This window comes from Marmota flaviventris, chromosome 13 (genome assembly GCF_047511675.1).
Source record: "Marmota flaviventris isolate mMarFla1 chromosome 13, mMarFla1.hap1, whole genome shotgun sequence".
Classification (NCBI taxonomy): Eukaryota; Metazoa; Chordata; class Mammalia; order Rodentia; family Sciuridae; genus Marmota; species Marmota flaviventris.
The window spans coordinates 40,609,488-40,897,845 of NC_092510.1; the positions used below are offsets into that span (position 1 = coordinate 40,609,488).

Consider the following 288,358-nt stretch of genomic DNA (forward strand, 5'->3'; position numbering starts at 1 on the left):
GTCATTTGGTATCTTCATCTTTCAACACTTGATGGAGGTTTCTTGGGATGACTGGATGTCCATGACATCTGGCTCATTGGCAAGTAGCTGGTAATCCTTGAAGAGGAGCTGATTGAAAGTTTGGTTAGAGATTTTGTTAATTTGTCCTTGAAGGAATTTTAAAATGCAAGGAAGGAAGGCACAGAATAAAAAGACAAACTAGAGGTCCCAGTATCGAGAGAATATAGCAGCTGACAGGGATTGTGAAGAGGTCCCAATAGGATTGTTTTGCCAATCCTGATTTCTAAAAAAAGGTGTGGGTGTACTGTGTTGCTGTGGGTTCCTAGATCCTATCAGGAGGCCCATTCTTATGTATGTTTTTCTCCGGAATGGGATGAAGGGTGGTGCCTGACTGTGAAAAATCACTGTGGCTTGCCTCTGGTTTTAACCTAGAAATATGAATCCAGGGGGTTAGTTTCTTTCCTTCCTGTTGGAGTTTTGCAGCATTGGGTGTAACAGGACTATCTGTAATGGCCCTTCCCATGTTGGGGTTAGGGGAGATCTTTCCCCTGGGGAAGAAAAGTAGACCCATTCTCCTGGTTTGAGCAGAAAGGAGGCAGTTGAGTTCTCTGGATCTGGAAGCAACAAATCTTGTTGCTTATTTAGCTCAGAGTGTATAAGGAAATGGAAGGGAAGAGCATATTAGTCGGGGAGGGCCTAAGGCTCTGGTGAGATTCCTGGGGGGAGAAGGGGACGACCATACATTATCTCAAAGGGGAAGGCAAGAGATGGCTTTTTTGGTAAAGCCCTCATGTGTAGTAGGGCAAGAGGGAGGAGTTTAACCCAATCTAAATGAGTCTCTAAAGATAGTTTCATTATGATGTCTTTCATTGTGCAGTTGGCTCGCTCAACCTTACCTGAAGCTTGGGGGCGATAGGACAATGAAAGTGCCATGGGATGGACAATGTCTTTGCCACATTCTGAGTTACTTGAGAGACAAACTCAGACCCGTTGTCAGATTGGATTGAAGCAGGCATCCCAAACCGAGGGATTACTTTGGTTAGGAGAATGTTAGCAACTGTGGTAGCCTGCTTATTTGAGGTGGGGAAGGCCTCTACCCAACCTGAGAATGTGTCTATTAAAACTAGTATGTATTTGAAGTTTTTTACTCTGGGCATGTTGGTAAAGTCGATTTGCCAATCTGCCCCGGGAATATGACCCCTAGCCTGATGACAAGGGAAGGTTATGGGTTTTAAAGATGTATTTGAATTCACTCTTTTGCATATCTAGCATGAGGCTGTGATTTGCTGTATCACTTCTTTATCCTGGGGAGTCAGAGTAAAGAAAGAGTGGAGAAAGGCTTTGAGAGTCTGCGGAATGGTGTGAAAAATGGAGTGGAGGTAAGTAAAGAGGGCATGTTTAGGTGGGTCTCCGTTATTGGGTAATGATGGAGAGCACGTGGCAATGAGAGATCTGGAGAGGTCTGAAAGAGCCGCTGACCTGGATGCCTGATCTGCTTTTGAATTCCCCTGTGTGACAGGGGAGGAGTCATTTTGGTGTGATCTGCAATGGACAACTCCAAGATTTTAGGAAGCTGGGAGGCTTATAGTAGCTGGGTGATGTGTGTGGAATTGGTTATAGAGGTGCCCTTTGAGTTCAGGAGACCTCTCTCCTTCCAAATTGCTGCATAAGATTAAAAAAATGTGGAAAACATATTTGAATCAGTATAAAGGATAAGATTTTTCCCTGTTGCTAATTCTCAGGCTCGAGTTGCAACTACCAGCTCAGCCTGTTGGTTGGTGGTATTTGCAGGCAGGGGATTGGCTTTTATTACTCACGATAGGGACACCATAGCATATCCAGCTTTTCTGATCCCCGCATGCATAAAGGAGCTGCCATCAGTGAACCAGGTGTAATCAGGTTGGTCTAGAGGTCCCTCAGTGATATTAGTTGGGCATGGGAGGAAGTTTTCTAGAATTTCCCTGCATTTATATATTGGGGACTGTGTTTGACCTTGAGCCTGAATGGGTAACAGAGTTGCCGGGTTGAGAGAGGTACAGGTTTGGAAGGACACGAAGGAATCATAGAGGAAAGAGACCAAGAGAGAGAGAGAGAATTCAACAGGGAGGGAGGGTTTGCAGTCCTTTGAATGTTAGCAAGTCCTTGAGGTGATGCTCCCCTCATCAGTGATTTGAGCTCCAAAGGTAAGCTTTTGTGATTCCTTTAATAAAACATAGGAGGCCGCTAGGGAGTGGAGACAAGGAGCCCATCCCCGGACAGTTGGATCTAACTGTTTTGAAAGGTATGCCACTGGAGCAAAGGTGGGCCCATACATTTGTCCCAGCACCCCCATCCACCAGGTGACCAGCACGCTGGTTTCATTAAAGAGGTTCGTGGCCAGAAGTTAACTAGTGAGATCAAAATAAACACACACAGACTCAATTACCTTTTTCTATGACCAGGTCCAAGACGGCTCTCCCCTCGGGCTCTCACCTCGAACCACCCGGTGGGGCAGCAAGGCTTACTCAGGACTAGCAGGAGAGAGAGAGAGCACACCAGGGAGTGGCCTTTTATTGGGGAACAAGAAATTCAGGGGGAAAATTCCATCCAATGAAGGTCGAGGGGGGCAGCATTCCAAGGTCAGGGTCAGTGATTGGTCTCAGGGTCAGTGGTCAGTCACACCCCCACATGGACAGGCTCTCGCACCTGGAGAGGGTGGGGATAGCTCCAACACAGTTTGGCCAGAACGCCTCACACCCAATCCGGGAGGTGCCCAATCACGTGCGAGAATGGCTTCCCACACCCCCAAGCCTTGCCCTTTGTTTTCATGAACATAGAGAGTAAAAGGCCTATTAACATCTGGCAGGTGTAGAGCTGGTGCTTGTAAGAGGGCCTTCTGGAGGGTTCTGAAATGTGGTGCTGCTGAAAGTAACAAGGGTTCATGCTTGTTCCCCTTTGCTAAAATCATATAATGGTCTGGCAATTAATGAGTAATTTGGTATCCATGCCCTAAAATAGCCTGCTAAACCCAGGAACGAGAGAATCTCCTCTTTAGTTTTTGGTACTGGAAGGCTTTCAATAAGGCCTTTTCTATTGGTTGTGATAGCTTTCTTCCCTGGGGAAATGTGGAACCCTAAGTAAACAACCTCAGAGAGAGAGAGCTGCACCTTTTGCGGAGAAACCCTATATCCTCGGTGAGCAAGAAAATTCAGGAGGGTGGCTGTGTCAGACTTTGAGGTTTCTAATGAGGGACTACAGAGGAGGAGGTCATCAACATATTGTAGGAGGGTTGAATCGGGCCATAGAGGGAAAAAATCCTCAAGATCTCCAGCGAGGACTTGTCCAAAAATATGTGGGCTGTCTCGAAACCCCTGGGGCAGGACAGTCCTGGTTAACTGTCAGGAATGTCTAGTTTCTGGATCAGTCCAGGTGAAGGCAAATAGGTCTTGGGAAGAGACAGATAGTGGAATCGAAAAGAAGGCATCTTTAAATAACTGAAAAACAGGTGGAGTTTGCAGGAATGGAGGAAAGGATAGTGTAAGGGTTTGGAACCAAGGGATGTATGGGCCTGGTTGAAGAATTTATTAACCTTAAGTCCTGCACCAAATGGTATGTTCCATTAGGCTTTTTTACTACTAAAATTGGGGTATTGAATGGAGAGTGTGTGGGATGGAGGAACCCCTTTCTTAGTAAGCTCTGAATGATTGGCTTTAGGCCCTTAAGACTGGCATTTGGCAGCGGGTATTGGGCCTGGTTTGGGAAGAGGTTAGGGTCTTTAAGATGCACTTCCACAGAAGAGCAATTTGCAGAGGACAGGGTTTCAGAGTCCCATACAGTTGGATCTACTATTTTACAGGGGAGGGGAAAATGTGTGTTCTGGTGGTCGTTGGGGTCTCCACACCAGACACTAAGGGGTGAAGTCTCTTCTGTCGGGGAGTAAAGCCATAACGAAGATATAAGTAAGGGAGGACAATAAGGGTAAGGTTATGGGGACCTTCAAGGTGGATAATATATCCCTTCCCAGCAAGGGCACCGGACACTGAGGCATAACCTAAAAATCGTGTGAAAAGGAGAACTCAGATAAGGAGGAATTGAGGGGAAGAGTTCTGCGTGGGATGATGGTTTGACCTCCTACCCCGACAATAGGAGATTCGGAGGGATAGGTAGTTCCCCAAAACTCTCTCAGAGAATGTGGCCCCGTGTCTACCTAAAAGTTTATGGGACGCCCATCCACTTGGATAACCATCCTGGGTTCCTGCTTGGTGATTGAATAGGTCGGGACAGAAGACCCAGGGCCCCATCAATCCTCAGCTGCTAGGCCCAGCAAGTCACTGGCAAGGTGACTGACCTCAGCTCCCCTCCAGGAATTGGGGTGGTCCGATCCCCAGTGGCCAGGATGTCAGCATCTGGGGATGGTCTGAGTGGTGCTCTGGGGTTAAGGCAAGATCTAGCCCAATGTCCTTCATCACCACACTTAAAGCAGGGCCCAGGGGTCCTCATTGTGGGGGTTGTTGTCTCCCCCTTTCCATAGGTTGGAAGGAGCCCTGTAACACCTGGGCCAACGTCTGGCATTTTGGGCGTTTGCTCTTTCATCTCTGTTGTGGTAGACTTTGAAGGCCATGGCCAACACCTCGGTCTGAGGAGTCAAGGGTTCCCTCTCTAATTTTTTAGCTTTGCCTGGATGTCGGGGTAGCTTCATGAGAAAAAATAGGTCATAAGAAGTTGCCTCCCATCTGGGGATTCAGGGTCCAAATTAGTGTACTGAAGGAGAGCCTTTGTTAGTCGGTCTAGGAAAGGAGGAAGGAGAAGAAGATGTGGAGGCAGAGGGTGGAGAAGAGGAGGAGGAAGGAGGTTTGAGAGCAAGGAGTAGCTGTTGAGGCTTGCATCGGGTGCAGAGATTTGGATGAAATTGAAGCAAGGAAAAAGCCTCAACATAGGGAATCTCTTTCCACTTCTTTGATCACTCACAGTAATTAAAAAGATCCCGGAGTAAATTGGGATCCAGAGACCCACACGTGGGCCAAACGTTTTGGTTGTCTAAGGGGTATGTAGGCAAGTCCTGGGTACAAAATTTTATGAGCCTTTTCAGTTTAATATCAGGGGCCAGGCTCAGGGTTTTCAAATTGTCTAAGAGGCACCGCAAGGGAGAATCGGCCGGGAGGGACAAGGACTTTCCCATGCTGGAAGGGCAAGATGGGAGTCAGAGAAAGAGTAAGAGAGAGGGAGAGTGAGAAAACCTGGGCCAGAAAAAGCTTCCTGGAAGCTTGGGGCGAACGGAGGATCAAGTGGGCATCCCCAAAATGACTGACTGCCGCGAGGAAATACAGAGGGCACTACCCGGTCATCACCAGTGAAGTGCGATCTGTGAGACCCAAATAGGGCCGGGGCCGCGGGCAACCAGAAGTCAGGAAAGTTTTTCGACTGGAACGAGAGAGTCAGGAACGGGAGGAATGGAGTTCCAGGAGGAATGGAGTTCTGGACTCAGGTGAGATTGGCTGTAGCAATTACGCTAACCCGTCCACGGGAGATAAGAGTGAAGGGAGACGGAGGAGTTAGAGAGAATTAATCCTACATCCCAGGTGGTCAATTCCCAGGGGTGTCCTAGCAGAGTGTCCTGGGGTTCACCGCGACCCTTATGGGTCTGGGTGGGGTGCATTCCCCCCCTAAAACACCTGGAGGGATTACCAGACATTCAAGGGCCAATTCCCTCGTTATGGTGAGTTAGGGTTCAGGCACTCATGGGATGGGGGAACTCACCAATCTGCAGGCTGGTGGTGGACGTCAGGCAGGCGATCAGAGGAGTGGACTACGACAGGTACGGTTGGGCTCGGAGTTTGGGAACGAGGTTCTACCTTGAGTGATGGGGATCCCCATCCCGAATTTCGGCACCAATGTAAAGGGTGGTGGAAAAGCTCCGTAACCTCAACAAGCCAAAACAACTGTTTACCTGTCCTAGATTTTATTAGCATGACCGTAGCAGCTAGTCACATAAGAGAAGGGGGGAGGGAGGGAGAGAGGGAGAGGGAGAGGGAAAGGGAGAGGGAAAGGAAGAGAGGGAGGGAGGGGGAGAGGGAGAGGGAGAGGGAGAGAGAGAAGAGGGGGGGAGAGAGGGGGAGGGTGGGAGTAAGAGAGAGAGGGAGTAAGAGAGTAAGAGTAAGAGAGTAAGAGCAAGAGAGTAAGAGAGGGAACACGAACAGGGTGTTGATATTTATAGGCTTAACACAGGATGAGGAGGAGCAAGGTGAGTGGGCTGTTACTTCTTCATTGGCTGATAGTTTGCGCCACTTCAGGGATTGGAGGTGCGCCATTCAAAGTTTGTGCCATTCACAGAGATTGGAGGTGATGGTTCACGCGCCATTCAGTGCGTCATGGACCTGAGCTCCCGGAAGAGAAGCACTCTGGGCGCCATCTTTACCAACAAGTGTGCTCTTCTGATTCAGTAGAGACAATTTGAAGAGTTGTAGGATTCACAAGTCATGTTGTTTGTGGAATGGCTGAATCCTAGTCATGTGCAGTAGTGCTATGTAATGGTTTTTAACTGATTGGGAAAACATAGCAACAAAGAAAGTGCAAAATCTGGCACTTTTTCACAGAAAATTAGAGAAGTGCATCGATTTACAATGTGACTATATTCAAGTTTGGTAAATAAATCTACTTCCTTATTTATATGTACCAGCAGAGCTATATTTCTCATCTGTTATGTAGACTAAATAATCCGGTTTTCATGAATTATTTTGGCCATTTCCCCTTACCCTTAAATGTTTTCTAGCCCAATGATGCCAACTTTAATGGCATGAAATGCCTCATTACAAAAATTGTTAGGGCCCCAGATCTATTGGAGTTTGGTGCCTTCAACAGTGGTTAAGTGTCATTTTGCTTTTCTATAACTGAATGCCACAGACTAGGCAATTTATAATGAAGAGAAATTTGTTGGTCATAGTTTCGGAGGCTGAGAGGTTCCAGATTGAGGGCCAGTTGTTAAACCACGACGCAAAGAAAAGACCATCAACTCTAGTTTTAAATCAAATTAAAGCAAGCTTATAATTCTGACTAGCTGGGACTGTCTCTCCTGAAATCCATGGGATAGAAGACAGTGCTCCAGCTCTCTAGGACAGCGGTTTTATAGCACAAAAAGTTGCAAAAAAGGGGGTGTCATGAGAACTTACAGATAACAGGATTTTGACAAGCATAATACAAAAGCAGGTAGTAGGTTAATGGTCTAAATGATTCAGCACTTAGGGAGTAAATTTTGATACCAACATTAGAATTTATGAGGCACCATTAGGGTTTCAGAGAAGGTTGTTATCTGGTTAGGGATAACCAGTTACCTATTCAGTTACCTATTCAACCCCCTAGCAACCACCAATCAGCATGGGTGAGTTCAAGGCATGGACAGGCATTCCAAGCAAGTTTAAAACATCACAATATGGCCAGGCCAAATAGAAATCCTAATATTTTACAAAAAACAGAAATGAATCTTTTATAACTTTTGACAAGATGGTTCCTGATCTTAAAAAGGAACTAGGCTGGGTTTATCACAGTATCTTGTGAGGGACTTCTGTTATCATAACGTGGTGAAAGGCATCACAAGGGAGAGGGATAGGAAGAAAAGTGAGGATGAAACTTACTTTGATACAAATCTACTTTCATAATAACATCATTAATCCATTCATGAACTCGTACATTTCTTAAAGGTTCACCTTCTCAACACTGTTATATTTAGGATTAAATTTCTTTCTTTTTTTTTTTTAATTTTTTATTGTTGGTTGTTCAAAACATTACAAATTTCTTGACATATCATATTCCTCACTTTGATTCAAGTGGGTTATGAACTCCCACCTTCACCCCATACACAGATTGCAGAATCACATCAGTTACACATCCATTGATTTACATATTGCCATACTAGTGTCTGTTGTGCTCCGCTGCCTTTCCCATCCTCCACCATCCCCCTTCCCCACCTCTCCCCTCCCCTCCCCTCCCCTCCTCTCTCTCTACCCCCTCCACTGTATAACCCTGAGGGTCTCCTTCCATTTCCATGCAATTTCCCTTTTCTCTCCCTTTCCCTGCCACCTCTCATCCCTGTTAAATGTTAATCTTCTTCTCCTGCTCTTCGTCCCTACTCTGATATTAGTTACTCTCCTTATATCAAAGAAGACATTTGGCATTTGTTTTTTAGGGATTGGCTAGCTTCATTTAGCATAATCTGCTCTAATGCCATCCATTTCCCTGTAAATTCTATGATTTTGTCATTTTTTAATGCAGAGTAATACTCCATTGTGTATAAATGCCACATTTTTTTTATCCATTCATCCATTGAAGGGCATCTAGGTTGGTTCCACAGTCTTGCTATTGTGAATTGTGCTGCTATGAACATCGATGTAGCAGTGTCCCTGTAGCATGCTCTTTTTAGGTCTTTAGGGAATAGACCAAGAAGGGGAATAGCTGGGTCAAATGGTGGCTCCATTCCCAGCTTTCCAAGAAATCTCCATACTGCTTTCCAAATTGGCTGCACCAATCTGCAGTCCCACCAGCAATGTACAAGTGTACCCTTTTCCCCACATCCTCGCCAGCACTTGTTGTTGTTTGACTTCCTAATGGCTGCCAATCTTACTGGAGTGAGATGGTATCTTAGGGTGGTTTTGATTTGCATTTCTCTGACAGCTAGAGATGGTGAGCATTTTTTCATGTACTTGTTGATTGACTGTATGTCCTCCTCTGAGAAGTGTCTGTTCAGGTCCTTGGCCCATTTGTTGATTGGGTTGTTTGTTCTCTTATTGTCTAATTTTTTGAGTTCTTTGTATACTCTGGATATTAGGGCTCTATCTGAAGTGTGAGGAGTAAGATTTGTTCCCAGGGTGTAGGCTCCCTATTTACCTCTCTTATTGTTTCTTTTGCTGAGAAAAAACTTTTTAGTTTGAGTAAGTCCCATTTGTTGATTCTAGTTATTAACTTTTGTGCTATGGGTGTCCTATTGAGGAATTTGGAGCCCGACCCCACCGAATGTAGATCGTAGCCAACTTTTTCTTCTATCAGACGGCGTGTCTCTGATTTGATATCAAGCTCCTTGATCCATTTTGAATTCACTTTTGTGCATGGCGAGAGAAAGGGATTCAGTTTCATTTTGTTGCATATGGATTTCCAGTTTTCCCACCACCATTTGTTGAAGATGCTATCCTTCCTCCATTGCATGCTTTTAGCCCCTTTATCAAATATAAGATAGTTGTAGTTTTGTGGATTGGTTTCTGTGTCCTCTATTCTGTACCATTGGTCCACCCGCCTGTTTTGGTACCAGTACCATGCTGTTTTTGTTACTATTGCTCTGTAGTATAGTTTGAAGTCTGGTATCGCTATACCGCCTGATTCACACTTCCTGCTTAGCATTGTTTTTGCTATTCTGGGTCTTTTATTTTTCCATATGAATTCCATGATTGCTTTATCTATTTCTACAAGAAATGCCGTTGGGATTTTGATTGGCATTGCATTAAACCTATAGAGAACTTTTGGTAATATCGCCATTTTGATGATGCTAGTTCTGCCTATCCATGAACAGGGTATATTTTTCCATCTTCTAAGATCTTCTTCTATTTCTCTCTTTAGGGTTCTGTAGTTTTCATTGTATAAGTCTTTCACCTCTTTTGTTAGGTTGATTCCCAAGTATTTTATTTTTTTTGAAGATATTGTGAAAGGAGTGATTGTCCTCATTTCCATTTCAGAGGATTTGTCTCTAATATACAGGAATGCCTTTGATTTATGCGTGTTGATTTTATATCCTGCCACTTTGCTGAATTCATTTATTAGCTCTAATAGTTTCTTGGTAGACCCTTTTGGGTCTGCTAGGTATAGAATCATATCATCTGCAAATAGTGATAATTTAAGTTCTTCTTTTCCTATTTTGATGCCTTTAATTTCTTTCGTCTGTCTAATTGCTCTGGCCAGTGTTTCGAGAACTATGTTGAACAGAAGTGGAGAGAGAGGGCATCCCTGTCTTTTTCCAGATTTTAGAGGGAATGCCTTCAGTTTTTCTCCATTCAGAATGATGCTAGCCTGAGGCTTAGCATAGATTGCTTTTACAATATTGAGGTATGTTCCTGTTATCCCTAGTTTTTCTAGAGTTTTGAACATAAAGGGATGCTGTACTTTGTCGAATGCTTTTTCCGCATCTATCGAGATGATCATATGGTTCTTATTTTTAAGTCTATTGATGTGGTGAATAACATTTATTGATTTCCGTATATTGAACCAGCCTTGCATCCCAGGGATGAATCCTACTTGATCATGGTGCACAATTTTTTTGATATGTTTTTGTATCCGATTCGCCAGAATTTTATTGAGGATTTTTGCATCTAGGTTCATTAGAGATATTGGTCTGTAGTTTTCTTTCTTTGAAGTGTCTTTGTCTGGTTTAGTTATCAGGGTGATGTTGGCCTCATAGAATGAATTTGGAACTTCTCCCTCTTTTTCTATTTCCTGAAGTAGCTTGAAAAGTATTGGTATTAGTTCTTCTTTAAAGGTTTTGTAAAACTCTGCTGTATACCCATCCGGTCCTGGGTTTTTCTTAGTTGGTAGTCTTTTTATGGTTTCTTCTATTTCCTCAATTGATATTGGTCTGTTTAGGTTGTCTATATCCTCCTGACTCAATCTGGGCAGATCATATGACTTAAGAAATTTATCTATGCCTTCACTATCTTCTAATTTATTGGAGTATAAGGATTCAAAATAGTTTTTGATTATCTTCTGTATTTCTGAAGTGTCTGTTGTGATATTGCCTTTTTCATCCCGTATGCTAGTAATTTGAGTTCTCTCTCTTCTTCTCTTCGCTAGCATGGCTAAGGGTCTGTCGATTTTGTTTATTTTTTCAAAGAACCAACTTTTAGTTTTGTCAATTTTTTCAATTGTTTCTTTTGTTTCGATTTCATTAATTTCAGCTCTGATTTTAATTATTTCTTGCCTTCTACTTCTTTTGCTGTTGTTTTGCTCTTCTTTTTCTAGGATTTTGAGATGAAGTATGAGATCATTTATTTGTTGGTTTTTTCTTTTTTTAAGGAATGAACTCCAAGCAATGAATTTTCCTCTTAGAACTGCTTTCAATGTGTCCCATAGATTCCGATATGTTGTGTCTGTGTTTTCATTTATCTCTAAGAATTTTTTAATTTCCTCCTTGATGTCTTCTATAACCCATTGATCATTCAGTAACCTATTGTTCATTCTCCAAGTGATGTATGCTTTTTCCTTCCTTCTTTTATCGTTGATTTTCAGTTTCATTCCATTATGATCAGATAAGATGCATGGTATTATCTCTACTCCTTTATATTGTCTAAGAGTTGCCCTGTGACATAATATATGATCTATTTTTGAGAAGGATCCATGTGCTGCTGAGAAAAAAGTGTAACTGCTTGATGTTGGGTGGTATATTCTTTATATGTCAATTAAGTCTAGGTTATTAATTGTGTTATTGAGTTCTGTAGTTTCCTTATTCAACTTTTGTTTGGAAGATCTGTCCAGTGGCGAGAGAGGTGTGTTGAAGTCTCCCATGATTATTGTATGGTGGTCTATTAGACTCTTGAACTTGAGAAGAGTTTGTTTGATGAACATAGCTGCACCATTGTTTGGGGCATAAATATTTATGATTGTTATGTCTTGTTGGTGAATGATTCCCTTAAGCAGTATGTAGTGTCCCTCTTTATCCCTTTTGATTAACTTTGGCTTGAAATCTATTTTATTTGATATGAGTATGGACACTCCTGCTTGTTTCCGAAGTCCATATGAGTGATATGATTTTTCCCAACCTTTCACCTTCAGCCTATGTATGTCTTTTCCTATCAAATGCGTCTCCTGTAGGCAGCATATTGTTGGGTCTTGTTTTGTGATCCATTCTACTAGCCTGTGTCTCTTGATTGGTGAGTTTAAGCCATTAACATTTAGGGTTATTATTGAGATATGGGTTGTTCTTCCAGCCATATTTGTTTATTTATGTTACTAAACATGGTTTGTTTTCCTGTATGATTATTTTTCCCCCCTTTACTGTCCTACCTCCCACTGTTGGTTTACATTGTTATTTTCCAATTCCTCTTCCTGTAATGTTTTGGCGAGGATGTTTTGAAGAGATGGTTTTCTAGCTGCCAATTCTTTAAACTTTTGTTTATCGTGGAAGGTTTTAATTTCATCTTCCATCCTGAAGCTTAATTTCGCTGGATACACAATTCTTGGTTGGAACCCATTTTCTTTCAGTGTTTGAAATATGTTATTCCAGGATCTTCTAGCTTTCAGAGTCTGTGTTGAAAGATCAGCTGTTATCCTGATTGGCTTACCCCTAAATGTAATCTGCTTCCTTTCTCTTGTAGCTTTTAAAATTCTCTCCTTATTCTGTATGTTGGGCATCTTCATTATAATGTGTCTAGGTGTGGATCTCTTATGATTTTGCACATTTGGCGTCCTGTAGGCTTCTAGGATTTGGGATTCTGTCTCATTCTTCACGTCTGGGAAGTTTTCTTGTATTATTTCATTGAATAGACTGCTCATTCCTTTGGTTTGGAGCTCTGTACCTTCCTGTATCCCAATGATTCTTAAGTTTGGTCTCTTAATATTATCCCATATTTCTTGGATGTTCTGCTCATGGTTTCTTAACAGTCTTGCTGAGCTGTCTATGTTCTTTTCAAGTTGAAATACTTTGTCTTCATTGTCTGATGTTCTATCTTCTAAGTGTTCTACTCTGCTGGTAGTATTCTCCATTGAGTTTTTAAGTTGGTTTATTGCTTCCTGCATTTCTAGGATTTCTGTTTGTTTGTTTTTTATAACCTCTATCTCCCTGTATAGTTGATCCTTTGATTTCTGAATTTGTTTGTGTAATTCATTGTCGAAGTGATCTTTCATTGTCTGATTTTGCTGTCTAATGTCTTCCTTGAGACTCCAGTACATCTGAAGCATGTATATCCTGAATTCTTTATCTGACATTCCATCTGCTGCAGCTGTTACCTCTTCTAAAGTTGTGTTGACCTGCATTGCTTGTGGTCCTTTCTTTCCTTGTCTTTTCATACTGCTTGCATTTCTTTCCTGCAGGCGTGGGCGGCGGCTCTGCTCTCTCCTTATTCCAATTGGGGTGTCGTGACTACCACGCCGGCAGGTCACTGGGCCTGTTGTGGGTGCTGGCGGCGGCTCTGTTCTGCCCCTATTCCAATTGGGGTGACGAGTGTACCACGCTGGCAGGCCACCGGGCCTGATCCGCCGGTCGGTTGCAGGTTTGCGTACCCTGCAGGCGCGGGCGGCGGCTCTACTCTGCCCCTACTCCAAATGCGGTGACATGTCTGTCTTACCGGCAGGCCACTGGGCCTGTCCCGCTGGTCGGTTGCAGATTTTCCCACCTTTCGGGCACGGGTGGTGGCTCTGCTCTGCCCCTACTCCAATTGGGGTGTCGTGACTACCCCGCCGGCAGGTCACTGGGCCTGTTCCTGGCACGGGCGGCGACTCTGCTCTGCCCCTACTCCAATTAGGGTGATGTGTGTACCACGCCTGCAGGCTCCTGGGCCTGATCTGCAGGTTGGTCACAGGTCTGCTCACCCTGCGGGCATGGGTGGCGGTTCCGCTCCGCCCCCACTCCAATTGGGGTCATGTGACCACCACACTGGCAGGGCCTGATCCGGGCGTGGGCGAAGTATCTGCTCTGCCCCTACTCCAGTTGGGGTGACGTGTGTACCACGCTGGCAGGCCGCTGGGCGTGACCCGCCAGTCTGTCACAGGTCTGCTTGCCTTGCAAGCGCGGGCGGCGGCTCTGCCCTGCCCCTCCTACCACGCCCGTGTACCACTGGGTCGCGGGTCTGCCCACCTTGCGGGCGCGGGTGGCGGCTCCGCTCCGCCCCCTCTCCAATTGGGGTCATGCGGTCACCACACCGGCGAGCCGCTGGGCCTGCTCCGGGCGCTGGTGGCGGCCCGGCTCCTCCCCTCTGGCTCGACAACAAATCGAGAGAGACTCGGGTGTCTGTGCCTCACCCCCCCCTACCAGGAGACCAACTCTTTCTGTCGCCGCTGGTATTGATGAAGTTCTCTCCTCCGCTGCTTTCTGATGACATCAGATCTCTGCCATGTTGGTGTCCTATGCGAATGGCAGCATTTCGTTCCCCTGTTCTATGGCTGAATGAGCTGCGGTCAGTCGAAAACAGGGATGGTGACGTCAGCTTTCCAACATGGTGGCCGCTGGCCTCCTCTGTGATCTGACCGGTGTGGAGAACCGAGATGGACCGCTTCCTTCCCCGTCTAGAACCCAGAATTCAGCCCTGAGTACGGTGCTTGCAAGGCTGGCAGAAACTGCAGCGCTGTATCCCTGCGTCGCTATCTCCTCGTTTCCCAGCGCGCGCTGCAGACTCTAGCTAGCCGCGGGGCCATTTGCTGAATAAGCAGTGTTACCCTCCGTGCGACAAACCTCTCACATTTGAGTCCCCGTAGCCGATCCTCGTGCAATGGAAATCCTTCCTCCAGGTTCCAGAGCACCCCACTATTGCTGGAAATTCCTAACAAGATAGCCTTTAGCTGTCCTGACTTGTCATACTCCCACACAGTGAAGCAGCACATGGGGGCAATGCACTCCCCTCGCCGCCATCTTATCAGGATTAAATTTCTAACACATGAATTTAGGTAACACATTCAAACCATATCAGTAGAAGTTGAGCCTCCTCAGATGAATTATTTTCTTTCAGAGAAACTGAGAAACTGACGTGACTCCATTTTTGAGAAACCAGCTTCTACCTCAAGGCCTGTCCAGAGGGAGGGGGTGTGACCCTTGTCCTTGGAAAAACCCATAGAATGCTCCTAGGCACATAGCCACCCTGCTGAGTTGTTTGTCTGTAAATAATAGGAGAGATCTGCAGCACCAGGTGTCCTGACTCAGTTACCTATTCAACCCCCTAGCAACCACCAATCAGCATGAGACAGGGAAAATACCTCAAATGCCAGGTGATGCTCACAGTAGTTCTGGTGATTGATAACATGATTAGGCAACCCTGCAGTTTAGCATATGTATTCTTGCAACACCTCATGGCCTAAACCAATCAGTTCAAAAGTATTCACCTCTTGAACTCACCAATCATTCTTACTCAACTTATTCCCACCAGTGAATGTGCTAATTAATGTTAAGAGTTGCTGTTTGATTTTCCCACAGTATGAAATGATTTGCTGTGTGATGTTGTAATGCATAGAGTATCACCCGAACTTATAAATCCTCACTTAACTAAGGGCCAGGACTCACTCCTCGGGACTGCTGCATTTGAAAAGGTTGTGAGTCCAGGCTCAAGCTTGCAATAAAGGCTCTTGTGTGATTGCATCAGATTTGGCTCCTGGAGATCTATTGGGGTCCCATGAATCTGACATTACAAAACTGTTAATTCACCTCCTAAGATTTCTCAGTCCCAACTACTTGACTTGGACATTTACACGATGACGACATTTATATTGCCTTAGTCTTTACTCTTAGTTTCCAATTTGGTCTTTCATTCATCCATTTATGGAATCACATTTTCCCTCTCTGTTTTTGAAGCCAGATTTAAAGATAGGTAGTTAATGTAGCTAGGTAAATCAGGTCTGATATGAAGTCTAATAAAGAAAATGGAGTCTATAAAGACAATGGAATCTGATCTGAGCTGGGGAAATCAGAACTACACCTGGGAGATTGAAATATTAATGCCCCCCAAGGCCTGGGCCCATCCTAAAAAACTGTTTTTGAAGCAGCTCCCAGCAAATGAGGAGGTGCTAATCAAATCACCCTTGGCCCTTCCAGCTGGGATTGTTATGCTCGAATTCGGGACCCCCAAAAGACCACCAGAGACCAACATCGATGTAAGCAGCAAAGAGGTGTTTATTGTGAGCTAGCTCGGTCCTCCTCGAGCACACAGCAACAGGTGACACTGAGAGGCCCCTAGCCCAGGGTTTGCAGCAGTTTTATACACTCTTTGGAGAAGGTAGGGACCCCCGCATACATCATAGTATCTCTTAGCAAATCATCACACACTGCGGGAAAATCAAATAACAACTCTAAAACATGATAAGAGTATCAAGTGGTGGGAAAGAATCTGGAAAGAATTATTGGTTAGTTCAAGGGGCTGACACACTTAAGATTGATTGATTTAAATCGTGAGGATGTCGAAAGGGGAGTACATGCCAAACTGCAAGGCTTCTAGTTTAGATATTGGTCACCACACCTAGGTGGAGGCCATCTGGAATTTGAAGCAAGGTCACCTCACAGTAACTGGCAGTATCACTTTTCTGTCTATGATCCAAAGTTTTCTGGACTTGAATGGCCCAGGTTTTTCAATTGTTCAGTCTCTTCCCTTGAAATCTTCAATGATTTCTTTTTCTCTTTGAACACATTTATTCATTGTCTTATTCATGTGAAATATAGTTCCTTGTTCTTTCACCTAGTTCTGGGCAGCTCTAAAATAATATTTGTTATTGTCTATTGCAAATTACTTATGTGAAAAACTTTATGTTAGTTGTTTCACACATGTTATCTCACTCAAGGTAGCTTCTTATTATCTTCATGGGGTTATATAATGTTATACAGACTGTAAGAGATAGGGCCAGGATTTGAACCTAACTAGTTGGATTTAAGTGTGGATAGCCTTGGAGTCCAGCTGCAAAGTAACTTCAGTTCAGGTTTTGAAAAATGCATCATATTTTTGTGAAAGAGTAAAGTTATGCTTACTATTATATTATAAGGACTTTTATGAAAACATCTAACAGTTGTATAAATACGTGTGTGTGCATGTGTGTGTGTGTATGTGTGTGTATATATTTATATTACTTTAGTTGTTGATGGGCATTTATTTATTTATTTATATGTGATGCTTAGGATCCAACTCAGTGCTCACACATGCTAGACAAGTGCTCTACCACTGAGTAACAACCCCAGCCCTGTATATATATTTTTAACATCACTCATTTTGGCCTCTGAAGTAAGATGGCTGCAAACCATCAGTTGAATTTTTTAAGAATCAAAGGGACAAATGTTTGTGTGTGTGTGTGTGTGTGTGTGTGTGTGTGTGTGTGTGTGTGTGTGAAGTTATAAGGGATAACTTTGAGACTGCTATTTTACAAGTATACTTTGGGTCATGACTTTGGAAGTATTTTCTATAGTTTATCACCATCCAATTAGCACTTTATCACCTGGAAGAGTTATATGAAATTAATATATAAAATATTAAGTAACAAGCCTTGTTACTGACCACTAAATTATATCCAGTATTGCAATACCGGATTTGGGGAACCCGGAAAGACCACCAGGAGCCGAATCTGATGCAAGCCCACAAGAGTCTATTGCAAGCTTGAGCCTGGACTCACAGCGTTTCCGAGTACTGAGTCCTGGTCCTTTGTTCAGTGAGATTTTTCAGGTTTAGGGGAATATTCTATGTGTCATAACATCACACAACAAATCATTTCATACCAAGGGAAAATCAAACAAGAACTCTTAACATTGATTAGCACATTCACTGGCGGGAACAAGTCCAGTAAGGGTAATTGGTTATTCAAGAGGTGGATACATTTGAACTGATGGGTTTAGGCCGTGAAGTGTTGCCAGGGTGTACTGGGCTAAACTACGCGGTTTCCTAACATGTTATCAATCACTGAAACTACTGGGGGTCACCTGACATTCCAGGCATTCCAGGTATCTTCCTTCCCTGTCTCATGCTGATTGGTAGGGGGTTAGTATGGGTCATCATGGTTAGGCCTTAGGCCTCAAACATTTTTTGGTCTTTCTAGGAAGTAGCATTCCTGAGTCAGGGACATCTGGCGCCACAGGCCTTTCCTGTTTACTCACAAATAATTCAGCAGGGTAGCCACGTGCCTAGGAAGGCTCTGTGGATTTTCCAAGAACAAGGGTCACCCTCCCTTGGACAGGCTCTGCTCTAAGGTAGAGGCTGTTTTTTTCAAAATGGAGTCACATCAGTTTCTCAATATTAAGTGTCCCCCTCTCTGTAAGAACTATTTAGACTATATTTCATATTTAATGTCCATTCTTTATCCTTGATATTGTTATGCTCGAATTTGGGATCCCCAAAGACCACCAGAGACCAAGATCGATGTAAGCAGCAGAGGTGTTTATTGCGAGCTAGCTCCGTCCTCCGCACGCACACAGCAACTGGTGACGCTGAGAGGCCTGCTGAGAGTCCAGGATTTGCAGCAGTTTTATACACTCTTTGGGGAAGGCAGGGACTTCACATACATCATAGTATCTCTTAGCAAATCATCACACACCGCGGGAAAATCATAAAACAACTCTAAAATATGATTAGCACATTCACTGGTGGGAACAAGTTGGGTAAGGGTGATTGGCTAATGCAAGAGGGGGATTCATTTGACTGATTTGTTTAAGCCAAAAGGGGAGTACGTGCTGAACTACATGGTTTCCCAACATGTTATCAACCACCATAAACTACTGGGAGTGTCATCTGACATCCAAGGTGTTTTCCCTGTCTCATGCTGATTGGTGGTTGCTAGGGGGTTGCTATGGGTCCTCACCTAGCCTGACTGAGTCAGGGACACCTGGTGCAGCAGATCTCTCCTGTTATTTGTAGAAAAACAACTCAGCAGGGTGGGTATGTGCCTAGGAGTGTTCTGTGGGTCTTTCCAATGACAAGGGTCATGCCCCCTTCCTTGGACAGGCTTTGCTCTGAGGTAGAGGTTGGTTTTTCAATATAACCTGCTTGAGAATCCTAAGTACTGTTTTTTTTTTAATGGCTTTTATATAAGTCCTATTAAAATCTTCTAGCAACATAAATATTGGTCTCTTTAATTTGCATCCTTATGGATATGATGACTTTTTTATGTTGCTTTGGAAGAAAATTGACAGAACTTTATTATCTCTTCTATCTTAACATACTTCATAATCCTTTACATATATTTTAAATAATAAAAAGTTATAAGTCGATGGAAGAAAAAATATTGATGAAAAACTACAGATGTTCTTGGCTAATTTTCCACTAAATTATCGTTGAATTGTATCTGTTCTCTACCCATGTAAATTCCCTGTTGGAAAAGAAAGAACCAAGTTAATTTTAGATTCAGTTAGCCAAATAAATTAATTACATTCTAATATGTATAAGACTCAGACTTCTGAATATTTTTTGCACCAATTTGTTAGCTCATAGAGAACATTATTTAGCATCTAAGTTTGTAGGTGAAAACAAACCTTGATGGATCAGTAAGATAGTTGGAAATACTTCAGTATTCATTGGTTCCAAATGAACTTGGTTTTAAGGAATTAAATTATGTAATTTAATAATTTAATGGATATGTCATCCTAAAAAACCTAACCATTTGGAATCCTTTAACTATATTCTTAATGGAAAGTACAAAGTATAGGTATGTCTAACTTAGAGTTATATCTAGAACCAATCTGAGTAGGTGTGGGGGTGACAGATAAACACAATCTGATGATAGTTAACTCAGAATTTATAGTAGTCTCCTAATATTGTGAACACTGAATAACCAATACTGGATTGTTGCTCTTAGGGGAAATACATGACTAGGTTCCTGTGAGTCTCTGGTCATAGTGTTGTTGTCAAATGATCAATATGTAACCTTGTTTTATGTGTGTTTCTGTTTTGTTTGTTTTGAGGTGGTGGGGATCAAACATAAGGCCTCACACACTCTAGGCAAGTGCTCTATCACTGAGCTATATCCCCAGACCTGTCTTCTGTTTAAAAACATCTTAATTCACCATGTATTGTTGATTCATTAGCATTGGCCCATTGGCCAGCAGCACTTCAACTCCTGAATAAATAATACCGAACACATTTATTTTCTCAATAAAGCACATCACAACCTCTGGTGAACACTAGGCAGCACTTCAGCTGTTTTAAGATATTAAAGACTATCTATGGGCTGAGGATGTAGCTCAGTTGGTAGAGTGCTTGCCTCACTAGAGCCCTTATCTGGGGGTTGTTTTAAATATCAAAATCACCAACAAAAATGTGAAAAACATGGTTTTAATTAGATTATGAAAAGAATAGTTATTTACAGTATAAAAACTGAAACAAGAAGGTAGAACAATTGCTTTGTTTTCCTCACCAGTGAATGTGTGTCTCAGATAAAAAAAAATTTTCTCCATTCTGTGTACGTCTGTAAATGATTGCAAGAGCTCTTTCAGTATTGACTTTAAGGTTAAAAATAAATTTTATCAATTAGGTAAATTCACAATAAGTCTTCTAATAATAAGGATTGACTTTATGTCAGACCAATAGTAATACTTTCCCTTTACATATATACTTTCTCAAAACATTGCTGTTTGGCATATCACAACAGAGAAAGTAAGATTTTACCAGAAAGTTGGGACTGAACGAAGAAGGTATAATTTTAAAATGAAGGAGAGACACTACAGTTCCAAATACACATAAACTTCTGAAGTCTACGGAAGTCTAAATTTTTTGTAACACTGGTATGATTCTCATTTTCTGTTGCTTTTGGTAATTTTTGATAGATGTTTCCTTGCAAGTCATATAAAAACACTGTGTTGTCTTACTGCTGTATGTCTACAGGACTATCCTACCTCTTGGTTGAAAAAGTTACTGTGAAACAAAAATGCAAATATCAACAACCTCAGAAGGTATTTCAAGGGGGAAATTCCATTAAATTTATAAGCAATTGTGTTCAGTTTGAATTTCCTTAAATGCAACACAAATTATGTTAGGTTTACCATTTAGTCTTAGAGTTAGCCATTCTGTTATCAGTTGGAGTCTGTTCAATTTGTACTATATGGTAATTCCAGGAACTAAAGTACAACATCTTGAAGAAAATAAAATGGCTCCAGGAGAAGACAAAAACTCCCAAACTTCTTAAATTTGTGTTCTGAATGAATTTGAATCCTGCTAAGTCATTTAACTCTCTCAGCTTTGTTCTCAAGAGATTCACAGAGTGTTTTATAACCTCTTAGCAAATTATAATTCTACATCTCTCTCAAATTACAGAGTCATCCATTTACATTGTTCTTTAAAATCTATCCTGCTGGGTGTTGTCTCTAAGTACTTAGTATCTTTTAGGCATAACCAATCTACTATCAAGCATAATTGTATTCTTCCCTATTCTGAAGAAAAACCCAATACCTTTCACAACATTGACTCATGTATCATCAACTAATATTAATCATTGACTGTATCCCAGACACTATGTTAGGCCAAAGATCATGGTTGTCTTTTTTACCTTAAGGGAAAGAATAAAAATTCAAACATGGACACAAAGCTTCTGCAGTTTATAATTCACCAAGGTTTATCATCTGTGAAAGCAAGTGACAATAATATATTGATATTAACTATATATTGAATTAAAAATTGGCTTAAAAATGGATTCAGATCCAATCTGCCTATATTTTCTCTAAAGAGAAGAAGCTGTGTGATCCCAGCTCTGAGATCAACTATACTTTCTTGGGTCAGGCACTTACTCTCTTTTTTTTGAGTCTCTATTTGTAACATATAGGTGTTGAGTTAGAGGAAATATGGTAAGATTTTATTATTTTTTAGGGACTGGATTTTATACTGGATTAAGTATATCATGAAACTGGCAAATAGAGATACTCCAAAGACCAATGGTCATCAAGAGTTTAGGACTCCAGGAGCCAAGCACAGTGGTGCACAACAGTATTTCCAGTGTTTCAGGAGGCTGAGGCAGAAGGATCCCACGTTCAAGGCCAGTTTATGCAACTTGGCAAGAACCTGTCTCAAAATAAAAAAGTTAAATGGCTAGAGGAATATGGCTCAGTGGTAGCATGCCCCTGGGCTCAATCTACAGTACCAGAAAAAAAATAGGACTTTAAAAACCTCAATATCTATTTGAAAGACTTTATTATGAAATTCTTAGATAAAGAGATATAAAAAATACTTAGTATATGCCCCATATTATTCCTAAGGAATTGGAACACTATCCCCTTTAGTCATCACAAAATTGAGTTCTATTATTATCACACTCAACCCCCCCTTTTAAGTGATGGAAAGCAACACTTGAAGAGATTAGGTAATTTTCCCAAGGTCGCACATCTATCAGTTGCCAGAGTTAGTACTTAACCCAGGGCTAGTTGATTCCAAAGCCTAAATTCTTCCTCTCTATGCAACACCATATTCCAAAGAAAACTTTAGATTAAAGTTTAACATATTTATCCTCTGAGGATATTTGTACTCAAGGGCCAAGGAGATGCTTGAGGATGCAAGTGATTTATTTAGTTTGATGAAGTGTTCACACTGGTAGATTTTTCTTGTTTCTAAATTTCAATTAACTTTCATTACCTTCTTCTTTTATTTTTTTTTAAACTCTTCTCTACTTAGCAAATTTTCTGTACTGAGCATGTATTATTTTAAAATGGGAAAATATGATAAATCTATTTTTAGAAAAAAATTACTATCTCAGATGGCCATTCTTCTCTTTGTGAGATAGGTACTGCCCTGATTTTGCCAAAATATCAAAGAGGCAACAATCTAGAACTGTTTGTCCAGGTAAAGGCCCCCTGAAAGATGTTTGGAATATGTTGTTGAAAGAAGGAAACCCAGGGGGCAAATCAAGCCTGCAGGTAAAGATAAGGAGTGTGCAATCAAAGCTGACTTTAGAAGACCTATTTTTGGAAGATTTCATAATTCTTAAAACTGAGTGAAGAGTATTTTATTAAGAATAATAACAAAACCAGCATGACAGGAGCTTGGAGAGACTTCTGGAATGTTAAGACCTTTCAGAAAATTAGATGGTATAACCTGTACTGTAGCCATTATAATTTACGACATACTGGCTGTTGCAATGTGATATCTTGGGCTCCCTCACAAGGTCGCAAGTGGTGAGGAACTATTTATACCTTAATAGGGTGCTTCATCTTATGTGCAGTTTGGTTAGGCCAGGAAAAAGGAGAAAGAAGTCTAAATGTTCCTCCACACTCCTTCTAGGCCCTTCCTAGAAACTAGAAATGACCTCAGTTCTCCCTGGGGCTGGAATCATCATTAGTTTCTAGAACCAGTTTCCAGTTCAATGGTCCACATTTTTGATCATTGCCAATTCTCTGGTTATCTTTTCTCTCCTCAGATTCTTCTTCAGCCCTAGTCTTGTCTTGCTCCTTATACTCCCTTCATCTGACAAGCAGGGGTTGTGGGGTCGAGCTGCCACCTGTGACTTTATCTTATCACCACCCACAGGGGCTCAGAAGAAAGTAGAAGTATCAGTTGATGTTTAGAGCTGCCCTCTGCTGGTTGTTGATGACTCAATCTCAAAATTAAAGTCTGGAAAGAGTTTCTCTATTGGTTTAATAAAAAGTTAAGGTGGAGACACTAGCAGACAGGAAAAAAAAGCAAGACATAACATGTTTCATTTAAATTCTGCTGAACTGTGCTTGGCTTACTGTGGCTTACAGTGAAGCAGTAGGTTTCAATCGGGCAAGGAATGCCTCCCAAGGAACATTTGGCAATGTTCAGAGACATTTTTGGTTAACTGATAACTGGGGCTGGCTTGGGGGGATTATTCCTAGCACCTGGTGGGTAGAGGCAAGGGATGCTGCTTAACATCCTGCTGTGCATAAGAGTCTTCCACCCTAGAAAAAGAAATATCCAGCTCCAGTGTAGTGGGCCTGACTCAAAGAGCCTAATATAGCTGAAATTAGACTAACAAAAATTTGAAGTTTTAGCCAGGCCCAGTGGCCTGCACTTTAGTCGCAGGTACGAGGGAGGCTAAGGAAGGAGAATTATTTGAGCCCAGGAGTTTGAAGCCAACCTAGACAAGAGTGAGACCTCACTCTCAAATAAAATGAAAAGGAAAAAAAGTTGGTGTTTGAAATGATTAGAGATTAGGCCAGTGGCATACGCCTATAATCCCAGCAGCTCAGGAGACTGAGACAGGAGGATCCCGAGTTCAAAGCCAGCCTCAGCAAAAGCGAGTTGCTAAGCAACTCAGTGAGACACTGTCTCTAAATAAAATACAAAATAGGGCTGGGGTTGTGGCTCAGACTGAGTGCCCCTGAGTTCAATCCCCGGTACTCCCCCCAATATATATATATATATATATATATATATATATATATATTCAACATCATTAGCAATTAGGGAAATACAAATCAAAACTACATTGAGATTTTATCTGACACCAGTTAGAATGGCAATCATCAAGAATACAAATAATAATAAATGCTAGAGAGGATGTGAAGAAAAAGGAACACTTTTACACTGTTGGTGGGACTGGAAATAAGTCAAACTCAGGTCAAGGGTCACATGATTTCTCTCATATGTGGAAGCTAGAGAGGAACAAAGAAAAGAAACATAGGGATGGATCTCCTAAAAATCAAAGGGAGATCAGCAGAGGAAAGGGACCAAGGGGTGGGAAGAAGGGAGGGAGGGGGAAAGTGCTGGGGAATGATATTAGCCAAATTATATTATTAAATTGTATGTATGTATGTATGATATAGAACAACAAATCCCATCATTATGTACAATTGTAATGCACCAATTAAAAATGTAGGAAAAAAAAGAAAAAGTCTTTTACGTCTTCCTAGGTATCTTTAAGATTCAGGCAAGTTGAGAACAACTGAGGTGGCCCAAACCCTCATTTTTCAATTGAGGAATCAGCCTTGGAGGATATGGTTTTGCAGTTACAAAGTGGCAGAGCTGGGAGTAACATGTGATCTCTTGAGTAAAATAGGTGGTTCTTGTCTGATTGTGCACCACACTTACAAAGGAAAACTATAAAAGGAAGCCTATAAAAATATCTTTTAGAACTCTAAAGTTCTATGTTCGATCTTTAAATATAACTTTCAACATTTTTCCCTAAAAAAATGACACTTGTAGAAAATTCAAGTTGAAACAAACACAAATTAAGATCATGAGATACTACCACATACTAAATATACCATACTATATATTATACTTTTAGTATATCTAAAAAAATAAAACACACAAATAAATCTGACAATACTAAGTGATGATTAAGATGCAGAAAGCTGGAAATCTCATAAATTACTAATGAAAATGGAATATAGCACAGCCTTTGAAAAACAATTTGTCAATTTCAAACAAAATGAAACATACAACTTAACAATGTGAACTGGGAGTGCTACTGCTGGATATTGTCAAGGAAACTTAAAGTGTATATTCACATGAAACCTGATATGCACATGTTTTAATGTCTTAATTCATAATAAAAAAAATGAGAACAATGCAAATGTCCTTGGACTGGTGAATGGATTAAAAACTGTGGAAACAGCCAAACAATGGAACACTACTCAGTAATAAAATTGAATAAACTACTAATACCCATAGACGAATGAATCTGAAATGGATTATGCTAAGTGAAAGAAGCCAGCCTCAAAAGGCTATATATACTGTATTATTCCATTTACATGAAATCTGGGAAAGCAAAAGGATAAGAGAAAATGAGATTAGTGGTTTGGGGGATTGGAAGTGAGTACAAAGAAGTAGCATGAGGAAAGTTCGTGTGGTGATGCAACTGGTTTGTGTGTTGATTTTGGAGGTAGTCACGTGACTATGTAACAACAAATAAAGGAGTTTTATTATGTGTAAATTTTAGAAGTGACAAAAATACAGAAAAACTCAAAATATATTTGAAAAAACAAGGAACCCCACTTACATGCTGAGGATGCAAGGCTGCTGACGAACTTGTTGAGAGCCATCTGCAGGAGAGAGTAGACAGGTGAATTTGCCTTGGGTTGAACTAGAGGAGCTATTCCTGTGAGTAAGGGAGGGACCGAGGGATGGTCCCCAGCAGCTTCCAAAGCTCCTTTTGCTTCATGGAACTCCCACCTTCTCTCCCCGAATGATACTATTGCTCCATCATGGTCCACTTTGAGAAAAAAGAACTGAACTTAGTAAAGTCAAGACATCCTTGAGCATCTGGTAAGTCTTCTGGTGTGTAAGTCAAGATCCCTGATTCTACACATCTGGTTTCTCTGTGGGAACATCTGTGGCATCACTGGTGTAGGAGTCATGGTTAAATGGGACTTGAGAACCTAGGGATATTTACTCCCTTCTGGTTTGTTTTAGATTCTCATCTGTTGGCCTTGGATTTGGGAATTCCCTCTGGTTATCTGTGTTTTTGTTTTGTTTGTATCTGTTACTGCCCTTTTTAAGACATGGCCAATACTGAATTGATCTTATAGGTAGCCTCTTGAGAAAGGTCTTGGCTGGTCAATTTAAATGTCCCTCTGTTGGTCATGGTTTTGGTGATGCTCTCTGGTTGTCTGTTTTTTTGTTTTGTTTTTCTCCTTTTCTTTTTTTGTAGAATCGTACAATTGGAGTTGGTCTGTCAGATGTAAAGTAAGAGGAAGAAATTTCTACATGTAGGTCTATCTGTTTTAAAAGTTTCTGTCTGTCATCCCTGGTTTTGGTGATCCTTTCTTGTCTGTTTTTTTTTTTGTTTGTTTGTTTTTATCACTGGCCCTTTAAAACATGGGCCATGCTGTGTTGATCTTACTGTTAGTCTCTTGAGCAGAGAGATTTTGGCTGAATGGGCAATCTATAAGAATAAGCCTAAGAGAAAGATGGTTTACTGTAACACAATCTTGCCTTTGAATGGTTTTACTAGGTCATTATACAATTTTGAAGTTGAAATTGGTCTGTCAGGGGTAAAGTATATGAAAGAGATTCTGTATGTACAGGCATTTATGCAGTTGCATGATAACAGGTTTGAACAGTCAAAAATTAAGCTGAAGGAGACAAAAGGCACTGCCTCTTGTGTGCAAGGATAGCAGGACATCAGAAAAAGTGTTAAAACAGATTTCAATCTTTTAAACCCAGCGCTGGCACTCCCAGCACTGTTTCTCAGCCTGGCTTCAGATCATCTCACTGTGAGTCAAGTACACCAGCCCTAAACTGGGGGAGAAAATCTGCCTGGGCTGTAGAAAAATGGCCAAAGAGAACCTGGCCTATGCCCTGCTTTCGATACCCTTTTGCTGCTGTTTAAAAAAAAAAAAAATCACTAGATATTTTAATTCATTCTTCAATCATTTTAGGAAATTGTCTTTTTCTTTCTTTCTTTTCTTTTCTTTTTTTTTTTTTAAACTGGGGATTGAACCCAGGGGTGCTTACCCACTGAACAATATCCCCAATCCATTTTTTAAAAAATTTATTTAGGGACAGGGTCTCACTAAGTTGCTTAGGGACTCCTTAAGTTGCTGAGTCTGGCTTTGAACTCACAATCCTCTTGCTCAGCCTCTGGAGCCACTGGGATTACAGGTGTGCACCACTGTGCTCACTCAGAAAATTTCTTATATTATGTTTCTAAACATTAATTTATATTCCATCAATTTTTCCCAGGGTACCAGTATTATTTTTTTAAAGTACAATGTTCATGTTTTTTACTTACTGACAAACTAAAATCCCATTTCCAGATGTCTCTTTCTTGTGTATGTTTTATTTGTATTATTTAAAAGCAACTCCCACCCTAGAAATGTCACCTAGTCCTCAGACTCTGATCTGTCTTCATGTTGACTAATATGGAAGTAATAAAGTTTATAAGTCTTCTCATCAGATCCAATGATACAAAGAGTATTCTAATTAAGGCATTTCTTGGCACGATATTTCAAAGACATTCTCAGAAACAATTCCTCAGAAATGAATGTGATTTTATTCTTGAAATATTCAATTTGTACAACATTCCTGAGATTTCCAGTTTTTCCATTGACTTTAACCTTTTCTATAGGTACTTTTCCTATTTTAAAACAGAAAATATGGGAAATTTGGGAAGAAAACCATATTTACTAGAAAAAGCAACAAAAATTTTATATTCTATTGGATGTGTAAAGTCTGAATTAAACTCCAGGTTGATTCTTAGCCTTGCCATCTTTTGATGCCATTTTGAGAGCCAGCTGTGTACTCAGTGAGCTCACTTATTTTTATACAAGATTGTCTATATTTTTCTCTTTATCTATTATCTTTCTTCTTAACTGGTTTAACTTATCTTTTTCTGGTGCATTAACTGATTATCTCCTACATTTTCCACCATGGCATCAATTCAAATTATAATTGTTCTTACTTTTAGTAGACTAGATTATCTGCCCTCACTCCACCTCTGCTAAGTGCTGCTTTCTCTCCACTTTTTTTGCAAACCAATAGTACATATATAGGTCTAGGGAGGAAGTGATCTGGGCCAGAATAAGTGCAGTCTTTAGTTTGGCTCAGCTGTGCCCGCTCAGATGTTCATGGAAACTACCACTTCCAAGGGCTTTTACTCATTCTTCTAACTCAGCACAATATCCTGGAAAATGACAGGTCTTTCTGTGTCTGTAAAACCTGACTTAGACTTTCTCCTGACTTTGTTACCCATCTCTCACTTCATTTACAAAATAAGGATAATTAATGATAGTGTTATTGTCTTACTTTTCCTTGGTGGCATGCTTCTGGGTTTTCCTTCATTAGCAGCCATGTTTAGAAGTTCATGACATAAGATTAATCTTTGCCATGTTTGGTTATATATTTGGTAAACTTTGGGATTTTCTATTTTTGTTTATTACAATAACATTGTTATGCAGAATTTGTGGGACCCTAATAGACCTCCAGGAGCCAAATCCAATGCAAGCACACAAGAGTCTTTAGCTTAAGCCCAGACTCACAACTGTTTCCAGGTCCCGGTCCTTTGTTCAGTGAGATTTTATAGGTTTTTTGGGATACTCTATGTGTCACAACATCACACACAAATCATTTCACACATCATCGGGAAAATCAAACAACAACTGTTAACATTGATTAGCACTTTCACTGACTAGAACAAGTCAGGTAAGGGTGATTGGTTAGTTCAAGTGGTGGATATATTTGAACTGATTGGTTTAAGCCATGAGGGGTGTATGTACTAAACTACATGATTTCCTAACATGTTATCAGTCACTGAGACTACTGGGAGGGTCACCTGGTATTCCAGGTATTTTCCCTGTCTCATTCTGATTAGTAGTTGCTAGGGGGTTGCTATGAGTCATCACATGGTCAGGCCTTAGGCCTTAAATATTCTTTGGTCTTTTCAGGAACTAGCATAACTGAGTCAGGTACACCTGGAGCCACAGATCTCTCCGGTTACTTACAGACAAACAACTCAGCAGGGTGGAACACTCTGTGGGTTTTTCCAAGGACAAGGGTCATTCCTCGCTCCTTGGACAGGCTTTGTTCTGAGGTAGAGGCTGGTTTCTCAAAAATGGAGTCACATCAGTTTCTCAACATCAAGAGTGAAGATTCTGAATTTCTCTTTTGTACCGCCTTTGCCCAGAAGTTTGTCTGCACCACCACTAAATACCTGAATTCAGTTTTTTTCATTTATAAAAATAGGAGTAAACCCCTTAATTAAAAGGTAAAAGATTAAATGAGACCTTCTAAGGGAAATTCTGGCTTCCTCTCTAAATTATTGTAGGCTTAGGAACCTGGGGATGGCTTCCTCTACAGAATTCTGTCATTCATTTTTCTGATTTCAAGGGCTTAGAGATTTGTTGTTAATCAGTAGTATGTTCCAGATGTTAGCAAACTTTTCTATAGTGGGCCACATAGTAAACTTTTTAGACTTCAAAAGCCTTACAGTCTCTGTTGTAACTACTTTACTCTGTTGTTGTATGACAACATTCACGTGTAAATGAATGAGTATAGTTGTTTCAATAAAACTATAGTCATTGAAACTTCAATTTCATTTAATTTTCATATGTCACAAAATATTCTTTTTTTGGCCTTTATCAATCACTTAAAAAGGGTAAAGCAAAATTTCTAGTTGCTCTGTGAGTTGGGATTTAAGTGATGGCAATACTGCTGCTCAGTTTTGTGAGTGAAAGAGAGAATTCATGGAAATTCAAAATTGGACAGTCAGAGACTCTTAGAAATCTGGGTGCATTGAACAAAGTTTTAGAAAGAGTACATCAGAGCCAAGCTGGTGGCGGCAGCAGCAGCAGTGCTCATTCACTGCAAAGTGAAGGAAAGACAGAGAGAAATACAGTGGACTAATTTGACATAGAAAAACCTGAAGAACTTGTAAAGAATGGTGGAAAAGCTCCATAAACTCAACAAGCCAAAATAACCATTTACCTGTCCAAGATTTTATTAGCAGAACCGTAGCAGCCAGTCACAGAAGAGAAGGGGGGGGGGAGGGAGAGAGAGGGTGGGGGGAAGAAGAGGGGGAGAGTAAGAGGGAGAGGGAGAATAAGAGAGTAAGAGTAAGAGAGTAAGCATGAACAGGGTGTTGATATTTATGGGCTTAACACAGGATGAGGAGGAGCAAGGTGAGTGGGCTGCTACTTCTTCATTGGCCGAGAGTTCGTGCCACTTCAGGGATTGGAGGTGTGCCATTCAAAGTTCGCACCATTCACAGGGATTGAAGGTGATGGTTTGCGCACCATTCAGTGCATCATGGACCTGAGCTCCCGGAAGAGAAGCGCTCCTGTCTCCATCTTTACCAACAGAACTGAAAAGTAGTTTGAACTTAACTAGAGGCTGCAGAGTGAGCTGGTATTTGAGAAATGATATGTGTTTCTCAACTGACAAGTGGAGAACTGAGTAGGGATCCATCTTGAATCAGGCCATGCTGCAGCTTGCATCTGCAAAGCTAGAAGATCATAGCAAACATTGTCATACTAACCTAGCAACTGCCTATCACATGGCCTAGGGTGTGCCTAGCAGAATATGAATTCAATAGGCCCAGAGAAGATTGTATCCCAGGACACTCAAGTGAGAGATAGGAAGGGAAGTAAAATTTGTTTTCCCTTTGAGTCTGGTGGCTCATGTGACAGATAAAGAGGGCCTGGAAACTGAGAAGTGGGTGTGATTTCATTCAGGGAGTGAACCTGGGAAGGCAAAGTTCATGGGTGGTGGAATGTGTGAGACCTGTGGAGGGTTGACTCCTGTGCCTTACTAGTAGAATTCTTGGGAGGTCCCTGAGATCCAGATGGTCAGCAGAGATCAGCATCTGCCTGGCCCCAGGAGTATGTTGATCTAATCTTTCTAGAGCAGATACTACTCAACAAAGTCCCAAAGGCCTGATTAGAGGTAAATTTCAGTTGCTGGTACTTCCAATTTACAACTCTGTAGCAGCCCCAAACTGGGAACACATTGATATGTTCTGTCTGCACAGAATACCAATTCATATTACTTCTCATTCCATCTGACCTTGTACTGGTGAGAAGGAAAAGTGAAAGCTGATTCAACTAGCTTCAGTTTCAAGCCACCACGGCTGGCAGTGCAGTGAGCAACGTAGTAAAAAGATGAGTTTAATAACCCTCTGTCTTTGCTCTCTCCAAGGGGTACATAGCTCAAGAAGAAACAGAAATAAGGGCACTCTGGCATAGAATGGAAACATCTGTCCTTGTTGACAGTTTTGATCACCAAAATGGAGACAGTCTTTTCTTTTTAATTAACTCCCCACCTCTATTTTGGGGTTTTTATTAGTTCATGAAAATATGTATGTACAAACATATATATTTCCTTTTTGTTCATTTAAAAAGTTTATTATTTTTCTTTGTTCTTTCATTTGAAGGTTAGTGTTTTTTGTTTCTCTTTTTTCTTCTCCCTCTTATAGTCAACTTTGTACCCTTTCTCTCTCTCTCTCTCTCTCTCTCTCTCTCTCTCTCTCTCTCCCTCCCTCCCTCCCTCCCTCCCTCTCTTTTTGAGGAAAAACGGAAAAATAAGTTTTATTACTTTGCTAGCAAAGGAGAAACACAGAGGACTCCTGTCCCAGAGGCTGTGATTCTGTCCATCAGCAGGAACAAGGGGTTTTTAAAGAGGTAATTCAAAGGCCACATTCCATGTGTTCTCTGATGGAGTTGTAATTTACTTGTTAATTTGGGAGATAGTCATTTTTGATACCTCTGTTACTATCCCGAAAGTCTGGATTACTTGGTTCCCATGGTGGGTATTACTCAAGGACAGATAACTCTGCCTAGGATGGGGAAGAAAGGTAATCTTGTTTCACCTGGCATTAGGAGGAACAGGGAAAGAGGAAGAGAAAGAAACATGTCCATTTTAAAACTAAGTTGCAGTGGCAGAGCAGCAAGGGCTATATTCAAAGCATAAAGTGAACCACTGTTACATTTCCCCACTGTCAATTTCTACATTCTACGAAAAATTGGGCAACGATATCTTCAAGATGCTTCCTGCTGAAAGAGGGTGAATTTGGGGGGAAGTATCCCAAAGTCCCTATTCTCTATCAGGTGGGGCATGGACAGTTAAGGATATTCAGCATAAGAGCAGTTCAGGGGTCCACAGTTGCAGATAGCAGGTGACTAGACAGGGCATACATAGGGCAGGGATCAGGTTAAGTAAAAAATAAACAGAACAGTGAAGCATTACTTTTTTTTTTTTTATAAACTATGAGCACAAAAGCAAGTCTCTGAAAACCATGAACCCAGTAAATAATAATCTTATCAGTGAAAAGCAGATCAAGTTTATCAATGTAGGAGGTTAGGAAGATTTGTAGCGAGATCAGTCTCAAATTAACTCAGGACAAACTTGTGACTCTAGACCATCCTTTGTGACCATCATTATTAGGTAGTCCTACACAAAAACCTTTCCTTTATATTCTTCAGCTTTACTTACTTTTGGTAGGGCTGACACAAGTGTTCATCTTAAGTTACTTTAAAAGAAACATTGTCTTTCCTTTTAAATGTCCAGGTAGAACTGGGTTTAGGCTATATTCTCCTGCGAGGTGTTTAAGACCAGGTTGGTCAAAACTGACCTTCCTCCTATCTACTCCTAAGGGTCAGCTGAGATTCCTCAGAGATCACTCTTAGGAAAGTGTGCAAAGCCTCTTGGCTCCCTTAGCTTTCCTCTACTAGTAGTGCCATTTGCCAGGATGGGTCAGAGTCTTGATGAACACATGTGGCTTCTCTTGGAAGCATCAAGGACATTTCTGTCTCCAGTGATTCTCTTCCTTTTTGCAGAATGTGTGCTGGCTTCCTGTTCTCTACAATCCTCTGATCCTCTTTTTCAAATGACATGAATAAATAGCAACCAAATTTGTTATTTCTATACAATTCCAAGACTATTTCTACAGAGAATTTTAGTTTTGAGGACACCAACTTGGTGAACTGCTTTCCTCTGAGCTTTACATTTAATTAAATTTAACTTTTAAAGTACAATTTAGAACCCAGAGATTATGGAAATGATAAATACAGTTTGTCATGTATTAGCAATACTAGCAAAAATCAAATAATATTCTTAAATCTCTTATACATTTAGGAAACAGTGTTAATGATCAGAAATTGGCTTTGTCAAAGCAAGGCAGGTCTTCAAGTGACAATGTTGCCCTTCTATGTCAGATACAATGTAAAAAGGAGAGCACTTATTTGTTACCTTGCCAGTAAACTAGATAAACTTTCATTTTATAAGCTTTCACATAACTCTTAGGCTCAGGTAGATATAATTCTCAGATGTATACTTATATCTAGTCACATATCTTCAGGGTGTCAACTATAGTCATAACCTAAAATAATCATCTATCTAATCAGTTATAAAGTAATTGTTGAAAAGACTTTAAAACAAGTATGAACCCTAATTCCTATATGACTTAGTTTTCCTAAATAATAAAACATAATAGATACAAGAAAATTTTCTTTTCTTTTTTTTCTTTTTTCTTGTTTTTTAGAGAGAGAGAGAGAGAGAGAGAGAGAGAGAGAGAATTTTTAATATTTATTTTTTAGTTTTCGGTGGACACAACATCTTTGTTTGTATATGGTGCTGAGGATCGAACCCGGGCCGCACACATGCCAGGCGAGCATGCTACTGCTTGAGCCACATCCCCAGCCCAAGAAAATTTTCTTGATAGATAATAGCATATCGATATTTCAGACTTTTTCTCATATTCACACATTAAAGTCCAAATAACTTTGTTCTAATTATAACCAATTTAATCACAAACACAAACTTTTTGAGATTTACCTGCCACAAACCTTCTGCAACTTACTTAGACATTCACAACTTGGTTATATCCTTAGTTTTGTCCTCCCTTTCATTTTGAACATTAGCACAAAAATATTACTTTATCAGACAAAATACTTACTTGTCCAGAAACATTTCTTTTACCTTTTAATTTTCTGTACTAAAATATATTTCCATACCTATAACTTTTATCTTTTTGAGTTTTGGACCCTTTCTTAAATTTATATACTGAAACAATCCTTATGAATGTTATCTGTGCATTTAATTTACATGACAAATTTTATCCCAGGAGAGAGTTGAACAATCCAGCATATACAAAAACTTTGCCTTAATTTTTTTTTTCTCTCAGGTTGCATTACAGGGGTAGGATTACAGGAAATTTTTGCGCCTGATCTGTCTCTCTTATCATTCTCACAATGCCATCAACTGTAAGTGAGTTCTCTACTGTCAAGAGTAACACAAAATTGGCTATATAATTTATTGACAGCAGGTTACTGGGGCTCTTCTGGGGCTGGTAGAAGCCTTCAAAAAGGCCTGGAGACCTGGACCTCATCACTTGTCATCTGAGCCTTGGATTCAGGAGACAATTTCTTTTTCAGGGGGAGATCTGGTACTTGGACAATTCTTCACATCCTTGGACAATCTTTTTTCCAATGTTGTTCCTCCTTACAGTAGGCTCATGGGACTTGCCTTAATGAAGGATGTCCATTCCTATCCCTTCTTTTGAATTTTCTTAAGGCTCCCTTTGTGGAGGTTACCAAGAAAACACATGCTGATTTTATTTTTCTGTTTCTCTTGGGCATTGTATACTTAAAGGCAATATAGCCAACTGTGAGAGATTTATACCAATTTCCCCTTCTATCCACTAAAGTTTCCTCCTTATGTCTGGGGCACTTTGCCCAATGAAAGTCATTTTGACCATGCAAAGATTTTCAGGGGCTTCTGGATCTGCATCTGTGTATTTCCTGTTTGCCTGACAAACTCATTCTAAAAATTCTGACAGGTACTCATTGATCTTTTGCTGTAACTGCTGAATGTTATTTAAAACTTTTTCCTTGGATACTCCCCTCCTGAGTCCCACCAAAATACATTTCCCATAATGTTTAATCATTGCACTGTCTGCCACCGCATTTGAGTCCCAATTGGGCTCCCTCATAGGAATAGCTTTTGCTGGTGCAGGGATGTGACTGGGATCCTCATAATGGAGCCTCTGAACTTCTTGCCTTGCCTTATCTATCACTACTCAGTATTCATCAGCTGTGAGTAACATGTTAACCAGAGTTTGTATGTTTGTCCAGGTGGAGTAGTGAGTGGCAAAAATGATAGTAAACAACTCATCCATTTTCTGTGTGTCTTCTAAATAGGTTGGGTTTGAATTTTTCCAATTCATCAAGTCAGAAGTTAAGGAGGAACTATAAGCCCAATAATACCCTGCTGGCTTCCCCTGTGCATTTGTGCCGATAGGGTATAACCTTAGGGGGAATTATTGACCTGCCGCAGCAACAGGTGCTCCCCAGCCAAAAGGAGTTCCCTGGAAGGTTTTAGATGAGGAGGTTATCCCTGACCCTGAGTCATAGCCTTGTGATGCCCATAGTGGGAGCCCATTTTGCTCCACCTCTCCTTCATGTGAATGGCTCCCTATAAGACTAAGAGAGCTAGTGGGAGCCAGAGGTGAATTAGGATTGAAGGGGTTTCTTATAGTTAAGTTTATCAAATCCTCCTCAACTTTCTCTACCAACTGTCTCTATGAGAGGCCATGCCTTTCTCTGCACCATCAACTCAGTCCCTGGATGTTCAGACTCCTTATTATGTAGCAATATAAATGCCTGCACATATGGGATTTCTTCCCATTTTCCTGACCTCTTGCACAATTACTCCATCTGCAAGAGTGTATGGTAATTCAGAGTATAAGACAATGGCTACCTTTCTTCCCCTTCCAGAACACTCATCAGTCAGACTGTGTTACAGTAAAACACCATCTTTTTCTTAGTCATAGGTTTAGACCTTTACTTGGCCCAGTCAGCCAGGATATTTCCAAGAGACCATGGGTGGAAATTGATGCAATTTTGCCCATGTTTTAAAGGGGCCAGTAGCAGATATAAACAACAACACAAAGAATCAGAGGGAATTCCCAAATCTAGCCTGACAGATGAAAACCTAGAGCAGATCAGAAGGGAGTAAAATCCCTAAGTTTCAGAGTCCTGTTTAACTAAGAATCCTATAACAAATTATGCCACAGATATTATCACAAAGAGGGACCAGATGTTCCCACAAAGAGGAACCAGATGTGTGGAATCAAGGGTCTTGGTTTGCACACAGCGTGACTTAGCAGCTGGCCAAGGGTGTGTTGAAACTTTATGGAGTTCAGTTTCCTTTTTGTCAAAGTAGAGCAACTGATGAAGCAGATTCTGCAGTTCATGGAGGGAAGGTGGGAGTTCCCTGAAGCAAAAGGAGCTTTGGCAGCTGCTAGGACAGTTCCTTAGTCCCTCCCTTTACTCACAGGAATAGCTCCTCTGGTTCAGTCTGAGGTAAACTCACATGGTCTTTCTCCAGTGGTCAGCTCTCAACAAATTCACCAGCTACCTTGTATTCTCAGCATGGAAGTGTGAGCAGTCACTTGGAGTGCTAAATCTGTCCAAGAAAACTGGAGCTGGGGCTGCTTTCAGGTCATGCCAAGGTCACTAATTTGTTACTGAAAGTTTGGTCCTCATCCCCAATGCCAACCCAATAACAGAGACAAGTTTTTGAGGAAAAGGAAAAAGGTTTATTACTTTGCTAGCAAAGGAGAAGCACAGGGGACTCTTGTCCCAGAGCTATATATAATTCTCTCAACTTCTTTTGTCCTATTTATTTTATTTATTTTTTTCTCCTACTTCTTTATAGCTGTCATTTGCTACATCTCTTCTGCTTCCTCTCTGTTCACATTTTTAACATTCTAAACATTTTCTTAGTCATAGGTTTATATCTATACTTGGTATAAGTATAGATATCACATTCCTATCACATTTCTTTTCTCTTAATGAACTGTATTCTTATCAACTTTTAGGACTATTTGACTTATATAATTCCTGCCCCCACCACTCATCTTGTGATTATTATTACTGTGAATGGTGCAGTTGACACCTGTGATTTACTTTAATACATGATCTAGTTCACAGTTATTTGTCATTGTTACTGTTGTCAATTGCTGATCCTGCCATTCATATTTTTGTGGCAACTAGTGTTGTAGATGTCAGAGTAGGCATTAAGTATTTGTTTTAATGCTGTATATTGTTCATGCTCTTGTTGCAGTTGTTTGTTTTCCCCCTTTCTGTGAGGAGCTGGGAATGTACTAGTACACTAAAAGTTCACTGGGTAGCTGAGCAACACCAAAATCCCAGTCAAGAGAATTTTGTTTATTTTGTTTATTTTATTTTATTATTTGTTTTACACACAAAATAACCAAGCTCAATCTCCATTAGTACTTTAATACAAAGAATAAGGGTGAGAAAACCCCCCAACCAATGACTAGGCCACTAGCAGAGATGACTTGAGTGGAGGGAGTCAGGTCCAACTCATGGACATACACTCCTAAAGCAAAAACAGAGAGAATTAACACAAAGACTGTGAAAACCATCTCACTGAGATTCTCCAACTAGATCACTCTTATACCTTTCTATAATATACAGAGTTACATGAAGAAGAGCAATCACAGAGGGTGTAACCCACAAATCCTACCATATGTGACACAATTGACAGATCAAAAATAAGGATCCCACTCTTGTTAGACCTATAGGGAAAGTGGAATCCTCAAGTTCTGACATAACACACACAGTGTCAAAACACACCAATTATCACCAAAGAATGAGCAGGGAAACTATACTATAGAAACCACTTGATAATAGAACGAGAAATTCACAACAACCTGATATCCTAAAACATTTTGTCAAAAAAATAAAAATAAAAAAAGACTGTGCCCTATAAAGACCCACACAAAGGAGTCAAGGAAAAATACATCCTGGCAGATGCATAAAACCCAACACAAAACTATAAGAAATATGAAAGCTGGATATGATGACACACACCTATAATCTCAGCATCTTGGAAGGCTGAGGCAGGATGATTGCAAATTCAAAGCCAGTTTCAGCAACTTAGCAAGGCCCTAAGCAACTTGGTGAGACTCTGTCTCAAAATAAAAAACAACTTTTTTAGAAAAAGGGTTGGGGATGTTGCTCAGTAGTTAAGTACCTCTGGGTTCAATCACTAGTATTGCTCCCTCCCCCCAAAAAGAGAGAAAGTATAATAAAGGTAACATGACGTCTTCTAAGGTTCATAATTCACCACCAACTGATTCCAAAGATATTGAACTGGCAAAATGCCAGATAAATAATTTTAAAATGTGACTATAAAATTATCAATAAATTCTAAGAGAATACAGAAAAATGCCAAATGATTTAGGAAAGTCACGAAAAGGTATGAATGAGATATTCAGCAAAGAGATATGGATAATGAAAAAGAACCAAACAGAAATTTTGGAAATGAAAGTCACAAGAAATAAAATAAGATATTCAGTGGAAAAATCTCTCCAATAGAGTGTACTATGCAAATGACAGAATCTCAGAAATGGGAAGCATTCTATACTCAAGAATATGAGTATAGAATATTTTTATATATATATATATATATATATATATATATATATATATATATATATTCTATGAAATAGGAAAGCTGTATTCTATATATATGGAATATTCTATACGCATATTCTTGAGTATAGAATGCTCAAGGTGTCTGGTCTTGAGCATTCAGACAATATTAACAAAAAGAAAATAAGTAACCATGACCAGAATATACAGAAAATCTGGGACAACATGAAGAGAACAAATATTAGAATCAATAGAATTTAAGAAGGTTATGGGATGCAGGCTAATAGCATGGATAACCTACTCAGAGAAATTGTAACAGAAAAAAATCTTAAACCTTGAGAATACGATGGACTTCCAGATACAGGAGGTATTCAGATCCCCAAAAAGACAAAGACTGTGGACACCACAGCACAAAGGTTCTCCAACTAGATCAATCTTATATCTTTTTACAATATATAGAGTTACATGAAGAAAAGTAACACAGAGGGTGTAACCCACAAATCCTAACATATGTGACACAACTGACATATCAACAGAATCCCACTCTTGTTAGAACTATAGGAAAAGTGGGATCCTCAAGTTCTCACGTAACACATGATATCAAAACACATCAATCACTACCAAAGAAGATAAAAATAGAATTCTACAGGACAGACATATTAGCAAGGATGGAATTTTAAAAGCCTCAAGAGAAAACATATTGTCATATTTAGAGGCAAAACAATTAGAATAACTTCTTATTTCTTAGTAGAAGCTCTGAAATCCAAGAAGGCTTAGAACATATCATACCAAATTAACTGTCAGCCAAGATTGCTATATCCAATGAAACTATCCTTTAGAATTGAAGAAGAACTAAAACCCCCCTAAGATAAGCATAAACTGAAAGAATCCATGAATCCTAAGCTAGAACTACAAAAAGTACTTAAATACTACACAAAGGAAAAAAAAATTAAATACATATTCCAGAATTCACAAATAGATTGATCACATATGAAGAGAAGTGAAGAAAATGAGAAACAGGACCAAAGTAAACATTAGAAATAAATCAAAATGGCAAAATTTAATAAACATCTCTTTATGCTATCATTGAATATAAATAGTCTCAACTATCCAACTAAAAAACATGGACTGGCAGAATGGATTAATACCCCCTTCTTTTTTTTTTTGTAAGAGATTCATCTTACAGTCAAAGACATATACTGGCTAAAAGTGAAAAGATGGAAAATAACATACCATACAAATGGAGCCCCAATAATATTGAGTGCACCAACACTCCTATCTCACCAATAGATGGATCATCCAGACACACACACACAGTAAAGATTCTTTACACATGAAAATATTATTTATCAAATGAACTTAACAGAAATTTCTATAGAGTATCTCATTTAACAGCCAAATTCACTTTCTTCTCAGCTGTTCATGGTACCTTATTCAAAAGAGAACATATCTTTGGCCACAAAGAAATTCATAGCAAATATGAAGGAAAAAATTGATATATAACTCCTTTCATTGTATCAGATCATAATGGGAAAAATTAGAAATCGGCACCAAGAAAAACTACAGAAACTACATAAGTTCCTGGAGATTGAATATACATTTTTGAACAATGATTGGATGATAGAAGAAATCAGGTAAAAACTAAAAACTTTTTAGATTCAAATGAGAAAGGTTATATAGTATACCAAAATTTTTAGGATATGATGAAGGCAGTTCTAAGAGGAGAGTTTACATCTATGAGTGGCTGCATAAGAAAACTAGAAAGTTTCCAATTAAGCCATCTAATGATGTGTCTCAAGGACCTAGAAAAACAAGAATCCTGAAACTAGTATAAGAAAGGAAATAATTAAGATCAGAGCCAAAATCAATGAAATAGAGAATAAATAACACAAAGAATAAATGAAATTAAGTGTTGGCTCTGTGAAAAAATAAAGTATATTGATAAACTCTAATCCAAACTAAACAAACAAAAAAAATTAGATAGAATTCTCAAATTAGCACCATAGACATCACAGAACTCCAGAGGATCATTAGGGGCTATTTTAAAAACTGATTCACCAATAAATTGAAAAATCTAAAAAAAAGTCTACATTTCAAGATGAATATGGTCTATCAAAATTAACCAAGAGGATACAGAAAACCTAAATCGATCAATAGCAAGCAGGGAGATTGAAGCAGTAATTACAGTTCTTCCAGGTCAAAGTACTGAATCCTTCTGCCAAAACCAGAAGCCTTTATGTTATCCATGCTACTTTCCTCCCTTGATTAGTGTTTAGTCATTAAGTCTCCTCACATTTACATAAAATTTAAGTCTTTCACCTTTCCAATTCTCTCATATTTCTCTCATATACACCCCCCACTCAAATTTTTCAGGCCCACCATTCTTTCTTACTTCCACACCAAATTCTAGTCCTTTCCTGCCCTTATTAATCTTTTTTTTTTAATTTTTAAAATTTGTTTTAATTAGTTATACATGACAATAGAATGCATTTATGCACTTTGCTATATCATACGTAGATGGGATATAATTTCTCATTTTTCTGAGTGTACATGTTACAGAATCATATTGGTCATGTAGTCACATATATACATACAGTAATAATGTCTGCTTCATTCTACTATTCCTCCTATCCCTACCTCCCCTCCCCTCCCATCACTTCCCTCTAACTAATCTAAGGTATCACTATTCTTCTCTAGTGCCCCCCACCCTCCATCTTATTGTGAATTAGCATCTGCATATTAGAGAAAAACATTTACTGGTGTATTTCACTCTTCTTTAAAGCTGAGTAATATCCCATTGAGTATATGTTTCATATATATATATATATATATATATATATATATATATATATATATATATATATTAATCCATTCATCAATTACGGGACACCTAGGTTGGTCCCGTAGTCTAGCTATTGTGAATTGAGCTGCAACAAATATTAATGTGGCTATGTCTCATAGTTCCAATTAAGCCACCTAATGATGTGGCTTATTTTAAGTCCTTTGGGTATAAACCAAGTAGTGAGATAGCTAGGTCAAATGGAGATTTCATTCCAAGTTTTCTGAGGAATCTCCATACTGCTTTCCAGAGTGGTTGCACCAATTTGCAGTCCCACCAGCAATGTATGTGTGTATGTTTTTCACCACATCATCCATGCCAACATTTATTGTTGCCTGTATTCTTGATGATTGCCATTGTGACAGGAGTGAGATGAATTCTTAGAGTAGTTTTAATTTGTATTTCTCTAATTGCTAGAGATGTTGAACACTGTTTCATGTATTTGTTGATCAATTGTATTTCTTCTTCTGTGAAGTGTCTGTTCAGTTCCTTAGCCTATTTATTGATTGGGTTATTTGTTTTTCTGGTGTTAAGTTTTTTGAGTTCTTTATATATCCTAGAGATTAATACTTTATCAAAGGTGCATGTGGTAAAGATTTTCTCTCAATATGCAGGCTCTTTCCTCTTGTTACTAATTATTTCCTTTGCTGAGGAGAAACTTTTTAATTTGAATCCATCCCATTTATTGATTCATGATTTAACTTCTTGCACTTTGGGGGTCTTGTTATTAATCTTTAGGTAACCCCCTTACTCAGAGAATTTATTTCTGCACATAATTAAGGGACTCATCTATATTTCTACAACATCCTGAACTTAGGTTGTTGATATCATAAGTATAATTGCCTCTGTCACAAAATTGTAAGCTCTTTATTTCTCACCTTCACACTTATATCCCATTGTCCAATCCCAAGCCTGACACAAGTAGATACTTAATAAATATTTGATGGGCAAATGAATGAGCTATTGTTTTAGTCAGCTTTTGTGTCACTGTGACCAAAATACTTAATAAGAACAACTTAAGAGGAGAAAAAGTTCATTTGAGGTTCATGGTTTCAGGGGTCTCAATCCATAGATGGCTCACTCCATTTCTCTGGGTCCAAGCTATGGCAGCACATTTTGAGGGAAGGGCTCTGTAGAGGAAAGCTGCTCAACTCATGGCTGGGTCAGAAAGCACAGGAGGTTGAGGCCACAGGTAAGATGCACCCTGCCAGGGTACACCCCCAGTGATTCATCTCCTCTAGGAATGTCCTACCTGCCTGCTGTTATTACATAATCAATTTAAAATAAGATGGACTTATTAAGTTATAACTCTCATAAACTAATCTTTCACCTCTGAATATTATTGCTATTAAATATGGAGTATGACAAACCCCCAAATAGTGAAGTCTGAGAAAAGGGGAGTGAGAAAGAAAGCCATACACTGGGAGCATTGATCCTTTCCCAGTACATAAAGAATCAGTTTCCCAGGAATAAGACAAACCCTGGGAGAACGTGTCCATCAAACCTAGAAAAGCAATCTCTGGCAAGTGGCCAAAGCATTAATCCTTCCCTAATCAAATCCCTTCCAGATACCAACCACTGACCCCAGGTCCTCCATTTTTTCCAGTAAGATAAATCCTAGAGATTGACTACTAACCCCAGACTCCCTCCCATTTTACCCAGTAAAACAGACCCCAAATTTCTGAGTTCACAAGCTGATAGTCTTATTAATTAAGTTACCTCTCAGTATAACCCATATAAGTTCAGTCCCCTCCTTTGTTCAGTGGCTCATTTTCCACCAGGAGAATGGGTCCACCAGAACCATGACTCTATTCCTGAATAAAGGCTTTTGGCTGATTTGTGAAGTTTGTGTCAGCCTGGTCTCTTTGTGCTAACAATTGCATTAACAGGAGATTTGGAGGTATACCTCATATCCAAAGCATAACATTCCATTTCTGTTTCCCAAAAGCTCATATCCATCTCACAATGCAAAATGCATTTCTTTCATCTCCAGTATTCCCCTGGTTTTAGCTTTCCCCCATCCATATTCTCCTATGAGAACTAAGACAAACTTTTGGTGTTATGCTCAAATTCAGGACCCCCAAAAGACAACCAGAGACCAAGATCAATGTAAGCAGCAAAGAGGTGTTTATTGCGAGCTAGCTCGGTCCTCCATGTGCACACACACAGCAACTAGTGACCCTGAGAGGCCCTGAGCCCAGGGTTTGCAGCAGTTTTATACACTCTTTGGGGAAGGCAGGGACTTCACATACATCATAGCATCTCTTAGCAAATCATCACACACCGTGGGAAAATCAAACAACTCTCTCATAAACTAATCAACTCTTAACATTGACTAGCACATTCACTGGCGGGAACAAGTTGGGTAAGGGTGATTGGCTAGTAAAAGAGGGGGATTCGTTTGAACAGATTGGTTTAAGCCATGAGGGGTATTCATGCTGAACTACATGGTTTGCCAACATATTATCAACCACCACAAACTACTGGGAGGGTCGTCTGGCATCCCAGGTATTTCCCTGTCTCATGCTGACTGGTGGCTGCTAGGGGGTTGCTAAGGGTCCCCACCAAGCCTGACTGAGTCAGGGACACCTGGCACAGCAGATCTCTCCTGTTATTTGTAGATAAACAACTCAGCAGGGTGTGTATGTGCCTAGGAGTGCTCTGTAGGTCTTTCCAAGGACAAAGGTTATGCCCCCTTCCTTGGACAGGCTTTGCTCTGAGGTAGAGCCTGGTTTTTCATTGGATGTGAATCCCTGTGAAAATAAAAAGCAAGTTAAATATATCCAATATACAGTGGCACAGAATAAACATTCCCATTCCTGCATAAGAGCATAGAAAGAAGGCATTGGACCAAAGCAAAACTGAAACCCAGTAGGGAAAATAGGTCCTGCAACTTGGCCAGTTATTCAGTGTCTGGAATCTAGCACACTTGACTGCACAATGCTATTTCCAAAGGGCTTGGGCAGCCTATCTCATTGAACTTTCCATTGCACATGGGTTCTTTTTCAGCCTGGCTCTCCCTACAGCTTTTTTCAGTATTTCATGAATGTGCATCTCTTGATACCTAGGGTATCCATTCCAACTTTGGATTCACTGTTATAACTTCACATGCATTGCCTTCTCAGGTGCAGCCTGCCAGGCCTCCAACCCTACCATACCTTGCGTGACCACCCAGGCTTTCCTTTGATATCTTGGTAGAAGACTCTATGACCTCTAACTCCAGCATCCTGCATTCTTACAGAACCAGCACCATGTGGATAATGCCAAGGTCTGCTGCTAGCTGGTGCAAAATATGGGCCCCCTGGAATCAAGGCTACAACATCCTCTGAGTCCAGCTCAGCTCAGCAAGGTGAAACAACTTCCTAGCGCCCTCCCCCATGCAAGCAGAGCACCTCCCACAAGGTCTTCTCAAAGGAATTTTCCCTTTCAATATCCTTTAGCCTTCTGTGGGTGTGGTCTTGCAAGTTCCTGAGATGCCCTCCTAGCATCTTTTCTATTGTTTCTTTAGAAAGTAATTAGCATCTTTTTAGGTGCTATCATCTCTTCAACAAGCAAAATTTCCATTGTCCCAGATTTATATGCAATTTCTGGCCAGAATTCATGTTCTAAAAAAATTGTCTAGCTCTGTTTCTGCTCCTGATTCTCAGAATAAATCTGGCTAAAATCTTCCAGCAATACATATACCTGAATGCTGTGCTGCCTTAAAATTTCCTCCACATTAATTAGCCCATCACTTTTAAATTCAGTCTCACACAGATCTCAGGACTTGGGTAAAACTAGTTCTTTGCCAGAACAAAACGTGAATGGCCTATAGTCCATTTCCCAAGAGTCTTCATTTCCTATTGAAACATCATGAACATAGTCTATATTCCCTTTGGCATTCTGATCTTCTGAACTACCACCAGAATTGCCTATTAAGCTCTGTTTATAAAAAACCAGCCTCTACCTCAGAGCAAAGCCTGTCCAAGGAAGGGACATGACCTTTGTCTTTGGAAAGACCTACAGAGCACTCCTAGGCACATTCCCACCCTGCTAAGTTGTTTATCTACAAATAACAGGAGAGATCTGCTGTGCCAGGTGTCCCTGACTCAGTCAGGCTAGGTGGGGATCCATAGCAATCCCCTAGCAGCTACCAATCAGCATGAGACAAGGAAATACCTGGGATGCCAGATGACCCTCCCAGTAGTTTGTGGTGGTTGATAACATATTGAGAAACCATGTAGTTCAGCACATACTCCCCTCATGGCCTAAACCATGAATCCCCCTCTTGTAGTAACCAATCACCCCTACCCAACCTGTTCCCACCAGTGAATGTGCTAATCATGTTTCAGAGTTGTTATTTGATTTTCCCACGGTGTGTGATGATTTGCTAAGAGATGCTATGATGTATGTGGGGGTCTCTGCCTTCTTCAAAGAATGTATAAAACTGCTGCAAACCCTGGGCTCGGGGCCTCTCAGCATCACCAGTTGCTGTGTGTGTGCGCGCGCGGAGGACCTAGCTATCTTGCAATAAACACCTCTTTGCTGATTACATTGATCTTGGTCTCTGGTGGTCTTCTGGGGGTCCCGAATTCGAGCAAAACATTTACAAAATTCTAAGGATTTTATAGCCTAAACTTCTAAATCCCTCCCAGAAATCATTTCCAAAGGCTTCTGTACCACATGGTCAGGTTAGTAACAGCAATGACTCCAATTCTTGGTACCAATTTCTGTTTTAGTCAGATTTTGTATCACTATGACCAAAATATTTGGGAAGAACAACTTAGGAGAGGAAAGTTTATATAGGGCTTGCATTTTCCAAGGTGTCAGTCTACAAATGGCTGAGTCTATTGCTCTGAGCTACCCAGTCCTATGGAACTTCCACGTAGGTTGACTCATAAATAATTTAAAAAACCTCCAATTCCAAATCAAACTTAAAATTGGATGCCTCATTAAGTTTAGTTCTCAGATATGGCTGTAGTAAAAAATAGACAACCTAAGTCAATGGCTTGAATTTGGAATTTGGAAACATTGACCCTCAAATTCTCCAAGACTTAGACAATTTTCTCCAACAAAATGGCAAATGGCTTGAGGTTTCTTGTCTCAAAACTTTCTTTTACCTTCAGTCAAGGCCCTCATTAGTCAAAATCTCTCTGCTCTACAATTAATTCTCACTGATTCCCCACTTCATAAGCTCCCTACCCCCAGCCCTCTTCTTCATTTACTGCCCCCCAAAAGCAGATGAACTTCCACCAAAAGTAAGTAAAGTTGGAGGCTATAAAGGAAAGTTCCATAGACAGGAGTTCCTAATAGCTATCAAAAGAGACTGTCACTAGCTTTTTTCTGAGACCTACAAATCCTTCTAACCTCCTACATAGTTGGGCTTGATCTGTTTCTGTGTTTGCTAGTATGATTATCTAACCCCAAAATTTATCCCTCATATTAGTCTAAAAGGTATAATGTGGCACATAAAAGTTCTATCTAACTTTACCAACCCCTAACTGATACAGAAAAAGGGATATCTACTAAACACAAAGGTAGTGCCAAGAAGAAGAAGAAGAAGAAGAAGAAGAAGAAGAAGAAGAAGAAGAAGAAGAAGAAGAAGGAGGAGGAGGAGGAGGAGGAGGAGAAGAGGAAGAATTTTGCAAAAATCAAATGGCATTAGACATCTTAACTACAGCTCTGGAGGACATCTGTGACATTATAAATGTTGTGTATAATAATTCTAGCAAATGGGCCCACTGTGATAATCCCCACATGCTTTTTTTTTTCTAAGAAGGGATTTACCTGCAGCCCTTCCTGGCTGTTGTGGACAGGATATGTCACATTCCTTAACAAACTATCTGTTCATTTAAGAGACATACAGACCCAAAATAATGTTGATAAGAGGTAGGTTAGATCACCTTTCACTAGGTGTTGGGAATTTTGTTCCTCAATTTCTTCAGTTTCTTTTCTGTGGGAGAAATTTGGTGTTTGACAGAGGAAGGCTGAGACAATTAAAGGCAGCTGGCCAGAACCACTCCCCAGTGCTGCATGAAGGTCTCATGTTCCAAGTCTGACCCTGACAGCCCTAAGGGGTACCAAATATTGACCACTATCTGTCTGTTTCTGGTTGACTTCGTCCCATAGTGGAGGGCACCCTTGTTCAATGAATCTTGGATTCTGAGATGAAATCTTGGTCTGCTCTGAGGTCTTTGGAAAAGAGGTGACCTGTTAATCCCCAGAGTGTGAGACAAGCAATATCTCTCTCTTCAGAAATGCTTTTACCCCAATTATGTCAATACTGTCTGTCTCTTAAACAGGGATCCATTATGATGAGAGATTGTCAAGATAGAGCTCCCTAGCTTTAAAATTAGACTACCTTCTTTAGACTCTCACAAGACACAATTTTCCCCCTGTACTCTCCTCATGTGGCAGAAAAAAGACTAGAAAATCTGTCTCAATTAGACTAAAACTACCTTCATCTGTTCTAGTTCAGGAATTGTTATGCTCAAATTTGGGACCCCCAAAAGACCACCAGAGACCAAGATCGATGTAAGCAGCAAAGAGGTGTTTGTTGCGAGCTAGCTCAGTCCTCCGCGTGCACACAGCAACTGGTGACGCTGAGAGGCCCCGAGCCCAGGGTTTGCAGCAGTTTTATACACTCTTTGGGGAAGGCAGGGATTTCACATACATCATAGCATCTCTTAGCAAATCATCACACACCGCAGAAAAATCATAAAACAACTCTAAAACATGATTAGCACATTCACTGGTGGGAACAAGTTGGGTAGGGGTGATTGGTTACTACAAGAGGGGGATTCATTTGAACTGATTGGTTTAAGCCAAGAGGGGTGTTCGTGCTGAACTACATGGTTTCCCAACACCATAAACTACTGGAAGGGTCATCTAGCATCCCAGGTATTTCCCTGTCTCATGCTGATTGGTGGCTGCTAGGGGGTTGCTACGGGTCCCCACCTAGCCTGACTGAATCAGGAACACCTGGCGCAGCAGATCTCTCCTGTTATTTGTAGATAAACAACTTAGCAGGGTGGGAATGTGCCTAGGAGTGCTCTGTAGGTCTTTCCAAAGACAAAGGTCATGTCCCTTCCTTGGACAGGCTTTGCTCTGAGATAGAGGCTGGTTTTTCAGAATCCAAATTATTATTAATTTTTTTGTAGTGGCAATATCACACAGAGCACTAACAGGCCTGCCTCCCACTTCAAATTGAGGAAAATAATATGAAAGCATGGTCCTGTGAGTATGAGGATCCAAAAGGACAAAGGGAACGTGTAAGAATTTTTAAGGACACAACTAGCTGACAAATGTCCTCCCTTAAGTTAAAATAGTTACAAAGAAGTTAGTTATTATCCTTCATTCTGAGTGTGATCCCAGCCAGAGGTCATGGAAGGACAGGCAGAAACTGCTGATCACTAGAGGCTCTGGGATCAGGAGGATACCCCTAGCCAAAGAGACAGTTTTCTCAGCACAGGCACTCATGTTTTGTTCTCTTTCATTTTTTTTTAATTCATGAAGGAGTGTCATCCTCAAAAAGTAGGGGATAACCTAATCACAGTTGAGATACAGGAGCTGCCCAATAATCTTCTGCATCCAAACCTGGCCTGATTACCAACTGGGGAAATGAAAAATGGTTAAAATGCTCTCTTCATGAGATTTTGCTCAAAACAGCATCTTCCTTACTTCTTAGCTTTTGCCAGATCTCTGTCTATCCAAGGCTTCCAGAGTCTGCAGAGCTTGTAAGATTTACAAGGCTTGCAGAGATCCAATTAAAACCAAAGGGGGGAAAAAGTGTCACTTTTAAGTCCAAGCTGCTTGTGGGACCTAAATGGCTCGCTATTTATCTCCTCTTAGCTGTCTACCATGAGGCTTTCTTAATAAGCTCCTTCCTGAACACTGCAGCACAGGGAGGGAAGATAGAATGATCTCATATATACATACCTTGAAAATCTTTACCTAAGGATTTCAGGGCTCTGTCATTCTTTCAATATCTGAATTGATGCTAATCTGACCCAAAAGTGCACTCTGATCTCATAAGGTGTTCTTCATGCTCTTTTACTAATTATGGCCTTATTATTATTATTATTTTAGAATTCTTGTTTTTAAAAATTCTATATTTTTGAGCTCATGATTTTATGATAAATCCATACTAGTTCCTGTGTGCCTAAATTAATTTTTTTCTTTCTGATCAGTTTTAATTTATCTAACTATAGAGATTTTTGTTTTCTGACTGTTCAGACGCCAAATTTTCAAGGGTTAGCTCTCAAATACATTGGAGAATCTCCTTTTACAAAATTCTAAAAAAAAAAAAAAAAAAAGGACATAAACATGATGATGTTGGGAATGAATCTGATAGCCCTTGAAGACAACTGGCCACCTAAGCCTTTGATTGATGTGTTCACCATGGATGTTAAACTATATACTTACCATCGGCCTCTGTATTCAAGTACTAATGTGAACGACTGATAAGCTCTATTTTAATTTTTAACAGTGTAAATCTAATAGCGGCTTTAACAAACATCTGTAGCATTGCCTCCTACCTATCTACAAACAGCTACAAAATCTCTGTTTCCTGTTTTATGTATGTGTGCACACCTGGGTATTGTGTTGTGTCTATATATGTCTTTGTGTCCATACATCATGTACATGGTATCAAAATTGGCATATCGATAAATGAGCACTCATAAATTAAAATTTAAAAGAGAAAGGGACCCATTTCTCTTTTAGTTCATGTGATTTTAAAAAGTTCAATTTAAATTAGGTAAACAGATGAGAGTAACGATGTCTTTAAAATTACTAACTCACAAGTTATTCTAGGTGATCAGTTAACAGAGTGTTGGTTTCTACAAAATGTCTAGAATGTAATATTTATTTTACAAGTATTTTTCTTGAACAGGGAAGAGTATAGTACTGTTAAACTACACTTGTCTGCTATCTTGTTTTTTACAGTTAAAAATGAATATGTTTGTTAGAGGAGATATATGATTAATTTACAAAATTAAAGTGCTAAAAAACATCAACTGCTAAATATAAAATCAAATAATCTTGATTTCTTAAATTCTATAAGGCAATTTAACATCAAAATGTGTTTTTATAAATTGGTAAATAAATAAGGGTCTAAGATTGCTTTTTTCCTTGGTCTTCACTAAAGCAATGTTACTAAGAGTTGAAGTTCTAATAGGTGAAATTCTATATGCAAAGAGTCCAAAAAGTTTCAGCTCTGTTTCAATTAAAGTACTGTAAATAGCATAAAGTATTTCATCTTTTTGAGAGGAATAATTGGAAAATTCAGAAATTTCATAATGAAGGCTATTTCATAAGGCCAAATATTAATGTATTGATATAAATCAAAGTTTAATCCTCTATATGTTGAAATAACAAGAATTTATTACAACATTAATCTGCTCTTATCTATCAAGATAATTTGTGTCTGTTAAGTTTTATTATTTAGAGAAACCAGTCTTAAAGAAGTTAGGGTTCCTACAACTCTAGTTAAACAACAACTTTTAGTTTAGAGTATTACACTACACTACAGATTCTGAATTTTCCTAAAAGTATTCATATCTTCCATGTACACATATATTTAAAGTGTAAGGTTTAGAAAAACATTTACCAAGCTGGTGCTCTTCAAACTAAAGTTTAAAATAAAGGGTTGGGGTTATAAAAATTATGTTTCTTAGTTCATAACTATTATACAAACTGAATATGTTTTTACTCTTATTAATTTCATTTTGTATTTTCCTTGTAAGATTTAACTATTATATGTTAATTCCTTACAAAAGTACAACTTCTAATATAGCAACATGAGTTAATTTGAGATAATAGGCCATCATGTATAGAACAGGCAGGATGTAGGGCTAACTTCTAGCACTAACACTGACCCTAATTAAATACAAGAGGTAAATAACTATAAAGTTATAGAAATTAAAGGTAAAACTCAGTACTCTTACTTTAAGACTGATGAAACTGTTTTGCTAGATGTTTAAGATCAAAACTTAGAGATTAAAATATTAAAGAATAAAAGGGCCAAGAAAGAAAATAGCCAATATTTGGCTCTTGCCCTCTGAGTAGCTTGAACCCAGTGAAAAAGGGAACTTCTCTAATAGTTTTGTGACTCTGGGCCACATGATCTCCTGATCAGGGAGATTAGTGAGACTCTGGAGAACATAAAGCTGATCAGTGCACATGATGCAAAGAGAAGGGTCTTTGGAGAAGGAGACATCCTGGATGCTTCCAAGGGAAACCACATGGTCAAGGAGACCCTGACCCATCCTGGAAGATGGCACTAAAGAAGCTGAGATGCTGCTCACAAGTTCCCAAGAATGATCCACTGAGGGAACTCAGCTGACTCTTAACAATAGATAAGATCAAGGTCATTTTAACCAGTTTGGTCTTAAACATCTAGCAAAAACAGTTATAACCAAAGAACAGTCCTACCTAGGTATTTAAAAGAAAAAACAATAGTTATTTTAAAAGAGCTTAAGATATACACTTGTGTCAGTCCCACAGCCCTGGTGCCCCCAAATTCTGAGACAGTTTTTCTTTGTGAGGTTCATATTTACCCCAGCCTACAAAAAATTGGACTAACCTCTGTACCTTGCTCTTCCTTGCTCTTCAAATTGACATTTTTCCCTAATAACCAATATTTGCCTATCCTGATAACAGTACACACATAAGAGAGCCCTTCAGTTTGTTCTCTTACTCATAGAGCTAGAGATATCCATTGGGATTGGCTCAGGAGCAGTAGAACTGGGACCTCAATTCATTGCCAAAAAAATTATCAGAAAGATTATTGAAGACATCCAACAGGTTGCCAACTCAGTACTAACTTTACAAAATCAATTGAACTCTTTGGCATCTGTCATTATGTAAAACTGTTGGGGCCTAGATCTCTTCACTGCCAAATATAGTGGCCTCTGCCTCTTCCTCAGGGAAGAAAGCTGTTTCTATGTAAACCAGTCAGGATTGGTAACTGGCTATATTAAACAGCTTCAGGACTGACTGCCTAGGACAGTGGAGATGAGAACTAGCTGATTCCTAGTGGTCCTCACTGAGGGATTTAAAACAATGGATCTACTGGTTACTCCCCTTAATATTAAAAAAATTTTTAATTGTAGATAGACACAATCTTCTTTATTTATTTTTATGTGGTGCTGAGGATGGAACTTAGTGCTTCACATGTGCAAGGCAAGTGCTTTATTCCTGAGCTGTATCCCCAGCCTATTCCCCCCTAATACCTTTCCTCCCTGTTATATATATATATATATATATATATATTTGTAGGTAGATACAATATCTTTATTTTATTTGTATGTGGTGCTGAGGATCAAACCCAGTGCCCCATGTGTGCTAGGTGAATGTTCTACCACTAAGCCACAACCCCAGCACATTTTCCTTAAATTCTTAATTTTATACAGAAATAGCTTTTTAGCAAGGTAACCCATTTAGCTCAAACTGCCTCCCAGGAACATGTCAAAGCCTTTCTCCTTCTGCACTCACAATCTGATTCTCTGAAACCACAAAAAGGGGAATTCACCTACAATGACTTTGAGACTTCTTCCATATACATCCCTTTTAAGCCTCAACTAAGGGATTTCTGTATTCTCTCTCAGAATTTTGAAGGGGGGTCCCCCTACTTTACCCCTTTTCAGCAGGAAGCAGCCAGCTATGATATTGATGTCCCTATTTATTATCCCATTATTATTCCAGAGTCTGGAATGAAGAATATGGAAAATAACAACCCCCAGGAAGATAAGGAGAACAATGAGCCCCAGGGAGAAAAGGTGCTGGCCTTTCAAAAATTCCCATATCTGCAACTGTTCCCTTGACTGCCCAACTGGCACATTCAGCTATGACTCAATCTCACTGAACCCTAAAAATCATGGGCCCCCTATTGTAACCAGTTGCCATTTTCCTCTTGAAAATGTGTCCCTCTGCTGCTTAGTAAAGCATTGCTGATCCATTGAGGTCTGTCTCTGTTTCTTTTTCTTTCTCTTTCATTTGCTTTCACAGGGCACAACCCCAGAGACTTACTTCCTTTGGTCACTTACCACTTATCTAGTCTGTTGAACCAGGATGGGTTGATTAGTTTATAGTACTTACAATCTAATCATTTAACTTCTGAATATTTCTGCATTAACAGGAGTTTGGGGGGATACCTCATATCCAAACCATAATAGCTATATAAAAGAAATTTGGAAAATTGAGCTTGTAATTCAGGAAAGATAATCAGACTTAGAAATATTTTCTTTACATAGATTTGGAGACATTAACATTTCCATGTGTCTTTATTGTTTTCAAGTTTATAGCATTGATGTTTATAGAGTTCAGGCTTTTTTATACTTATGAAGTGCTTTTCTGCTTGTCTTTTTGTAATGTGCATTGTAATGAAAGAAGGCATGTGTTCTGAATTCCCTTGGTTCTCATGTTTTTCATGGTGTCTCCCATTGTGCCAGGATCTAAACAGACTTGGTCAAGTCTGGGCATTGGAAGTGATTAGCTTTTGGAAGAATTAGCTTGCTGGATTCCCTAGGTGAGAATTGTTCTTAGCAAGGGTTGGAAAAAGATCAGTACTGAGGAAGCCAAAGTGGAGATAAGCAAGCTAGGAACTGGGAAAGAAAATGGCCCATGCACACTATGCTAATTAGAGAAACAGATTCAAACCAGAGTAGCAGACATTTCATGACAGAGTTTGCTAAAAAAAAATCTCACATCTGAACCATCTATATTTGTGCCATGCATTTTAATGCTGGTTTATGCAAATGATAAGGAGTCCTTTAAAATCCTTACAACCCAGGAATGCCTGCCTGATCCTGTCCATTCTTAGAAGAGCCAATTCTGAGGATAGCCAAGGATTCCCAACATGTCTGAACAACTTGTTCTCTTATTAGATACCATTTCAAACCTACATTTGTATTGATTTATTTTTCATGATATACTTCAAAACACACAGGAGGTGGTTTAAAATAAAATAACAGATACAACAAGAAAGTCAAGCAGAGGAAGGCAGACTTTATACTGTCTCAAGCAGTCAGACTGAAGAAAGTGGCATCATTAAAAGTAAAGTTTGGCCCTGAGCTTTCTAACAGCCTTGACAAAAAAGAAAATGCATAGATTTTCTAATTTTGAGACTTTATGAAGTAGTTCTATAGTCTTTTTTGTCACTTAGAAAGAATATCTGTTAATTAGGAGAGAAAATTCTGTCTTGGCTATGAGCTCTGAGAGTATTTTTTCATGAAGAAATTAATCTAAGAGGCACTGAGCAATATAATAAATTATTCAGATTTGTAGTTTTTTTTAATTAATGCTTTATCTTTTTGATACATGTTTTTCTGGAAGCACAGGATTGAAATTTCTTGATCAGGGTTTTATTTCTTCTTTAAGTTTTCATCTTACTTATTTACTGCTATATAGCTATTTGGAACATGAATTTAGGATTTGTTTTTTGCATTATTTATTATGGCGTCTATTATTGTAGTGTCCCTATTTATTGCTCTGAAAGCTTATCTCAGTGCTTTTTGTTATAAAATTGAAATCATCAGATAGTATAATTGAATCCTTAAATTGTCATCATCAGATGTTTAGGAAAAATACATTTTGAGTAACTATTCTCACAAATTCTCTGCTGTATTGTTTATTGTTTTTACTTCCTCTCTTCAGTATTTTTAGTCTTAATACCATTAGATACATTGCTATCATTCATTACTATTGGAAATTGCACATTTATAAACTTTTTGTGACTTTTGAGCCATGTTTTCCAAATGGGTTGCACCAGTTAAACTGGCACCAGCATTGTTCCAGCATCAGATAAAAGTTAGAGCTGGGCGTGGGGGTCCATACCTGTAATCCCAGCCACTGAGGAGGCTGAGACAGGAGGATTGCACGTTCAAAGCCAGCCTCAGCAATGTAGTAAGGCCCTCAGCAACTTAGCAAGACCCTGTATCAAAGTAAAACATAAAAAGGGCTAGAGATGTGGCTCAGAGGTTAAGTGCCCTCCGGGTTTAATCCCTGGAACTACCCCCCCCCCCCGCCCCCCGCAAAAAGACTTTGAGTAAAGCTCTGAAATTTGTCTTCTGTTCTTCTTGGTTTATACTTAATCTGACAAGTTGATGCTAACATCTTTTGTAATGACATCCATTTACCAATCTTTATTAATAGCTCACCCAATGTGCTTTTTCAAAAGGCAAGGTACTGAAATTCTAATCACCATCATTATTTAAGACCTCATACATTTTAAGACTCTTGGAAACCTGAAGTTTCTGTGTCTTCTCTGACAACAAAATTGTGTGATAAAATGAATTTATTCATATATAATTGGTATCATTTTTATATTTGTTTTCATGGAAGTCTAAAATATATTTTTCAGCTTTATTATTGATTGATGAAGAAAAGGAATGGTTTTCATTATCATTGGGAAAGGTATTTTGCTTGTCATTTGTGGGTCACTGTGAGCAAAATATCTGACAAGAACAACTTAAAGCAGACAAAGTAACATTTATTTTGGCTCATGGTTTCAGAAATTCAGTCCATGGTCAGACAACTCCATAGCTCTAGACCTAAGATGGGGCAGAACATCATGGTGCAAAAGCGTGGCAGAGGAAAGCTGCTCAGCTCATGGCAGCCAGGAAGCAGAATGAACAGGGTGCAGGGTGCTGAGGATAATATATTCCCAAAGGTATACCTCCACTGACCTACTTCTTCCAGTCATGACTTGCTTGCCTATACTTACCATCCTGTTAATTCATTCAAATTATTAATTCATCAAATAAATTAAAACACTTTAAGGTTATAGCTCTCATAATCTAATAATTTCATCCCTGAACATTCTGTGTTGTCTCATACATGAGCTTTAGGGGAACACCTCATATTTAAACCATAACAGGTATCTTGTATGATTTATTCCTAAATTATCTGGCAAAAAGCCTGACTGAAATGTTGATATTGCCTTTTTTTGTACCACAACTAAAATGTGGAAATAATTTTAGTTCATTAAACTGATTTGTCTGGATCTATAGTTAATCTATAAGAACACGTGAAGATAGACAAAAGTGGAATTGAGGATAAGCATTCAGTAATCTTAAATAGCTGATGATAACATCTGGGCTTTTGAGGGAAGGGCATGGAGGAATGTTATATTAGGCTGAGGAAATGTGGGTAATAAAAATGTGGTATATGAAGATTCTCTTAATAAAAAAAAGTTGTAAATCTTAGAATCGCTTTTTAAATGCTGATTGAATTTTCAGATGACATAAAACACAGCTGGCAAAGATAAGCCTTACTACTCAAAGTGTGGTCCATTGACCAGTGACACTGGTGTTACCTGGGAGCTTAGAACTGCTCAGACACTACTGTAGAGCACCAATAAGAATTTGCACCTAGCAAGATACCCAGGTAATTCATACATAAGCTAGACTTTGAGAAGAAAACAGCAAGACTGAATCCAGGGCCTCAGACATGCTAAACAAGTACTCTATAATGGAGCCAGACCCCTGACCCTTTGTTGAATTTTTTGAGGAACTATCAAACTGTTTTCCATAGAAGCTGCACCATTTTACACTCCCACTAGCAATACGTAAGTGTTCCAATTTCTACACATCTTCTCTAACACTTATTTTCTTAGAAATTAATATTCAACCTGATTTTTTATACTTAATGTTCATTATATAGGAATAGATTACCTCATTAGCAAAATACATGGAAACAGTAGTCTCTTGGAAAACTAGATTTTGTTGCTGTAGTGTTTATTGCTTTGGATGTGGCCCAACAACAGCTGCAGCACCACCATAAATGCATTTAGCAAGGAATGGGAGAAACAGGAACAGAAGGTAAGTAAGAAGAGCAGTGTGCTGTCTGCATTTATTGAGGGGGTCCCAATTACAGAACCCTAGAAATTAGGGTCTGAAATGAGTAGATGGTGCCCTTTATCCCCTTGCCACTCTCCCTCTTTTCTGATAATAGAGTTCTGAACTTTCACAGGGCTGAGTTGCATGTGAATTTCTTGTTGAAACTACCTAATCTGTTTGAGGCCCAACAGTCTATGGTCCAGGATGGTTGTTTGGGTTTTTGTTCACAAGGATACTCACTTGAATTACTGCAAATAAGAAGGAAGCTATTTTAAGGATATAAGGAAGGTTAATACCTAATTTTGCAAGAGAAAGAAAAGTGACTGAGCTTTGGTGAACCAGGAGCCTGAGGTTGGTTCTGCATTCTAAGAGTTTGTGGAGATCTCATGAATAAATGCAACTTTCTCTGGTTTTCCATCATTAATGCATCTTAGGTACCCTTTGAAAGTCTGCTTCTGTCTGTAATGCAAATGTATTCTTTCCCTCTCTGATGACTGTATTTTATCCCAACTTTCTACTGTCTTAAATTTAGTTTGTACAAAGCTTATCTAGGCTTCTTTGCTCCTTTTTACGGCTACCATTGATAACTGCCTCTTTTCTTTAGTCAAAATTTATTAGAGATGCCAGAAATCTGATTGGTTCAGCTCAACTTTCTATGCAAGATGATGTTAATCACTATCAGGCAGTTGTCCAATCAACTGTGGTCTCTATAGTCCTCCTTGGCCAAGGGTAGTATATAGGGAATTGCAGCTGGAAGGGCTGGAGGGAAAGGCAGATATAATCAATTTCTCTTGAATAGAATGCAACTCAGAGGCTGGCCTTTCTGTATTCGTTACTTGTGTTCTCAGGCTGATAGGGAACATATTTTTTTCTGTAGGGAGGTACTTACCAATCATGAAAGTTGACTTTGTCACCTGGTAGTAAAGGCAAATGTATTCCTAAATATGTATTTAAGAAACAATGAATGGAAGATCCAAATCTTCCATGTCAAATAGGGTTACCAAATAAATTACAGGATGCTTAGTAAAATTTGAATTACAGATAAACAATGAATACATTTCTCATAAAATAGCCTGAGAAGAAAGTCAAGTCCAAAAAGCAAAATATTTCCTATTTCACGAAACCCCTTCCTGAAACCAATTCTTCTCAAATTACTCCAAAAAGTAGAAAAGAGAATTCTTACAAACATTCTACAAGGTCAATATTAACCTGATGCCAAAACTATACAAAACACAATAACAACAAAAGAAATGTATAGACCAATATCTTATTTTGAACATAGATGCAAAAATTTTCAACAAAATACCACCAAGCCAAATCCAACAGCACATGGAAGAGATTACTCACCAATATCCAATGAGATTCATCCAGGGATGTGAAGATAGTTCAATTTACACAAATCAATAATTGTGATATATCAGATCTACAAAAAAAGGGCAAAATCCATATGATCATCTCAATTAATGAAAGAAATAGCATCTGATAAAATTCAAGTCCCTCATGATAAAAACTCTGAACAAATTAAATTTAGAAAGAATGTATTTCAACATAATAAAGGTTATATACTACATGTCCATGGCTAACATCATACTGAATGGGGAACAAATAAAAGCTTTCTCTCTAAGATCTGGATAAGACAAGGATGCCCAATTTCACCACTTTTATTCAACGTAGTAGTACAGACAAGAAAAAGAAATAAAGGGTATCCAAATTAGAAAGGAGGAAATAAAATTGTCATTGATTGAAACTGGCACAATCTATGTATAGAAAACCCCAAAGACTTTGCCAGAAAACTTATAATTGAATAATTATATTCAATTACTGAATTCTGCAAAGTTGAAGGATACAAAATCAACTTATAAAAATTAGTAGAGCTTCTATACATCAATAGTAAATTACCTGAAAAAGAAATTAAGAAAGCAATCCTTCTTTCCTTCTCTTCTCTTCTCTTCTCTTCTCTCCTCTCCTCTTCCTCTTCCCCTTCCTCTTCCCCTTCCCCCCTCCTTCTTCCTCTTCCCCCTCCTCCTCTACCCTCCTCCTTCCTCCTCCTCCCCCTCCTCCTCTTCCCCCTCCTCCTCTCCTCTCCTCTTCCTCTTCCCCTTCCACCCTCTTCCTTCCTCCTCCTCCCCCTCCTCCTCTTCCTCCTCCTCCCCCTCCTCCTCCTTCCTCCTCCTCCCCCTCCTCCTCTTCCTCCTCCTCCCCCCTCCTCCTCCTCCTCCCCTTCTTCTTCTTTTATCTCTCTCTCTCTCTCTCTCTCTCTCTCTCTCCCTCTCCTTTTCTTTCCAGGAATTGAAAGAATTCCTGGGGCTCTTAACCACTGAGCCACATCCTCAGTCCTTTTTATTTTTTATTTTGAGATAGTGCCTTGCTAAGTTGCTGTGGGCCTTGCTAAGTTGCTGAGGTTGGCTTGAATCTGTGATTCCCATCTCAGCCTCCCGAGTCATTGGGATCACAGACAAGCACTATCATGCCTGTCTAATCCCATTTCTAATAGATACCCAGAAAAATAATAAAATACCTAGGAAATCATAAGAAAGTGAAAGAACTCTACAATGAAAACTTGAAATGTTGGTGAGTAAGACTGAAGAGGACACACACACACACACACACACACATAAAATGGAAAAACATTCAAGTTCATGAATTGGAATAATCACTGTTAAGATGTCCTCCACACCCAAAGCAATCTACAAATTTAATGTAATCCATATCAGAATATCAGTAGAGTCTAGTTTTGCAGAACTAGAAAAACAATCCTATAATTTGTATGGAACCAAAAGAAACCCTGAATAGCCAAAGCCATCCTAAGCAAAAAGAACAAAGCAGGAAGCATTGCACTACTTGACTTCAAAAAAGATATAGTAATCAAAACAGCATGATATTGGCATAAAAACAGACACATAGATCAATGTAATATGTAGAATGCCTAGAAGTCAGACCACACATCTACAGTCAACTGGTCTTCAACAAGGTGCTAAGACCCTTTGGAGAAATAACAGTCTCTTGCACAAATGATGCTGGAAAAATTGGAAATCCTCATACAAAAAAATGGAACTCTTACCATATTAAAAAATCTATAAAAATGGGCTAAAGAATTAAATGTAACATCTGAAACTATGAAATTACTAGAAAAAACGAGTTTCCTCACTGGCAAGACACTTCAGGACATTGGAATGGGCAAGGGTGGTTTTGTTTATGTTTCCAAGAAGACCCCAAAAGCATGAAGAAAAAGCAAAAATAGACAAAATAGGGATTATGGCATTATGTCAAACTAAAAAGTTTCTGCATTACAAATACAGTAATCAACAGAGTTAAGAGACAACCTAGGATGGGAGAAAATGTTTGTAGTTTGTTTATATATCTGAGAAGCCATTAATGTCCAGAATATATAAGAATTCAAACAACCCAGTAACTAACAAACAAAAACTACAATCTGATGGAAAAATGCACAAAAGACCTAAATAAACTTCTCTCTCTCTCTACTCCTCACCAGAAATCAGATTCACAGGTGCTTAAGCACTGAGCTATATTCCTAACTCTTCTAAAAATGTTTTATTTTGAGACAGGGTATCAGTGTTTTGGGCCTTGCTGAAGAAGTTGCTGAAGTTGGTCTTGAACTTGCAATCCTCCTGTCTCAGCCTCCCTAGGATTACAGGTGTGCACCAGCCTGCCTGGCTCTAAATAAACAGTTCTCAAGAAAGACAGAGAAATAACCAATGTGTAGGCGAAAAAATACTTAGCATCATAATCATCAGGGAAATACAAATTAAAACTACAAGAGACATCATTTCACTCCAGTAATAGTAGTTATTATCCAAAAGCAAAAGTCACAAGTGTGGTAAGGATGTAGAGAAAAGGGAACTCTTGCACACCTACGGTGGGAATGTAAACTAGTATAACCATTATGGAAAACAACATGGAGGTGCCTCAAAAAACAAAAAATAGAACTATCATATAACCCAGCAATCCCACCACTGTGGTATATATCCAAAGAAAATGAAATCAGTCTGTCAAAGAGACATTTGCACACTCATGTTCACTGAAACACTATTTACAATAGCCAGGATTTCCTAAATGTCCATCAACTGATGAATGGATTAAAGAAAATGTGATTAAATATACAAAATGTAATACTATTCAGCCATTTGTGACAAATGGATGGAAGTGGAGATCATTATGTTAAGTCAAATAAGTCATGTATAGAAAGACATATACCACATGATCTCATTCACATGTAGAATCTAAAAAGATTATCTCATAGAAGTTGAGAGTAGAATAGCAGTTAGCAGAGGCTAGGAAGAGTATTAGGGAGGGAGAGATGGGGAAAGGTTGGTCAATGAATACTAAGTTATAATTAGATAAGAGAAATATGTTCTGGTGTACTATAAAAATTAGAGTGGGTATAGATGACAATAATGTACTGTATTATTTCAAAAAATCTGGAAGAATTTTGAATGTTTTCACTATAAAGAAATGATAAATATTTAAGGAGACAGATGCGCTTATCCTGATTTGAATATTACTCATTGTACACATTTATTGAAGCATTAAATGGTACCCCCTAAGTATGTACAATTTTGATGTGTCAATTTAAAAATAAAGCATATTCACTAAAAAAAAAAAGGTAGGGTAACCAACTGTCTAAATTTGTCCTAGATTGTCCCCATATTAACACTGAAAGTTCCATATCTCAGGAAACCCCCAAATCCTGGGCAAACCAAAGTATCTATTTACCCTTTAAGACCCAAATATAAGAGTAGATTATGATCTCTTAATTTGCACATTAATAAGACTGTGAATTTGGGCCCTAGTATTTGTGGGAAAAAAGACAAAATTTTTTCATAAGTAAACAACTAGCCCTGTTTGGGAGGATGTCAATTCTGCTATCTCATTAAGATAAGAACTCCCAAAGTGGCTTTCAAAATAAAAATAGTTACATAATTAACTTCCATGCTGAAACCACTAATAAAACACTGCCAAATTTTAGCTAAGCATGTGACAATAAATATATTACATCTGCAAAGATGTTGCATTTTACACATTCATATGCACATACACATGCATGCCCAAGATTTTAAATTTTGGCTAACCATACTTTTGCTTTTATTACAACTTCCTTCATTGATAATAAAATACAATTTATTTGTTGTTACAGAGTTTTTAAAGTAATTGATGTGGTTTGCTGAAAGGACCATACTATATTATTTATTTTAAAAATATGTTTAATGAAGACTTTTTAAAAGCTTTCCTGCATTAAATATAAACTTTTAGAATGAACATCACTTATGACACAAAGAGGACCCATCAGATGGCTTCTGTTTTTTAAGGTTTTTAAATAATAAATGGAGTACATTTATTTATTATAAGGCTATATTCATAATAAGACTGCTCATGAGTCACAAATCAAAATAATTTCCACTATGGTTATATAGGTGAAAAAGTAAAAACACTTAATAAATAACTCCTGGATTAAGGGGAAAATCAAGTGCAAATTTTAAAGCATGTAAAGATGAATGGACAGAAACATTACTATACAAAATATGTGGGTTATAGTCAATATGCTTCTCAGAAGGAAACCAATGTCTTAAATATATGTATTAGAAAATGAGACTTTGAAAATATTCATCAAATTTTCAAATAAAAATTTAATCCCCAGTCCAAAAACTAATCAAATGAAAATAAATGAATACAAAATAAAGAGAAAATGAAAAAAAAAAAAGTAATTGTAGAAAATGATGCTATATAAAATGGTAGAATAGACAGCTGGACTTGAAAAGGTCTTCTTTTTACTCAAGCATCTCAGCTGTCCAGTCTCTGACTTGGAAGCCCACCCCCTCAACAAAGGAATATAGGTTTTAGAGAGTCAAGTAGAGAAAGAAAGAAGAAAGTTAGAAATTCATGTTTATACCCATGCATGGAGGACTGCATAGGCGAAAATCATAACTAGCATTTATTAATATCCATGTATCAAGCATTATGTTAGGCAGGTTATTTCAATCCTCTGGTTTCACTATATATCTTCCTCATTTATTGATGAAAATATTGAAACACACAAGGTGGTTTAGTAATGTCCGCAAGATCATCAGACCATTATTAAAGGAGTTGGAACTCTAGATGTTGTATTAGTTGGAGTTTAGTTTACCATACGTTGTTAGTTTTGGGTTTTCAAAACATCTTATTTAGAAAATTCATATGTGTCTGGGAAGGACATAGAACTATCATTGATTCACATTTCGGAGTGAAATGTTTCAAACAGATTGCTTCTCTTTCAACACCTAGTTAAGGTTAGCTGTATTGGAAGAATGGGGGTTTTGAAATAGAGAGAAAGGAATAATGCATTAGGAGTGGCGCTACATTAGGCCTTAGATCTGGGGGAGATAGAAAGCAAAATTCAGAAAGGGAAGTGAGATGATGTCGAAGATAAATTCTATTTCAAAATTCTGTCTATAGTCAGCCCCACCCTCAAGAAGAGACAGTTTCTTCCTCTTTCTTTCTCCTACACAAAGTAGTTCCCTATTCCTAGAACCAAGAATTTTGGGTTTAAGGGTTGTCACTCATCCTGATCACTGCAAGGCTCCTGTACCCTGATATGTAGCCCTCCAAACTACTTCTAACCATCTTTGCAGCTGCCTCACAGGATAGCCTATGCCCATTTGAACTCGAGCTCTTTGAAAGTCCTTCCTATCACAGGCAAAAATCTTGTCTCCCTTCAACTTCCCCTCATTGGTCCTACTTCTGTCCTCTGAAATTACCCTGTCCGTGTGGTATTTGTTCAAATGGAATTTGATCAGTCCTGTACTGTTGTTTTTGGCTGATTTGTTAAGTTGATTAGGTCCCTCTATAAACTCAATATTTTGAATGAAAGCCAATAAATGCTGGCAAAATGTTCTAGCATTTTTTTCCCAGAAATATTTTGTTGTTGCTCTGCTTTTTTTCTTAGATTTTTGTAAAAGAATGTTCCTGACAGACTTATTTTGTGGGAATAGATTCATATACAAAGCCATAGGGCAACCCACATGAAACATTCACATAAGAAACAATAAATCCAACAAATGTTGGTCCATACTGCTTGAAAGTTACTTCAGTTCTTTCACAGTGTAATAAATAGATACTTAGGAGGAGATCATCTAGATAGTTAAACAACATGTTCTATCTCACTTCAAGAAGTAGAAATTAAAATGCCTTTTTTTTCTTCCATTCATGTAGCTACAAAACAAGCAACATTCATAATAATATTCAGTTTTTGTAATAATTCCACACATTACCAGTGGAATTAAGGGTTTTGTTTTGTGGTACTAGAGATTGATCCCAGGGCTTTGCACATGTTAGCCAAGTGCTCTACCACCAAGTTACATCCCCAGCCATTTGCATTTAATTTTTTATTTTTATTAAATTGCCCAGATTGCCCTCAAACTTATGATTCTCTTGCTTCAGCCTGAAATTAACGGGACTATGCTACTCAGACCAACAGAACTAAAGTCTTTTATTTTAACACAATCAATTTAGATGTATTTATCAAGATATTTTAAAAATATTTATATCCTTTTGCACAGTAGAATCTTCTGGGAATTTTTACTAAGAAAATAACCCAAAGATTAAAAAAAGTATCATTGAAGATAGTGCTGCATTATAGGAAAGTTATTTGTAATTCTGAAATATTGGTCACACTCTAAAGTCCATAGGAAATAATTGATTAGATTATGGTACATCTATTCAGTTGAAGATTATGCAGCCATTCTAAATAGTGATTATGAAAAAATTATGACAGATAGTGACATTACAGTAGATAACCCTAGCGGAAATGTTGAGTTTCACTAGTTTGTAACCACATGAAAAATCATATAATATATAAAAAATGATGTGTACAAAGAAATGATCAGAATTATTGTTATGATAGAAAGAAGTATTTCCTTATTAATCAAGATATAAATCTGGTACCTCATTTTTAATCCAAAAGTGCTATATTTAAATTAATTTTTCTCTGTCCTATTCCCAAAACTCTAGTAACTAAACTTGACTATCAGGAATACAAAAGTAATCTTGTAATCTTGTTGGGGGACTTATAATTATGAAACCCCTTTTCCAAAAATAATCATCCCAGGGATAAGTCCAATCTCTGATTTCTTCCTGTTCTGTCCTCTAACTGGAGAGAGACTATAGAAAAAAAAGAGCTTTTCTTGAAGCATAGTTTTGAAGGATCTACAATATGCTATTTAGAAATCCCCCTCATCTGTTCTCTAGGATATCCTGTTTATCCTAGCTCTGAGATTGGGAAGGAAAACATCTAATGTCACTAGTTCAAATCAAATAGAGGAAAAAAGGAAGAGACTGTTACAGAGTATAACACTCTAGGCTCTGACACCCAGAGGAGAATTCAGTTTAGGGCTATGTCACTAAATCTCTTATCAAGGCAGATTGCTCAGTTAAGTATTCCCCATGTCAGCTATTTTTATTTGGCTCTTACAGCTTTAGAATTTTCTTACATCTTTGTTGATTCCTTTACTTCACTCTCTCCCCCAATTTCATTACAGAAGCTTATCTAATGTTTACATTTGTCTGTTTTCTTGATATTAGCAAGAAACCCTGGCTACTAGAATGTGCTTGCTTGTCTGAACTTCCCATTGCATATCATAGGATTGAAAATTAATATAAGTATATAACTCTACCAGTTAGTTTTCACACATATGTATGACAATGAACAAAAGGGAACTATACAATATATTAGTCAGCTATTGTTATGCTACCGCTATTGTAACAAACAACTCACAAACTCAATGGTTTATGAAAACAAGCATTTTATTTTTTTTGTTCAGGGTCTGTGGACCAACCAGGGGGTACCCATTTGCTTCTGTTGCAGGACAGCTAGGCTTGTATCAGTGTTTCAGATTGCTATCAGGTCTGCTTCACATGCTCTGCTTTACAATCCCATTAGCTACCTGAAACACATTCTTCTCCCAATTGAACATCAAACACAAGAGGCCCAGTCAAACTACTTATTTAAGGCCTGTATCTGTGTTTGCTATTATTTATTCATCGACCAAAGCAAGTCATATACATGATCTTTCCTAGCATAAATGGTGTAGAAAAATAATTCCCATGTAAAGTTCACATGACAGAGGAAGGAGGTGAAGGATTGAGAACAGTAATCTATGAACACTGGCATATGTGGACAATATGCTAGTATATTAATTCAAGTAATTCAAGAGAAATACCCACTGGCTTGCAGAATAAGTAACATTATTCCATGTGTAAACAATATCCTGTTTTTTCAAATAGACTAGTGAAAACTTAATATAATATAGTTCAATTACCATATATATTATATATATTTACCATATATTTGAATTATTATTATGGTAATAGTTCAATTACCATATATATCATGATACTTTAATGAAATTGCTAGTTTTGACTATGCTGGGTATCTAGTCAAGTAGAAATTGTAGGTGAAATTTTGATTTTGGATTTTGACTTTAGGTTACCCATCCCCACATACCCACTCCTATACTCACAGACTTGTTTTTTAGGGGTGTGTAACCAGGGAGTAAGATGTACCCTGAAAGGAAATCACTTGATAGAAACCACTATTTGGTAAGAAAAGGTGACTCAAGAAAAGTAGTTCCTTGTGGTTTTAAATTTTATTATGTTATGAGTCTCTACAAAAATAAGCCTTCTTAAAAAAAAAAAGCTGGTTTAAAGGCAAAAGTTTTTAACTAGAGGTTCTGTTTTCAATTTTTCAAAATGAGAACACTTCTCTGGAAATTTTTTATTTCTTTGTTTTGGTATAAAAAACAAAAGCAAGAGATAAATAAAGTCTAGGTTCAAGATAGAGTCATTCACATTGAAACAAGAACTTTAAACTCTTAAGAAATAAGAAGAGTTCATAAATCAAGGGGAGAAGAGCAAGTGATAGGTTCAAGGAAAACTGTTAGGAAATTTTATCTGATTTTTAAATTAATGGAGGAACATATTTTTGTTCCTCAAAATTCAGTTTAAAATTTGGATATAAATAAGAGATCAGGGAATTATCAATGTCAGGCAATGATGTCAGGGTCATTTCAATTTTGGAAAATTTATCTAGCTTAGCCTAAATGGATAGATGGGGACACTGAAAGATGAGAGCTTGGCATTTGTGTTCTAGCTTAGGGGACTTACTTCTGAAAAGTAACTTTTGGTTTGAAATACAGTACCTAGATGTCTTTTCCAAAGAAAAAGTAAATTCACATTCCGATTAACTAGCAATTATCCCGAAAGAATGAATGAAAGCACAATTTTTCAGCCTTATCATTTCATGGTCTTCTATATTCAATCAACTGAGGCCAGGTCCCTTACCCAAAAGAGCTTTTTTCCTTGAATAGACAAAATAACTTATAACCATTATTGTTATAATAAAAAGGGTAATTAAGCAAGTCATAGAAATCATTTTTACAATAAAAAACGACTGTAGCAGATTTAATTAAGTCTTTGGAAAATGCATAAAAGTCAAATTTATGGTATTCAACATGAATAAAACATGAATAAAATGAAAAAATATCTTAATACCGTCTCAACAGATTTATTATCAGAACTTTACATTTTCAAAATACCTATATATCCATCATATAGCTATGTATCACTTAACGATGGGGCATGTTCTGAGAAATGCATTGTTAGGCAATTTTGATCTTCCAACATCATAGAAAGTACTTATACAAGGCCGGGCGCCATCGTGTATGCCTATAATCCCAGCAGCTGGGGAGGCTGAGACAGGAGGATCACAAGTTCGAAGCCAGCCTCAGCTACAGCAAGGCACTAAGCAACTCAGTGAGACCCTTTCTCTAAACAAAATACAAAATAGGGCTGTGGATATGGCTCAGTGGTCAAATGCCTCTGAATTCAATCCCTGGTACCAAAAAAAAAAAAAAAAAAAAGGTACTTACACAAATTAAGACGGCTGTGTGGGTACCCAAAATCGAATGGGACTACTATCATACAGGCTTCACTCTTGAAAGCATTATGCAATAGTGCATGACTGTTCTATTTTACATTATTTCATAAAGTGAGTCAGGCATTTTCATGTATATTTTAAAGATATTCCTAACAGAAGATTACATTTGTGAATGAAATCACACAACTACTTAATATCTATGATATAATTAGACTGTGAAGCTCTTGAGGGTGAAACCCTCTGAAAGTACAAAGAAAATGTGCTTCAAGTAATTTAACCAAATTAAAATAATTTAATTATGGGACAATAGTGTTCATTTTGTTTTTAATGTGAAGTTTCATTTAAAAACTTGGATTCATTGTTTAGCTAGAAAGCTATATTCCACTGATTAGTAAAAAACTGAAAAAAACCTATTTGTTTTTGTACCATAGAAATGGGGCAGAAAGTTTTAAAGTTGTACATTGCATTTTTTTTTATCAAATTAATATGTGCCATTATAAATAACTTGAAAAAATATTCCAAAATGTCAAGGTCAATTGTGTTTTTCCTTTCAGGATTTTTTTTTTTAACACATAGGTTGTTTTTTTTTTTCTAATATTTTATTATGAAAATTGTCTAGTATGTGGAAAAATGAAATATCTGCACAGTGAATTCAGGTATGCTCACCACCTAGTTCTATAATTAGCAATTAATTTGCTTCATCACATGCTTATCCAATCATCTATTGATCTCTCTCTCCATCTGGATTTTTAGGCATTTCAAGGTGAAGTTGTAGATATCATTATACTCCATCTAGTACTTGAGCATGCATATCATTAATTAGAATTCAATGTTTGTATATGGATTTTGGAGGAGTTAAGATTTTACATACAGTGAATGCACAATTTTAACCCATTATGTCCCTGTACCTCATAGGTAAGAAACCCTTAAAAACTTAAATTGAGCAACAAGTAATAAATAATGAATAACTTAGTACAGTGTGAAGAGTTTCAATTGTTTTTACTGTCACTGACATTTGGTGTTGCAAAGTCTTCTTATTTCAGCCATCCTGATGTGTTTATAGCAATATCTCATTGACTAATGGTTTTGAACATTTATTTATGTGTTTAGGGCACCTGAACATTTATGGTGTATGTGTATTCTCCTTTATGCAATTTTGGTTTAAAATTTTTCCCTCTTTTTTAATTTTTTTTTCTTTTTGAAGATGGGTTCTCATTTCTTACTGTGTTGCCCAAGGTGGTCTTAGACTCATAGGCTCAAGGAATCCTCCTGCCTGGCCTCCCAAGTAGCTGGAACTATAGACATATGCCACCATACACAGTAGCTCTTTGTTTGTGGAGTGTATGTCTTGCACTGGATGTGCCCATAGTCTCTTAATTTTCCTGTATACTAGGGAGCTTTAAAAATCCCTACCACATATCTCCTCTCCCAATCTTTTTCTTTCCAGTCTTATTTTCTGTCCAAAGTGTTAGTCCTTGCCCTTGCCACTGTGATCAATATGTATGTCTTTAATGCTTTCAAAAAGAGCTACCCAGGAAGCTACCCCAGCTCTGGGCACACTCTGAGTCATATGAAACAAAATGAATCCTTTGCGCAGGTCTTTAAGGGAAATGTCAAGAGTTCAAAACTCAAATTTATGGTGTTTTGAGAATAAAATTTGCCTTGTTCCCCCTGGTCCTGGCAACCTGCTCCAGGAGTGTGATCCTCCTGGCCACTGCTGCTCAGGGTGTGGGGGATGGGAGGTAGGCAATTTAGCAGATTGCAGTGTTCTTAAGCACAAAGTAGATTCTTCTCCAGATCTCCTCCTGCTTGTTCTTAGTCTGTTTGTGTGTGTGTGTGTGTGTGTGTGTGTGTGTATGTGTGTGGTGCTGGGGATTGAACTCAGGGCCTTGTGAATATGAGGCACTCTACCAACTGAGCTATATCCCTAGCCCTTGTCCTGAGTTTTTAACTAGATGATTACAGAAAAATTTCAATTCCACAAAAATTGAATTTGACACGTTTAGATAGCTCATTCGTTGTTTTTGCAGAGGGACAGAGACCTATATTTCTCTACTTTGCCATTTTCTGTCGATGTCATGTATTTTAGTGAACATAATTTTGGTTGTTAACATTCTACCCATTGCGGTACCATAATTTATTACTTATGCACTGTTGAGAAATGTTGAGTTTGTTTCTAATTTTAAAAAACACTTTAGATGAACATTTTTATACTTAAAAACTTTTACCGTTCTATTGGATTCTTTCTTTAGCATACATTTACAGAAATGTAGTTACTCAAAAACAACAGAAACAAACAATGTAGTTAGTCTATTTTGAAGTTAATTTTTTTAAAAATTTTAAAATTTTATTTTGTTGTTGGAGGTAGACCCAAAGCCTCACACATGCCAGGCAAACACCTTACTAGTGAGCCACATCCCCAGCCCACCATTTTAAGATTCTTGAATATATTACCAAGTTATTGAAAGAATTATTCTAAATTATACCCCAACTTCATAAGTAATCTTAAACTTTGAATTTTCCTGAAAAGGTTCTGTTACTGGCAAAAGGTCTTATGAGAAGTAATGTATATTTTAACGTCCTTGAAATGTTTTTATAAAAGTGCTTCTCAAATTGCAGTGCTGGTAAAAATTAACCCAGGATCTTGTTGAAAGATCATCTGGAGTAGAGCCTAAGACCCTGATATTGCTGGATAAGTCATTCTGATACTGTTGGACTCCAGATCACACAGGGAGTAGCAAAGCTTGAGTATTCAACTATAGTGGAGAAGGGAGTGGGAAAACTTGCATGAGTCAAAAAAAAAAAAAAAAAAAGCTAAGCATGGTGGGACATGCCTGTAATTCTAGCTACTCAAGAGGGTAGAGCAAGAAGATCACATGTTCTAGGCCAGCCTCAGCAATTTAGGAAATAAAATTAGAAAATAAAAAGGGTTGGGGATGTAGCTCAGTGGTAGAGCTAGGTCCAGAGTTCAATCCCAAGTATTGCAAAGAAAAAAAAATGTTTGAAGAATATTACTTTAAAAAGTAATATTCTGGGGTTGTGGCTCAGTGGTAGAGCGCTTACCTAGCATGTGTGAGGCACTGGGTTTGATCCTAAGTACCACATAAAAATAAATAAGCAAAATAAAGATATTGTTTCCATCCACAACTAAAAATATTTCAAAAAATGTTCTAAAGAAAATAATCTCCCAGAGTTTTTAAAATTAGGTCAAAGATCAGGAAAAGAATTCAAGTTTGTTTTGATATTATTAATGAAGGCCAAAAAAAGGAAGTAAAAATGGAGATACTGCCTGCGGTTATGACTTTAAAAACTCAGTGTGAGGTATGCGTTAAGTCTTAAAGTCTGATAGGTTAAGTCTTAAAGTCTGATAGCTATCGAAACTGATTACGATAATCTTTTATCTAGACAAGGAACATTTTCATCATTCAAATAGTTAAGGATAATTCTTCAAAGTAGTAGCTGCACTTTGGTTTGAGAGACAAAAACTATTTACATAATGGGAACATGGTGGACAAGCCGGCAGCAGAAGCTTTCCTGAAATCTTACTACCTTTTGTATTTCCATCTCTACTATTTCCAGGTCACACTCCACTTCAATGATCCTTCAAAGAATTGCCCACTGGGACAGACATTGTCTTCTGCTTGCCCTTACACAGTACTTGTCCCTGATGCCAATCCAATAATGAGGACACAGTTTTGAGAAAAACAAAAAACAAAACAAAACAAAACAAAAAATGGTTTAGAGCTTTGCTAGCAAAGGAGAAACATAGGGGACTCCTGTCCAAGAGGCTGTGATTCTGCCCATCAGCAGAAGCAGGGGGCTTTTAAAGAGATGATTCAAAGGCTACATTCCATATGTTCTCTGTTGAAGTTGTAATTTACTTGTTAATCTGGGAGATTATCATTTCTGACACCTTCTGTTACAGAGAAACTGATGTGACTCCATTTTCGAGAAACCAGCTTCTACCTTAAGACCTGTCCAGAGGGAGGAGGCTTGAGTCTTGTCCTTGGAAAAACCCACAGAATGCTTCTAGGCACATACCCACCCTGCTGAATTGTTTAGCCAGAGGGATCTGCAGCTCCAGGTGTCCCTGACTCAGTTACGCTAGGTGAGAACCCATAGCAACCACCAATCAGCATGAGACAGGGAAAATATCTGAAATGCCAGGTGACCCTCCCAGTAGTTTCAATGATTGATAACATGATTAGGCAACCCTGCAGTTTAGGTTATACACTCTTGCAACACCTTGTGGCCTAAACCCATCAGTTCAAATGTATTCACCTCTTGAACGCACCAATCACCCTTATCCAACTTATTCCCGCCAATGAATGTGCTAATCAATGTTAAGAGTTGTTGTTTGATTTTCCTGCAGTATGAAATGATTTGCTGTGTGATATTGTGATGCATAGATTATCCCCCCAAAACCTATAAATCCTCACTGAACTAAGGGTTGGGGGACTCACTCCTCAGGACCGCTGCATCGGAAACAGTTGTGAGTCCAGGCTCCAGCTTGCAATAAAGACCCTTGTATGATTGCATCTATTGGGGTCCCACGAATCTGGCATTACATTACTATCCCCAAAGTCTGGTTTGCTGGGTTCTATGCTGTATGTGTACTCAAGGATGGATAACTCTGCCTAGGATGGGGAAGAAAGGTAATCCTGTTTCCCTTGGAATTAGGGAGGGGGGGAGAGATGAGGGAGAAAGATTAAGGAGGAGCAGGGAGAGAGGAAGAGAAAGAAACATGTCTATTTTAAAACTAAGTTGCAGTGGCAGAGCAGCAAGGGTTATATTCAAAGCCTAAAGGAGACCACCTCCATATCTTCATTTCCTTATTTACCTATTTTAAATTCCATGATCAACTATTGTACAGTTTGAACTTGCCTAATCTGAAAACTCAAAATCCAAAATGCTCCAAAATCTGAAAATTTGCATATATTCTAAAACCCACAAAAATCTAAAATCTGTAACACTTCTGGTCCCAAACATTTTGGATAAGGGATACAAATAACCTGTATCTGTTATTTGCATGCATTCTCAACTTTTGTCCCTTTTTCACTTTGTCTTACACGCCTGGGAAAATTCCAACCCTGCTTTAATTGAACTTTTTCTTTATTCTGGTCTTTGACTTATGCAGCTGAGTGTGGGTGGAGAAAAACCCACAACCACGCTGCTGCTGAATCTCACATCAGATTCCTGAGGTCTAGTGGGCTCTTAATTCTGCCTAATAATCAAACTGTGCATGTCCTTGGTCCTTTCACCCTCCTACTCTTCTAGAGAACTTCTTCATGCCTCCACTTTTATCTTAAAACCTCAACATTTCTACTTCCTCTCCTCCATTCTCTGTCAGTTACCTTGTTTTTTTTAAAATCCTATTTGAACCTAGGATTGAACCCAGGAGCTCTTTACCACTGAGCTACATACCCAACTATTTTTTTTAAATTATTTTGAGACAGGATCTCTAAATTGCTGGGGCTGGCCTTGAATTTATGATCCTCTTGCCTCAGTCTTCTTAGTGGCTGGGATGGTAAGTATGTACCACTGCACCCAACTAACCTTGCTCTCTATACATAGGAAAAAAAATCAACCAAAAAATTAAAAAAAAATCTGCTGTTAGTTTTATGTTCTTATAACCTATCTTCTCTTACTCTTAGGCAGTCATAGAGGTGCTCAGCCCAAGAAAACCTGTTATGAGGTGCATATTTGGCTGAGTGCCTCCAGCTGATTCCACTTCTGGTCAGTTGCAGAGTTTACACTGAAAGCCTTCTCTTCATCCTCTCATACCTCCCTCCTTGGGCTCCTCTTAGCCAGTGAGCCAGTGACTAAGCATGATGAAAATACTAGAGTTTTTTTTTTTTTTTTTTAGTACATATAAATTGAACAATGCTTGATATATTGTAAGCACTGGAATGTTACCTATTATTGTTATCCGAAATTTGTTGAGTGTTTACTATATATCATCTCATTGTCACTTCAGATCAATCAAGATAAAACACTTCTGTTACTCTCATTGCTGAGAGTAGGAAACAGAAGTTCAGAAAGATTGAATAACTGATCCAGTTTCCCAATAGTAATTATCTGTGATCTTTGTATTTCACTAGCATTTTCTCAAAGGAATAATTTTTCTCCAGTAAGGAAATGGTATAAAAAGCTGTACCATTAATTGAAAAATTATTTTCTTCATCAATATAGTTGGTAACTTTCATAATCTAATATTGTTATCTAATATCACACTAAAGATTATTTAACATTTGCCAAATACCTGTCATATAATAGATGTTTAATGAATACATGTCAAACTATCAGAATGACTGTGATTTGGAATTAATGTTATCTAAAATTAAAGATTCATAATATCCAGAATTTGTGAGATTATAGTGAAATAGCATTGAAGACGGCTGTGAAATTTTTGCAAGCTGATTTGGCAATTGCCAACAAATTTTCAATGTATATTTTCCTTGGTTCAGAAAATCTATTTCTAAATATCTATCTTAGGAAATACTTTTATGCTTATGAAATATATAGGTGTTCTATTTTATCATTTTTTAAAAATATTTATTTTTTAGTTTTAGGTGGATACAATATCTTTATTTTATATGTATGTGGTGCTGAGGATTGAACCCAGTGCCTCATGCATGCTAGGCGAGCACTCTACCACTGAGCTACAACCCTAGCCCCTGTTTTATCATTTTTATTGTCAAAAAGCAGAGCATAAATATAATTATCTAATATTATGAGTTGCATATTTTTGAATGTTATATAAGAATTTTTTTAAAATGAGGAAAAGCTATATGTATTGAAATGAAAGATCTCCAAGATACATTAAGTGAAAAAATGTAACAGAATTAATCTCTAGGATATATAAAGAACTCAAAAAACTTAACACCCAGAAACCAAATAATCCAATCAAAAAATGGACTAAGGAACTGAATAGACACTTCACAGAAGAAGAAATACAATTGATCAACAAATATATAAAAAAGTGTTCAACATCTCTAGCAACTAGAGAAATTAAAATCAAAACTGCACTAAGATTTCATCTCACTCCTGTCAGAATGGAAATCATCAAGAATACAGGCAACAATAAATGTTGGTGAGGATGTGGGGAAAAAGGTATACTCATTCATTGCTGGTGGGAATGCAAATTGGTGCAACCATTGTGAAAAGCCATATGAAGATTCCTCAGAAGACTTGGAATGGAACCACCATTTGACCCAGCAATCCCACTCCTTGGTTTATATCCAAAGGACTTAAAATCAGCATGCTACAGTAATGCAGGGGTGTCAATGTTTATAGCAGTTCAATTCACAATAGCTAAACAATGGAACCAACCTAGGTGTCCTTCAATAGATGAATGGATAAAGAAAATGTGGTATATACATATTCAATGGGATATTACTCAGCATTAAAGAAGAATGAAATTATGGCATTTGCCTATAAGTGGATGGAGTTGGAGAATATCATGCTAAGCAAAATAAGGCAATCCCACAAAACCAAAGGCCAAATGTTTTCTCTAATGTGTGGCTGCTAATTCACAATAAGGGGGGGGGGAGCATTAGAGAAGAATAATGTTACCTTAGATTAGGTAAAGAGAAATGAAAGGAGGGGAGGGCAGGGGATGTGGGGATAGGAAAGATAGTAGAACAAAACAAACATTATCACTTTATGTATATATGTGACTGCATGACCAATATGATTCGACAACATGTGCACTCAAACAAAATGAGAAATTATATCCCATCTATGTAGAATATATTAGAGTGCATAAATACATTCTACTGTCACATATAACTCATTAAAATAAATAAAAAATTTTAAAAAGAATATATAAAGACAAGATATTGAAACTAAAAAAATATATCAGAAACGTGTAGAATTATTCATGTTGTTTACAAAACTCAAACTATATCTACAGGAAATAAGTAGGAAAATGCTTTGAAAAAAGTTGGAAAGGTTATTCCTCAGAGAATTATCAGTGCTAATTCTGGAAAGTGAAGAGGGCCAGGAAGAGGATTAACAGCAATTTCCACTTTGTGAATTAAATTGGATTTTCCACAATTAGTATGTATTAATGTTTACTTGTGAATTAAAAGGGAGAAAAAGTAGCTTGCTCAACAAATATATTTAGAAACCCTTTAATATGGGTAATAGGTTCTAAAATGTAAAAACAGTAAGTTTTCTTGGACCTTAAAACATCTCTACTCCAGTAATGAACAGTTGTTTTTAAAATTTTTCAAAGTCATCACTCTTACTAAAATTTTATTACTTGTAATGCTGTTGATTCCCAGCATATTTCCTGTGAATAGTGAAAGAGCTGAATTGGCATCTGAGTGGAAAGCACATGATACTAAAATTCTTGTGGCATTGGAGTACTCAGCCAAAAGAGTTTGCCTTAGGACTATTACACCATTTTATGCTTGTTCTGTAACTAGTGAAGGTGACAGTCAATGAACAATTAAGCAGAAGCTCCATTACACAAAAGTAGAAAGCAAAAAAGGTACTTTTTCCTCCTTCAAGTGGACAGTTATATCAATGCTCAGTGGGAGGCAGTGTTAGGTGTGGCTGGCAAAAGAGAAAATTCTGCATGCCTATAATCTCAGCTACTCAGGAGGCTGAGGAAGGAGGATCATAAGTTTGATGCCAGCCTGGGCAATATAGTGAGACCACGTCTCAAGATAAAAGGTAAAAATGACTGGGTGTAGCTCAGTGGTAGGGTTCTTACTTGCCTAGTATGTGTGAGGCCCTGGGTTCAATCCCCAGCATGTTAGCAATAACAACAAAAAAATTATTCTCAAGGCTTGTAGGATGGCATATTAGTTTTGTAGACTGCAGAAGTAAAGTGCTACAAATTTGGTGTCTTAAATCATAATTTTTTTTAAAAAAATCTATTTTTTAGTTATAGGTGAACATAATGTCTTTATTTTACTTTATGTAGTGCTAAAGATTGAACCCAGTGCCTCACGCGTGCGTGCTAGGTGAACGCTCTACCTCTGAGCCACAACCCCATCCCTAAATCATAAATATTTATTCTTTCATAGTTCTGAGGCTAACTTCCTAAATCAAGGTGTTGGTGGGTCCATGGGCCCTCTGAATCCTCTAGGGGGGATCCTTCATCTCTTCTTCCAATCTCATCATCAACATTAGCTTGCTTAGTTTATCGTATGACTAGTACCTCAAGGAGCAACTGTACTGGTGTAGTTGCAAAAAGGAATTTTTTACAAATAACATTAATTTTCCCTATCTCCCATTTGCATAAGAGAAAGCCAGTGTCCTTCAAGATAATATGTATCTGGACATTCTGGCCCAGGCTTGTTCTCATAACTTGGCAGGGTTTTTGGAAAAAGAAAGGGGCATTCACGGACATGGTGTCTTACTGTCCCCCTTTTCCTTAAGTATCATACAGGAACTTAATAGTTATGCTTAAGGGTTTAAAAATACTGTTTAATCTTAAAAGTATCTCTTCAATGTGTGTATATACAAGTATGTAATAACAAACCCCATCAATAATTACAACTGTAATGCAACAATAGAAAAATGTGGAAAAGAAACTAAAACTAAAACAAATCTCTTCAAGCAAGAGAAATGGTATTATCCTGACTGATGAGGAAAGAGAAGCTTTGATTAAAACCTGCGTTGTTTGGACTGTCAAGTGTAATTTCTTAAACAATTGGCCATGGATTTTCAACCATGGTTTTATATCAAAACTACCCAAGAACTTAAAAGAAAATATAGAAGCCAAGACCCCATCTCCCACTTGACTGACTCAAGTTTTGTTGCAGGTATGGGCTTGGATGCAGCATGTAAGAGCCTCTGCTGCCATGCTCTCCCATAGTGGAAAGACAGAATCTTGACACGTGAATCCATACAGGGTGCCATAATTGACAACTAGCTGCTTGTTTTAAGCTGTAAATGTGGCTATATAATCAGTTTTGAATCCAAATGTGTTAACCATCTAGTTAACATTTTTTTTTAAAGAGAGAGAGAGAGAGAGAGAGAATTTTAATATTTATTTTCTAGTTATCGGCGGACACAACATCATTGTTTGTATGTGGTGCTGAGGATCGAACCCGGGCCGCACGCATGCCAGGCGAGCGCGCTACCGCTTAAGCCACATCCCAAGCCCCTAGTTAACATTTCTTATCTCCATATTGAGTGAATGACTTCAAAGACTTGATCAAATTCTTTAGAATTCTCCTTTTTCATTATTAAAGAACAAGGGTAAATTTCTAAATGTTTGCAAATTTCGAGATATATTACTAGGAACTATCTAAAGAGCTCCAAAATCCCCTAATACACAGAGTAAAAAGAGATCAACATTCCAGCATAGCATTGGCTTAAAATCATATAGTAGGGAGGAGAGAGACTTTTTCTCTCTGAATAACACTAAGCAAGTTACTTCATCTATCAGTGTGAGTAGGTAGAGAATTTCTCAATTTGTAAGTTTATGGATAATATATTTTGCTTGTCCACCTTATCTTCCATACACAAATTTCTAATATAAAAAAGAAATTCCTGCTGGGCATGGTGGCACATGCTTGTAATCCCAGTGACTTGGGAGGCTAAGGCAGGAGGATTGTAAGTTCAAAGCTAGCTGAAGCAATTTAGCAAGGCCCCAAGCAACTTGGTGAGATCCTGTCTCAAAAAAGAAAGAAAAGAAATGGACTGAGGATGTGTCTCAGTGGTAAAGTGCCTCTGGATTCTATCCCCAGTACAAAAAAAAAAGTCCCCCCCCCCAAAAAAAAATTCCTGAATATTCACTAGTTCCAAACTTCTTTTCCTGGAAAACAGGGTGGGAGACAGTAACAGACATTGCCAAATTGAATAACACATCATTGCAAAATATAGGAACATCATTTATTACAATGATACATGCACATAGTTTCAGAGTTCTAAAACTTATTTTTTTCTTCAGGAAAGATAATCTTTTCCCACAGTTCTGTTGTTTCTAATTTTAACAATGACTTTATGGCCATCTTCAGCACTTCTTTGTGTGGGTTTGTGTTCCAGCCTTTACCTCAGCAAGAGTTTTTGTTTATAGAAAAGGGAAATCTCATGGTGGTTGTTGTTTGTAATTTCAGCCTTAATATTTTAGGCAGATTTTAGTTTTGCCATTGAGTAAACACTCCAGTTTCTAACAAAAAAAAAAAAAAAGGAGCTCCAGCATATTTTGCTTATAAGACAGGTATGCAATATCCCTGTAAATTTTCCCACCCCACATCTTATGAGAAAACAATGGTTCTAGTTCATTATTTAAAGGAGTCAGTGTGAATTCAAGTCATTTCATATCCTGCTATCATTTGCTCAGAGATCTCCTGCAATGGGTCGTATGTAGGAAGAAACGAAGGGGTTGCACTGATGAAGTTTATTTAAAGAAACACATACAAGATAGATCTGAATGGCAACATCGTTTATGTAAGGGGAAACAGAAGCCATAAATGCATCACTTCATTCAGGTGGACAAAATACACTCTGGTACTCAACAAAGCCTTTTGCCTCACCTCTTACCACTGTCCCCTCCTTCACTGTCATCCAGTCACAATGACTTATTTCCTGGTCTTTCAACTTGCCAAACACATTCCCTTCTTAGGGTCTTTGTTTTTGCTAGTCCCTCTACCTTAAACTCTTCGTGGATTGTCACATTCTCATTCTACAGAACTTTGCCTCCATAAAATAACGTCCCCCTCACTTTCTACTCCTTTACTATTATTTTTCTTAGGGGCAATTACACGCCCAGTACATTACACATTCAAAGCATACTTTGTCACTTGTGTGAAAAGACAGGCTCCAACCTGACAAGGAAATGCCGGTTGCCTTCATCTAGGACCCAGTAGGCAACAGGTAAATGTTTCAATGAATGAATAAGGCTCTTAACAGAAGTTTTCTCTTCATTCGCTGTGAGCCTAATTCTACCCTCTCCCCTTTTCAGCAGAGGTGGCTCACTGGAGTCAGGGGCTCATTCGGGATTGTATTGCCACTAAACAGCGCCTGTGATCCAGTTGTTCCGACACTTGCGGCCCAGAGCCTGGGTAAGGACGGGTTTGCAGTACCCGGAATGTGGAAGCGAAAGCAGAAGGGGACAACGTGCACTGGAGGGGAAACTCTCCGTGCGGAGGCAGCCCTTCCTCCTTTGGTGCCAGCCTGCGTGCAGTGGGGCCTTCCCAGCCCGGCTGACTCATTCCCAGCCGCCTTCACGGCGGGCGGCGGCCACATACACGCCCATCTGGGGAGTGCCGGGACCAGTGCTGACACCGAGCCCCTGCCAGGCCCCGGCGCTCAGCGAGCCGCCGCTACCTTAACTTCCTTGCGCGCTCACGCCCGGGGGTTGCCCCGGGAATCTCCACGCGCGCACACCAGCTTCCCGAGAGGCATCGGTCCTGCGTGGCCCACCCTTTCCAAACCCCGGCGAGCGCCAGGAAAAGCGCAGCCCGCCGAGCGGCGCACGCGCAGTCAGGAGAGCGTCCCGCTGCCTCCTTGGCCCTGCCAGGAGCCGGCCTTAGTCCGCCGCCAACTGGCGGTTCGACTCGAGGCCAACGCGGAGGCTGAGTCCGACGCAAACAGGGCGTCCTAAGCAGTGTCGCCTACGGCGCTGAGAAGACGGTGTGGCTCGGGAAAGGGTGGAGACAACGTCTGTGACGGGCTTCCCGGCTGCCCAAAGTGGGAGTGGTGTGGGCTGTAGGAAGGAGAGAGGAAGAGGAGCAGAAGGGGGCAGCAGCGGCCGCCGCTAACGGCCTCCCGCGGCGCTGACAGGCTAGGCGGGCGCCCGGCGCTCTCCGGAGTTCGCGCCGCCGTGTCAGACACCTCAGGCCCGTGGGCCCCTGAGCCCGGTCTTGCGGCACCCGTCGGGGCGGAGGGCTGCCGCGGCGCGGGGACAGGCCGGGTCCTCGCCGCCGAGGGATGTGAGTGGGAGCCGAGCCCGTACGGGAGGGCCCGCGAGGGCCCAGCCTGGCGGACGCTCGGACCCGTGTTGGGTCCCGGGCTTCGCAGACCTTGGCCCACCGGAGGCACCGTGAAGGAGCAACTCTTTAGGGCTTGAGGACAGCCCCTTGTCGCCCGATCCGCGCAGCCGGTGGGTGTCGTCGCTGCCTGGCGTCTAGATGAGGGCAGCAGTTGTCTCTCCAACCCCTTACCACCTCGCGATCCCCGATTTCCCCCCACCCCACTCCGGCCAGTGGCAGTGAACTTAGCCAGAAAATCTTCCTCTTTAAGACAAAACCGAGGACGGAATGCCTTGCTGTTGATATTTGCATCCGTGTGTCCCTCATAGTCTCTCCCTCCTTACTTGTCCCTCTTTAACATTTTTGAGACATCTAAACATCCTAGAAAAGAGCATCTATTTCCCCTGGATTTCTGCGGTAGTAACAGCTGCTTCTATTTTTAGGTTTCAGAAGCAGGCAACGGGAACAAGATGTGAACTGTTTCTCTTCTGCAGAAAAAGAGGCCCTTCCTCCCCCTCCCGCGACAGTGGGTATGATATCCTGGCTGCTGTCCTCTATTGCCGCAGTAAGGTGAGGGTGTAAAGGCGAGCTGTGTGTGCGTAGGAAGGTTGGATGCCTGTGTAGACAGGCAGGGCTCCTCTTGCTTACTCTGAAAATGGCAGAGCTGAACTTTTAATGTTGGCTTGGGACAATAATTTTGAGATGTTTATTGTTGCTCTTAGATATTTCAAGAAACATTTCTTGATGGTCTTAAAAGTAACATGGCTTTGCAGAAAAAAGCAAAGCATCCCTTTCGCTTTATCTTCAAACGGCCAGAAATTCTTAAACTTTCAGAGGGATATTTCCAGGTAGTAAGGAATACCTATTGAGCTGTTCTTGCTGCGCTTTCTGCTACCACATTGAATTCTTCCTGGGTAGTTTTATCTGTCTGATCTTGCTGTGTCGGTTGAATTTACCCAGTTTACTTTCCGGTGGTTATTAATCTGTCAAGGGAAACTCCTTTCTCTCAATGAAAGGATAGGAACAGCTGAGTATGTCATAGAAAGGAGGAGAAATGTGGAGAAAGAAAACAGAAGTGGAAATAGGGAGATGTTGATTGCTTTTGGTTTCATAATAGGTTTATACAAGTGAGTTGTTGGGCTACTGCATATATTCTGATAATAACACCCAGCAGATTTGAAAATGAATAATCAGTTTTTTGGCTTCTTTCCTCCCATCTGCTTCAACTTTTACTTCATCAAGTGTGAGATTCACTTGCTTATATGTGTAGTTATCTTTTGGAGTGTAACATGTATGTAAATTAAATGTGTCCAGCACTTGCCATAATAGTGCATGTGTTTACTTGTACAGGGAAGCTGCAGTGCTTGTTGGCTAGATGAGCACATAATGCTTATTTTTGCTCCAAGTGAGTATTCTGTTTGGAGTTTATAGCATAGTTGAAGGGACTGGTTAGGAAATAGTTTCTTTTAGTATCTTTTCCTTAGTGATTTGAGACAGGTGTCTCAGGTATGGGAGACAAATGTAATATCTTTCCCTTCCTGACCTGGGTATTCCTGAAAGGAAGATTTTTAGGCAAATAGGAAAGAAATTTGGCTTTAGAGTCAGATCTATGTTTGAATCATGATATTCTTGCTTCTAAACACTTGTATTATTTAAAATGTCTTTGAGCCACATTTTTCTTATAAGATTGTTATAGGTTTAAATAAGATGCATGTAAAGTAGTAAATTGCCTGACTGCTAAAGAAGTCTTGATTAAGCCATACTGGTGCCTGGTGCTTCTCCCGGGGTTGAGGTGGGAGGATCACTTGAGTCCAGAAGTTTGAGACCAGCCTGGGCAATATAGTGAAACCCTGGCTGGGGAAGGCAGGGAGGAAAAAAAAAAAAAAAAAAAAAAGTCTTGATTGCTGTTGCAATTGGGCAGGCAAAGGGGAATCAAAGAAAGATAAGATGACTTCACATACAGTGATCTGCCAGTGACCAGTGTTTCTTGCTCTTTAGTTTGAGGAGCAAAAAGACTTTTAGATCTTGAACTGGCTAAGAGGTCTTGTAGCCTTTTACTATTATCTCTCTTTTTGAGCCCCATCTTCCTGCCCCTTGTAGCTTGTGTGCTGCCCTCCTGTGGTTCACTATACTAAGAACTTTATTCTTTTGTTGTTCTTCCCCCATTATGTTATTTTTCCTTTTTTGGAGCCTTTTCCTTTAGTCTCCAGTTTCCCAAACTGTGTGCTAAGGTGCCTGGAGCATCAGTGAACTCAGGCTTGAACTATTAGTTTAAGCTACTTTACAGTTTCAATGTCAGATACCTACATCCCTTTCTATAACATTCTCTCTTTGTAAAGCTATGTTTTCAAAGGATGCTCCGCTGAAAATCAACTACTAATTATTTGAAAGTTGGTGTGGAACAGGAACTTATTGGTAGTGTTTAATTGAATTCTGAGGTTTGAGAAGTTGTATAGTGCCTAACAGACATTAAATTGTAAGAATAATAATACTTATTAGGTTGTTTGAACATGCTGAAGTATTTCTTTTAGTGCAGGGATGTCATGAAAAAAATTATTAAGATTCTAAGAGCTCCTTGATTGGAGACAGTTTTGGAACCTCTGTGTTAGTATTTAGTTGGCTTTTCTGATACAATTATTGATACAAAAAGCCAGGGCCAGTTGATCATGGCTTAATATATTTCCTCTCCTTTTATATCATTATAATTTCTGCTCAGTTCTTTCACTTTAAAACTAATTCTGTTGCTTACTTGTCATTACAGTCACTTACTAGTTTTTTCATTACTGGTCTGACACTATTTCTGATCATCTCCTTAAGCTGAATATGATCCAAATAAAAATCATCATCTTATACACCTGCCTTACTTTGGATCTTGAATATCCCCCAAAGGCCCTTGAGTTAAAAGTTTGGTCAGCTTGTAGCACTACTGGAAGGTTGTGGAACCTTTGGGAGGTAGTGCTTAGTGGAAGAAAGTTAAGTTATTGGGGGCATCTCTCTTTTGGGGGTGGTTTAGAACCCAGGCCCCTTCTTTCTCTTTACTTCCTTGCTGTCATAAGGTGAACAGGCCTTCTCTTCCACATGCTCAGCATCACAAGTTCTGTCACCGTAGGCCCAAAGCAATGGGCTCAAGCATCCAAGGAATGAAACCATAAATCCAAATAAACCTTTCCTGGTTTTAAGTTAATTATGTCAAGTATTCTGAAAACTGAGTAACACAAAGCTAAAAATTTTCTTTTCCTGGTCATGTAGGCTTTAAATTAGGCATTATCTCTAAATTGGCTCTTCCATTTACCTTTTATATTAATCCATTCAATATAGCTATTAATTTTTTTTTGTATATCACAATTCTACTTTCTCCCCTTCCCCACTTGAATCCCAAGACTTGTTTCAATGCTTAAAACATTGAACATTGTATAAGCTTCTCAAAATCTTGTCTCTTCCTCCGGCTTGTCCTAAGTAAAGTTATCATTATAATACTCCTTATTGTGGCATTCTCTTATTCCCATGTCTTAAGTGGCTTTTTTTTTTTCACCCATTAAATTTAACTTTGTTTTCTTGGCTTTTATGACATTCTATTAGTCTCTTCTCTGTTCAGTCTTTTGTCTAAGGATTCTCAGCACGTATTCTCTGCTGTAGATTGGCAAGTTAATTTCTCCATTTTCTGATAACAAGCTATGTTTGGTCTATCCTTTAACTTTTGCTTATGTTCTCCATCTTAATTCTACACCCTATTTCACAGCTACTTGTTATGGAACAACTGATCAGTGTGTCAGTCCCCTAATCTGGAAAATGAGAAGAATTATGGTACTTTTTCAACAGGATTATAGTAAGAATTAAATGAATTAATACATTAAAAGCTCTTAAGCCTAGCACCTTAAGATCTCCTTAAGTGTTAATTATTGTTATTATTAATTAATGCTACTATTATAATAATGAAATTCTATCTAATTTGTGCAATGGTTTCTCAGTAAATGTGTTTTTTTTTTATTTTTTTGGTCTCTGTATTCACATAACTTCATAGTCTAAGCACATCTTCACATAGTTTAATTATATGCTGTGTTTTGGTTGTTTGATAGTTATTTTCCTTGTCTTATATCTTTTCAGTTTTATTGTGTATTTTTTGAGGCATAGTACCTTAGGTTTAAAAAACACATAGTGCAGAACATATGGGCAATATTCAATAAATACATATTTGTTGTAAATTAAAAAGGGCTTTAATCACCAAATATTTACTAATAGCTGCACCATAAATAGTATTTTGCTACATCTGAAGGAGATACAGAAAATATAAAATAGGTTCTTTTTTTCTGGAGACTTATGGTATAATTGGGGATATAAGATAAATAATAAAAGTTGTAAATATTCGAGACCACTTAGGGTTGAAGTGAGCAGAGAAGGTTTAGAGAGGAGAAAGACTCAAACTAGTCAGGATCTGATTTTTTTGTAAGAGAAAGGAACTTGTGTAGGAAGTAATCAAAGATGAATATATATGACATTTATAGAGAACAGAAAATTTGACAGAAATGAAAGTTTGTGTGAGAAAGTAGTAAGAAATCAAGTTAAATGTAGATTGGAGTTGGTTTATGGAGACTTTAAGGATTAGGATGAGAAGAATATATTTTTCCCCACAGGTAAAGAAGAAGTTTTAAAAGTTTTAGATTGGGAAAGAGCTTTCTAAAATAAATATTTTAGGAAAATTAAAGTGGTGCCAGTACTAGTGTAGTATGAAATTGAAAATGAAGCGATAGATGTAGGAAAATATTCTCTGCCTGAAATAATGCAGAATTGGACTTAGTGGAAATAAGTCAGAGTGGAGAGATGTCACAAGACTTTGTCTTGGACTGGATAAAAAAAGAGGATTTGGGGAGAGGAGTAATTTAAAATGACTTTGAAGTTTTGATCCTCAGTGGCAGGAAATCAGAGGGTTTTGGAACTATAAGACATCTTAGAACATTTGAGCCAGTTCATATATTTTGTGCATAAGAAATGTTGAGACCCAGAGAAATATAAAAATGTGTTTGATGTTACTCAATTATTTAATGACAAAGAAAGAACTAGAATTTGATTATGATAGTACTGACAAAATTGTATACATAGTAGTGAGTTGAGGTTCTATCTATAGTAGAGTCTATTTTTTATATGTTGAGTTTGAGGTGACACTTGATAGGCAAGTGAAAATCTATAGCCAGACATTGTGACATATGACTAGAACTTGGTAAAGAAATGAAGGCTAGCACAGAATGTTTTCAGATGACTTGGTCTTTGCTAATTTGAAACATGAAGATTAGACTCATGATATTTTATTTCTTTAGCAGTACTTGAGTTGAATCCAGGGGTGTTCTACCACTATACTACATATTCAGCCCTTTTTTATTTTGAGACAGGATCTTTCTAAGTTTCTCAGGTTGGCCTCAAACTCATGATCCTCCTGCCTCTGCCTCTCTAGTAGTTGGGATTACAGGCATGCACCACCTTTCCCGAATCATTATAAATTTAATTTTCCCTTAATTCTTTTTTTTTGGGACCTGTATCTTCCAGGAATATGCTTTGCACATTCTTCTTTTCACGTTTTTAGTTCCTTTCTCCCTGAAAATAATGTTCTGTTTCTCATTCTTTAAATTCTTTTTTTCTTTTAAGCTCTAGCCCATGTTGTAATTGTTCTGTGAAACTTCTAAAACTTTTCCTTCTTTTTAGTAATCACAATCATTTTCTCCTTGTCAGTTTTACAGCACTTGAATTATTTATTTGGTACTTAAGCTGTGTGTTAACTGACTGGAAATCATAGATTTTTAAGAATAGAGAAAAACATTTGTAATTTAATTTATTAATTTTATTATTGAAGCCAGGAAGGTGTAATTCACTTGTCATTACTTTGTAATAATAGTGGATTAAAATTATTTTTAGATCTTTTAGTTTCCAGCTTAGTAGTGTTTTAGTCTGTTTCATTATTTGCTCTTGGGTATTATTGATCTGAGAAGTCAGTGTCTCTTAGAGTTATAAAGTATATGAGTAAATTTTGATAATATTAACTTCTAAAAGTTTCACATTTGAGGTTCTGTGTTTCCATTGTATATGTATAGGTTGATTAAAATTCATTATAATGCTTATTTACTCTTGATTAATTTCACAGCTTCCTTGTGTTCGGCCCTATTCTAGGCAATAAGAATGCAGTAGTGAATGAGACATCCAGTTTAGCCCTTTTTGCAAATTTTTATTTTAGTGATATAAGACAATCAGTGAGCAAAAGAATAATCTAGCCTATAGTGGAAAAAATCAGAAAAGTAGTGCCTGCTTGGATGGTAGGAGCAGGGATTGGTGGAGAAAGAACATAAAAGAACTTTCTGGGATAATGATAATTTCTGTAGGCTTTGGGCTACATAGGTATGTGCATTGTTCAGACTCATTGAATACACTTGAGATTTGTACATTTCATTGTACATAAAGGGGAAAATCATGTAAAAATAGAATAGATATAACTTACATGTGAGTTCTAAAGAATAATATGTTAAATATCCATTAAACCACATTCATTCTAAGAACTAGAATACTATCATTTATTTGCACTTACATATGTGATTCTCTCTAGTTATTCCTCTGCTTATCTCCAATTATTTTGTATTAAAATTCATTACAACTCTTACTTAATCTTTATTTATTCAACAACTTCCATGTGTAAGGCACTGTTCTAGACACTGGAGTACAGTAATGAACGAGACATTCATTTATTGAATTAGTTTGACATTGTGTTTTGCTTTTTTATTTTTTGACTTTTTAAAAAATATTTATTTTTAGTTATAGGTGGACACAATATCTTTATTTTATTTTTATGTGGTGCTGGAGATAGAACCCAGTGCCTCAGGCATGATAGGCAAGCACTCTACCTCTGAGCCACAACCCCAGCCCCTTGACTTGTTTTAATGTATATCTTGACCATGCACTTTTCATTTTTGCTTGTTTTGAGCTTCACAAAAATGGTTATTTTATAGCTTATAAGTCTACAATCTACTGTTTTCACTGCATTGTATTTCTAAGATTTATCCATGCTGTATAAAGCTATAGTCATTTATTTTAAAAATTGAAAATGTATTCTATAGTGTATACATATGTTTTCTAAAATCTTGATTTTTTTTAAATTAGGCAAACATTTATTGAGTGCCTGTAGAATTCTAGGTTATGTTTGATGTGGTGTGATATTCATTTAACATCCTTTTTGTTCTAAACTTGTTTGAGTCATTCTAAAATGTAAAAAGTGATAACAACAACAAAAACACATATTCTAGATAAAAACAGATCAAGCTGAACATACCTATAGAATATAAATACAAAACAGAATAGGTTAAAGCCTGTGGTTTCCTTGTGTAGAAGCAGGTGCTGGGGTCCAGGATGATAAGTTTTACTGATAGCCATTGCTTTCTTCTATATGGGCTATTGGAAAGGGATCCTTCTGCCATATGCTGCCTGGTGCTATAGTTTTGGATGAGTTGCAGGCTTAGGAATTCTAGATGATGCAGAGTTTAAAACACCAAAATGGAGCCAAGCATCCCTGCTTTGTGATTGAATTTACATTGTATATGATGTCTCTTCCTGTCAGAAATTTTAACTTGTTGTTGTAAGACTTCATGTTATATATGGATAGCTAGGTTGAGGCAACCACAAACAAGAAGGGGTGATCACAGACTTACATGTGTTTCAGGGGTAAGGAAACAGTGCAATGAGCTTGCAAACCAAATTTCAAAATGCATAAAGAATTCTAATGCAAAGAAAGATAGTAAAAAAAATTGAAAATTGAAACACAAGCTGAATATTGTAGTGCACTACTGTTGTCCCAGCTACTTGGGAGACTGAGGCAGGAGGATCACGATGTTTTCTGGCATTTCTGGATCACAAGTTCAAAGCCAGCCTGGGAAACTTTGTGAGGCCCTGTCTCAAAATAAAATAAAAAGGGATGGGGATATAGCTCAGTGATGGAGTGCTTGTGTTACATGCACAAAGCTTTGGGTTTGATCCCCAGTACTACAAAAATATAAAAAAAAAGACTGAAACATGAATTTTCTTATAAAAATTTTTAAAGTAAGCCTTTAATTGAAATGTGACATAAGTGTATAGCTTGAAGAGTTTTCATAAGATGAACACATTTGTGTTAACCATTAATGACCATAATAGATTATTACCAGCACCCCAGTGGTCTTGTGTGCTTCTTGCACCTCCTACCAGTCAGTCTCCTTGTCCTTCCAAGGTGAACATTGTCCTAACTTTTGTCACCATGGGCACGAACAATTAAGGGATGTGCAAGAGAACTTGAGAGGCTCCCAGGGTTAATGAATAACTCTGCTAAGAAAAATTAGAGGTTATGATAAAAAGGTGACTTTTGAATGCATGGTTGCTGAGAATTTATCTGGAATGGGGGGAAAAAACAAAATCCTCAAGGCTTAAGGTTAAAAGTATATAGTAAATTTTGATTAAGATAAATAAAAATAAATCTACACCAATATGATTGCAAAGAAGTTATAAACATTGCTGTTAAACAAAAAAATATTAAAATGACTAGATGGAAAAACATGATTCTAATATGACAGCAGACTTTATATTTATATCAACAGATGCCATAAAACAATATAGCAATATTTTACTGTGCTGGGGAAAAGAACTATAGAATTTTGAGAGTGAGGGCAAAATATTTTTTAATGACTACAACTTAAAAACCCACTGAAACTCACTGAAAAATCTACCAAAAGAGATATTTCCACAGGAAGAGGTAAGCCCAGAAGGAAGATTTAGAAGTCCAAAACAGTGGTGAGCACAAAGTGATATAATTCTAGCAAATTTGCTCTATAATACTAATAATTTATTTTAATTGACTTTTAAAAAATTGAACTAGTTTTGTTGATCTTTTCCATTGTTTTTCTAGTTCTTATTCATTTATTTCTGCTCTGGTCTTATTATTTCTTTCTTTATAACTTTGGGCTTAGTTTTTTGTTTTTGTTTTTCTAGTTTCTTGATCTATAATGTTAGGTTATTTGAGATCTTTTTTGATGTGTTTATTGCTGTTAACTTCCCTCTTAGAACTGCTTGGGCTGTATTTAATTGAATTTCTACAGTTAACAAGAGTTAACAGATTACAAGAAATGGTTTTTAAATTATATATTTTTGAACAAATTAAAATTCTTTAAAATTTTGCACATTCAGTTGCAGATGGACTTCAAAAATCTTGTGGTTTTATATCTGTTCCAACAATTGTCAGGTTTTTGTTTTATTTTGCCCACTGCAAGTTTCATGGGGTAGTATTTGAATAACAAAGCATCAACTCTAATATTTTCTCTAATAGAGTAATATTCTCCATATGAATATAGAATAAATTGAGTAAGTTGCAATGTACTTATTCAGTATTTTCTTTGTATCTGTATGACTTAGAGCGTTGCTCTACACATAGAAAATACTTTGAGTTTGTTTGATATTTTTCACATCCCTACCCTGCTGCCTATGATTATATCTGTGGGAAAGGTTTTCATTTCTATTCATGACTCTTCTAAATACCAATCTCATCTTTTGGCTGCCAGCTCAATTCTGGTATAATTCCCCAATTAAATTTCTAAATGAAAACGTGCAAAACAGTAGTCCTTATACTTTTCACCTTCCAAAGTCAAGGGGCAATGTCCTTCTCACTTTCTTATTTCAGTTTATGGTTTTACATATGTCCTAAGTTTGAACTCTGAACATCATCTTTTACTCCCTTAGCTCCCTCCATATGTAGTAGCATCAAGTCGTTTTTATATTACTTCTAATTCAGCTAATTCTTGCTCCTGTTTGAACTGCTGCAATGATTTTTTTAAAGTGTTAATTATATTACCTTTCTAATTTGTTGTCTGAGGAATCAAGTTTTAATTCTTTGGCCTGCCATTTAAACCTTCCTTTCTTTAATTTTGTACTTATAAGTTAGGATTGCATTAATTTGCAAGTAACAAGATGTGTGACAGTAGGTATGTGATTTCTGGCACAGATTCAGCTGCTTAGGCCTGCTAGGTGTTTTATATTGGCCTTTCCTTCATGTCTGCCTCATGGTGTTGTGGTGACTGCTCTATCCTAAATTATGGTCAGATTCAGATAGAAAGAAGGTGCAGAGAAAAAAGCAAAAAAGATCATGCCAGCTAGGTCAGCCTCAAAGATGGTCCTCAAAGAACCATCCAGTAACTTCCACTTAAATCTCATTTGCTGAAACATGTTCATGTAACTGTCCATCTGTGGGTAAGTACAATTTTGGGGAGGCACTTAGGTATCTCCAATAAAATTGAGATTCTGTATCAAGGAAAAAAAATATTGATTGAGTAGGTCACAAACAGTCTTGCCACAAGTATGCATTTGTATTTTTAATCCTTTCCCTGGTGGTATAACTTCTCATACATTGCAATTCACCCCAGTAAATTACTGCATATGTCTTGTAGCTTCTTACTCTTTAGCACATTTAGTCTCTTAGAATATGTTTCTTCTTCCATTCATCTAAATACAATCCATTTTTCAAGGTCAGTTTTAAATCTTTTTAATGAAACTCATCGGTGATTCCAGCTTGAATGTTGGTGTTCTCCTGGAGACACCACTAAGCAATTGTCAGAGTAATTCAGTTGTTGGGTAGTCATGTTTCTTCTGCTGCCTGTAATTGATTTTAATGTTTTTTTGTTAGTATTGCATATTTATATTATGATTATGATCTGATTTCTTGCACTGTGCTAAGGGCTTTGAGGGTCACTGCTGTCAAGAAGACTTCTTTGTGTATGAGGGATAATTTATTAATATCACTTCGATTTGTAATTTTTTTTTGCTAATAGGGCAATGTTCTGAGAAAGACTCTGCATGGGAATGGCTTGCCTTATGATGACAGAAATGGAAACAACATCCACATCTCCTGTACATCAGAATGGTGATATTCCTGGAAACACTAATTCTCTAAAGCATATAGATCCAATTCTTCAAGTGTATCTTTACCATTCCCTTGGGAAAGCTGAGGGAGATTATCTGAAGTTTCCAAGTGGAGAGTACATTGCAGAAGAAATATGTGTTGCTGCTTCTAAAGCTTGTGGTAAGTATTAAAAATCAGCATTTTTTCTTTGTACTGATAGATCATTGCTTTGATTATGCTACTCCAATTAAGTGCATATGGATAATGCAGGTGTGTTTTAACATGCATAAAAAAGGATAACAGTACTAGAAGAGAATTTAAGGTGACTTTTCCTTGGGCTGCTTATAAATATTTACTGGGCATTTTTTTAAAGGCCATATAAGGTAACTAAAAAATTCTATTATGAAATATCTCATAACTTAATCCATTTTTTATTAGAGTATTTTAATTGTACATAGTAGTTGAGTTAATTTTGACAAAATCATACATGAATGAATTTTGATTTACTCTGTTTTAGTCCCTGGTGCCCTTCCTTTCCCTCTTGTCCTCCTTCCTCCTACTCTCTTTCCTCTACAGATTATTTATTTATTTATTTATTTATATTTGTTGGGTGCTTTATACATGTGCATAAAGGTGGAATTCACTATGGTATATATGCACATAGCATGATTTTGTTAAATTCATCCCACATTTCCCCTTCTCTCCCATCCCTCCTCCCTTCCTCTCTCTTTCTTCCATTCCACTGATCTTCCCTATATCATTATAATATCTGATCCCTGGCCCCCCACCCCCTTGTTTCTCTTATTTTTCTTTAGTTTCCACATAGGAGAGAAAACATTTGACCCTTGATTTTCTGAGTCTGGCGTATTTCACTTAGCATGATGTTCTCCATTTCCATCCATTTACTGACAGATGCCATAATTCCATTCTTTTTTATGGCTGAGTAAAACTCCATTTTGTGTGTGTGTGTGTGTGTGTGTGTGTGTGTGTGTGTGTATAAAGCTTTTGATTTATGAATGTTGATCTTGTATTATGCTACTTTACTGAATTCATTTATCAATTCTAGAAGTCTTCTGGTAGAGTTTTTTGGATTATGTTATTAGCAAATAGAGATAATTTGACTTCTTTTCCTATTTGTATCCCTTAATTTCCTTCTCTTGCCTGATTGTTCTGGCTGGAGTTTCAAGAAGTGTATTGAATAGAAGTGATGAGAGTGAACATCCTGTTTTGTTCCTGATTTTAGAGTAAATGCTTTTAGTTTTTCTCCATTTAGTATGATGTTTGGTTTGGGTTTGTCATAGATAGCCTTTGCAATGTTGAGGTTAGTTCCTTCTATCCCTAGTTCCTTCAGTATTTTTAACATGAATGGGGCTGGATTTTATCAAAACCCTTTTCTGCATCTATTGAAGATGCTCATATGATTCTTATTCTTAATTCTATTTACATGGTGATTCGCAGTCATTGATTTGCATATGTTGAACAAATCTTGCATTTCTAAGATGAAACTGACTTGATCATTATATATTATCTTTTTGATATGTTTCAGAATGCAATTTGCTAATATTTTATTAAGGATTTTTGCATCTATATTCATCAGGGATATTGATCTATAATTTTCTTTTCTCGGTGTATATTTGTCTGATTTTGGTATCAGGGTTTTTCTATGAAATCTAATCTGTTGGTGGTGCATTTAAGATAATTTTAAATTTGATTCATTTTGACTTTCATTTTTAGGAATTCTAATTTTTCTCATTATCTCTATTTTTTATTGAAATAGTCTTTCATTTCCTATATTCTCATAATTTGTTCCTTAGACCTTCTTTTAGTTCATTGGACTAATGATTTATAAATCATTTTTTTTGTAGTCTTTTTTGGAATTTCATTTACTTGCATATTGTTGGGGTATTGTGAAAATTTTTTTTTGAATGGAGAGATTTATTTGCCTGTTCCCTCATGTTTTCATCCATCAATTGAGATGAAATCCCCTTCCCTATCTTCTTTGTTCTGGGACTTCTGTCTGTTTTTGATGCATGAGTAGATGTTTGGAAGTAGGACTTGAGGTTCCTGCCTGGTTGTTCCTTCTTGGGGCCTGGTTAATGTTTTGATTTTTTTGTCTCCCCTATTTTATGTGTTGAAGTATCACTGAAGCTTGGGTGGAGTTAAGTTGTAAATGGAATGAGATTCGCTGTTACTTGACTGAGTTGTATTGCCTGGTAGCAGCATCTCTTTACTTGAGCCTTTAATAAATATTTCAAAATTAAAATAAAGACAAAACATTTAATTGCAAAAAAAATTTAAAATGGTGGAATATTAAAAAAATTAAAAATTCTTCATGAGAAATAAAGGGCTTGTTTCCACTGAGGTTATCAGAATTATTGGCACGAATAATTTTCATTTTTTGAATTTATTTTTGGGCTGTCTAACCCTTGGCTTAAGGGATAGGAGTTCCTTCTTTTTGTTCCTTATCTAGCTGCCAGGCACTGTGGCTAGGAACCAAAGCTGGGTATAGTAGCTCTCAGCTTCCTGTCTCCCAGTATAGGGTGGGATAGAATTGGGAGTGCCGACAAATTGTGTACTTCTGTAGTGGGGGTGGTACAAAGTTCTAAATTGGAAGTTCCAGTAGTTGGGATTTAATCTTCACTGACTTTTGGAGCTCTGTTTGTAGGTATTTGAGATTTGATTCATACCCTCTGTTGCTGGGGAGGTGCCGATCTCTGTAGGACATCTGGGTCTTGGGTCCCTCCCATGAATTATAATTTTAGAGTATAGAGAAACTCTTTCTACCTGTGCTTCCCTCCCCTCATCAGCTGTGCCTGCTGCTGACAGGAAGGCTGGCACATCTGTAACATTATTTCTTATATTATATTTGAAGATTCTGATTTTTTTTGACTGTATGGTTTCTTTTACTGTATTGAATTTGAGTGAGTTCCCTTAGTTACCTGCTTTGCTGAGGAGCAGTCTTCTGGCTCTTTCCATATGTAGCTTAGGAACTGCTGGGAAGTGCATCCTTTCTCTCTAATCTGCCTCTTCTTTCTACTCTCATAACTCAATCTTAAAGCTACATCCTGAGTACAGCATAAAAACAAAGTGTTGGACTGTGTATTCAATTTAAAATATTGATGAAACATTTTACATTCAAGGTTGAAGATCATCATTTTTTGCAGTTAGTTGTTGAAGATCTCTATCAGTCTCCCCTTAAATGCAGTTTTCTTATTTCTTTGGTGTATCTTAAAATAATTTTTACTCTTGAATCTGATTATTTTCTGTCTTTATAATCTATCCAAAACTATGGACCATAGAACTCTTTCTGTAGAGGTGACACATTTTACTGGACCACTGAAATTACTAAAGAGCTTATATCATGGGATCTAATTTTTAATTGTTCTTTTACTAGAAGGACCAATTGATGTTTATGTTTGTTTTGAAGACTAGTTATGATTTTAATTCTAGAGGTAAATTAAATGTCTGATATAAGAATATGCTGTAACATGAATTTATCTGTCTTATTTAACAATGCAGATGGGATTATCTGATCAATATAAGTCAGAATAATCATTTAATGTGAGTTGGAGAAAATGATTTTCATATATTTAGTTTTGAACTAGAATATAAAAGTAAAGCACACTAATACTAATTGGAAGATGAACAGTTTAAATTTGTAAACAGTATGCATTCATTGACATAAATTTACTTTTTTTTATTAGTTGTTCAAAACATTACAAAGCTCTTGACATATCATATTTCATACATTTGATTCAAGTGGGTTATGAACTCCCATTTTCCCCCATATACAGATTGCAGAATCACATCGGTTACACATCCACATTTTTACATAATGCCATACTAGTGTCTGTTGTATTCTGCTGCCTTTCCTATCCTCTACTATCCCCCCTCCCCTCCCCTTCCCACCCATCTTCTCTCTCTATCCCATCTACTGTACTTCATTTTTCTCCCTTATTTTTTCCCCCTTTCCCCTCATTTCCTCTTATATGTAATTTTGTATAACGATGAGGGTCTCCTTCCATTTCCATGCAATTTCCCTTCTCTCTCCCTTTCCCTCCCACCTCCCGTCCCTGTTTAATGTTAATCTTCTTCTCATGCTCTTCCTCCCTATTCTGTTCTTAGTTGCTCTCCTTATATCAAAGAAGACATTTGGCATTTGTTTTTTAGGGATTGGTTAGCTTCACTTAGCATAATCTGCTCTAATGCCATCCATTTCCCTGCAAATGCCATAATTTTGTCATTTTTTAGTGCAGAGTAATACTCCATTGTGTATAAATGCCACATTTTTTTTTATCCATTCATCTATTGAAGGGCATCTAGGTTGGTTCCACAGTCTAGCTATTGTGAATTGTGCTGCTATGAACATCGATGTGGCAGTATTCCTATAGTACACTCTTTTAAGGTCTTTAGGGAATAGTCCAAGAAGGGGGATAGCTGGGTCAAATGTTGGTTCCATTCCCAGCTTTCCAAGGAATCTCCATACTGCTTTCCAAATTGGCTGCACCAATTTGCAGTCCCACCAGTAATGTACAAGTGTACCTTTTTCCCCACATCCTCGCCAGCACTTGTTGAGCTGGGTCAAATGTTGGTTCCATTCTCAGCTTTCCAAAGAATCTCCATACTGCTTTCCAAATTGGCCGCACCAATTTGCAGTCCCACCAGTAATGTACAAGTGTACCCTTTTCCCCACATCCTCGCCAGCACCTGTTGTTGTTTGACTTCATAATGGCTGCCAATCTTACTGGAGTGAGATGGTATCTTAGGGTGGTTTTGATTTGCATTTCTCTGACTGCTAGAGATGGTGAGCATTTTTTTTTATGTACTTGTTGATTGATTGTATGTCCTCCTCTGAGAAGTGTCTGTTCAGGTCCTTGGCCCATTTGTTGATTGGGTTATTTGTTTTCTTATTGTTTAATTTTTTGAGTTCTTTGTATACTCTGGATATTAGGGCTCTATCTGAAGTGTGAGGAGTAAAAATTTGTTCCTAGGATGTAGGCTGCCTATTTACCTCTCTTATTATTTCTCTTGCTGAGAAAAAACTTTTTAGTTTGAGTAAGTCCCATTTGTTGATTTTTGTTTTTAACTCTTGTGCTATGGGTGTCCTATTAAGGAATTTGGAGCCCGACCCCACAATATGTAGATAGGAGCCAACTTTTTCTTCTATCAGATGCAGAGTCTCTGATTTGATATCAAGCTCCTTGATCCATTTTGAGTTAACTTTTGTGCATGGTGAGAGAAAGGGATTCAGTTTCATTTTGTTGCATATGGATTTCCAGTTTTCCCAGCACCATTTGTTGAAGATGCTATTCTTCCTCCATTGCATGCTTTTAGCCCCTTTGTCAAATATAAGATAGTTGTAACTTTGTGGATTAGTCTGTGTGTCCTCTATTCTGTACCATTGGTCCACCTGTCTGTTTTGGTACCAGTACCATGCTGTTTTTGTTACTATTGCTCTATACTATAGTTTCAAATCTGGTATTGCTATACCGCCTGATTCACACTTCCTGCTTAGAGTTGCTTTTGCTATTCTGGGTCTTTTGTTTTTCCATATGAATTTCATGATTGCTTTATCTATTACTGCAAGAAATGTCGTTGGGATTTTGATTGGCATTGCATTGAACCTATAGAGAACTTTTGGTAATATCGCCATTTTGATGATGTTAGTTCTGCCTATCCATGAACAGGGTATATTTTTCCATCTCCTAAGATCTTCTTCTATTTCTCTCTTTAGGATTCTGTAGTTTTCATTGTATAAATCTTTCACCTCTTTTGTTAGGTTGATTCCCAAGTATTTTATTTTTTTTTTGAGGATATTGTGAATGGGGTGGTTGTCCTCATTTCCATTTCAGAAGATTTGTCACTGATATACAGGAATGCCTTTGATTTATGCATGTTGATTTTATATCCTGCCACTTTGTTGAATTCATTTATTAGCTCTAGTAGTTTCTTTGTAGACCCTTTTGAGTCTGCTAGGTATAGAATCATGTCACCTGCAAATAGTGATAATTTAAGTTCTTCTTTTCCTATTCTTATGCCTTTAATATCTTTCATCTGTCTAATTGCTCTGGCCAGTGTTTTGAGAACTATGTTGAACAGAAGTGGTGAGAGAGGGCATCCCTGTCTTGTTCCAGATTTTAGAGGGAATGCCTTCAATTTTTCTCCGTTCAGAATGATGCTAGCCTGAGGCTTAGCATAGATAGATTTTACAATATTGAGGTATGTTCCTGTTATCCCTAGTTTTTCTAGAGTTTTGAACATAAAGGGATGCTCTACTTTGTCGAATGCTTTTTCTGCATCTATCGATGATCATATGGTTCTTATCTTTAAGTCTATTGATGTGGTGAATAACATTTATTGATTTCCATATATTGAACCAGCCTTGCATCCCAGGGATGAATCCTACTTGATCATGATGCACGATATTTTTGATATGTTTCTGTATCCAATTTGCCAGAATTTTATTGAGGATTTTTGCATCTAGGTTCATTAGAGATATTGGTCTGTAGTTTTCTTTCTTTGAAGTGTCTTTGTCTGGTTTAGGGATCGGGGTGATATTGGCCTCGTAGAATGAATTTGGAAGTTCTCCCTCTTTTTCTATTTCCTGAAATAGCTTGAAAATATTGGTATTAGTTCTTCTTTAAAGGTTTTGTAAAACTCTGCTGTATACCCATCTGGTCCTGGGCTTTTCTTAGTTGGTAGTCTTTTGATGGCTTCTTCTATTTCCTCAATTGATATTGGTCTGTTTGTGTTGTGTATATCCCCCTGACTCAATCTGGGCAGATCATATGACTTAAGAAATTTATCGATGCCTTCACTATCTTCTATTTTATTGGAGTATAAGGATTCAAAATAATTTCTGATTATCTTCTGTATTTCTGTAGTGTCTGTTGTGATATTGCCTTTTTCATCCCGTATGCTAGTAATTTGAGTTCTCTCTCTTCTTCTCTTTGTTAGCATGGCTAAGGGTCTGTTGATCTTATTTATTTTTTCAAAGAACCAACTTTTAGTTTTTTCAATTTTTTCAATAGTTTCTTTTGTATCAATTTCATTGATTTCAGCTCTGATTTTAATTATTTCTTGCCTTCTACTACTATTGCTGTTGTTTTGCTCTTCTTTTTCTAGGGTTTTGAGATGAAGTGTGAGATCATTTATTTGTTTTTTTTTCTTTTTTTAAGGAATGATCTCCAAGAAATGAATTTTCCTCTTAGAACTGCTTTCATTGTGTCCCATAGATTCCTATATGTTGTGTCTGTGTTTTCATTTATCTCTAAGAATTTTTTAATTTCCTCCTTGATGTCTTCTGTAACCTATTGATCATTCAGTAACATATTGTTCATTCTCCAAGTGATGCAGGATTTTTCCTTCCTTCTTTTATCATTGATTTCCAGTTTCATTCCATTATGATCAGATAGGATGCATGGTATTATCTCTACTCCTTTATAATTTCTAAGAGTTGCCCTGTGACATAATATATGGTCTATTTTTGAAAAGGATCCATGTGCTGCTGAGAAAAAGTGTAACTGCTTGATGTTGGGTGGTATATTCTATATATGTCAATTAAGTCTAGGTTATTAATTGTATTATTGAGTTCTATAGTTTCTTTATTCAACTTTTGTTTGGAAGATCTGTCCAGTGTTGAGAGAAGTGTGTTGAAGTCTCCCATAATTATTGTATTGTGGTCTATTTGACTCTTGAACTTGAGAAGAGTTTGATGAACATAGCTGCACCATTGTTTGGGGCATATATATTTATGATTGTTATGTCTTGTTGGTGTATGGTTCCCTTGAGCAGTATGTAGTGTCCTTGTTTATCCCTTTGGTTAACTTTGGCTTGAAGTCTATTTTATTTGATATGAGTATGGACCCTCCTACTTGTTTCCAAGGTCCATATGAGTGATATGATTTTTCCCAACCTTTCACCTTCAGTCTATGTATGTCTTTTCCTATCAAATGTGTCTCCTGTCGGCAGCATATTGTTGGATTTTTTTTTGATCCATTCTACTAGCCTGTGTCTCTTGATTGGTGAGTTTAAGCCATTAACATTTAGGGTTACTATTGAGATATGGTTTGTACTTCCAGCCATATTTGTTTGTTTATGTTACTTAACATGATTTGTTTTTCCTCTTTGATTATTTTTTCCCTTTACTGTACTACTCCCGCTGTTGGTTTTCATTGTTATTTTTCATTTCCTCTCCCTATAATGTTTTGCCAAGGATGTTTTGAAGAGCTGGTTTTCTAGCTGCAAATTCTTTTAACTTTTGTTTATCGTGGAAGGTTTTAATTTCATCTTCCATCCTGAAGCTTAATTTTGCTGGGTACACGATTCTTGGTTGGAACCCATTTTCTTTCAGCGTTTGAAATATGTTGTTCCAGGATCTTCTAGCTTTCAGAGTCTGTGTTGAAAGATCAGCTGTTATTCTGATTGGCTTACCCCAAAATGTAATCTGCTTCCTTTCTCTTGTAGCTTTTAAAATTCTCTCCTTATTCTGTATGTTGGGCATCTTCATTATAATGTGTCTTGGTGTGGATCTCTTATGATTTTGCACATTCAGCGTCCTGTAGGCTTCTAGGATTTGGAATTCTGTTTCATTCTTCAATTCTGGGAAGTTTTCTCGTATTATTTCATTGAACAGATTGCTGATTCCTTTGGTTTGGACCTCTATACCTTCCTGTATCCCAATAACTCTTAAGTTTGGTCTCTTGATGTTATCCCATATTTCTTGGATGTTCTGCTCATGGTTTCTTAACAGTCTCGCTGAGCTGTCTATGTTCTTTTCAAGTTGAAATACTTTGTCTTCATTGTCTGATGTTCTATCCTCTAAGTGTTCTACTCTGCTGGTAGTACTCTCATTTGAGTTTTTAATTTGGTTTATTCCTTCCTGCATTTCTAGGATTTCTGTTTGTTTTTTATAATCTCTATCTCCCTATATAGTTGATCTTTTGCTTCTTGGATTTGTTTATGTAATTCATTGTCAAAGTGATCTTTCGTTGTCTGATTTTGCTGTCTAATGTCTTCCTTGAGACTCCAGATCATCTGAAGCATGTAAATCCTGAATTCTTTATCTGACATTCTATCTGCTGCAGATATTACCTCTTCTAAAGTTGAGTTGACCTGCATTGCTTGTGGTCCTTTCTTTCCTTGTCTTTTCATACTGCTCGCATTTCTTTCTGCTTTGTGAAACTGTTGTGTTATTGATTTCCCCCCTATATATTTATATTGCTCTTGTATAGTTCCAAAGTCTCCCTTTTGTGGAGAAAGACAATGTTAACAGTTCCCAATATCAATAGTACATCATCTAAGCACACGTTTTCCTTATTACTACATTTATAGCTAGACTCTATGTCTACAAATGTTGGTTTCGATTATCATTTACAAATATAGTCATTAGTTTCATGAAAGGCATATTGTTTCTGGTAGCTTGAGGAAAACTGAATTTCAGGTGTAGGATGTTATGTTTAGGGGGAAAGGAGTGAGGGTATGGGGTTAATCTAACTTAGTAACTTTGGAAAGCTCTAACCAATAGATGGGTAATTGATGGAAGAATGTATAGATTCAAATTCCTATCTGTATTTATAAGATTACCCTACTTATAAATAGTAAAATTTAGGGGGTTTCAAGTGGGATAGAGGGAGTAAGAAGGAGAAAAACAAATAACAAGGAAAGAAAGAGAAAAAATAGAGTGGGAAAAAGAAAATAAGAGAAAAAAGAAAAGAAATAAAAGGGGGGGAGGAAGGTGGGACATATGCAATTCCTCTATATTATATTATTCTGGTGATTCAGTTGTTAAATACCTTTTTCATGCACAATTCTTGGTTTCACATATGTTGAGGTTGCGAGGACCCGAGGGGGAAGGGTAGAGGAGACTGGATGAATGGATGAAAAGAGAGAGAGAAGAGAAAAAAAGAAAGAAAAAAAATATGTCTCTCAGAACTCTGTTTTCTTTTCTTCCAGTTGGTGGCATTGTCTGTTCCTAGCTTGAGTCTCTGGGTTCAGGGTGGTGGTGGTAGTCAGTGTAGAGTACTTGAGCTTCCACCTGTGGCCTCTCTACTCTTATTCTCTGAGATGTAAACCAGGTGCATGATCCGCTGCAGAACCGAGTTGTTAGCCACGCCCACTGGTTGGTGGGTTTTAAGGGTTGGTGGGATTTTCCAAGATGAGTTCCATCAGTTTTTCTCATAAGGTGTTTGATGAGGTGGGGGATGTTGGGGAGACCTAATGGTTGTCCAGAGCTCAGTCAGGTGACCGCACGGGTGGGCGGCTGGGCCCCTCCTCCAGTTGGGGTGGTCTGTCTACCGCGCAGGCAGGCCGCTGGGCCCCCTCTCTGGGCCACGTGGTCTGCCTACCGTGCAGGCGGGAGGCTGGGCTCCTCCTCCAGTTGGAGTGGTCTGTCTACCCCGCAGGCGGGCGGCTGGGCCCCTACTCCAGTTGGCGTGGTCTGTCTACCGCGCAGGCAGGCCGCTGGGCTCCTTCTCGGGGTCACGTGGTTTGCCTATTGCGCAGGCGGCGGCTGGGCCCTTCCTCCAGTTGGGGTGGTCTGTCTACCGCGCAGGTGGGTGGCTGTGCCCCCTCTCCAGGCCGCGTGGTCTGCCTACCTTGCAGGTGGGAGGCTGGGCTCCTCCTCCAGTTGGGGTTGTCTCGCCTTTTCTGTTTTTTGGAAGATTTTTGAGTGGGCCTTGTTATTTTCCTTTAAATGATTTATCGAAATCATAAATAAAGCCATCTGGAACTGAGCTTTTATTTCTTGAGAAGTTTTTGATTACAGTAATTAATCTTTTAATTTCTTTTAGATCTTTTAGATTTTCTATTTCTTGTTAAGTCAATTTGTAAAGAGTTATTTTTTAGAAATTTTGGTGTCTCATATGGGTTGTATAGTTGTTGGGAATCATTTGTTATGGTATTTCTTACAATCCCTTTTATTTCTGTAATGTCAATAGTATTGTACCCACATTCATATCTAATTTTGGCAGTTTGAGTCTTTTTCTTTTTTTCTTATTCAATCTAGCTAAAAGTTTGTCTTTTATTTATCATTTCGTAGAACTAACTTATGGTTTCATTGATTTTTTCCCCCCTATTTTTCTATTTGCTATTCTTTTTGTCTCTGCTCTATGTTATTTTCTTCTTTCTATTTACTTTGAGTTTAGTTTTATATTTCCCTCTAGTTCCTTAGAGTGTATAGAGTTAGTTTGGGTTATTGACTTGATGCCTTCACTCTTTCTTTTCTTTTTTTGCATTACTGGGGATTAAACTCAGGTAAGCTTTACCACTGGTCTATATCCCCAGCACTTTTAATTTTGAGACATGGACTCACGAAGTTGCCAAGGCTGATCTTGAACTTGTGAGCCTTTAGTTTTAGCCTCCTAAGTCTCTGGCATTATAGGTGTGTGCCACCTTGACTGGCTTTGTTTTTAATGTAGATGTTTACAACCATAGCTTTCCCTCTATCTGTTGGTTTCTCTGTATCCCATAATTTTTGATGTGTTTTTGTTTTCATTTATCTGAATGTATTTTATAATATCCTGTGGTTTCTTCTTTGACTTACTGATTATTTCACAGTGGGTTAATTTCCACATATTTGTAAAATTTCTTCTTTTTCTTCTTTTATTATTTCTAATTTTCTTTATTACATTGTGGTCAAAGAAGAAAACTTTGGATGATTTCAATCTTCAACAATTTATTGAGATTAATGTTGTGACCTAGCATGGCCAATCCTGGAGAATATTCCATATGTACTTGAAAAGTGTATTGTTTTAGAGTAGTGTTTTTTTCCTAATGTCTGTTAAATCTAGTGAATTTATAGTTTTTATTTAAGTCCTGTGTGCTTTATTGTTCTTCTGTGTAGTTTTTTTTCCATTATTGAGGAAGGGGTATTGAATTCTCTATTATTGTTGAATTATCTATTTTTCCCTTGAGTTCTCAATTTTTGGTTTATATGTTTTGGAGCAATTTTGTTAGTTACATATATCTTTATAATCATTATATCTTCTTGAAAGATTACATAATGTTCTTTTTGTCTTTTATAACACTTTTTTGCCTTAAAGTCTGTTGGTCTGATGTTATTGTAGTTATGCTTGCCTGCCTTTGCTTACTATTTTCATGTATGATCTTTTTCTATCTTTTTTCTTTCAATCTATTTGTGCCTTTATATTTAAAATGAGTCTCTTGTAGATAGTATATAGTTGGACCATTATAAAGTGAAAGTTTACAGTCTTCTCTCAGTGCCCTTCCACTAGCATGGAAGTAACCTTTCTATTTTCCAATATATGTGAGTGCATTTCAGTGCCCTAATTTCCCAAATAAACTTTCTCCCTGTATTTCCTGTTTGGCTTTCACTGTGTCTGTTGTTTGCCCCAGATTTAGACCTTTGCCCCACATTGCATTAATTGTTAATTTGCCTTACAGTGTTGTCAAGAATCTTCTTGTGTCACTTTTCTACCCCAAGAAAGTTCTGAATTAAGTGAAACATAGGTGAGTTTCTTGCATCAGTTGTTTGGTCAGCCTCTAGTAATATCAATAGAGAGAAAAACAGTCCACTGAGACTAAGGTTGACTCTGAACATTCTAGAGCTAGGGAACAGAATTCCACAGTGAGACCATCTTTTACTATCCTCAACACCTTACAGAACAGGGAAGGGATGGTGCGAGGGAAAGTAAAAATGCTGCAAAATTTTCCTACCATATTTAAGTCATTATTTTCTTAATTCAGCATTATTTGATTATTCTTTGACTATTTTTCAGAGTTCTTATGGAGTTCACTGTGACAATTTTTACTCAGTTTTTATTTTCCTTCTTTTTTTTGAAAAAAATTTCTTTGGAAGAGTAGAAACTTGGAGCAATGTATTCTACTATTTTCACAGCTATCTGTCTTCCCTTACTTCTGTAACCATGGTTTCCTTTAATTATTTCAACATATTTACAATGGCTGCTTTGAATTATTTGTTAAATCTGACATCCTTTTTAAACAGTATCTGCTGCTTTCTTGTTTCCTGTGTATGGATTACACTTTTTTGTTTCTTTGCATATCTTATGGTCTTTTTGTTAAAAACTGGATATTTAAATAATATAGTAACTCTGGATACTGATTTGTTTTGGGGATTTTCTGATTATCTTGTTTATTAAAATTTTTTTCCAAGGTCACAGAATTGAGGCCCCTCTTAGATTTACTGAAAAATGATGTATATTTAACACAGTCCCTAAGTTACTCTTAGACACATCAAGTTAGAAAAGTATTGGTCTTGCTGATTCAGTTAGGAGAAATAAGCAAACAATAAAAAAGTTTTTATGTAGCTTATATAACCCAGTTAGGACATGCTCCTGGCATCTTTGCTATGAAACCTGTTCTTTTGTGCCATATGCTTTGCTAAGCACTTTAATCATATCATCACTTTTATTCTTCCAACTCTTATGAGCTCAGTTTTTTTTTGTCTTAATTCCATAGATGATGAAACAGGCTTAGAGAAATTAACTATCACAAGTTTGTCAAGCTGGTAGTTGGCAGAATTTGGACTTAACCATATCTGATTTTGAGCTTACATTGAATAACTATGTTGCCACATTTCAAACTGTACCCCTTTTGAAATGTTATTAATAATTATGCTGTGGAGGAGAGGTTCAAGATGGTAGGTTAGAGGAAGAATGCATATATAGTTGCTCCATGTCTCAGGATATAAACATTGGGAATACTGCTTCTCAGCTATGTGGGTAGAAGGGATTTCACTGAAATTCAGTATTGGACAATCAGAATATCTTAGAGACTCAGAAATTCGGGTGTATTGAACAAAGAAAAAAATACATTGGGACCAAGCTTGTTGAGGCAGGGGCAAAGACAGTGGCACTAGTTCACCATAGAGGGGAGGGATAACACAGAGAAAGAAATACAATGGATAGATCTGGTATGGAAAAATTTGTAGCCCAGAAAAGCAGCCTAAATATAGCTGATCCAGAGGCTTCACTGTGAACTGGATGTTGAGAAGTGCTCTGTTTCTCAACTAGAAAGTGGAGAGCTGAGGTAGCAGCAATCTCTTGAGGAGGCCACACTGCAGCTTGCTGCTGCAAGAGTAAGGGAGATCATAACAAACATTGCCATACTGTCCTGGCAAGCACCTACCATTCAGCTTAGGGATAACTGGCAGTATATGAGTGAAACAGGCATAGAGAAGATTGTACCCAGGGGGGTTTAAGTCAGAAAAATGAAGGGAAGCCAACTGCTTTCCTTTAAATTTGATGGTTCACCTGACCAGTTGAAGAGGATTGTGAAATTTAAACAGGTAGAGTTGAATACACTCAATTATTAAGCCTCGGAAGGTTGTGTTCCTGGGCAGCAGAGCATGTGGAGGTTTGGCTCCCTGTGGTTGAGTATAATTCTGTGTGTGTGTGTGTGTGTGTGTGAGTGTATGTGTGTTTGAAGAACAGGGACTGAACTGGGGCCCTGAACCGCTGAGCCACATCTCTAGCCCTATTTTTTGTATTTTATTAGAGACAGGGTCTCACTGAGTTGCTTAGCGCCTCACTATTTGCTGAGGCTGGCTTTGAACTTGGGATCCTCCTGACTCAGCTTCCCGAGCTGCTGGGATTACAGGCGTGTGCCACTGCAGCTGGCATGAGTACAATTCTTTGGAGGCTTCTGAGATCCAGACCCCTGACAGGCCTTAGAGGTGTGTTGATCTAATCTCTCCAGAGCAGATAACTTCCAACAAAGCCTCTAAGGCCTGATTACTGATTAGACTTAATCCCCAACCACAAGAACTTCTCTCATAGAACTCTGTGGCAACCCTGCCCAGAGAGTGCATTCATCTGGTCTGTGCAGACAAAACTTTAATTGAAAGTACATCCAACTCCATTCTGCCTTATATTTGTGAGAAGGGAAGATAAGAGCTATTTCAACCAGCTTCAGGGTTAGGCCACTCTAATTGTCAGCTCAGTGAACATCACAAAACATTCCTCCACACCCTTTCTCTCAGTAAATATCCCAAGAAGAAATAGAAATAAAGACAGTTATGTGAAGACATCCATTATCATCAACTATTTTGACCACCTCACTGGAGACAGTTCCTTAATTTTTCATTAAGAATATTTTCTTCTGTTTTTATTTATTTATTTTTTGGTATTCTTGTGTTGATTTGTGTATGGACATATGGACATATATGTATTTATTTAAAAAAATTTTTTTAAATTGATTTAAAAAAATAAATGACAACGGAATGCATTATAATTCTTATTATACATATACAGCACAATTTTTCATATCTCTGGTTGTATATAAAGTATGTTGACACCAATTCGTGACTTCATACATGTACTTTGGATAATGATGTCTATCACATTCCACCATCCTTGCTAACCCCCTGACCCCTCTCTTTCCCTCCTACCCCTCTGCCCTATCTAGAGTTCGTCCATTCCTCCCATGCTCTTCCTTTCTACCTTTCTATGAATCAGCCTCCTTATATCAGAGAAAACATTTGGCATTTGTTTTTTTGGGATTGACTAACTTGACTTAGCATTATCTTCTCCAGTGCCATCCATTTACCTGCAAATGCCATGATTTTATTCTCTTTTATTGCTGAGTAATATTCCATTGTGTATTTATATGCCATATTTTTTTTATTCATTCATCTGTTGAAGGCCATCTAGGTTGGTTCCAGAGTTTAGCTATTGTGAATTGTGCTGCAGTAAACATTGATGTGGCTGTGTCCCTGTAGTATCCTGTTTTTAAGTCCTTTGGGTATAGACTGAGGAGAGGGATAGCTGGGTCAAATGGTGGTTCCATTCCCAGTTCTCCAAGGAATCTCTATACTGCTTTCCATATTGGCTGCACCAATTTTCAGTCCCACCAGCAATGTATGAGTGTACCTTTTTGTTTCTTTTTTTCTCATTTTTAGAATTTAATAGAATGTAGTTATTTTTTCTTGCCCCCCCCCCTTTTTAGGATTAGGGCATTTGGTTTGTTTCACTCTTTTGTTTGTTTCTTCTCCTCTCCTTTTTCTCATAGTACTTCCTCATAACCATCACCTGCTACACCTGTTCTGGATTCTCTCTGTTTTCTTTTTGACCATTGTAAACTCTCTTCTACCTTTCTGTCACATTTTCTTTTCTCTTAATGATCTGTATTTTTACCATCTTTTAGGACTAATTAGTTTATATAACTTCTGTCCCCACCATTCATGCTGGTGCAGTTATTACTGCTGTAGATAACATAGTTGACACCTGCTGTTTGCTTTAATGCCAGATCTAGTTCACGGTTATTTATTATTTTTGCTTTTGGCACATGCTGACCCCACTGTTTTTGTTCATTGTAGTAATGAACAAAATGTTGAAGATGTTATATTAGGAGTCAGGTGTTTATTTTAATGCTTATATTAGCTATTGCTGTTGTTTTCCCTGATTCTGTGAGTTGCTAGGAAACTATAGGGACACTACAAGTTCACATGATAGAGAATGTGCTGCTGAACTAACTCAGCCCAAAGACAGGGTGCCTTGCTCCACATACAAATTAACAACATTCAGACTTCAGCTATACTTTTTTTTTGTACTGTGCCTTGAACCCAGGCGTACTTTACCATGAATTACATCCCCAACTCTTTTAAAACTTTTTTTTTTAAATTTTGAGACAAAGTTTAAGTTGCTGAGGACCTTGCTAATTTGCTAAGGTTGTCTTGAACTTGATTGTCCTGTCTCAGCCTACCAAATCACTGGGATTCTGGGCATATATCACAGTTATGCTTTATACAAAGAACAGGAGAGACAAAAACCCAAACTAATGATAAGGCCCTAAGTAGGAATGGCTCAGAGTAGACCTTTAGGTCCTACTCATGGACATCCACAGCTACAGCAAAATTAGAATTAATACAAAGTCTGTGATTACCACACCTGTAAGGGGGTATCAATTCAGATTACTCTAGGATACTTTGTCAAGAGAAGGCTGTGCCCTAAAAGGGCCCCCACAAAAGAATGGAAAAAAATCCATCCTATCAGATGCATAAAACCCAATACAGGAAGACAAGAAATATGAATAAACAAGGTAACATGACACTTCCTTAAGTTCATAATTTACCAGTAACTGACTCCAGAGATATTAAAGTGGATGAAATACCAGATGAAGAATTAAAAAGAATGATTATAAAAATGATCAATAAATTCTAAGAGAATGCAGAAAAACTGAATGAATTAAGAAAGTCAGTATAGCATATGAATGAGAAATTCAATAAAGAGAAAGAAATATTGAAAAAGAACCAAACAGAAATTTTGGAAGTGAAAGTCACAATAAATCAAATAAAATGCTCAGTTGAAAGTTTTTCCAATAGCATAGACCATGATGAATACAGAATCTCACAGCTGGAAGACAAAGTGGCAAGCCATGAACATTCAGACAGAATAAAGAAAATAAGTAACCATAACCAGAATATACAAGAACTTTGGGAAAATATTAGGGTCAAATTTAGTATCATTGGAATTGAGGAGACTTGTGAGATGCATGCTAATTGGAATAAGAAGCCTCTTCAGGGAAATAATAACAGAAAAATTTCCAAACATTGAGAATGAGATGGACATCCAGATATAAGATGCATCCAGAACTCTCAAATAGAGATCAAAAAATGCCTAACCTACAGAACAAGGGTAAAATTTAAATGCCTCAAGAGAAAAATGTCAGGTCACATTAGGGTAAGCCAATCAGGATTACTTCTCATTTCTCAGCACAAACTCTAAAAGCCAGGAGAGCTTAGTTTGGTGTGTTCCAAGTCCTAAAAGAAAGTAACTGTCAACCAAGATTGTTTTATGCAGCAAAGCTATCCGTAAAAATCTATAAAAAGAAATAAAAACTTTTCTAAACAAAGAGAAACTAAAATAATTCATGACTACTAAAATGGCATTACAGAACTTACTTAAAGAAATATTCCACACAGAAGAAGCAAAATACAAACCCCAGAAATCATAAATGAACAAATCTCATTTGAGGGTAGCTAAGTAAATGAGACCAAATAAAACATGAATCAAATAAAATATTATGAATAAATCAAAACAGCAGAATTAACAAACATCTCTCTATAATAAAATTGAATGTAAATAGTCTAAACTCTCCATTTAAAAGACATAGGCTGGCAGAATGGATTAAAAAATAAGACCCAACTATGTTTTTTGCGAAATACTCACCTTACAGACAAAGACAGTCACAGGCAGAAAGGGCAAGTATAGAAGTTGATATACTATGTGAATGGAGCCCCAAAACATATAGGAATAACTCTTCTCATCTCAATCAGAGTTCAAACCAAAATTAATTAGAAGAGACAAATAAGGTCACTTCATACTAGTAAAGGGAATAATCCAACAAGACAAGATATAACAATTATAAATATTTATGTCCCCAATGTGGGTATAGATAATTATATCAAAGAGAGACTATTCAAATTAAAGCCCCAGATAGACCCCAGTACCATAATACTGGGTGATATCAACATACCTCTCTAACCATTAGGTAGGTCACCCAGACTTCAACTCAGTAAAATTCTTTGTACTTGGAAAGTATTATAAATCAAATGGACTTAACAGATATCGATAGAACGTTTCATCTAACAATAACTGAATACTCTTTCTTAATGACTCATGGAACCTTCTCCAAAATAGTTGTAAATCCCCCCACTTTACCTCTTTATATAATAAGTAAGTCACTGATGTGATAAATCATAAAGTACCTTATTTTGTAGAGGACATTATGCAGTTAGGGAAATGCAAAGCAAAACTGCACTGAGATTTCATCTCACAGTAGAGAGAATGGCAGTCATTAAGAATAAAAAAAATAATGTATGCTGGAGAAGATGTGGAGGAAAAGGAACACTTTTACATTTTGGGTGAGATTATATATTGGTTAAAACACTGTGGAAATCAGTCTGGATGTTTCTTGAAAGACTGAGTGTGGAACCACCATATGACCTAGATATACCACTCCTCAGTATTTTTCCTGAAGAATTAAAGTCATCATACTATAGCAATAAATGCCTTTCCATGTTAAAATCAGCATAATTTACAATAGCCAAACTATGTAATCAGCCTAAGTGTTCATAAACAGATGAGTGGAAAAAAATGTGATATATATATATACATAAAGGAGCTTTATTCAATCATGTAGAAGAATGAAATTATATAATTTGCAGGAAAAATGGATTATAATTGAGAACATTATTTTAAGCAAAATAAGCCAAACTCAGAAGATCCAGGGTTATATGTTTTCTCTCATGTGTGGAAGCTAGAGAGGAAAATAAATGTAAAAATCAAAGGAAGATCCCCAGGAGTGGGAGGAGGGAGGGAGGAAAAAGTGCCGGGGAGCCAAATTGACCAAATTATAGTTGTTATATGGTGTACATGTACTTATATGTAACAACAAATCCCACCATTATGTACAATTGTAATGCACCAATAAAAAATACAAAAATAAAAAAAATGCATTGGCCATGCACAGTAGAACACATCTGTAATCCTATCTATTTAGGAGACTAAGTCAGAAGGATTAAAAATTGGAGGCTAGTTTCAGCAACCTAGTGAGGCCCTGTCTCAAAATAAGATAAAAAACAGGCTGGAGAGGTAATTCAGAAGTATAGTGTTCCTTGATTTAATCCCAAGAACTACCAAAATACTAACACTAATACTAATTGTTATTATGCTGAGACACTATACATGAACTGAAATTATTTGGTCCAGCTGGCTTATATGCTCATCCTATCTATAACTGCTAGGTTATGTAGCACTTTTTTTTTCTGTATAACTATTTTAGCTCCAGAAACGTTTACAGCTAACTGTTTTAGCTCCAGAAACATTTACAGCTAATATACAGTTCCACCTCCTTGCCTATGTACATTTTATGATTTCTGCTTGGAATTATGTAGAATATAATACCTAGCTCCTAAGTATTTTGGCTTATGAATTACATTTTCAGAAGCCTTTTTTTTTGAAATTTTTACTCTACTGACTCTCGTGATAACTTTTTTTACCTCTCTTCTGTACCTCTCTGTTCTTCTGTGGTCTCTACTAATTGCACTAAACTTTTTGAATTGTAATTTTCCAATGTCTTCTTTGTCTCATCTACTATACTCTGAGAGCCTTAATATTAGGCATTTATTTATAATACCTGCCTTGCACCTATTGTAAAATAAGGACTCTGTTAATATTAGCAGAAGGATGGCTAGACCTCCTCTAGATTATGAATCTGAATGACAATTCTGGTGAAATGGTCTGGGAAAGAAAGAAACATACATAGTGATTTTTAATAGATAAGAGTAAAAAGAATTTGGATATGGCATACTGGTGTTTTAGTCAGCTTTTTTACTGCTGTGTCCCAGTGATCTAACAATAACAATTAGAGGAGGAAATGTTTATTTTGGGGCTCATGGTTTTTGAAGTCTCAGTCTATAGACAGCCAGGTGAGGCAGAACATCTTGGTGGAAGGATGTGGCAAAGGAAAGCAGCTTAGGACATGGCCGTGAGAGAGAGAGAGAGAGAGAGAGAGAGAGAGAGAGAGAGAGAGAGAGAGAGTGTCAGTCCAGAGTGTCCGAGAGAGAGAGAGAGAGAGAGAGAGAGAGAGAGAGAGAGTCATTCCAGAGTGTCCTCTGACCATGGACGAAATACATACCCAAAAGGCATGCCCCTAATGACTAACCTGCTTCAGCTACATCCTACCTGAGTATAGTTACTAATCAGTTAATCTCTATTAATGAATTAATGCACTGATTATGTTATGGTTTTCATAACCTAATCATTTCACCTCTAAGCTATATTGCATTGACTTACACATGAGCTTTTGGGAGATACCTCATATCAGAACCATAATAGTAGGGTTAGAAAGGGAGTTAATGATTCTGAGGTTTCTTTGAGGTCCTATCTTTTCATTATAAAATATATCTCAAATATATTGTTATTACTTTTTCTTCTTCTTTAGTACAACCCAATTAATGTAAATTACTAAGAAACAAATGTAATTAATATAATATATAGCTACAATTTTGGAATAAGAAATCTTCGACTAAACATGACTTATAGTGTTGTCTTTTGTTATTTGTTTGAATGCTAATCCAACCATTTTTCTTTAGGTGCTTATCTCCTTTTTTTTGACCTATTTGTGCCAATTTATATGTCTACACATTCATTTTCTTATTTTGATACCTCCAATTAAGGTATAGGGTCTTATTTATATTAAAAACTCATTTCAGAAATTCTGATGAGTCATGAATATGAATTCGTTTTTCATGCTTTATATAAATGCTCTATTGTTTGAAAAATCATGGCATTGTATTATTCTAAAAAATCCTTATAATATGTTAAGAATAGAGATTAAAATTTTATTTAGATGGTGTCATTTAACATAAATGCCAGCTTTGAAATTAAGGTTCTCTTTCTAGTGTTTTTCTGAATGGTATATCAGGCCTCTTATGGCCCCTTCTTGGGCAGTTTCATCTCCCACTGTGTTTCTTGTGAACCTAGAGCAGTAGTTGTGTACCTAGACACTTAGTGGTAGAGGAGAATTATACCTTCTAAATGAAAGAAGTTCAAGGCATAGACATGGAATTATGATGTTTGATTAATTAGATGATGATATTCGAATGTCCAAGTTTAAAACATTCTTCAATACATAATTCACCTAGTCAAAATAACTTTTTGGTATATTATCTGAATGACATTGTTATGGTTATATGGTTATTTTAAAGTTTACATAAGTCATTATTCTCTGTAGTTTGGATATGAATTATATGATGAACCTGCCTCATCTTGGTATTGCTTTACCTCCTTTTTTATTCCTGACAACTTTTTACTTTTTCTCTTTTCCTTCACTTGTATTCCTTTTTTACATGAGGGGTTTCCATTTCTATCTTCTGAATTCCTTTTAACAAAAATGAAGTTTCTTCTCCACTGTACTCTTTTCTTCCTGTACTCATAGTCTCCATCCTGATAATTATGGCAGCCCTTCCTTATGATTGTCTTTGATCTTTTCTGTAATTACATAGTTATCATTTCTGTAGAATATTTTGCCTCCCACCAGTTTAGAATTTTGAGGTAATTCTTTTAAATGAAATCATATTCTAGTGTCCATCTTGCTTTTCTTATGAAAAACACATTGTGAAAAATCCACTTAAATGATTTACATTTGCTCTTATGACCACAAGTTTTTTTTTAATCTTCTGCTCTTAAATTTATGTTTTGTTTTGTTTCTATTTTCTTACCTCCTTATTACCCTTTTAGGAATACATAGGAGTGGTTGTTGGGCTGAAGTGTTATTTTCAATTTTTGTTGACATCAATTTCTCTAAGTTGAATTATATATTGCTTTCTTAGAACTGTACCAGTTTATATTTCTAGTTTATATTAATACTGTAGCAATATCATTTTCAATACAATTCACTACTAGGTGTTTATCCTTATTGTTTTTGCTAGATGAGTGGGGATAAAGTGCTCTCATGTAATTTTAGTTTGTATTTCCTTCAATACTACATATTATTCTCCTTTTGCATGATTATTTGTCATATGGGTTTGTTGTACTATGAATAATTTATTTTCATTTTTGCCATTGTTAATTTTTAATGCTGTTTTAATTATAAAATATGTCAAATAATAGTTCATTTATAAAAGAAAAATAGGTACTAGGGTACTCACCACTGAATTTTGTAAATTTATAATTTTGCCATTTTTTTACTTTAAATATTTCTTTAATATATTATTGTGAAACTTTCTGGTATCATTTCATTGAAAATATTGTGCATTCCTTTGGTTTATGTCTCTAAACCTTCATCTATCCCAGTAAATCTTAAATTTGATCTGATCAGATTATCCTATATTTCTTAGAAGTTCCGTTCATGGTCTTTTAACATCTTTTATCTATGGCCAACAGTATATATTTTGTCTTCATTGTCTGAAACTCTGTCTTCCAAGTAATCCTAGTCGATTGGTGATGCTTTCCATTGAAATTTTAATTTGGTTTATTGATTCCTCCATTTTGAGGATTTTTGCTTGATTTTTTTTCAGAATCTCCATCTCTTTATTGAAGTGATCTTTCACTTCCTCTCTGATTTCACTACTTATATGGTACTTTACCTTACAGATAAGTTGAATTATGTACATTCTAAACTCCTTCTCTGACATTTTTTTCCACTGTGGAGTTGATGAATTTTGTTACTGGAATATCCTGTTTTGTTTGGGGTGATTTGTTCCTTTGCTTTTTCATGTTGTTTGTGTGTCTCCCCATCTAACAGTATGGATCTGAGGCAGTAGAGTTTCTACCCTGTGGACTTATGATATCCCTGAAGGTTTTCAGAACCTCACCATGTAGGGAGAGACAGATAATAACTACCACCAAAGCAAAAAATATACAGCATCAAACCAAATATTTGCTGCTATGACATCTATAATGTTAATTGTCATAATAAACATAAATGATATTATCAGTTATTGCCTACAATAAAAACAGAAAGTTTGCAAAAGTGTTTACAATTTCAAATGGTGGACAGGGAGAGAATAGAAGTGATATAAGATGTGATGATTATGAAGGAGAAGGAGAGAAGATAGAATTAAAAAATTAAAGGACGAGTAAAAAAGAGAACAGTAGAGATTAGCTAGTAACAGAGAAAAGAGAGAAAGAGAATCAAGGGAAACATAAGTGAGAGAAAAAACATATAAAGTAAAATTTAAAAAAATTAAATTAAAAACAGAAATAAAAGAATACAAACAATACTGAAATATACTAACCAAACATCTTAGTCCTCAAAATAAAACTCATCCATGAAAGATAATTGTCTTCAAAAATTCTAAAAATGAGGAAAAAACCCAAATATAAGTATGTATAGATGTTTATGAATCATTAAGGTAACAATTAAACAAGAGAAAAGAAAAAAAAAGAAGAAAAAAACATCTCAAGAAAAGTTCAAGTTCGATTGGAGTTCGAAAGATTCTCAGCAGTGTTAGGTGATATCCTCTACAGTGTGATGCCCCACTCTGTGGGTGGATTGCTGGAATGAGAGAGGTAATCCTATAGGTGGAATTCATGGAGGTGGGGCTTGGACTTAGGTGGCCTCTAGGCTCTTGGCTGAATGCCAGCTGGTCTGGAGATTTTAAATCAGTGTAGATCTAGTGCCCAGCAGTTGATGGTTCACAATGGAAGACTGCAACCCATTGAGCTCTCCTGGATTACACTTGTGTGGCAGAGGAGCTAATTCTCAGTCCACTATGTTACCTGTGCACCCTCAAGTTTCCTGGTCTCAGATTCAGTCTTCAAACTGAAACCCCCTCCCCCGCCCCGCCCTTTTGAATTCCTGGCCAGGTTAGTCTCTCCCAGACAGCCCTGCCAGCCGCTGGATTGGAGGGACAGGAGGGAAGTTGGGTGAGTTCCCACAACCTATTGTCCCCTGTGTAAATCTCTCTCCACATTTGATTTTTTCCTGGTCACTTAGGCACACTTCTTGTTGTGCAGTGTGGGTTAGCCAGGCTTATATTTTGGGCCAAACTCTGGTTTACCAGGAATTGTTTCCCTCAGCTGCCAGCTCCCACACCACAGCTGCAAAATGGTTCCTTCCTCTGTTTTCTACATGCTTCCAGAAGAGATGGTGGCTCCTTTCCCTCATAAGGATATTGTATAGCATGCCTTTCATTTTAGTAAGGCAATGTCTTTGATCTCTAAACTCTCCATACCTCAGACACACATCAGGCCTCCTAAAAACATGGGTTTCTTTAATTCCCTCATCCCTCTGCTTTGCTCTCAAAGGGACTGCTCTGGCTTGTGCCTCTGGCTGCAACAGTAGCTGTGGTGCTGGGGATTTCTCCCTTATTTTATTATATTCAACCTCCTGACTCCCAGATCAGTCTATCAGCTTTGCATGTCCAGTTTTAAATTCCAGTACTCTGCCCTCCTTTATTTTTGTTTACCTACCTTGCTTAGAAACTGCCTGTCTGCTTTCTTAGTTTTATGTCATGAAGCAGCCAGGAAAGTGACCATCGCTATTCAGCCATCTTGAAACCTGCCCTAATACATTATTGTGATGAATTGCATTAATAGATTTTTTTTTTAGATTTTATCTCTACCAATCCTAAGATAAATGGATGAATATTTTTATAATATTTTAAAAGAAACATCGGTGGATTTGCTTTGCTGGTACTTAGTTTAGGAGTTTTTAAAAATATATTTATTTATTCTGATATGTTATGCGTGACAGCAGAATGCATTTCAATTCATAGTCCACATATAGAGCACAATTTTTTGTGTCTCTGGTTGTACACAAAGTGGAGTCACACCATTTTTATCTTCATACATATAATTAGGGTAATGATGTCCATCTCATTCCACTGTCTTTCCCCCATTTCCCCTCCCTTTCCCTCCCTCCTCTTTACCCTATATAGAGTCCCTCCATCCTTCCGTGTACCCTGCCCATCCTCATTATGGATCAGCATCCTCATATCAGAGAAAACATTCGGCATTTAGTTTTGGGGATTGGCTTACTTCACTTGCATTATATTCTCCAGTTGCATCCATTTACCTTCAAATGCCATGATTTTATTCTCTTTAATGCTGAGTAGTATTACATTTTGTATATATATCACATTTTTCTAATCCATTTATTGACTGAAGTGCATCTAGATTGGTTCCACAATTTAGCTATTGGGAATTGTGGTGCTATAAACATTGATGTGGCTACGTCACTGCAGTATGCTGTTTTTAAGTCCTTTGGGTATAAACCAAAGAGTGGGATAGCTGGATCAAATGGTTGTTCCATTCCAAGTTTTCCAAGGAATCTTCATACTGCTTTCCAGAGTGGTTGCACCAATTTGCAGTTCCACCAGCAATGTATAAGTGTGTCTTTTCCCCCCACATCATTGCCAACACTTATTGTTGTTTGTATTCTTAATCGCTGCCATTCTGACTGGAGTGAGATGAAATCTTAGAGTAGTTTTGATTTGTATTTCTCCAGTTGCTAGAGATGTTGAACCTTTTTTTCATATATTTGTTAATTGATTATTTATCATCTGAGAAGTGTCTATTCAGTTCCTTCACCCATTTGTTGATTGGGTTGTTTGTTTTTTTGGCATTAAGATTTTAAAATTCTTTATATATCCTAGAGATTAGTGCTCTCTATCTGATGTGTGTGTGGTAAAAATTTGCTCCCATTCTGTATGCTCTCTGTTCACCTAAATTATTGTTTCTTTGGCTTAAAAGAAGCTTTTTAGTTTGAATCTATACCATTTATTGATTCTTGATTTTATTTGTTGTGCTATAGGAGTATTATTAAGGAAGTTGAGGCCTAATCCAACATGACAAAGATTTGGGCCTACCTTTTCTTCTATTAGGTGCAGGATCTCTGATTTAATTCCTAGGTCCTTGATCCACTTTTGAGTTGAGTTTTGTGTACATGGTGATAGATAGGGGTTTAATTTCATTGTGCTGCATGTGGATTTTCAGTTTTCCTAGCACCATTTGTTGAAGAGGCTATCTTTTCTTCAATATATGTTTTTGGCACCTTTGTCTTATATGAGGTAACTGTATTTATGAGGGTTTGTCTTTGTGTCCTCTATTCTGTACCATTGGTCTACAAGTCTGTTTTGGTGCCAGTAGCATGCTGTTTTTGTTATAATTACACTACAGTATAGTTTAAAGTCTGGTATAGTGATATCACCTGCTTCACTCTTCTTGCTAAGGATTGCTTTAGCTATTCTGGGTCTCTTATTTTTCCAGATGAATTTCATGACTTCTTTTTCTATTCCTATGAGGAATGTCATTGGGATTTTGATTGGAATTGAATTAAAACTGTATATTGCTTTTGGTAGTATGGTCATTTTGACAATATTAATTCTGCTATCCAAGAACAAGGTAGATCTTTCCATCTTCTAAGGTCTTCTTTAATTTCATTCTTTAGCATTCTGTAGTTTTCATTGTAGAAGTCTTTTACCTTTTTCGTTAAGTTGATTTGCAAGTATTTTATTTTTTGGGGGGGCTATTGTAAATGGGGTAGTTTTCCTTTTAGAGGATTTGTCACTCATGTAGAGAAATGCCTTTGATTTATGGGTGTTGATTTTATATCTTGCTACTTTTCTGAATTCATTTATTAGTTCTAGAAGTTTTCTGGTGCAATTTTTTGGGTCTTATAGGTATAGAATCATATTGTCAGCAAATAGTGCTAATTTGAGTTCTTCTTTTCCTAACCATATCCTTTTAATTTCTTTCTTCTAATTGCTCTGGCTAGTGTTTCAAAAATTATGTGAAATAGAAGTGGTGAAAGAGGGCATCCCTGTCTTGTTCCAGTTTTTAGAGGAAATGCTTTCAATTTTATCTATTCAGAATGATGTTGGCCTTAGTCTTAGCAGATATACCTTTTACAATTTTGAGGTATGTTCCTGTTATCCCTAGTTTTTCTAGTGTTTTGAACATGAAGGGTGCTGTATTTTGTTGAATGCTTTTTCTGAATCTATTGGGTTGATTATATGCTTCTTATCTTTAAGTATGTTGATATAATGAATTACATTTTTTGATTTTCATATGTTGACCCGACCTTTCATCCATGGGATGAATCCCACTTGATTGTGGTGCATTATAATTTTGATATATTTTGTATTCAATTTGCCAGTATTTTATTGAGAATTTTTGTATCTATGTTCATTAGAGATATTGATATGAAGTTTTCTTTCTTTGAAGTGTGTTTGTCTGGTTTTGGAATCATGGTGATATTGGCCTCATAGAATGAGTTTGGAAGTGTTCCCTCTTTTTCTGTTTCATGAAATAATTTGAGGAGTATTGGTATTAGTTCTTCTTTGAAGGTCTTGTAGGACTCAGCTGTGTATCCATCTGGTCCTGGGCTTTTCTTGGCTGGTAGGCTTCTGATGGCGTCTTCTATTGCATTGCTTGAAATTGATTTGTTTAACTTGTATATATCATCCAGATTCAGTTTTGGCAAATCATATGACTCTAGAAATTTGTCGATGGCTTTGATATTTTCTATTTTATTGGAGTACAAATTTTCAAAATAATTTCTAATTATCTTCTGCATTTCTGTAATGTTCATCATGATATTTCCTTTTTCATCACATATGTTAGTGATTTTAGTTTTCTTTCTCCTTCACTTCATTAGCATGGTAAAAGTTTTATCAATTTTATTTTTTCAAAGAATTAACTTTTTGTTTTGTTAATTTTTTTCAATAGTTTCTTTTATTTCAATTTCATTGATTTCATTTTTGATTTTAATTATTTCCCATCTTCTGCTTTTGGTGTTGATTTGTTCTTGCTTTTCTAGGACTTTGAGATGTAATATTAGATCATTTATTTGTTGAGTTTTTCTTCTTTTAAGGAATGAACTCCATGCAATGAACTTCCCTCTTTGTACTGCCTTTGTACTGTCCCAGAGATTTCGATATGTTCTATCAGTGTACTCATTTACCTCTAAGAATTTCTTAGTCTCCTCTTTGGTGTCTTTTGTACCCATTGTTCATTTAGCAGCATATTATTTAGTCTCCAGGTGTAGGAGTAGCTTCCATTTTTTATTTTATCATTTATTTCCAGTTTCATTCCATTATGATCTGATAGAATGCAGGGTAGTATCTCTTCTCTTTTGTATTTGCTAAGAGTTGCTTTGTGGCATAATATATGGTCGGTTTTAGAGAAGGATCTATGTGCTGCTGAGAAGAAAATGTATTCTCATTGATGGATTAAATATTCTATATATATCTGTTAAGTCTAAGTTATTGATTGTATTATTGTGTTCTATAGTTTCTTTGTTTAGCTTTTTGGAAGATCTATCCAGTGGTGAAAGAGGTGTGTTAAAGTCACCCATTATTGTGTTGTGGTCTATTTGACTCTTGAACTTGACAAGAGTTTGTTTGATGAATGTAGATGCTCTATTGTTTGGGGGTATATATACTTACAATTGTTATGACTTGTTGATGTATGGTTCCTTTAATCAGTATAAAATGTCCTTCTTTATTCCTTTTGATTAACTTTGGCTTGAAGTCTACTTTATTTGATATGAGGATGGAAATCCTTGCTTTTTTCTGTAGCCATGTGAGTGGTATGTTTTTTCCTCAACCTTTCACCTTCAGTCTGTGGATGTCTTTTCTTATGAGATGTCTCTTGAAGGGGCATATTGTTGGGTCTTCTTTTTTTTTTTTAAATCCAAGCTGCCAATCTATGTCTTTTGATTGGTGAGTTTAGGCTATTAACATTCAGGGTCATTATTGAGACATGATTTGTTTTTCCAGTCATTTTTGTTTATTTTTGGTATTTAACTTGACTTGGTGTCTCCTTTGATTGATTTTCCTTTAGTGTAAAACCTCCCTGTTCTGATTTTCATTGTTGTTTTTCATTTCCTGCTCATGGAATATTTTTCTGAGTTATGTTCTGTAGTGCAGGCTTTCTAGTCGTAAATTCTTTTAATTTTTGTTTATCATGGAAGGTTTTTATTTCATCATAAAATCTAAAGCTTAATTTTGCTGGATATAAGATTCTTGGTTGGCATCCATTTCCTTTCAGAGCTTGGTATATGTTGTTCCAGGATATTAGCTTTCAGGGTCTGGGTTGAAAAATCTGCAGATATCCTAATTGTTTTCCCCTGTATGTAATCTGATTCCTTTTTCTTGTGGCTTTTAAAATTCTCTCTTCATTTTGTATGCCAAGCATTTTCATTATAATGTGCCTTAGTGTGGATCTGTGATTTTGTATGTTTGGTGTCCTGTAAGCCTCTTGTATTTGATTTTCCAATTCATTCTTCATGCTTGGAAAAATTTCTGATATTATTTCATTGACTAGATAGTTCATTCCTTTGGTTTCAAACTGTATGCCTTCCTCTATCCCACTAACTCTTAAATTTGGTCTTTTTATGTTATCCCATAATTCTTGAATGTTCTGCTCATGGTTTCTTAGCATCTTCACTGTGTGGTCAATATACTTTCCAAGATTATATATTTTGTCTTCATTGTCTGAGGTCCTGTCTATCAAGTGTTCTAATCTATTGGTGGTGCTTTCTATTGAGTTTTTAATTTGGTTTGTTTTTTCTTTATTTCAAGGATTTCTTTTTTTTTCAGAACCTCTATTGAAGTAATCTTTTGCTTCCTGTATTTGTTTATGTAGCTTATTATTGAAATGATCTTTTGCTGCCTGTATTTCCTTTCTTATATCATCCTTTAGTTCACAGAACATTTTAATTATGTATATACTGAATTCCTTATTTGTAATTTCTTCTGTTGTGCTAGCCATGGATTCTAATAATGTAGTATCTTGATTTGTTTGGGACACTTTCTTTCCTTGTTTTTTCTTGTTCGTGTTTCTTCCCTTCTAGCACTGCAGATCCAAGATGTTGCAGTTTTTATCCTATCTGCTTATAGTGTCCCTGTAGGGTTCCAATACGTCTCCTTTAAGGAGGATAACAATATTAACAGATCACAATACAAACAATATACAACCTTAAACCAAGTAGCTGCTATTAAGACATTTATGGTTTTGTCATAATATACAGAAATGGTGAGTTCAGTTATTATCAACAATGTAAACAGTAGGTTTGGAAAAGTGTCTACAGTTTCTGATGGTAGACAAAGAACCAGGTTGAGGTATAGGATGAAATGTTGAGGGGATAGGAGGTGAGGATGTAGAGTTATTAGATCTTAGAAAGAATGAAAGAAGTGTGGGTGTCAGGCCGTATGGGGCTGGGCAATAGTTGTAGGCAGCGTGTTCAGAGATGCAGCTCTGTGGTGTGCTGTGTTGTGTCTGGCAGCTGTCTCCAGACCCTGTGAGGTGTCCCCAGGTGTAGGCTATTGCCTGTAGGGGACTGTGGCGGTGATTGCAGTGTCCCAAGATGGAGGCATCTGGGGGTGCCCCACGTTGGTAGATGGTGGTCCACATGGGAGTGGCAGCCCGAATTCCTGAGCATGGATAGTGGCTAGGATTCCTACTTGGGTGGGCAGCTGAGAGTCATGCATGGGTGCTGATGCTGGTGGTCCTGCTTGGGCACCCAGGGGTCCTGCCTCGGCATGTGGCCGGGAGATTTGTGTTAATGCTAAGGCCTGAAGACCTGTGTAGGAACAGCTGTTGGGAGTCCACTAATCACTCTCAGAGACACAGTATTCCCACTACTTGAATCCCAGGTCACAGAGCGACACAGAATTCAGCCTTCTTGTAGCCCGCCATCTTGGATCTCCCTTAGTTTAGGATTTTTTACATTTATTTTGGTGAGATTATTCTTTTATGATCTCTGTCTGGTTTGGGTTTCATGGCCAATTTCAACTCTGTTTGCTTCTTTTCTGTTCTCTGTAATAGTATGTTTAAAATGGAATTGTCTTTCTTGTTTGGTTGAATTCACATATAAATTCCATTCAGATCTGATGGTTTTTCCTTTCTTCTTTGTTATTTTCCTTCCTCTTTTTCTGTCTTCTCCATTTTAAAAAGTGGGTTGATTCTATGTCTTTCATGATTATAGTTCCGTTGGAGTTTTTTATTTCTTGAACTTTTTCTACATTTGTATTTTTCTCAAAATTGTCCACTATTTTCAAATTTATTTGTAGTTGCAGTACTATCTTTTAGCCTTCACAACCTATAATTATGTTTTTAAAAATTCATAGTGTTTATGCCTTTTATTCTTTTTTAGACTTAACAAAGACATGTTTATTTTGTAAATAATTCCAAAGAATTATCTTTTGTCAATTCTCTATTGAGTATCCTCTGTTAACTTCTTTTTATCTGTGCTTCCTTCATTTTTGTTCTCTAATGTAATGAGTTAGATACTTAGATCTTTCTTGCTATTTTCTAATGTCAGCAGATTGTAGCTATAATTTTCCTTCTGAGTCTTTCTAGTTGTAGTTCACAAGTTTTTAATGTGTGGTATTTGGTAATCATTCACTGTAAATGCATTTTAATTTATGCATTTTAATTTAATTTTTAAATTAAAATTAAATTTTAAGAAATTAAAATATTAAAGAAATTAAAATATCTGAGATATTTATAAATATTTGTAAGTAAAAGAATGAATGCAGGGATACAGTTTAAAAGTTGCTACTGAATAATGTTTTTTTTTTAAATACCTGCTGAAATTATTATACATCTATAGATAGTTATGTTAACAGTTTAAATTCAGAATTTAAATCTTTGTTGACAGTGTAGGGTTGATATTGTTTTTGTCTGCAATGGAAAACAATGAAAATATTACTAGAATAAAAATACTCTTTGTTTTTGTGAAGTTTATATTTCAGATATAAAGGATTTAAAATCATTTTTACATATTCATTTCTGATTTAATTGAAGCATCACTAGGAAAAACATGAATACTTGGTTTTCTTTGACATTTGTGGAGACCTAATTTTGAGTTCAGATGATTATTCTGTGCATTTGTGTGCTTGTATGCATGTATGTGAATGTTTTATATTTGTTTGAAAATAATATGTAGTATTTGTGAGGCTTAGGTTTTCTTTTTTTTTTTTAATTTTTATTTTTATTTATTTTTTTTTAAATTTTTTATTGTTGGTTGTTCAAAACATTACAAATTTCTTGACATATCATATTCCACACTTTGATTCAAGTGGGTTATGAACTCCCACCTTCACCCCATACACAGATTGCAGAATCACATCAGTCACACATCCATTGATTTACATATTGCCATACTAGTGTCTGTTGTGCTCCGCTGCCTTTCCCATCCTCCACCATCCCCCCTCCCCACCTCTCCCCTCCCCTCCCCTCCTCTCTCTCTACCCCCTCCACTGTATAACCCTGAGGGTCTCCTTCCGTTTCCATGCAATTTCCCTTTTCTCTCCCTTTCCCTCCCACCTCTCATCCCTGTTAAATGTTAATCTTCTTCTCCTGCTCTTCGTCCCTACTCTGATCTTAGTTACTCTCCTTATATCAAGGAAGACATTTGGCATTTGTTTTTTAGGGATTGGCTAGCTTCACTTAGCATAATCTGCTCTAATGCCATCCATTTCCCTGCAAATTCTATGATTTTGTCATTTTTTTAATGCAGAGTAATACTCCATTGTGTATAAATGCCACATTTTTTTTATCCATTCGTCTATTGAAGGGCATCTAGGTTGGTTCCACAGTCTTGCTATTGTGAATTGTGCTGCTATGAACATTGATGTAGCAGTGTCCCTGTAGCATGCTCTTTTTAGGTCTTTAGGGAATAGACCAAGAAGGGGAATAGCTGGGTCAAATGGTGGCTCCATTCCCAGCTTTCCAAGAAATCTCCATACTGCTTTCCAAATTGGCTGCACCAATTTGCAGTCCCACCAGCAATGTACAAGTGTACCCTTTTCCCCACATCCTCGCCAGCACTTGTTGTTGTTTGACTTCCTAATGGCTGCCAATCTTACTGGAGTGAGATGGTATCTTAGGGTGGTTTTGATTTGCATTTCTCTGACAGCTAGAGATGGTGAGCATTTTTTCATGTACTTGTTGATTGACTGAATGTCCTCCTCTGAGAAGTGTCTGTTCAGGTCCTTGGCCCATTTGTTGATTGGGTTGTTTGTTCTCTTATTGTCTAATTTTTTGAGTTCTTTGTATACTCTGGATATTAGGGCTCTATCTGAAGTGTGAGGAGTAAAGATTTGTTCCCAGGGTGTAGGCTCCCTATTTACCTCTCTTATTGTTTCTTTTGCTGAGAAAAAACTTTTTAGTTTGAGTAAGTCCCATTTGTTGACTCTAGTTATTAACTTTTGTGCTATGGGTGTCCTATTGAGGAATTTGGAGCCCGACCCCACCGAATGTAGATCGTAGCCAACTTTTTCTTCTATCAGACGGCGTGTCTCTGATTTGATATCAAGCTCCTTGATCCATTTTGAATTCACTTTTGTGCATGGCGAGAGAAAGGGATTCAGTTTCATTTTGTTGCATATGGATTTCCAGTTTTCCCAGCACCATTTGTTGAAGATGCTATCCTTCCTCCATTGCATGCTTTTAGCCCCTTTATCAAATATAAAATAGTTGTAGTTTTGTGGATTGGTTTCTGTGTCCTCTATTCTGTACCATTGGTCCACCCGCCTGTTTTGGTACCAGTACCATGCTGTTTTTGTTACTATTGCTCTGTAGTATAGTTTGAAGTCTGGTATCGCTATACCGCCTGATTCACACTTCCTGCTTAGCATTGTTTTTGCTATTCTGGGTCTTTTATTTTTCCATATGAATTTCATGATTGCTTTCTCTATTTCTACAAGAAATGCCGTTGGGATTTTGATTGGCATTGCATTAAACCTATAGAGAACTTTTGGTAATATCGCCATTTTGATGATGTTAGTTCTGCCTATCCATGAACAGGGTATATTTTTCCATCTTCTAAGATCTTCTTCTATTTCTCTCTTTAGGGTTCTGTAGTTTTCATTGTATAAGTCTTTCACCTCTTTTGTTAGGTTGATTCCCAAGTATTTTATTTTTTTTGAAGATATTGTGAATGGAGTGGTTGTCCTCATTTCCATTTCAGAGGATTTGTCGCTGATATACAGGAATGCCTTTGATTTATGTGTGTTGATTTTATATCCTGCCACTTTGCTGAGTTCATTTATTAGCTCTAATAGTTTCTTTGTAGAGCCTTTTGGGTCTGCTAGGTATAGAATCATATCATCTGCAAATAGTGATAATTTAAGTTCTTCTTTTCCTATTTTGATGCCTTTAATTTCTTTCGTCTGTCTAATTGCTCTGGCCAGTGTTTCGAGAACTATGTTGAACAGAAGTGGTGAGAGAGGGCATCCCTGTCTTGTTCCAGATTTTAGAGGGAATGCCTTCAGTTTTTCTCCATTCAGAATGATGCTAGCCTGAGGCTTAGCATAGATTGCTTTTACAATATTGAGGTATGTTCCTGTTATCCCTAGTTTTTCTAGAGTTTTGAACATAAAGGGATGCTGTACTTTGTCGAATGCTTTTTCAGCATCTATCGAGATGATCATATGGTTCTTATTTTTAAGTCTATTGATGTGGTGAATAACATTTATTGATTTCCGTATATTGAACCAGAGGCTTAGGTTTTCTATATGTTTTTTTTTTTTTAAAAAGAGTGAGAGAGAGAGAGAGAGAGAGAGAGAGAGAGAGAGAGAGAAAGAGAGAGAGAGAGAATTTTTTAATATTTATTTTTCAGTTTTTGGCAGACACAACGTCCTTGTTTGTATGTGGTGCTGAGGATCGAACCCGGGCCGCACGCATGCCAGGCGAGCGCGCTACCGCTTGAGCCACATCCCCAGCCCATTCTATATGTTTTTTAACTCAGTGCCCTTCAACCATTTATCTGTTGCCTAAAATATCTGATAAAATCATATAGCCTTGCACATTTTATGTTGACAGTAAAGATGCTGATCTTAAAGTCTTTATAAGAAAAAAAATAAAGGTGAAAGGGATGTAATTACTAGTGGATTGTATAAAACTTTTCATTTTAAAATGAAACCATTTCATCATTCCATCATTCTTTTAAAAGTGTTGGATGATTTCTAAATATTTTAATGATTTGATACTCTCCATATCAATAAAAACACACACATATATACATACACAAATAGGCTTCCCTTCAATTAAAGGAAACTTGAACATATGAATTAAGCTTTCTACAGAAGACAATTAAAACTGGATTTAAAAAAAAACTGCATGAAGGATGGGTGTGAGTGTGTGTGTGTGTGTGTGTGTGTGTGTGTGTATCTGTGTGTGAGATGATTATTGGGATATTTTGTTGTTGTTTGTTTTTTGTTTTTATATATATTTAATCACTAGGCATGGGGCTGGGGATGTGGCTCAAGCGGTAGCGCGCTCGCCTGGCATGCGTGCAGCCCGGGTTCGATCCTCAGCACCACAAACAAACAAAGATGTTGTGTCCGCCCAAAGCTGAAAAATAAATATTTAAAAAATTAAAAAAAAATCACTAGGCAGTACTGGTGATTAAACTTAGGAGTACTCTACCATTGGCCTGCATCCCTAGCTCTTGTATTTTTTTGAGACAGGGTCTTGCTAATTTGCCGAGGCTGCTGAAGATGGCCCTGAACCTGAGATCTTCCAGCTTCAGTTTCCTAAATACCTGGGATTACAGGTGTATGTCACCACACCCAACTCAACAGTCATATTTTAATAATATGGAGAATAAAAGGTGTCTGATTAAAAGTTCAGTTTTAAATGTTGTTGTACCAGAAGATTTCAATTGCTACTGCATTTTCTTCTGATTTCTAACAGTTTTTTTTAAACTATCTGTAATCATTTTTATTTCTGCTTCTTTTCTAGGTATCACACCTGTGTATCATAATATGTTTGCTTTAATGAGTGAAACAGACAGGATCTGGTACCCCCCCAACCACGTCTTCCATATAGATGAATCAACAAGGCATAATGTACTCTACAGAATAAGGTACTTTATTGTTTATGATGTACAGTGACTTACTTTTTGGAAAAAGGGCAAAGTGTGAGAGAGTTCCAGCTATATAATTTGATAATTATAATGTTTTTTGGTGAGTTGCCACTTAACCCCTTTAGATTATAATTAGTGAAATGAAATTTAATAAAAAGGGATGGGATTGGCCTTTATTAGTAAAATTCAAAATGTTTAGAATATTGCTGATTTCCCAGGAAATTTGATGTTTTATGCATTAAAATATGGCCTCACATTTCTTCTTTCATAAATAACTTTTTTGAAAAGTTGAAATGAAAAAGATACATTTTTATTGGTGTTTATTTACAGTCTTAAAAGTCTTTTTTTGGGGGGGGGGATTGAACTCAGGGCCTTGTGCATTCGAGGCAAGTGCTCTGTGAATCGAGCTATATCCCCAGCCCTAGAGCCTTAATTTTTAAGTTAATTTATTTAATAATATATGGCAATGTGTAATGCCTACTTAGAGAAATCCAGAAGTATTTTTTTTATTCAAAAGCAGGAAGCAAATAACACATACCTGTGGTTTTCCAAGGATTTATATGTATTATTTTTCTTCACAACTTCATGAGGTATTAAAGTTCCATGTTAAAAATATCTGATGATTTGAGGTATTTTTTTTTAATTTTAAAAAAAATTTTGTTTGTTATTTTTAGATATAGCTTTGAGGTATTTCTTATATTTACTTATGGTCTCATAGTTAGGAAATGGCAGGGTTCAAATCCAACCTAAGTTTCTTCCTAAGCTTGCCTTTTCACCATATTATATGTACCTCATTAAAGAATAATATGTAAATATTAACATTGTACCTATCAATTGTTTGATTTTTACTATATTTTAATATTGTATTGCTTCTTTCCTTCACTCTATTCTATATGAAAATATGTAGTTCGATGTGTTTAAATTTTCTGATTTCCAGGATATAATTTACATTACATTCAACAGATCATTTTTTAATGAAATTATCAAAAAGACAAAATTAGTGTTCAGTAAGTGTCATTTACAAAAATGTCATTCTTATATACTGCCAATCTTAACATAATAGATGAAGAAGATCCACTCAAAATAGCTGCAAAACATTAAGCATTCAGGAATAATCTTATTAAGAAAAACACCAGACAGGATGGAAAAATTACCAACTTCATTGAAAACATGAATAATAAGAGTGTAATACAGCCATCCCTCATTATCCATTGGGTGTTGGTTATAGGTACCCCCTCAGATATCATCATCCACAAATGCTCAAGTCACGTATTCCTAATATTAGCATGTAACCTATACTCAACCTATAATATAATTTAAACCATCTCTAGAACTTTATAATACCTCATATAATATAAATGGTATGTAAATAGTTGTTATGCTATGTTATGTAGGAAATAACAACAAAAAGCATATACTTTCAGATTCAGTTTTTTCCTAAATATTTTTGATCAGCAGTTGATTGAATCTACAGGTGCAGAACTCATGTATAGGGAGGGCTACTGACTGTACTGGACTGGAGAGATGGCATACTATAAAGATAATGCTTTTTCTTAAAATATGGAATTAACTCTAATTCAGTAAAATCTCAACAAAGCATTTTAAGGAACTTGCCACTTTATTACAAAGTTAATCTCAAATTACTAGTTAAATAAGATAATCAAAAGAAAGGAGATTTACTTGTTATAAAATATTTTAGGAGATATTGTCACATTATATGAAGCTACAAAGCGGTATCTATTATTGAAGCTGCATAATTAAATTCAAAATCATAACATCCATAGAGTGATGACATTTATATAGCTTAAAATATGTAGTCCTTCATATGGGTAGAAACTTAATATATGATGAAATCTTTTCATATGAATGGGGAAGGGAAAGGTTGGTCAATAAATGTTGATGGGACAGTTGGTTACCTGATTGGATAAATTTTGGCTTCTTACTTCACAATGTATATGTAAATAAATTTTAGATTGATGTAAGAGTAGATTGATATACGAATAGAAATGTGTAAAAAAACCATTAAGTCATACCTGAATTGGAATTGAATAACCATGAATTTCTTTCGAAAATACCATTTAAGCTTGAAAACAGTAGAAGAAATCATACAGGACTGATTTCTATTGTTAACTATAAAAAATTTTAAACTTCTTTTTTTTTAAGAGAGAGTGAGAGAGAGAGAGAGAGAGAGAGAGAGAGAATTTTAATATTTATTTTTTAGTTATTGGCGGACACAACATCTTTGTTTGTATGTGGTGCTGAGGATCGAACCCGGGCCGCACGCATGCCAGTCGAGTGCGCTACTGCTTGAGCCACATCCCCAGCCCAAAATTTTAAACTTCTGAAAGTTAAAATCAACTATCAAAATTAAAATGCAAACTTTAAAGATGGTTTCAACAAATCAGATAGTTGTTAGTAGTTTTACTAAACTAAAATTTAAAATACTGTTTTATTAATTAGTTACTTAAAAGTACATAAAGAGATGTCATTTCACAAAAGGACAAATAAGTTATGTCCTTTTGAAAAAATGCTTGATCTCATTAGTTATAAAAATAATGAATACTTGAAGCCAGCAAGCTCTCATAATTATTTTACTAGTGAAAACTTAATATTGTGTATCATCTTTGGAAAATAATTTTACAGTATTTGCTGTTCTTGTGTCACCTGCTATTCCTCATGGTTTTCTGTGGATTTTTAGATTATAGGTGGCCCTTATTCATGTACCATATCAATTCTTTGCAGGCAGACAGTAGGGCATACTAAAAAGAAAATGGACTCACTTGTAATTACAAAAAGAAAGGAAAAAGAAACTTTAATATAAAGTAAAATTTAAGATGAAAGTACTTAAAATGATAAAGTATATCTACTAAAAACATGTAGCAAATATTTTTAGTGGTAAAATGTTAGAGGCATTCTCTTTCAAATGAAGAATAAGGGGGCTGGGGTTGTAACTCAGTGGTAGAGCGTCTGCCTAGCATGTGCGAGGCCCAGGATTCAATCCTCAACACCACATATAAATAAATAAAATAAAGGTATTGTGTCCAACTACAACTAAAAAATAAATATTTTAAAAAAAGAAGAAGACAAGAAAGTGAAGATGTCCACAATAAAGATGTAATTTATATGACAATAACACAAAGGATATAGAAACAAGTTTGTATATAGTGTCATTATTAAGTTGGTATTAATAAAAACAAGATTATTTTAAGTTAAGATGTTAATTGTAATCCTAAGAGCTACTCCTTATAACTCAAAAGTGTATAGTAAAAGAAAAAAACAAGGGACTTAAAACAATACACTAGAAAATATCTTTTTAATGTAAACGAAAGCAGTATTGGGAAATAGATGAACAAAAAAGACAAGCTGTTTAGAAATTACTAGCACAATGACAGACATAAGTCCTACTTCATTGTAATTGCTTTAATTATTAATAGATAAAACACTAAGTCAAAAGGCAGAGATTAAAGTAATGGATGAAAAACATGATCCAACTACATATGGTTTTAGAGGCATGTTTTATATTCAAAGATATAATAGGGTGAAAGTAAAGGATTTAAAAAGATACAATATAAAGGAAGAAGCAGGGAGGATTCAAGATGGTGAATCAGAGGCACTCAAAACTCACCTGCTTTTTTACAAGATAGAACCAAAACAACAGGTGTATAGTTGCTTGTTGAGGTGAGTGACTGTGAAAGAGCACTGGAATTCAATAGTAGAGAGAAAAAAACGTGGAGAAACCTAGATTTTTGATAACAGAATAGTGGGAGAAATAGAGCTTCCCAGCATCGATTGCATGTTATCATGGCAGGAGGACAGGAGATATCCCCTGGGTGGTATAGATGAAAGGGAAAGAGTCCCAGTTAGCTCCTCAAGTACAGAATTTGTCGCTCAAAGATATGTGGTTTAAAGAGATTGAGACTTCCAACATCTCAATTGCCTCTCCCTCCTGTTGGGTATCTGGGGACATATTACATCATCTAAGGAGTGCCCAGCCCAAAAAGCTCCTGAGAATCTTTGCTTACTGACCACCACATTTCCAGCTAGCTCATTAACATGCTACAATGAAGTAATGTCAGAAAATTTCCCAAATCTTGGGAAAGATGTGGATATCTAGATACAGGAGGCATTTATAACCTGTAGTGGACATGAACAGAAAAGAACCTCTCCATGACGTAGTATAAATTGCCAAAAGTACAAGAAAAAGAATGTTAAAATCTACAAAAGAAAAGCACCAAATCACATTTAAACTAAATCCTGTTAGACTAACAGCAGAATTCTCATCAGAAGCTCTAAAGGGTAGGAGGGCGTGGAATGATATATTTCAAGTCCTAAAAGAAAATAACTGCCAACCAAGATTGCAGCACAATTATTCTTCAGAATTGAAGATAAAATTAACACCTTCTAAGTAAGCATAAACCAAGGGAATTCATGACCATTAGACCAGCTTTATGGAAGATATTTAAAGGAATCCTATATCCAGAAGAGAAAGAAATATAAACACAATTATAATAATAATTTATTCACAATAAAATTACAAGAATAAATTTCATTAGAAGAGTAGACAAATAAATGAGAAGTAGGAAAGAATCAAACATTATAAACACAGTAAATCATTAAACTTCTAAGATATAAGAAATCATTAAACTTCTAAGAATAAGAAAGAAAGAAATAAACACATGATATTCAAATCAATGAAAAGAAAAACAACAAAATGACAGAAACAAGTTAATAATATCCCTGAATATAAATGATCTCGATGCTCCAGTTAAAAGATGCAGGCTGGATAAGTGACTGAATAAGATTTTCCAATTTATTCCATATAGTTTTTCAAAATATTCTCTAATGATCCTTTGAATTTTAATTATTGCTTTAATCATTAATAGATAAAACACTAAGTCAAAATATGTATGTTGTATAACAAGACCCAGCAATATGATGCCTATAAGGAAGTCAGATCACCTGTAGTGACATACACAGATGGAAACTGAAAGCATGGAAAATGATATTTCAAACAAATGGAATCCAGAACCAAGCATAAGTAGTTATACTTACATTTGACAAAATAGACTTCAATATAAAATGAATTAGAACAAGGACATAATTCATTATAAAGATATAATGATTATAAATATATTTATGTACCGAACATGGGAACACCCAATTAATAAATACTACTAGACATACAGGGAGAGATAGATCCCAATACAAAAACAGTGTGCTGCATCAGTATCCCACTATTACAATAGATAGATAGATCATCCAGGCAAAAATCAATGTAGAAACATCAGAGTTAAATTACACTGCAAGTCAAATGAACTTGACAGCTACATAATATTCCCTCCAACTGCTGTAGTATGTGTGTGTGTGTGTGTGTGTGTGTGTGTGTGTGTGTGAATATATGGAACTTTTTCCAAGATAGACCATATATTAGGCCACAAAGCAAGCCTTAAAAAATTAAGAAGAATTGAAATAATTTCTTGCATCTTAAATGATCACATGGAATAAAACTAGAAATCAACAGCAAGAGAAACTTCGAAAATTAAACACATGGAGATGGAACAATGTAATATTGAAGGAACATTGTCATTGAAGAAATCAGACAGGAAATTTAAAAATTCCTGGACTCAAATGAAAATGTAAATGCCACATAGCAGAATTTGTGGGCTACAGTGAAAGCAGTACTAAGACAGAAGTTTATAGCTGTAAGCACCAACATTAAAAAAATAGTGTGATCTCAAGTAAATAGTCTAATGATGCATTTTAAAGGCCTTAGAAAAATAAGAACCAAAAAAAAAATGAGATAATAAATATCAGAGATGAAATAGAGACTAAGAAAATCAATGAGAGTTGGTTCTTTGGAAATAAACAAAAACTGACAAACCTTTATCTAAATAGCCAAAAGAAAGAGAGAAGACCGAAACAGATAAAATTAGATATTAAAAAGGAAACATTGCAACACACATCACTAAAGTTCAAAGGATCATTAGGGAATCTTTTGAAAAACTATATGGCATAAATTGGAAAAACTTTAAGAAATATACAAGTTTTTGGACACATATGACCTACCAAAATTGAACTCAGAGAATATAAAAAACCCAAATAGATAAATAATAAGTAATGAAATTGAGATAATAATAAAAATATCCTCACAAAGAAAGCCCAGAACTGATGCAATCCCCATCAAAACACTAATGTCATTCTTCACAGAACTAGGAAAAAAAATCCTAAAATTCATATGGAAGCACAAAGGACCCTGAATAGCTAAAGCAATCTTGAGTAAAAAGAGTAGTGCTGGACACATCACAATACTTGATTTTAAAACATGTTACAGATAACAGTAACAAATTGTTACTAATATGCACAATATTAGCATAATAACATAAATGTATATCAGTGGAGACCCAGAGATAAACCTGGACATTTTTAACCATTTGGTTCCTAGCAAAAGTGCCCAAAATATGTGTTGTAGAAAGGATAGCCTCTTCAACAAATAATCCTGGAAAAACTGGATATCCACATGTAAAGGATTTGAACTAGACACCTATCTCTCTCCTGGTTTAAAAAAAAATCAGCTCAAAATGGATCAACAACCTTAATGTAGGGCATTAAAACTACCAGAAGAAAACATAGGAGAAACATTTCAAGACATTGGCACAGGCAATGATTTCCCAGATAGGACTCCAGTAGCTCAGGAAACAAGAATTATCAAATGTGATCATATCAAATTAAAAATCTGCCCACTAAAGGAAACAATCAGCAGACTGAAGAGACAACCCACAGAATGGGAAAAAAATTTTTTCCCAGTTATTCATTTTACAAAGGATTGACTTTTAGAATATATAAAGAACTCAAAAACAACAAAAAAGAGTAACCCAAACAAAAGGGCAGTGCAGAAAGAAGGCATTAAAGGAAAAGTGGAATTGAGAGATGGATGACAAAATAAATAACCTAAGAGTCAATATTACAAAATCTGAAACCTGGAAAAACTTGAAGATTGGTTACTGGAGCTGAAAATAAGCTCAGAGGGCTGGGGTTGTTGCTTAGTGGTAGAGCACTTGCCTAGCACATATGAGGCATTGGGTTCGATCCTCAGCACCATATAAAAATAAATAAATAGGAGTTGGGGTTGTGGCTCAGCGGTAGAGTGCTCGCCTAGCATATGTGGTGTGCTGGGTTTGATCCTCAGCACCACACACACACACAAAAATAAATAAATAAAGATATTAAAAAAATAAGCTCAGAGTTGCCTAATCTGAACCTAAACCCGGGTGGGGGTGGGGGAGAGTCAACAGAGAGATCGAGATGGAGTGGAAAATCTTTTATTTTTATTCATATAAAAATATTGGCAAGGCAGACAAAATTTAAAGTGCAATGGGAACAGTAGGGTCCTATAAACAGAGCAAGCAGCTTAAACCAAATTGTGAAAAGAAAGCTATGTTTGGAGTCTATAGCCATCTTGTGGAGCCCTCAGCCAACAACTAGTCACTCTCTTAAATCATTGTGGCATCTTTCCAAGTCTAGGAGCTGCAAATTAAATCAGAGGGAAGTCCCCTGTAGTGAGACCTCTTAAGAATCCAACCAGAAGGAACTTCTAAAGGGACCAATACTGGGCTGAAAATCACGGAAACTCATCCCCCTTCCCCTTCACAAGGTAGAGCAGACCTGTGTGGGGGAAGCGCGTATCCTCTGTGACCCAGAGACAGAGCAGCAAAATATCTTTGGCCACAGCAGAGGAAAGTGGATCCATCTGGGCAGCCCCAGTTCCAACTATTGACAATGTGGGGAGGCATTGTGGGAATCCTAGGGACTGTCCTCTCAATCATGGGACCATACCAGAGGGAAGCTGCCTGAATATTTAGTGACATAGAGATCCAGTTCCTGGATGGTGGTAGCCTGAGTAGAAGGCTGCTAGGAGAAGTTCCCTGAATATCCCAGGATAGGCATCTGCAAACATAGCTAGAGGGAGATCAGTTAAAGTGAAAAATTGCCTGATCCAAGGCAATAGGAAGTGGCTGTTCTCAGCCCTAACTGGCTTCCAGCCTCACCTGTGATCACAACTAGTGAGTGAAAGGGCATTGTTTGGATGTTGGCTGGATCTTGCATCAGTCCTAGTCAACAAAGGTAATCAACCCCTGCTGCTCACAATACGGAGCAATGGAAATTAGGACCCAATTGAACTAACTGAATTCCTATACTACAGTACTCCAGAGACTGGTGTTGGCCAGGGGAATACTTCTGGACCACAGAACACCTGTGGAAAATACACAGCCAGAGATTATATGTTCACAGAGAGCCACCAGGATTTACACCACCATGAAAAGGCTCCTGTAGAGGGGAGCAGGTTCATGGTGATTCAAAGTAATCACAGGGATACTCCAGAGCCTGCATCCTGAATTCCTACACATAATAGAAAAAACCAAGTCACAACACTCTACCCTCCAAGCAGTCAACTTCAGGATCCTGAGCTGATAAAACAGAACTAGTTGGTGGGAGTTCCACAGCAGCTAGGGAATTGACTCCTGTGCTCCTGAAAATTTTGGAGAGATCCACAGCCAAAGAATGATGGACATCTGCTAAATGTCCGAACCCCAATAAAATTCAAACCAAGATTTAAAAAGAATTTTCTTCATCTTGTCATGGTTTTATTATAAGTAACTCTAATATCAACTTTGTTTTTTTTCTACTTTTAATTCCAACTTTTATTACTTATTTCAGAAGTAAATGACACATCCAAATCATCAAGAACAATATAAACCAAGAAAAATAATACAATTTCAAATCTCTCACCATTTCAAATAGAGTATGTTTTTAAAAAATTATAAATATTCTTTCTAGATATACATGGAAGTAGAGTGTATGTTATATATTATACATACATAGAGTAAGTATAACTTGTTCCAGTTAGGATTGCATTTTTGTGGTTGTATATGATATGGAGTTACATTGGTTGTGTATTCATATACAAGGATAGTAAAGATATGTCCAATTCATTCTACAGTCTTTTCTATTCTCATTCATTCTCCCTTCCTTTTAGTCCCCTTTTTCTAGCCCAGTGAACTTCCAATCTTCCCTCCCTTGTTGTGGGTTATATTAGAGAGAACATTCTGTCTTTGGGTTTTGGGGACTAGCTTACTTCACTTAGCATAATATTCTCCAGTTCCATCCATTCACCAATAAATGCTATAATTCCATTCTTCTTTATCTAAAATCAACTTTGAACATATAAATAACTTGAACAATACTGGTTACTGTATTAGCTAAGATTGTACTTTCAACCCACTTGAATGTATTTCATCTAATGGTTTAAAACATTAATTAGAATCTTTCTATGTTTGTTTTCCTAATTCTAATTTATACTTGCTTCTGTTACCTGCTGTTCATCCTCTTGCATTATCTGCTACTACCTCATCTATTCTTCCTTTTTACCTTGCTATAGATTATTCTTTCTATCTTTCCTTTTTTATCTTTCCTTATCTTTTTCCTTTTTGCTCCATCTTTCTTATCCCTGCTTTAGCCCTCATTTAAAGTTATAGCAATTTTAGTAGATTAGGAAGTAATTTTTTGACCTATTTCAGAACTTTACTACAAGTATATCCCTGGATTTGAGGAATTGTGGAGAATAATAGAAGCAAGTTTTTGTTCTCATAAGGTTGAATTGAGGCTTGGCTCTGAAGTGATTATAGTAAATAGGGTTAAATGGCATCTTTCAAAGTGGTGCTGATACTGGGATCAGCATACGTTACACATTGACTTAAAGTGTCAATAGTTGGATATTCACCTAACATAGGACTTTTATAAGAAAGAAGGTCACAAAGTAGTCTGTTACTTAAAAGAAGTGGTGACTATCCTGATAGGTGGACATACAAACAATATGAAAAAGCAAGGGAATAAACCATTTCTAATAACTCATAATTCTTCAACAACTGACTCCATCAACACAAAGGGGAGGAAATGTCAGAAAAAGTTTAGAGAGTTCATAGTCAAATGTTCTTTAAGCTAAAATAGATGTAAAAAATGAAATTAGAGAGAAAATACAGGAAGTGAAAGATCACCAATAAAGAGATAGAGGGATTCTGAAAAGGAACCAAATGTAAATCCTGAAAGTGAAAAACTCATTAAACCAAATAAGAAATCCAGTTAGAAGCATCACTAATAGATTAGATCACTCTGAAGGTAGATTTTTAGGCCTCAAAGATACAGTATATGATCTTGAAAATAAAGTTGACCGTAGAGAAAAGATGTTAAGAGTCCATGACCAGAATATTAAAAAAATCTGGAATAACATCAAGAGGTGAAATTTAAGAATTATTGGGGGATAGGTTTAGCTTGACATACAAGCTAAAGGGATGTACAATCTTTTCAATGAACTAATAAAAAAATTTCCAAATATTAAGAATGAAATTGAGGACTGGAGTTGTGGCTCAGCGGTAGAGCACTCGCCTTGCACATGTGAGACCCTGGGTTCAATCCTCAGCACCACATAAAAATAAATAAGTGAAATAAAGGTATTGTGTCCAACTACAAGTAAAAAACAATTAAAAAAAAGAATGAAATTGAAATACAAATACAAGAGGCATATAGGACTCAAAATATAAAAAGTCTCAATAGATCCACTCCATTATTATTACATCCACATTAAAATGAAAATGCCTCACATACAGAATGAAAGACTTTTAAAAGCTGCAAGAGAAAAATGACCTGTCACATTTAGAAGTAAACCAATCTGGATTTCAACTTATTTCTCAACCTAGACCCTAAGGGCCCAGGAGGGTTTGGGATAATATATACCAAGCTCCAAAAGCAAATGGATGCCAACCAGGAATCCTATACTCAGCAAAATTAAGCTTCAGAATTAAAGATGAAATAAAAATCTCAATGTTAAACAGAAGATAAAAGAATAACCAGAAAGCCTTTCCTATAAAATATACTCAATGAAATATTTTTGAAGAAATGAAAACCAGCATGGGGATAAATTATACTAGAAGAATAGTCCATTAGGGGAGAGTAAAGTCAGATTCTAACATTAGAAATAAATTAAAATTACAGAAAATAAAAATCATTTCTCTATAATAACATATAATGTAAATGATCTAAATTCTTAAAAGACATAGGTTGTAAATTGGATTAAGAAACAAGATCCAAAAATATGCTCTCATCAAGAGACTCACCACATAGTCAAAGACATCTACAGACTGAAGGTGGAAGGATGGGAAAAGACATATCATTCAAATGGTACTCATAAACAAGCAGGGGTAGCTATCTCATATTGGACAAAGTGGACTTCAAGCCAAAATTAATCAAAAGAGACAAAGGTAACTTCATACTGATTAAGGAAATCATACAACTACAAGATATAATGATTGTAAGTATTTATACCCCAATGATGATGCTTCTACATATATAAAACAAACCCTTCTCAACATTAAGAATCAAATAGACCACAGTCCAATAATACAGGGTTACTCTAATACACCTTTCTTACTACTGGATAGATCATCCAGACATAAACTAATAAAGATTCTATAGAACTAAAAAATACAATTAATAATATGGACCTAAAAGACATCTATAGAATATTTTGTTCATTAATGAACAACTGTATTTCTTTTTTCTCAGCAGTACATGGAACATTTTCTAAAATAGACCATATTTTAGGTCACAAAGCAAATCTTAGCAAATACAAAAAAATAGAGATAATACTTTATATTCTATTAGATCATAATAGAATCAAATTAGAAATCTAGATAAGATTTAAAAAAACTCCAGAAACCAATCTAATATGTGGAGATTAAATAATATACATCTGAATGACCAATGGATAGCAGAAGAAATTGGGGGAGAAATAAAAAAAATTCTCTGAAGTAAATGAGAATAGTGATATATCAAAATCTCTGGGACACTATGAAGGCAGTTCTAAGAGAAAAATTTATAACATTGAGTTCATACATCTAAATAGTAGAAAGATAACAAATAAATCTAACATTATATCTCAAGTCCCTAGAGCAATAAGAACAAACCTATATGAAAATCAGTAGAAGACATGAAATAATTAAAATCAGAATCAAAATCAATGACCTTAAGAATAAAAAAATACAAAAGATCAACAACTAAGATTTACTTATTTTTAATTTTTTTACTTGATTTAATTAGTTATATATGACAGTAGAATGCATTTATATACTTTGGGGGATCATACATAGATGGGATATGATTTCTCTTTTACTGAGTGTACATGTTACAGAATCATTGGTCATGTAGTCATATATATACATACAGTAATAACGTCGGTTTCATTCCACCATTTTTCCTATCTTCACGTTCCCATAACCCCCCTCCCATCACTTCCCTCTACTTAATCTAAGGTAACTCTATTCTTCCCTAGTGCTCTCTCTGCCTTATTGTGAATTGCATCCGAATATTAGAGAAAACATTAGGCCTTTGGTTTTGTGGGATTGCCTTATTTTGCTTAGCATGATATTTTCCAGCTCCGAGCATTTACTGGCTAATACCATACTTTCACTCTTCTTTAAAGCTGAGTAATATTCCATTGAGTATGTGTACCATATTTTCTTTATCCATTCTTCTATTGAGGGACACCTAGGTTGGTTCCATAATCTAGCTATTGTGCATTGAGCTGCCATAAGCATTGAGGTGGTTGCGTTACTGTAGTACGTTGATACTAAGTCTTTTGGGTATAAACCAAATAGTGGGATAGCTGGGTCAAATGCTGCTTTCATTCCCAGTTTTTTGAGGAATCTGCATACTGCTTTCCATAGTAATTGCACCAATTTTTAGTCCCACCAGAGATGTATGAGTATACCTTTTTCACCACATCCTTGCCAACATTTATTGTTGCTTGTATTCTTGATAATTTCCATTCTGACAGGTGTAAGATGAAATCTTAGAGGAGTTTTGATTTGCATTTTTCTGATTGCTAGAGATGTTGAAAACTTTTTCATATATTTGTTGATTGATTGAATTTCTTCTTCTGTGAAGTGTCTTTTCAGTTCCTTAGCCAATTTATTGATTGGGTTATTTATTTTTTTTTTTTTTGGTATTAACTTTTTTGAGTTCTTTGTATGTCCTAGGGATTAATGCTTTGTCAGAGGTGCATGTGGTAAAGATTTTCTCTGAATATGCTGGCTCTCTCATGTTATTAGTTGTTACTTTGGTTGATAAACTTTTTAATTTGAATGCATCACATTTATTGATTCTTGATTTTACTTCTTGTGCTTTAGGAATCTTGTTAAGGAAGTCAGATCCTAGGCCAATGTGGTGAAGAAACTGGGCCTATTTTTTTCTTCTATTAGGCACAGGGTCTCTGTTCTAGTATTTGATCTACTTTGTATTGATTTGATCTACTTTGAGTTGATTTTTGTGCAGGGTGAGAGGTAAAGGTTTAATTTCATTTTGCTGCATATGGATTTCCAGTTTTGCTAGTACCATTTGTTGAATAGGCTATCTTTTCTCAAGTGAATGTTTTTGGCCTTCTTGTCTAGTTTATATGGGTTTATCTCAGTGTCCTCTATTTTGTATCATTGGTCTACAAGTCTATTTTGGTGCCAATACCATGCCGTTTTTGTTCTATAGCTCTGTAGTATAGTTTAAGATCTGGTATTATGGCACCTCCTGTCTCACTTTTCTTGCTATACATTGCTTTAGCTATTCTGGGTCTCTTATCTTTCCAAATAAATTCCATGTTGCTTCTTCTATTTCTATGAAGACTGTCATTGCGATTTTGATAGGAATTGCATCAAATCTGTATAACACTTTTGGTAGTATGGCTATTTTGACAATATTAATTCTGCCTATCCAGGAGCATGGGAGATCTTTCCATCTTTTGAGATTTTCTTCAATTTTTTTTCTTTAGAGTTCTATAGTTTTCATTGTAGAGGCCTGTCACCTCTTTTGTTGGATTGATTCCCAGGAATTTTGTTTTTTTGAGGCTATTGTGAATGGAGAAGTTTTCCTAATTTCTCTTTCAGTGGATTCATTGCTGATGTATAGGGATACATTTGATTTATGGGTGTTGATTTTATATCCTGCCACTTTGCTGAATTCATTTGTTAGTTCAAGAAGTTTCCTGGTGGAATTTTGTGGATTTTCTAGATATAAAATCATGTCATAAGTAAATAGTGATAGTTTGAGTTCTTCTTTATCTATTTGTATCCCTTTAATTTCTTTCTTCTGTCTAATTGCTTTGGCTAGAGTTTCAAGGGTGATGATGCTAAATAGAAATGGTTAGAGAGGCTATTTCTTGTGTTGTTCCAGTTTTTAGAAGGAATGTCATCAGTTTTTTTCTATTTAGAATGATACTGGCCCTGGGTTTAGCATATAACTTTTACAATGTTGAGGTATATGTTCCTACTATCCCTAGTTTTTCTAGTGTTTTGAACATGAAGATGTGCTGTATTTTGTCAAATGCTTTTTCTGCATCTATTGAGATAATCATATGATTTTTGTTTTTAAGTATGTTAATATGTTGAATTAAGTTTATTGATTTCTGTATGTTGAACCAACCCTGCATCCCTGGGATGAATCCCACTTGATTCTGGAACACTATCTTTTTAATATGTGTTTGTTTGCGATTTGGCAGAATTTTTGCATCTATATTCATCAGGGATATTGGTCTGAAGTTTTCTTTCCTTGATGTGTCTTTGTCTGGTTTTGGTATCAAGGTGATATTAGCTTCATAGAATGAGTTTGGAAGGATTCCGTCCTTTTCTATTTCATGGAATTCTTTGAGGTGTATTGGTGTTAATTCTTCTTTGAAAGTCTTGTAGAACTTGGCTGAGAATCTATCTGGTCCTGAGCTTTTCTTGGTTGGTAGACTTTTGATGGTATTTTCTATTTTATTACTTGAAATTGATCTGTTTAAATCATGTATGACCTCCTCATTCAGTTTGGGTAAGATCATATGCCTCTAGAAATTTGTCAACGCCTTTGATATTTTCTATTTTATTGGAGTATAAATTTTCAAAATAGTTTCTAATTATCTTCAGTATTTCAGATGTGTCCATTGTGATATTTCCTTCTTCATCTTGTATTTCAGTAATTTGAGTTTTCTCTCTTGTTCTCTTCATTAGCATGGCCAGGGGTTTATCTATTTTATTTATTTTTTCAGAGAACCAACTTTTTGTTTTGTCAATTTTTTCAATTGTTTCTTTTGTTTAGATTTCATTAATTTCAGCTCTGATTTTAATTATTTTCTGTCTTCTGCTGATTTTGGCATTGATTTGTTCATTTTTTAGGGCTTTGAGATGTAGTGTTAGTCATTTATTTTTTGACTTTTTATTCTTTTAATGAATGAGGTCAATGCAATAAACTTGCCTCTTAATACTGACTTCATAGTGTCCTAGAGATTTTGATATGTTATATCAGTGTTCTCATTTACCTCTAAGAATTATTTTATTTCATCTTTGTTTTCTTCTACTCTTCATTCATCATTTAATTGTGTATTATTTAGTTTCCATTTGTTACAGTAGCTTCTATTTTTTATTTTATCATTGATTTCTAATTTCATTCCATTGTGGTCTGATAGAATGCAGGGTCTTATCTCTCTCTCTCTCTCTCTCTCTCTCTCTCTCTCTCTCTCTCTTTCTCTCTCTCTCTCTCTTTACTAAGAGTAGCTTTGTGGCATAAGATATGGTCTATTTTAGAGAAGGATCCATGTGCTACTGAGAAGAAAGTATATTTGCTCATTGATGGATGAAATATTCTATGTATGTCTGTTTTGTCTAAATTATTGATTGTATTATTTAGTTCTATAGTTTCCCTATTTAGTTTTTGTTTGGAAGATGTGCGCAGTAGTGAGAGAGGTGTACTGAAGTCACCCAGTATTATATTGTGGTCTATTTGACTCTTGAAATTGAGAAGGATTTGTTTGATGTACATAGATGCTCCATTGTTTGGGGCATAAATATTTATAATTGTTACATCTTGCTTATATATACTTCCCTTAAGAAGTATGAAATGTCCTTCTTTGTGTCTTCTGATTAACTTTGGTTCGAAGTCTACTTTATCTGAAATTAGAATGGAAACCCCTGCTTGTTTATGCAGTCCATATGAGTGATAAGTTTTTTCCCATCCTTTCACCAGCCTGTGGATGTCTTTGCCCTTGAGGTGAGTCTCTTGGAGACAGCATATTGTTGCGTCTTGCTTTTTAATCCTATCTGCCAGTCTATGTCTTTTTTGGATCTTCTAAATATAGAATCATGTTATTCTATATTTGGCTGTTGATTAGAGAAAAGTTGGAAAGAAAATCCAAGAAAATAGACAAGAGAGGAAGAATACGAATAAAGAGAAAAAAAATTAAAGACATAAGAATACAACAAAACTGCAAAACACCATTTATATATCATTGTCCTCTACATACTGATGCTTAAAAAATATTCTGTTCCAAATATAGTAAGAGACATTAGTAAATCAAAAAATAAAATAAAATAAAATAAATCTTGCTGGAAAGTTGAATTGTCTCTGTCAGTTTCTCAGTCCTCTCTTTGACGTCTCTCGGGATCACCAAACCCAGATCAGTCCTCGCAAAATCAGTCTCTATCCCACTGATTTGGCTTCAGGTACTTCAGGCTCAGCCACAGTGCAGTCCCAAGATCTCAGTGCTGCTCCTACTTGCAGAGAGACCACCAGGGATACACTCATGCAAAGAAGCAACCCCGAAATGCAGCAGGAAGATCCCAGGCTCCTTCAAACCTGCAGGGACTCCCACACTGGTCCCAGATGGAGTTCCCAGACAGAGGCTCTTGTGGTGATAAAACTGCTGGCACCCCGGCTCCAGGCCCTGACTGGTGTCCCAAAAATGGGTACAGCATGTGCAACCAAACCTGGAGTCTCCCCTGAAGCTGCAGTAGTAGTGGTTGTTGTTGGCAGTAGGCAAAGGGTCAGCAGTAGCCGTGGCTGCAGAGGCAGCTGCAACTGCAGCTGTGGGGCTAGCATCACCAGGCGATCTCTAGGGATCAGCAGCAATGTTGGCTTCAGTTGCATTCCAGGCAGTGATTTCTACTGTGGCTGTAGCACCCAGAAAGAAGACCTCCAGGTGATCTTAGGTTGGCAGCAGTGGAATCAGAGCCAGCATCAATTGTGATAGCGGTACAGGTGGCGGTTGATTGACAGGATAATTCTGGTTCAGCTGCAGCAACCAGGTAGATAGCGTCAGAATTCAGGTCCGAGGCCATGCTCAGAGAAAAGACCTTCGGGTACAGCAAGATTTATTTTTTGAAAAGATACATAAGGTTAATAAACCTTTAGCCAAAGTAAACAAAAGAAAAAGAGAAAACACTAAAAAAAAAAACTGACATAAAAAGGAAGAATCACCATAGACACTAGTGAAATCCAGAAGGTCATCAGAAACTGTTTTGAAAATTTATACTCCAATAAGCTAGAAAACCTTGAAGATATTGATAAATTCCTAGAGACCTATGACCTATGCAAATTGAACTTTAAGGATATAGTAAACTTAAACAGATCAATATTGAATAATGAAATTGAAGCAGCTATCAAAAACCTTTCAACAAAGAAAAGCCCAGGACTTGATGGATTCTCAACTGAGTTCTATCAGACCTTTAAAGAACTAATACTGATTCTTCTCAAATTATTTCATGAATTAGAAAAGTAGGGAACACTGCCGAACTCAATCTGTGAAGCCAGTATCATGCTGATACCAAAAGTAGAGACATATCAAGGAAGGAAAACTTCAGGCCAATATTCTTGATGAACATAAATGCAAAAATTTGTAATAACATATAGGCAAACCTTATATAAAAATACATTAAAAAGATAGTGCACCATGATCAAATGCAAGGTTGGCTTAACGTGGAAATCAGTAAATGTAATGTATGTAAATATGTAAATAGAGTCAAGGTCAAGAATCACATAATTATCTTAATAGATGGAGAAAAAGCATATGACAAAGCACAGCATCCATTCACATTTAAAAACACTTGAAAAACTAGGGATAGAAGGAACTTAAAGGCTGTGTATGACAAACCTAAGGCTAACTTTATACTGAATGGAGAAAAACTAAAGCATTTCCTCTACAAATAGAAACAAGAGAAGGACACCCACTTTCACTATTCTTATTCAACATTACCTTAAAACTCTAGTCAGAGCAATTGAAAAGGAAATTAAAGGGATACAAATAAGAAAAGAAGAGCTCAAGAGCTTATCTCTTTGCTGATGACATGATTCTATATTTAGAAGATCAAAAAAAAACACAACAACTCCACCAGAAGACTTCTAGAGCTCATAAATAAATTCAGCAAAGTAGCAGGATATAAAGTCAACACCCATAAATCATTACTTTTCCTATACTCCAATGATGAATCTGCTGAAATGGAAATTAGGAAAACTATCCTATTAACAATAGCATCAAAAAATAAAATAAAATACTTGGGAATCAAACTAGCAAGAGGTGAAAGACTTTAAAATGAAAACTACAGAACACTAAATAAAGAAATTCAAGACACATTAGAAGATAGAAAGACCTACCATGTGTTTTTGGATAGACAGAATTAATACTGTCAAAATTGCCATACTACCAAAAGTGCTATATAGATTCAATGCAATCCCCATCAAAATTCTAATGACATTCTTCTCAGAACTAGAAAAAGCATTTAGGAAATTCATTTGGAAAAATAAGAGACCCAGAATAGCTAAAGTAATCCTTAATGAGAAAAGTGAAGCAATATCAGACCTCAAATTATACTACAGATCTATTGTAACAGAACCAGCATGATAATAGAACAGGCACAAAACCCAGTGGAATAGAATAGAAAGCACAGAGATTAAAAATCACATAAATACAGTTATCTGATATTAGATGAAGGTGCCAAAAACATACAGTGGAAAAAAGACAGGTTTTTTAACAAATGGTGCTGGAAAAACTAGAAATCCATATGTAATGGAATGAAATTTAACCCGTCTCTTACTGTGTACCAAAGCTGACTGAAAGACCTAGGAATTAGACCAGAGATCCTGCAATTGCTAGAAGAAAATGGAGGTCCAACTCTCCAACATGTCAGCACAGGAACCAACTTCCTTAACAAGACTCATAGAACACAAGAAATAAAAAAAAAAATCAATACATGGCGTGGCACCAAATTAAAAAGCTTCTTAACAGCAAAGGAAATAATTAAGAGTATAAAGAGAGAGCCTATGGAATGGGCGGAGATCTTTGCCACCTCTTTCTCAGATAAGATATTAATATCCAAAGAACTCAAAAAACTTCAAGCTAAAAAAAAAAGAAAAAACCCAATCAATAAATGGGCAAAAAACTAAACAGACACTTTTCAAAAGAAGAAATACAAATGTTCAACAAATATATGAAAAACTATTTAGCATCTCTAGCAATTAGGGAAATTCAAATCAAAACTACATTGAGATTTCATCTCATTCTAATCAGAATGGCAATTATCAGGAAACAAATAACAAAAATGTTATGATGTAGGGGAAAAGGTACACTCATACGTTGTTGGTGGGACTGCAAATTAATCTGGAAGACATTATGGAGATTCCTCAAAAAACTAGGAATGGAACCATCATATGACCCAACTGTTCCTTCCTTGGAATATATTAAAAATATTTTAAATCAGCATAGTAAAGTGATGCAGCCACATCCATGTTTATATTAGCTCAACTCATGATAGCCAAGCTATGGAATCAACAGATGAATGGATGAAGAAAATATGGTATACATACAAAGTGAAGTAGTACTCAACCATAAAAGAGAATGAAATTAGGTATTTTCTGGTAAATGAATGGAATTGGCGACTGAAATAAGAGTGTGAACTCGAGAGTGAAATAAGGCAATTCAAAAAAAAAAAAATCAAATGATGAATGTTTTCTCTGATATGGAAGCTAATCCATAATATAAGAGGGGGAAATAAAAAAAGGAAAGGAAAAAAGAAGGGGATGAGGAAATTTCATCAAAACAGGAAAAATTAGTGGAATAGAGGAGGAAGAAGGAATGGGAAAAGAGTAGACCAGTGAATGAATCTGACTAAACTTTTGTATGTGCATGCATGGGTGTGGCATAGTGGGTCCTGGCATTATGGGTGCTTACAGGACACTAATTAAACAAAACAAAACAAACAAAACAAAATGGATCGAAGGGGAGCAGGCACCGGTGTGGGGGGGGGGAAGTGCTGGTGTTGAATTGGAGTGGGTTGAGTTCTATACCTTTGTGATAATGTCAGAGTGTATCCTGGTATTGTATTTAACTAGAAAGAATAAATTATAAAAAAGAAAATAAAAGAACTTACAGTTCCATGTTTATTGTAGCACTGTGCTTAAAATCCAAGGTATGGAATCAGTGTAGGTGCCCATCAACAGATGAATGGGTAGAGAAAATACAGTCAAACCTGGTGTGATAGTGCACACTTGTAATTGCAGCTGCTTACAAGGCTGAGGCAGCAAGATTGCAATATTGCAATCACAGTTAAAAGATACCTATTGTTATATGACAAAAAGTGAGAAACAAGTAATAAAAAAGATTTACTAGGTATACAGTGAACAAAAGACACATAATAATTATACTATAATATCAGACAAAATAGACCTTCAGACAAAAATTATTGCTAGAAATAAAAGGAACCATTTTATAAAGATATGGGCCAATTCATTAGGAAGACATAACAATTACAGACAAAAATGAATTGTAACAGTAGTGACCCAAAATATATGAATCAAAAACAAATAGAATGAGGAAAAAATGGATAATTGAACAATATTTGGAGACTTCAGTATCCCACTTTCAGTAACAGAGGGGACAATTATATTGAATATAACCAGGAAATAGAAAACTTGAACAACACTATAAAACAGATAGATACACAGACTTATGTAGAACATTCCATTCAACAACACATGATATACCTTATTTTAAAGTCCACATTGACCATTCTCCAGTATATGTTAAACTGTAAAACAAGTCTCAATAAAAACAAGAAAGATGAAATCATACTATGTATGTTCTCTTACCACAGTGGAATTACATTAAAAATTAGTAACAGAAGGAAAACTGGAAAATTTGCAAACATATGGTTATTACCAACACACTTCTAAATAGCCAAAGAGTCAAAGGAGGGAAAAACAGAAAATACTTTGATGTGACTGAAAATGAAAACCCAAATTGTCAGATTTGCCCTATGCAACTAAAGCAGTGTTTAGAAGGGGGATTTTTATTTATAAGCACCTATGTTAAAAATGAAAACATTCCAGATCTGTAACTTTCCCATTAAGAAGCTGGGCATGGTGGCACATGCCTGTAATCCCAGTGGCTCCAGAAGCAGAGGCAGGAGGATTAGTAACTTAGATTCCACATGACTTAAAGAGACCCTTTCTCTAAATAAAATATTTAAAAAGGAGTGGGTTAGACATATAACTCAGTGGTTAAGTGCTCTTGGGTTCAATCCCTGGTATTAAAAAAAATGAAACAAAAGAGAAAAGAAAATGTAGAAAGAGAACAATAAATTAAAGCAAGTAGAAGGAAGGAAATAATAAAGGTCAGAGTAGAAATACATGAAATTTAGAAACACAATAGAGAGAGAAAGTTCTTTGAAAATGAGAGAAGAAAAGTTATTAAAATTGGGAATGGGAAAGGGAACATCATTATGACTATAGAAATAAAAAGGATTATCAGAAACAATTTTCTGCTAACAAATTCGGCAACCAAGACGAAATGCACAAATGCCTAGAAAGATTCAAATCATAGTAACTAACAAAAGAAGTAATAGAAAGTCGAAGTAGATCTATAACTAGTAAAGAGAATGAACTCATAACTCAAGAAAACTCCCCATGAAGAAAAGTTCAGGCCCAAATGGTTTAACTGGTTAATTCTATCAAACATTTAAAGAATTATTACCAGTTATTCACAAGAAGTAGAAAATGTGTGAATACCTTCCAGCTGTATTCTATGGTAACTAATTCAAAGATACCTAGAAGAAAAGAAAGATACAGATCAGTATACTTTATATAGTTATAAAAATCTTCAGCAAAATACATTATAGTGATGTTGATACAACACTGTGGATATTTTACAGAACATTAAATTGAATACTATCAACCGAATCAATAGAGAGTACTTGTTTATTATTTGAAGGATAGTTTTAATTTCCATTTCTCTAAAAGAAGAAGTAATTATTTTTTCACCCCAATTTAACATTTTGATTCCTTTACTGATGTTAATGAATTAAGCATTTTTAACGTTTTATTTCTACAATTCTGTTACCTATGATTATTTCTATATTCTACATTCTATATTGCATCAAAGTAAGCAATATATTGATTTTACCCTTGTGTTTCTTGTATTTTCTATCTACATTATTATCAAGGTCTTATCCATAGGTTTTCTGATAAGAAAAGACACCTTTAATTATGCTGAAAGTGGTTATTTATGTAAAATGTTTATATTTTGATCTCTTTAGAGGCTAATGGACTGTTTTAACTGTCTTTTAGATTTTACTTTCCTCACTGGTATTGCAGTGGCAGCAACAGAACTTATCGGCATGGGATATCTCGAGGTGCGGAAGCTCCTCTTCTTGATGACTTTGTCATGTCTTATCTTTTTGCTCAGGTATGATTATATTATTTGTATGTGCAGTAAGTGATAAATATCTTTTCATGTAGTATATCTCTTAATCAGGGGAAACTTCATCTGGGAAAACTGAGTTCTGTGTTGCACGGCGGGTGTAGAGATAGTCTTTTTAACAATAAGTTTTAATCTCATGATTTATGAATAATAGAATTTATTTTAAATGGATTTGTTGAATTGATCTTTTTAAATTTTCTTTTATTTTAGGGCTTTAGATCATTTTAAGGATTTCACAAAGTGTACACTGAGTTTTACACTATGAGTCACATGGACCTATGTGGCTGAAATACTAGACAGTACAATTTCTTGAGTGTTTTCTTTTTCTGGTTAATTTTGGACTTAAACTGTGGGTATTGAAAAGTAAAGAAAGCAATACAAAAAATGATCTATGATAGCTTGAATAGGTCCTCATAGGAAGGTTACTGGATATTGATATTTTAAGTCCTCATAGGAATGTTACTGGATATTGATATTCTAAGAGCTGTGCTTTAGCCATTTGTTCATTAATACTGTTATACTAAATTTTGTATTGTGTTTGAATGTTTCATAATATTTTCTTCTCTTTCATCTTAATTGAAATATTTTATTATTAAATAACTTTTGTTTTCATGTGTTGTTGGAGTCAAATGAATAGAAACTAAAGAAAGAAAAGAAAAGACAGTTAGTGCTCTTGGGTAAAGATATTCATAAGGTATTATTAAATTAAGGAGTTCTAAATAAAATTTGCCAATGTCATAGGAAATAACCCTATAGATCCTCATGCCTCACATTTCCAAAAAGCCCAGTAAGGCTTGTTAAGTTTATGAGCAATGAATCAGAAAATATTTACCTTATTGGGGTTTGAAGTCAACCAATTTTGTTTTTGTTTTTGGTTACCAGGGATTGAACTCAGGGACACTTGACCACTGAGTCACAGCCATAGCCCTTTTTGTATTTTTATTTAGAGACAGGGTAAATAAACCAATTTGTTTTTATTATGTAAAAATACATAAAAATTGACCATTTTAACCATTATTAAGTATATAGTTCATTCACATTAATTAAGTATATTCACATTATTTTACAAAAATCACCAACCCTCCATCTCTAGAACACTTTTCATCTTTCCAAACTAAAGCTTCATACCCATTAAAAAGTAATTCTCCATTTCTTCCTTCCCTGGGCCTTGTCAATCACCATTCTACTTTCTATCTGTACATATTTGCCTGTCTTAAATACCTCATACAAATGGAATTATAACATCTTTTGTCTTTTTTTGTGGCTGGCTTATTTACTTAGCATAATGTCTTAAAGGTTCATCCATGTTTGGTCAGCAACCAGCTAATTTTGGAGCTGGGGCAAGACTTGAGTGATAAAATGCTCAGAAAAAGCAATGTAGCTAGTGTGAGAATTTCCTTCCTTTTTAAAGCTGAATAATATTATTCCATTGTATGTCTTATACTATATTTTATGTATTCATTCATTATATATTTGAGTCCCTGCTTTCAATTTTTTTGGACATATATCCACAATTTGAATTCCTGGATCATATAGTAATTCTGTTTGCAATTTTTTGGAGAGCTACTATACTGTTTTTCAATGTGGCTGCACCATTTTTCATTCCTACATGTAGTGTACAAGTGTTGCAATTTTTCTACATATTTGACAATACTTTGTTTTTCTGATAATAGCTGTCCTGATGGATATGAAATGGTTTATCATTAAGGTTCTTATTTGCATTTCTCTCGTGGCTAGTGATGTTTTAAGTATCTTTTCATATGTGTGTTCATCATTTTTGTATCCTTTTTTGGAGTAATGTCTATTTAAGTCCTTTGCCCATTTTTCATTCATGTTGTTTGTTTTTCTTGTTGAATTGTAGGAGTTCTTTCTGTATTCTGAACATTAATCCCTTATCAGGTGTATGTTTTTACATATATTTTCCTATTACATATGTTGCCTTTTCACTCTGTTGCTTGTGTTTTTGATGGACAAAACTTTTTATGTTTTGATGTATTCCAATTTTTTATTTTTTGTTTTGTTGCTTATGCTTTTGGTGTCATACCCAAGAAATCATTGCCAAATCCAGTGCATGAGCCTTTCCTCCATGTTTTCTTCTAAGAGTTTTATATTTTAGCTCTTCCATTTAAGCCTTCAATCAATTTTGAGTTAATTTTTGTTTATGCTGTTAGGGAAAGGTCCGGATGCATTCATGTGCACACAGACATTTCTCCAAAAAAATATACATATGGCCAACAAACATATGAAAAGATCCATAACAGCAGTAACCACTAGGGAAATGAAAATTCAAATCACAGTGAGATACCATTGCACACATATCAGGACAGTTATTATAAAAAAGCTAAGTATTGCTAAGGATGTGGAGAAATTGGAACACTTGTACACTGCTTATAGAAATGATAAATGGTGCAACCTCTTTGGAAAATAACATAGTAGCTCCTCAAAAAAAAATTACAAACAGAACTGAAATCCAGGACTTAAGAAATATTTGTATACAAATATTGTATACAATATTTGCCCTCACTGATTTTTTTACATATTTACTGTCTTTTGATCATGAGTTCAATAGAATTTCTGATAAGCAGAACTTATTATCTGCTAGTTTTGTATGCCATATAGAACAAAAAACATGCTATTAGAAATAATCTATCTAGTTATTGATCATCCTATTTAAACAATATAACTTGCCCATTTTCAAAAGTGTGAGGAAATAAGTGTTTAAAATTGAGCGGAGAGAAATTTAACTTATTCCTTAAATAAGTAAGTTTTGTATTACTAACATTTAGACCTTTGGTTCAGTTAATAATGATTTTTTTTTTGGTTTGTACTTTTTAAAAAGTGTAGTTTATTTTTGTTTAGTGAAATATCATTTATATTTTATTAATAGAAAGTCAAATACCACTTTAAAATGTGTATTTATTATTTTTAATCAAATTATTTATCTTCTAAGTTCTTAAAAAATTTCTATAAAACTTTAAAATTTTTTTATTCTTTTTACTTTTATATGACAGTGGAATATATTTTGAAATATCATACATACATGGAGTATAACTTCCCATTTTTGTGGTTGTACATGATGTGGAGTTATATTGGTTGTGTATTAATATATGAACATAGGAAAGTTATGTCCAATTCATTCTAATGTCTTTCCCATTTCCATTTCCCCTCCCTTTCCCCCATTCCCCCCCCCCCCCCCCCCCCCCCGTCCAATCCAGTGAACCTCCCTCCATTCCTCTCCCCTCTCAATCTCCACCTATTGTTGAGTGAGCTTCTGCATATCAAGGAGAACATTTAGCCTTTCTTTTTTGGAGATTGGCTTATTTCACTTAACATAACAGTCTCCAGTTCCATCCATTGATGGCAAATGCCATATTTTTTCTTTTTTATGGCTGAGTAATATTCCATTGTTTATATATACCACATTTTGTTTATCCATTCATTTGTTGAAGGACATATAGTTTAGTTCTTTAGCTTAGCTGTTGTGAATTGAGCTACTATAAACAGTGATGGGCTGTGTTACTTTAGTATGCTGATTTTAAGTACTTTGGGTATAAGCCAAGGAGTGGGTTAGCTGGGTCAAATGGTGGTTCCATTCCAAGTTTTCTAAGGAATTTCCATACTGCTTTCCAGAGTGGTTGCACAAATTTGCAGTCCCAACAGGAATGTATTAGTGTACCCATTTCCCTACATCCTTGTCAACATTTATTTGTACCTGTATTTTTTTTAAGGTTCCATCCAGCCTTTATTTATTTATTTATTTTTACATTTTGTAAGTTTTATTTTATTTTGTTATTTTTAGATAAACATGACAGTAGGGTGTATTTTGACATATGATACATACATGGGATGCAACCCATTACAGTTTTGATTTCATTCTTGTGGTTGAACATGATGTGAAATTATACTGTTCGTGTATTTATGAGCATAGGAAAATTATGTCTGATTCATTCTAGTGTCTTTACTATTCCCATCTCCTCTCCCTTCCTTTCATTCTCCTTTATCTAATCCAATGAATTTCTAAACTTCCACTCCTTACCCTCACTTATTATGGGTTAGTATCCACATATCAGAGAGAACATTTGACCTTTGGTTTTCTGAGACTTGCTTATTTCACTTAGCATGATATTCTCCAGTTCCATCCACTTACTGGAAAATGCCATAATTTTGTTCTTCTTTATGATTAATATTCCATTGTGTATACATATATCACATTTTCTTTATCCATTCATCTGTTGAATTGAGCTGCTATGAACATTGATGTAGCTGTATCACTGTAGTCTGCTAATTTTAAGTTCTTTGGCTATAAGCCAAGGAGTGGGATAACTGGGTTAAATGGTGGTTCCATTCCAAGTTTTCTGAGGAATCTCCATACTGCTTTTCAGAGTGGTTGCACTATTTTGCTGTCCCACCACTAATGTATGAGTGAACCCTTTCCCCCACATCTTTGCCAACAGTCATTATTACTTGTATTCTTAGTAATTGCCATTCTGACTAGTGTGAGATGGAATCTCAGCATAGTTTTAATTTGCATTTCTCTAATTGCTAGAGATGTGGAACATTTTTTTCTTCTTCTGTAAAGTGTTCAGTTCCTTTGCCTATTTATTGACTGGGTTGTTATTATTTTTTGTATGTGTTAAGTTTTTTGAGTTCTTCACATATCCTAGAGATTAATACTCTGTCTGAGGTGCAGGTGGCAAAGATTTTCCCCCATTCTGTAGGCTTTCTGTTCATAGTCTTGATTGTTTCCTTTGCTGTGAAGAAGCTTTTTAGTGGGGTTGCTATTCCATTTATTGATGCTTGATTTTACTAATCATGCTTTAGTAATCTGGTTGAGGAAGTAGGTTCCTAAGCCAACATGATGGAGGTTTGGGACTACTTTTTGTTCTAGTAGGTGTAGGGTCTCTGATCTAATGCCTATGTTCTGGATCCACTTCAGTTGAGTTTTGTGTAGGGTAATAGGATTTCATTTTTCTTCATATGGATTTCTAGTTTTCCTAGCACCATTTGTTGAAGAAGCTATCTTTTCTCCAATGTATGTTTATGGTGCCTTTGTCTAGTCTGAGATTATTGTATTTATGTGGGTTTGTCTCTGTGTCTTCTGTTCTGTACCATTGATCTTCATGTGTGTTTGGTGCCGATACCACGCCATGTTTGTTATGATAACACTGTAGTATGTTTTAAGATTTGATATTGTAATGCCTCTTGCTTTACTTTTCTTGCTAAGAATTACTTTCTGGGCCTCTTATTTTTCCAAATGAATTTTATGCCTTTTCTATTTCTATGAAGAAAATCATCAGAATCTTAATAGGAATTGAATTAAATCTATATAGCATTTTTGGTAGTATGGCCATTTTGACAATATCGATTCTGCCTATCCAAAAACATGGGTGATCTTTCAGTCTTCTAAAATTTCTTTCTTTAGAGTTCTGTAGTTTTCATTGAAGAGGTCCTTCACCTCTTTTTGTAAATTGATTCCCAAATATTTTATTGTTTTAAAGTTTTTGTGAATGGGATTATTTTCCTAATTTCTCTTTCAGTTGATTCATCACTGATATATAGGAATGCAATTGATTTATGGGTATTAATTTTATATCCTGCAACTTTGCTTAATTCATTTATGATTTCTGAAAGTTTTTGGGGTCATCTAAATATAGAATCATGTCATCAGCAAATAGGGATAGTTTGAGTTATTCTTTTCCTATTTGTATCCCTTTAATTTCTTCTAATTGCTCTGGCTAGAGTTTCTAGATCTATGTTGAATAGAAGTGGTGAAAGAGGGCATCCCTGTCTTGTTCCAGGTTTTAGAGGGAATGGTTTCAGTTTTTCTCCATTTAGAATGATGTTGGCCTTGGATTTAGCATATATAGACTTTACAGTGTTGAGGTGTGTTCATATTTCCCCTAGTTTTTCTAGTATTTTAAAGGTGAGTGGATGCTGTATTTTGTCAAATGCTTTTTTCTGCATCTATTGAGATGATCATATGATTCCTGTTGTAAGTGTATTGATGTGATGCATTTATTGATTTTCATATGTTTAACCAACCTTACATCCCTGGGTTGAACCCCACTTGATCATGGTGCACTATCTTTTTTTTAAATTTATATATGACAGTAGAATGCATATCTTTTAAACATGGTTTTGTATGTGATTTGCAAGTATTTTGTTAAGAATTTTTGCATCTATGTTCATCAAGGATATTGGTCTGAAATTTCCTTTTTTTGGTTTTGGTATCTGAGTGATACTAGCTTAATAGAATGAGTTTGGAGGGTTTCCTTCTTTTTCTATTTCATGGAATAATTTGAGGAGAATTGGTGTTAGTTCTTCTTTGAATGTCTTGTAGAAGTTGGATGAGAATCTGTCTGGTCCTGGGCTTTTCTTTGTTGTTAGGCTTTTGATTGCATCTTCAATTTCATTTCTTGAGATCTATCTGTTTAAATTTCCTGTGTCCTCCTGATTCTATTTAGGTAGGTCATATGTCTCAAAAAAATTGTTGATGTCTTCAAGAATTTCTATTTTATTTGAGTATAAATTTTCAAAATAATTTGAGTATCATCTGTCTTTCAGTAGTGTCCATTGTGATATTTCATTTTTCATTACAAATTTTAGGCTTTTGAGTTTTCTCTCTCTTCCTCTTTGTTAGCTTGGCAAAGGATTTGTTAATTTTATTAACTTTTTCAAAGAACCAACTTTTTGTTTTGTTGATTTTTTTTGTTTCAGTTTCATTGATGTCAGCTCTGATTTTATTTATTTCCTGTTTCCTACTGCTTTTGGTGTTGGTTTGTTGTTCTTTTTCTAGAGCTTTGTGATGTGATATTATGTTATTTATTTGTGTTTTTCTATTCTTTTAATGAATGGGCTTAATGTAATGAACTTTCCTCTTAGCACTGCTTTCATAGTGTCCCAGAGATTTTGATATATTGTATTGCAATTCTCATTTACCTCTTAAGTATTTTTTTAAATTTCATCCCTGATTTCTTCTGCTATCCATTTGTCATTCAATAGCATATTATTGAGTCTCCATTTGTTAGAGTAGCTTGTATTTTTATTCTATTGTTTATTTCTAATTTCATTTCATTATGATCTGATAGAATTCATGGTATTATCTTTACTTTTTTGTATTTGCTAAGAGTTGCTTTGTGGCCTAAGCTGTGGTCAGTTTTAGAGAAGGATCTGTGTGCTGCTGAAAAGAAAGTGTATTCATTTGTTGATGAATGAAAGATTCTATATATGTCTGTTAAGTCTAAATTATTAATTATATTTTTTAGTTCTATAGCCTCTTTATTTAGTTTTTGTTTGGAGGATCTATCTAGTGGTGAGATAATTTTAATGTCTTCTGTTTTCTATATCATATACTTATTATCTTCTATCTGAGCCATACAGCAGCCTCTTAGAACTTCTCTGAGCACATTTAATTTTCTTTAAGCACATTTGTGACTGCTACTGCTCTAGCACTGAAAGAGATATGGTGAAACTGATGCTTTAAAAACCAGATCTTTATTGTTTATAGAGTCAATTCATTCAAGATTACCTATATTCTGCCCCCAACCAAACTGGTTTGAATCTCTGTACATGTCTTTTGCTTTGTTTTTGTCATTCTTTCTATTTTCTTACTGATTTTTTACTCATCAAAAATTTCTTCATCATTTAAGTTTACATAACATTTTAAATCAACCATGAAACCATTCCTCTTTACCCTAAGTGGATACAATTTCACCTTTCTCATATATCCTCAATCAGCAATTTTGTGGCACTTCTTAAGTATCTGGCATTAAAATTATTTGTTTTCATGTTTAGCTTCTAAACTACATTTTAGTCCTTTTGATGGCTAAGCCTGTATTATGTGTTTCTTTGTATGAAATACAATCTCTATTATAATGCTTTTAACTTAAGTGGAATTCAGGACATAATTGGTTACTATTTTAATTTAGGTAATTTTTATGTAGGAGATACAGTTTGAAAACACATGCAGTGAAATAGTTTGACAGCATGTGTGTTCTATAGCTGCAAACCCAATTTAAATTGGTCTTCATTTGCAAATTATTTTTTTACTAAAATTTTATGGCAAAATTAAAATCAAGGAAGGAGTTGACCTATGCCTTTTTATCACTGAAAATTGATTTCAATATATGATCATTACAGGAAAAAAATCATGTTTGCATTTCTTTTGTTAAATAAAACTGTATGGTCATCAATTTATTAGTATGGATCCATTTCAACAAAGCTAGGAAGAATTCTAGTGCTTTCTGATCTACAAGATAATTCAGTACTCTCATGGAAATGAATTAGGCTGGGCACGTTGGTACATGCCTGTAATCCCATCAGCTCAGGAGGCTAAGGCAGGAGAATCATGAGTTCAAAGCCAGCTTTAGCAAAAGCAAAGTGCTAAGCAACTCAGTGAGACCCTGTCTCTCAATAAAATACAAAGTAGGGCTGGGGATGTATAGTGTCCCTGAGTTCAATCCCTGGTATAAAAAAAAAAGAATTAGGAAAATGAGACATTTCCTATGGTGAGCATTTTTCTTGCATAGCCTTAAAATAAATACTTATATTCTAATGAAGACAACAGTAAGCTTTCATTGTCCAAATATCTTTGAAATAGGACCATTTTGGACAAATTATTTCATGATTACTACAGAATTCTAACATGGCTCTGAGAAGATAGGATTATATTAATATATGGGCTATAGTTTGTTTCTAATGCTGTTTTTTGACTTATGCCTTTTAAATACATATTTTCTGGAAATTATGTTATTGGTTAAAATATGATAGCAGATTAAAATTTATGCTGAGATATTTCCTTAGATATTTTTGTTTCTTTTAGTGGCGGCATGATTTTGTGCATGGATGGATAAAAGTGCCTGTGACTCATGAAACACAGGAAGAATGTCTTGGGATGGCAGTGTTAGATATGATGAGAATAGCCAAAGAAAATGATCAAACTCCACTGGCCATTTATAACTCTATCAGGTAATTTCCTGCTGCATATGCATATGCATAAATGTGAACAATTAGAGATTTTATAGAATTTACTAGTGTTTTTTGTGTTTGTCCCCACCTTTTGATTTTATAATAAAAAATCACATGGGTAACTATTTTTCTTGTGTATGACACATATTTTGTAAGATGAAATTATTGAAAAAGTTGTAGTGCTACAGAAAGTATCATAGATGATCAGTATCAATTTATTGTTTGATTCATTTATTCTGAAAAGGGTAGGTAAGATGAGATGAATGGAAAGAACATCTGCAGGAATAATTTTTGGTAGTAGATCCTCAGATTTTTTGTATAAATTATCTGAATCAGTATTTCTCAAATTGTGGTCTGTATTTTACTTGCATTAGAATCACCTGAGGGGCTTGTTAAAATTGAAGATTCTTCCCTAAGCAATAGAAAGACCCTGTTTCTAAATAACATATTTTAAGAAAAGAGCTGGGAGAGTGGCTCAATAGTTAAGCACTCTGTGCCCCCCTCCCCCCAAAAAATAGAAAAAGAGAAGATTCTAAGATGAAGCCCACAAATATGAAATTTTACAAGTACTTCAGGGATTCTGTTTATACAAGTTATCCAAACTCAGCATTCCCCAAATTATTATTCTGCATATAAACTGAAAAGTTTTCTCTCAGCAAGAGAAACAATAAGAGAGGTAAATAGGGAGCCTACATCCTGGGAACAAATTTTTACTCCTCACACTTCAGATAGAGCCCTAATATCCAGAGTATACAAAGAACTCAAAAAATTAAACAATAAGAAAACAAATAACCCAATCAACAAATGGGCCAAAGACCTGAACAGACACTTCTCAGAGGAGGACATACAATCAATCAACAAATACATGAAAAAATGCTCACCATCTCTAGCAATCAGAGAAATGCAAATCAAAACCACCCTAAGATACCATCTCACTCCAGTAAGATTGGCAGCCATTATGAAGTCAAACAACAACAAGGGCTGGCGAGGATGTGGGGAAAAGGGTACTCTTGTACATTGCTGGTGGGACTGCAAACTGGTGTGGCCAATTTGGAAAGCAGTATGGAGATTCCTGGGAAAGCTGGGAATGGAACCACCATTTGACCCAGCTATTGCCCTTCTCGGACTATTCCCTGAAGACCTTAAAAGAGTGTACTACAGGGATACTGCTACATGGATTTTGACAATCATGACAATTTTAAATTACAGTTCTTTGAAACACTACTTCTACTGTATAGGTTTAATGTCTACAAAATTTCCACTTTTTAAAGAAGTTTTATATAACTGGGCATGGTTGTGCATGCCTATAATCCCCGTAACTTGGGAAGCTGAGGCAGGAGGATGGCAAGTTTGAGGCCAGCCTGGAGAACTTCATGAGACCCTGTCTGAAAATCAAAAATAAAAAGAGGTGGAAGTTGGGGCTGTAGTTCAGTGATAGAGCACCCCTGGGTTCAATCTCTAGTATACCCCCCCCCCACCTGAGAACTTCTATGTAAGAATACTTTGATTTTCCTTAAGTTTTGAAGACGAAATATTTTACAAGTTACATACTTATGAGATTAAAAGTCAATGTGGTTGACTTCCTTTTTTTTTTTTTGACATTGTTTTGTCACTAAGTTTCTCAAAGTAGTTCAGTACCCAATTTTTAGATCAGTTTCTATGTTTCTCTCTTTGGTTTTAAGTGTTTTTATTTTGCTTGCAGATGTCTGTTAGGTCTTAACTCAAATGGAATAGGCCGTAGGTATGATTTCGTGAACTCATTCAGGAATCTAGAAGACTAGATTCAAAGGAACACCAAAAACATTTCTATTTTCCACTAATTCCTTGGTCTTTATTAAGATGCAGACAGATATGTCTTATAAGTTAGTGTATTCATCCATCCATTTATTCATTCATTCATTCAAACAGCTGTTTATTAAATACTTGGTATATGCCAGGTTACAGTAGAACAGAATTAGAGGAAAAGTATCTTAAAAGTTGTTGATGAAAATTGAAAGAAACAGAGTTTAAGAATAGAAGCTTTGAGCCACTAAAGGCGAATGTTGTAAATATGAAGCCATCTTTAGGCTTCTACTGTGGTGGGATAATTCTGCATTTGAGACTAGATCATATCCAAAGTTAAATAGAATCTTTCCATATAGGTTGAAACATATATCATCTATTATTCTTGTTTATTAATTGTATTTCTCTGATTCTCTTAACCCATACTCTGAACCAGTATATAAACTTATCTGCAAAATTCTGCATCGTTATTTTTGATTTACTTTTTAAATTGCATGAATATTACACATTCCTTATAAAATTTGATGATACTTTAAAACAACTTATTGAAATTCACATATCATGAAGTTCACCTATTTAAAGTAAACAATTAAATTTTTTTGTTGTGTTCACAGCATTGTAAAAGATAATAACAATGTGATTTTAGAACATTTTTATCCTTCCTAAAAGAAATCCCATATTCATTAGCATTCAGCCCTCATCCTCTTTCCCCCCAGTCTCTGGCAATCACTTATCTAATTCTTGTCTCAATGGATTGCCTATTCTGGACATTTCATATAATTGGAATCAGACAATATGTGGTATCATTTTCTGTCTGGCTTCTTTTACTTAGCATAATGTTTTTAAGGTTCTTCCATGTTGTAGCATATATCAATATTTCATTCCTTTTTAGTTTTATTATTCCATTGTATGAACATACCACATTTTGCTTACCTGTTCATCACTTGATGAAAATTTGGCTTGTTTCTGCTTCTTGGCTGCTGTGAATAATGATGGTATGAAGGGTTGTATATGAGTTATTTTGTGGATTTATATATCTATTTCTCCAGTGTATATGCTTAGGAGTAGAATTCCTATTTCATTCAATAACTCAGTTTAACTTTTTGACAAACTACCAAACTTTTCCCAAGCAGCTATACCATATTAGATTCACTGGCAGTACATGAGAATTCCAACTTTTTCCGCACTCCTCTGTCTTTATTTTACCCACCTTACCAAGTAAAAGTGTTATCCCATTCTGGTTTTGATTTTCATTTCCTTAATGACTACTGATGGTTAGCATCTTGTCATGTACTTATTGGCCATATGTATGTCTCCTTTGGAAAAATGTCTCTTGAAATATTCTGCTTATTTTAAAATTGAATTGTCTTTTTATTATTGAGGTGTAAGTGTCCTTTTTATATTCTGGATATGTCTCCAAATACAAGTTATCATATAATATTTGCAAATAATTTCTCCCATTCTGTGTATTTTTTTTTACTTTCTTGAAGTTATAATTTGCAGAATAAAAGTTTTAAATTTGAAATACCCCCACTTAACCTATTTTTCTTTTATCTACTGTGCCATGGCATTTTAAGAGTGGATAAATAATTTATTCCTGCCCTGTGGCAAAACATGCCTGCTGTTCTTAATAGTTTAAAACATATTTAATTCACTGATGTTTTCTGAATTCTTATTTGATGGTAATTTCTGAAAAATAAACAAGGAACTCTAATTGCTGTTAAGTTACTTAGAATTGATGGGAGAACAGATGAGAAATTAGGCCTTGCAGAATGAAATAAGGTGCTTGTTTCTGGAAATATCCAGTAGGATATAGATCTTTGAATAGTCTAAATACTTTACTAGATTTTAAAAAATGCATATAAGGGCTGGGATTTTGGCTCAGCGGAAGAGTGCCCGCCTAGCATGGGTGGGATCTGGGTTTGATCCTCAGCACCACATAAAAAATAAAGGCATTGTGTTGTGTCCATCTACACCTAAAAAATAAATATTAAAAAATACATATAAGAGGTTACTCTGTATGTCTGTGTTCACTAGAAGCAGAAATATTAATTTATTCCCCCTTTTTAGGCTATCTAATACATAGAGATAAAAGTACAGAAAGGTCAGAGTATTTCTAGAAAGAATTATTTCAATCAGAGGAATTATTAGGATTTGAGAAGTTAACCTAACAAAATAACTTATACAAAAAAAGTATGTTTGCATAATGAACAACAAACAGCACCACCAAAAAGCAACAATTTCCAAAATTCAGATAAAATCTGGTTAAAATTCAAATAAAAATTTCCATATTATAGGAAATATTTTCAGCACAGTCCAAAAAAAAAAAAAAAAACACCTTATAAATCACCATCCCAGGGATATAAGATAATCAGAGAAAATGAATTTTTAGAGACTCTTTTATAGACTGAGAGTGCATTTCATGAGGAGAAGAAAATTAAAATCTTCTATTCTGAGCTTTATGGTAACTTAGAGTGTGTGTACCATCAAATGAAACATTGAGGTTTTCTCCTCTGTGGATGGTTATATCAACTTACTCCAACTTACTACTGTGTTGTAGCACCTACCTATCATGGAAAAAGATAAGAACTTGTCTTTCAGTTTTGTTTTCGGTTTATTTTCCAATTTTTGTTTTCTTTGTTTTCCTTTTCTGTGTATGCTCTTCATTCCTAGCTATAAGACATTCTTACCAAAATGTGTTCGAGCAAAGATTCAAGACTATCATATTTTGACAAGGAAGCGAATAAGGTACAGATTTCGCAAATTTATTCAGCAGTTCAGTCAATGCAAAGCCACTGCCAGAAACTTGAAACTTAAGTATCTTATAAATCTGGAAACTCTTCAGTCTGCCTTCTACACAGAGCAATTTGAAGTAAAAGAACCTGGAAGAGGTCCTTCAGGTGAGGAGATTTTTGCAACCATTATAATAACTGGAAACGGTGGAATTCAGTGGTCAAGAGGGAAACATAAAGAAAGTGAGACACTGACAGAACAGGTAATCCTTAATGATATGTTCTCATTCTTTGTTTTAAATTTTAAGTAGAATGACAATATAAGCAAAGTAGTTTTAATTATTTCAAACCTGGTCTTGTACTTCTTCCACTGTTAGAAGTGGAAGTTTCTAGTAGCATGTGACGCTATCAAGATTGTATCTATAGTTCTTCTCTCATTGTTCTTAAATGGATTTTTATTTAATCTTTTTAAGACAAAATAATTTCTAATGACTTTCTTATAGTTTCAGAAAGGGGTTGGATTCTGTAAGTGATTTTTAAGGTAGTCTTGTCTCCTTTTTACATTCATTATTATTGATAATAAGGCACAATCATAAAATAAAATGGAAAATATTAACTTAATTTTTATTATACTATATACCTGTTAAATAATTAATTTACTTTTTAAGGTTTGTACTGCAAGTTTTAAATTTGTTCATGTTTGTATTGTTCTTAGATTGTTTTAGAGATTTAAGATTATATTGTTGTTATTTTTAATTTTTTTTTTGGTAGTTATATTTTCAGTTTTCTGACAGCAGTTCTTATTAATGTTAATTGGGTTGGAGTGTATGCTAACACAATTTAGATTCCTTGCTTCTTTTTTTTAAAAAATATTTTTTGGTTGTAGTTGGACACAATATCTTTATTTTATTTATTTATTTTTATGTGGTACTGAGGATTAAATCCAGCGCCTCGCACGTGCTACTCCAGCGCTCTACCACTGAGCTACACCCCCAGCCCTGACTCCTTGCATCCTTTAATGTTCTCATTTATAAGTCAAAGTAAGATACAGTATAGTCTTGGGATTAGAATTTTGGAAGAAGGAATCACATAATGCCTATCTATTGTTATCAATAAAAATTTGTATTTCTTGGGCTGAGGATGTGGCTCAAGCGGTAGCGCGCTCGCCTGGCGTGCATGCGGCGCGGCCCGGCCGGGTTCCATCCTCAGCACCACATACAAACAAGTGTCCGCCGAAAACTAAAAAAATAAATATTAAAACAAATCTCTCTCTCTCTCTTTAAAAAATATATGAAGGAAAAATTTGTATTTCTTAAAGAATTTTGAACCAATGTTGTCTCTTTTATAAGTTTTATTTAAAAATGGTTCCATAACTGTTAAATTTTAAATGCTTTTAATTACAGAATTTACAATTATATTGTGATTTTCCTGAAGTTATTGATGTCAGTATTAAGCAAGCAAACCAGGAAGGCTCAAATGAAAGTAGAATTGTAACTATCCATAAACAAGATGGTAAAAATTTGGTAAGTTTGTTTTACAACTAAATAGTGGTTACATTGAACATTTATCAGAAAGAAATATTTCAGAATCCGAAAGCCAAATTTACTTTTTTATAATACCAAAGTTACTTTTTAAAAATCTTTTTTATTAGTTCTAATTAGTTATACATGACAACACCAAAGTTACTTTTTAAATTATAGTTATAATATAGCTCTAAACATAATTATCAGTTCAGTAAACTTTTTTAAAACTTTCACCTCACTTTTTACCAAAACTCTTCCCACAGTTTTTTATACATTTTTGTGATTAACAAAGCACCAGTTCTTTTCCCCACTCCCTCTGACTCTGGGTTGTGCTAGTTGCCTGTTGTAATGCTCATTCTTGACTATTTTTTTTTAATCAAGAGGGATGTGCATAATACCAACCATTCTGCCTAATTAAAGGACAAAAATAAAGCAATATTATATGGAATTTATATGACAAAATACAAACCAATCCCAGGTCAACTTCACTCAATCTGTAAGACATGATTGATTCTAAAAGATTACTAAAAAAATAACTGACTTGTAATTCACTTTATTCAGCACATTTTCCTGTTATTAGTAGATAAAAACATGATAAAGTATACCTACTATCTAGAAGGCTATGAACTTCTTGAAGGCAAGAGTTATATTTTCATGTGTGTTTGTACTTCCTGGATTTTGCACAGTGTTCTAGGAGCTAGTTTAGGAGTATGATAAAATTTCATGGATGGTTGAAAGGGTGTTTAATAATTATCAACCCCCTTCTGCATCTATAATAAGTTTTTCTGGAAAAGTATGCTGATGCTAATGTGAATATTCTATAGTAATATTCCTTATGGAAAGGTGTGTGGACTTGTTGGCTTAATTTATGAAGTTTGCAGTACAGAGAAGTTAAATAACTTTCCAAGGTCACAGTATTGGTAAAATGTTAAGGCTATTTAAATTCAAATCCATTATTTGAAAACCTAAGTTCTTAATTGTGAGTATTCCTAAAGCTTCTTAAAAATATTACATTGACATTTTGTTGTAATTGCACCAAAGATTAGTTTGGGAAGAGTTGATATTACTTTTCCATATAACATATATTTTAGGAATACCTTATATTTCTCTTGTATCCATGTATTATATTGTTTTTCAGTAACTTGATAGTTTTATTCATTTTGATATATCATGTTTCTTGCTGAATTTTATTAATGATGTATTATGCTTTTCTGCTATTTATTAGAAGAACTTTTCTGAGTTTATTTGTCAAATAAATTGTTGATGGATATAAGAAAGTAACTAATTTTTGTTTATTCTTGCATTTTACCAGTCTATTATATGTTAGTTTTATATTTTTTATTACCATTTTTCTCTTTACTCTGGCATTTTTTTTGTCTTTTTATTGTTTTAAAATTTTAGTAAAATATATACAAAATAAAACTTAGACTCATAACCGTTTTAAGCATGCAGTTCAGTAATGTTTAGTATATTCACGTTGCTGTGCATCCAATCTCTAGAACTTTTTATTTTTGCAACACTGAAACTCTGTACCCATTAAAAACTATTGCAACCTCATTCTATTTTCTGTCTCTATAAATTTGATTACTCTAGAAACCTCTTATAAGTGGCATCACACAATACTATCTTTTTGTGACTGTATTATTTTACTTAGCATGTGATAATCCATGTTAAAACATGTATCAGAATTTCCTTCCTTTAAAATAGATATGTATATAGCATTGTGTGTGTGTGTGTGTGTGTGTGTGTATATATATATATATATATATATATATATATATATATATATATGCCATATTTGTTTATCTATTCATCCATCAATACTCTTTTGGGTTGTTTCCACTCCTTTTGGCTATTGTAGATAACATTGCTGTACATATGTATGTTCAAATATCTTTTCAAGACCCTGCTTTCAATTTCTTTGGAGATAAACCAAGAAATAAAGTTGATAGATCATATGGTATTCTGTATGTGATTGTTTGAGGAACCACCCTACTATTTTCTGTTGTAGCTGTACCATTATACATTCCTACTAGCAGTGCACAAGCATTTTAGGTTTTCCACATTCTCACCAGCACTTTTTGTTTTCTGTTTTCTGAATGATAGCCATACTGATGGGAATGAAGTGGTATCTCACTATGGTTTTAATTTGCATTTTCCTAATGGTTAGTGATGTTGGTCATCTTTTCATGTACTTCCTGCCATTTTTTGTTGTTGAGTTGTAATAGTTATTTATATTCTGGACATTAACCAGTTATCAGACTTAGGTTTGCAAATATTGTCTTCTATTCATAGTATGCTTTGTTATTTTGTTGTTTGTGTCCTTTGATGCCTAGACATTTTAAATTTTGAGGTAGTTCAATATAGCTTTTATTTTTGTTTCTTTTATTTTTTTCTTCTTTCACTTTTGTTGAGACATAACTTGAACACAGTAAAATACATTAATTTTAGGTATATAGCTCAATACATTTTTACATATGCACACACCTGTGTAGCCATACCTGGTTTAAGGTATAGACTGTTTCCAGTATTCTCAGAAGATTTCCACATGCTTCTTCCCACCCTTGCCTCCAATTTAAGGTACCCATCATTCTGACTTTTACCTTCAATTATCTCTGCTCTGGTATATAAATGGAATAATATTGTATGTATTTTTAAAAATCTAGATCTTATTCTTAGCATATCTGAAAACTCATGATTTTACATGTTCATTCCTTTTTTATTCCTGGGTAGTACTGCATTTTTAAAAACACTTATTCTTTTTAGATATAAATGAGAGTATATTTTGACATATTTATACAAACATGGAGTATATCTTATTCTAATTAGTATCCCAGTCTTGTGGTTGTACATGGTGGAGATTCATTATGGTGTGTTCATGTATATAGGAAAACTGTATCAGACTCACTCCAGTCTTTCCCATTCTTATCCCTCTCCCTTCCTCTTTCTTCCCCTCACTTCCCTCTGCCCAATCCACTGAACTTCTATTCTTCACCACCCTTTTGTGTGTTAGTATCCACAATCAGTATTGCATTTTAAAATTCATTCTTCTGTTGGTAGGCATTAGGAGTGGGATTATTGAGTCATGGTGATACTGATAAGCAGTTTTCCAAAGTTGTTATACTAATGTACCTTTTTTTCATCAGTGAATGAAATTTTCAATTGCCCCATATGGTCACCAAGCTATGATTTTGTACCTAAAAAGGTGATCCTGGTGAATACATACTGGAAGCTCACTGTGGTTTTTATTTCATTGCCCTGATGATTAATGATGTTGAACACTTTTTAATATACTTATTATTCTTTTGAATAGCCTGCTTATGAAGTCCTTGTGCAAGTCTTTGTTCATTTTCATTCACTTGTTTGGTTTTTTCTTATCAATTTGTAGAGTTCTTAAAAATTCTGGATACACGTCTTTTGTAGGATATCTGTTAAAATGTATACTATCTTCTAGTTAGTGGGTTGCCTTCTTACTTTTAATAGTTACTTTTTATGAGTAAAAATCTTTAATTTTAATATAGTATTTTGTCCATTTAAATTTGGCATAATTACTAACACAGCTGGGTTTTAAGTCTGCCATTTTACTATTTGGCTTCTGATTGTCCCATGAATTTTGTTTTGGTTTTAGTTCTGTCTTATTTTGATTATTAAAATACTTTTATTCCATTTTATCCCCTCTTATGTTTTAAGTCAGTATTGTTTTATATTTACTTATGTGTGTCCCTTTTCTTTGTTTTCTGATGTAAGAACAAGTAGGTTATTCTTTTTCATCAACATTCATTCAGTCTTATCCCCCTTTCCATAGGTGACCATTTGTGTGTATGTATTTTTCTAGCCTTTGTATTTTTACACATATCAACATATATGACATTTTCATTAAAATAAATGTTTTCATTGTCATTTAAAACAAATGTTTTATTTACAAAAATATGGCCATACTTTATGTATTGTTCTTGAACTTGATTTAAAAAAAATAAAGACTTGTCATTCTGTGTACATATAGATCTAATTAAAAAAAACTATTGCATCTTTCTCCATATTGTATATATACCTTAACCTATAATTTATAATTAACTTTTGCATATCATTCCATACTGTATATATCTTTAATTTAGAATTAATAATAATTGTATTGTTAGACACTTAATTTTGGCTATTTTTTGTTATTACAAAAAATGCTAAAAGAAGCTATTTGAATATGCTTTTCTAAATACATATGTCAATATCTCATTAAGAGATATACCTGTAAGTAAAATTGCTAGGTCAAGGATATAAATACTTATAATTTGATAGACTTTTAAAGTGTGTCTCAACATTGTTTCCAATGTGTGTATATCCCCATGTCCCTGTAACCTGTGCCAACACTGAATATTATCAGTCTTAATTTTTCTGCAAAATTGATGAGTAAAAATGCATTCCTTTTGTTATATTTTATTTATTGGAATCTGAGACTGAGCAGTTCTTATGTGCTTATATAGGGTAGCTATATTTATTTCTTCTCTATGGATTGCCTTTTCATATCCTTTGACTAGTTTTACTTTTTAATTTTAGTTGACTTATAGGATTTTCCCCCCAATACATATTGAGTATCAATCATTTGTTGTACTGGCTTGTAATTCTCAAAGACTTTTAACTTTGCTTCTAGAATCTTTTACAGTAACCCCCCCCCCCTCATACCCTCCCCCAGAGAAAGAGAGAGAGAGAGAGAGAGAGAGAGAGAGAGAGAGAGAGAGAGAGAGAGAATATGTTTGTATCAGGGACTGAATCCAGGGGTGTATAACCACTGAGACACAACCCCAACCCTTTTTATATTTTATTTAGAGACAGTGTCTTACTGACTTGCTTAGGGCCTCGATAAGTTGCTGAGGTTGGCTTTGAATTTGCAATCCTTGTTTCTCAGTCTGCTGAGCCACTGGGAGTACAAGTGTGCACCAACATACCCGGCTACAGTAACTATTTTTATGGCTTTATTTTATTAAGTAAATATTCAAACATATCACATACTTCTTATTAAACTTTTTGTTCTAACTCCCTATTCTATGTTTCTACTATGATTATGTAAATATTATGTATTGAAGAGCCAAGAAGTATACTCAGATCACATTTCCATTCTTTTGTAATCTTTTGTTTTTCCAGTAGCTAATTATTGCTTTCCCCTTTGTATTTATAGTTGTCTTTCCATTCCCTGCAAAGACTTTGTAAAGTAGCTCATTTCTCAGTATAAAATTTCATATAGTCAAACCCGTCAAATGTTATATAATGTCTCTTTCTTCCAGAGAAGCTCTGCCTTGATCACTAGGTAATGGCTTTCCTAATCTCACCTGGAAGCTCTCTAGATACAGTTGTTAATAACCACAGCTGTAATCTTTCAGCATTCCTTTTTTATCATCCTGTGAATTATCATCTTATCTCTCTTATGTTGGATCCCTGGTTCTCTGAATCCCATATTTGCCTTGTTCTTCTTGCTATGTCCTCTAGTATTCATTGGTGTTTTTAGGATTTGACAAAATGGAAAATTAACTTAGGGAAGATTTTTACATTTGATGATGTTGAATTTTCCCATGCAGGAACATAGGTAATCTTCTGTATATTCAAATAAAAAGTTGTGTTGCACAAGTGTTTTGAAGTTTTTCTAATAATCATTTTGCACATTTTTTGGTTAACTTTAATCCTCACTACTACTTATTTTTATTGTTTTAAATAGGGCTTTATTTTTTCATGACATAATAAAATTGAATATGTGTGTGTATATATACACACATACACATGTACTTTTATATATGTATGTATGTATGTTTTCCCATTAGATAAATACTGTATTTTAGGCTGAGTGTATGTTCACATCTATATATAATGATACAATCACAACACAGCTACATATCCTAACATTTTAGTTTATATCATGAATACTTAGCAGTGTGCAGTAGGTATGTAAAAACAACTGCTTATGACCTCTCAATACCAACTTTTGCATCAGATTAAATGAATTTCTAATTGAGAAGACTCATATTAGTCAAATAGGGGTATTGGAAAATACAGTAAAATTATGATATAGAGTGAACTACAAGTGGAAGTACATGATAAAGTAACTGGGAATCACAAAAAACTTTTAAGCAATTTAAAAAAATAAAATTAGGAGAAATGATATTACATGGAGTGTAGTGAACTTTTATTATTTAGCATTAAATTTACTTTTTAAATGATACTTAACAGCTTATTTTTCTTTTTTCTGCTTAGGAAATTGAACTTACCTCATTGAGAGAAGCCTTGTCTTTTGTGTCATTAATTGATGGGTATTACAGATTAACTGCAGATGCGCATCATTATCTCTGTAAAGAAGTAGCACCTCCAACAATGCTTGAAAATATACAAAGCAACTGTCATGGCCCAATTTCGTGAGTAATACCAACTTTAAAAGTAAAAAAAAAAAATTTTTAAAGCAAGTGTTGCACAGTCCCTTATCTTTAGATTCCACATACATGGATGCAGTCAATTACAATTGAAAATATATATTTTAAAAATGTTGTGTCTGTACTGAACATGTACCAACCTTATTTCTCATTATTTCTTAAACAACACAGTGTACTAGCTATTTACATAGAATTTACATTTTATTAGGTTTTATTAATAATCTAGAGACTATTTAATGTATAGAGGAGGATGTACATATTTACATGTGAAAATTATGCCATTTTATATAAGGGATTTGAGCAAAACCTCAGAGTTTGATTCTGAAACCAAGCCTCTATGGATGCCAAGGGATGACTGTATTTACAAAGAAAATTTTGTATGATAGATGTAGGTTTAGAAGTTTTTGAAAAATATTATTATAATTTATGTTTTCTTTTTTGACATAAAGTCTGTTTGCATAAGTCAGATTACATAACAATTATTTTGGACATAGTTTACCATCTGTGTCCCAATCTACAATACTCACAACTTGTGATACAAGTTTAACATTTAGTTATTTTTGCATACTTAGTTAAGTCATAGATGTTCTTTTTAAAAGAACACTTCCGATTTATATTACACTAATTTTGAAATACTGCAAAGGAACCACAAGTCAAAATTTGAAAATTGTTACTATTTTTGAATAATGCAACTTCTTTTACTGAAGCCTCAAATGCAAGATGTATATATGATGTCCATATTTCTAGATGAGGACTGTGCAATAGAACTTTCATCAGAGATGAAAATATTCTTTATATAGGATATTTAATCCAGTAGGCACTAGGTATATGTGGCTATTTAGCATTTGAAATGTGGCTACTGCAACTGAGAAATTGAATTTTATATTTAATTCAATTTTAATTTCTTTACATTTAAATACCTATGTATGGCTAATAACTTCTATATCGACCTACACAATTATAGAACCTGGCTTTAACACTGGGTAAAGCTAGCTGTGATGTATAAAATTTATTTAATGCAAGTCCTAGTTATTTTTCAGATAGGATGTTCTTTATGATTGGTATCATATTTGAAGAACCTGAATACAAAAAAGATTTGGGATTCTGAGCATGTTTCTTGAACTTAACCTACACCTAAATGTTTGAGAAAATGTATCTTGAATAATATTTAAGACTTGCTGCTGTGCTCAGTGTTTACTTAGTAATAAATATGGTTGTTACTATAAGGTTGAACTTCTTGAAATTTATCTTTGTAATTTATATGTTCAACAGTGTAAAAACTCCTTTCATTCATCCGTTCCCTGACCCTTATCTCCATTATTTATTTAAAGAATGTTTATTGAGTACCTACTAAATGTAAGCACTGGTCTGTGCATGAGAAATATGGTGACACCTGAAATAGAAATGGTTCTTGCTTTCATGCAGATTATATTTTGCTTTTCTTTTAAGATGTGCCCCTTCAAAAATGTAGAAAAATTTAAAACTCATTAGTCTTCCAGCTACTCACAAGCCTTCTGTTAGACTTTGATATTGTACTAAATGTTAAAGTAGTGCACATAATTGTTGGTATTAGTAACTTAAATTATGATACAAGAGACATGAAGAGTATTTCTGATATGTTGTCTGCATAGTTGAATGAAATCTTATGAGAGTATGATTTTTCAAATCATAAATGATCAGAGGCAAAATATCTGAGTGAATTTTTTTGTGATTTTTATCTCATAATATCTTTTCTGTGTTTTTAAAGTAATATAATTGCCTTGAATTATTTTGAACTTATTGTATAATAGCTTGGTACTTTAATTTTTTTCTTGAAAGATTATTGTAAACGTATAAAGTAGAGAAGTATTCTAAAAATTCTGAGAGTTTTAGATTTTTATTTCTGAATTTTTGGATAACATTTGATCATAATGTCATGGTGCTTTCTAGCCTTCAAATTCTTTCTTCTTTACCTTTAGAATGGATTTTGCCATCAGTAAACTGAAAAAAGCAGGTAATCAGACTGGGCTGTATGTACTTCGATGTAGTCCTAAGGACTTTAATAAGTATTTTCTGACTTTTGCTGTTGAGGTTAGTATATCACATTTATTAATAGTAGCATGTTGTTTAGTCCATGTGCTTTCCTCTTCATATTTATCTACCATACTGTATTTATTTTTTAATATGCAGAATTACAGCTCTGGATATAACTGGCATGATAATGTGTCATTTACCTCAGGAATTCTGTATAAATAAATATATAATTCCTAGTGTTTTCATTAAAGTATAAAATGATATACAATGTTTTTCTATGGTTTTATTTGGCATTTCTTTTTTTTGTTGTTTGACGTTTGGGTGTTATCACTGTGTCAAATGGCATTTCATCAGATTTCTGGTGGTCTCTTCACAAAATGGAAATCTGTACCCTCCCAGGTAGAATAAAATAAATTAGAAGTAAATTTGTTGTTTACTAGCAGCAGTTACTAATTAGAGCAAAACAGAGCAATAATAAAGAAACAGAATTATCATAGCACTTTTAACTAGTGATTTTCCAATTTTAAGAATAATGATTTGTGAGGGGAGAGGTGGGGAGGGTGGAGGGTGGAGGATGGGAAAGGCAGCGGAGCACAACAGACACTAGTATGGCAATATGTAAATCAATGGATGTGTAACTGATGTGATTCTGCAATCTGTGTATGGGGTGAAGGTGGGAGTTCATAACCCACTTGAATCAAAGTGTGGAATATGATATGTCAAGAAATTTGTAAGGTTTTGAACAACCCACAATAAAAAATTAAAAAAAAAAAAAGAATAATGATTTGTAATTTGTTTTAAGTGAAAAACTGCAGTGAAACTTCATTGTTAATATAGATAATCTTCGACCTTATTTAAGATTTACTTAGTATCTGAAATTATCTTAAAATATCATTTATAAGGCAATTTCATTGTTTAAACTCTGAGAACCTTTATAACAACATCTAGATACATGTTACTTTTTACAAATAGAGAAAGTAAGGTAATAAAATTATTATAAAAGCAACCATCTTATATTTAGTAAAAGTATAGAATGGATTAGTTATCAATATAGAAAGTAGATTACTCCATCATTTACCATTTTTTTTAGTTTTTCTTTTTTTAAAATTAGAACACTATAGTTACAAAGGGTTGGATGTTTCCTCTTATCATTTACTATTGTATAAAGTTGAAACTATATTCTAATTTTAGAGTATCTTTTTATTATACATTTAACAATTCATTACACTGAATTATAAATTCAAAATGTATATATAATTTACTACATGTGCCCACTCTAATGTGAATGATAGGCATTAGGGAACATACAGTATAACCCTATATTTGAGAAACTTATCTTTTGAAAGTAAAAAATTTAAAAATAACAAAAAATACGAAATTGAACTTAGTAATTATCTAGCATTGACAAATATAGACAATAAAAAAAGGATTGCAATATTTAAGAAAGGTCTTTTGGAGTAGGAAACATTTGAAATTGAAATTGAGGGTCTGGTAGATGTTTTGTAAATGGTTCTAAGTGGAATGAATATGCTTATAAAAAGCAGCTTAAAAACAGTAAGATAACCCAGCAACTTGGGAGACTGAGACAGGAAGATCATACATTCAAAACCAACCTCAGCAATTTAACAAGGCCCTAAGTAGCTTAGTGAGACCCTGTCTCAAAATAAAAAATAAAGAAGGGTTGCGGATATGGCTCAGTTGGTAATTGCCCTTACTAGGGCATTTAATAGGATTCAATCCCTATTACCCCCCTCCCCCCCCAAAAAAAATAGATGGAGGAACAAATTCATAGTATAGCACATAAGACTAATATTTTAAAACTGCAATATTAAAAGTGCCATATTAGAGATAATTATAACAAATACAATAGTGGTGCAATGGAATAAGTATTCAGTAATCTTTCTGTGAAATGGATAACTGTTGTTAGAACCTTACAGAAAAAGTAGAGCTTGATTTGAGTTTTAAGGAATGAGTAACAGTTCATTTCAGGGAGGGTGTACAATCATAGTAGAGGAATGACAAATACAGTTACCAAGGTGTGAACAGTGTGGTAGGTACTTGAAATTATTTAAGTCATTTAATTTGGCTATAAAATAGATTGCATGTTGGAAGGGGCAGGAACTGAGGTTGAACATAGAGGGAGAAGCAAACTTATGAAGGACCACGATAACACGAGGTTTAGATTTTATATATTATTCATCTAATAAATTACTATTGATTTTTCTTGCTTTCTTACTTGCTTTTAGTAAAAGGCTATATGACATTATAATTATGCTTTTTTTGAGGAAATTCTTGACTATATCACTATACCAGCACTTACTTTAGGAGTCACAGTTCAAATGTCTGAATATTCTGTTGATTGTTTTGTGATTTTTTTTGACAGAATAATCACTATGATGTTTATTGTGATTTTCCCTCCCTGTCTTTATAATTAAACTTTGTAGCAAGAAAGTGTCATTGAATATAAACACTGTTTGATTACTAAAAATGAAAATAGAGAATATAATCTCAGTGGAACTAAGAAGAATTTCAGTAATCTTAAAGATCTTTTGAATTGCTACCAGATGGAAACTGTTCGCTCAGACAATATAATTTTCCAGTTTACTAAATGCTGTCCCCCAAAGCCAAAAGGTAATTTTCTAGTTATTTAAAAAAATTACTGGTCTTGCATTGTGTCTGTGGTGGGATGTAACTTAAATACATGGATTTCAAAAGAAATATTAAAGCAGTAGTCCAAAACCAAGTTAAATTTGTCTCATTCTTTCATGCAAACATCATCAAATAGGATTGTATAGTTTGGTTTGAGTTGTATATAAGTGAATTGAATTTCTGTTTTTGTAAAAATGACATTTAAAGATAATAATTACTTGGTATAAATCAGTTGCTTACTTATTGAACTGGAAGTTCTCACTACCAAATTCTCAGGTGTTTTAAATATAAACTTAAACATGCTTTTAGGATTTTACTTTCTATATTTTAAAAAATAGATTGGTAATTTATTGAGAAATAAGTCTTATTAAAATTATTGAAATGCCTGAAAAAATCATATTTGTTAAGGAAGAGATTATGATTTTGAATGTATGAAGTAATTGGTAAGAGTACTTTAAAGTTCAATGAATAGATCCCTACAGTAATTTTCTAGGAAAAAAGATTAACAATAATGAGTTATTAAGAATTTTTTACATATAGAACACATTTCATTTTATTCATCTTTGGAGTAATTCATATTTTCAGTGTGTTTTGATGATATATATAGTTATAAACACACACACACACATATATATATATATATATATATATATATATATATATACAAAAATATATATTTTTATTGTTTTTCTCCTAGATAAATCAAATCTTCTGGTCTTCAGAACCAATGGCATTTCTGATGTACCAACCTCACCAACATTACAGAGGCATAATAATGTGAACCAAATGGTGTTTCACAAAATCAGAAATGAAGATTTAATATTCGTAAGTCATTAGATACTTATTATTGTCTTTTTTAATCCTCTTAAAACAATAACAGTGGGCTGAGGATATAGCTCAGTTGGTAGAGTGCTTGCCTCACATGCACAAGGTCCCGGGTTCAATCCTCAGCACCTAAAAAAAAAAAAAAAAGAAAACAAGTGTTAAAACAATAATTATTTTCTTGATTTACTATCCTACGTATATTCGTGTGACATTTGGAACTATTTTGTTACAAACCATACTGTTGAAATTTACTTGCAATTTAAATATTTTTATTTCTTATAAAGAATATGCCAATCTTGTGTGAGAAATTAGCAAAATTAATTAAGAATGAAAGCCTTTTTTTTCAGAAATTTAAAAATATTCCTCTACAAATCATAAAAATTTAAAATCTATAAAAGACATATCTTAAATCTCAAGTTCTCAAGAAATTAAGGGAAATTCAAGGGATTAAAAATAAGGAAAGAACTAAAAGCAAAACAGTATATAAGAGCTGATGATTTGACTGTCTGTTGGTGTTGGGAGGATGGAGATTTAGTTTCATTTATCATGGAGTTTAAAATTCAAAGCAGTACAAAGAAGAGGGCCATATGTTAGGCCTGTGCAAGGATAGGAGTTAAAAGTGAGACCATCTCTGAGTCAAATCCCTCAAGAATATTCATCCTCAATTCAAAAAATATATATGGAAAAAGAAAGATTGACCCACTGGCAAAAGGAGAGGAAAAGGAACATTGTCTATTTTAATTGGGCTCTTAGAAAAAAGAGACTCTTCTAAGAATTTAAGTCATAAGCTTTTGAATTTTAGTTTATGCTACCAGTGTGATCTGCAAAATGTGTATTTAAAGATAAACAAAGAAGTGGAAAACATGGGAAAATGAAAACAACTTAAAATAAGACATTATTGTTTCTGTTGTTGTTATTACTACTACTACTACTACTACTACTACTGCTACTACTATTTGGTACTGGGGATTGAATCCATAGGTTAAGCTAATCCATCAGTTTAGCCATTGAGCCACATCCCTAGCCATTTTTTATTTTCTATTTTGAGACATTGTCTCACTAAGTTGCTTAGGGCCTCCCTACGTTGTTGAGGCTGGCTTTGAACTTGCAATCTCCCTGCCTCAGCCTTCTGAGTCACAGGGATTATAGGTGTATGCCACTGTGCCCAGCTTAATAAGACATTATTTTAAAGGATAAAGAACTCTGGTTGGAGGGAGACCCAGAAATCAAATATATTTTCATTGACATTTAAATAAAATGGACAGATCAGAAAGCAGATGACTCATAACTGAAGAGTATTATTGAATTAAAAGATAGACCTGAAGAAATTATCCAGGGTGCAGCAAATAGAAAGAAATGAAGAAGAAATTAAGGGAAGGGAAATTTGAAGACTAATTGCTGTTAAAATTCCATGAAGAGATGGAAGAATTACCCAGACTATAAAGGCATGACATCTCATGGCCAAGAAATTTAACTAACATTACAGAACTAATAAGGAGTAGAGCTTGGATATGGACACCGATAATCCTGCTTCAGAGTGTAGGCTTTCAACAGTCAATGAGGATATACAAGAAATACTGGTACTGTTATTACTAGTTGTAGCTGTTATTTAATGTGAATTTATTATGTGTCATGGTCTGTACCATAGTGCTTTCATGTATTCATTCACTTATTGTTAAAAAAATTCTATGGGAAAGATTGTTATTTTCCTTATTCCTCAGATGAAGAAACCAAGACAAGTGTAGCACAAAGAGAGAAAATAGCCTATACAAGTCAAACAGCTAGTTAGTGATAAGGAACAAGTCAGATATTCTGCCTTCCCAGACCACACTGGTTTACTTTTTTCTTGCATTAGTAGGAAAGGCAAACAGAAAAAGAGACTCATCTATAAATGTAGGTAAACCTTGACTCTAAAAAGTGATAATTACAGCCAATGCAGAAGATTTTTAAGAAGGGTAGAACCAAAATGTACTTTATTCATTAATCCTTGTTTTCTGTCTTTAATTACTTTTAAAGAAGAATAGAAGAATTAATTTAGAATCTCAAATCTAGGTTTAGTTTTTAAAGGAAATGTTTACAATGGCCTTGTATTTTTTGTCTTCATCATTGGTTATATTTCCTATTTCCCACATCTTTCTCCATTTTACTCATTTTTTAAATCTCTTTTTTTCTTTTAAAGAATGAAAGCCTTGGTCAAGGCACTTTTACAAAAATTTTTAAAGGTATAAGAAGAGAAGTAGGAGACTATGGTCAACTGCATGAAACGGAAGTTCTTTTAAAAGTTCTGGATAAAGCACATAGAAATTATTCAGAGGTATGTATGTTCTTTGGGCAGTTCATGTAATTTATACTATGTAGAGATGTGATTTCATATGCACACAAGATTTATGTGTACAGATTTTCAAAATTGTAATTTTAAAAATTGTGTCAAGGAATTTTCTGAGAATGCGTTCTGATGGAGCTATTGAAAATTGTAGGAATTTTAAAAATAATAGCTGATTGCCAAATTAATTACTTTTAGCATTGTGTTATGGGTATTATTACATCTCTTCATATACTGAATTAGTGGCTTTTAAACTTGGCTCTCCAGAGCCTTATGGGTTTCATAGAATTAGAAGTTCTTGTCAAAGTTTGGTTGTTAGAGTGATATCAATACAATACCAGTATCCTGAGATAGGTGTTATTTATTTGCACAGAGATCATTCTTAATTATTTAGGAACTGTTGTTTAAAGTTTATATCCTCCTACTTCAGTTCCATATCACATGTCTGGTGTCTCTCTGTATTCCAGGAGTTCTGGGTCTAAGCCTGTTTGACTTGCATTGTTCATAGTACTCTTTACCACTATTGCTTTTTTTCATTGCTATCTCCGTATTCCAGACTTACTTAAGGGTTTCCTCACCATGAAAATTAAGGTTGATGTCAGTTGCAAGTCCATATAAGGGTACCAAAGCACACTGTAGCCTGCTGAGTATAGGAGAAATTGCATTTCTTTAATGGCAGAGAGTATTTTTCTGAACTATGGATACTAACGAATAAAAGTCACACAATAATTTTTTTGCATGTCTTGTTATTTTTCTTTCCCCAGTCTTTCTTTGAAGCAGCAAGCATGATGAGCCAGCTTTCTCATAAGCATTTGGTTTTAAATTATGGAGTATGTGTCTGTGGAGACGAGAGTAAGTAAAACCATTTGCTTTCTTATGCTAGTGTCACGCCTCTCCCAGAGAATCCATTCTTGCTTATATAGAAAATTCAATTTCATGATCACAGTTAGGTATCAGTATAAACTATAATTTAGTAGCTATTAAATATTGTTGAACCAGAAAACATTTTAGGACTGTGCAGTTATGCCTTGTTGAAAAGGAACCCAATGAATGAAGTTAAAATGCAGAAGATAGTTAATACACCTTTTGTTACAATGACTAAACAATAGAATATTATTGTAAACAAACATCTTACAACCTTTTATGTTTACCATGGCAATACAGATTTTGGCTGGTTCAGTACAACATTGAAACAATTGGCCCTTTCAAATAATTCCAAATAATTCCTTATTTAGAATCATGAAGACAAAGTATATAAATAAGACTGAATTATTAATGGAACTGACTGGAATTATTAGATATTGATATCAGAAATAGTCTTTATCTGTACTAGAGTAATAGCATATATAATATTGTATAATGTATATTACATGTGATTATTTAAAATATATATATATATACACATAATTGTTTATATTGCTATATCTTACTCTTGTGAATAAACTAAAAATTTTGTATATTAATTAAATTTCATTTATATTAATGAATTTTTCTTAGTTAATTATCTATGATATCCAAAGATAACTATAAATATATTTATAAAAGTTTAAAACATACATTTTTAATTATATTTATACTTAAGCCCTATTATTATTACCTATATTTTAATGCAGATATTCTGGTTCAGGAGTTTGTAAAATATGGATCACTAGATACATATCTGAAAAAGAATAAAAATTCTATAAATATATTATGGAAACTTGAAGTGGCTAAACAGTTGGCATGGGCCATGCATTTTCTAGTAAGTAATTAACAGTTTTTTATCACAACTTATTGTTTTATTTTATGAAGCACTGTAAAATTATGTTGATCTGGCAAAAAGAAATAAATTTGTGAGATGCTGAGTCATTCAAAAAATCTGTGTTAGGTGATGAAAGGGATTATTTTATATATACATTTTAAATAAAATACCTTTAGAAAGAAACAGTTTTTTCATCCCATTGGTCTCATAGAACTACTGTTGGACAATCTGTAGTGTGTCAGTTGGGTTAGAAAATTTAACCAAAAATTATGCTGAAATATGTTGTGTTGCTGTGGATAGCAGAAAATACCTTGTTACAGTGTTTGGGGACAGTTGAACCTTATGTCCAGTAGAAAGCAGTGTTGACAGAGAAGCAGAATATTAGAGAGTCAACCCAGTTTTCAGACTGCTCAGAATGTACCTGTGTCTTATTGTTGAACTGAAAACAATACTTCCTCCCATCTAGAAATATATACTGTTTAGAATCTCAGCTTTGGAAAGTGAAGTAATACTGAGTAGCTTTAATTTATTCATCCTGGGTATAAATTATTGTGTTATGTAAAGTACAAATGAAAACTGTACTGTCATAAAAACTTTTACTGTCTCAAAGCATGCTACCACGTTAATATTTATTATGCTATCTTACATATGTTTCTTCTTTAAATCTACTTTGGGGTCTGGACCAAATTAAATGCTCAAATACTTGTGGATTGATATTTCAATGTATGTCCTTTTAACTTTAATAGGAAGAAAAATCCCTTGTTCATGGGAATGTATGTGCCAAAAATATTCTGCTTATCAGAGAAGAAGACAGGAAAACAGGAAATCCTCCTTTCATCAAACTTAGTGATCCTGGCATTAGCATTACAGTTTTACCAAAGGACAGTAAGTTCAATAGGGATTGCATTTAACATTGATTAAATAATAATATTAAGCTATCCCTTTTAACAGTTTCAATTAAGTTAAAGTTACATCCTTGTCTTTGTCCATTTCTTCTTCATGATAAGCATGCCACTGTGGACTGTGAGATAATTAAAAAAAAAACAGTTTTGGTTCCTAATTATGTTATGGAATTTTGGTCCATATTTTATGGAAAATGAGATTTTATTTCATTTTAATTTGAAATTTTCTAATATTATTCATTGAGCCATGGTAAATGTTTAAAATCTCCCTTTCTCTAGTTACTTTTAAAAAACTTTTTGTTTGAAAAGAGATATTATCCAGCTTGAGATCTCATTTAATTATTTGGCTAATTCTGACATTTAATAACTCTTCTTTAAAAAGCCTTTTTTTGTGTGTCTGTTAATCTTCTGTTTACACAGTAAGTTAATAGTAAAAGTTTCAAAGAGTTGAGATTTTTTGGGGGGGCGGGGGTGGTGGTAGTATCCAAATAATATTATAATTGTATTTCATTATCTTAGCTAAATTTCTAATGAAATGTTCTAATTTAGAATCTAAAATGATCAATTTTTTTGGAATTGATGTACAGTATCTTACTTGATCTAGTAGTACTTAAACTTGATGGCTTATCCAAAAGTGAAGACAGCAATAATAGTATAGACAATAATAATAGTATAGACAATAATAATAGTATAGGGCAGAAAATCTTATAGGGTCTTAGATCTGGCACTCAAGGAAGTTTTACCCTTTCCCATGGGAGATAAAGATAGAGAAAAAATATATTCATATGATGAAGGGGAGGGGAATTGATGTCCTCTTTATTCTTGATTATACAGCAAAAATATTCACATTGCTTTACCAAAATATACTAAAAGATATAATAGTGTATTATTATGTATATACAATCTATTCATCTACCTGTGCCAGAATATCAGAGGATAGAGTTATATTGCTTCTTCTTTCTTTGAATATCATCTTTCTGTTGCAGTCATGGACCATAGAAACTTTACTTTAGAACTTCCATGATCTGAGCAGAAAACAATTTATCAATACCTAGAATATTTTAGTATAATTTAGTCATTCACTTCATGTTATGGTAAATGTCTGTTGATCCTTGTTTATCTGAAAGTCAGGATGGCCAGTGCTAATAAATCATTCAATCATTTAACAACACTTTCAATTTAACAGCACTTTCAATCATTTAACAACACATTTACTATTTTCACATTATAAAGAAAAATTTTAAATATCAGGAAGTATTTAGGGCAAATTTTATAGTTTTTTAAGCAAATTTTTTTGAAAGGTGAACTAATGGGAAGAGATAGAGAAAGCAGTATGCCATTTGAGATGCTACGGTTTAATGCAAAGAAGTTTAAGTGATAAGGAATTCCTTGTATAGGATTCTAATGCTGTCCATTCTGCTAACAAATTGTGTAACTTTTTGACAAATTAGTCAGTTTTGTTCATCTCAATATTGTCATTGTAAAAGCTGTAATATTGAATTTGATTATCTCAAATGTACCTTCCAAGCTTATGCAAGTGTGAGCATGAGCATTCCCCCTCCAACAAAATAAGACTCAATTATTCAAATAAATTTGAAAACTATTTGCATGTAAAACACTGGTTTATTTCTGGGGATTATTAACTATTATACTTTGTTCCTATCATTTAAAAGTTCTTCAGGAGAGAATACCGTGGGTACCACCTGAATGCATTGAAAATCCTAAAAATCTAAATTTGGCAACAGACAAGTGGAGTTTTGGTACCACTTTATGGGAAATCTGCAGTGGAGGAGATAAGCCTCTGAATGCTCTGGATTCTCAAAGAGTAAGTTGATACAGACTGACTCTAGAATGACTTTGTGATCCTTCATGTTTCTTCCAGATGATTTGATATTTCTCAACACATTAATTTTAATAAGAATGTTGTATATCATTATACAATTTATTTTCAGCATTTTGTTTTTTAATTGTAGAAGCTACAGTTTTATGAAGATAGGCATCAGCTTCCTGCACCAAAGTGGACAGAATTAGCAAACCTTATAAATAATTGCATGGATTATGAACCAGATTTTAGGCCTTCTTTCAGAGCCATTATACGAGATCTTAACAGTTTATTTACTCCAGGTATGTATTGATTAAGTCATCATACTGATCACTATCTTTCTTTGTTGTATTTAATAAACTTTATTAATTCTGCAATCCCTATCAAAAAGTTTTATGATGTCTTCTAGGCATTCTTAAGTTATATGATTTCTCATGCTTTATACATATTTTGATCTCCTTGATTGGGTAGTCTTTTATTTTTTAAAAATGCCTTTTATTCTTCAGTAACTTCATTTTTTGTTTGTTTGCTCATTTGAAAAGGAAAAAGAAACAGAATTTATTACATGCCCACAACATGGGAGTATTAGACTCCAACTTAATTTTAGTTTGCCAGGTAATGAGAAGCATGTTTATTTGGGTTGTACAAATGTTTATTTGACTACATTGCTTTTTTAAATATTAGTTCTTTAGGTTTTCAACTGGTTTCTGTATATTTTATTAATGATTGATCTTCTAAACATGAAGTGAATTTGGTTTTGGTTGTTCTTATCTGCTTTAAAATATTGAGCTAAATACACATGTATTTTCCCCATGGGTACTTCCTGCTTCAGTCCTACTCACCATTCTCACCACAAAAATCAGAATATATACCTTATTTTTTAAATATTAAAATTACCTATTTTGTAAAATAATCATTCATTCTTTGTAAAATATTTCTTGAAAGTGAATCAGATATGAGTAATAAGTAAAGGCTCTATTAAGATAATCTAACCATTTGCATTTTCTTATATCATTTAGTATTTCTAACTCACTCTTATTATTTTGTCAGCTTGAATGTGTATCAGTTTAATGCAGAGAATGTATTTGCCAACTTAAGATGATGTTTTTATGTATTTCTCCAGATTATGAACTATTAACAGAAAATGACATGCTACCAAACATGAGGATTGGTGCCCTAGGGTTTTCTGGTGCATTTGAAGACAGAGACCCTACACAATTTGAAGAGAGACATTTGAAATTTCTACAGCAACTTGGCAAGGTATCTTAAGTTTTTCAAATAGAGTATAGCATTTTATGTGAGAATAAGAAAGGCTTTTAAGAGTATCTAAAGTTCACTTTACATAAACATTTTAAGGGGTGTTTTTAGAATAAAGGCTTAGTTGTCTGACATGTTCTGTGAAATAAAGAACTGAAGGAAAGAAATGAAGAACTTCTCAGAGCCTTTATCGTGTAATATGCAATGAACATCTTCAAGAGGATATTGGGCAGTAATTTCCAAATTGATTTGATTGTGGGACTCTTGCTTGACTTAACTACATTAATACTTTTCTGTTTGTTCCTTATTTGTAAAATAGTCTAGGTATTGGGGTATATTGGTTATCTATTGCTGTATAACAAATTAACCTGAAGCATAGCAGCTGCAGACAAATATTTATTATCTCCAGTTTCTGTGAGTCAGGAACCTGGCAACAATTTAGCTATTCAAGGTATTAGGCCTCACAGTCTCATCTTAAGCCTCTACTAGGGGAAGAACTACTTCCAAACTCAGTCACATGGCCATTGAAAGCCTCAGATCTTATTTCTTGATTCCTTACAAGGACCTCTCCACAGGGCTGCCTCATAATAGAGCAGCTAAGAGCAGAACCAAGGTGGGAGCCATGGTCTTTTTACAACATAGTATCAGAGAGCACATCATCATACTCTTGCAATATTTTCTTCTTCACAAGTGAGTCAAGAAATCTAGTTCACATGCTAAAGGAAGAGATGTTATGTAAGAACATGAATACTGGAAGGTGAGGATCATTGAGAAATATCTCAGAGTCCTCCAACAAACTAGCTGACTTTAGCCTCATTATATGTCACTAGAACCAATTTCTTGGTAGTATGTAATGTGTCTAAACTTAATTAGACCATAGAAGACTTTTCAATGTCCCTCTCAATTATTTATTGTCATTTTATTGAAAGTGTTTTCTAGAACAATTTGGGGAATGATTCCTTAGATACAATAATAAATCTCTTTATTTTTTGACAAGAAAAATTGAGGTATAGAGAAGTTAAATAATTGGCCAGTGGTTATATAGCAAGATAGTAGCAGATGTGATGTGAGCCTTTGTTTCCCTACTTCTAATTCCATGCTATTTCTTCTGTCCATTTCTTCTTTGATTTTTATTTTTTTGGGGGGTGTAAATATGCTTCAGTTATATAGGCATCTTCTAGTGTCTTTCTGTGGCAAATCATATATTGTGCCATTAAGACATAAAATTATTTTTTTTTCTACTCAGAGGTTTTATTTTGATCACATGGCAAAAGTCTAAATGATTAATGTAAAAGGCAGAAATTAATGCAGTATGACTTATTCATGGATTTATTGTTGAATACATCTCAATTTGTTGTTAGTTGTAGACAGATATTTTCATGTCCATAAACACTAGTCATTGGAACATTTGATCATAATTTTTGGTGTCAAAATCCTGAGAGCCTTAAAATTATTTTACCTATGATTCTGAACAATTCAATTTCTCTTGTCCCTAGATAAAGCCTTTAATAGGTATTATTATCTCTCTTAGAAATTTTTGTTTTGGTAGAGTACAAAGAAAGTTTTAGAAATAAAAGTTTAATTTATTTGAAGTAAAGGGAAGAAATCTAGTGAAATTTCATTGTACTCAGTTGAAAGTGATATTTTCAATTAGCTTTTTAATTTTCTTCTTATACCTCTTCTTAATATGAACATGAATATGTGAATATTTGTATGATTAAGACCCTTTCTATATTAATTAGCTTGATTAAAGTAATCATTTCACACTGTATACATATATATTTAATCATCATGTTATATAACTTAAATATACACAATTTTTATTTGCCAGTTTTACCTTAATAAAACTGAAGACAAAACAACAGCAACAACAACAAAAGACCTTTCTTGACTTTCTAGGAAAAAAGTATTTCAAATTCTAGAATCTAAAGTGAAAAATCATGGTTGCTATTAGAATCAGATTTTTTTCAATCTAAAGAGCACTCTAGGAACTAGACAGCCTTGGAAGAAAGTATGATAAGATTGTATTCTTTTTAAATTCCATGCTGATCACAGTTTCTAAGATTTTCTTAAGATGTGATTGGAACAAATGTCAACGTTACTTATTTTATACATATTTGTGACTTATTTTATACATATTTGTGATATGCTTGATTGTTGTTTAATTTTGAGATAGTTTATAGCTTCCTTAATGCAAGTTGCTTTTCACATAAAATTCCATTAACATGGCCCTTACATACTTTTGGTCATACATGGATGGATGGCTCTTACATACTTTTGGTCATAATTTGCAAGGATGTAAGACTAGTGATGTAGCTCAGTGGTAGAGTATTTGCCTAGGATGCGTGAGGCCCCAAAAATAAAAAATAAAAATTTTTGCAAAAGAATGCAACACTGTGTTATTATTTAGTACTTAGTGAGAGTTGGTTTAGAATTACCCAGAAAATATTCCTAAGTGAAACAGGCCTGTAGTAAATTGTGATATACCTGTTTGTATCAAAATATTATAAAATTATTTTTAGGAATATTTTCTGGTATTGTTAGGGTATGTTTCTGTTTTTAGAAAATTTCCATTTTGTAAGTGTTCCTCACAATCTCATATTTGTTATCAACAATCTCAATATTTGTAATAATTCAAACTCAGCTGGATATAAGTATATTTCTGTATTACTAAAATATTTTATAAGAGAATTAATATTTAGGCACATATGCCAATTATGGACATGTGACATATTTTTCTATATATTGCTTAGAAAAAGTAACTACATTGATAAAGCTACCCTTCAGTAGTTCAATAAGTACCTTTTGGCTTACTGTGCACTTATTCAGATTACTCTTATTTAGTTTAAAATCTGATGATTTTCATTATTTTCTAAAGTAATGGATATTTGAGCTTTCTTAAAACATAATTAAAATTTTCCCTTTCTTATTTACCTGATTAGAGAGGTAATAAAAATTATGTATTTCCCTGTTATTCAGGCATGTCTGTGTTAAATATTAATGGACTTTTTCATAGCTGATGATTAAGACCAATTTAGAGACAGAAATGAATTAGGAAGTATGAATTAGGAGGTTTTCAAATAGTTCTGTTATCCATACTTCACCTGAAGTTTTCAGCTATGGTTTGAAAATAGAAATAGACTAGAAAATGTACATGTTATAGCATCTGTTTGTTCCTTTAAAAACAGAGATTTTCATCTCAAATCAGGGCAGGACTTTAGTGATTGTTTGCAGTTTTTCTAATCATAAAGTAAGTAACATTAAAGATAAATTGAAACTTTCTAAAACCATTGAAGGGGCTGGGGATGTGGCTCAAGCGGTAGCGCGCTCGCCTGGCATGCGTGCGGCCCGGGTTCGATCCTCGGCACCACATACAAACAAAGATGTTGTGCCCGCTGAAAACTGAAAAAAAAAAAAAACAAATAAATATTGAAATTCTCTCTCTCTAAAAATAAATAAATAAATAAAAATAAAACTATTGAAAACAAGGAAAAAACTTTTGAAGAGTGCTATAATCTTTATGTTTGTTTTTTCAAAACTTCCTTTATGATAGATCTAGCAGTAAAATTTATAGTATCTCTCCCACATCATCTGTTTTGTATTCTTTAAACAACTAAACTTTTGAATTGTTTTTCTTTTTAAACTGTGTTCAGTGTCTTATTCCTGAATAAAAAGGAAATAGAAATTTATATTTATGTCCTATTTTTATATTCTATTTCCAATTAGGAAATAGGAACTTCCTCAAATACTAAGCCATATGGGTATTGCCTGTTACTATCATCAATGCCATAAAGCTTTTCCTGCATGTCTCTAGCTTGTCATTGATTTTCCCTTTTCTGGAAGCTTCTGGCATTTTTTTTTTTTTGCCCAAAAATTTAATTACTAATCATATACTCTTTTGTTTTTTATTTGATCTTGTTTTTCTTTGCTTCTTTTGTCTTTAATTTATAAAAGAAAGCTCCTTTAGCCCTAACACATAAGCACACAAGTTAGTCAGATACTGAGGTAAAACAGTCCACGTATATGGTTCGAATTCAGCAATGCATACTGGTACTTAAGAAATAGACATAAAAAGAAGACATCAAAACATCACTGATTTAAATAACAAACAGGAAGAATCAACAGACAGAATTATAAAGTTTGTTTTCTTTGTTAAAAATATTTTTTCTAGTTATGAAAATGATGTGTACTTATTATTGGAGAAATTGGAAAATAAAAATGCCTTCTCTTTGTTCATCTCTGTGTACCCACATAATAGTTCCTTTCAAATAGAATCATTATATGTATATAGTTCTCTGTCTTGCTATTTTTCATTTATTATATTATCAAAATTTTTATTAATACTCTTTGAAACCTAATTTTTAAAGTATTATGCCATAATTTATAGCATTCCTTGTTATTATAATTTTAATTCTTCTAAAAACATTTAAAAATTTTACATAACTATTTGAGTTTAAATTCATTTAAGCATGCTATAAATAAACCAAGGAAAGTATTTTTTATATAATACTCTTGTAAAAAGAGCTAAGAAACTATTTTGAAGCCTTTCTTCTGCCACATGAATTCTAATGAACTAATGCCTAACATATGTTCTTTACATCCTTTACCTTCTTGCCTTAATTTAAACCTAGCTTTTTAAAAATCCTTTTTATTGTCTATCCCTCTGTGGTATAGATCTAGAATTTAGAGATCTGTATACCTTACGGCTACCACTTTGAAACTATCATCAAAACTCTTAATCTTTTCTGAATATGATTGTTATTCTTCCTTCTTACCATCACTGGCTAACATTTTGTTTCACAATCCTTGAGTACTTTGGGTGTTCATTATTTTCTTCACTTTACTTCCTGCATGAATGCCCAACCAATGCCTTTTTAAAACGTCTCAACTTTCCTACCCTGTGTCTGTATTAGATGAGAGTACTTTGAACTCTGTAATCCCCTATAATAACCTTGCTGATGGAATTTCAGAACCTGAAGTCTCCTCGTCTAATTACCAACAGATGCTTCTACTTTGTATCTTTTGACTCTTCTCAATTTACACTAAAAAAATAGCATGGGTATTGCTAATATCTTTGACACTCACTTTCCTCTTTTTTTTTTTAATGGTATGGATTGAAACCATGGTGCTCTAAAACTGAGCTAAACCGTAGGCCCTTTTCATTTTTTAAAATTTTGAGACAAGATGTTGCTAAATTGCTGAGGCTTTTGCCTTTTGCCTCAGTCTCTTAAGTCACTGGGATTACAGCATGTACTATCAAGCCCAGCTGACACTGTCCTCCTTTTAAAGCCTGTTAGCCACCTTCTAGATTTAACTGACTCCTTTCCTTGTTGAGTAGATTTCTGGGTGGACTACTGAAATTACTTTCACATATATCTGCAGTTATATCACCCTCTTCCCCTTGACTATCAGATTCACTTTCCCGGTTATTTCCTAGTATAGTGAAAATACAGTTCTGATTTTTTTCTTATTTATGCTTCTCTCTCTCAAATGCTATAAGAAAAAAAATAGTTATAAATGTTTATCTCCATTTAGAACTAATTTCCAGACTAGGTACTTAAGATTCTTTTAGTGATGGTTATTTTATTCTCCCTTACATGGTTTCTTCTTTGGTTCCATCCATTCCCTTCTGGTTTTCTATTCTACTTATTGTCTTTGTCCTCAGCATTTGGCTTCCCCTTATTCTTCTAAAAGAAAATGGAGGTGTTCCAAATTAAAACAGCAAGATTGATTTTTGTCACTCAAATTGACAAACAATAGAAAAAAATATAGTGGCCAGTGTTAGCAAAGATAGGATAAACACTTTCCCACTTTTCATCATAACAGAATTTAGTAAACTTTTCTAGAGAGTTTCTGATGCAGTAGATATGAAGGGCCTTTGAAATACCCCTATCTTTTGAACAGCTAATTCTTAAGTATCCTCTGTAAAGTTGTACACAGATATTTATGAATAAGTGTATCATTGCAATGACATGAATGTGCTTTAAAATCTTGTCTTAGTGTACATTGTTTATAATTTTAAAAATTAGTATATTTACCTAACAGTATACAATAATTAAAAATCAAGAAAATATGTATTTTGAAGGAATATATAATGTTATTGGAAAATAAAATTTTTAACATTGTTAAGTAAGGGGAAAGGATATAAAATTCTTATTTCCCACTTTTGCTTTTTATAAGCACCCTTTGGAATAATTTCTGGCATTGGTAATATGAAGTAGATATTTTATTATCTTCCATTTTTAAAAAGGAAAAAACATATTCACAGAGGTAAGTGAGTTGTCTGAGGTCACAAAGGGAATATATAGTACACCAAGATTCTAGCTCCAGTCTGCCTGACTGGAGAGTATCAGGTTTTAACCACTTCTCTATGGCCTTTCAAACTATGTAACTAGAGATCTAACTTTAAAAAAAATAAAATTTGTTTTAATTTGTTATACATGACAGTGATATGTATTTGTGCACTATAATTTATCATTTTTCTGAGTATATATCTGAGTAGAATCTGAGTAGAATCAGATTGGTCATGCAGTCATGTGTGAGTGTGTGTGTGTGTGTGTGTGTGTGTGTGTGTGTATGTATATGTATTACATAAGGTAATAATGTCTGTTTCATTCTACTATTTCTCCTATCCCCATATTCCTTCCCTTCCCCTCCCTTCACTCCCCTCTACTTAATCTAAGGTAACTCTATTCTTCCCTAAAGTATCCCCTTATTGTGAATTAGCATCCGCATATTAGAGAAAACATTCCGCCTTTGGTTTTGTGGGATTGCCTTATTTTGCTTAGCATGATATTTTCCAACTCCGAGCATTTACTGGCAAATACCATACTTTCACTCTTCTTTAAAGCTTAGTAATATTCCATTATATGTACCACATTTTCTTTATCCATTCTTCTATTGAGGGACACCTAGGTTGGTTCCATAATCTAGCTATTGTGCATTGAGCTGCCATAAGCATTGAGATGGCTGCGTTATTGTAGTATCGTTGATTCTAAGTAGTTTGGGTATAAAACAAGTAGTGGGATAGCTGGATCAAATGGTGCTTTCATTCTGAGTTTTCTGAGGAATCTCCATACTGCTTTCCATAGTGGTTGCAACAATTTTCATTCCCACCAGTAATGTATGAGTGTACCTTTTTCACCACATCCTCGCCAACATTTATTGTTGCCTGTATTCCTGATAATTGCCATTCTGACCGGAGAGACATGAAATCTCAGTTTACTTTTGATTTATGTTTCTCTGATTGCTAGAAATGTTGAAACTTTTTTAATATATTTGTTGATTGATTGAATTTCTTCTTCTGTGAAGTATCTGTTCAGTTCCTTAGTCCATTTATTGATTGGGTTATTTGGTTTTTTTTTTTTTTTTTTTTTTGGTGTTAGGTTTTTTGAGTTCTTTATATATCCTAGAGATTAGTGCTTTATTTGAGGTGCATGTAGTAAAGATTTTCTCCCAATCTGTAGGCTCTCTCCTCACATTATTGATTGTTTCCTTTGCTGAGAAGAAGCTTTTTAGTTTGAATTCATCCTATTTATTGATTCTTGGTTTTACTTCTTGTGCTTTAGGGGTCTTGTTATGGAAGTCAGATCCTAGGTCAACATGGTGAAGATTTGAGCCTACTTTTTCTTCTGTTAGGTGCAGGGACTGTGTTCTAGTGCCTAAGTCTTTGATCCACTTTGAGTTGATTTTTGTGCAGGCTGAGAGGTAGAGGTTTAATTTCATTTTACTGCATATGGATTTCCAGTTTTGCCAGCACCATTTGTTGAATAAGCTGGAGAAAACTTGAGTGAATGTTTTTGGCACCTTTGTCTAGTATGAGATAACTGTATTTATGTGGGGTTTTCTTTGTGTCTTCTATTCTGTACCATTGGTCTACTTGTCTCTTTTGTTGCCAATACCATACTGTGTTTTGTTACCATAGCTCTGTAGTATAGTTTAAGGTCTGGTATTGTAATGCCTCCTGCTTCACTTTTTTTTTTTTTTTTTTTTTGCTAAGGATTATTTTGGCTATCCTGGGTCTGTTATTTTCCCAAATGAACTTTATGATTGTTTTTTCTATTTCCATGAAGAATGTCATTGGATTTTAATAAGAATTGCATTAAATCTGTATAATGCTTTTGGTAGTATGGTCATTTTGACCATATTAATTTTGCCTATCCAGGATCATGGGAGGTCTTTTTCATCTTCTAAGGTTTTCTTCAATTTATTTTCTTAGTGTTCTGTAGTTTTCACTTTAGAGGTCTTTCACCTCTTTTGTTAGATTGATTCTCAGATATTTTATTTTTTTAGACTATTGTGAATGGGGTAGTTTTCCTTATTTCTCTTTCAGTGGATTCATTGTTGATATATAGGGATATGTTTGATTTATGGATATTAATTTTATATTCTTCTACTTTGCTGAATTCATTTATTAGTTTAAAAAGTTTCCAGGTGGAACTTTTTGGATCTTCTAGATATAGAATCATGTCATCAGCAAATAGTCATAGTTTGAGTTCTTCTTTACCTATTTGTATCCTTTTAATTTCTTTCTTCTAATTGCTCTGGCTAGAGTTTCAAGCATGATGTTGAATAGAAATGGTGAAAGAGAACATCTTTTTCTTTTTCCAGTTTTTAGAGGGAATGCTTTCAATTTTCCTCCATTTAAAATGATGCTGCCCTTGGGTTTAGCATATATAGCTTTTACAATGTTGAGGTATGTTCCTACTATCCCTAGTTTTTCTAGTGTTTTGAAGTTGAATGGATACTGTATTTTGTCAAATACTTCTTCTGCATCTGTTGAGATGATCATATAATTTTTGTTTTTAAGTCTATTAGTATGATGTATAACATTTATTGACTTGCATATGTTGAACCAACTCTGCATCACTGGGGAGAACCACACTTGATCATGGTGCACTATCTTTTTAATATGTTTTTATATGTGATTTGACAGAATTTCATTGAGAATTTTCGCATCTATGTTCATCAAGGATATTGATCTTTCCTTGATGTATCTTTTTCTGGTTTTGGTATGAGGGTGTATTTGCCTCATAGAATGAGTTTGGAAGGTTTTTCTTCCTTTCTATTTCATGGAATACTTCGAGGAGTATTAGTATTAATTCTTTGAAGGTCTTGTAGAAGTTGACTAAGAATTTGTCTGATCCTGAGCTTTTTTTGGTTGGTAGGCTTTTGATGGTGTTTTCTGTTTCATTACTTGAAATTGATCTGCTTAAACTGTGTATGACCTCCTCATTCAGTTTGTCTCTAAAAATTTGTTGATGTCTTTGATATTTTCTATTTTATTGGAGTATAATTTTTCAAAATAGTTTCTAATTATCTTCTGAATTTCAGATGTGTATGTTGTGACATTTCCTTCTTCATCTTGTATTTTAGTAATTTGAGTTTTCTCTTTGTTAGTATTGCTAGGGGTTTATCTTTTTTATTTATTTTTTCAAAGAGCCAACTTTTTGTTTTGTCATTTTTCCCCAATTATTTCTTTTTTTCAATTTCACTGATTTTATCTCTGATCATAATTATTTCTTATCTTCTACTGCTTTTGGTATTGATTTGTTCTTCTTTTTCCAGGGCTTTGAGATGTAATGTTAGGTCATTTATTTGTTGACTTTTTATTTTTTTAGTGAATGAGCTCAATGCAGTAAACTTGCCTCTTAGTACTGCCTTCGTAGTGTCCCAGAGATTTTGATATGTTGTTCTGGTGTTGTCATTTACCTCTAAGAATTTTTTAAAATTTCATCCATGATTTCTTCTACTATCCTTTTGTTTGTTATTCAATAATGTATTATTTAGTTTCCATTTGTTAGAGTAGCTTCTATTTTTTATTTTATTTTTGACTTCTAGTTTTATCCCATTGTAATCTGGTAGAATGCAGGGTATTATTTCCTTTTTTTTTTTTTTTTTTTGTATTTACGAAGAGTTGCTTTGTGGCATAAAATATGGTCTATATGTATAAAATTATAACAGACCCACACCAAGACACATTATAATGAGAATACGTAACCCAAAGAATAAGTATAAAATCTTAAAGGCTGTGAGAGAAAAAAAAAATCAAATTATGTTTAAGAGGAAACCAATTCAGATCTCAACTGATTCCTCAACCCAGACCCTCAGATATAGGAGGTTCTGGAATAATATATTTCAAGTTCTGAAAGAAAATGAATGCCATCCAAAAATTTTATATCCAGCAAGTTAAGTTTCAGATTTGAAGATGAAATTAAAACCTTCCATAATAAACAAAAATTAAAAGAATTTACAACTAAAAAGCCTCTACTACAGAAAATTCTCAACACAGTATTCCATAAGGGTGAAGTGAAAAAAAAATGAAAACCAGCAAAGGGAGGAACTACACTAAAGGAATATTCAGCCAAAGGAGAAACTAAGTCAAATTAAAAACTAGAAATAAATCAAAATGACTGGGAATACAAATCATATCTCAATAATAACCTTGAGTGTAAATGGCCCAAATTCAATAATCAAAAGAAAGAGACTGGCAGATTGGATTAAAAAGCAAGACTCAACAATATGCTGTCTCCAAGAGACTCACTTCATAAGCAAAGACATCCACAGACTGGGAAAGGATGGGAAAAAAGATATCACTCATATGGATTGTGAAAACATGCAGGGGTTTCCATCCTCATTTCAGATAAAGTGGACTTCAAGTCAAAGTTAATCAGAAGGTACAAAGAAGGACATTTCATTCTACTTAAGGAAAGTATATATCAGCAAGAAATAACAATTATAAATATTTATGTTCCAACCAATGGAGCATCTGTGTACATCTAACAAACCCTTCTCAAGTTCAAGAATCAAATAGACCACAACACAATAATACTGGGCAAATTTAACACACCTCTCTCACTCCTAGACAGATCTTCCAAACAAAACCTATATAAAGAAACTATAGAACTAAATAATACAATAAATAATTTAGACATAACAGACATATATATAGAATATTCCATCCATCAACAAGTGAATATACTTTCTCCTCAGCAGCACATGGCTCCTTCTCTAAAATAGAGATCTAACTTTGAGCCTACATTGGTCTTGGTTTTTAAAAAGTTGACATCAAGTATATAACTGAAAATTAGTCACTCATATAGTCTTGTAGCTCAAGAACTAACTATATTCTTTAAGAATACAGTAATATTCAAAATACATGAATTTGATTAATATACAAATTATATACTTTAATTTTATATGTTGACATACCAATTCTACATAAATAACTTGAGTCTAAGTAAAAGGAGAATGAATTTCTTAAAGGCTACTCTCTTTTAAAAAAATGTAGGAACATCCCCATAAGTTAAAAATTTATTTTCTTAAATAGATCAGATTCTGTATTTAGTGCTTGGGTTGCTATAGCAGAATACTCTGGACTGGGTAGTTTAAACAACAGTTTATTTCTCACAATTCTGAAGGATAGAAAATCCAAGATAAAACTTCCAGCAGAGTTTGTTTTCTGGTGAAGTGTCTTTTTCTAGCTTTCAAAGGCACCTGCTTAGTGTGTCCTCCCATGGGATAGAAAGTTCTAGTGTTTCTTCCAGCTCTTTTTAGGGCACTAGCCTATTTACATTAGGACCCACTCTAAGACTTCATTTAAATTTCATTACTTCCTCACAAGGCCTTATCTCCAAATACAGTCACATTGGGGATTAGGGTTCCTGGTAAACTTTGAGACAGTGTAGGCATTCAGTTTGTAACAGACCCTTATTTCATCCAGATCACTTAGATGATATCACAGATACATTCTGAAGAAATTCTTTCTGAAAGTTAGTTACAGAAATATAATAACTCTCTGGCGTGTCCTTTGGCTTAAAATTATTAATTAATTAGTAATTAATGTTTATCCTTTTTTAAAATGTCTTTTTGAAATAGTTTGCATTTTAGCCTATATAATTTCTTTTGAAAAAATTAAATATATAGGTTTACTACCCACTTGTTGAGATAATATTTCCTTTTCTTGCTCTGCAATCTGCCTAATGTTAGCTTAGAGATATGTCTACTAATTCCAGCTACTAGGATTTCCTGTATAATTAGAATTCATTAGTAATTTGTCTGAAAAATTTGAGATTTCTATTTTAATGGAGTGTGTTGTTTAGGGTAATTTTGGGAGTGTGGAGATGTGCCGGTATGATCCTCTACAGGACAACACTGGGGAAGTGGTGGCTGTAAAAAAACTCCAACACAGTACTGAGGAGCATCTCAGAGACTTTGAAAGAGAAATTGAAATCCTGAAATCTCTGCAGCATGACAACATTGTAAAGTACAAAGGCGTATGCTACAGTGCTGGTATGTTGAACATTGAAACCTATTTTAAACTGAAATTTTGTTTTTGACATCCTAGGTAATCAAAACACTTAATGTTTTAAGATCTGGACTTAGCATATGACAATGACAATGCCCATAGACAGATACATACTATAGAGATGGTGCATGGTAGTCATGGGCTATAACTACAGGAAGTCTTTGGCTTGATTAATCATTCTCCTCACCACTTGCTTAAATTTAACAAGAATTTCTTTTTTTAAAAAAATCTTTCCTTATATTTTCTATCAAAAGATTATTAAATTACATGATTTTGTTCAATACAAATGAGGAAAATTAAAGTTGTCTTATCAGCTTATTTTATTTTTTAGGCTCTCATTAATTTAAAAATACATTTAAATTGTATCTCAGTGTAAAAAGTAACATCGAACTTTACATATCTTATTGATAACAAGTCGGGTTATAGAACACAAATGATATAAATAAATCTCCAACATGTTTTTTAAGCCTAAAATTACCATACAATTTTAGTACACCAGCTTGATATAATGCTCTTTTTTCTTACACACTTGTATACCTGGAAGATATGAACACATTAATAGCACCACAATTACATTGATGTTTTTATATTAACCAGATTTAGCTTTTAAAGAAATAACATAGTACAATATTGAAAAATAACAGTTGTTGTTTAACCATAGTTATATATTTTTTAATTTCTTTTAAGATTACTTGCTAAAAAAAAAAAAACTTACACATATAACCAATTTATATAGACCTTTTTATCACTTACTTAAACCCTCTTATTTACTTAATCATGGAGACTCTCTTATCCAGAAACACATTTTTCCTCTATTAAATCCATACCTAGATGCTTTTAATTTTTTTCATCTGTTAATCTTCTTTTCTGTTCACATTTTGAAACAATACTTATAAATTTTTGAATTTAAGCAGATTATTTCATAGACACCAACATTTTATTAGTGTCCTTTTTTTTAAACACCTATAAAAATTTAAAGACATCTTTACTTTTATTTGTTTACCCAATTTAAATTGAACCATTTGAATCACGTGAATCAAAGATATTTGGATCCATTTTTTAATTTTTTTTATAAGCGCTCCTCATATATCTGCCAATCTTTATATCATGGTCATTACATATGGACATAAGCACATACAGACATACAACACATAACACAAGTGTAACACATAACACAATAGTAATAGTAATAGTAAGGCCTTGTAGCTTTTTTGTTTTCATTTGAAATCTCCATCGCAATGTTTAAAAAAAGTCCACAGTTGATCGAAAATAGAACTTATCAGAAAAACATTAACTTAAGTCTGTAGGATCAAAATCATGAGCTCAAAAAAAAAAAAAAAATACAGAATCTAAGAAAAAGCAAGAGTCCTAAAAAAGATGACTGGCCAGTAATTAGTAGATGTCAGATCAGGCTGGGCAGGCAGCAACCAAAGTTGGCAGATTTAAAAGGGCCACTGAACAGGCTTTATTGAGATATCACTCCTGGGCGGAACTCAATCAGACCCACAGAGGGACAGGGGAAGGGTCTGAGGAGAAACCGAGTGGAAGCTTGACCGGACTGGACTTTTATGGGGCTTACAGCAGGAAGGGAAGGGCTTGGGACAGGAAAAGGTGTCTCTAGTGTCCCTTGCCTCCTTGCAGTTGGTCAGGGGAGTTGGCTGAACTCCAGGATTGGACAGGCGTTAGTCAGGAGATCTGGCTGATTGACAGGTGTTTCTGCCGGCATCTGATTGATGTTCAAAGCAGCGCGGGCTGCTTTGTTCTAAGTTGCCACTAAGTCTCCACCAAGTCGCTGCCACCAAGTTGCTGCCACCGACCTAACAGTAAATACCATACAATTTACTTTTTGGTTTGGTCTAGTTTGAGTTCAGGTAAAAAGGCACTTTTACTCTTTTTTTTCCTTGGGCCTCAGATCTGTCTCCTACTGAACTCCAGGCTTCTTCTATTTGCATTTCAATTTAAATCCTGCCTGAGTTCTGGAAGGAGCAAGAAAAACTGGAATTCTGAGGAGAAGCCTCATGCCTAAGGAATTTTAACCATAAGTCACAATTTTCAGGTTGGGATGTTGAAAATTAAGATACAAGTTTAAGATGCAATTCTCAAAATTTCATACCTTTACATCTTTCTACACTAGAAAAACTTGCTCACACAAAACTGAAAATAGGATCTTTCTTGATAATATAAAAGCCACCATCAGAAGAAGTTCCTTCAGGATCATTAAGCTACTTCCCTTGTTCTGAAGTTCCTAAAGTAGTATTAAGTTACATTAAATCACTTGAAAAAAATTTCAAAAGAGAACCACACACTACCATGTATATCCAAAATTAAGCTTTGAAAATTTCCAAGATTGTTGCTATTCAATGTCATTTCAATAAGCCAGACCAACGTCCCAATCCAACACTTTCTTTTCCTGAATCTTACACACTGAGGGGAACAGATATCATATCATAATTTATTATCCTTGCCCAAGTTAATGTACTGGTACACCTAGTGAAATCTTTTCAGGCTACCCAGTTCAAAAATTGATGAAAAAATAAAACTAAATGATTGGGAGTTACTTGCCAACTTGGAAGTAGAGTTCTTTAATTTTCCTTCGTAAGTATTTAAGTTTTCTAGCATGAACTATCTGAAATCAAAAACTAAACAATTACTTAAACCCAACTTTTAACTGCAAGATTGTGCAATGCTTTAGAAACCCATTCAGATACCTGATTGTTACAATAAAAAAATCATCTTTTAGATACACATTTAGCCAAGATCATCCCCAAGAAACAATCTATAATATCAACACATTACTGCATTCATTGTCCCTTTTTTAAGTAGACAGAGGTGGAGTAATCCTTAAAGTGCAGGTAAGGAAGAGGGAGATCCCCAAAGCAAAATCACTTTGGCAGCTGCTGGGAGTCCCTCAGTCCTTTTACTTACAGGATTAGTTCCTCTGATTTGGTCCAACCCCAGGCACCAGGCACTCTCCATATCTCCTAACTTTTCAGTAGTCAGCTCCCAAAAACGTTAATCCTCTGCTTGCAGTTGTCTCCAGTGCTAGGCTTCCCCAAGAAGGGAGAGTGGGGACTCCTCTAAAGTCCCCTCTGGGGTGCCAAAACTTGTGACTGAAAATTCGGTTCCTGCTCTTGAAGCCAATTAATGCCAATTTAATAATGAGGACAGGGTCTTGTGAAAAAGAAAAAGCGAGGTATCAAAGTTCTTAGATCCCCAGCAGGCATTTCCCTCTGCAGTGGGTGCACTCAAGCGAACTAAGGGAAGAAAAGAAAACACTGCTTCCCTAATCTCGCTTAACAAAGGGGAATAAAGTTTATCAAAGTTCTTTAAAACACAGCTAAAAGGGGTGTAAAAGGTGAGAACAGAAAAGCTGTTCTATTGACTTTTGGTCCCTTACAGGAGAAGCATACTAGGGACATTCTTAGGCTAAAATTTAGCTAAAGTTACCTCCACACATCTAAGGCAGATTGGAACTTGGGACTCTGCATCTGTCCAAAGTAAAACAATGCCATCACACTTAACACAGACACAGACAAAAGACACACAAAGACATAGATTCCCTTTTCAGATTGTCAAAAAAACGAAAGTGGGTGCTGGCCCCAAGCCAACTGGGGCCTTCCCTTCAGACAAACAGATTGAGGGAGCATCCCCTTCAGATTGGGTCTCACGACCCCATATTGGGAGATTAGTTCTCTTGCCAGGGTGTTGGGGTGCAGACAGACAGGACAATAGAAACAAACACACATAACACAAAATTCGCAGCACAGCCACAGAATTCGCAGCGCATCATGGATTGCTACACAGAAACTAAAGGCTCAGGCGGACTGCGGATCCATCAGCTACAAAATACTTCACAAAATACTTTACTACAGGCAATCCACTCAGAACTTAGAAAGGGGCTGGGGACGTCTCCCACAAAACCCCTCGGCTGCCCTTCGGTGCATCCACCTGGACTTTTTGCCGACCACACAACACAAAACCAGGACCTGCACGCAACCAGAGTACATTTTCTTACACATCAGCAGTGCGTTTACTTACCGGCTGGGTTTTTATCACCTCTCGATCGGGGTGTCTGGGTAGGCTTATTAGGGGGATCCCGGACGAGCCACCATATGTTATACTCAAATTCGGGACCCCTAAAGACCACCAGAGACCCAAGATCGATGCAAGCAGCAAAGAGGTGTTTATTGCGAGCTAGCTCGGTCCTCCGCATGCACACTCAGCAAGTGGTGACTCTGAGAGGCCTTATCAACTTATTTTAGAAGAAGACTAAAACGTAAACATAGAAGACTAAAACATATTTTTAATTATTGTTCCCAAAACTTGGGTTTTTTAAAAAAAACCCTGTGTAGTTTTTAACTAAGTAACTCTTAACTACTACATTACCTTTGTTATAATGAAGTGTTATCATCATAGACATAATTTTACATTTATTTAAGTTATTTATATATTTTTTCTAGTAGTAAGTAAAATAAAGCAACGTAAAATATTATGTTCTGTTTGTACATTAAAAGGACGGCGTAATCTAAGATTAATTATGGAATATTTACCATATGGAAGTTTACGAGACTACCTCCAAAAACATAAAGAACGGATAGATCACAAGAAACTTCTGCAGTACACATCTCAGATATGCAAGGTACCTAATATCCTTGTTATTTTTTTGTAGATGAAGAGCATATTGAAGTAATTAAGAAATCTTCTAGACTTTTTATTAGCTAACAAAGGGAATTTATAAGGATGAAGTCATTTAAATTAGGTCTATGCAATCAGCTGAAAGCAAAATGTTATTTTATTCATAGGGCATGGAGTATCTTGGTACAAAAAGGTATATCCATAGAGATCTAGCAACAAGAAATATATTAGTGGAGAATGAGAACAGAGTTAAAATTGGAGATTTTGGATTAACTAAAGTCTTGCCACAAGACAAAGAATACTATAAAGTGAAAGAACCTGGTGAAAGTCCCATATTCTGGTGAGTACAGTCTATTTCAGTATTATAAAATGAAATTTTAAAGCACAAACTTCAAACATTCTTGTTACTATTATTATTATATAATATATAATGTTTCATATTGCTTATTATAGTAGCAATCATTTATCATATGTGTTACATTGGGTTAAATGCATTTCATGGATCATCTTACTTAATCTTCATAACAGCCCTTAGAGAATTCATACTGAGTATCCCAAATTTGAAAATCCAAAATGCTCTGAAAAAGGATTGAGGGTGTAGCACAATGATAGAACACTCATCCAGCATGCATAAGATGGGGTGTCTTGCATCTCACCAGGGAATTCTTGCCTGCTTGGAGGGATAAGCCTCCTGAGAAATTAAAGTCTAGAATAATTAGTAAAGAACAAAAGATAGAGTCAGAAAAGACAGTTTTAAAGATGGAGCCCTGATAGATGCAGTCCACACATGAGCTGGAGCTAGACAAATAGAAAATGGCTCCTGTGGTTTATTTAAGGGGGTATATAAAAGGCAGGGGGAAGGTTTCAAGAGGGGAGTCTGGCTTCATGATATCTTGTAGTCAGCAGGTTGATTGACATCTTAATAAGTCACATCCATCTCAGAGGGGGTGTGTGACTGTAGCAGGTCACCCCATCTCAGGTGCTGTGTGGGACCTGGCAGAGCTTGAATAAGGCTCACAATGTATCTGGGCAGTCAACCAGAGGAAATGTCTGCTGGAAGTTCCCAGACATCAGATTTCCCTATTCAATTAGGCTGTGTTGCACAACTGTCCACACACAGCCCATAGATGGCTAGTGACACCCCAGCACTGCCAAAAGAAAAAAATAAAAATGAATCCTACTACAAAATTCTGAAATCCAAAATCTTTTAGCCCTCACATGACACTTGAAAAGTTTCAAATTTTGGAGCACTTTAAATTACGTATTTTTAGAATAAGGATGCTTAACTGGTATACTTTATATAAGCATTCCAAAATCTGAAAAATTCTGAAATCTGAAACACTTCTGTTCCCAAGAATTTTAGATAAGGGTTCCTCTACCTGCATCTCCTTTTTTTTTTTTTTTTTTTTTTTGTATTGGGGATTGAACTCGAGGGTACTTGACCACTGATCCACATCCCCAGCCCTATTTTGTATTTTATTAGAGACAGAGTCTCACTGAGAGCCTCCCTGTTGCTGAGGCTGGATTTGAACTCTCAATTCTCCTGTTTCAGCCTCCTGAACCGCTGGGATTACAGGCATGTGCCATTGTGCCCAGCCTGCATCTCCATTTTAATCATGAAAGAACCGAAGTGTAGATAAGTTAAATAGTTTGCCCACTAGTATGTGACTGGTACAGAGTAGAACTAGGATTTAAACCAGATAGTCTGATTCTAGAGTTTGAGCTCTTAAGCTTTCCTAACTATGGTAGTGTACAGTCTGGCATTAACTGATTATTTTTATAGATTATAACAGTTTGAAGCTGAAGATAATTATTGGTCTGAAAATTGTGAATTATTTTGAGGAACATTAAACCCTCATTTTTTAATGTGCTATATGCACATTAAAAAATGTTCTGTTGATAGATGCTTTGATGAAACGTTTTTACTTTATGCCTTCATTCTTTTATGGTATGTTTCATTTTTCTAGGGATAACTTTGAAATCATTTGTTTTGGTTTTGTATACATTCCAAAAGTAGACTTTAATTCTGTTTTATTTATCTGTTAAAATAATACTATTAAGATAGTGTCATTTGAGTCAGATATTAATGTTAAAGGAGGGGTTTTATTTATTTTAGATAAGTATGTTTTATTTAGTCTTTTTATATGTGACTTAAAAATTAGAAGAATAAGATCATGGCATTTGCAGGGAAATGGATGGCATTAGAGAAGATTATGCTAAGTGAAGTTAGCCAATCCCCCTGACGTCCCCCCCCAAAAAAAAAAAACAAATGCCGAATGTCTTCTCTGATAAAAGGGGGATGATTCAAAATGCGATTGGAAGGGAAATCAAGAGTGGAAGATTATCTCTAGATAGGGAATAGGGGTGGGAGGGAAAGGGAAGGAAAAGGGGAATAGCATGGATGGTGGAAGGAGACCCTCATCATTATACAAAATACATGTATGAAGATGTGAATTTGGTGTCAACATACCTTATATACAATCAGAGATATGATAAATTGTGGTATAAAGGTGTATTAAGAATTGTAATGCAAAAATAATAATAATAAGAGAGCTCATGTATAATGGCATAATTTGGCATGAACATACTTTATATACAGAGTTACGAAAAATTGTGTTGTGAATGGATAATTATGATTGTAATGCATTCCACTATTCTCATGTATGTAAGAAATAAAAAAAATTAGAAGTGCTAATGCAAACAATAGTGTTTATAAGTAGAAAGATAGTAATGGTTTGGTTTGTTACTGCTAAGTTCATAGATCATCCATATGTGCTACTTGTGTTCATTTTTTTTTTGTAACTGTAAATTTTACAGTTGATACCATCTATTACAAATTGTTATTCTGGAAAAGTCAGGTAAAAAGATACCAATGATTTAGAACAAATTGATTATTTCCACAGAAGTGTAATTTATAATGGTATTATGAATATTTTTAAAGAAGAATTCTTATCTTTTAGAGATGTGGAAATGTATCTTGAAATTGAAATATTGTCATATTGGAATTCACTTCTTATAAATTCCGTAGCAGGGAAGATGGAGAGTAATATATGAAATAAGAGACGATGAGTTTAGCTGAGTGAGAGGTACATGGTAGTTTAATGTCCTAATTTATATATATTTAAATTGTTTCATAATTTTAAAAACAATTTTTAAGGAGTATTCTCATGATAATTGTTAGCAATACCTTCGTTTAATTATTTTTAGAGTATGTACGAAACTAGAAGACTCATCTACATGATCATTTCTTTTGGTCATGTCCAAGTGATACCAGAATTTAATTTATTTTTTACTTCATTCTTTTTTTTCTTCATTTTTCATTTTCTAGGGTGGGAGATTAAGAAGTTAAATGGAATTAATTGGCAATTAATTATGTGAAAATTCAATGATTTGGATAAACTTTGTATAAACTTAATGAATCCAGTGTAATAAACATTAATTAACCATGCAAGGAATTTGAGAAGATAGGATCAGCATCAGAAAAGAACTGTCCTTTACTAGTAAGGTTGAGTAAAAGGAAAAGTTTGTTATGGCAGGCTCATTCAGCTGACAGGCCTACTATCTATAATTCTTTCCCTTTAAGAGCTCATAATTTAGGAAAAATCAAATTGTTTTAGTCAGCTATTTCACTGTTGTGACTAAAAGGTCTGACCAGAAGAATTTTAAAGAAGGAAAAGTTTGAGAGCTCACAGTTTCAGAGGTCTTAGTCTGTAGAAGGCCGGCTCCATTTCTTGGAGCTCAAGGTGATGTATAACATCATGGCAGAAGAGTGTGACGGAGGGAAGCAGCTCACATCATTGTGATCTGGAAGCAGAGAGTGAGTCCACTGGCCAGATACAAATATATACCCAAAGATATACCCCAATTCCCGCCACCTCCAGCCACACTCCACCACATCAGTTACCACTCAGTTAATCCCTATCAGGGGATTAAATCACTGATTGAGTTAAGACTCTTATACCCAATCATTTCTCCTCTGAACCTTCTTGCTTTGTCTCACTCATGAGCTTTTGGGGGACACCTCACATCCAAACCATAACACAAATATATAATCAAATCACTCTCATGCAGTATGGAAGTGCAACAATGAAGATAATGGTAAAACACAAGGGTACAAATAATTCTGCTAAGTGTTTAAGTAAAGAGAAGAGTAAAAAAAGATGACAACTAAGAAATGATATTTCAAATATTGATTAGGAGGAATTTACCACATAGACAATGAGGAAATTGATAAGAGCAAAAGAATCAAGGGCTTACAAGTGACAGGCATAATAACAGAACAAACAGGATGTAATTGGGGCTAGAAAGAGATTGAGCACTGGTATGGCCTGTGTGTGCTCTCCAAAATTTAGGTGTTGCCAATGTGAATAGTATTAAGAGGGAAGCCTTTAAGAGATGATTAAGACAGGAGGCTCTTTTGGGAATGGGATTAAGGCTCTTAGGAAGGAGGTTTTTCCCATCATTTGGTTCCTCTTGTGGAACTTCCGTCTTCTTCCATCTAAGGACACGATGATTCTTTCCTCTGAAGGATGTATCTATTGCAACAACTGGGCCTGTCTATACTGTGATCTTTGACTTCCCAATAAATTTCTGTTTTTTATAAATTATAGTGTCAGGTATTGTGTTAGAGCAGCATAAATGACCTAAGAGAAGCCTCATATATCATGTAGAGTTCAGACTTTACATAGTAGACAAGTGTGTAAGGTGTGAAATTTATACAGATGAACAACATGGTGAAATTCATATTTTAGGTATAAAGCTCTACTTGTGCTGTAGAACTCCAAGTCATAATAATATGAAGATTTAATTGGAATTTTTCACTCTCATTTTTTTCATGAATATGTAGTAGAATTTTCCAGAGGCTACAGGACATGTTTCTATTTCCCAAACATTAAAGAGATTTGAAAAAATGCTTAAAAATCATATTTTTCTCACATATTTATTTAAGATGTAATGGGTTTCTTTTTTACTCTAAATGAATTAATAGTTTTGTATTTTCTTAGTTTTAATACTTAATATCAATATTTAATATTAGCAAATATCAGTAGATATAATCCACATTAACAAAAATTTTTTTGGGGGGGGAATCTCAATAATTTTTAAGAGCATATGGGGGATCCTGAGACCAAAAGACTGATGCTATAGAGTGGACATACATTAAGAAGAGGCAAAGAGCAGAGAAGCAGCTACATAGGTAGATTTTTTCAGAAATCTAAATAATTGGTTTTTAAACATTTTGTGTGTATATACTTATTAAAAGAAATCTTAAAACTAGATATATATATATATTTATTTTGTGTGTGTGTGTGTGTGTGTGTGTGTGTGTGTGTGTGTGTGGTGCTAGGGATTGAACACCAGGGCCTTGTGCATGTGAGGCAAGCACTCTACCAACTGAGCTATATTTCCCAGCCTTCTCTAGGATATTTTTAAATGAATAGCTAAATTTTTCTCTGTAAATTTTAGATAGTTATGAATAATTATTTTCTTGACTATGGTAAATATCGACATTTAAATAACAACTATAGTAATCTTTTAAATGCACTCAAATTTAATACCAGTGTCACAACATTTGAAAAGGTACAGAAACATTTTTTCTTTTTGATGGAAACTTTATATCATTCTTTTATTCTTAAATTTATATTTATTTTCCCCTCTCACCCCAAATTTTGCATAAACACTTATTTTTCAGTTTTTAGAAGGTATTTTGCATTTGACCTTGGAGCTGATCATAGAGACAGAAATAAATTTCTTTAGATTTTCCTTATCCGTGTATGTCAGAGATTCTCAAGACCACTCTCAGGCTTTACAGTTTGATGGGAACACTCACAGTACTCAGCATATAGTCCTGTTCACAGTATGATTCATTACAGGAAGAATAACACAGCAAAATCAACAAAGGGGGAAAAGGCGTGTGGCACGAAGCTTGGAGGAAAGCCGGCACAAATTTCCATCTTCTGTCCCAGTAAAGTTATATAGAACATAACTTAATTCTTCCACCAATAAATGACCACAACACATGTGAGATATTGTCTATCAGAGAAGCTCGTTAGAATGCAAGATTTTTTTATTAGGAATGGTTACATAGCACTCTGTGCCTGGCACATACCAAAATTCCAGAGTCCCATAAGAAAAGCAGATGTGAACATAAACCACATTTTTTGCATAAATACTTTAGACATAAGTAAGGTGCTCATCGTTTAGGGAATTGTAGAAACCTTCCTGAAATCTTAAGTTCCCCGGTGCCAGTCGAGGATCAACATTGCAAGGAGGTCCTTCCAAGATGTCAGTCTCAGGCCTGCTATGTTAACACTTTTCTATAAAATTTAAAACAAACAAACAAGTAATGTTTTGTTGGCAAAATCTAGAATTGACACATAAATAACTGTCTTTTTAAATGTTTTCCATGTATAGGTATGCTCCAGAATCTCTAACGGAGAGCAAGTTTTCTGTGGCCTCGGATGTTTGGAGCTTTGGAGTGGTTTTGTATGAACTTTTCACATACATTGAAAAGAGTAAAAGTCCGCCAGCGGTCAGTTTGCTTTTTAATGTATTTTTCTTTTTCCCCTAACATAAGAAAGGTATTACCTAAAGAATAAAAATAAGCCTAGGGCTCATTTTAGAGCCTTTAATTGCTAACTTGTAAGGTGCTGTCAACAAATTAACGCTAAATTTATTCATTAAATTAACTTAAAATTTGTCAAAGGATGTTTTAGAATACTTTTTAGTATAATCTCTTTCTTAGTCCATTTTCTGTTACTGTAGCAAAATACCTGAGTACTTTTTAAAGAAAAAGGTTTTGCTGGGCTCACTGGTACAATCCTATAATCCCAGCACCTTGGGAAACTGAGGCAGGAAGATTGCAATTTCTAGGCCAATGTCAGCAATTTAGCAAGGCCCTAAGAAAATTAGTGAGACCCTGTCTCAAAATTTAAAAACATAAATACTGGAATGTAGTTTAGTGTTAAAGTACCTGGGACTTTAATTCTGTAGTATCAAAATAAAAAAGAAAAAAAGAGAGAAAGAGAAAAGAAGAAAGAAAGGAGAAAAGAAAAGAAGTTAGTTTATTTAGCTCATAGTTTTGGAGGACAAAAGTCCCATTCAATATCAAGATGCCCCATATGTTCAGCCTCTAGTGAGAGAGTCCTTGGCTGTGTCACAATATGACAGGTTAGAAGAAAGGGAACTAGCTGCCTGCTGAAGGATCATATGGCAGGACTTGAAGCCAGAGAGCCAGGAGGGGCAGTCTTGCTCTTTTTATAAAATGACTTGCTTTCAGGAGAAGTAACACTCTGTAAAACCAGCCTTAATCCCTTTCTAGGGTTAATCCCATTCAGAGGGCTATGACCTCCATGACCCACTTTTTAAAGATTCCACCATGTTAATGCTTCCACACTGGGGACCGAATTTCTAACCTAGGACCCTTTAGAGGACAAATTACATCCAAGCCAAAGCATCTCTTAATATTATTTTAAGTAAATTTAATAATCTCAATCATTCCAGTTAAATCTTTCAAAGTAATTTTTTCTGTTCATTTCAGATTTGTTTTCAATATAGGAAAATATGAAAAATAAAAGTCATCTCTAATGCAATTACTCAGAAACAACCACATTAATATTGTGATATATTTTCTTCTTGGCCTCTTTTTATTTTATATACAAATGTTAAATTTTATGTATTGGTTTATAAAACTAAGGTTATAATGTACAGTTTGCTATCCTGCTATTTCATTATTACATTTTTGGTATTTTACTATATTAAGAAATATTTACTAAAAATATCATTACTAATTTCTAAGTAGAATTCCATCATAAGGGTATATATTTCTGGACGCTTTCTAATCTTCATTTATTTACGTAACATTTCAATATAATACTTAAGTGAACTTAATGAACAGTCCTACATAAATATTTGTTTATCTATGTTTATTAGAATAAAAGTATAATTATAGGTGAAAGGCCATGAGCTAGTAAAAGCTTTCTTTTTGTAAAGGTTCTAAACCATTTCAAAATAATAAAGAAAAATTGTACAAGATTATATTTTAACAGCAATGCTCAGGGACATACATTTTATTATTTGCCAATAATAGCAATTGTTTTTATGTAATTTTGTGAAATCGATATGAGAGTTGTTATCTTTTTATTTTACTTGCGTTTTTCTTATTGGTGTGTTGAGTATGTATTTATTGAATGTTTAAAGTATGTGTGTGTGTAAATTGTCTCTTCTATGCTTTGCCTATTTTTGCATTGGTAATGTTTCTTACCAATTTATAATAGTTCTCTGTATTTAAAATAAACATGATATGTTTATTGTAAATATTTTCCAACTTATAATTCAGAATTTTATGGATCTTTAGCATATGGAAACTTCCTCTGCATTTCATTTATGCTTAAATATTCATCCTGCATTTTCTTTTTTCATGTCCCCTTTTACATTCAACTTTTCATTTCGACTAAAATATAATAAGATGTGTTAAAAACAACAATGAAAAAAAACCTTAAGTAATACATTTTTAGTTTATGTGTTTCTGGCCTTTCTCAAGAAAAGTTGTGGAAATGGAATTAAAGAGGTTCCATACCCATTTAAGTCTTTTCTGAAATATGACTGAAAAGGAAGTTTTTGATTCTTAATATAGTCTGTTTTTTGAAAAAGTTTAAAATAATACATAAACTGAATTTTTCCCATTTACTAGAAGAAGTTGAGAAAGAATTCAAATTAAAACTACAAAAACATCATTAAAATATGAATTTGTATTTCAGGAATTTATGCGTATGATTGGCAATGACAAGCAAGGACAGATGATTGTGTTCCATTTGATAGAACTCCTGAAGAGTAATGGAAGATTACCAAGGCCAGATGGATGCCCAGATGAGGTAGCATTTTTTTTTTTTTTTAATTCACAGTAATCATGTGTTTTCTTTTTCTTTTTACTCTACGATTTTAGGTCACTGAAATTGCTGAGCTTTTACATAAATAGCACAAATAGATGACTGAGAATCGAGGCATAGCTATGAAATATGTAATCTATCAGAAAATTAAATAGAAATTCCAAATTCATTTTCCACCAATTAAAAAGATGATACTTAGGGTTTATTGTAAATTTTTTTTCTTTTACAGATTTATATGATCATGACAGAGTGCTGGAACAATAATGTAAATCAACGCCCCACCTTCAGGGACCTAGCACTTCGAGTGGATCAAATAAGGGACAGCATGTCTGGATGAAAGAAATCGTGTTTAAACTGAGACCAAAGTACACTTAGAAAAGAAAGTTTTATATTTCACAATGCTATGGACTATATTTACACATATCATTCTTATATAAACCATGATGCCCGCTGGCAAAGATGTGAAAATACTTGCTCAAAACTTCAAACTTTTGTGAATTTTTCTTCATTCAGCCATCTGTAGAGGATACTAATGAAGCGTCTTGAGCAAGAAAGTTTGTGAAAAGTATCATGAATTTTGTCAGTTACATCTTCTCCTCTAGCAAAAGATAAAATAGACTCTTTTTCAACTCAGTTTTTTGAGAGATGAAATATTATAATGTAAATTTTTCAATGTTAAAGATACATAGAATATATATGTACAGTTTTTACCACAGTGAATGTATTATACTTTGGCATCTTGTGTGAGATACACAAGGGCTGATGTTCATTAGTAATGTTTTCTAATTTTTCCATAATTGATTTAAATAACTTCATTATGCAAACAAATTAAGATGTTTAAGAAATTGAATAAGCAACTTTGTGTTCTTGTTCATCTGTGTCACTGTCTGGCAATATTAAGCAGGCTTATACTTTTGACTTGTAGTTTCATGTACTGTAAATATTTTTCAAAGCAGAGGGAACAAAAGTCTAGTTTTATTTGTATAGGAAATTTCCCTGACCTTCTAAGGAACACATTTTGAAATGGAACAAGCTTACAAAGACATAACACAATCTATTTTCTTATTTGTTTCCCTTGTATCTGTTTGTGGTAAGTATTTTTTTTTTTTTTTGATAGAAGTATCTTCAGACTTTTCTAAGACTATAATGAATAGTATTCTTTAAAATTTTTGAGATTAAGAATGCTGGAAATATTGTCATCCCTTGAGCTGTTGACTGCCAATAAGATTCTTCAATCCCTGGAACCTGTGGTAATGCATTACATTTAAACATAAGCCATAAAATAATTTCTAAAATGCACAAGCTCATTAAGATGCATATTGGATTAAGAATTATTTTTCTAAAGAGTATGTATTTGAGTGGTTTCCAAACTTTCTATTGCAGTCATAGATTTTTTTTAGAGTGTCTCCTACACAAAAGAGGTAAATTGGTGAAAAAATATGCTTATAATAATTTGATTCAAAAATTCCAGTAGAAAATTCATGATGTATAGCTTTAAGGAAAAGGAGAGAGAACATACATATTTTCATATAAGTGTAAAGAATTTGTTGTTGTCATACGTTTTACTGTGACTCCATTTAGATCCCATACCTAAAATAAAATATGGTGGGTTTGTGTGTGTGCACATGTGTGTATGTGTATTAATTATACAAAGTTTAATAATAGTTAAGAAGGAAATGACTTCTTTATTTTCAGTGGTATATGCCATTTTGTAAAACATATACTTAAGATTTCTGATTTTGGGTTGAAGGGAAGGAAAGTAAAGAAATGCTTCTTGCATTCTTTGTCTATAAGGTATTTTAGTAGATACCAGATATAGATGTCATCTAAAATGAGAGTGTATTCAATTTTTTAAGAAAGATTTCTGATAGATATTTTGATTAAAATTGAGTATAATAGGTATTTATGTAGACTTTCAAGTAAGAGAGAGATTCTACTACTTTTCATATGAAAGCAGCAAATATAATATGCTTAATTTCAGACTTTGTACTAAAACTTAAGTACTTAATTTCTTCTCAAATTTCTGTAGCATTTTGTTTTCTTTAAAAAAAGTATCTTTGTTTTAATGTTTCATTTTTTTTTTTAGTTTTAAAGAATCCCACATACATATTCTTAATGTCACCTAACGAATCACAATATTCTTAAGTTTCTAAAGAGACTACTTTATTGTAAAATTTCAAAGTTTTCAGTAGATTTCTTTTACAATGAGAGTTTGGAATATTTTAAATTTTTATTTTGGCTCTATGTAAGAAGTTAACCCTGTATCTATGTTAATTTGGTTCTATAAAAGAAACAGGTAATTATGGTATCTATCAGTTAATGCCAAATGTTTCTTCACATTCTTCAAAAATGAGGGGAAAATGTTTACTTAAGTGTTCTGTACGTATTTCAATATGTTATGTAATATTAATATAAGTAATTCTCTATATCCCTGGGCACTTGCTTTAGGAAATGATCACTTTTTTATGCTATTTGTGTGTGCTGCTGAGGTACTACCATTTGTTTTGGAACAGCACTTTCTTATAATCCAATAGTTCTGCTTTAAAGTTAAGTGAAATTTTTATCACAGGTGTAAATTCTGATACTTGAATTTTATTTAAACAGTTTTATTGTGTAATAAACATTAGAAAATGTCTATATTTCTCTATCTAGGGAGCCATTTTCCATGGAGTGGCTTATGTGCTCAATTTATTGAGATGATGTTAATGTCTTTATTGTACTATTAGCATGTTCCAACAAAATTGAAAGACCAAAGTAATAGATGTTCAGATATTGTTTTTCTTTTGTAATGTCACCTAACAAATCACAATTATGTACATAGATGAAAATGTTTAGGTATTTTTTCACCAAAAAAAGATAAGTAGATGTAAGTAGATGGTATTTTTACTGAAAAGGTTTAGAATCCTTCAAATGCTTTGAGCAGATACAAATCTCAGAGACTGAATTTTCTGGTAGCATGTTACTACATGATTTGTTGGAGCGTATCTACTGAAGTTAAGAACTAAAGAAATCAAAGATACTAAAGTAAATAGAAACAAATGAGAAAGATAAACCTGACATGGTATTCAAATGTGAACACAGTGGAAGACTACTCAAATACATACATAATACTTTCTTCTTCTGCAGATAGTTCTGTTGAAGGTTTCTGTAACAATGAACCTTTATGTGTATCCTAAATGTGCAGTGTCTTACATTAGACATTATTATTTTTATGTCCCGAGTAACATTTAAGATTCCTCAATTTTTAACTGGAGAAAAAGCAAAAAGGAAATTTGTTTGAGACTTTGTTTGAAATTTGAGAATTTGCTTGAAATTTTTCAGATACTTCATTAGAACAGCACCAATGAAAATACTTTCAATCTTCTTAGAAAAGGCCTTGAGATACAAATATAAACTGCAGGTGGCCCAGAGCTAAAGGACAAGTAAGAATTGCTTTGTGTTGATTGATAGCATTCTTTGACTGATGTTCAGAAATCATTTACAAAATAATGGTCACACACTATTTCCGCCCAGTTCTCCCAGGACTTTCTTTTCTTTCATTTTTAGGAGTGATTTTGAATACTTATTTATTTCTACCAGTAATTTTGAAGGTAGCACAAATCTCCTAATAACCATGTTTTCCTTTATTAGTCATATAATAGTACATTGCAGTTTGTTGAATAGAAATTCTTGACAATAGGAGTGAGGAATTGTTTACAAAGAAAATTGGAACCAAGTTTTAACCTTTTTGTTGAAAGACTTTGAAAAAATGTTGAAGTTCAACACTAGGACATTGAGCATACCATTACACTTCTTAAGGAGCCACCATTAATTTCAAAACTATTATTTCAGAGGAAGATGATTCTAAAAATTGAGACTTTATTGGAGAAGACAACCTTTTTCCTAAAAAGAGATTGGAAATTGTGACCTAAAGAGAAATGACTAAGAGGTGGGAAAAGGACAAATCTGAGATTATTTGTGTCCTAACAGAAATTTTTTCCCCAATATCTTGAACTTTTACTATCTTATGATTATTGTACTTAACATGGAAGCTTAGTGTAGGGAAAACTCAATCAAATGCCAAAATCTTGGCTCTAATCATTGTGTAGGTCATTCTTATTCTTATACTTGCTCAAATAGTTGAGCTACATTTTAATGCTTAAATTCTTGGTAGAGCCCTTCCCCTTTCTTTCTTTTTTTTGTTAGTTTTTAAAATTTGTTTTAATTAGTTATATATGACAGTATAATTCACTTATGTACTTTGATGTATCATACATAGATGGGGTATAATTTTTCATTTTTCTGAATGTACATGTTGTAGAATCACATCGGTTTTGCAGTCATATATGTACATAAGGTAATAATGTCTGTTTCATTCTACTATCCTTCCTATCACCATATCCTCTCCTTTTCCTTCCCCTTCTTTAACTTCCCTCTACCTAATCTATTGTAACTATTCTTCCCTAGTGCCCCCCCCCACTTATTGTGAATTAGTATCTGCTTACCAGGAAAGAAAACATTCGGCCTTTGATTTTGGGGGATTCGCTTATTTTGCTTAGCATGATATTCTCCAATTCCACCCATTTACCTGCAGATGCCATAATTTTTTTTCTTTTAATGCTGAATAATATTCCATTGTGTACATATACCACAGTTTCTTTATCCATTCATCTATTTAAGGGCATCTAGGTTGGTTCCATAGTTTAGCTATTGTGAATTGTGCTGCTATAAAGATTGTCGTGGCTGTGTCACTATAATTTGCTGATTTTAAGACTTTTGGGTATAGACCAAGGAGTGGGATATGGGGGTCATTAATGGTTTCATTCCGAGTTTTCTGAGGACTATATCCACGTTATATATCGCTGCAGATCTTTTAGCATATGCACCCAGTCATTAATACCACAGTGCTAACTACCTACAACTTTCAAGGTGTAATAGTGAAATCATGACCTCTTAAGTATTTTCATAATGTCCTAAATCTTGTTCACATATTGAAAATAAAGAATAGATAGATAAACCATTTATTGACATAGCAAAGGAATCCTGGATTATTTTCTTTGAGGGTAAATCTTGATGGTATCAATTAAAAATTCCTTGTTAAATAAATATTCCAACAAAATCAAGGGATTAAACATTTGTTGCATTTGCTTTTGATGTCATAACCAAAATATCAATGCCAAATTCAATTTCATGAAGCTTTTGCTCTTAAGTTTTCTTCTAAGTGTTTGATTTTTTTCAGGGGTCTATAATCCATTTGGAGTTAATTTTTCTAGGTGACATAAAGTAATGTTTCAATTCCATTCCTTTACATATACATATTGAGTTGTCCTAGCACCACTTATTGATAAAACTCCTTTCCTAACTAATTGATCTTGGCACCCTTGTTGAGAATCTTTTGACCAAACACTCAACAGTTTATTTCTCTGTTCTCTATTCCACTAAATGACTTAAATATAGTCTTAAATGACTATACTTATATTATTGCCTCACTGTAACTTTGTAGAAAGTTTTTTTAAAGACTGGTTTGGCTACTTTTAGGGTCCCCTGAGATTTCACATGAATTTTAGAATGTGTTTTCTACTTTTACAAAAAAATAAAAAGTCATTCAGATTTTGATAGAGGTTACACTGAATATAGAGATTACTTTGGGAAGGGATAGTATCCTCCTATGTGGATTATCTCATTTTATAACTATATGAATAGGAAGAATTATCTCATATTTAAGTATATAGAAACTGGAGTTTAGCAAGACATAGTAAATTCTCAAGTCCTACATGTAGAAAGAAAGAATACTAGAATTTGAACTCAGGCAGTCTGACTCCAATGTCAGAATTTGTAACCCCCACTTGGCTGGGCTGCCTTTAATAGCTTTGGCAGCAATACATATTAAGCAGAAATCAACTAGATAGCCTGCAGTGATCTGTGGTTATATTGCCCTGGAAGCAAGGTGACCAAAGCATTTCAGTTCCTAGTGGAAATTATTTGAATGTATTTCTAGTTGAATCACTACATCCTATTTTCCAAACAAAAGAATTTAATTGTTAAACAATTTTAAAGGAAGTCTTTGTATCTAGGGAATAATACCATCTTTTGTAAGATGACAAGAGAAAGTTTAAATTTAAAAAAATTTGGACTGGATGATCTTAGCTCCTCAGAATACAAGGTCAAAATATAAGGATTTAAATTGGATTCAAGTCTAGACATCTGTCTATTTGCTTGAGGAACTGAACCCTACTTTCCAAAAGTCACCAAAATATTTGCTACATTAAAGAGTACTGAAGTACTAGAAAAGAATCAAATTTATTTGAAACCATTCGTTTTACAGCTGAGCAAACTAAGTCCAAAGCAGTTACCTTAATGTGCCCACATTACAGATCTGGTCAAGAGCAAAGCCAAGCTGTCTTCTGGAATTAATAAATGCTCTTTCTACTACAGCATGCTAAATTATTTTCAGTAAGCTTAGGTTGTAAGCAAATCATAATTATTTATCACAATTTATTTTGAGAGACTTCACTGAATAAGATGCTGTGCTAAATGTTGGTGAACAAAGATGTTCAAGTTTGTCAAGGGGTTGTTACTATTAGTGAGACATGGCCAAGTTGTATCTTTAGAAAGCATCATAAAAACAACTTGCAAATACCTAAGAAAACAACAGAACATTCAATAACATGTTACTAAAATGAAGTGACTTCTGATGAATTTGCTGTAGAAGAAAATGAGTGATAAAGAAAATTTGAGCAATTTCAGATATCAAATAGACATTCTGTTTAAATTAAATCAATTACCTTTGGAATGTTAACCTAGAACCAAGATTGTAAAGCTATTTGTGTGATGGTGAATGATCCAGAGAATTACACCAATTATACCAAGTAAAATCACACTTCAGAACTCTCATTCATAGATGTCAGAACTAGGCAGAACTCATATTTTCACTGCAAAACAGCTTCCATTCTTAATATACTTGGTCATAATAATGGCACCACAACTGTATTAGTCATCTCAACTCAAAATGTAAGTAAAAACCTTTGACTTTTGTTTTTATGTATTTTATTTTTGTTTTTATTTTTTGTTGTTAGAGGATTGAATCTAGGGCCTTGCACATGGTAAACAAGTGCTCTGCCACTGAGATACACCTCCACCCCTTTGACTCTTGTTTTTAACCATATGCACTTTCTCCTCTTTCTTAGTGTTTCTGTCACCTCTTCTCTTATACTCCCTTATAATTTTTTTGGTATGGACTATTGTAATAAACTCCTAATTAGTCTTCCTACCTTTTCTCATTATAATGTCTTTCACATCACAGGCCATTCTTCCTGTAATACAATTTTAAACGTGTCACTCTTCTCAAAAGTTTTCTGTTTCTTCTCATTTCCTAGAGGAAAAAATCCATGATCCCAGACTCACCAGAGACAGAACCAAAATTTAACTTCAAAAAGAATGATTTTATGACATTTGCTGGTAAATGGATGGATCTGGAAACAATTGTGCTAAGTAAAATAAGCTAATCCCCCAAAACACAAAAGTTGAATGTTTCTCTCTGATATGTGGATACTAACACACAATAAGGGGGTAGGGTGGGGAAGAATAGAAGTTCATTGGATTAGACAAAGGGGAATAAAGGGACAGGAGGAGGGATAAGAATAGGAAAGGCAGTGGAATTATTCCGACATAGATATATGAATATACCACAGTGAATCTCAACATAGTGTATATCTACAAGACTGGGATTCTAGAATAAGATACACTCCATGTTTGTATAAATATGTCAAAATAGACTCTACTGTCATGTATAACTAAAACAAATTAAAAAAAAAAAAGAAGGGACCCCTGGGGTAAGGTCTACCTTGGTGGTTTTCTTTTCTTTTCTTTCTTTCTTTCAAGAATTTGACTACCTTTCTAACTGTGTCTTAGTATTACTTCCATTAGCTGTTTTTCATCATAATTTTAACAACTGTTATGGCAACATATTTTAAATTATGAAAAAAGTATTACTTTTCAGGAGACTCATGCACAAAAATAATACTTCCCTCTGTTCCCCACCCCATGTTATTATATTTGTTTAGTTTGATTTTGAGGTGGGATCTGGTATGTTGCACAGGCTGGTCTTAAACTCTTGAGCGTAGATAGTCCTCCTTCCTTAGTGTCCTGGTATTACAGGTATGTGCCACTACACCTGGTGCTGCTACCCTTTTAAACTAGGCTTCTGTCATTCCAAGACCTCCAAAACACACCTTAAACTTTCTTATGTTTATCTCCCACTACTTTCCAACAGTAATTTTTCATCTCATCTCAACTGGCTTATTTACCGTGTATTTCTTGACTGCTTCTTGTACCTTGGACTAGGGAGGTAGTGATAGAAATGAAGAGTAGAAAACCATATTATTGGTATATTGGATTAAAAGGATGAGAGAGCAGGATCATGGAATGTCTCAAGTTTTGGTTGGTATGAGCTATTTACTAGCAGGGGAAAAGTGAGTTTAGACAGAATTCTCTTTTTTTGAATATGTTAAATTTTAGATGGCTAATAGATTTCAAGTGGTGATGATTGGCATTTAAAATAACACATGTAATGGTAACTTAAAGAAGTGTTAGAGAAATGAGGCAACTAGAGGCAAGACCCAGACAGTCTGACATTTACAAGTTAGACTGATGAAGAAGAGTCAGCAAGGAAAGGCAATGAATGGTCATTTGAACTAAAAGGGAAAAAAGGATAATGAGGTCTTATGGCAAGAGACAAAAATTATAGAAAACAGTTGTTTTAATTGTAGAGAGCAATTGAGTTGTAGGAAGAATCAAGTAATAGGGGTACCATAAATTGACCACCAGAACTAGCCACATTGAACAGATGGGTAAACTCAGTATAGTGGAAGGATAACTTCCAGACTGGATCAGGTTGAAGAGGTGATGAGGTTGGCAAGGAAGTGGTAATTGTGAAAGCAGATCCTCTTGAGAATTTTGCCATGAAGGGAAACAAAACAATAACATGACAGTTTAATGGGGTGAAGAGGACTCTTGTTTTTTAGTTGTGAGATATTATACCAAATTTATATACTGATGGGGTGAACAATAGAGTGAGGGAATGATATGGGGAAGAAAATTACAAAAGCATTGATTTCCTGAATGGAATCTAGAGCACAGGAAAAGAAATGAGTCTTGAATAGATGTGGGTACTTCTATAGTTGTATTTAGAGGAAAGATAGTAAAATGGAGGGTAATATGGGTAGATTTGTAAATTTGATAATAGAAACAGGAGGATATTTTCTTTTAATAAACTTTTATCTCATTGAAGCTTGAAGTGAAACTACCAGCTGACACTGTCAATTTGATGGTTCACCCATATCTAGTGTTGTTACTATTTCCTAAAACATGAAGCAGAGTCTTTTGCTTTGGTCCATGATAGAGTCATTGTAACCATACTTGATTCCCCCCATATACAAATAGAGAACTGGATAAAACATTAAAAACACCTCAATTCAGACATTGGATGGTAGGCAAGATTGTGCTCCATTAGAAAAGAGAAACAAGTGAGGTGTACTGTATGATAATTCCAATATAGAATGTGGGAAGCCATCCATGAAATGTGTGTGAACTAAATTGGGATAGAAGCCATTGGGTAGGAAAGTATCTGGTATCTGGGACTCCCAGTGGCAACCCTGCTGGTTTGAGACTGCCTGATACATGTGACTCCTCTTCAGCTCTGCCAAAGTTTTCACAAAACACCGGAGATGAGCATGACCCATTAAGAACTGAACAGTCTACCTGTCCCCACCCCTGTCCTGTTTTTGTGAAGAAGTTTCTACTGAATCCTTTTGATCTGTTCCGGCATAAATAAAGTGTGTGCAGGCTCTTAGTTAGAAGCTGCATCCCTCTGGTCTGCTTGGCCTGTTGCTGCCTCCACTCTGAAAACATATTTCTGGTGCTTTGTGTTTATTTTGTAGTACTATTTTCTTAGCTTTTATTTCTCAGCCAGCCTAACCCTCTGACAGAACCCTTTCCCTCGCCCATGCAGGATGTGAGTGAGAATAGAAGCTATCTTAAATTGAAGCACAAAGAAGAAAAGACTTAAGGCAAAAACTCAAACAGAACTTCACTGACCTGTGGAATACCCTCAAGAATTATAACTTGTGTTCATATTGAAGACACAGAATAAAAAAGTAGAAGTGGGGCTGGGGATATAGCTTACTTGGTAGAGTGCTTGCTTCAAATGCACAAGGCCCTGGGTTCAATCCTCAGCACCACACATACAAAAAATAAATAAATAAACAAATAATTAAATTTTAAAGAAGTAGAAATTATTCAAAGAGTTAATGACTGAAAATGTCTTAAATTTCAAACAATAACACCAGGGGTTCAAGAAGATCATGAATCCTCAGCAGAATGAAAATAAAAAATAAAGCTATGTGAAGAGACAAAATCAACTATTAACTTAAAATTTATACAATATCCTCCAAAACAAGAATATTTTCCAAAGTAAAGACAAAATTTATTATCCAAAATAAAGACTTCTCAGGAAATCAAAAGCTGAGAGAATTCATTATTACCTTACTACAATAAATAAATAAGGAAGATCTTCAGACAATAAGAAAATTATATTACCTGGAAGCTTGATTCCACAATAAAGAAATGAAAAGATCAAGAAATGGTGAATATAAAGGTAAACATAAAATGTTGTTTTTAATTTATTTTTTAGTTGTAGTTGCACATAATACTTTCATTCTATTTATTTACTTCTATGTGGTGCTGAGAATCAAAACCAGCACCTTGCACATGCTAGGCGAACACTCTACCGCTGAGCCACAACCTCAGCCCTAACAAAAAACGTTTTCTTTTTGATTTCCTTAAGAGATATTGGGATGGGCAGGACCATTCATATTCTTTGTTGCAGTACCGCTCTCCTCTCATTTTTACCTCTTTACCCACCCCAGTAACCTTAGCCATTCTCAGCATCCCCCATAAATATGGTATTTCATCAAAGCATACTCTAAAGACAGCAAGTTTCAAGGCTATCAAAAAATGGTTTGGGAACACAAAGGGTGAACCATCTCTCTTAAACAGTTAAAGCAACAACTAAAGGAACTTACCAATCAGTATTAAAATTCTCAAAATGATCTGAAGGAGGGATAAAGTATTGATCAGATTGTGAGTGAAACACTTCAGGAACTCATGGAAGAAATGTTTATTGATAAAACAGTAAATGTCCATTCATTGACAACTTATCAAGAGTACACAGTGGCCAGTTACAAAAGTATTTTTCATTGATATTTGCCAAAATTCACTGGCTTGTGGCATGTTTAATGAGAACACTGGGAATATTTCTTATTCTGAACTTGTGAGTTCTCTAAAGAGATCAGGGAATTAAGTGAGGTAATTGAACTACCTCTTAAAAATTTAGGATTATTCCAACATGTAGGGATAGGTATTACCTCTAAAAGCCTAATATATGGACCACAAAATACAAGGAGAACCTACTGACAAGAACTGGTATTAGCCAGGTGGACTTCAATTTTTTTTCTTACTTAAAAAATTTTTTGTTTGTTCTTTTTAGTTATACATGACAGTAGAATGTATATTGACATATTATACATACATGGAGTATAACTGTCCATTCTTGTGGTTCTGTAAGATGTGAACTTATACTAATTGTGTATTCATATTTGAACATAAGAAAGTTATGTCTCATTCATTCTACTGTCTTCCCTATTCTCATCCTCCCACCCTTCCCTTCATTCCCTTTGTCTAATCTAATGTACTTCTATTCCTCCCCCTGCCCTTATCACGTTAGCATATCAGAGAGAACATTTGGCCTTTGGTTTTCTAGGATTGGTTTATTTCACTTAGCATGATAGTCTCCAGTTCTATCGATTTACCAGCAAATGCCATAATTTCATTCTTTTTTATGTCTGAGTAATATTCCGTTGTGTATATATACCATATTTTCATTATCCATTATCTGTTGAAGGGCACTGAGGTTGGTTCTATAGATTGGCTATTATGAATTGAGCTGCTAAATATTGATGTGGTTGTTTCACTCTAGTATGCTGATTTTAAGTCCTTTGGGTATAAGCTGAGGAGTTGGATAACTGGGTCAAATGGTGGTTCCATTTCAAGTTTTCTGAGGAATCTTTTTCTTTTCTTTTTCTTTTTGTATTTTGCTAATTGCTAGAGATATTGAACAGTTTTTGATATATTTGCTGACCATTCATATTTCTTCTTTTATGAAGTGCTGGCTCAGTTTCTTCGCTCATTTATTTATTGGGTTACTGGGTTTTTTGGTGTTAAGTTTTTAGAGTTATTTTTATATCCTGGAGAATAATGTTCTATCTAAGGTGTAGGTGGCAAAGATTTTCTCCCGTTGTATAGGCTCTATGTTCACGTTCTTGATTGTTTTCTTTGCTATGAAGAAGCTTTTTAGTTTGATATCATCCCATTTATTGATTCTTGATTTTATTTGTTGTGCTTTAGGAGTCTTACTGAGGAAATTAGTTTCCGAGTCAACATGATGGAGATTTGGGTCTACATTTTCTTCTAGTAGGTACAGGGTCCCTGGTCTAATGCCAAGATCCTTGATTCACTTTGAGTTGAGTTTTGTGCAGGGTAAGTAGTTCAATTTCAACCTACTACATATGGATTTTCAGTTTTCCTAGCATCATTTGTTAAAGAGGCTATCTTTTCTCCAATATATGTTTATGGTTTTTGTCTAGTGTGAGATAACTGTATGTGGGTTTATCTCTGTGTCTTCTATTCTGAACCATTCGTCTTCATTTCTGTTTTGGTGCCAACACCTTGTTGTTGTTGTGACTACAGCTCTGCAATATAATTTAAGGTCTGATATTGTGATGCCTCCTGCTTCACTTTTCTCACTAAGGATTTTTGGTTTTTTTTGGCTATTCTGTGCCTCCAAATGAATTTCATGATGGAAAGTATCACCAATATACTAGAACACTTGGAAAACCTTGTTTCAGGCAATGTAGAAAAAATATATAATCTAGAAATAAGGTTGACCATGGGAAAAATGTAAAGAGTGCATGAACAGAAATTTCAAGAAATATGGGATAACATGAAAAGACCAAACTTAAGATTTATCAGAATAGATGAAGGCTCAGAGATTCAAACCAAAAGAATGCACAACCTTTTAAATGAAATAATATCAGAAAATTTCCCAAATCTTAAGAATGAAATGGAACACCAAATACAGGAGGCTTGAGGACCCCAAATATACAAAATTACAACAGACCCACACCAAGGCACATTATTATGAAAATCACTAACATACACAGCAATGACAGAATTTTAAAGGCTGCCAGAGAAAAATGAAATATCACATTTAGATAATCTGGATCTCAGCTGATTTCTCAATCCAGACCCTCAAAGCTGGAAGGTCGTAGAATAATATATACCAATCTCTGAAAGAAAATGGATGACAGCTAAGAATACTATAGCCAGCAAAATTAAGCCTCAGAATTGATGATGAAATAAAAACCTTCCATGATAAACAAAAGTTAAAAGAATTCACAACTAGAAACCTTGCACTATAAAATATTCTCATTAAAATACTTCATGAAGAAGAAATGAAAAATCAAAATGAAAACAAGCAAAGGAAGGAACTATGCTAGAAGAATAGACAATCATAGGGGAAACTAATTCAAATTAAAAACCAGAAATAAATCAAAATTATAGGGAATAAAAATCATTTATCAATAATAACATTAGATGTAAATGACCTAAACTCATCAATCAAAAGATAAAGACTGGCAGATTGGATAAAAAAGCAAGACCCAACAATATGCTGTCTCCAAGAGACTCACCTCATAAGCAAAGACATCCACAGACTGAAGATAAAAGAATGGGGAAAAACATACCATTAACATGGACATAATAAACAAGCAGAAGTTTCTATTCTCATATCAGATAAAATGGACTTCAAGCCAAAGTTAATTATAAGGGACTATGAAGGTCATTTCATACTGCTTAATTGAGTTATATATCAAGATGATATAATAATCATAAATATTTATGCCCCAAACAATGGAACATCTATGTATATCCAGTAAACCCTTCTCAATTTCAAAAATCTAATAGACCACAACACAATAATACTGGGTGACTTTAGCATAACTTTATCACCACTGGTTAGACACTCCAAATAAAAACTAAATTAAGAAGCTATGGAACTAATGAAGCAATTAATAAATTAGACTTAACAGATATATAGAATATTTCATCCATCAAGAACTGAATACACTTTCTTCTCAGCAGCACATGGATCCTTCTCTAAAATAGACCATATATTGGGCCACAAAGCAATTCTTAGCAAGTATTTAGCAGGTTTAGAGTGAAAAATCATGAGACTGGAGGAGTAAGCAGTCTGCCTTAGCTGAATCAGAGACTGTTTGACTCATTAAACAGATCTGAAAAAAACAAAAAACCTGTTTACCTGAGCTTATCAATTATCCATGGAGAGCCCAACCAGGAGCCATTTTGGGATTCCAGTATGGTGGAGCCCACAGAAACTGGAAACCCAGATCCATGAGTATGAAGTTAGCTCTGTGTGGACCTGTCTGAGCCTAGAAAATATGAGAAAAGTCAGAAATTGGGTATATTTCACCCAGGGGCAGTAGAGGGCGGGGTATGGGACACACAGGTTAAAGAGGCTCCAGAGAGGCTCTACTTAGATTCATGAGACCTGCAATTAGTGGGGACTGACGGGGCTGGCTCTAACAGGTTGGAAGGTTGGAAAAGAGAGTGTAAAAAAACAGCCTCTATCTCAGAGCAAAGCCTGTCCAAGGAAGGGACATGACCTTTGTCCTTGGAAAGACCTACAGAGCACTCCTAAGCACATTCCTACCCTGCTAAATTGCTTATCTACAAACAACAGGAGAGATCTGCTGCCAGGTGTCCCTGACTCAGTCAGGCTAGGTGGAGATCCATAGCAACCCCCTAGCAGCCACCAATCAGCATGAGACAGGGAAATACCTGGGATGCCAGATGACCCTCCCAGTAGTTTATGGTGTTGGGAAACCCTGTAGTTCAGCACGAACACCCCTCTTGGCTTAAACAATCAGTTCAAATGAATCCCCCTTTTGTAGTAACCAATCACCCCTTCCCAACTTGTTCCCGCCAGTGAATGGGCTAATCATGTTTTAGAGTTGTTTGATTTTCCCGTGGTATGTGATGATTTGCTAAGAGATGCTATGATGTATGTGGGGTCCCTGCCTTCCCCAAAGAATGTATAAAACTGCTGCAAACCCTGGGCTCGGGGCCTCTCAGCGTCACCAGTTGCTGTGTGCACGCAGAGGACCGAGCTAGCTTGGTGGTCTTTTGGGGGTCCTGAATTCGAGCATATGGGGGCTCATCCGGGATCCCCGTTATAAGCCTACCCAGACACCCTGACCAAGAGATGATGAAAACCCAGCCGGTAAGTAAAGGCATTGCCGATCTGTAAGTTTCTGTACTCAGGTTGCCTGCAGGTTCTGGTTCTGTGTTGTGTGGTCGGCAAAAGGTCCAGGTGGATGCACCGAAGGGCAGCTGATGGGGTTTGTGGGAGATGTCCCCAGCTCCTTTCTGGGTTCTGAGTGGATTGCCTTTAGTAAAGTATTTTGAGAAGTATTTGGTAGCTGACGGATCCGCGGTCCGCCTCTGCTTGTAGTTTCTGGGTAGCAATCCACGACGCTCTGCAAATTCTATGTCCACGCTGCGAATTTTGTGTTATGTGTGCTTGTTTCTATTGTCCTGTCCGTCTCCACCCCAACACGCTGGCAAGAGAACTAATCTCCCAATCTGGGGTTGTCAGACCCAATCTGAGGGGGATGCTCCCCCAATCTGTTTGTCTGAAGGGAAGGCCCCAGTTGGCTTGGAGCCAGCATCCCACTTCCATTTTTTTGACAATCTGAAAAGGGAATCTGTGTCTTTGTGTGTCTTTTTGTCTGTGTCGATGTTAAGTGTGATGGCATTGTTTTACTTTGGACAGATGCAGAGTTCCAAGTTCCGATCTGCCTTAGATGTGTGGAGGTAACTTTAGCTAAATTTTAGCCTAAGAATGTCCCTAGTATGCTTCTCCTGTAAGGGACCAAAAGTTAATAGAACCGCCAGCTTTTCTGATCTCATGTTTTACACCTTTTTGCTATGATTTAAAGAACTTTGATAAACTTAACTCCCCTTTGTTAAATGGGATTAGGGAAGCAATGTTTTCTTTTCCCATAGTTGGCTGGCTTGAGTGCACCCACTGCAGAGGGAAATGCCTGCTGGGGATTTAAGAACTTTGATATCTCGCTTTTGCTTTTTCACAAAACCCTGTCCTCATTGTTAAATTGGCATTAATTGGCTTCGGGGATGGGAACCAAACTTTCAGTTACAAATTTTGACACCCCAGGGAGGACTCTAGAGGAGCCTTCCCTCTGCTTTCTTGGGGAGCCTAGCACTCCGAACAACTGCATGCTGAGGATGTAAGATGAGCTTTTTGGGAGCTGACTACTGAAAAGTTAGGAGATATGGAGAGAGCTTGGTGCCTGGTGCCAGACCAAACCAGAGGAACTAACCCTGTAAGTAAAAGGAGGGACTGAGGGACTCCCAGCAGCTTCCAAAGCCATTTTGCTTCGGGGAACTCCCTCTTCCTTCCCTGCACTGTAAGGATTACTCCACCTCTGTCTACAGAGGACAATGAATGCAGTAATGTGTTGATATTATAGATTGATTCTTGGGAATGATCTTGGCTGAATGTGTGTCTAAAAGATGATTTTTTTTTTATTGTAACAATCTGGTATCTGAATGGGTTTTTGAAGCATTGCACAACCTTGCAATTAAAAGTTGGGTTTAGGTAATTGTTTAGTTTATGATTTCAGATAATTCATGCCAGAGAACTTAAATACTTAGGATGGAAAATTAAAGAACTCTACTTCCAAGTTGGCAAGTAACTCCCAATCATTTAGTTTTATTTTTTCATCAATTTTTGAACTGGGTAGCCTGGGAAGATTTCACTAGGTGTACCAGAGCATTAATTTGGGCAAGGATAGTAAATTATGACATGGTATCTGTTCCCCTCAGTGTGTAGGATTTAGGAAAGGAAAGTGTTGGATTGGGATGTTGGTCTGGCTTATTGAAATGACATTGAATAGCAACAGTCTTGGGAATTTTTAAAGCTTAATTTTGGATATACATGGTAGTGTATAGTTCTCTTTTGGATTTTTTTTCAGGTGATTTAATGTAACTTAATACTACTTTAGGAACTTCAGAACAAAGGAAGTGGCTTAATGATCCTGAAGGAATTTCTTCTGATGGTAGCTTTTATATTATCAAGTAAGATCCTATTTTCAGTTTTGTGTGAGCAAGTTTTTCTAGTGTAGGAAGATATATAGGTATGATATTTTGTGAATTGCTTCTTAAACTTGTATCATAATTTTCAACATCCAAACCTGAAAATTATGACTTAAGGTTAAAATGCCTTAGGCATGAGGCTTCTACTCAGAATTCCAGTTTTTCCTGCTCCTTCCAGACCTCAGCCAGGACTTAAGTTGAAATGCAAATAGAAGAAGCCTGCGAGCTCAGTAGAAGACTGATCTGAAGCCCAAGGGGGGGGGGGGGGAGTAAAAGTGTCTTTTTACCTGAACTCAAACTAGACTAAACCAAAAAAAAGTAAATTGTATGGTATTTACTAATTACTGGCCAGTCATTTTTTCTAGGACTTTTGCTTTTTTCTTAGATTCTGTATTTTTTTGAGCTCATGACTTTGATCCTACAGACCTAGGTTAATGCTTTTCTGATCAGTTCTATTTTTGATCAACTGTGGAGGTTTTTAAACATTGCAGTGGAGATTACACCTGAGAAAAGCTACAAGGCCTTTACTATTGTGTTATGTGTGCACACTTGTGTTATGTGTTGTATGTCTGTATGTGTGTATGTCCATATATCATGCAGTGATATGACAATTGGCAGATATATGAGGAGCCTCTTGAAATAAAGAAAAATGGATCCAAATATCTTTGATTCACGTGATTTAAATGGTTCAATTTAAATTGGGTAAGTACATGAAAGTAAAGATGTCTTTAAAATTAAGCTTATAAGTTTTTCCTAGGTGATAAAAAAACTAATAAAATGTTGATGTCTGTGAAATAATCTGCCTAAATTCAGAAATTTACAAGGATTGTTTCAAAATGTGAACAGAAAAGGAGGTAAACAAATGGAAAAGACAAATTAAAGGTTCTAGGTATGGATTTAATAGAGGGTAAAATGTGTTTCTGGATAAGAGAGTCTATGTGATTAAGTAAATAAATAAGAGGGTTTAAGTAAGTGATAAAGAAGGTCTGTTTAAGTTGGTTATATGTGTAAGTTTTTTGAGCAAGTAATCTTAAAGAAATTAATCAGCTGGTTAAACAAGAACTGTTGTTTTAGAGAATTGTGCTATGTTATTTCTTTAAAAGCTAAATTGGTTAATATAAAAACATCAATGTAATTGTGGTGCTATTAATGTGTTCATATCTTGTATACCTATACAAGTCTGTAAGGTAGAAGCTTTAAAAGAACATTATATCAAGCTGGTGTTCTAAAATTGTATGGTAATTTTAGGCTTAAAAGAAAAACATGTTGGAGATTTATTTATATCATTTGTGTTCTATAACTGGACTTATTATCAATAAGATATGTAAAGTCCTATGTTACTTTTTACACTGAGATACAATTTAAATGTATTTTTAAGTTAATGAGAGCCTAATCTGTGTAAAGGTTGATATTGTAAAACACAAAAGTACTTTGCTACTTTTCTACAAAAGGTTAAAAGCTTTCAGCCTTTCTTTAATTCATGTTTTAGATGTGATATTATATTGTGTTAGCTAATATTCATGTGAACTTGAGCAACAATTTATGGTGCTGAGGATCAAACCCAGCCACACGCATGCCAGGCGAGCGCACTACCACTTGAGCCACATCCCCAGCCCCATAGGTATAACTTTTAAAGTACTGCTTGTGGACATAATGATAGGTTGTGACAATAATGTTCCCACTGGGTAAGAAACAAAACAAACAAACAAACAAAACCTGAAAGAAAACAAATTAAATTACAAAGTAGTATTTATAATGAAACCAGGAAGCTTTAAAAGCAATTAATATTTAAGTGAACTAAGCTTTCAGGGAGGTACTTTTGAGGTTTATAACTAAGTCATCTCAATCATGTCAAACCCCTGGCAATATTTGCAAATATTGGACTCAAGCCCAGGCAAAAAAACTTCTGCTTAAGGAAAAAGAAGAAGCAAAATTTTGATACCAGAAATTAGAAAAGTTCTCAAATACCTGTTTAGATTTCAAAAAAAAAATTGAATTATTACTGAGTGGGAACTAAATAGATAGGCAGAAATTTTCTAAAGACAAAACCTCCTATAGGCTCATGAGACTTTGGAAACAAAAAACTGCAGAAATACAGGCTTCACATACTTTTCTGATTTTTTTTCAGAAAAAAATTGTGTTAGCTAATATTTGTAAAATGATGTCTAAAAAGCAAAGATCAGCTTCAGAACTACAGTACTTAAGATTTATGAAGAGCCCCGCCTTACCTGAGATAAGGCTCTGTGTCCCATCTCACTACATATGAAAATGACTACGAAAGAAGTAGGCCAGATTTCAGTACATTTAAAGTTGTGTCCAAAAGTTGGTTTTTAATCAAGATTACTAGGATCTCAAACAGGGGATTATAATGTATAACTCTGCCAAAATTCAAGGTAGCTATTACATGAACTAAATATGTTTTTACTCTTGTTAATTTTATTTTGTAGTTTTCTTATAAATGTTCTAAAGATTGCCTGTTAATGTTTTGCAGAGGTACTGATTTAAGAACATACAACCTGGGTTGATTTAAGATAATGAGTTATCACCTACAGGATAGAGAGAGAGACATTAAAGCCCAGTACTCTTAATATAAGGCTGTTGAATTTATTTGCTGGATGTTTAAGATTAAGTTTTAAAATTAAAGTTAAATTAAAAGGGCCAAGAAAACCAATGTTTGGCTCTTGCCCTCTGAGTCAGTCTGAATCCAGGGAACAGGGGACATCTCTAAAGAGCTTTGCAACTCTGGGCCACATAACCTCCCGATCAGGGAGATTAATGAGACCACTGGAGAACAGAAAGCCAATCAGTGCATTTGCTATGAAGAGGAGGGTCATCAGAGAAGGGAGACATCCCTGATGCTTCCAAGGGAAGCCACATGGTCAAGCAAGGCCTGGACCCATCCTAGTGCAAATGGCACTAGCTGAACTAAGAAGCTGCTGTAAAGTTCCCCCAGGACTCCCATGGAAACTCAGCTGACTGTTAACAATAGATAGAAACAAAAGTCAGTTTGACTGCTTCATCTTAAACACTTAGCAAAGACAGTTAAAACCAAAACACAGCTATTCCTGGGCATTTTAAATAATAAAAATAGTTAAATGTGACTTCCAAGAATAAGTAAACTGTAGGGTGCAAAAGAGATTCTTAGGCAGGAATGCCTGATAACTATCAAAAGGAACTGCCAGAGTAGTTTTTAGTTTAAAGCCTACAGCTATTTCTAACCTACACAGGTAGACTTAGTGTTTGCTAGTATGATTATTCAGATCTAAGTAACAGAATTAAAGGTTTATTAGACACAGAGGTCATACTAGTAAAAGGATTTTGCAAGATCAGATGACATTAGATTATTAAACTGTATCTTAAGGGGAAGGACATCTGTAACACTAAAAGTTAAATGTTATGTTTATAGTCCTGATAAGAAAAAAACTGATCCATGAAAAATTACTGGCTTCAAAAATTCTAGAAATGAAAAAAAAAAAATAAACAAATAAGTTCAAAGCAGATGTTAATGTCCATGAACCATTAAGGTCACAATTAGAGGGGGGAAAAAGGGAAAAGAAGGTATCGATGAAAAGTTAAAGAATTATTTCCCTTGAATTTCAAAAGCTTCTCAGCTTCCCCTTTTCAACAGTGTTAGGTAGGTTGTCTGGTGTGTGAAGCTCCACCTTCAGGGTGGGGTTGCTAGAGTGAGGTAATTAATCCTGTAGGTGGAACTCCTGGAGGCAAGGTTTAGGCTTAGGTAGGATCCAGGTTCTTCACTGAATGCCAATCTATCTGGAGATTTTAAATCAGTGTACTCCCTGGGTCTAGCAATTACCAAGTCATGTTGGAAGACTGCACCCCAGGGATCTACCCTGAGTTCCTCTCATGTGGTAGAGGAGCCAATTCTTTGTCCACTACATCACCTGTGGGCCCCATATTTCTTGGTCTTGGGTTCAGTCTCCAAACTCAATATCTTCCTCCCTCACCTTTGGAATTCCTGGCCAGGGGAATTTCTCCCAGCAAGCAGCCAGTTTGGAGGGGGAGAGGGAGAGCTGAGTGGGTTTCCCTGACAAGTATTCTCCTGTGTAAACCTCTCTCCACATTTGATTTTTCTCCTGGTCACTTAGACTCACTTATATGTGTTTGCTAGGCCTGTATTTTGGGTTTGCCAGGAATTGGCTCCCTCAGCTACTGGTCTCCAACATGCAAAATGGTTCCTTCCTCTATCTTCCAGACAGTTCCAGCATGATGGGGCTTCTTTCCTGCACAAGGATATTGTATAGCATAACTTTCAGTTTAGTTGGGTAGTGTCTTTGATTTCTAAACTCTTCATAAGCAGACACACATCAGGCCTCCTCAAATGTGGACTCCTTTAATTTCCTTATTCCTCCACTTTCCTCGTGGATGGACTGCTCTGGCTGGTGCCTCTGTCCATGGCAGCAACCATGACACTGGAGATTTCTTCTTTATTTTAGTATATCCAACTTCCTGAGTTCTTAATCTGCTTTGAACGTCCAATATTAAATTCCAGTAAAGTCCCTCCACCCCTCTTTTTTTGTTCACTCATCTTTCTGCGAAGCTGCAATCTGCTGTCTTTGTTTCATGCTGCAGAGCAGCCAGGGAAGCAACTTTCTCTATTCTGCCATCTTGAAATTCCTCGATTTCTTTAATGTAGAATAAATTCTGTTTTTTTTAAAGAGAGAGAGGGGAGGGGGAGGGAGGGAGGGAGGAGAGAGAGAATTTTAATATTTATTTTTAGTTTTCGGCAGACACAACATCTTTGTTTGTATGTGGTGCTGAGGATCGAACCCGGGGACACATGCATGCCAGGCGAGCACGCTACCGTTTGAGCCACATCCCCAGCCCCTAGAATAAATTCTTTAATGTAGAATAATTTCTATTGTAGATAAATTCATGGGTGGAAGTGCTCATTTGCTCAGAGAAATGTTTATGCTACAAGTCATGCTATGCATCATTTTTACAGAAAAAATAGATGCCATTGATGGACATTGGTTTTCTGAAAGTACTTCAGCTGATAGATTCAGAAAACTTGAATAGGGTTAATAAAAATGAATATGATATTATGCACAGAGCTAAAATGATTGTAATGGCAAACAGCCAAGTAGAGTGGATCCTATTTTGCTTCCTCCAAGCAAATAGAAATTATTGAATAATCAGATGAACAAACAAGATAACATGTATTAAAATCCATAGATACCTTTACAAGTCATGATGAAATAAATTATTAGAAGCAAGTATGAAGATCAGATGACTTTAATGAAACAGACTATTGGTTTTGTGTTACAAAGATATACTTGAAGCAACTAATTAAAGGAAAAGATTTATTTAGCTCACATGTTTGGAAGTTTAAAGTCTAAAATAGGGTTGTCCTATAGGTTTGGTTTCTAGTGAAGGTGACAGATGGTGGAATATCATGGTGGGACCATATGTAGGAGCAAATGGTCACATCTACAACAGAAAAACAGAGAGAGGGAGCAAGATAGAGACAGAGAAACCAGTATCCCATTGTACCCTTTAAGGACATTCCCCTATGATCTAAGGACTTCCCATTAGGCCTTACCTCTTAAAGATCCACAACGCCTCCCAATACTATGTTAAGTTTCAAGCCTTTAAATATGGACCTTTGGGGGATACTTATCTAAACCATAGCAAAACCTGAGAAATGTTTGTACCACAGTGGGTGTATTTATAAATTTGTGGAATATAAGGACTTAATGAAAACAGTCAGATAATAGTGATTCAAAAAGCAAGAGTCTAATATTAAAACCCCATGTAAATTAGTGTAAGATATTTGATGGCTACATGATAGATAGTGACTTAATGTAAAACTTCGTTAAATGATGGATGAAATGGCAATAACTCACTAAAAATGCATAAAATGTTGGCCAAATATTTATGCACAAATATGCAACAACAAATCCCACAGTTATGAATCACTATAAAGCACCAATAAAAATGTGGAAAAAATAAAAATACATGAATAAAAATGATAATTTTTAAAAAATATTTATTTTTTAGTTTTAGGTGGACACAATATCTTCATTTTATACTTATGTGGTGCTGAGGATTGAACCCAATGCCTCATGCATGCGAGGCAAGCACTCTACCACTAAGCCACAACCCCAGCCCCAAAGTGATAATTGACTGTTTAAAGAAAAATGATTTTTTATGGTTTATGATATATACAGCAGTAAAAGTATAACACAAATAGCAGAAAAGATAGGAGGGAAAAAATTGAAACATGCAATTATACAATTCAAACTGCATGTGAAATGGTATATTATTATTTGAAGGCAGCCTGTGATTTACCATAGACAGAGCAACAACCAAAAACCAAACTTAAAAATTAAGATAAATAGTCAATAGAAGAGAGAATAAAATAAAATTCTATAAATAAATTTAGCCCAATAGAGTGCAAAAAGGAGAAAAATAGATCAGATGGGATAAATATTTTTTAAAATCAAACTTATCAATTTAAACTCAAACCATACTGATAATTAACATCAATAATCTAAACACACTGATAAAAGGCAGTTATTTTTGAACTTAATATCAAAGCAAAAACCAATAACATGTTTATAAGAATCCAATTTTAAATATAAAAACCTACATAGGTGAAAAATGATATTGGAATGAAAACAATAATGAAAAGCAAGCTGGATTGGCTATATTAATATCAAGAAAATTACTAATATCAAAAGGAAACATTACAATGACCAACGGATCAATTTATCAAGAAAACATGACAGGCATCTATCAAAAGAATGTTGAAATAAATAAAGAATGAATGGATGAAAAATAAATGACCTAAAAATAGTATACAAACCTAAAATTATTGAGATTTCAAAATTTTTGTTTCACTAATTTACAAAATAAGAAAACAGAAGATCAATAGTATCTACAAACTTGACCTAATGAATATTTTTAGTACATTATATCAAACAGCATAATATGTATTCATTTCAAGCAGACATGAAAAAAATTTCATTATGAAGTATATACTGGGCCATAAAACAATTGTCAAAAAAATTTAAAAGTTTAAATTAATATTTTCTGTCAGCAATATATACACAAGCCAATAAAATAAAGATATCTTATAAATGCTGAAACATTAGAAATTGAAAATAAACAATAACCCCATACATCAAAGAAAATCACAAGATAAAATAGGAAATATTTTATAATGAATGAAAATGAAAACAGCATGTGATGTTACAGCTTAGAGTGAAATTTACAATTTTACATGCTTCTACTGAAAAGGAAGAAAAGCTTAAAATCAATAACTTAAGAAACTAGAAAACAAAAAGGAAATTAAATTCAACTAAGTTACAAACGTTCATCTTAGTATTGTTTCATCACAGAGATTCTGATATTTAAAAATTTTTTAAAAAAAATATTTTTAGTTGTAGATGGACATAATACCTTTATTTTGTTTATTTCTATGTGGTGTTGAGGATCAAACCCAGTGCCTCACACGTGCTGAACGAGTGCTTTATTACTGAGCTACATCCTCAGCCACTATTTTAAGCTTTTATTATCACTTAGTTCAAAGCATTTTTTATTTACTTTTCTATTTCTTTTTTCCTTGACCTATGAGATATTTGTAAATGTGCCATTTAATTTTGAAGTAGTTGACATGTGGGAGTGGAGTTCTATATATCTTCAGGTGATTGATTTCTAATGTCATATATCATGCAGGAAACACAGTTTGCATGATTTCAATTTTTTTAAAATGTAATAAAATGTTTTTTATATTGGTTGTATTGGTTACATATGTGTCAAAACATGTCAAAACTGATCAAATTTCATACTTCAAATATGCATATTTTATTGTAGTTCAATTTTATCTCAATAAAACTATGAAAACCACACACATAAAATAAATTCAAGTAAGTAAAACAAAGGAAATGTAATTAGAAACATAAATCAATTAAATAGAAAAACAATAGAAATATCATTTAAATCAAATGTCGATGATTTGAAAAGATCAATAGAATTGATGAACCACAGCTAATCAATCTTTTTCAAGAGAAAAAGAAAAACAAATTACCAAAATCAGTAATAAAAGAGGAGTTAGAATACCTATCTACAGTCATTGAAAGGATTGTGAGGTAATATAATGAACAACTTTATGCCAATAAATATAACTCAATTTAGACACAGTTGACAAATTTCTTAAGAGAAAAATATTCCAAAACGGACTCAAGAAGACATACAAATTCTAAATAGAAATACATATTTTAAAAAATTGAACTGTAATTAAAAACTCCTCGCCAAAATAACCTCACTGTTAAATTCTATTAAACAATTAAGGAATAAATCATATAATACTTAACAGTTAATTTATGAAAATAAAGAAGGGAACACTTCACAAATCACTTTATAAGGTCCCATTACACCAACATCAAGGAGAAACAAAGACATGAGATAAAACCATAAACTAATATCTCTGTAGACACACAAAAATCCCCCATTAGCAACAGATCTATATTCTCTATATGAATTGAATAAAAGAGAATGCCTAAATAATCATCTCACTAATGCAGAAAAGGAATTAGACAAAATTCAATACCCTTTCACAATAAAAACTCCCGGCAAACAAGGAAAATAGAAGGGAATTTTTCAAGCACATAAAATTTATCTACAAAAATGCCGCAGTCCTGCTGCAGCAAAGTAACGGGGTGGGGGGGGGGGCTGGGGGGGGTGGACGAGGAACTTGTGTAGATTGATACAGCAGGAGTGGGAGCCGTTTATTGTAGGACAACAGAGGTATTTATACATTCCACACAGCTTATCTTAATTAGCATAAACTAGATATAGCAGTCAACAAATAAGGAATCTCCACACTTAATGGCTCGCTGGAGTTACTTCACAAACCACTCCCTCTGGCAAAATGCCAGGCGCCATCCAGACTTGTTTACAGACTCTAACACAAAAATCCTAAAACTGATCTTTAACAAGATACTTAATGATGTTAAAAAAAAAAAAAAAAAAAAAGCTTTCCCCTAGGATTGGAACAAGGCAAGAAGGGCAACTCTCTAGTCAATGTTGTATTAATGGTCCTAGGCAATGCAATGAGTCAAGGGGAAAAAGAGACATCATGTTATAAAGAAAGAAAAATTGTACCCACAGATGACATGATTGTTTATGTAGAAAATGCTACACATTCTATAAAAGTTTAGAAGGTACTAGAAAAATTGAATTTACAGTGTTGTACGATACATAGCTGATATAAAAAGTTAGCTATTTATACTGGCAACAGTTAAAAACAAAATTTTAAAAATATCACTCATAAGAGCATAAAAGTAAAATACTCAGGGGTATGTTTAACAAGATATAAGAATTGTATGATGAAAATTATAAGCTTTTGCTGCAATATAAAACTAAAAATTAGAAAAATATACCATACTCATTGGTCACAAGACTCAATTCCACCCAAATTAAACTATAGAATCAATGCAGCTCTTATCATAATTACAAAAGAATTTTGTAAAAAAGATAACAAATGGTTCTAATGTTTAGATGGAAATACAAAGAACGAAAAATAGTTAATACAATTTTGAAAAATTATTAAAAGGTCAGAGAATTTAGCTATCATATTTAAACATTTTAACTTAGTTAAAAGTTGTAGTAATTGAGAGAGTGTGGTACTAGCATAAAGATAAATGTATAGATAAATGTGTAGATTAAGGAAACAAAATAGAGTAACAGAAATATACCCATATAAATATGAGTGTGCTTATATATGTGCACGTCTTGCACACCAAGGTGATTTGAGGAAAGAATAGTATTGAAATAAATTTTTTGAAATTGCTGGTTAGAAAAAAGTGGAAACAACAAACACTGACTCCTAAGAATGAAATGAATAAATGAATTCAAATGGATCATAAACCTAACATAAAAGATAAAATTATAAAACTTTTATAAGAAAACTTAGGAGAAAATCTTGAACTTAAAAAAAGGCAAAATTAAAATGCAAAATATCAGAAATAGTAAGAAAATTGATATATTGAACTTCATCAAAATTAAAAATATCTGTTCTTTTATTGTCAAGGAAACAAAAAAGAGACAAGCCCAACTGAAGCAGGAGAATCACTATTTCATGGTCAAGTATGTGGTGATCTGGATCAGAGTCTTTGGCTAGTGGCTGTTGTGCACTTCCAAACCTTGGGAACTTCCTGTGCAAAAAGTATGGGTCGAGATTGCCCAGTTGTTAGCTGGGTATGATGGAGTAAGACAGTAATCTCAGAAGCTCAGAAAGTTAAGGCAGGAGGATCTTGAGTTCAAAGCCAGCCTCAGCAAAAGTGAGGTGCTAGGCAACTCAGTGAGACCCTGTCTCTAAATAAAATACAAAATGGGGTTGGGCATGTGGTTTGTGTTCTATCCTGTGTACCAGAAAAAAAAAATCCCAGTTACTATGGTGACACCCTGTCCATGAAGGCTCCATGCAAACCATGAACCTATATTAGTCTTGACCTAGATCTCAGACAATAGCTTCCAGGAATAGAGAATTCTGAGCATAGCAAGATAACCATAATGTTTCACCAGTGCTAGAAGCTCCAAGCCTGCCCACAGTAGTTGACACTATGGACAATGAGCTTCCTGGGTTCTACAGGAAGGTCCTAGCATTGCAACAGTGGAATAGCTACAAAAATGTTTCTAGTCTTGTAATTTTCTAATGTATATATATATATATATATATATATATATATATATATATATATATATATATATATATTTCTATAGTCTTTATCTTCCTGATTGTGAGACCCTATATAATAAATGTGCAGAGCCAGCTCTGGGTCACTTCTTCTCCACCTGAGATCAGTGTCTCACCTGATCTTACTTTTCTCTCTAAATGTTTGTGTGTCTTTCTTAATCCCCCATCAGCCCTCACCAGTTTTCTGAATTAACAACTGTGCAGATTGTGGCAGTCAACCTTGGCAACTTAGGGAGACCCTGTCTCAAAACAAAATATAAAAAGGGCTGAAGACTTAACTCAATGGTAAAGCACCCCTGGATTCAACCCTAGAGTCACAGAAAACAAAAACAAGTAAGTCAGAATGGGAGAAAATATGTACAATGTATATATCCAATAAAGAATTTGTATCCAGAATCAATGAAAACTTCTTATATTAATCAGAAAAAAATTCAGTTAAAAATAAACAGAAGATTTTTAAAGACATTCATAAAGGAAGGTGTCCAAATGGACAAGAATAGTAGGAGGAGAGGCTCAACATTGTCAGGAAAGTACAAGGTTTAACCACAACAAACTAGCACAACACTCTCACTAGAATGGCTACAGATATAGAGGATACAGAGCAACTGTAGCTCACTTTGGAAATCAATTTGACAATTTCTTACAAATTAAATTTATACTTTTCAGATGCTACAGCATTGTTTATGTATTTATCTAAGAGAAATTAAAACTTATGTCCACACTAAAATTTGTCCATACATTTTCATAGCAGCTTTATTCCTAACACAATGGAATGTAGTGCAAAGATAAAAAGGAACAACTTACTGATTCATACAACAATATATATGTATCTCAAAAATCTTATGCTAAGTAAAGTTAGTCAGACATAATTGCACATAATGTAGAATCCCATTTACATGAAATTCTAGAAAAGGGAAGATTCAGCTATGATGGCAGTGGTTTCCTCAACACAGATTGACTATAAATGGGCAAGCTGTTGCTAATAATTTGGAGTTTGCATTTAAGATGAAACACTTTTATCATTCTTGCCCTAAAACAACTCAAAACCACTTTCTAAACCATTGTCAGGGACTTTATAATTCCAGACAACTCAAGTAAACAGAAAGAAACCACACTATTTTAACAGAGAACGTAATACAAAATAAGAAGGAAAAAAAAAAAAAAAACAAGAAGAAAGGGAGGAGAGAATTCCATTAAAATAGAAGAGAGATGAGTAGAGTAGAGGAAGGGGATTGAGGGGGTGAATATAAAGTATAAATTTAATTTGGAGAGATGGGAAAAGGAAGGAATGGTGGAATAAATTTTACCAAACTTTTCCTATGTACATACATGAATATAAAAAGTGAACTTGACCTTTATGTATGTCCATAATGCAATAAAATAGCAAAAACTATAAATTAATAGAAGAAAGATCAGTAGAGTAAAGGAAAGGAAACAGAGGCAGGAAGGAGGGAAGAAAAAGGAGAAGTACTGGGGTAAATTGGAGTCAATTATGTTCCATGCATGTATGGTACGTCAAAATAAATCCCAATATTATGTGTAATTTAAATGAACAAATAAAAGAATTAAGCTCATACTGGAGGACTAAAAAGGAAAACGTTGAACACTGAGTTAATACAGAGAGAGAAACTTTAGGAAAGGGCTTGGGATATAGCTGGTAGAGTTTGGATAGCAGCATGTCAAGGCCCTGGATTCAAACCCCAGCATCCTCCCACACCTCCCACACAGTTTCCATGCCAAAACAGGAAGGAAGCTGAGGTTATCAAGAACTAAAAGCCTGGAGGAAGGGCCACACATGAGTCTAAACTAGAACCTCTTGATGAACATGTTGCCCCAGTAGTGTTTGTGCCTTAGAAGTTTGAGGGATGGCCACTACAGAGATGTGACAAGAGTTGAGAAAGAGGCAAGTAGCTGGTGTCAGTATGTCTGAGGGAAAGTGATGAGGCTGGCTCTAGAAGTGGAGGCTACAACTGCCGCTCCCAGTGTACAGAAATGCTGCCAGGGTGATGGTGAGGTGGGAGGATAAGAGAAGGAGGATCCTCTAGTGCCCCCCTTGGCAGAACCTAACAAAATCCAGTTATTATGAAAAACATGGTTTACAGAATCCAAGCCCCAGCATCAGGAAGCAGAGTAAAAAAAGAAGAGACTTGGTGCTGACAACAAATAGATTACTCTTTAACACAAATGCCAAACAAAATGATGTAGAAGATAAATAATGAATGCCAACCAAAAATGCGAGGATAATTTTGGTTCATGATTTTATTGAGAATAGTAGTATTGGGTGAAATGTCAGGATTAAAATCATGATCCAGCTCTACGTTCTACCACCAACAAGTAACTTAACATGCAGATCTTCAACAAGATACTTAATATTGAAACTGGATGTTTTGGATAGTGGTGGGTGAGGCCTGTTTGCTGTTATAGCTCATTAGCTCTGCAGCAGGTATTGCCATTTAGCAGCAGTCTACCAGCCATTCCTCCAGACAAGGTTCTTGTCTCACTAATGCAAAGAATAAAATCCATGGATAGTGGAGAATGAGCACAAAAGAATAATATTTATTCAAGCAAGCAAGAAAGGAAAGAGCTCTCATTGAGTGACAGGGGTTCTGATAAAGGTTTTCCATCCAAGTGTTTTAGTCTAGGGACTTAATTAATACTGGCATTGCTCACCATATATGTTAATTGGGGATCAGAGAAGTGCTAAATTGATTGGCTCACTCACAAAGTGTTTTATTCCAACGAGAATGAAGTTCCTTACAATGCCTATTTTACATTTTGTCTTTTCTCAGTGTTGTACCAAGCACTTTTCAAATGGTCTACATGTGTCAAGTGTGTTGAGCCAAACTCTCAAACATCAATCTGCCTGTTCTGTTTACCTACGTCTTCACTGTCTCCTAACAATTATCAAGGTATCTTAGCTTTCATTTATTTTCCCCCTACTTTGGGGTTGCTCCACAGAGCCTATAAGATAAACTTGAGTGTTCTATCCAAGTTTACAACATCATTGTTGGTATAATTCTTAATATTGAAAGACACTAAGCCAAATAGAAAATCAAAAATGACCTAATATCCGGTGTTAACTTTTCATTACCATAACAAACACCAGAGATTAATAAAGTTGTAAAGAGGAAACTGTTTTGGCTAACAGTTTCAGGGTTTCAGTCCATGGTCTCTTGGCCCCATTGCTTTTGGGCCTGTGGTAGGGGAATATATCATGGTGGGTGGGTGTGGTCGAAGAATCTGTACTCTTGCATGGTGGCAGGGAAGCAGAGTAAGAGGAGGGGGCCACAGTCCCAATATCTCCTTTGAGGCCATACCTGCTATGACCAGAAGATTTCCAACTAGGCCCATCTCTAAAGAAGGTTTTCTATCTTCCCACAGGCTGGGGACCAAGCTTTTAATTCATGGGCCTTTGGGAGATAATTAGCCAAGCTAAAGCACATAAAAATTATTGAAGTGTGTAGGGAACTCAATAGCTGTGCAAATAATAATGCTCTCAGTCAACCTCATGATTTTCTAATTTGGATTTTTGATGTGTAGATATTAATAAATTAATAGGATGCATTCTTATTCTTAAACTACAAATACATTTTCTAAACTACCTATACATTTTCTAAGTGGTTCATGTGTACTTTTAGCCCAAGCATAGGCAATTCTGAATCTTCATTTGAAGCTATAGATATATTCTCTCACTCAACCATGATATAATCTGTTATCATCTATATAAATAAGTGGATCCATATGTTACAAAGAAAACTATCAACTATATCCTGAAGTTGATTAAAAATGCAACATTTGGGAAAAAAAATCAACATTTGTTAATGCCTGCAGAGTGTGATATAGATATATGTGAAAAAGAACCTTTGTCTTAAATAACAGAGCTAAATAGGAATAAAAATTTTAATTGAAAAGAGCATTATAGCACATACTTGGAGAAGAAAATAGAGATAATTTTTTTAAAAAATGATGCTTACCCATTAATTAATGGGTGGAAAGTAGAAATAACACTTTGGATTAAAGTTTGATCTACTTTGTAGAATTAAAACTATTTCATATGTGGACTTAAAGTAGAAAAATATACCAAAACTCGGTGTTCTGTAGTGTAATAACATCTATATTTATTTAGATATGCATTTATTTTTGGTACCAGAAATTGAACACAGGGGCACTTAACCACTGCACCACCTCCCTAGCCCTTTTCTATGCAAGTACACACATTGTAGGACTTTAAAACTATTCATAGTGACTTTTATTACCAGTGGTTTTCAACCTCTAACCTACATCAAAATGACTTGGAAAACCTGTTAAAAAAAAAGAAGCAGATTACTGGTCTCCATACTCACTTTGGTTTAGCATGTCTAGGTGGAACCTTAGAATTGTATTTCTTTTCTTTGGATGAGGCAGGGTAGTCCCAGGGATTGAACTCTGGCAAATTCTCAGGAGGTGCTGATACTTCTGGTTTGACCAGGATCATGTTTTGAGAACCCCTGCTGCAGACTTCTGAATAATATTGAGAATAATTTGTTCGTATACCTTATTTTTATACCTTCAAAGTAAAGAGTATCTTGGAGAGATTTTAAACCGTGACAGTCACTGAACTGTCTCAGCAGAAATTTTAAGAGAATGTGCCAAGCTTCTGTAATACAACTCAAGGAAATAAAAGTGTACCTATTATGACAGTAGAAGAACTCCTACCAGGAGTGTAGTTGGTTAGTTATTTCTAAGTTGTTACAACAGTGTATTGGATTAATACTTGGGTGAACCTAATAGTCACAGATATCAGTCTGTATGTCCTATAGATAGAATGTATAACATTCCACAATCCATTTAAATTCAGCTAACAGAGGGTTAATTCATAATAACAAAAAACAAACAGGTGATTCTTAGATGCCTCCATGGACCCTGCAACCTCCAATAATATCTTCTTTAAAAAATATATGAAACATAAGAAAAAAATTGGAGTCATTGAAGAAAATACTAGGATTCCTATTACTACTATATGTGTTTGCAAGTACATTCAGATGTAGTTCACAACACAGTACCTATAAGTACAATTACCAAAAATAAATAGTAAATTAAATATAATAAACTTTTATTAAATTAATATAGTTCATAGGATGGATAACATATCTTAGTCAAAAGTGATGGTTCTTTTATCATTGTTTAAATAATCAATATATGGGAGACATGCAATGGCAAGTTCTGCTTTTGAACATCCTTTAATACAACATTTATTTGAGAATCCTCTGCGTTTTCTTTGGGGATGATTCCCCCAAAATAAACTGTGTGGTGTTTTAATTTTAGTTGAGCTTTTCTTCTGAGGTTTTATACTGTCATGAGAATATGGATCAACATCATCTGATGAAGAATAATCGCTTATCTTGATGGGCAGCCAGTTGACCTTTTTATAGTGATACTTAGAGTGTGACTGTATCCCCAAACTATTTACTGGTTTTCCCGGAGAGGCAGAGGCTGTTGAGAAACAAGAAAAATATTACTGCCTTATTAAAGTTTTCCCTTAGATTGAAATTAAATATTGGAATACTAGAAATTAGCTAATGATTAAAACAATTACATTTTAAATAAAGAATAGAAAGTATGGTTATTCAAAGGCAATATATATTTTTAACTAAAATAGTTGTGGGATTTTCCTATAATTTCTTTGAACATTTTTGTAATAACATTTTTAACTAAAATATTCCTGTGCCATAAAATTTTACAGTATGTAAATTAGTGGTTTTTAATACATTCACAGGGATATACAACCATCATTACCATCTAATTCCAGAATATATATATCACCCCCACACACACACAAAAAAACACTAACTCAAAAAAACAACAAGAAAAAATAGCAGTCACTATTAGTTTCTCCTCCTTGGTTGCCCTTGGCAACCAGGCATCTATTTTGTTTCTTTGTATATACAGTAAATGGAATATAAATGGAAGTATATACTATGTGGCTGTTTGTGTCTGGTTTCTTTCATTTAGCATAATGTTTTCTATGTTCATGATGTAACATATGTGATCTTTTCATTTCTTTATGACGGAAAGAGTTTCTGTTGCAGAGATATTCCACATTATATTGTGTTTATCCATTTATCTCCCATCAGTTGATGAACATTTAAGTAGTGTACACTTTTGGGCTAATACAAAAAAGCACTGCTATGAACGTTCACATGCAAGTTTTTATGTGAATATTTTTTTCAATTCTTTTGGCTAAACACATAGATCATATGGTAATTTTAATTTTTTGAGGAACCGACAAACTTTTCCACAGCAACTATACCATTTCACAATCTTAACACTGTCAAAATAGTGTTCCAATTTCTCCATATTTTCACCAACACTTGACATTTTCCATTTTCTGACACAGCTATCCTAATGGATTTGAAATATTATCTCATTGAGTTTTTATCTATATTTACCTAATGCTTAATGATACTAAGCAATCTTTTCATGTGCTTATTGGATATCCTGTTTGGATCAATGTCCATTTAATGTCTTCATCCATTTTTAAATTGGGTTGTCTTTTTATGGATATTTTATAAGTAAACAGTCATCAGAAACCATTTTGTTCTTCATCAAAATATAAAGAAACAAGAAGTGGTATATGCTCAAGGTTCGATGAATGATCTGATTGTTGCTGTTATAGTGCTCTTAACTCATTCAACATTATTGGATATTATCCACAAGAAAACAAAATAACTACATAAGACAATTATTTGGAGACTTGTTAGACTTCTGTCATGACCCTGACTCATCTATAGAACCTTCTAGGAAGATATATTTGTCAATAGCCTCCACCGTAAATCCAGCCTCTCTGTATCATGGCATTCAGGTGGTGGCACAGGCATAACTGGCAGCTTTTAGCTAAGTTTATTGTGGGAATCAGAAGCAGAAAGTGGAGAGCAAATATTTGAAAAACTTGCAGTTTAGTTAGAAAAGGAGCACATGTAAAATTGGGGCCATGGAAAGCATGGTTGCTGAAGAGATTACCACCACTAAAGACAAAGTAAGTACTTTGGACAGAGATAAGAGAAAACATGCCTTGAGGACAATCTCAGGAAGCTGCAAGACCATGCCTATGGCAGGATCAAGGGAAAGGTAAGAGTTAAAAGTCATATGAGAAGAGACCCTACTCAAACTGGCTAGGAAGTCGTTTCCCCAGGATTTGATTCACCATGCTCATCTGCCCAGAAACTCAGAGGTTGCTGCACCGATGGAGCAAGCTACTACACAAGTTGGCAGCAGATGTTGGCATTGTCTACATGGTTCTGGTTCTGCAGGAATGTAGGATAATGGAATGAGGGGATCAGAGAGGCTTCTACCAAGATTTCAAAGGAAGGCCTGGAATGTCAAGAAAATTGTAGCAGGATTGAAATCTTTGTGTGAAGCCCACAAGAGGGTGGTACGTGAAGATGTAATAATGGAGCCAAAGTTGACAATCATAGAGAATCCTGTAGAACTCCTCATGGATAAGAAACTCAGTTGAAGATGAGCATTGCTCCTAAAGAGGGAGGTCTGATGCCCTAAGAAGGCTGTGTACTAGAAGAAATGGGGACTCAGGGAGACAGATCCAGAATAGACTCTGAGACTGGAGACCACATGGGACTGAAGATTCCAGCAGAAAGTGGGAGCACACAATGTTCCCAACATTAGGCAGCTACACAGAGTGAGGCTAGCAGGGCAGAGGTCAGAAAGGCAAGGTGGAGTGTTTCTTCTACCATGCTAAGTCTAGTTTAGTTAAAAACAAATTTGTGAATGTTTTAATTGTAAATTCAAATGTGCTAATTTTATAATCCATAATATATTTTAAAATATGTAATAAAAGATATGTTGGCAACTAATTGCTCACTCAGTTTGTTACTTGATATTCAGAAAAAGATGGTATAATATTATTGTGGTTAAGATTTGTTTGATGTGAATATAGAATGTTTAATTAAAAAAAAAAGAATGAAGCCAAAGCTGGAATGGATACCCCAACAATTAAGAGATGAAGAGATGCTAGGAACATGGAATGTTTGCTCAGGAAAGCTGAAGGATATGTCCAGAGAGAGGTCATATGTGCTATACCCTACAAAGCCACAGGGGTAGGGCTGTCCAAGCCCTTTGGAACTCACATCTTGCCACCATGTGGCTCAGGTAGCAGATATGTAGTTAAAGGACCTAATGTTTGCCTGGTTCAGTTTTGGTCTTGCTTCTTTCTATACCCCTATTCCTCCCTTTTGGAATTGGAATGTTTACTCTGTGCCACTGCATATTTGATATATGTAATTTGCTTTTGATTTTTAGAGGAGATCAAGAGTTTGTCTTGAATCTTAGTTGAGACTTTGGACTTCAGTACTTTTGAGAAATACTGGAACTGTTAAGATTATGAAGATCCTTGGAGATGCACTAAATGTATTTTGCAATGTGAGATGAGAATGAGGTTTTGGAGGCCAGGGGTAGAATATTATGGTTTGGACATGAGTGCCTCCTGCCAAAAACTCATGTATTGGAAACATGATTGCCAGTGTAGAAACGTTCAGAGGTGAAGACATTAGATTATGAAAGTTATAACCTCACCAACCACTTCTTGAAAGATGTTCTTCACTTGGTTTCCAGGACACCACATTCTCTTTTCTTCCTACTAGACTAGCTATCCCTTTTTCTATCTCCTTTGCAAATTCTTCCTCCATAATTTTTAAATATGTTTGACTCCTAAGGTTCATTTCTTGGTGCTCTTTTGTATCTATATTTGCTCCCTTAGTAATCTCCTTTAATCTTATGGCTCAAAAATCATCTATGCAACTATAAATCCTAAATTTCTACCTTCAAACAGGATTTCTCTTCTAAAGTCTAGATTCATATAGAATATTTTCTACTGAACATTTTTACCTCAATATTTCTGATTTAAACAAACTCAATATATTTAAAACTCTACCTGGATTTTAAAAACTATGTCCAGAACTGAATTATTAATATTGTCTTCCAAACCTGTTCCACTTGAGGCTTGTCCAGTCTTGGTTGATGGAAACCCCATCTTTCTAGGTGGTCCACGTAAAAACTTTAGAATCACTTTTTTTATGTTTGAAAGTCATTATTTCTTTTTGTTCAAAGTTTCCCAAATATATCTAGATTATAATAGTTTTCACTATTTCCACTGCTACCAACTTTAAGACCTTCCCTCATTAACAGACCTCTCTGCTTCTATTCTTTCTACCCTATAATCTATTCTCAACATAGTAGGCACAGTGATCCCTTTAAAAAATTATTCATGTCATTTTACTGCTCAAAAATCTGTAATTACTCCCTGTATCAGTCAGAGTAAAATATAAAGTCTCTTAAATGGCCTAAAACATCCTATTTTAACTTTCCTGACTGATATTTCTCTGACCTATCTTCTACTACTTTCATCTACTCTCTCTGTTCCAGTCATCCTGGCATACTTGCTGTTTCCTGTATGCACCAGGCAAAAGTGTCTTTGCTCAGCTGTTTTCTCTTAAATGCTCTTCCCTAGATATTCACTTGGATAATTCCCTTGCCACCTCTGTCTTAATCCATTTTTGCTGCTTGAAACAAAATACTTGATACTAGGTAATTTATAATGAACATAAATTTAGATACCTAATGGTTCTTGGGGTCTAGAAAATCCAGGAGCATGATGCCAGCATCTGGTAAGAGCCATTGTGATACATCATCTCATGGATAGTAGATAGAGTGACAAGAGAAGGCAAGGACAAGAGAGCAAGAGGGGAATGAACTTGCTTTTACAAATAATTCACTCTTGTGATAACCCACTCCTATGATAATAACATTAACAACATGAATCTATTTATGAGGGAAGAGCCCTTTTTACCTAATCACCTCTTAGTAGGTGCCACCACAAACACTGTGGCACTGGGGAGTAGGTTTCCAACATATGAACTCTGATGGACACATTTAAACCACAGAAATCTCCTTTCTCAAATATCACCTTTTCAATGAGTCCTCTGACCACCTTTCAATCCCTTAGCCTATGTGTCTCCCTTATCCTATTTAATTTTTTATTTTTTTCTGTAGCTATTATTACCTTCTAATATTTCCTTATTTATTACATTTATTATTTATGCAAGTTCCATGAGGCCAGAACCTTTGTCTGTTTTGTCCTATTTATGTATCCCAAGGATCTAGAACAATGCCTTCCACTTAATTGGTATCCCATAAGTATTTGCTGAATTAATTGATAAAAATTTAAAAATCATGTGACTATACATAATGCAAAACAAAGTTCTTAATAATTTCAACCCTGCTCTTAATTATAAAAAATAAACCTCTTAGCAAGTTTCCTTGTCTTAGTAAAGATTATATAAATGAACCTACCAATATATGACTAATGGAGAAATTTAAATGCATGCTATTTAAGACTGGAGACCAGATATCCCACTATCATACTGATTTAACATGACTAGACAACCTAGCCAGCTCTATGTGGAAAGAAAAAAAATGGTTTAGAAAGAAACTGACAAACTATCATTTGCAAATGATAGAAAAACCTATACAATCAGAAAACTATTAGAACCATGAAAATATTTCATCATGGTTTCTGGATCAAGTTCAACCTTTTAAAATCAATTAAGTTTATCTAACCAATAATCACTAACAAAGAAGTATAATTCACAAATATTTATAATTGCTTCAAAAACAAAGTGTTAAGCATTAATTTAAATAATACAAAAAGTGTCTATAAAGAAAACTTAAAAATTCTAATAATAGTATATAAACATATTTTATGTTTTTAATTGAGATGACTTTAATGTTATAAAGATGTTAATTCTCTTCAAATTCAGCTCTACACTCCATGCATCCCAATTAAATTTTCATATGGATTTTTTAAAAAATAAATATACTATTAATTATATATAGAAAAGAATGAAGGTTGGAAATTAACTTTGTCAATCTTAAGGGAACAAAATTTTTAAAAGTTAAACACCAAAAACTTGCCCTCACAGATAAATGACATACTACAGAGTTATAGTGTTAGAAATAGTGTAATCATGTTACAAGGTCAAACAAATAGACCAGTTAAATAGAATAGGAAGCTCATTCAAATTTAATAAACAATAAAGGTGGATCCCTGTAAATCAATGGGAAAAAATGATTGGTAAAAGAGTTCAGGAAACTAGCTCCTTATATAGAGAAAAATAAGACTTGTTGAGAAAACTAACACAAGATAGTATCCCTATCTAGACCAGAACTAAAAATGAACCCCAGAAGAATTAAGGACATAGTGTGGAAAGTAAAAGTATAACTATTGTATTTGAATAACTGTTAAAAATCAAATGAATAATTACAATCTCCACCCCCCGCCAAAAAAATCAAATCAAATACAAAAGCAGGAATGTTTCAGAAAGAGAAAAGCCAAAAGGCTAAGATGCATGTGAAATATGCTCAAACCAAGAGCAAGTTGAGGCAAAATGAGTAGTGTGCAGCAGTTAAAAGCAATGAAATAAATGTTCACATGACAACAAGAGATCTTAACTACAATTTAGATATATTTAAAAGTTATACTGGAAGCAATGCATAATTTTCCAAAATGTATAAAAACAAGCATACATAATAAATGTATGGAATAGCTGCCTATAAGAGGAGGGGCATGGGAGTAGAAAGGGGACAAGTGAAGATGATGATGCTCTAATATACTGTATAATTTACTTATATTTTTCTATCTTCACCATTCTGTAAACCTTATGAAGGCAGGAGCCTTACTGTTTCTTCTTATATCCCAAGTACCAAGAGAATGTGTAGCACATAATAGTTATTCAGATGGTGTTAAATTAAATCATGCAGTGGCACATGCCTATAATCCCAGTAATTAAGAGATTGAGGCAGGAGGATCACAAGTTCCAGGCCAGCCTGGGAAATTTAGTGACACCCTATTTCAAAATAAAAAATAAAAAGGGCCAGGCTTGGTGGCACAAACCTATAATCCCAGGGGCTTAGGAGGCTAAAGCAGAAAGATTACAAATTTCAAGAGAGTCTTAGTAGTTTAGTGAGGCCCTAAGCTACTTAGTGAGACCCTGTCTCAAAATAAAAACAAAAAGGGCTGGGGATGTGGCTCAGTGGTTAATAGTGTCTGGGTTCAATCCCTGGTATGAAAAAAGAAAAGTAGAAAGGACTATGGGTGTAGCTCAGTGGCAAAGTACTCCTGGGCTCAACAATCCTTGGTACCAAATCTTTTAAAATATTGTTGAATTATTATGTAAAGAGAGGAACCCTGCATGGACTAGTTGTGGTGATATCTAAAAATACAAGTAGAAAACCAGGAATAGATGAATAAGACCAAAAATAAGAGAATGTGATCAATTTAACTGCAAAAGGGGTTATGGATTATGAAAAGCTGAGGTTGAAACATGAATGATTTCACCTGGCTCTACTCAACCATAGTTTAGAAGTATGATGTCTGTTTCATGGTGCCATATTCTGGGTAGGTCTTGGAGACACAGTCCATACACTTACTAAAAAGAAGCACACAATTTCAGATTCAGGTTTTGTATGAGTAGCTCTGAAAAAAAATTTTAATATCAGTGTACACACTATCTTTTCCTGTGTTAAGAGTCAAACAGATCATTAGAAGATTAAAATTGTAGATAGCTGACTTGATCTAATATAGTAATGTGTCCCACTGGTGACAGCTAAATAAAAATTAATAAATTTTTAAGCACATCATGTGTAAAATAAATGGCATAATTATATATTCAATACTGGAAACACATACCTCTCAATTTCTAATTCATGAGAAATTAACAGGACAGAATAAATGTCATCTTCTCTTTTAACTTTTTAAATTTTTGATATACATTCAAACAGATTTTTCCTTCTTTACACATTTCAAAACAATGGTGGCACATATTTCCACTCCACCAAATTATCCTTTACCTAATAGTTGCCATATTAACAAGTTTAGTGAGTATGACAATTCTGAAACATTATCAGACACACTTGAAACTCCAGTTCCATTGCAGATTCCCTCTCATTGAATTAATATCATTTATTCATCTAAGAAATTATAAATAACACCAAAATTGTCTTCAGAGTAGGCTTGATAGCTGAGGTTCATAAGGCAGAGGATTTGGAAAGCATATGTTACTAGTGGAGGTAGCAGTTTCTTACTGAATTCTCTGCTGGAATATGAAGTCTAATGAAATGCCTGAAAGACTGCACCAATGACAGAGTTTTCTTTGAATTAATGTGATAGTAAACCTAAAACAAACAGAGAAAAGAAAAAAAAGGAAGGAATAAAACAGAGAAGGTGAAATAGACCTAATAACTTAGATATTGCCCACCAACTTGTATCATCAGCATCCCCCAAGGCACTTGTTAAAAATGCAAAATCTCAGATCCCATCACCAACTTACTGAATCAGACTCTGTATATTCTACATTAACAGAATTCCCAAGTGATTCATATGAACATTAAATCTGAGGATCACTGAACTAAATCACAAGTAGAAGACTTTGGGGAGAGAGACTTCCTCCTTTCTAAGAGAAGGACAAGATAAGTTTATTTGTAAGTAGGTTTGATGGTGTAAAATAATTGAGATTTAGTCTGATAGTTTCTGTCTCAAAATATTCATTCCCTAAACAGCAAAAGTTTAATTAACTCCATTCAGCCATCCAGCCATCCCTTCATTCATTCATTCACTCACTTAAAAAGTTAAATTGAGCAAGTGTTTAAAATGTGCCAGCACTGTTTGTTCAGTCATCTACATTAGTGTCTATTTTTGGCATGATAGTTGACTCTTTCCTTAATTGTAGTTAACTTTTGCAATATTTGTCCAAAAATCAAGTGAATTACTTTAAAAGGCAACAATTTCAACAACTACACTGTGAATAGAATATTAACAAAGTGCATTTTCTATTAAAATGGCAAATCCTGTAAGGTCTGAAATATGTTAGTCACAAAATGTAAAAATGTATTTGGAAGATACTTATAGACATGACACAAGAATATTTTCCTGAAAACTGCTTGAAAGCTTAGAGTACAAATTAAATGTATACTAAGCACAGATTTATATGCTAAGCCCTTTGCTAGGCATTTTAGGTAAAAACATGAATGAGATAGTTCCCATAATATGATGTGGTATGCCTGGCTGGCTTTATAGGTGTGAGATTTGTACAGTTGCCCAAGCTGTGCGTTTGCTTCTAAAGTTCTGTTGCTGCAGTCTTGAAATTCTCAATAACTTATCTTTGAACTTGTAGGTGAAGTCTAAGTACATGAACTTTTAAGTGAAGTCTGATGGGAAAATGGACAGAGTGTGAGCAGAGGAGATAAAGACAAAAACCGACAAAAGCTTTACATTTTAGTACATTTGGCTCTTTTCTGCTTTTAGAACAGTGGATTGGGCACTTGGTTTAGCCAATTATGCAGCCAGTCCTAATGACAGTCAAATAAAACTACTGCATGGGCCAGATACTGTGACAGAATAGAGAAATGATGCAGTTAACTATGGGAAGGTCAATGATGATTTTACAAGGGAAAATATCAATGGTGGGCTGTGAAGGACAAAGAGAGTGTGCCAGAAGACAAGAGCCCTCCAACAAGGTGAAGTGTGTGTGGGTGGGGGGTGGGGGACAGTGTTCTTATAGGTATATGTATATACATTTATTTCCCTTAAGATTTTTTAAAAAGAAGTTTTCTCATAGAGAGTTAATATATTCTCGATATACTGCCTTTAACATTTTTGTATTTACCTGTGTACTGGGCACAAATTCCACTTCTTGCAGAAGCTCATTATCTCGTGGAGCAAGCTTAAGGATAAAAAATGTACTGAGATGAACAAACATGCCCTTGGTTTCGATTTTTACCTGGGTTTGTGACTTTTCCCCTCTCGGGGAAAGGGTTCCGGTGGTTTTGGTATTCGTAGGGGTCGAAGATTTCAATCTCGCCAGGAATCGGGGGTTCCTCTGTATTAGGGGTTTCCTCCTCAAGCTTGAACTGGCTCCAGTTAGTAGTGCCACAGAGTTTTTCTATTTCTTTCACCAGGTACCTGCCGCACAGCTTCCTGGTTCTGGTTAAGTCTTCTCTAAGTTGACTGGAGAACTGAAGTAGCAGGGGCCCAAACCACAGCAGAAGTAAACCAAAGAGCTGCGTCATCCCTGGGTCCTTCAGCCAGGGCCAGGTAGCAAGGGCAACGGCTGTCTATGGACCCCACCTCTCCCGCCCCCACCCCCTGTCCGATGCACTTTTACGCATGCGTCCCAGCGGTCATGAAGGCATCCGCAGTCCCTGGAACACAGAGGAGGCTCCAAGTGCGCTTAGATTCTGCCTTCAGCCCTCAGGAAAGTCAGGGTGGTAAGTTGTAGCTTTCAAAATTAGAGCCCAGAATACCCCCTCTCCTTCTTTTGATCCATTTTTCTTGCCTTTCTCATCGGGAATCTAAATGAAACCTAAGAACACTGGGACCCCTGTTAACAGAAAAGGTAGCCATGAGAGAGGTTCCTGCTTCTTGTTATAAACATAATATGATGATGTTTTTACTGTAAGTATAAAATCATCTGTCATTGAGCATGAGTTGAAAATTCTTTTCTGCCATAGAAGTATCCTTGTTCTATTTTATTAACAGTATAAATTACCTCAGTTGCTTTTTTATCTTCTAATATAATAATGATTGCAACATGTTTATCACTTTAACCAACAAAAGCACTGTCTACATTGCCTAAACAAGTACATATTAAAGTGTCAAAATAATTTTAGTGACTTGTCAGTTAACACCATCCAAAAATAAAATCACAAACCATGCAGTGTTGTAGTTGAGTACTTGTTTGGTGCTATTGAAATGGACTTTGCTCACAAACAGATTGTAAAAACATCTCACTTGAATTTTTCTCTCCAAGGAATTCAGACACTTTTAGACTGGTTTCTATCCTGCTTCTAAGAGATTGAAATAACATTGTTAAGTGACCTAAATGAATTATTCTCAAAAATTGTTTCTGTATGTACCAAGTATGAATTATAAGCCCAGTCCCTTGTGTGCAAGAAATATCCACTGACTTCACTTTAATAAATCAACTATGCATCAAAACTCTAGCACTGCGGAAAATTATTCTAAAGTCTTTTAAATTCAGTTCCAACATTTTTCTGTGCCTTGAAACCTGGGGGGTTAATACTATATTTTCAATTCAGTAGGGTTTCATAGTCCCATAGTTTCCCCAAAAAACATCCTCAGGGATTGCTCGCAGTGCCAAAAACTCAGTGTTAGTTTTTCTCACCGTGGGTAGGGGAAAACTAGCCCAAGTTGGGTGTTTATTCTCTAGGACACTATACATATCCCATTCTAAGTCACCCAAATTACTAAAACCAACCACATTCTATATCGAGATAAACATTTCTTGAAAAATAACCTTCTTGGAAATATAATACTAAGATGTTTTTATTGTAAGAATGAAATCTGTCCATTATTTCCATGAGTTGAAGATTAATCTTTTTCTACCATAGAAGTATCCTAGTCCTATTTTATTAATGATATAACCTCATCAATTACTTTTTACTCTTAAAAATTTACAAAAGACAAGTCCCTATTCCACTGTGCAAAATAAATAAATTCTATCTTTTATTTGAAACTAAGGCTGTTTACTAGTTTCTTTAAAGTACCCCAAATTACAACAAGTCCTCCAGTTTCCCTGAGGGAAACACAAACAAAAGAGGCTTATAAATATGTGGCCCTATTTGCATTCCAAAGCACACTGTATGATTTGACTGCTATCTAGTGTGCCCATTGCCAAGAAAACTGTGCTATATGAAAATGATAAACCATTTTCTCTTCTACACAAAACACACAGAATACAGGAAATTTATCATAAATGATTTAATTCTTTTGGAAGAACATCCATCAACAACATACTCTTTCTGGATTATAGGTTTCTGCTGCTTTTTCTTTACTTTTATGTTGTGTGTGTATGTGTGTGTTGTCCATCACTAAACATAAAGAATACAGTATCAAATTAAAACATTCCTGCAACAGGGAAAACAAAATCAACCAATGCCCCAGAAAAACCACTGGAAAGAAAGAATAGAAGGTGATTAGAATCTGGCTTCTCCCATTGTGAAAAGACCTGCAACCTGTGCTCTTCCAAGACTTACCAGGCAACACTAGGAGCCCCTGCTTGTTGTCTCCTCAGGCTCTCTGGACGGCAGATGTAATAATGGCCTTTGGGTGTCCTCTCCACCTAAGTTTCTGATCTTGTAAATGAATGAATAGGAAAGAACAGTGTAACGGTTAGACATCCTCATAGAAACCTAAATGTGATATTACTAGAAATTTTCATACTTTTCATAATACTTAGGTAATTGTCATCCGTTTCCTATCCTTTGTGAAAAAGCAGTCCATTCCTGCATCACAATATTATGGATGGATGTACTGGGAACTGTAACTATATAATCCTAGTCATGTAATGCCTTAAAGAAGAAATATAAAGAAATGTGAGTTGATGGGAAGCTATTTATGCAGAAAGAGTGAACTGAGATAAATTGGCAGTGAGCTGACAAGGCAGGTTTTCATGTCTTTTGTTCAACTCTGTTTCCTATGATGAGACTCCCCTGTGTTTGAGATTTAAAAACAAGCACCAAATGGGTTACAGATATTTCCATAACCACGTCAATAGAATGTAGAAAAAGAGATGAATGAATAAGGAAGAAGGCATTTGAAACTCTGAAAGTCAAAAGATGAATGGGAAGATGCAAGGATGTGAGTGTGGAGTAAGTGAGGAGAGGTGTGAAGAGTGAACAAACCTGAGGAAGACAATTACCAGTAGAGGTGGGTGGGGAAGGGGTGGAGCTTGGAACTTTGGCTCAGGAGCTGAGCTATACCCCAAAACATATAAAAGCCTGGTTGAGCCAAGGAGGGAAAGTGGCCTGAAGCCCAGGGAGACACACAGGCTCAGGTCAACAGGTGAGACCTCTGCAATCCCCAAGTAGGGCTGAAAAGCCCAGATCAGGAGAGACCAGGCCAGGATGGCAAGCCTGTTCGTTTCTTAGCTTGTAGGAGTCTGGCTGCTGTTGGTCCAGTTTCCCAGGGAGATCACTGCGTGTTCACAGAAATCTGTCCAGAAGAGTTTGTGGCATGGTTTTTAGTGACATTGGGTACAAATGCAGGTCAAGGGGGCTGAGAGGCTGAAATATTCATGAGGAAGTGCCACTGCAAGAAGGACCACTGTCAGGTGAGAGCTCCAAGCCCTCCCTTTCTATCTTTCTGCACTGAATATTAGAGGATGTACAGCTGTAGAGGGGCTGAACTTTCACCATGGGGTCTCTGTTGGAGATCTGGATGCTCTGCTGGCTGGCTCCCCCCTCTGCAGGGGCAGATTCATCAAAGTGTGGACTTCTCTCACCAGAGGGAAGGCTGAGAGAATGTGGAACAGGCACACCAGAGATACTGTGTTTCCTTTTCACCTCTTCAGCAGGAGTAATAGGGTGTGCAAAAACAGAGCCCCAGCAGGAGGAGAAGCTGCCCAAAGACCAAATGTAGGAGGAGGGACTCACTCAGGACTGTTTTTATGTTCTGTTATATGAAGGCAGCCATGCTTTTGCTTCTCAGTAGGAAAACTGTTGCCATTTGCCTGACTCTCCTTGACATGAATGTATTTTCACACCACTTTCCCTCTACTCTCTCTACCTCACAGAAGTCCCTGTAATCTTTAGCCATAGAGATGCAGAAGCCTTAAAAACATTGTCAAAGTTCAATCCTGAATTTCTACAGGAGCTGAAGGCAATACTTTCTAACAGTTGGTCATTATGGCAGAACCTACAACATCTAAAAGACTGGCGTCATTTTCTCAAAGCATTCAGTAAATTTTGTTGTTATTTTCAATGTATACAGAGAGTTCAGTATCTGATTTGTGGTTTACATGGAAATCATGGATTTATTATGTAAGCAATCTCAATTATAATGACTCAAGTCAGTCACCAGTGATGAACCAGTGATTATTAAAATTAGGAGTAATTGTTCTTGGTGCGTTGTTTGCATTTTCATTTTTCTGAAGGGAACAGTCTCCCCAGGATTGTCATTTGTGCCAACATGTAATCCTTGTTGGGAAAGTGGTCTTCATGACTCTTCTCTTGTTAATTGTATAACAACATCACTACATTTAATTCTACAGATTTCACAATGATTAAAGTGTTTATGAGGTAGGCAGTACTGTGACTCACTTTGACACTGCCTAACTCCAAGAGGAAGAAGACAACAAAATTGCTTCATGGACAATATCAGCATAGACCAGTTGTATATAAAACCACAGACCTCCCAGTTTTCTGCTTGTGTCAAAATGTACACACTTTGTCTTACTGATGTGTTCTTTGCCAGCCACCAGGGTGTACACTAAGCCTATGTCATTTAGATTTTTAAACCCAAAGGAAATACCCTTTCAAAGTAGGGTTCTTTTATGTTTGGAAGTGACCCAACTATGTACTTTGAAATGCTAAAGGCTTGGTCCTAAGACACTTTTTCTGACATTGGGCATGAATTTATCAGCACAGTCTCTCAAAGGCAAAAAGAAAACAAAGGAATCCCACATTTAGCTCTGTCTTGAATCATGGGGTCCTAGCACCAAAGTGTCAAGACTCCCATGGTCCTCAGTGTACAGTAGTTTGTGCTGCAACACCCTTACTGCTACTGTGCATGGTCCCCTAAACTCAGCGCTGGTCTCTCTGCCTGGGTACAGGAGAATTTTGCCACAAGTGGCTTTCTATTCCCTAGTGTACTTACTACAAATCTCCTACTCACATCTTCAATTCTCCGTGGCTCCACCACAGAGCAGTGCATGGCAAAAGCCAAGACTACAGCTTTATGTAAAGGCAGAGATACTAGTAGAGAGATAGAAGAAAAGTCAATTTATTTTTCTCTTCTTCTCCCTTTGTGTTTTACCTCTGACATATATTTGTGTAAACTCTTGGCTGAACAGCTATTTAAAATCAGGTTGAAGAAGATTCTCTTAGGTTCTTCTGATAATTGACCCATTTAGGCTAATTATTGGTGTACACATAAAAGTCACTTTAAAAAAATTTTTGTTGTTTTTAGTTATAGGTGGACACAATATCTTTGTTTTATTTATTTATTTTATGTGGTGCTGAGGATTGAACCTGGTGTCTCATACATGTGAGGCAAGTGCTCAACCACTAAGCTACAACCCCAGTCCCTAAAAGTCATTTTTGATAAGAATGTTCTTTCTAATATTAATATGGAAAGTTAAGGGTTCCCAAACAGCTAAATCATTCTTGATGAAGAATAATGCTGGAGGATTCAATTTCTTAATTTTAAAACATTCTGCAAAAGTACTGTAGACAAAAGTGTCAGTCAAATTATGTCCTGCATAGATGGAGGTAGGAGAGCTAATGAGTGTGATGCAGGATTCTTTCACAGAGAGGCAGGACACTGGGGCTTTTGGCAGAAGCAGTATTCATTAGTGCTGGCACCAGTCCAGCAGATTCTTATCCAAAAGGCTAAACCTGAAAGTCATGGGTATTGCCTTATAAACCCTCAGTTAGTCCTCCATTTACGTGTTAACCCATTTGTATTCCCCATATGTTACCTATATTATGATTGGGTATTCTATACTATGGTGCAGCAACAGAGCTGCAACAGTGTTAAACTTAACACAGTTGCAACAGAGTTGTACATTGCTTGACAGTCACGCTTGCACCCACAGATACTAAATGTAGTAAGGGGAGACCCCATAATACATTCCCCCCTTTTGGTTCAAAATCTTTCAGTGTCAAAGAGCATCATCCTGATTACACAGCTTATATTTTCATAACATCATGACATGTGTTGCTGTTTTCCTTTCAACTGGAGGAAACTGGAGACAGATCTTATGACCAGGGTAAGAGGCACAGTAGGACTAGGCAGGCTTCTAGCAAATAATTCCTTTGGGTTACCACTTTTCCAGGTCTGGACTGGATTGGGAGCGATCTTTCTTATACAATCTGTGATTTCTCCTATGACCCTGCTTTCGTCATCTATTTGTAAGAAATGTTTGCTCAGGTTAATTTCCCCACATACCCCACCTTCAGAAGAAAGCATGCAGTCTAAGGCTGAGTGGTTTTGGTCAATAGCATTGCTCATTTAAGTACTTGGCTAATAAATTAAGGCCTCTTGAAGTTTTATTAGTTATAATTTCAGCAATTGCCTATAACTAATAATGCAGTTTAACATACAGAATGGAGTTTGGTACTTGTAGAACCCATCCTCTGGTTAGGGTTTTTAATAGCAAATTAAGGACCATAATAGTAGGGTTATAATAGTAAATTAAACTAGGATTGAGCAGATGGCCTGTTTTCTCTCCAAGTAGAGTTGACACTGTCTGTGGGACAAGTGAGAACTAAAGTATTTGATTATTTCTTGACAGTTTGGGGCATTTTTCCTTAAAACCTTGTAGCCAGTTTTCCATAGGTTGGTGAGGAGTAGGCCTGTTCCCTCCATATAATCCTCCTGGGTCTATCTGGCCAGCATATTGCAGTAGTGTGTTTAGCTATGTTGGTCCACTGGGAAGGCATTCAAATTAGAGTTTAATGTGGTTCCAAAAATGGTTGAAGAATTTTTAAATCCTTGAGGCTGTCTAGTCCTTGTCAGCTTGACTTTGTTTCTGTTCTCAATGGATTTTCTCAATGGTAAACGAAGATTGGTTAACTCTGAGGGTAAAGGCAGTAGAGAAGAAGGCATTCTTGAGATCTAGATATGTGAAGAAGGCAGTTTCTGTGGAGATGATACCTAGAAGAGTATGGGAATTAGGGATAACTGAGTGTAAGCCAACAGTGGCCTGGTTTATGGCTCACAGGTCATGAAACAGTTGATAGTCCACTGTTCACAGCTTCTAGACTGACTGGCAGGAGAGGTATGTTCCAGGATGACTGGCAGTGTTGGGTTGGGTCACCATGGAATGTTCTGCACTCGTGTCAACCATGAAGTCCATGGGTCCGTCCCCCAAGGTTGTTCAGACTAGAGGCTCCTGGAGGCCTAACAAAATGGAGCCTGGTCTGAACTAGTCTCTCTCACAGTTTCCCATGGTGGCCAAACAACAAAATTAATCTCAGGGGCTTCCTGTGGTCACTGCAGTGGTTAGAACCATCCTTGAATAAATTGACTTCTCCTACTTTGTCCAGAGACTAGGAAATAATCCTCTGACTTTTGGGGGCACTGATTCTCTCAGTGACATTATTGATGACAGTGAGCACACATCCTAATATCATCTCTGGGTGAGATGGTTCTTCTTTTTGGCTCCTTCTTGGCCTCAGCTCTGGCCTGACATGACACCTTTCCAGGAATGTCCTGAGTGTTCCCTGAGGATGGCCATGAGTAGATCTTCCTTCTTTATTTTACAGTCTGCCTCAAATCAGGGTTCTTGGTGTCACTGGACAAGACTTTTGTCTCAGCCTTCAATCGTTGGCTGGCATTCATTCCAGCAAAGCCCTCTAACTTCCATAGTTTATGCCCAATGTCTTCATGGGCCTGACTGACAAAGGCTGTATTAACCATCCACTGATTCTCAGTTACTTCTGGGTTGCATGGGGTATAACATCAGAATGCTTCACATAGCTTCTCATATAAATGACTTGGGCTCTCTTTGGGTCCTTGGAGCACCTCAGAGATCTTGTTCATGTTCATGCCCTTTTCTCTCCTTCCTTCTTGCCACTTAAAAAAAGAAACTCTTGATACCACTCAAGCATCTGAAATTGCTGGTCATCATTAGGGTCCCATTAGGCATCTGTCTTGGAGAATTGGCTCTGGGCATAAGCTCGTGCATTCATGGTTCACACTGGGGCATGTTCCTCCAACATAGGTAATTTGGCAGGATTCTTCAAAGTTAAACGGTCAGGAGTAACTGGTGGTAATTAGTCTAATTGGGCTGTGGTTCTGAATGATGGAGTGCAATCAATCATAGCCTGAGTATGCTCAGTGAATGAAGGTGTATGATTGTTCCAGTTCAGATCAGTGGTTATTAAAGGTTGATATATGAAGATGCATTGTCCCTCTTGGGCCTGACTATCTTGATCATAGTAGAGTGGCCCACCAGTTTCTCTTGGTGGTATCTGTAGTGCACCTTGGCATCTATTATGTGGGGGGCTGCCAGGGTCCTCCTAGAACTATCTAGGCAAAGTATACAGCATCAAGAGGGGTGTTTTCTGGGTGGCTATAGTAAGGACCATTTCAGGTGGCTTGTGTGAAGGATGGTCTCAGTGGTGTGAGCAGCCTCTTAAAAGGCTCCTGCTGCAGTAGGTATGGAAAATGCAGGGAACAACAGAATATACAGTGGTGCATAAGGTAGGTTAACCTCCTTTGACTCCCACGTTAGAATGGGCATCTTAGGATCTGGTCACCATTTTGAGGGAGCCTCACCAAAGCCATCATAATTTTACAGTTCTTGTACAGAAAGGCCAATGTACCAAGAGAGGTTTATGTTTTGCTAAAAGGTCACTGTAGAGGAATTGATCAGTGTGTCCTGGGTGCCACACAATGTCTATAAATACCTTGCTGACTAGTTTTTATCTAGTGACCCCTCGGTGGGCCAAACTTTTCCAAATGAGTGCCAATCTGTTTAACAGAAGGTCCAGAGTTTTCTGGGAGTCAACTTGACTCTAAACCATCACTTGGTTCAGATGGTCTGAACCATCAGTTTTTAAAGTTCTTTATCATACACTATGAGGGGAGTAATTTTTCTCTGTTTGCCACTCATTTCCTCAACCCAGAAGAGGACAGTCACACACATGAGAAGGGAATAGGGAAAAGGAGTGAGCAATCACTTTGTCAATCCTCAGCTTCTTTCATTGCAGAGATATTTCAGGCACCTCTTAGCATTGGCAGATTGATATAAATCCCAGACACAGACCAGGCACATAGACCTTGTGGAGAGCCTGGTGTTGCCCTAAACCGTATGAGGATTGCCATGGACCCATGGATGAAGATTACACTGACTTCTGGTTCTGCCTGTCTCATTCAGTCACCATTTCCTTGCACTCACATGGTGTCTCCAACTTGCTGCCCAGTACCTTAGAGTTGCAGTTTGGTCTCATGCAATTAACACTACTTGGGCAACTTTGGGATGTGATTAGGTTCCCCTTCTGCCATATATGCCACACTGTTGCATCTGTGTTCCTACCTATCTGACTAGCATTGCTCCCTAGAATACACTGGATACTTTTGTGTTCCTGGGGTCCTTGCTCCTGTATTCTTGGAGGGTTAGTTAATCCCCTATGAATCAATTGGTCTGCTGGTGCCAGGAGAGGTCACATCTCTCAGTGTCCCATGCTTACTCCCCAGGAATAAGTCTCCAAATCCTGAACATGAGCCCCTAAGAAAGTTACTCTCACAGAGAGATAGGACACTGGGGCTTTCAGCAGGAAGCAGTGATTATTTGTGGAGCATGGGGCCCAGCAGATTTGTATTCAAAGTTTGAGCCCCAAAAGGCGTGGGGCTTTGCCTAACATATCCTCTGTTATCCCTCCTTTACACATTAGCCTCCTTTGCTCCCCTATATGGTAAAATGCATTCTGATTGAGTATTCTATATTAGAGCATTACAACAAAGCTGCAACAGTGTCATGCATAACAGAGTTGCAAGAGTCACACATAGCTGGGTGTGAAAGGCTGAGACAGGAGAATTATGAGTTCACAGCCAGCCTCAGTAACTCGGTGAGGCCCTACACAACTCAGTGAGATCCTGCCTCCAAATAAAATATTTAAAAAAAGGGCTGAGGATGTGGCTCAGTGGTTAAGCACCCCTGGATTCAATGCCCCATTAAAAAAAAGTTACACATGTGCACATAGATAACTATCGTGCCATGTTGTCTGCACTTTGTTCTGGGAAAGCTTTTAATACAAGCATGTTCTTTTCACTCTCCTGGGCCATTCTGTCATGTTTTCTCATCAACAACTGTTATGGGTAGAATTTTGTCACTAAATGATGCATTGAAATTATAAACATCAGTACTGCACAGTGGCACATGTGTGGATTGCAGTCATTGCAGATGGGATTAGTTCAAATAGGTCACACTAGAGCTACATAGGTCCTACAATTGATATAATGTGGTAGCAAGGAAGAGGATCAGCTGCATCGAAGGAATCCTAGAACTGTACTGCAAGTTAGGAAGAAGGAGAATTCAGCCCCAGTGTTTAAGGAAGACGATGGCACTGCCAACATCTGTATTTCAACTTTTAGCATCCAGAATGATAAAATCACAATTTTTCTTGCTTTAAAGCATCCCACTCAAATTTTGTTGGTCCATCAGTCCTCAGAAATGAGCACAAAGACTTCAAACTACTCTAGGTTGTTTTGAGGTGTGTGCCCCTTCTATTCCTACATTCTGTCCATTCTCTGTCCACTGTTCATTATGAGACAACTCATGATCTAGAGGCTCCCCAAAACTCCAAGATGCAGCTTAAAGTCCATATCCAGGATTAAGTTGATGACTGAATATCACTTCTCCCTGTCCTCGTCTGCAGGAACATCTTAACAATCCTCATTACACTACTTGCCCTGCTGTTCTACTGACTCGTGGGCCATTGTATTCAAGCTGTGCTGTGTGATCTTCCCTGTGTCCTTCTGTGTCCTCTGTCTTTCCTGACATTTTTTTTTGGATACTTGTCCAGTTGCAGATTGAGCCTTTCCTCCATTAAGGAAAAAATTACAAATTCTATTTTTAAATACCCAATGCTTCCTCTGTTTCTCCTCTTTCCAGGGTGGCATTAAACCAGAACTCATTTCCTTGTCTTGATTTCTTTCTCAAGGATGTTCTACTAATATCACAACATTTATTTTCCCTTTTACTCATCAGCCTCCTACAGAAGACTATGATAACCTATGATTTGAGAGTGGGGTCATTTCCAGGTAAGCAATTGGTAATCACAACATGCTATTAAAGGAAATCACACCTGATGAGGAAGTATTGGCAGGTTCTATGGTGCAATAAGTGTGAAATAGTAGAAATGGCTACAGAGGACAAGGCACTGAGTGCCCAGGTTAGTGTCAATAGGTTAGTATCAGCTCAAAAAAGCCTAGTAACTTTTTTGTTAGCCATTCAATAATGGGGACTTCCTGGCCAAGGTAACTGGACCACTCTCTGTCTGGAGACTCTGCATTTCCTTTTTTCTTTTTTGACACCTGGCTGCTTTCAAAGTTTCATTTCTATACATGGCATTTTGTATGAGGGGTTACTGAAAGGAAAGCGAGGAACCGGGAGTTGGGGAAGTGAGAAATGAAAGATGGAGACTAGTCAGAGATATACATGAGAGCTTGTTTGTCAGGGCTGACAAATAAAGGCACATCTCTCCATAGACAGAGGCAATATAGGCTTGGGTTTCTTGATTTTTATTGGCAGGCTCAAGGATTAGAACCAGGCATGTCCTAATGCTGCGGTTTAGGGTTGGGTTGGTATGAGGGAGTAGTGAGCCTTTCTTAGAATTACCCTTGTGCAGGAAAGCAAAACTTTATCTTAAAATGGTGGCTGTCACTAAGATAGCCATCCAGATGCTAAGGAAAATCCTTACAGTTACATTCTGATTTGGTTGGATCTCATGGTGCAGGACTTAGATCAAAATAATGGCCTCACATCAATTTCTTTTAACAATGCTATTTGAATGTTGCAGATATACATAACAAAGTTCCCTCTGAGTTCAATATTCCAATCTTCCACAATAGTGAGTGGGAATCATTGTTGTAAATATTGTGTGAACTTGAAGTTATGGCATTAAGAATTTGAATACTTTTCACAGGACTTACTTTAAATATCATAGTTTTCTAAGTCGGTGAAGAATGTATGCTTATACTTGCTCCTACTGAAGCCACAATTAGGTAGTCAGTATAGATTGGTACATTGAGTCAGTTTGGATCAAAGAAGCCAATTCTGAGTGAATCTGGCAAGTTGGATACTGTCTCCTGAGGGACTGAAATGTTAATTCCTTCAGAGCCCTTCCTCCACCCTTATCAAGAACCTGCCCCTGTTCCAACCTATTGCTAAGGTAACCCATCCCAGGAATTGCTCCTCCCTACGAAACTATAAGTTTGTTAATTAATGTGTCCTTGGCTGCTACATTCTGCCCTTCCCCCCTTCAGCCCACCTGTTTCCCACCTTTTGGCCATCCCACCAGCATTTTCTAGGCCTAGTCAAATGGCTAGTCATGTAAGCAGGAAGGAGAAAGATAAGTGGAAGAGGGCAGGAGAGCAAGGGAAGCCTAGGACATATAAAAAGGGCAGAACACCTCACTTCTTGGGATACCAGGATACCAGCTAGGTCCCCCTTCTCCCTCCCTGGAGAAGTCTATGTTACCCCTTTTAAAATAAACCCTGCTTTATATGCATGTCTTGGCATGCTTCTCTAATGTTCAAACTTTAACATGTGGGGAAGCAGGACTTGTCACCAATGACTGGAGGTATCACTACTATAGTCAGATATACTAGTAACATATTCATTTATAATCTCCCCATGATTTGAAGAGACACCCATAAAAGGCAGGTTAATAATAGAAATTTATATAGCAACTGTAAAAAAGATGATTTGTGGTCAGTGGGCTTAAAAGAAAGTTTTATTTTTCTTCTTTGAAAACTATGTTCTCTATAATGACTTTTCTATGTGTTTGACATATGAAGTCAAGAGAATAAAGTGAAAATGCAGACTTTATTTAATTATTACAATAATGAGCATGAATGAGTGACAGAACAGAGCGATTTAAATTAAAAATAAGCAGATGAATGTTGAGGGGATGAGTGGACATGGAATGTGAGGGAAATACATGAAGGATGGTTGTCGCGACCCCTTGCCCGCAAGGAAGACGCAACTCAGGAATCTTCTTTCAGCAGTTTATTCAGGCCCTTGATATTTCTTCTTCTCTTTCTCGGATGCCCCTCCCAGCCTTAATAAAGCATCTCAAGCCCCAATGCAAAGCTGCCACGTGGAGCTTTCTCATAGGGTGATAAAGGATTACATGCCAACTCTCCAAAAAAGGAGTTGTTTATCACAGGCCACAGTGGAAGCCGGCGCCATCTTCTAATGGCGGCCACGGTCTATAGGAACGGCTCACCACAGTTCCCCCTTCTGTTTTATAAAACAATGCAGGCGAAAGTAGAGGTCCTATCCCACTGTGCAGAAGTGGCTGCAATGTATGGTTCAGTCCTAAGGAGGCGCCTTCCCCAGACCTGATCCCATATCAGCCGACGCCTTTTTTCGTAGGGCGGGGTGTGGACGTCAAACCTGCATGCAATAGGACATGCTTTCCTTGAGGTCCATTGAGGGATCACTCAAGTGCAGTGCCTTGCCTCGCATCCTGCATCGTGACGACGATGAGAAGTAGGATAACACAGGTAGCCTGGTAATGATGACAAAATTTAAGTTGGCAACACAATCCCTAAGCCCCAGAGGAAGGTAAAGAGTCTGTAGCCGAGAAGAAAGACCAGTCCTGAAACCCATCTGTGTGCAATGGTAACAAGACCTGCAGAGTGCAAGGGCTATTCAGCACTGAGAAAGCATAGGAAAGAGGGCATGCCAATCCCAGTGCAATGTGAAATTAACTTGGGGTGCAATGGCCATGCCCAGAAATCACTGTTTAAGATGTGCAAGCCAGATTTGTGGAGAGATGCCATTTTCTAAGGCCGCAAGAGCCTGTACAATCATAGCTTTCTCTTGCGCATGGCGAGCTTTAAGGCGACAGAGAAGCCACAAACAAAGTACAACACCAAAGCAACACATTGCCCCAAAAATGCCCACTCCCACCCATTCCTTAAAAAAGGAAAAGGCAGAAGATATCCAATCGGTGAATTGACCCAAAGTCACGGGATCGACACGGGTACTGTTCAAGACAGCTATCTGGGTTAGTTGAGACTGGATCATGTCTTCCGCTGCCATGGACCAATTTCCGGCCAAATATTCGCCAATGATGCGGGAGGCATTCCTGGAATCATTAAATCTGACAGAGGTTATGCATAAATGTGCACGTTGGTCAACACAACCCAAAAGCACCAAGTCGGCCAATTCTTCTACCTGAGCTTGGAGTAAATCTATTCTTTGGTTGGCAGCTAAAATCCCTGACAAAATATGTTGATTAATTGTATTTTGGGATTCAAGTATGGTGGAAGTTTGTTGAACAACTTGATTAATGGTGGCAGCAGTTTGTACTTGACTGGCCATGGCCACTCCGGCCGTAACCGCTGCAGCAGCAGACACTGCCACAGCTGTCACTATAGCTGCCGTAATTCCAAAATCTCTACGGGTTCTAATCAATTCAACAATAGGAAAGGATTCTGGATCTGCAGTAACCGGGATCGGGACAAAGGTTGGAATTTTCATAATCACTGCCATAGTCCAGGAGCCATTCCAACACTCAGACAAGTAGCAAGTAACATTAGAACAATTAAGCATCCCCTGTAATGTAACATTAGCCAAAAGAAACAGGAACGGAGATTGGAGACAGACTGCTGCGGAGGGTAATGTAGCATTAGATAATTGTGAATTATTTGCAAAAATGTTAAGCCTCCTACCTAGCTCCGAGTCTTTGGGTAGTGCCAGAAACATTAAACAGCCAACTTTGGACTCCTAATATTTCCCTGGGGAAACACAAGCGCGGACTAGACTAGCCCAATCTGAGGGAGTCATACAAAATCTAGTAAGTCCCTCCACCTGAGTGAGAGTGAAAGCGGCATCTATGCCATAAGTGTGGACAGATTCTGCTAAGGTTTTAATTATCTTAAAGTCTAAAGGCTCATGTTCCCCTGTTATTGTCCTGAAATACAGGGTATGCAAGTCCCATATCTGTATTAACTGTCCTCCAAACTTGCGCATGAAAAGACCTCCCGGAACCTTGGCTCCCCCCCACGTACGGGGGTGGGGCAACAGGCATCATATCTTCTTCTAAATTTTCAACCTCCTCCTCCTCAGAGTTTTTTTGACCAATATTAGATCCCTCCCCCTTCTTACAGTAGGCATGCGCGCCTTGTGTCTCCTTTTTCTTCTTTTTCATTTTTATCTTATGTAGTTGTTGTAACAATATATCAAGGTCCTCAGAACTCTCTGAGTCGCTTGTGTTCTCAGGCGTTCTGAATTCGGTCAAGTCTGGGTAGAGCCTTCTCCTATTTTTATCTTCAGGCTCTTTTGCCTTCTCACTACTGTTACTTTTGATACTCTCTGCCACTTCACTATGTGATTCTTCAGATTTTTCCTCATGTAGTTGCTCAAGAACAGCTTGACCCTCACTCACAGCTTCTTGGCATTTACTATCTGCTATACAACCTCTAACTAACTTCCAAAGTGGTATAACACCACCCTCTAAGGTGCCTTGCTCATGAGCAAAATCTAGATCTTTCCCTAATTTGTCCCAGCTGGGAACCGTAAGACTCCCTGAAAAAGCAAACCAAGGAGCCGCTATATCAGCTTCTCTTAAAAACATCTGCAAAGTACTCTGCTTTATCTTAAGTCCTTTTGAATGTAACAACCCATCTAGGGCCAACAAAATTGGGCTTGAAGAAGCAACACCCATAATGTTTTTAGAGCTATAAAGAAAGTGAAAGTACAAAAGTCCCCGCTCTCTTCCTTTTACAGGGGAGCGTCCCTGTCGTCACAACAACAAAAGAAGCACAAAAAACAAAAGCGAAATGACACAACAAAAGAAACACAGAAAACAAAAGTGAAAGTACACAGTGCAGCTGCAATAAAATGTAATGCTCTCTCTTTCTTTACAGAGGAGCTGCCCCGCTTTGGTCGCGGGTCCCACTTACTAGGGACTAACCCCGCTTTGGTCGCGGATCCCACTCACCTGGGACTAACCCCGCTTTGGTCGCGGATCCCACTTACCTGGGACTAACCGGTGCACCACCCCTGACTGCTGAAAGTTCTGGTTCCCGGGTTTCGGCACCACTTGTCGCGACCCCTTGCCCGCAAGGAAGACGCAACTCAGGAATCTTCTTTCAGCAGTTTATTCAGGCCCTTGATATTTCTTCTTCTCTTTCTCGGATGCCCCTCCCAGCCTTAATAAAGCATCTCAAGCCCCAATGCAAAGCTGCCACGTGGAGCTTTCTCATAGGGTGATAAAGGATTACATGCCAACTCTCCAAAAAAGGAGTTGTTTATCACAGGCCACAGTGGAAGCCGGCGCCATCTTCTAATGGCGGCCACGGTCTATAGGAACGGCTCACCACAGATGGTGCAAGAAAATTTGGGGCAAAATTACTTTTATGTATTTGGGAAATATAGAACTACAACTTCTTAAGATCTATGTGGTACCAAAGGATATAAGAAGTTTGGTGAAACCAGGTAGGGAAAGTGGCATGAAGCCAAGAATAGGAGAATAGACACAGGTGTGTGTGGGGGGGAGTAAGAAATGGCAGCAACAGTCCTAAGAGAAAGCATGAAGGCCCAGAGTAGGAGAGGCCAGATCCAGGTTGCCCAGTCTGTGCTGCTCCCACCTCCTAGTCATTGGCTGCTACTGATAGACCCAGCCTGATTTCCCCTTAAAATTGGGAGCCATCTCACCACAAAGCCATGAAAAGGTAATTTTGGCTTTGCTATAAATTACTGCAAATTCGGAACTTGCTTGGAATGCCTGCCTGTGCCTTGAACTCACCCATACCTGGCTCTCTGACCAGATAGCTGCCCTTTCTGAAACTTTAGTGATGTCTCATAAATCTTGGCCTTCCCTGGCCAGATAATGACCCTCTCTGAGGCTCTAATGACCTTTATAAATTCTGATGTCGGGGCCAGCAAAAATGTAAACTAGCCTTTGTGTTATGCTCCTCATAGTTTTGTTATCTGTAACCCCCCTTTGTGTAACTTTCTGGGCTATAAAGCTGGGCTGCAAGAAAGATGCAGTGCTGTCTTGTTCCCGTGGTTTTTGTTGGGAGAGGCAGCCCAGCCGGTCAAAATAATAAGCTTGCTTTAATTTGACTTTAATTGGAGTCAGTGGTCTTTTCTTTGTGTCCTGGTCTAACACTACTGAGTCAGCTGCTTAGAAAAAACTTCACCAAATGGATGAATTCCAAGACACCATCATGATCTTTGCATGGAGAACCTGCAAACAGAATCTCCAAAGTCCAGGAGAGCCAGCCAAAAGCCTATGGGACATCTAGAAATGAGAGGTCCTGGTTGCTGTCTTGCTGCACTTCCCACTAACTGCCCTCAGAATACTGATCTATTAGAATGGTGGCCTGGAAATTGAGGCAAGTTCTTATTGGGTGCATGTGCTGGGACTACTCCCTGCTGTAGTAGATGACTAATATTTGAACTTTTGTTTAATAACTTCATTGTATTCAAATGGTTTTACTGGTAGGTAGGCTTGATAGGGCTATTAAAAATTTAAGGCTAGCCTCAGCAACTTAGCAATACACTGTCTCAAAATGAATAAAAAAAGGAGAAAAGAAAAGGTTGGGGCTATAGCTCAGTGGTAAAGCATTCCTAAGTTCAATCTCTAGTTAAAAAAAAAATGAACAAACTAACAGGGGATTGGAGGTGTTCCACTTGGAATATCACAAGAAGAAAAGAAAGATGTGGGAACAGAAACACTCAGTTCCCTTCCTGCCTGTCACATAGCTTGACAGAGTGGAAAAAAGAGGAAGCCACTGAGGAGCTGAAGTAACTCTTTCAAGACCAGCTGTATTTGGAGCTCATCCACCAATGCCACAGAGAGATTAGAGAGGTCAAACCCTTAGCCAAATGCAGGGCATCTGGAATGGTCACCTCCAATTGGGAGAAAGGGGAGCAAGTAATGAAATAGTGAGTGGATAATCAAGCCTGTTTTTGCTCCAGAGGAAAGAAAACATCACTCTAAGGCATCCTGTCAGTGTCTTAGGATGAGTGACAGGAAAGGCATTGCATTTAATGAATCTCCTTCTCATCAAAAAGCTGGGCTGTGCCCTATGATATTGAGAAGGTCCTCTCATTTATTTTTTCTTTTCTTTTTGTCACATGTAGAGTGACTCTTGGATTTTGATCTTGTAACTCCACTGAGAATAGGCATGGATGAGAAAGAAGAGTGCATGTTGAATAAAGAGAGTATTGAATGTGGCCGTAGATGGGAGTTTGCTCTTGCCACCGTCTTAGCTGAAGATCTCATCACTCTCAATCTCCTGAATCTGTATGTGGATAGTTCTCTCTCTCTCTCTCTCTCTCTCTCTCTCTCTCTCTCTCTTCCTCCTCCTCCTCCTCCTGCTCCTCCTGCTCTTCTTTCTCCTCCTCCTCCTCCTGCTCCTCTTTCTCCTCCTCCTCCTCCTCCTGCTCCTCTTTCTCCTCCTCCTCCTCCTGCTCCTCTTTCTCCCCCTCCTCCTCCTCCTTCTTCATCTTCTTCTTTAACATTTACACTGCATTATTTACTTATTTAATTTTCTGTACTACATTTTTTGGTTCTTTTTAGATAAACATAACACTAGAGTGTATTTTGACAAATTGTATATACAGGGAGTATAATATTCCACTTTTGTGGTTGTACATGATGTGTAGTTACACTGGTCATGTATTTATATATGAACATATAAATGTTATGTCCTATTCATTCTCCTCTCTTTCCTGTTCCCATTCCTCTACCTTTCCTTTTATTCCCCTTTGTCTAATTGAATAAACTCATATTCTTCTTACTACCCCCTTTATTATGTGTTAGCAGCCACATATCAGAGAGAACATTTGCCCTTTGTTTTTGGGGGGGGATTGGCTTAATTCACTTTGCATGGTAGTCTCCTGTTGCATCCATTTGTCAGCAAATATCATAATTCATACTTATTTATGTCTGAATAATATTCCATTGTGTATGTATACCACATTTTTCTTTATCCATTTTCCTGTTGAAGGGCTCCTAAATTGGTTCCATAGCATACCAATTGTGACTTGAGCTGCTATAAACATTGATGTGGCCACATCAATATAGTATGCTGATTTCAAGTCCTTTGGGTATATGCTGAAGACTAGGATAACTGGGTGAAATAGTGGTTCTATTCCAAGTTTTCTGAGGAATCTCCACCTGCTTCCCACTGAGGTTGCACAAATTTGCGGTCCTGCCAACAATGTATAAGTGTACCTTTTTCCCCACATCCTCACCAACATTCATTTTTACTTGTATTCTTAATAATTGCCATTCTGACTGGAGTGAGATGGAATATCATTGTAGTTTTAATTTGAATTTCTCTAATTGCTAGATATGTTGAACATTTTTTCATGCATTTGTTGACCAATTGTATTTCTTCTGCGAAGTGCCAGTTCAGTTCCTTTGCCCATTTATTGATTGGGTTATTTGTGGTTTTTTTTTTTTTTTTTGGTGTTGGTCATGCTAAATTTGAAAAGCCAAATAAAGTAACATTGTTTTATGTTGAATATACTAAAGTTTCACATAGAAAATGTACCATATGCACAATAACATTTAAAACGTATCTTCATATCCTAAATAAAAGCGACCCCAATTTTAGTCATGGTGAAGTCAGTACATTTCCTCCATCCTAAAGAACTAAAAGCCTTATCTTCAAATCATTTTTCTATGTTGTTCATCAGTTTCACTTATTTTGGCAATACTTCTTAGAATTGTAAATGAGAATGGTGGCAATATGATGTTAAGGTAATGATTCTATAACATGAACTCACTGTGCTGACCTTCTCATTCTTATTTATTTATTTATTTATTTTTTTGCCAGAAAGCAATGTCCTACAGCACCTTCTGGCAATAAGTTTTTAACCTCTGTGATCATGATCCTGGGGTACTGTGGGTTATTAACAATAGCCTCCTGATCTCAACCTCCTTATCTCTGCTATTAAGTATATACAAGGAGAATAAAAAGAAGGCAAAAATTTAAAGAGAGTTTTTGGGGTTATAAAAGAATAAGAGACACCGCCTCAAATGGGCATCCTGTTCTGTGGAAGTCTGTTGCTCTCACTTTCTGAAATACACATTGCTTTCTTCTCTTACATTGGTATTTGCATTTCTTGGGTGTTTAACACTTAGGAATAAGGATTCGTTCCTAATCTCCAGGACTGGTATCAAGTGGAAGCTCTCCTGGGAGCATGACTATGGTAAGTGTCTCCAACCTTATGTAATTTTGAGGTGTTCCTTCCTATTTCCTTCTGGAGGATAATTTTGGGGAACCCATCAGCTATCTTAGCATAAGCAAAATACATATTGCCATCTTTTGTCAAAGAGGCTTCATGGGTTTCTGTGGCTCCTAATCATATACCCTGTGGGTCAGGCATGTTGCACTCTGCAAAGACCATTTCCTACTCTTCTATTGTGAATCTGAGATGTCTGGAGCTAGCAAATAGTTGGCCTCTGATTATGATCTGTGTTTGGATGTAAGGAGTGGAGCAAAGGAGGTATGCAACTGCAGGATTCTGGCCCAGGCTACTCTCCAGTGAATCTCAAAGTCTTCTCTCCAACATCCTCTCTTGAGAGCCCTCTGGTATCCTATGATGACTGGTCAATGAGGTAGTGCTAGGCAAATGTCCCAGCAACACACACACCTCCTGATTAGCCAACCACTCTTAGATCCCTCTGCTTGTGCCTCCTGAGCACCTTCTCTTCCCTCCTTGGTCAAACTCTAGATGTTGAGAGGTTTTTTTACATTGAATGATTTGTTAGGAAAGGCAGGTGTCTTTTAATTGACCTCTTTTTGAAATTCCTCAGGAAAAGTGCATTAAGCATTCACAACCACTAGATGTCCTCCTTGCCATCTAGAGTTTCCTTTGGCCCACTGCAAGAATAAGTTCTTTATTCCAACATTTTCCCCTAACAAATCTGGTCTTGCACAGACTTCTCTGATATTGTTTTATATAAGGAAATTTGTGGAATCAAACTTGGATATTTGTTAGTTGCAAGGGGAAGTCAGTAATCACCATTGATTCTGAACTCTTGGGTCTTTGGCATGTGGTAAACAGAGATGCCTCACATTCTCACAGGTGATGGAGCAATAAATTCAGCAGAAAATGGGAAATTAGAAATGGTTTTGTAGACCATCAGGGAGATGTCCCTAGCAAGGTGGGAAGTTTCTGTGGCACATGCACCTTAGTTCTGTTTTCTCATATTTAGAAGAGAGGTTTAATTACAATAGTTATGCCAGGTTCATCACTAGTCTGCATACTGGAAAAATTGGAGCAAGTTTGACCCACAGGTGCTCAAGAAAAAGTGCCTCATTTTCTTCTTCTGCCAAGCATGACCTCAATGCAAACTCTCCATTAGATAATGATGGCCATCAGAGGGAAATAAAAAGGGAATCTCACTCTAGTTAGAATGGCAGCTATTATGAATACAAACAACAATAAGTGTTGGCGAGGATGTGGGGAAAAAGGTACACTCATACACTGCTGGTGGGATGCAAATTGGTGCAGTCAATATGGAAAGCAGTATGGAGATTTCTTGGAAAACTGGGAATGGAACCACCATTTGACCCAGCTATCCCTCTCCTCAGTCTATACCCAAAGGACTTAAAAACACCATTCTACAGGAAGACAGCCACATCAATGTTTATAGCAGCACAATTCACAATAGTTAAACTGTAGAACCAACCTAGATGCCCTTCAATAGATGGGTGGATTAAAAAATGTGGCATATATACACAATGGAATATTACTCAGCAATAAAAGAGAATACAATCATGGCATTTGCAGGTAAATGGATGGAGTTAGAGAAGATAATGCTAAGTGAAGTTAGCCAATCCCAAAAAACCAAATCCCAAATGTTTTCTCTGATATATTGAGGCTGATTCATAGTGGGGTAGGGAGGAGGATCATGGGAGGAATAGACGAACTCTAGATAGGGCAGAGGGGTGGGAGGGGAAGGGAGGGGGAATAGGGTTAGAAATGATGGTGGATGTATCCAAATGATGGATGATGTATCCAAAGTAAATGTATAAAGACATGAATTGGTGTGAATTTACTTTGTATACAAATAAAGATATGAAAAATTGTGCTCTATATGTGTAATAAGAATTGTAATGCATTCCACTGTCATATATAAATAAAAATTAATAAAAAATTTTAATGCCATTCTTCAGCTAAACCTGTCTTTTTTTTTTTTAAATAAAAGAAGGGGCTGGGGTTGTGGTTCAGTGGTAAAACGCTTGCCTAGCATGTGCGAGATGCTGATTCGATCCTTAGCACCACAAATAAATAAATAAATAAAATAAAGGTATTAAAAAATAAAAATAAATAAATAAAAGAAGGAAGATATTTCAAGGTTTTCTATCTATGTGCTGACCTAAGGAAGAAACACAGCTTGTGCTCAAAATTTAATTTAGATTCAGATATAATCCTCTATTCTGAGTGAGATACAGTTTTCCCCTGAAACATATAACCAATGGCACAGACAGACCATGAAAGGCAATCTAAGGCTTTAATGATCCTCCAGCATAGCAAGGCTTGCACTTTTTTCACAGTGACCAATGATTAAGAAGAAAAATTATGTCCATGCTGGAACAGCAACCCTTAAATTCATGAGTCATGAAGACTCATTGTTGTTGACTGCTAGAGGCTCCAGGATCAGGACACTATTCCTAATCAAAAAGACAGTTTTCTTTTCTCAGGTCTCCATGTTCTGTTCTCTTTTATTGATTTTATTTTTTGTGTAGAGGGGATCCTCATCCTCAAAATCATAACATTGTAGAACTAATCACAGCTTAGAAAAAGAAAAGAGATTCCTTATAATTTTCTGTATCCAATCCTGGCCTCGTTCCCAACTGTCAGATTGAAAAATATAGTCTCCAGAGGAAATATAAAGTATACACCACATCTTAAGAGATTGGTTTTACAAAAGACAGGAAAAAAAAATAAGTGGTCAAAAGTGCTTTATGTATTCAGTTTAGCCTCTGAAGCTCAAAACAGTAGCTTTCCTTATTCCTTAGCTTTCTGCCAGATCTTTATCCTTTCAAGGCTTGCATCTTGAATAAAAGTGTCAGAGTCAATTGTTAAAAACTGGTTTGGAACAAGAGAACAAGTGTCACTTTTAAATTCAAGCTGAAGTGTGACCTAAATAGCTCTTATCTGCTCTGCACTGTGTGACTCTACTCTTTTAAAAATTTCCTCTTAAATACTATAGCACAGGCATGGAAAATAGAATGATCCTGTGTACAAGCCTTCTTTACCTCAAGAACCTTTACTTGATGATTTCATGACTCCCACATTCTGAAATATCTTGACTGACTATAATCTGACTTAAAATTACTCTCTGATCTGATAAAGATGTTCCACATGCTCCTTTATTAGAGTAATTGTGGCTCTTACTTTTTAAAAACTCCTGTTATTTTTTTAAATTTCTGTAGTTTTGAGCCCATTGTTTTATGGTGACTTCATGTCTGAATCCTGTATGACTAAATTAATATATTTTGGCCTAAGCAGTTTTTTTTTTAAATCTAACTATACAAGATTGTTTTTTTGCACTATATTACCCACTTGATTTATTCAGTGGCCAATTCTTCAAGGAAAACCTCAAAAATCTTTGCTTCATTTGGTTTTTATGTATATTTGTGAGCACCTGTGTATTGTATGTGTGTCTATATATGCGTCTTTCTTTATATATTATTTACATGGTACCAACATTGGCATATAGATAAATGGAACACTCATTAATTTCAAATTAAGAGAAAGAAATGGAACCATATGCTTTTCAGTTCACATGACCTAGATGTTTAAGAAAAAGTTTAATTTAAATTGGGTAAACAGATAAGAGTTTGGAGGAATTTAAAGGTTAAAGAAATGCACAAATGGGTGGGAAGATGGCAGAATAGAGGAAGTCCTGTTTCTGGCTGCTCTTGACATGGAACCAAGAAATCAGACAGGCAGCTTCTCCACAAGGTCTTGCCTAGATGGAATATAACATCTTAGAGCGTGTGAGAAGACCCCTATACAGTGGATTTTCGCAGAAATCACCAATGCTGCGACCACCCACACAGAAATCAGAACCTCTGCTCTCAAGTAAGTCTCGGACTCAGGACCCAGAGCCTGCAGTTCTAGCTCACACATGGCTCAGAGGTGGCTTAGTAGAACCACCTGTCAGCACCTCTGCAGAACTCCAGACTGCACCCCACTCCCACACAGGTCACTTGGCTACTACCTATCCACAGCACAAGGCCATCGCTCAGCTCCCCTGACCTCACCAGACACCCCGGTGTTGGAAGCAGACGGACTCCATCTTGGAAAACTTTCCTCACCATTTTGTGGTGGGAATGGCTATCAGATCAGATCGCCATTTGAGCAGATACCTGATTTCCAATCCCCCCCACCCCAGTGGTAATAACATGGCACAGTGGCCACCCAAAACAAAAACAGCCCTCAGTTGGACAGGAATGCAGTGAGACCAGGGTGCTGCCCACCTGGTGTGTGCCTGGGGGTGAGAGGTCCTCCAGTTGGGTCCTGATAAGTAAGAGAGGGGAGGAGGACTAAAGTCTGGAGCTTAACAGAGAGATCAGGATCTGGAAAATCTCCAGGCAAGAGAGGGAGATGATACTGGGGGCTCAAGTCAGATGAGTGGTCACAAAAAAAGATCCCTGAGGTGTTATTTCCCTGCTGGGACTGGTGGGCAGCACTCCCTGCTTTGAGAAACTCCACAACAGGTCCAGTCTTCTCACCCTGGTTACCTACACCATCCAGAGGGCAGAGTCACAAGATTAAAACAGACAATCCCACCTAATGGATGAGATGAGAAGCAAGAAAGAAATGGATCTCTAAGAGTATTTTTTTAAAAATTTCTTCTTCTTCTTCTTTCTCTTCTACCTTTCTATTATCTGGCCCTCACATCCCCAACATATGTAAAACCAAGAACTTTGCATTAAATAGAACTTTGAGAACTGAGTCACCTGAATAATATAATATAGAGGAATTGCATAAGCCCTTTTTTCTTCTCCTCTCTTTTCTTTCTTTCTTTCTCTTTCTTCTCTTTGTTCTTCTTTCACCCTCTAAATTTTACTATTTTTAAATCCTGTATTTTTCTACATGTGTGTTTGTTTTATGTACTCTATTGTCTTCCCACATAATTGTCTACTCCAAATTACTTCCTATCTATTCTCCTGCTACTAACCCTCTTCATTAGATTTCTTCTTCACATTTTCTAAGATATATTAACCCCATATCTTCACATTGCCCCCCCTCCAGCATATCATCCTATACCTGACCCCCAGTTCATTGTCCACCACCAGAAATTGTAAACCTTTTTATGAAACTACTGACTGTATTTTAAATAATAATTGAATCCAACATCTCTGGACATTGAGACTAAATTGTAAATGTCTTAATAACAATTTGTTCATAGGGGATGTATTTTTCATATTGGGATCTGTTAACATTGTCCTTACCCACAAAGGAGAGGTCTTGGAACCCTACAAGAGCACTACAAATCTATAGGGTAAAAACAATAATACACCAGATCCACAGAGCTAGAAAGGAAGACACATGAGTAACTTGAAAAGACAAGGGAAGAAAGTACCGCAAACAAATCAAGACAACACATCATTAGAAGCATTGGCAACTACAGCAGAAAAAATTAGAGAAAGGTTTCATGGTTATACATGGTATACATGGTTAAAATGTTTTGGGATGTCAAAGAAGACATAAGAGAACAAATACAGGCAGTGAAAGATCACTTTGACAAAGAGCTACATAAACAAATCCAAGAGGCAAAAGATCACCTCAATAGGGAGATAGAGGTTCTAAAAAACAAAATAAACAGAAACCCAACAACAACAAAAAGAGAAATCCTTGAAATGAAAGAAATAATAAACCAATTTAAAAACTCAAATGAAAGCATCACCAACAGAGTAGACCACTTAGAATATAGGACATCAGACAATGAAGATAAAATAAATCATCTTGAAAAGAAAGTAGACAGCACAGTAAAAATGGTAAGAAACCATGAGCAGAACATTCAAGAAATATCGGATAGCATAAAAAGACCAAATTTAAGAGTAATTGTGATAGAGGAAGGCATAGAGGTCCAAACCAAAGGAATGAACAATCTATTCAATGAAATAATGTCAGAAAACTTTCCATACATGAAGAATCAATTGGAAAACCAAACTCAAGAAGCCTACAGGACGCCGAATGTACAAACTCACAACAGATCCACACCAAGGCACATTATAATGAAAATGCCCAACATGCAGAATAAGGAGAGAAATTTAAAAGCCACAAGAGAAAGGAATCAGATTACACATAGGGGAAAACCCATTATTAGGATAATGGCAGATTTTTTCAACAGAGATCCTGAAAGTTAGGAGATCCTGGAACAACATATATCAAGCTCTGAAAGATAATGGGTGCCAACCAAGAATCTTGTATCCAGCAAAATTAAGCATTAGATTTGAAGATGAAATAAAAACCTTTCATGATAAACAAAGTTAAAAGAATTTGTAGCTAGAAAACTGGCACTACAAAACATCCTTGGCAAATATTTCATGAAGAGGAAATGAAAAACAGTAATGAAAATCAGCAGAGGGAGGTAGTATACTAAAGAAAAAAAACTAACCAAAGAGGAAAACCAAGTCAAGTTAAATAACAAAAATAAACAAATATGGCTGGAAATATAAACCATGCCTAAATAGTAACCCTAAATGTTAATGGCTTAATCTCACCAATCAAAAGACATAGGATAGCAGATTGGATTAAAAAAAGACCTAACAATATGCTGCCTCCAGAGACTCATCTGACAGGAAAAGACATACACAGACTGAAGGTGAAAGGTTGGGAAAAATCATACCACTCACATGGACTGTGGAAGCAAGCAGGAGTTTCCATACTCATATCAAATAAAGTAGACTTCAAGCCAAGGTTAATCAAAAGAGATAAAGAAGGACATTACATACTGCTCAATGGAACCATACACCAAAAAGCAAAAAGACATAACAATCATAAATCTATATGCCCCAAACAATGATGCAGCAATGTTCATCAAACAGACTATTCTCAAGTTCAAGAGTCAAATTGATGACAACACTATAATCTTGGGTGACTTTAACACACCTCATTCACCACTGGATAGATCTTCCCAACAAAAGAACTCAATAACACAATCAATAACTTAGACTTAACTGACATATATAGAATATTTCAACCTGCATCAAGCAGATACACTTTCTTCTCAGCACCACTTGGATCCTTTTCTAAAATAGACCATATACTATGCCACAAAGCAACACTTAACAAACACAAAAAAGTGGAGATACTACCATGCATTTTATCAGATCATAATGGAATAAAATTGGAAATCAATGACAAAATAAAAAATAAGAATTTCTACATCACCTGGAGACTAAACAATATGCTACTGAATAAACAATGGGTTACAGAAGACATCAAGGAGAAGATTAAAAATTTCTTAGAGGTAAATGAGAACATAAACACAACATATCAAAATCTCTGGGACACTATGAAAGCAGTACTAAGAGGAAAATTTATTGTATGCAGTTCATTCATTAAAAGAAAAAAAAAGTCAACAAATAAATGACCTCACACTATATCTCAAAGTCCTAGAAAAAGAAGAACAAATCAGCAGCAAAAGCAGTCAAAGGCAAGAAATAATTAAAATTAGAGCTGAAATCAATACAAAAGGAACAATTGAAAAAATTGACAAAACAGAAAGTTGGTTCTTTGAAAAAATAAATGAAATTGACAGACCCTTAGTCATGCTAATGAAGAGAAGGAGAGAGAACTCATATTAGTAGCATATGTGATTAAAAAAGGCAATATCACAACAGACACTACAGAAATACAGAGGATAATTAGAAATTATTTTGAAATCTTATACTCTAATAAAATAGAAGACATTGAAGGCATCAACAAATTTCTTAATTCATACAATTTGCCCAGATTAAGTCAGGAAGATATACACAATTTAAACAGACAAATATCAAGTGAGGAAATAGAAGAAGCCATCAAAAGATTACCAACCAAGGAAATTCCAGGACTGGATGGATACACAGCCAAGTTCTACAAGACTTTTAAAGAAGAACTAATACCAGTACTCTTCAATTTATTTCAGGAAATAAAATAAGAGGCAGTAAGTCCAAACTCATTCTATGAGGCCAATATCACCCTGATCCCAAAACCAGGCAAAGACTCATCAAAGGAAGAAAACTTCAGACCAATATCTCTAATGAACATAGATGCAAAAATTCTCAATAAAACTTAGGCAAATTGAATACAAAAACATATCAAAAAGATTGTGCACCATGATCAAGTGGGTTCATCCCAGGGATGCAAGGTTGGTTCAACATACAGAAATCAATAAATGTAATTCATCACATCAATAGACTTAAATATAAGAGTCATATGATCATCTTGATAGATGCAGAAAAAGCATTTTACAAAATATAGCACCCCTTTATGTTCAAAACATTAGACAACTAGGGATAACAGGAACATATCTCAACATTGTAAAGGCTATCTACACTAAGCCTCAGGCCAACATCATTCTAAATGGAGAAAAATTGAAGACATTCCCTCTAAAAACTGGAACAATACAGGGATGCCCTCTTTCACCACTTATATTCAACATAGTTCTTGAAACACAAGCAATTAGACAGATAAAAGAAATCAAAGGGATATGTATAGGAAAAGAAGAACTTAAATTAGCTCTATTCTCTGATGATATGATTCTATACCTAGAAGACCCAAAAAACTCCATCAGAAAACTTCTAGAACTAGTAAATGAATTCAGCAAAGTAGCAGGTTATAAAGTCAACACCCATAAATCAATGGTATTTCTATATATCAGTGACAAAGCCTTTGAGAAGGGAATGAGGAAAACTACCCCATTCACAATAACCTCAAAAAATATACTTGTGAATAAACTTAAGGAAAGAGGTAAAAGATCTATACAATGAAAACTACAGAACTCTAAAGAGAGAAATTAAAGATCTTAGAAGATGGAAAGATTTACCTTCTCTTGGATAGGCAGAATTAATATTGTCAAATGACCATACTACCAAAAGCACTATACAGATTTAATGCAATCCCAATCAAAATTCCAATGGCATTACTCATAGAAGTAGAACAAGCAATCATTAAATTTATCTGAACACATAAGAGACCCAGAATAGCTAAAGAAATTCTTAGCAGGAAAAGTGAAGCAGGTGGCATCGCTATACCAGACCTTAAACTATACTACAGAGCAGTAGTAACAAAAACAGCATAGTATTGGCACCAAAACAAACTGGGACAGAATAGAGGACACAGAGACTAAACCCACAAAATTACAATTATCTTATATTAGACAAAGGTGCCAAAAACATGCACTGGAGAAAAGATACCATCTTCAACAAATGTTGCTGGAAAAACTGGAAATCCATATGCAACAAAATGAAATTAAACCCTTTCTCTCACCATGCACAAAACTTAACTCAAAATGGACTAAGGACCTGGGAATTAGACTAGTGACTCATCATCTGATAGAAAAAAGTAGGCCCTAATTTTCATCATGTGGGATTAGGCCTCAACTTCCTTAATAAGAATCCTATAGTGCAAGAATTAAAACCAAGAATCAATAAATGGGATGGACTCAAACTAAAAAGTTTCTTCTCAGCAAAAGAAACAATCTGTGAGGTGAACAGAGAGCCCACATCCTGGGAGCAAATTTTTACACCTCACACATAGCACCCTTTTATGTTCAAAACACTAGAAAAATTAGGGATAACAGGAACATATCTCAACATCACAAAGGCATTAATCTCTAGAATATATAAAGAACTCAAAAAGCTAAGCACCCCAAAAACACACACACACACACACAAAAAAAACCACAAACAAAAACAAAAACAAATAACCGAATCAAATGGGCCAATGACCTGAACAGACGCTTCTCAGAAGAGGATATATAATCAATCAACAAATATATGAAAAAATGCTCATCATTTTTAGCAATTAGAGAAATGCAAATCAAAACTACTCTAAGATATCATCTCATTCCAGTCAGAATGTCAGTTATTATGAAGACAAATAACAGTAAGTGTTGGAGAGGATGTGGGGGAAAAGGTACACTCATACATTGCTGGTGGGACAACAAATTGGTGCAGCCAATATGGAAAGTAGTACAGATATTCCTTGGAAATCTGGGAATGGAACCACCATTTCACCCAGCTATCCTTCTCCTCAGTCTATACCCAAAGGACTTAAAAATAGCATACTGCAGGGACACAGCCACATCAATGTTTATAGTAGCACAATTCACAATAGCTAAACTGTGGGGCCAACCTAGATGCCTTTCAGTGGACGAATGGATAAAAAAAGTCATATATATATACAAAATGGAATTTTACTCAGCATTAAAAGAGAATAAAACCATGGAATTTGCAGGTAAATAGATGGTGTTGGAGAAGATAATTCCAAGAAAAATTAGCCAATCCCCCCAAAACAAATGCCAAATGTTTTCTCTGATATAAGGAATCTGACTCATAGTGGGGTAGGGAGGGGGAGCATGAGAGGAATAGATGAATTTTAGATAGGGAGGAGGGATAGAAGGGAAAGGGAGGGGGTAGGGTATTAGCAAGGGTAGTGGAATGTGATGGACATCATTATCCAAAGTACATGTATGAAGAGATGAATTGGGTGTCAACATACTTTATATATATACAGATATGAAAAACTGTGGTATACATGTGTAGTAAGAATTGTAATGTAAAAAAATGTACACGCATAAAGGCATGAATTGGTGTGAACATACTCTATATACAAAGATATGAAAAATTGTACTCTACATGTGATAAGAACTATAATGCATTCTGCTGTCTTATATTAAAAAATAAATAAATAACCTCAATAAAACTAAAAAAAAGCTTATTTCTGTCAGCAAGGCAGTAAGATAATTGTCACTTACAGTATATCCAGCCTTGCTAAGTAGGAGAGAAAGCTTGGCCTGAGGACATCATTGAGCATCAGATAGAGATAATAACCCATAGCCTACTGATTAGGGATCAGTATCAGCTGATAAAAGAGATACCTGTTAAAAGCCTGTTCTAGGCATAAGTAAGTTCCTCCCTTCCCCCACTACCTGTCAAAGTCCAGAAGGGTCTCTATTAAGGCGAATTCTGTTGTCCCAAACTCTCTGTGGACTGGGAGGCCTTTTGGGGAGAGAACTCTTCTCATGCCCTAACGTTGGTCACCAGTTGTAAGGAATAATAATAAAGAGAGACACAGACAAGGTGCAGAGGCAGGGAAGGTGGCAGAGTGGCTCTCTGTCCAAGAGACCACATTTATTTATACCAATATGTTACATTAGGTCATTAGTACCATAACCACAAGGTTGAGGCTTAATGAGGCTCTAACACAGAGGCATCTCAGGGCATTGCCATACCAGCTAGACATTGCACTATATTATTAGATCCTAAGAGAGATCACAGAGTGCCTGTTATCCCCCAGGAGTTTTCTCACCAGGGGAATGCTTCCCTGTACATTTCCATGGTCAGAAGTAGGAAGGAAGAGCATGAGAAGAAAATTACCTCTAGATAGGGAAGAGAGGTGGGAGGGAAAGGGTGGGAGAAGGGGAATTGCATGGAAGAGGGAAGGAGACCCCCTTCGTTATACAGAATACAGGTGTGAAGATGTGAGGGGGAAAAAAAGAATTGGTTCACGTTAGATTGGGTAGAGAGAAGTGATGGGAAGGGAGGGGAGGGAAAGAGGGAAATGGAAGGAACAACAGAATAAAATAGACATTATTATTGCTGTGGGTATATATGTGACTGTATGACCAATGTAATTCTGCAACCTGTGCACTCAGAAAAATGAGAAATTATATCCCATCTGATTCCAATGTATGATATGTCAAGATCATTGTACTGTTGTGTGTAACTAAGTAAAACAAATAAAAAAGTAGTATCTTGATTTGATTGAAGCACTCCCCCACCCCCGTTCTTCCATGTTGTTTGTGTGTTTTCCCTTCTATCACTGTGGATCCAAGGCATTTCTGTTTTTACCCCATAGGCCTATGGTGCACCTGCAGGGTTCCAATACCTTTCCTTTGAGGGGAAGAACAATAATAACATATCCCAATACAAGCAATGTACAAACTTAAACCAAATAGTTGCTATTAAGGCATTTATAGTTTGGTCACAATGTACAGAAATGGTGAATTCAAAATTATTATCTACAATATAAGCAGTAGGTTAGCAGGAGGGTTTATAGTTTCTGACGGTGGACAAAGAACCTGGGGTGAAGTGTGGGATGAAATGTTGAGGGGGTAAGAGGTGAGGATATAGAGTTATTAGATCTTAGGAAGTATGAAAGAGGAATCTAAAGAAAATGGTTAGTAGCAGGAAAAGAGAGAGGAAGTGATTTGGGGGAGACAAGTAAGATAATAGAGTACATAAAACAAACACACATAGATATTAAGAAAAATTAAAAATGTAAAAATAGGAGATTAAAAAATATACAACACAACTGTAATATACTATTCAGACATCCCAGTCCTCAGTATTCCAATTCATGCAAAGTACTTGGTTTCACAAATGTTGGGGATATGAGAGTGGGAGAATAGGGATGGAAAAAAAAAGAAAAGAAAATCTCAAAGGAAAAAACAAAGATTGTTTGGTTGGAGATCAGTATTTTTCTTGCCTCCCTTCTCATCCAAAATATGGGGTTGTCTATTGTTTCTTGGTCTCTCCAACCTCAGGATGGTGAACATTACCAGGGTGGGAGGGTTGGTTTTGGGTGCAGGGCACCTGAAAGTGGGGTATGGCACCAGCTGGTCCTGATGGGAGACTGAACCCCAAGGATCTCCTTTGGGGCCCACTCATGTGATTTGGGTACCTGGTCTTATCTCCTTATGTCACTTGTAGACTTCACAGTTCCTGGTCTCTAATTTAGTCTCGAAACTGTATCTCACTTACCCTCTCCCTGTCTACTTCCTAGTTGGGGACCTTTCTCTTTGGAAGTCTTGTGGGTTGCACTCTGGTGGCTGCACACCTATGTTGGAGAGCTGTTTTGCATTGGGCAGTCACTGTGTGGGGTTAGCGGCTGCATGGGAGAGGGGGGAGTTGGAGATTACCGGTACCTTCCCATCTGGTATTCCAAGGTGGGAATTGCCTCAACTAAAGATGGGGATGAAGGTATCCCAAAACGGAGGCAATTGCTTTCAGCGATGGAGAGTCAGGTTTGGTGGGGAGTGGAGTGGGCCATGTTGGGCAATGGGTTCAAAGATGCAGCTCTGTGGCATGCAATGTTGTGGCTGTCAGCTGTCTCTGGACCCAGTGAGGGGCTCCACGTGTGTCCATGGGGCTGTCCTGGGTTTGCCTGGTTACCATGGGTGTCAATGAGGCTGTCCTGGGCCTTCCTGGACTCTGCATGGGCATTACTAGCTTCTTCTTCTTCTTTTTTTAAAATTATTTTTTCATTTTAAGTGGACACAATATCTTTATTTTACATTTATGTGGTGCTGAGGATCAAAATCAGTGCCTCAAGCATGCTAGGCGAGCATTCTACCACTGAACCATAACCCCAGCCCTGGCTTCTACTTATGTAGGGAGTATTCATGTCATCCCAGTATACAAGTTTTTGGAAAATAAAATTTAGGCGAGTATTTTTACCAAGCTGGTGTTCTTCAGACTAAAGTTTTCTGTAGAAGCAAGACTTATGTAAAATAACACATTGACTTGGGAATTTATTTATATCATTTAATATTTTGTAATTGGATAAAAATAACATGCAATCAGTAAGTTATATATAACATTTTGCATTACTATTTATACTGAAATGGAACTTAAATATATTTTTGGAAGGGAATAAGGAAATCCTGGTTTATTTAAATTTTGATAGTGTTGACAAGAAATCATTTTGTCACTTTTTCACAGAAAGAGGGTTAAGAGCTCTCATCTTGTTTGATTCATTTTGGATGTATTGTTGGATTATTTTAACTGATATTCATATGG

The 288,358-nt window shown here is 35.9% G+C and overlaps 2 protein-coding genes and 1 long non-coding RNA gene across 9 annotated transcripts; 1 reads left to right on the plus strand and 2 right to left on the minus strand.

Annotated features, from left to right (window-relative positions):
* Nucleotides 1-18,041: 18,041 nt before the first annotated feature.
* Nucleotides 18,042-68,095, minus strand: LOC114098835 (uncharacterized). 5 transcript variants are annotated; one of them, XR_011704098.1, is made up of 5 exons: nucleotides 68,038-68,095; nucleotides 58,466-58,541; nucleotides 55,116-55,212; nucleotides 25,567-25,609; nucleotides 18,042-18,990 (listed from the first exon to the last, which is right to left on the minus strand). It is a non-coding gene; the product is annotated as an uncharacterized lncRNA (long non-coding RNA). The 5 variants fall into 5 exon arrangements; XR_011704097.1 differs by having other exon boundaries at nucleotides 25,567-25,779; XR_011704100.1 differs by lacking the exon at nucleotides 18,042-18,990 and adding an exon at nucleotides 21,444-21,671.
* A 12,373-nt stretch (nucleotides 68,096-80,468) lies between these two features.
* On the plus strand, nucleotides 80,469-213,171 carry Jak2 (Janus kinase 2). Of its 3 annotated transcripts, none has more exons than XM_071600612.1 (25): nucleotides 80,469-81,111; nucleotides 81,424-81,550; nucleotides 91,801-92,051; nucleotides 128,051-128,174; nucleotides 150,642-150,759; nucleotides 159,596-159,741; nucleotides 164,197-164,518; nucleotides 165,659-165,778; nucleotides 172,016-172,173; nucleotides 174,147-174,258; nucleotides 176,646-176,832; nucleotides 177,548-177,675; nucleotides 179,855-179,989; nucleotides 180,763-180,850; nucleotides 181,612-181,739; nucleotides 182,486-182,624; nucleotides 184,315-184,466; nucleotides 184,615-184,765; nucleotides 185,587-185,723; nucleotides 197,822-198,011; nucleotides 202,542-202,666; nucleotides 202,830-203,002; nucleotides 209,074-209,191; nucleotides 211,419-211,532; nucleotides 211,777-213,171. In XM_071600612.1, the coding sequence occupies exons 3-25, from the start codon at nucleotides 91,826-91,828 to the stop codon at nucleotides 211,882-211,884; spliced, it is 3,399 nt and encodes a 1,132-aa protein (XP_071456713.1). In that variant the 5' UTR covers nucleotides 80,469-81,111; nucleotides 81,424-81,550; nucleotides 91,801-91,825; the 3' UTR covers nucleotides 211,885-213,171. The 3 variants fall into 3 exon arrangements, with proteins under 3 accessions (XP_071456713.1, XP_071456714.1, XP_027798875.1); XM_071600613.1 differs by having other exon boundaries at nucleotides 81,424-81,510; XM_027943074.2 differs by having other exon boundaries at nucleotides 80,469-80,642.
* Nucleotides 213,172-226,978: 13,807 nt separating this feature from the next.
* Insl6 (insulin like 6) lies at nucleotides 226,979-254,673 on the minus strand. Its single transcript, XM_027943099.2, has 4 exons — nucleotides 254,385-254,673; nucleotides 244,888-245,028; nucleotides 243,838-243,857; nucleotides 226,979-227,197 (listed from the first exon to the last, which is right to left on the minus strand). Exons 1-4 carry the CDS (start codon nucleotides 254,671-254,673, stop codon nucleotides 226,979-226,981), a joined length of 669 nt encoding a protein of 222 aa, XP_027798900.2.
* Between the last annotated feature and the right edge of the window lie 33,685 nt (nucleotides 254,674-288,358).

Excerpts from the sequence above, each read along its gene's own strand:
- Insl6 (XM_027943099.2), bottom strand. The coding sequence starts at position 254,673 with ATGACGCAGCTCTTTGGTTTACTTCTGCTGTGGTTTGGGCCCCTGCTA. Across the intron at positions 245,029-254,384 it reads GGGAAAAGTCACAAACCCAG|CCTCTGCCTCTCCGGGAAAA; the intron begins GTAAAAATCGAA and ends GTTTCTCAACAG. Across the intron at positions 243,858-244,887 it reads TGATCCATATTCTCATGACA|GTTTTCCAAGTCATTTTGAT; the intron begins GTATAAAACCTC and ends TTTTTTTAACAG.
- Jak2 (XM_071600612.1), top strand. The coding sequence starts at position 91,826 with ATGGGAATGGCTTGCCTTATGATGACAGAAATGGAAACAACATCCACA. Across the intron at positions 182,625-184,314 it reads TACAGTTTTACCAAAGGACA|TTCTTCAGGAGAGAATACCG; the intron begins GTAAGTTCAATA and ends ATCATTTAAAAG. Across the intron at positions 184,467-184,614 it reads ATGCTCTGGATTCTCAAAGA|AAGCTACAGTTTTATGAAGA; the intron begins GTAAGTTGATAC and ends TTTTAATTGTAG.